Below are 288,358 nucleotides of genomic sequence, written 5' to 3' on the forward strand. Positions count from 1 at the left end.
CTAACAGGAGCTTTGAAAAGGAGGCAAGTGGCATTCTGTCCATAAACACAAATACACATAAACAAATTATTCCATCCCCTAAACTATCTTCAGACTACTAGTTACATGAAGCATGTGCAAACCATGTTTCACCATTCAAGAGACGGTATCTTGTTTCTTAATTTTTCATCCTATTCAATAATGTTTATTTTTCCTTTGCACCCACTCTCTGGAACAATTTTAGTGAGGGTGCATAACTGTTTGGCAGGTCCCGTGAATAATTATGCCCAAGAATGCACTCCTGCTTCTCAGCATCCAGTTCTCTGAAGATAATTTCATGTGATTTTCCCTGCTTTCCTTTTTCTTTCTTTCCAAAGCTTATATTAAGGTTAAAGTGCCACCTCTTCCCATTGAATTCCCATGTACTCTGTGTCAATCAACATCCCTGGTGTACGTTGCTGTGTTTTTAAACCAGTGGTATATTTGTACCTCAGCAATTGTGATTATAAGACAGTGAGGAGATACTGTATTTCAGCTTTAATATATGTCAAAGAGAAATGGGGCAATGATAGAATCATGACACATTATTTTTGACTTTTTAAAATGTTCTGCTCCCTCCTCTTGCTTACATCTTACTGACAAAAATATTAAAGACACTTCCTAGTTTGGAATGTAACAAGAGAAAATTTATGTGATTGATTTACACTTCAAATGAGAAGGGTGGTAACTTCTCCCAAATTCGGCAAAATAGCAATATGAAATTTTCATAAGCAAATCAGCTTCTCTTTTATCATTTGAAGATACACTTGCACATCAGAAATGAACAACAAATAAGATTAACATGTTTTATTGACAGAACAAAAACATCACTCTAATAAAATAACATCTATACCAAGTTGTTGTGGTACTAACAGGCTCTTTGTCTTGTAGAAACAAAATAAATATTAATAGTTATGGATTTGAGAAAATATCTCCAAGACAAAAACTCCATTTACCTTCCTTGTTCTTCCAAGTTCTCCCATCACAAGCTCACATTTGCTTGTGAGCTATGTGCAGTTATGTGCCCCATAATCTATTCAGGATCCCTAACTGTGTTTGTTGATATCACATTTACATCTCTCTAACATTAACAGGAGCTTTAACATTGCAAGCACCTTTCTTTTTTTTAAATGTCAACAAAGCCAAGCTTCAAATTTTTGTTTTGAGGACTTAAAGTGCTAGAAGAGCTCCATTATATGTTCTTCATTTTAATCTAATGAACTAATACTTTGAAAGTTTTATTAATTAACAAAACCATCTGACCTCTTCTATGTCAAAGGTAAACCATGGCATACTATCCTACTTTTATTTCTGTTGTATAAATGGCAAACTTCTTCAAAAACTCACTTTCTGTTTATGTTATTAGAAGTGTTAATGCAGGCAACAACATTTTATTTAATAATAATTTCTTTGTATCTGTATTATGAAAATGCCTATGAGCGGTAGTCAGAGCTCTTTTACCACATAGACATTGCCTTCTGTTTAACAATCTAATAGAGGTTTGCAAACTTATATTAATTAAGCATCAGAAGGCCCCTTTGAGGGAGACACGGTAAGTGGCATTATCCTTGTTATACAAATAATAAAGAGGTTTCAACTTCCTGAAAGTCACACAGCAATTTAGTTCTAGACATGGAATTAGAAATTAATTGCCCTGTGTTGTAATGATTCTTCCACTATTCATTTTTTCAAGTATGATGGTGATAATAAATAACAAACTAAATACACAATGGATAGCGGAGATCATGGAACAATCTGATTGTTAGTATCTGTCCTTGGCTGCTTCATAGCAGAGAGGTTAATTCAAATGTGGTGCTTTGGGTAACAAATACCAATAAGGGATATGTTCTCTTCTCAGTATGTGTTTGTAAGTCTCATTAATGATAATGGAAGTTATGTGCCTGCAGGAGAATGAAAGGAGAATGCATCTATCATGTCAATGATCCATGAAGTCAGAAGAAATTATATAGCCTACTATAAAGGCGGTGAAGGAGTCATTATAGCCTATTAGGTAAATAATGCGTTTTTTAAAAGTCTCTACATAGAATATGCATGGAGCTAATAAACTATAAAGCTCAGATGGAGCCACTGTATTATTATTGAATTACTGTGCTTTAAGATAGTGATCTCCAGCTGAATATCCAGGCAACAGTTTCAGGAGAAGGACAAAGAGTTTACTGCAGATTTCTGGTGGCTGTGCAAAGGGCCTGTGTTGGAGTGTGCCTGTAGCAACCTGCACAGGGACAGGTGACAGCAGCCATACAACAACTTCTGGGTGTTGACTTACAGATCTTTTGACAGACCCAGTAAATGGCTTGATACAAAAATTCACATTCAAGAAGCCAATTAAGCTTTGAAAGGGGGATAAATATTTTGTTGAAGCAATACAGTGTCAGGACTGTAAGGCACTCTCAGTTGCCAGCGGAGAGGCAGTAGAGTATGATACTTATGATGTAACTAAAGGAGAGATTTTGAGCACTTCTGTAAGGAGTCTGCAGCTTTTGTTTTGTAGCACTTAGCAGTGAGACACCTGGTCTCAGCAACCTGACATAGAGCACAGAGGTTATGGTGTGTAGGTTCCCTAATGGAGAAAGTTAAATGTCTTTGAAGCCCTGTGTCTGAAGCCATTACACGCAGCATTAAGGTGCTTTATAGGTAGCCAAGAGGAAACAGGAAGTCAAGAAGAGTGACTGAACTTCACTCGTCCAAGAGTTACAGCACTCTTTGAGTCCATGTATGGCCGATGTGATTTTTCTTTCTAGCAACCTGCAATCTCAGCCCTTTAGAATATCTGCAGAACAGCCAAGACAGATGGGACATGTCACAAGTTGTGAAGTAACTTGGCTGAAGTTAAGCAGCTGAGTAAAGAGTAGCAGAGCCAAGAATAAAATCCAGGTCTTTCAGCATCTGATTTGTTGCTCCATCCTATAGACTCTAGAGCTCTTTTAGTTCCTGAAAATTGTTCCTATGTCACATTATCTCCAAATGAATACTATCCTTTTTTTTTTTTACTGCACCTCATTTACTCTGTGTGTGAAATAGCACAGTAACCCCAGAAACATTACAGGGAAGAACTTTATCTGTGCCTTTTTAATATGCTAACTACTGCAAAAAAAGAGATGCTTACATCTTCTTTTAGATACATCATTGAGATTCAGCATAATTGTATCCAGGACAAGTCTTACCTCTAGGGGGAAAGGGTATGTATCTATTTAGATCTTCAAAAGCTAATGTCTCTGCAACATGAAAAACTGTGATAGTGGAAATAGACTGTTTCTCACCAGTTGGCACAATAGTTGTGAATAACAGTGAAAGAGCTGTTTTCCAGGTGTTGTTTGTATCTCCAAAAACCAAAAGAAAAAAGAAAGGAGAGGAGGGAAAGAGCTGTTTAGTAGCTCCCTGCTTACTTGATATGGAAATCCTTCTTTCAAGTCAGTAGAAAAACCCATGTTAGTGATTGCTGCTGAAGTGCAGTCTTTCCAGCATGTGGAAGTCCATGCTGTTCATCATATAAATACTTTTATTTCCATCATGTCTGGCTGCCAGGTTTCTTCTGTCAGCTGGTTGAAATAAGTAAGGGTTTCTGTTTGCACATTTGTAAATAGAGAGATAATATGGAGTCAGTTACTTTTACAAAGTTGGGGTGTGGACCACTTCCACATTTCTGATGTAGTTGGTGTAATGCCTAATTCTATTGTAATAAATTATTGATAAAATAAATATGTAGGATTAACTTTTGTGTAAACCTTCGTGCCAGTATACTAAATGGTGGTCTAGCACTGCTGTGCAATGAAAGCTTTATCAGTACTAAGCTGAAACCAAAGGTTTGCAGCCAAATATCTCACTTGGATTCATCTGCTCTGGCAAAATAGCTAATTGCTGCAATAAATTAAAAGAGACGTTGATTAATTCTGTCATCTATGCTCTTCAACATTTGAAATTTGAAACCTATTCTTGTCTCATTAAATTTTGGAGAAGATCTGGCACTAACTTCAGCCAGAGAGGATCAAGCCTTTAGACAGTGTATTTCTGATTTGAGACTGGGAAGATATTCTGTTAATATAATAGACCTCACGTCCTGAAATCTGCATTTCTTTTTCTTATTTCAGATGAGATTTAGGCAGTTTTGCCATATGAGTCTCATCAGATCAATAATGGAACACATGGAAGCTTGGTAATTATAATGACTTACCTAAATTGGTGTTACGCCCTCATCATTCCAGGCTAATAGGTCTTCTATAACAAAGAGACTTCAGAAGCACCTAGAAATGTGATATACTATCTGAGAAAAATTTTTAGATTCAAACTGACATGATGAGAGAAGAAATGGAGGTCAGGAAAAGAGACTAGAACTGTATCAGCATGGAGGAAGGAAGGAAGGAAGGATAGGAGGAAGATGATAAGGAGACAAAAGTAGATAACCAAGGACATGAAAGAATTAATGAAGCTTGACAGGGAAAAGACTTAGAGTGAAAATAATGTATCGTGCATAAGGACCTTCAGAATTTCTTTCCATTTTCTGGTTCTTATGTTTAGAAAAACTTACATTTAGGATGTACCTGAGATTTGTAACAGCAATGGAGGCAGTGGCTGGAGATGAAGTTATAGCTGCTTCTAAAGAGAGAGCCTGGAGTCCGCTTCACCCAATTTAAAGGTGACATCAAGAACTCTTACACCTGAGGAAAGACTGTGGATTAACTTTTAAGATAAATTTTTCAATTATTTGTGAAACGGCACTTAAAAACAATAGTTCCACACTTGTTACGGAAGGCTTCTGTTGGAGGGATACTGCTGTTATGTTATTTACGATCACTTGGTATTAGCATATCTCCCTATTTAAGCATTCATACTGTGGCCAAGTGCAGAAATAGGGGTTTGCATGTGCAGCCAGTAGCCAGTTTTAAAGTGAGTTATCAAGCTTTTGCAAAAAAATTCTGAGCTTTTGTGGGCCCATGACCTGGAAATCTTGAACTGAGATACTTATTGAGTGGGACTCTTGTATGGGGGACCCAGAGGAAGTATTGTCCTAGTCTACAGATTCCCTATTAATTAGGACTGGAGCAGTTTTTGACCAATCAATGATTAGTTTTCATCCAATCTATTTTATGAAGCTGGACCCATACAGATGAAATTACATTGACATAATCTCAGTGTAAAAGTTTAATAATGTTTAGATAAAATGCAATGCAAACAGAATGTTTGTCAGCTATTCTTATTGGAATGCTTGTCATTGTGCCTTGATTAGTGTTTTTTTTTCCCAAGTACAGAACCATTCATAAAACTTCATATTTCTAAAACCAGAGATTAAAATGACAAGCAAAATATACCTGCCAGTATTCTGCATAGTAATCAACTCAAGAACAAAAAGTAATGCATTTTTGAATTTACATCTTCTTGACAGTCTTCAGCTGTATATCAGTCATGATAACATGTGCCATATCTCCCTGAATCCCAGTCATGCATTTGGAAATTGCTGTAATTTATCAAAGCTGCAATACAAGTCAAGTTTTGGCAATAAATGAGGTTTGAGGGGATTTGATCTCTATTCACAACATGTTTCATTCAGCATCAACTGAGGACCATGATTTTTGCCTATTAATACGGCAGCTTTCAGAAGGTAAAGAAGAAATTAGCAGAATATAAATTGCTAAATTCACCTGTGGTTTGGTACTACATAAAATCTTCTTTTGCCTTTTCTTCTCCTATCTGAAATGGCAGTGACTCAGTAGCCTGTATTTCCTATAATAACACAAGACTTGCCCCAGTCAGTCGTTGCATATTTGAGAAAAAAACACAAATACAGTTTCATTAAAATAATGCGTATTCTCCCAAAACATCAGGTTTGAAGAAAACCTGATCTATTCCATATTCTGATCTAAACTTTTAGAAGTGGCCAATATCTTTGGATGATGTTATTTGCCTTGGTCATTCTTTTTTATTGCATCAGTTAAAGAATTAACATATTTCAGAAAAACTACACAAATCAGAAAGCATTCCTAGCTAACCTACCTTTAAAAAAGGTACCTGGGCTATCCTAAAATCAACACAAATGAGCAGAAATTGCAAAGACATAAGGAGTTGCTTGGACTGTTGTACGTTTCTTTGCATGAACAAAGACATATTTTATACTTGGTTTTTTTCTGCTTGCAGTCTTATTTGCTAGTACAGTTTAAATATTTTGTTTTGACAATGTAGTCTTTTTGTATTTTATTTTCTCTCAGGTCCAGTCCTGTATGTATACCCTCAACTTTTCTAAAGAAAGAGACTTGGTCAGTGATTGCTCTGATAGGTCCAAAGTGAATCACAGTGATAAGTGTTACCAGGATCTGCTCCAATTAATTCCATACCTCTGCAACCAGATGATGAATTTCCTTACGGTGTCCTTCACTACCACTACAAAGTAGTAACTAATTTAATCTGCCACTAGATGTCATTCCTTTTTCATGCAAACATGCAAATTTCTACTTAAAAATTTCAGTTAAAACATAGGTTTTAAAATCAAAGAATTCATTTGCTGTATTCATACCTAAAACAATACCTTTCTCTTCATCATTTGCACATATGAATGGGATGTTGTAAACTTACTGGGGACTTTCAACAGATACATCTGTGCTTAAAAGAAGATGTGAAAAGATTTCATATGCTCAAGCAGCACGTTGTTGCTCTGTCTTCATAATTAGTGATTCCGGGTGGTAGAGGTTGATCCTGTTAGGCGAAATTCATGACAGTATCAGAGGTTCAATGGCATCTATTTTTATATTTGTTCAACCCCAAATCCTTTTTCACTAAAACACAGAACTGCTTTTCTTAGTGTATGTCACCTGTCTGCTCAGAACTGGTTTCCTTGCTGTCTTTTCTCACAGCCTCTCTGATCTTTTCAGGTTTCCTTTCATGGCTACCTAAACTTTGCAAAGCAAAAGCCAATGGAATTCTTCAACCTTTTTATGCCTTGCAGGAGGCTTCATTCTGGATAGTGACAGGTGCCTGTAAAGGCCTTTATTCTTTTGATTATCTGTGCCCATTAAAAAGTGCAGCCATTTCTTTCTGTTTTTTGAGATGAAGATTTCTGAAAAATCCAAACAGCCTATAGGAAACATTCTATTAGGTTTTATATTCAGTGCTCACAGATTCACTTTGTAAAATATGTTTTTTTACTTTTCAGAGAAAAAATGACTTATGCAACATTATTTTTACTTATTTTTTTAGCTGTGCTTAAACACAAAGTTGAATGTACACTACAATAATAATAGAAAAAAGTCTTGCAATCTTTATGCCAATAATTGGATAGCCTTTAGCACATATTTCACTGCTCCAGTCACAGCCTTTCATTAAGAGTTCTGGGCAAGGATGCAGCACCAATTTTTCAAGTATGCTCTGCAATCATTTAAACAACATTAAACATAATAAAAATGTATTCAGTGAAGCATGACAATCTACATCCTCTATTTTCTGTAATCTATGATCACAGCAGGGATGATGACTTTCTGGTCCTCTATGAAAGTAAGATGCATTTGAAATGAGAAATATAGTCATTGTTTTAATATGTGCTAATATGTTTTGAACTGTCATAGCCTTTTAGACCACAGACAATTTGCTGTTGATAATATTCTATTAAAATACTAAGATGTTATATTGTTGGTATATGAATTTCCTAACACTTCTGCTTTGTATCAAATATTGATGTTTCCTTTAAATTTCACCTCACCTTCATTTCCATCTACTTTATCAGGCTGCAGGTCCTTTGTTGAAAAGCGTAAATCTCTGACATATTTGTATATCTTATTATTAGAAATGCCTTCCTTTTTTTGGAGCCAGATTACTTAGTACAAGACCCACAACATATCAAATTTAGTTATAGTACCAAAAAGCAGATAAGTCTGTCATACAATGCAAAGATTAAAAATTAAATATTCCAGAACCTTTATAGAAATTTGTGCTGGATGTATTGTGAAATATGATTGCTCTTTTTCAACATGGAAACTGAAATTCCTTGAGAAAAGAGAGATTTGATGAATCTCAGACTTGAGATCTGGGAAAATCCAGTTCCTCCATGGATTCCCTTCCTAATCCCTCGACTTGTTATTTTAGACTCTACTCCTTGCAAAATGACCCTCATGGGTCAACGTTCCTGTGTTTCAGTTAGAAACATGTTCTGTTAGCACAGTACTGATATAAAGTGGTCTGGGTCACTGGCTGTGGTTTGGCTCATCTTTCCCTACCAGAATAAACTCTTCCATTGAATTGCTTGACCATAGTAGTAGAAAATAGTTAATAATCTGTTGAAATGCCAGATAAATAATGCCAGTGTGGGAGAAGTTTTGGCATGATCAGAGGTATGGCCTCTTATTGAAACATTCCGTTTCAATGCAATTTATTTTTTCTCTACACTACAGTTTGTAGGTGTTTTCTGAGTCACTCACCTATTCTCTAATTTGATTTGAGTACAGACTTTTACATGAAACTTAGCTTGTGCTGTGTCAGCTAGATCAATAGTCCATAAACATTCAAAACTCTTGACTGGCATTGTCAATTACCTGGACAATGGGATCAGTCCTCTGATGGCAGGTACCAGGCACTTTTGCTTATTTCATCCCTGCTGGTTGCATTACAGCACAACTTTGAATACTCCGGCCATAAGACTCCTTCTTCTAGGTTCCACCAGTACCAGTATTACCACTTTCTTCCTTTTAAACATTAACACTACCAGCATATGCCAGATGTCATCTCATTTCCTAAAATCGGGATATTGGCATTTAAAATAGTTTTCTTGTTATGTACCTTAATATTTAAAGAAATTCTCCTCATACTCCCTCAGTATGAGTTACCTCTCAAATGCCTACTCTGTGACCATGAATTAGCATTCCTTCTGTTTAGTAGTTAATGTTCTTTCAATTAATATGTGTCACACAGAGGCATTTAATAACTCATAGTACTAGTCCCTGAATGTTTCAGGAAATTTTCTACTATCGTTTGGGTAGCAGGAACTGGACTGAAATATTTCATATTTTATGCACGCAGTTAAAACCAAGTATCTTCTACTGATTTATGGTTGTCATGGTTTAATCCCCGCCGGCCAGTAAGCACCACAGAGCTGCTCACTCACTTCCCCATCAGCAGGATGAGGGGAAGAGAAATGGAAGGGTAAAAGTGAGAAAACTTGTAGGTTGAGATAAGAACTGCTTAATAATTGAAATAATAGAAATAACATTAACAATAACAACAATAGTAGTAGTAGTAGTAATAATAGTAATAATAATTATAGTGATGAAAAGGAAAATAGCAAATAGAGAAAAGTAAAACCCAGGAAAGACAAGTGATACAAATGAAAACTATTGCTCACCACCAACCGACTGTGATCTTTCTCCATTCAAAATTGTTCATGGAAGGGAAACCCAGGATACAGACTGTGTTTCACAGGAAATCCTAGTAGAGGCGTTAAGGTCTAAACACCAGTGACTTCCATGGATTCTATATCCTCTTTTTAACAGTAAAGTTTTTTTATTCTAAAAAAACCCACAAACAACCTGCACTGAGCACTAGGTGTTTTGTCTATCAGCCTTATTCCTCCAGTCACCAGGCAGGGGAGCACAGAGTACTGCATGTGTTTTCTCCAAAAATTTTAGGAGGTGCATCATTTATAAAGGCTGAGAAAAATGTGTAAAGGACCTGACAGTGTGGCTAACAGGGCAATGTAAACTGCTAATTCCTGTTCTGAATGTGCACGCTAAGTAGGAGCCAGCATCCATCCTCCGTGCCTTGGTGGCTGGTCTGAATGCGACCTTTAGATACTGAATGCTGAACTGTGTATCTCCATGGATGACTGCAGACAGTCCTGACTGCTGTTTTCTGAGCTGGCTGGATGCAAGCCAGGTCTGTGCAGAAACAATATAGTTGCATTAGTATAGTGCTGAGTTGGAACTAATAAGCTCTGGTAAATCTGAATGCATTTCATACTCCTAAGTCCCTAATTCATTCTTAAAATTAGGATTTTTACCCTGGATCAACATATGTGCTTAATAGTTATGAAGGCCATTTTATATTATGGTGATCCCTTCAAAATTATTTTTCAAAAAAGGACAGAGGAATAAATTACTTGCTGTGGTATAACTAACTCATGATCCTGAATAATCATGGGAGTTTGCAAAATAGCTCTATAATTAACATTGTCGGATTAATATCCTTGATTTAAGTTCTTAGAAATACTAAGCATCACATTCCTAATAAATCTAACAGTATTGGCTTTAGCCAAATACATTACTCATGAAAAATATAGCTCTGAGATTTAAGAAAGTTAATTCCTCTGCAGTTCTGAACCAGAACAGTGATTTTTCCTCCAATCAATAAATACAAGTAACAGACATTATTAGCATTACATTGAAACTGCACATTCTTTGCTTCATTTTAACTGGAGGTCTTGCACATGTTTGTTTTATTTAATAAAACTAGATGAGATTGTTTTCAACACCTAGACAAGCTAAACCTGATGTGAAATGACTTTCTCAGTTTGGCAGGTAGATTGTAAGTTATGAAGATGTGAGTACACAGAGGAAGTACTGTGGTTAATTTTAACAGTTTTTAAGCAAGTCAAGTTTTTGATAACAGCAGGGAGATGAAAATGAATATTTCTTGAGCAGAATGCCATATCAGCGTGCTTTTAATCTTTGGTGTAGACCATTGACTGTAAAATCATCAATCTTACATAGCATTTATAGTCAACTTGTTGAAGAAATTAAAAACATTCCAGTTTAGAGAAGTAACAAGTGTAGAGTACCTGAACAGATGAAATGCTACAGTTGTAATTTATCTATGTCTTTTACAATTTCTTTTCTACTTCTTGCAAGGTACTAAATATTGCTTCAAAGCATACTGCTATGATAAGCACAAATATTTTGTAGTCTGTAAAAGATCAGTTATTATGTCGTAACTTGCTACAAATCAGCAGTTTTTATGCATATTGCATACTATGCATTTGTTATCTGTTCTTCACCGAAACAGATTTTTAGGGTTTCTTTAGCCAGTATCTTCACTGGTATGATTGTTTTAAGTAATTTTTTTTAATTTTAAAAGTTATCTCAAGCAAAATCCATCAACTCCTATAGTTATAGGTGACCTTCTATATTTTCCATATATAGAGAATTATTACAACTTTTGTTGTGTTGTGAAGTCCTACCATATACAACAGTAGTACAAAGACTGGTTTGAACCAAATTCAGTTACAGACTGCAAAAAGATTCTCTGGGAGGGTTTAATTTCATCTGACTTTTGATGTGTATATTGTGGATGTGTACACCTGAACTATTCATCCTGAGCTTCTTTTACAGCCGATGAAAAAAAGAGGCACTTCCAGGTGTGATTTATATAACTGGTTTTAGATATCTACTTTGGCATAAGATAAACTGTGTCTATTTATGTTCATTAACTGTGAAGGCAGCAAAATCAGTAGCTCAGATGTGGACATCTGCATTTGGTTTCCATGGCTCCAGTGGGCTTTGGATCAGGTATCAAAAATGTGCCAGCTCTTTCTGTAGTGCTCAAAAGCAAAACTGCCTCAGCATACTGATACTACAGACAGCAAGAACACTTAATCACCCACAAGTTCTCCAGAAATTTCTGTGAGGAAAGATACGTGTTTTGTTTGACATTGAGTTAGAAGATTATAATGGGTCTTTTTTACATAAAGGTTTGTAAATCTGAAAAGAACCCTTGTAGACAATTATCAAAACTTTCTAGGCTCCTTTGCATCAGCATGTGACAGAAATGGTCCTTTGTGAACCTGCCTCAGTTTCACATTTGTGAATTGTGTGGGATGTTAGCGGCACGGCTGCGATCAGTCGGTCTCATGTAATGAGGCCTTTGTGTTCCTCTAACTGAATTCCTCTTTGTGTGGGAACATGCCTTTTAGGAAAACTTTTCATTTTGGTTTTGAGAGTCACTGAGGGACAAAGCTTGACCACAAATACATGTCCTTTGCCTTAGCAGAACATGGGTGCTTTCTGCCATCTTAGAGCCTATTTATAGACTCTAAGAAGAGTCTATATATAAATAGACTAAGAAGCTGGAAAAAAAAAGGGGAAAGGAAGGAAACTGATCATAAAGTTTCTTGTGCCTTCCACTTTGCAGAGTAGATACAGCCTTAGCGTCTCAGTCAGTAAGAAGCATAGTACATGTGCAATAACTTTTTCACTCAGTCACTTAACGTTTGTTTTTTTTCAATGCTTTAAACCCCAGACATACACTTCCATAACTGACAGAAGTTGTTAGAGGCTACCTCACTGCCACTGAAGCCTGTATAGATTAAAGGCACATAAGGCAGGGCAGAACTGAGCCCAGAAGGAAATCAAAGGAATTTGCTTCTTGAGCTTTTCTCTTTCAAATCTGTTTAAAATGTCTTTGATATCTTCATATTTAGGTATACAAAATTTTTAATCAGATCACATAATTGTTTTTCTGAGTAGTTAAGAATAGAAGCTATTATACTTCTTTATGTAAAGAACATTTATTACGCAGTAACTGTATGTAGGCTGTCTCTTTGAGAAAAGGGTTTTTAGTCTACAAAACAAAGATAATGTTTACTGAATTCAATTCCTAATCCCTTAACTTTGCTGTAATCTGAAGGAAGCTGGCATGCAATATTTCTTTTTTAGTGTAGTAGTTTTTCATAGCATGTTTAATTATTATCTTCATAACTAAATTCCACCCTTCCACCTTGCAGCGGTACAGCTGGTATATAAAAGGAAGAGAATACAAGCTCAGGAGCTTTTTCTACATGACAACTAAAGTACATGTTACACTGGTTATAATTCCAGTCTGAAAGAAATGTTAGACGAAGAATTAGGGCCACATATCCTTAAAATGACAGGCTTAGCAAACCAACAGATATTTCATAGGTATTACTGAGAGTAGGTTTAGCTGTGACAATATCAGATGGTAGTGCCAAAATTTTTCCTTCTTCTGTCAGTATCTATCAATAAATATCTAACGATACATGACAGTATGTATTGCAAAGCAAATATTATTCCATTATCATTATTCTGTTATTATTCCATTATTCTGTTCTGTCTTTACAGAATATGGAACTCTAAAATGTAAGAAAAATAACAAAAGGTTTGAGAGTTTAAGAATTTGTGGAGGATTCCATCTCCCTCAGAGATCAATAATTTTGTAAATAGTGATGTAAGGATCAAAAGAGCCAATAGACAATATTGCTTGAAAAGTGCTGTTAGCTCAGAGGTCCTAGCAGTATACTGTACCATGTGTATCTTTTTTCAGTAGTTTACAATAAGTCTCCAAACTGAGTCATCAGAATGTGGCATAAATAAAATGGATTAGATGCTGTTTCGTTGTGGCATGGATCACAGACTTGTGTCGTTGATAGCCTTCTTCATGTTAGTGTGTTACCATGGTAAAAAAGAAAACAAGAATAGACCAAAAAGAACATGAATAAATAATGAACACTCATTTTCTGCAGAAGTGGTGTTAATATTTCCAGATCATTTTGTTTAAAAGAAATAGATATAGGAAAAGTTAATAGGTACCAAGCCAATAACCTTTCATCTTAACAAGGACTTCTGTTTATTCTACAGGAAAGTTTTGCATATGCTCCCACTGACTTACCTGGTATAAGGAAATGCATTAAAAAAGTGGTAAATCATATTTTATTTTATAGAGTAAGTCTTCTACATTCTCAGGTGACTATGGAGCATGAAATCTGTCAGCATAGTTCCAGAAGAATATAGATTTCTGAATTCATTCGGAATTGTACCTCAAAATGTGGCCCTTTCAGATACCAGAGAGAGAGAGAGAGGTAGAGGGAGGTAACACCAAATTGCCTACTATTTTCTCAACTGCCTGTGACATTTAGGATAATTCAAATTGATGCTTAACTTTAATTTTCAATTTCAGAAAATCAGGAAGATTTCTTCATGTGAGTATGAAAGCAGATTAGGAAATTCTTTCCATTACAGAAATCCTGCCTATACAAATATTAAAAGTTGTAATGCAGCTGCTAAACTGGCTCTAGGCTAAACCTATGAAGGAAACCAGGGAAAGAAGTTTGTCAGTCACATTTTCTCTACAGTGGTCGGGTTGCCACAGACAGAGAGGAGTTATTGATCTCACCTAACCTGACCCATGTAAATGTTAGGCATATAGCACTTTTCCTGGCTTCCTTGATATTCTGAGAAGAGATGCTGACCCCTCAGGAGGACACTCCATCCATTTCTGACTTAGATACCTGCTTGGATGCCGATATTCATGACTTCGTCCATCTGAATTGTTGAGCTGTCTGTCACACAAGAAGGGCATTGCCTATTCTTCTGCAAGTACCTCTCAAGAGGGACAATGTCCAGACTTTCAGTGCAACTGATGCAATGGGCTTTCTTAATGTTTTGAGAAAAAAAAGATTTTTTTTTTTTTTAACTTATGGTACATCCTCTTCATCTTCACTAGGTAAAATCCAAATTCAGTTAAGACTGAAATGCAGGGAGCTAGGAGTGAAGTTGCCTAGTAAAGACACACTAGGGCAAATGAAAACCTACATTAAGAGAATGTATGAAGTGTGAAACCTACATTAAGAGAAATTTTAGCTTCCTACTTTTTGTAGCACCCACTGTTCTACTTTTATTGGACAAAGGTAGAATATTCAACTTAAGTCAATTTTCTGGTTTTGAGGCCTGAGTGAATAAAAAGATGACATTGTGAAGTAGCACAAGAAACCTCTTCCCTTTACAAAGTTTCACACTAGTTTCAGTGAATGTTATATATTGCAACTAGTAATTTCTTCTTTTCCTCCACTCCCTCAATAAAAGTGACAATAAAAATAGTCTTAAAAGTTTCAAAATCCCATTTATGCGGTCTTGAAAATAAGTCTTAGGCTTTTGAATTACACAGACATATTTGAAAATATCAACCTTCCTTCTCACACTTTTTTTATTCTTCTTTGGTTACTCAGAATTCTCTAATTGTTCAAAAAAAAATGTACGTTTGCAGTATAGCATATACAATTTTTTAACTCTCTTGTCTGTAATTCCCAGTTGTGGAACTGAGATAGATATAAGGATAAATACAGTGCATGGATATAAACACTAAATAGACACATATGTACTCAGAAACTTAGTTTGGAAGAAAAGTATTCAACCTACTTCCAGTAGATATCAGAACAGTACATATTTAAAAGGAGACAATTTAAAATCTAAGTTCACTGATCAGTGGAGACCATCCATGTGTACAACAGATTAAATTTAGAGTACCCAATTAAGATTCCTAAATGCTTTGTATTTACCCAAAATAAAGGTCCTAGTGGGTTTAGGGCAGAGAGTTTCTTGTTCCAAAAAGAGGTGTATCAGCAGGTATTGGCTAGCTGAAGTGGTGCTTTGACACTAGCACAAAGACCTCATTTGTTTGATGGGCTGGTTCCATATCATGTTAAGCCAGATTTTTCTGGTCTTAAAGATCCTCTTATGAATTCTCTGGCTGTTCATTGGTGGTAAGGTTAAAGACAGATAGTACTCGTCAACTTGTGAATTACTTTTACAGTGTACATCAGTTTACCCCCTGATAGCCACCAAAGAATCTTTAAGATGATACCATCACTAGGAAATAATAATAAGAAATGTATATTTTATGCTCACTTTTTGATATTCAACTGAAAGGCACGAAGGCATTTGCAATCTGTCCACAGTTACACAAAACCAGTAGAGTTTATTGCTGTTTTAGGACCTGGGAACCTTCAGGCATAGACAACTCAAAAAAGGAGCCACAACAGTCCAAACAGATTTGTAACAGATTTGAGAGATAAAAATAGAATGTGTCCCCACAACACAACCATGTAGCTCAGAGCTAATTTTAACATATGAAGTTATCTCACTGTACCGTGGCTTTTTCACAGTTCCAAAGGAAGGGGCTAGTGAATGTGGGGTGATGAAAGAAAAAATGGTGAATCAGGGCATCATAGTTTTTTTCCAACTTCTTCTACGAGGAGAGGTAACCACCCAGTTTAGGGTATCTGTCCCAGCCTATTGGTACAGCTGTGTTAACAACATGTTTGAAGAAGGCAACCAGTCATCCACCCTTTTTCCCCTCTCCCCCCTTTCTGGTGGCACAGGCTTTCCACTTCACACTGGTGCTTGCTTTAAGGCAACTAACACAGAAATATAAAGAAGTCATTTGTGCCTACTGCTTTGTTGTTGTTTTTTATCTATTCCATTATCTTTTTTTTTTTTTTTCTGGGAACAGAGCAAATTAATCTAAAAGAAATGCCCCAGTAAAACTGGGCTAAGGAGAAGTATTATCCCTTAATGGTCCTTAATGTAGTATAGCTTAGTACTAATCACTCATTTCTCAGGAATCTGGACTGCATTCATTGCATGCATTAATTCCCATTACTTGTGTGCTCCTAAGGCACAACGCTACAGACATTAAGATTTAAAGTTTGGTTTTTTTTTTGATCTTCTTCTGTTTTGTCTTTTCATGGACTTATAAAAGGACCAATAGGTTTAATGAGTTACAATCCACTGGAAATTATCACAGCATTTCTCCTGCAATTCCTCTCCTTCCAGCTAAAATTGATTTTGGAACAGTAGCCACATGCATTAGAACCCAGGAATTACTTTATCTCACCATTTTATTCCACAAAATAATAAGTACACTTCAGATGTGACTGTGTTTCTGGCTGAAATTTTAAGACTATGAATTTCTGATAGTCATTTTCTGACAAGCATATAACGAACCTTGCTTTGAAGACTTTAATCTATGTTAAATTGGGATTAAGTCAGACAATCAATTTAGAAGTTACTAAAATTTACTGAGAAGTTGATGTGGCAGACGTGCAAATAAGGAAACTGCAGAAGCCTCCACTCCTTAAACATGGGATGATGAAAAATTGTCAAACCTACAGTTAACATTAAACCCTGTGTTGGCTTAACATAAAATTTAATGCTTGATTTACAGATTCATTATATATCAAAGCTAAAAAAACCGAAGGAATGAATTTATAAATTTCCTCAAAAAGGAACTGAAAGGTCAGTTGACAGTTTGGTGGTGCTGCTAAGTTATTAGGATAACAAAATCAAAACCCAATTTTTGAGAGTTTTATAAGGACCTCATGATAATTAGTAATTAGAGAATGAAATTGGTACACAGATTTCAGTGTAAATTAATACTGAAAATGTGAAAAAGCTCTTAAATGTCTAGATGCAATACTAGACCATGAACTAAATATTTCCATTTAGGAAAAAGTACTAGAGTATTTCAATGCAAACACACTGTGCTGAGGAGGGGCCAGCAAAATAAGCTGAATCAGAAAAAGTGAACAGAAAACAAACCAGAAAATGGCATTCTACCACTGTAGAAAAAGTATGTCAGCACCTTGGCTGTTGTTCACACTGCTGTTTCTCCAGACAAGGATGGCAAGGATGGTCAGACAGACTGGCTTCTATGTGATGAGTGGCTGAAGACTGCAACATTTAGCCTGGGAAAAATGGTTACACAAAGAATATGAGAAAAGACTGTAGAATCCCGAAGGAGTTAATGAAGAAGTTAAACAGAGATTTTTAACTACCTCTTCATAAACCAAAGTACCTGCATGAAATTAAGCTGATTCAGGACAAGTTTGTACAAAATATAGCTGTGAAACTTTTTGACATACTATACCATGGATGCTAAAATTTTATGTGGATTGTGAAAGTAGTTGAAAGGATTCATAGAAGAAATATTACTCCCCAGATAATAAGGTAAAATTGCTACCTCTAGGTTAGGCTTCCTGAACTTTAATTGCTAGAGGCTGTAGTGGGAAGGCTTGCCATACTGCTTGCCATATTCTTTTATCTGTCTCTGATACCTGCTACTGTCTACTATCATAGACAGAGTGTATGGATAGACTAACATTATTTTCTGATCCAGCCTGATCATTTTTATGTTCTCTTCTTTCATCTTCTTTAAAGAAAGTCTGCTTTAACAGTCCATGAGATTAGTTCTTTTTAGTCTTTTGACATCTCTAGAGACAGCTTTTTTAATCCAAAAATTAGCAGCAAAAGCATAAAATTTAAATGAGTGTCTGCCCATGAGTCTCTTCCCAGCACCCCAAGAACAAGTTTAACGATTACTTTGCTATACACCATAAATATTTATATATTAATAATTATATAGATCTCAACCAAGGTGGCCCCAATTCTAGCTGGCAAAAAGAAGGCGAGTGTAATTTCGATCTGAAGATTTTGAAACATATGGATTCAACTCTAGATTTCCTAGGTAGCCTAGTGGTATTTAGTGGTATTTAAGGGACTGAGGGGTACTTTCCCCAGCTAACATTTGGCCTTTAACTGAGTATAGGAAGGTAACACCTCTATGGACAGTTTTGGGTTGATGAAATTATTTGTTAGGCAGAGCTTTAATTAATTTACTTGCTCTTATAATGTGTCTAATTTATAGGGCAGGTGCACTGCATGGCATGCCCCATAGTCCTGCTTCCCAGATCATCCAGATAAGGAAAGCTTCTGTAAAGTGTTTTTACTGATGTCCTGCCTATCTACATCTGTTTCTGCCATTGGAAATCATTTGAAGCAGGGCCAAAGGAGACATGGACATTCTGACCACAGTCTGGATGTATGTCAAAATGACACCTGTATGAACACCCAAGTCAGGACCTTTAAGGCCTTTCCATGTCCTGTATGTGTATATACGAAGCCTGATTTAATCTGACTCCTGAAAGGCACTAAATTTTTTTTGGGTGCTATATTAAGAGGCCTTATAGCAGTATCTTAACTCAGACAGCTAATGCTGTTGTCCAGACAGATGTATTGTCCAAATAGATATGAATCCTATTCCTAGAGACTGATCCAAAACCTATTTAAACAAAAAAAAAAAAAAAAGAGAGAGAGCGGAAAAAAAAATGGACATCAGGCCCAAAGATAATTTGGTGTTTTGGTGTTTTTTGGGTTTTTTTTTTCCTTTTTTGAGGAGTACTATGTTTTCCAGGCCGATAACTTGAAGGAAAAGGAAGATGGAGACAATAGTCTTCATGGGTCAGAATAAACCATTACTTACAGGCTGTTTTCTTATGAAACTCTTCTCGAAATAGAGACCACGAATCAAGTGTAACATTTCATTCACACTCTATGTAGAATCATCTTATTTCTTTCCTGTGGTGTTTCTCCTGAAACTAGGCAAAGAATAGCTTACAGACCTCAAGGTGGTTTCAGACACATAAAAAATTAAAGAGCAGGAACTTCAGAGCACAGGAGATATTCCTTTGGTAAAGAAACCACCCACAACTTGTCTTTATTTTCAGAGAGATGTAATTTGTTCATATATTTTGCAACAAATACAAAATTCCTTTTCTGTTCTGTTGACATTTCTCTAAGTTTATTTCTGCATAATGTTTGTAAACAAAGTCTTTTTTTTATGTAAGAAGACATAGAGTAAATCTTCCCTTCATTTTAAAAGCCCTTTCACTTCATTGTATTTAGAAAACCTACACTGAGCTTTGACTGAAATCTATGGGAGTTTTACCATTTACTTAAAGGAAAGCAGGATTAGGTCCTTATTGATTCAGTGTGATTAATATGTATGGTGCTTCTGGAGTTAGTGCAGCTTCTTCAGACTTGTCTTTTATAGCTGACAGTAGGAATAGAACAACAAAGATCTGCATTTTTTTGCATATCACTCAACAAACATTACATCCATCGAGTTTTCCTTTGCTATTGTCAGATCTAAACACAGCTCTTTTGATATGAGATTACTGACGCTGACATTAGTTGATCATTTCTAAAAACAACCTCGACATCTTGAATGTACCTTTAAAAAAAGGAAACAGTACATGGCTTCAATTCTGAATAGAAAAGTAATCATTCTGTGCTATCTGTATGCCAGAAAGCACAATTCCAACCTGCTTTCACGGAGGGGAATTTGGTGATGTGTGTTACTGCCCTGAGGCCTATTTTCACATGCTGTAAAACTCTGACTATGAAGTGTTGTACAAAAATATTTAGTTTTGCAGTGCCTTAGGGGTCTTTTAATGGAGTCAGTAGGGAACGGTCTGTATTTCTCCATAAAAAAGAGACAGTTTTTTTGAGTTTATAAATAGCTCATTATATTTACCATAGAAATATGAATTTCTATGGTTTGTTAATTGTTTCAGGTTTAGATACGCATGATGCATCCAGTCATAAGGTATCTCTCTGTATCATTCTTTTCTGATTATTAGTTATATTCCACTGTTATTAAAGTAGTATAGACACAAGAATATATTTTGATTCAGAATTGTTAAAAATGACACATTTTAGAATTTCTAAACCATTTAGCTTTTGTTTATTTCATGCATTTCACCCTGAGAATGGAACTATCTTGGACCTAAAAGGTTCATGAATAAGTATCCAGAATTTTAATCCTTGAACATACTGTAGCTCTTCTGAGATTGAACTGAAGACTTCTCAGGTGTGGTCTCCAAAACCACTTATGGTGCTTTATCCCTACAGGTTATAACAGAGGTCTTGCAAGAAGGGGTTTTTGTTCTGTTTTGCTACTTCCAAACCTGTTATGATGAAGTTAAAGAAATAAGTGAGTTTTAAATATAATTCAGCTAAAATCAGGTAAAAATGGCTTTCTGTAGCATAAGTGCATGTTTGTATGATCAGGGTGCTCAATACTATTATTTGTTATTTTGGAAGCCAAGCCTTCATTGTGTCATTCTTGTCTTTTACAAAAATAACTGCTGAAACCAACATAGACGGGTTTCTTTGAATGTGATTCGGTAAAGTCATGTGGTATAAGGGAATGCAGAATAAGATCTAACTCTATGATGAGCCCCAGACCCACTGTATCCTGCTAGGTTTTTACCTCACATTGATTCTAATTTAATAGGTTTTGCAGGTAAAGCAATGACCCCATTTGATTTCAGGCTGTGTTGTATTGGGGCCTGACTCCCTGGTCACCTTTGCCAGGCAGAAATTCCAGTATCACTGCATCACCCTATAGACCCTACAAGACGGCCACATGCAGAGAGGAATTTGTTTCCTAACACTTTTCATTAAAATTTACTCTGATAATATTGACTATAGTTATTAGCTAATCTTCTGGGTAGTGTGAGCAGGTGGTGTTCTCAATCTGCTCCAAATATATTCTAACACACCACAGACCATATTGCAATGCTCTCACCCACACTGAGAGCACTTTTTTTTTTTGCTGCATGTGCTTTGTCCTTTGGAACTTCTTGTGGAGTAACATGCCCTAGTGTTTCATAGACAGCATGTAGAATGGCTTGGCCTGTATGAGGTGCTGGTATTTGGCTTTTTGACCAGCTCCATGAATAACAGTACCTTTTCCTGCTGTATTCCTCTAAATCTGTCATTATCCCTTTCTCCCTCCATTCTTAAGAGTAGATGAAACTCAGGAGCCTTACACAGGTTTATAATGGCTGCTCACAGGCTGAGCAACACTGCACACCTGTCATTTAAGGCTTGATACATCTGCTACCCATTTATAGGCATATACCACTTACACTGTGGAGTGCTTCTAATTTTGTGTTTTGTATTGTTTTCTTTTGACTTATTTCCTTGAACTCCCTTCTGCCAGACAGTATTTGTGTAATTTTCAATTTCACTTTTGCAGTTTCTCAGGCTCACATTCTGTACTTTCTTTTGATGTAAAGGAATAATAGTAGGTTGTTAGTAGAATATTGTTTCAGGCTTATTAATATGTATGATGCTTTTTCTTACTGCTCTTTTTCAGTTCCTTGAAATTTACTTTTGTAGTTACTTTTTGGCAGGAAAAGAAAGGGATGGCATGGTTACCAAATCTTTGGAGTAGTAGCAGAGAGTGGAGGAGAATGTTAATGTGTAGATTCAAGTGTAGATTCACAAAATCTGAAAGAGAAAGGAGAAATAATATGGGAAAAAATAGAAAATGTCTGTTGATCCTTGGTAGTGATACTGGAACAAAATGTGAAACATATAAGGGAATTTGAGAAACCAAGCTATGAAAGATGGTACTAAACAACTGGTAGGGGAAAACAGTTTGTAATTTTGAGACTGGAGAAAACTTCAGAATGCAGCATTATGAGGTAGAGAACATAATACTGAAAGTACAGCCTTTCTCCTCTGAGAAAATAAAGATTAAGGAACTGACATAGGTAAGATGGGGAAGTGTGGTGAATCTGTCTGATCAACAGAAGGATTGTGAGGCTAACAGGTAGACTTCATTTCCCATGACAGGGGATAGAACACAGTATGGAATAACATATTCTGAGCTAAGGAAGATGTATTACTGGGACAGGTAAATTTAGACTGTGATCTTAACCTTACTTGCTGTGATTACAAAAACCTTCAAAGCATTTTATTCTGTACAGATAAGATGGATGTAAAGCAGGGACCTAAGCCTGAAAATTATGTGCTAGGATTACATACACTGAAATTAGATGAACAGAACAAAACATTGTGCAATTTATGCTGGCTTTATACGTTAAAACATAGACTGATTAATTTCCACTGGCGCCGAATAAATAAACATTAGTGTTATTAGGAATCAGCTACTAAGGTAAGATGACTGCAAGGTTGCATTCCTGAATCTAAAAGTAAAGATTGACAAAGCATTGGCTTCAGAGAGTTTGAGGCATGGAAAAAAGTTAATAGTCTGAAGTGTCTTATCAATAACTATGATAAAAATCTGGGGTAATCCAAATTAATGAATCTTTGTCAATATTATACTTCTACCAGAAATGTTAAAATCAAACACTGCATCTCCAACCATGTTGTTGTTTTTGATCCAGGTTTATTAATATGGGTTTACTTGGATTGTAGTCAAAACACTGCTGATATAAGTGGAAATGTACTAAATAAAAAAAAATCAATGGGATGGTATAGAGGTATTTACAACTAGTGTAGTCTATACTTTAACAATATTCTAGAAATAAAGAAATAATAAATTTAGTTAAAAATGAAAGCTTTCCATAAAGGACTAGGAGGTCTTTGTAGAGGTCTTTGGAGTCAATTGCATATTCCTATCTGTATGTTTGTGATGACGCTGGAAACAATTACTAATACCAGGATACATGTAAATGCAGTACTGCATTCTCTGCCAGGATGTGAGCTGGCATATGACTTTGGTTGTGACTGTCTGTGGTGGGTTGGCTCCAGCCAGCAACTAAGCACCCACCAGCTGCTTGCTCAGTGACCCCCAACAGCAAGATGAGTGAGAATAAGAAGAGCAAACCTGAGAACAACTCGCAGGCTGAGCTAAAGACAGTTCAATAACTGAAGGAAAGAGAGAGAAAAAAGTGATGCAGTGGTGTCCTGGTTTCAGCTGGGATAGTGTTAATATTCCTCCTAGTAGCTGGTATAGTGCTGTGTTTTGGATTTAGGATGAGAATAATGTTGATAACACACTGGAGTTTTAGTTGTTGCTAAGTAGTGCTTACACTAGCCAAGGACTTTTCTGCTTCCCATGCTCTGCAGGAAGGAACTCAGCAGGATGGTGTCTCATCTTCCTTGGAGGGAGAGGCAGAACTCATAAACCAGACAGTAATCACCCAATCTCTATTCCTGAGTGAGCTGTGAGATATGTGAAAGGATTTCAACCATCGTCCAGGAGTGCGTTTTATCACCTGGCTGCTCCAATGCTGGGATAACGGGGCCAGTAGTCTGTAATTAAAGGGTAAGGAAGCCAAGCAGCTGGGATCCCTTTCTAGGGAATAGGACCATTGGCAAAGCAATTGGAAAAGGGGCACAAGCCCTCAGTCTCTGGAAGCAACTCCTGTCAGGTGCGAAGCAAAGGTATCCCTTCAAGGAAGATGTTGTATATCGCTCAGGTTAAGTGGAGGAGGTATCCAGTACCTGAAGGAATGCCATGCTGGAGGTCATTTATGATGATCTGTACAATGATCCAATGATCCAAAGATCCAGGTGACGTCAGGTGCGCATGATCCATGTGGTAGAAGTTGGTACAGAGTGCACCATTATCACATGCCAACTCATTGACAGTAATGACCTCGAATCGACTGCCCCAAGAGTGGACACACAGCTCTATCATTTGCCATGGACTGATCCAGACCGCACTGTAAGAGGGTGAGGCTCTGGAACACCTGCAATACACTGATGACATCATTGTGTGGGGCAACACAGCAGAAGTTATTTTTGAGAAAGGGAAGAAAATAGTCTAAATCCAGCTGAAAGTCAGTTTTGCCATAAAACAAAGTAAGGTCAAGGGACCTGCACAGGAGATCCATTTCTTAGGAATAAAATGGCAAGATAGACATTGTCAAATCCCAATGGATGTGATTAACAAAATAACAGCTCTGTCCCCACCAACTAGCAAAAGGGAAACACAAGCTTTCTTAGGGGTTGTGGGTTTTTTGGAGAATGCATATTCCAAATTATAGTCTGATTGTAAGCCCTCTCTATCAAGTGACCCAGAAGAAGAATGATTTCAAATGGGGCCCTGAGCAACAGCAGGCCTTTGAAAAGATTAAACAGGAGATAGTTCATGCAGTAGCCCTTGGGCCAGTCTGGACAGGACAAGATATAAAAAATGTGCTCTTCACTGCAGCCGGGGAGAATGGCCCTACGTGGAGCCTCTGGCAGAAAGCGCCAGGGGAAACCCGAGGCTGACCCCTAGGGTTTTGGAGTTGGGGATACAGAGGGTCTGAAGCCCGCTATACTCCAACTGAAAAAGAGATATTGGCAGCATATGAAGGGGTTCGAGCTGCTTCAGAAGTGCTTGGTACTGAAGCACAGTTGCTCCTGGCACCCCGACTGCCAGTGCTGGGCTGGATGTTCAAAGGGAGGGTCCCCTCTAAACATCATTCAACTGATGCTACATGAAGATAATGGGTCTCACTGATCACCCAATGGGCTCAAATAGGAAACCCCAGTCACGCAGAAATCTTGGAAGAGATTACGGACTGGTCAGAAGGCAAAGAATTCAGAACATCACCAGAGGAGGAGGTGACTCATAATGGAGAGGCCCCACTGTAGGACAAACTGCCAGAAGATGAGAAGCAATATGCCCTGTTCACTGATGGGTCCTGTCGTCTTGTGGGAAAGCATTGGAGATGGAAGGCCATGGAGTCCTATACAAAAAGTCACAGAAACTGCTGAAGGAGAAGTTGAATTGAGTCAGTTTGCAGAGGTGAAACCCATCCACCTGGCCTTAGACATTGCTGAACAGGAAAAGTGGCCAGTGCTCTATCTCTATACTGACTCCTGGATGGTGGCAAATGCCCTGTGGGGGTGGTTACAGCAGTGGAAGCAAAGCAACTGGCAGCGCAGAGGCAAACCCATCTGGGCTGCTGCACTGTGGGAAGATATTGCTGCCCGGGTAGAGAACCCGGCTGTAAAGGTACGTCATTTAGATGCTCACGTCCCCAAGGGTTGGGCCACTGGAGAACGTCAAAACCACCAGCAGGTGCATCAGGCTGCTAAGATTGAAGTGGCTCAGGTGGATCTGGACTGGCAACATAAGGGTCAATTATTTGTAGTTTGGTGGGCCCATGACACCTCAGGCCATCAAGGGAGAGATGCAACATACAGATGGGTTCATGATCAAGGGGTGGACTTGACCATGGACACTATTGCACAGGTTATCCATGAACGTGAAACATGCACTGCAATCAAAGCAAGTGAAGTGGGTAAAGCCTATGTGGTATGGGGGACGATGGCTGAAATATAAATATGGGCGGGCTTGGCAGATTGATTATATCACACTCCCATAAACCCACCAAGGAAAGCACCGTGTACTTACAGTGGTGGAAGCAACCACCAGATGGTTGGAAACACCCCGTGCCCCATGCTGCCACTCACAACACTATACTGGGCCTTGGAAAGCAAGTCTTATGGCTATGTGGCACCCCAGAAATAATTGGCTCAGGGAGTCAAACTGAATGATACAATGGACTGTTAAAGACTACACTGAGAGCAACGGGTGGTGGGACGTTCAAACATTGGGGTGCACATTTAGCAAAAACCACCGGGTTAGTCAACACTAGGGGATCTGCCAATCAAGCTGGCCCTGCCCAACCAAAACTTTTACATACTATAGAAGGGGAAAAAGTCCATGTAATGCACATGAAAAATATGCTGGGGAGACAGGCTGGGTTATTCCTGCCTCAGGCAAAGGCAAACCCATTTGTGGGATTGCTTTTTTTCAGGGATCTGGGTACACTTGCTGGGTGATGTGGAAGGATGGGGAAGTCTGATGTGTACCTCAAGTGGATTTGATTTTTGGTGAGAATAGTCAATGAACTGAATTGTATGATGTTAATTGTTATATTATACTGTATGTCATCACTGCTATGGTTGCTCTATGTCATATCAACAGTATTACAGTAAGAATCACTTAGATTAATGAAGAATGAACTTTGATGAAACTAAGAAAAGTGTAGCAATGATAGAATCGGAGAAGTGCAGTAATAATGGAACAAGAACTGGCTTCAGCATGCAACAATCCAACACCACACACCACCACTCCTGCCCTGAAGGATCGTTATGACAGATGGAGCCCAAAGTCATGGACTAAATGAACTCAACAGACATTTTAGAGGGATGGCTCGTAGACTAAGGGAATGAGATCTGTGTGTATACATCAAAAGACAGAAAAAGTGGTGGTCATTAATTGGAATGTACTGGAAAGTGTAGGACCTGGACATGATGTAGATGGTGTAAATGAGCGATGGATACTGTCCTGGTTGCAGCTGGGATAGAGTTAATATTCCTCCTAGTGTCTGGTATAGTGCTGTGTTTTGGATTTAGGATGAGAATAATGTTGATAACACAGTGATGTTTTAGTTGTTGCTAAGTAGTGCTTATGCCAGTCAAGGACTTTTCAGCTTCCCCCGCTCTGCTGGGTGCACAAGAAGCTGGGAGGGGCAGGGGCACAGCCAAGACAGATGACCCAAACAGGGCAAAGGGATATTCTATACCGTATGACGTCATGCTCAGTACGAAAGCTGGGGGAAGTTGGCCGGGGGGGGCAGTGATCGCTGCTCAGGGACTGGGTGGGCATCAGTCAGCAGGTGGTGAGCAATTGCATTGTGCATTACTTGTTTTTTATATTCTTTTATCATTATTATTTTTATTTTCTCTTCCTTTGCTGTCCTATTAATCTGTCTTTATCTCAACCCACGGGTTTTAGGGTTTTTTTCCAATTCAATCCCTCATCCCACTGAAGGGAGGAGGAAGCGGAGGGTGAGAAAGCAGCTGTGTGGTACTTAGTCGTCAACTGGGGTTAGACCATGACAAAAGGCAATCACTCATCACCTCCCACAAGCAGACCAATGCCCAGCCTGTTGCTGAGCAATAGCTAGTTTGGAAAAACCAAACCCCCAGTTTATTCATTGCTGAGCATGATGTTATAAGTCTTGGAATATCCCTTTGGTCAATTTGATTCAGCTGTCCTGACTGTGTCCCCTCCCAATTTCCTGCTCAGCCCCAGCCTACTAGCCAGAAGTGGGGCAGAGTGAGAAACAGAGAGTGCCTTGATGCAATTGCTCAACAATAGCTTAAACATTGGCCTGTATCAACACAGTTTAGTTACAGATTTGAAACTGCATCATAGGCTGTTGTGAAGAAAGTTAACCCCATCCCAGCCAGACCCACTACACTTTCTCATCACAGGAACTATAGAGTTTGAAATGTTTAATGGCAGTAGTATTCATCTGACCCATAAAAGGCATGGACACCAATGAAAGTTATTACCAATGACGGTCATTACTATACAGAAGATGTTCTAGAAATACTTAATGTTAAATGGAAACTCTTAGGAGAATTGGATACTAAAAGTTATATACATAGCCCTTCGAGTGTTTTTAATATTCTGCTCAAATTTAATTTTGTCCCTTTCATCCTTGCTTCCTTGGAAGATATGTCTTGCTGACATAAGTAGCCTTACGTGCCACATGCAGGAAGATAAGGGATTAACATGGGAGATCTAACTAGTCTTCCTGAAATACCTATCCTTGACTGCCTGCTCCTTCCTCCTGCTGGAGCTTACTGCTCCCTGAGGAGGGGAGACAGAGCAAAGTACCTGCTTGTGCCATAGCTGTCAGGTGCAGAGTCTGTCATCTATCTTAAAACCATCTCTGCATGTCACTTAAGTTAAGCTGCAGAATGGTGTACAGACACACCTGAAACACAAGCACAAAATCCTTCTAGTTGACTCTATTGCAGGGGAGTAATTTCTGAAAGAAGGAGCCAGAGACCCCTTGGGCTGACACCTTAGGCTTCACAAGCACTTTTCTGTCTGTACCCCTGTATAATACATTAGAGTAATCATCAAGTTACCCCCACTTTCTTAATGATCAAAATGGTTTCGAAGGCTGTTTAATACAGGGTGATTTTTAATGCTTATGACATTTATTAATTTGTAAAACAAATGATGCATCTCTCACAGCTTTGCATTTCTTCATTCATCAGCTGAATGATTAAAGTTTCTGTCAATTCTACTATGGTAAACAAGCAAATCAAATCTTCACCTATACTGCAACAAATGAGACAACTTCTGTCCTTGCCTGAAGGGACAATGTCATTGCCTTGAGCTTACATCTATCATTACCATCAGTTAATTAGAATGAAGGAAAGCTTTAAATGCCCTCACTCTGATTTATCATTCAGGACTTCTTCAAGCATTAATACAACTGTCAATCATTTCAGTCCTTCAAAAATGTTTATAAAGACTATCATAAGTATTTTTTCTGTAGGGTTCAACAGCAGGAGGTAGCGAGTCCCTTCTGTGTGTCGACATTTGAGCTTTATCTCAAAAGGGCTTTCTCAAGCTCCTTCTAATTTCATTTCCTCTGTTGAAATAATGTCATCTATCTCCTGGAGAGGCAGCATTCTGCTACTTCAATTACAGATATTCCTAAAAAGTTCTGATAAACAAAGAAATAAAAGCATAACAATATTTTATCTGAAAAGATTATTTTTAAAATATATTGATAAAACAGCTGTGTTATATAATGTAATAAAGTATTTAATTTTTATATTATTTGTCAAAATAAACAATATTCAAAGGTCTTGATCCTTAAAGTCTTAAAACCATGGCTTTGCATCAGTGAAGTCCAGAGAGCAAAGATGTAAGCTTCCTCCAATCGCAAAAGAAAATAGCATAATTTCAGTGGCATTTTTTCAGTGTCTTTGATTTGTTGTGGATAAATATTTTCTTTCTTTTGGGATGTAAAAGAAGGTGCTGAAAGAATAGTATGCAATAGGAAACTATGGGTGAGTGGAACAGCAACCAGCTGTGGAAATGCTAGCTGCTGGGAAAAGGCAGTTACCATACAAAATTAATTCCAATTCTACACAGGCCAAAAATCACCTCTGGAAATTATATCCTGTGTTTAAACTCTGTGGGTGTTCACATATACACATAAAATTGAGCAAACAAGAGACTTGCTTACAAATGCCAAATCATCCTACTGTAACATCAGTGGTTTATAAATAAATGCTTGATTATAATCCTGGAGTGGATTTCTAAGAGCAGAGAACACTGAAAGCTGTTTTAGGCAACCTTTAGCCTCTATTTGTAGTATTCAAAAAATGAAATGTCATACACATCAACATCAAACACAGCACTTCAGCAGGAATCTGCTTTACCATAAAATCCACCATAACAGTTTCTCTGATTTTTTTTTATATTTTATTTCCACTTTAAAAATGTGGAATAACTGCATTTTACAACAGAGGTGTAACAATGATAAGTTTCAAGGTACAGCAAAAGAATGGGCTGTATGAGGTAGCAGTATCCTTTACTAGAAGCATGGCTGTAGCTGGAAGAAGAAAAGGTTTCAGGCACATAAGCCCTCCAGATGTAGGTCAGATGTAGAAGCAATATATTTCAGGCTAAGTATAGGCTGGGAATAATTACTCTCAGTTTAACTTAATGATGTTAATAAGGCAATCCAAGAAGCAAAGTAGGTATCTGGTACCTATGAGACGTAAGAGCATGACTGCAAAGGGAAGAAACAGTGTTTAGATCACTGTGAGACAGAGACACACATCATTACCTCCTGCAAATGGAAGCAGCACAAATTATAACATGCCCTGAACCCAGTGTTTCTACTAAATCCGCTATTTTTTGATGTCCAGTGGAATAAAGGTCTGTAGTTCCCAGCCTCTTCTTCTGAGGTTGAAGTTGTTTTGAGTTTATTGCTCTTACTTGAAGATCAGGACCGAGAGGTCAGAAATAGTGTGGTTGTTTAGTGGAAAGTCTTCCCCCTATTTCTAACCAGATGTTTCTGTCCTATATTACCTGTCTTTGAGTTTATTCTGCTTTGCGGGAGTTGTTTGGTTTCATCCACAGAAGACATTTAATGCGTCAGATTAAGTATTTCTAAAGTGTGAACACAGAGACTCTGACAACTCTTTCAGGGTTAGAGTGGACACCCTGGTGGTACTGGGTATGTGTTGAACTAAACCAAGACAAAGAATTTTAATTTTTCTTCTGTTTTTTTTTTCAGCCCACTTGTATGAAATTCAGAATAACATGTATAAATTATCGTAGTTTGTCTATTCCTGATAAAACCATGACATAGTTCCAGCATATCCCACTCTTCCCAGTAAGTAGAAGTACTTTACTCATTATGTATTTCTGCAAACAAGGGTGACAGGCTTTGTATAGCTGTTTTCGTTTGAGTTATGCGGTATTTTGCTTCTGGTGTAGTATTGTATATTGAGCCCAAATTTGCCTTGACCATTTTCTCCATTAGTTGTTCTATAACATTAAATTTTAAGGAAAATTCTGGATATTTACTAAGCAGTAAAGCCAAAGGGAGATTTGTTTATGACAGCTGATGTTAGGCTTAAAGCATTTCTTTAAATGGGGTTATTCTTCAATGGGAATGCCACAACCACCACTTTTTTCAAAAGATCAATTAGAATAAAAAAATGTTATAATTCTACCTTTATAAACACTAAAAATTAAAGGACTTGCTGCACAAGAACTTTCTGATTGTTGTGCTAAGCCAAATAAGTGCCATTTTCTCTTTCAGAATCATATTTCATGCTGACTATTGAAGTCATATCAATACTTGAGAGGAAATAGCATACATGTGTGAAGAATTATTTAAATGTAGTGAAACAGGAGTTGTGCGCTGAAGTAAAGGAGAGAAAGTATGGAGGAGATGTATTTTTTCCTAAAAATACATACTATCTAATCATATTGATCTAATAGTTAAGTCAATATAGCAACTGAACTTGTTTTGAAGAGAACAAGAAGACACCTAAAAAGTATTGCAAAGATGAACCTTGGGAGATTTATTAGAATAGAATAGAATAGAATAGAATAGAATAGAATAGTTCTAGCTGTAATGGACATAAAATGATCATCTAGTTCAACTGCCTGACCACTTCAGGGGCAACCAAAAGTTAAAGAATATTATTAAGGGCATTGGCCAAATGCCTCTTAAACACTGACAGGCTTGGGGCATCGACCACCTCTCTGGGAAGCCTGTTCCACTGTTTGACCACCCTCTATGTAAAGAAGTATTTCCTAATGTCAAGTCTGATCCCCCCTGATGCAGCTTTGAACCACTTCCACACTGGATCCCAGGCAGACGAGATCAGCATCTCCCTCTCTACTTCCCCTCTTCAGGAAGCTGTAAAGAGCAACGAGGTCACCCCTCAGCCTGCTTTTCTCCAAACTAGAGAAGGCAAAAGTCCTCAGCTGCTCCTCACAGGATATGCCTTCCAGACCCTTCACCAGTTGTCTCCCTCCTCTGGGCACATTCAAGGACCTTCACATCCTTCTTAAATTCTGGGGCCCAGAACTGCACACAGCACTCAAAGTGAGGCCACACCAGTAATGAATACAGCGGGATAATCACCTCTCTTGACCAGCTGGTTATGCTCTCTTTGAGGCACCCCAGGATGCGGTTTGCCCTCTTGGCTGCCAGGGCACACTGCTGGCTCACACTGAGCCTGCTGTCAACCAGCACCTCCAGAGCCTTTTCTGCAGGGCTGCTCTCCAGCTACTCCTCTCCCAACCTATACTTGTGTACAGCATTACTCTGTCCCAGGCACAGAATCTGGCATTTGGTCGTGCTAAATTTCATGCTATTGATGATTGCCCAATGCTCCATTCTATCTAGATCCCTTTGCAAGGCCTCCTGTCCCACAGGAAAGTCAACAGCACCTCCCAGTTTGGTATCATCAGCAAACTTGCTAATGGTGCATTCAACTCCTGCGTCCAGAGCATTGATAAATTTATTGAACAGAACTGGCCCTAGAATTGAACCCTGAGGAACACTGCTGGTGACCAGTCACCAGCCAGGTATAGCCCCATTCACTACAACCCTTTGAGCCCTGCCGCTCAGCCAGTTCTTTACCCAGTGCACCATGTACCTGCTCAACTCAGAGTTGGACAAATTGTCCAGAAGGATGCTGTAAGGAAGGTTATTAAAAGCCTTACTAAAATCCAGAAAAACTACATCCACCACCTCCCTTTCATCCATTAGGCAGATGACCTTACTGTAGAAGGATATCAAACAAGTTAGAACCCATATTGACTGTGCCTGACAATTGCATTGTCCTTTAAATGCCTTTCAATAGCACCCAGTATGATCTTCTCCATAAATTTTCTATGAGCTGAGGTTAGACTAATAGGTCTGTAGTGTCCTCGGTCTTCCCTCTTGTCCTTCTTGTAAATTGGAGTAATGCTGGCTACATTCCAGTCAACAGGGAGCCTCCCAGACTCCCAAGACCTTTGGCAGATGATTGAGAGGAGTCCCGCTGTAACATCTGCTAGCCTCTGCAGTACTCTGGGACTCCCCATGGACTTGAGAGAATGTTCAACAGATATAGCTGATCCCTTACAATTTCAGTGTTCACAAATGGAAAGTCACTGTTCCCGCAGTTGTGGTCCTCCAACTCAGAGGACCAGGCAACCCAAGGTCTACCATTAATATTAAAGACTGAGGCAAAAAAAGCATTGAATGCCTCTGCGCTTGTTCTCTATTTGTTAGGTGACCATTCTCATCAAGTATCGGTCTAATATTTTCTTTAAGACCTTCTGACCTTCTCTTACCGTTAACATACTTAAAAAAGAAAAAAGATGAATCCCAGAAAATTAATCTTTTTGGCCCAGAATTAGATCCTCTACTTCTGTCTTTAGCAAAAGTCCTCTAGAAAAGCTGTCAGGCTTGGAAATAAGAAGTACAGGTAGAAAAATGGAATTAAAGCCTTTCAACTGCCTTGCTTTGGATCATGGGCCAAGTTCTCAAGATGTTTGCTGTAGTCAGTGCCCTCCTTGGGAGAAGGATGAAGTACATGGAGGCACATCCTGATGCTTCATGCTGAGCAACATCTTGCTCCTCAATTGTTCCATTATACTAAGTGCATGCATTCATAAGGTGAAGATCAATTTAAATAAGTGGTGCAGTTTGGTCCTTACTACTCATATTCCTTTATGGCCTGAAAGAAATGAAATCCCTTTTCTGTAGTGCTCTGAAGTGTCAAACACCTCTTATAGCAGGGTGTTTATGTAGTATGTGGATTTCCTTAAATGATCCAAAATAAATTTTATAAACTATTACTTCACTGTAAAAATAATTTGTGAACTTTCATGACATTTCTTGTTGAAAGTGTCATGCAGGTAAAGGTCAGCTTCCAAACATTGCCAATAAAAATCACTTCAGAAGATTAAATTGAATAATTTACAACAAAATAACTGCAATTTTTTATTATATCTTAAATGTCATGATGACACACAAGAAATCTGCCCCAGTAATTCCATTGTGTAAATCAACTAATGTCTGCAATGTCTCTTATATTTTCATTATCAAATACAAGTTTCACACAAGGAATAAATGTTGGCTAGTAAATTTTTGAATGTCATAAACATATTCATGAGTTCTACTCTAAATATTTTAGTACACTATAAAGGGAATAGATACACCTCTTATCCATAAAATACAGATTTATGTCACAGCAAAACCCCAGTTTTATAACCCTACTAATAGTATTTTAAATCCAAGCTGGCCTACCATACATAATAAATTGTTTGTTGTGCCATTAGATCACGCCAGCTGCAACACAGCATTAAGGCCCAATAAGAGATGACTGTAATTAGTGTAATTTAAACACATTAGCTAAAAACTGCAATAAATATTTGAGAAGTTACGCACTTGACATTTTTAACTTAACTATCACAAATATGCCTTTTAGGTAGGTGTTTAGGTATTGCCTATTGTACATGATTTTAGATTTTAGATCTTCTCACTTTCCTAGTGGTGCACGTAAGACAGTCATCAACCATTATTTTGTAAAGTTAGCCCTGAACTTCAGTGATTAAATTAAATTCCCTGTGGAGACCCACAGTACACATACCTTAAGCCTGACTTAAGGGCAGTCTGCAAATGCAGATAAGCAAATGAGTGTATACATCATTTCTGAATAGGATTCATAGGATAGTCTTTAACAATTATGTGAGATGATTAACAGGCTACCAAGCATTCTGGACAGAATTTACCACATGGATATAGTCACTGGTATCCTGCCAAAACTGCATGCACTAAAGGAAGTCCCATTAGCAGAGAGAAATGAAATAAAAACTGAACTTGTCCAGATGGTTAAAAAAGATCATATTTAATAAATTTAGAGACCAGCTGACTGGTCTAACTGTATGGATACTGCTGTAAAACTAAATTGTCTTGAAGATTAAAATAAAATCATCAAACATGGTCTCAGTTAAAAGGTCACATCATGCTTCAGAATGCAGATTATCTTCAGTACTTTATATGAATCAAGAGTTCCAGCAATCTCAGTTCTGCAGAAAGAACCCAAAGTACCTAATCTGCAGGGACACTAGTAAGATTCTATTATTCTTGGTTTTATTTATTATTTTATTTTATTTTATTTTATTTTATTTTATTTTATTTTATTTTATTTTATTTTATTTTATGATTTAATGTATCTTCATTTAATCTCATCTCATTTATTTCTATGTTGGTCAGCTGGTGGGGATTAGTATTCTAACAGTTAATAACTACTGACAATAATCGAAAATCAGAGTTTGTTGTTACATTTATATCATCTGTAAACATTCCTCTGTGATATGGGTACAAAAGGTATATTTAGACAGTGACAGATCTCTGTTAAGTCCAAAGATAAGTGCATGGTCCTTGGTTAGGTGAATCACTAATGTAAATTTTCTGACCTTGTACACCAGGCAGTTAGAGAAGTCACTGAAATTCCTTTCAGGGCAATACATCTAATAAATGAGTCAGCAATGGTCAAAGAGTTGCTTCTTATTGTCTTGTTTTTTAGCTTGCATCAAGGGGACCCTTCTGGTTGGTTTTGGAGAGCTGCTGTAGGGATGACATGAAGTAACTCTGAAAGACATTGAGAGACTTACTAAATACCTCCGAGTCAAAGAAGGATCAGATATCAAATCTGGACATTTCTGTTCTAACCTCTTATAAATCTCAGAAAATCTCACAGGTATAAAGGAGTGAAGGCAGCTCCTTTTTTTTTACAGGACACTCTAGATTTATGACAAGGTGGACCACAGCTACAAGATTCAATATCAGGAACTCTTATTGTTTAAGAAAAGAAAAATGCTTAGCATCAGTAACCTGGTTTCATATTTGTTGTGAGTAAGTTTCTGGGCAGTACCCATCCAAATCCTACTGCTGTCTCCTCAATAGGTAGACACAAAATTCTATGAATTACCTGTGGTTTTTATGCCATGGAGAGACATTGTAGTTTTAGCAGTGTGCAGAGTAGTCAGTGTGCATTAGAGACACAAAAGAGGGTAGCTTACCTTTAGTATTCTGAGTGAACACTATCTAGACACAGGGTGACAGCAGTTCCCCACAACACTGAAAATCAGACTGATCTTGGTGAAATCTTTCATTTTAATTGAGAAAAATCCTTACTTGACACTTAATTCATATGTGGATATTCAGGCACAATAGTCACACATTTTATTTTGGCTATTATATCTACACAAGTCAACAAATTTACAGGAATAGGAGAACTGTGTAATCTTTGTAATTGTTCATGCAGTTAAATGTTCTGTCACTAAGAAGGAAACTTTTTTCAGAACTATGCAGAAATATGTGGAGGTAATTAAATTTTCATTATTTTTTTCTGATATACCCAATATTGTCAAGCATTTTTCTTCCATCAGAAATTAGTCATATAAATTCTTTCACTTGTGATATAACAAGGGCTGTCTTTTAAAATTAAACTTGTTTTAATGAGGCCATTAATATATCTTTGATAAAAGGATTACCCAATAAGTTTGCTGCTACCATGTGAATGATTACAGGTGCAACTGTACAACTCCAGTATTAAAAAGTCATATTGTCATACTTATTCTCTAGTATTGTGATAATTCACATAAAATTAACTAAAATAATTCAAACATGAAATTGCTGTCACTGTATGCTTAGGACAGATGGAGTTGCTGTGTTGAATCTTTAGATACAGTTTATATTTGTGCATTTGGGCTGGTAGAAGAATTCCCAGAAATATTAGCAGTTCCAGCCATGACTGGAAATTTATTTTTGTATCCTTACTAATTTGGACATGAGGAACAGGCAGACTTCTGTAAGTAAATATTCAAGCCAGAACCTTTATGAAAGGCTTTGTGGTGAGTAGGATCTGCACCTAAAAGGGAACTATTTTCCATTTCAGAAGCTGCTTAAACATCACGTCATTGAAAAAGACTTTATTGGTGGATGAAAGGGAGACACATATACTGACCTTTAAACCCAGAACTGAATCATAAGACTGCTGATGTTGGAGGACTTGTTTTTTTCAGGTTACGATACAGCAGAAAGTCAATGTCTTATTTAAAGTCAAGAACACATACTTTAGAGACATATATGTTACCTTACAATTGGATGCTCCTGGTTCAATCTGTTCTTTTTCTTGATTAAACAACTTGAGAGACAATGATCAGAACTAGTGGAGCAGAGCCAGGTACCAGCAGGGAACAGAGTGTTAGAGCTGTACGAGAGAGGGAAAATGGGTTGTTAGCATCTGTCTCAGAGAGGTCAGTGGGGATTGAAGTCACTATCATCAGTGTTATTCTAGAACAAGACCATTAACATCTGTAAATCTTGCACAGATTTATCTCTAGGTATGATCTACTCCATCCGCTATACTAAATGCCCTAATGGAAAATATGTGTATGAGATCATACAGCCTCTGTGCACCAGAAAGGGTCTGACACACACAGTCAATAAAGGACAGGAGAATATTTTTCAAAAATAACTACTAACATATCAGTCCTGATCTGTCTGTAAAAGACCTTCACAAGAAGAACCTAGTGACTAAAAATCATAACTCCAATGAGTACTAAAATGTATGAACTCAAGATACACACCAGTTTTACAGTATACTCTTTTTCTCCTTCCAGCTCAGTGTCGGTTTGATGCTTCTCATCAGTACAGGCAAAATTTAAAGTTATCATCCAAACATGAGGAATCAGGTCCAGAGTAGAATGGTTCTGCTCTGTCTGTGGGAAGGGAGGTGAATAAAAGGGCAAACCTGGGACAGAATGTTAACATGCAATCAAAGAAGCATCTGCAAAGAAAGTCTGGTGTATCCTAGGATGTATCAGCAAGTGTAGCTAAGATGTCAAGAGAAGTGATCGTTTCCCTCTGTCTGGCACTTATGAGACTGCATCTGGAGTGTTGTCTCTGGTTTTGGACTCCACAGTACAAGAAAATCATACTTCAGTGAGTCCTGTGGAGGGCCACTGAGGTCAGGGGATGGAGCATAAATGTACAAAGAAAGATTGAAAGAAAGGGGTTTGTCCAGCTGAAAGAAGAGAAGGCTGAAGGATAATCTTTCTGCTTCTTCAGCTACCTAATTGGACTCTTCTCAGAGTGAAAAGATGAGAGACAATGGACACAAGTTGGAGCATGGGAAAGTCTGCCTAGAAATAAGGAAGAACTTTTTCACCATGAGGGTGGTCAATCACTGGAAGAAGGTGCCCAGTGGTTGTGGATCTGCATACTCAGAGATAATAAAAACAAGACTGGCAAGGCCCTGAGACACCTATGTAGACTGGCCCTAAGCAGGAGGTCAGGCTAAATGACTTTCAGATATCCTTTCCAACATAAATTATTCTGTTTCTATGATCCCTAGGAACTCAGGATGGTGTTCCTGTTGGTAGGAAAAGGAAGCACTAAGGTGTCCCTTCACAATAGCAGTAGGAACCATTTCCCATCATTTTACCAAGCTTTGGTGCAGGCGAAAATAGAGCAGCTGGGCTTTAAATAGGTATCTTTTCTGTCATTACAATCTGCTGTTCCAGCCAACGCTATTCCTATCAAACCTCTAAACCAAAATCGATCGCTTTTCACTGAGCTTTAAGTTTGCTGCTGTGTCAAATGTCATGAAAAGACAGTATTTCTGAAAGCTTGTGTTAATTTTCAACTAAACAAGCTGCTCAAAACCTTGCACCTTTTGCTTTTAAGACCATTATGATTTTAATATTATTTCTGTTATTTAAAGTAAAAATAATTGAATCAGGGAATTATTATCTGCTCTGTTTTGCAAAAATATTCAGTATGTGTAGGTACATATATACCTATTTGTAAAACATTTTCAAGGCTTGAGGTGGAAAGTGCTAAATAGGTTTAAAGTATTTCAGCTATTGTTGAATTAATATTTGTAAACCTGACGGTGTCCCAGCAAAAGGTCCTCTACTTAAAAACCAGTGTGCAACTTACACACTCTTTTATTATTTTTTATAGCTTTTTATCTAACAATGCACAGCATAATAAGCATTAGGTTATACTAATGACCAGTCCATCCAAGCTAGTTATTAATGTATTTAAATCTAAAATGAAATGAAACAGATGCTTCGGGCTCAGCATAATAAAACATTCCACAGAGAGTGGAGGAAAGAAAGAGATGAAGTATTGCCAGAGACATAGCAGTAGAAACAGTAAGTTACTTTCTAAAATGACAAGCAGGTAACACTTAGATGAAATAGTTCCTGGTTATTCACAGGTTTCACAGCAAGTACTTGTTTCACAGTTTTTTTATACCAGATCAGGATTTCACCATAATGTGTCTGGTGGTGATGTTACTACTAGTCATGTTTGGTTATTTTTGTATTAGTTTTTGAACATTTAGGCTGCTGAGTTTTGTGCGAAGTGCAACCTACATAGTGAAGAGTCTGGGAGAGCTGCCAACAATAAATTGCAATAATCCAACCTTGTTGTTATAAAGGCATGAATCAAAAGCTCAGCATCTTGCTGACACAGCAATCGTCTTAACCTTGTTATACTCCTGAGATGGTAATATGAAGTCTTATCAATATTGTTGATATGGTCCTCTGAGGAAAGCTGAGGGTCAAAAATGACTGGAATTTATCAAGAAGAGCATTTCTTTGCAGGATGTCCGGCAGCAGAACTGTGATTTCATATTAAATTGTCACTGAAATGAGAAAGATATAGCTGCTTGCCTGTGGAAGCACAGCAGGATGCAGGCAGCAGCCAAAAATTTATATAAAACCCGGTGAAATGAAATAAAAGCTGCTATTTACATTTACTGATGATTATCTGATTTTAAGGTTGCCCTGTAGGTCCTTACAGACCAAGTAGAGTTCTCTAGTCTGCTCCACATTCTCTGAAATTAAAAGTTTCCAGGAAGCCTGTATCTGGGTTTTTACAGTTAACTCACCATAACCATTGGGGGAGGAGGTTGTATTTGTTTCTTAAGGAACAGCTTGTGGTAAAAACAAATCAGATGAACCTAGACAATTTTCAGTAACAGACTCATATCCAGTTGAAGATTAAATGCTTCTTAATTTACATTTTATTTCATTTGTATAGTAGTCTTTTTGTATTTACATATTGTAAGGCATATCTACTATGGCCCAGTAAATCATATTTTTCTAATATTATTAAAAGATTGACTTGACTTTGTATTAACTTACCAATTCCAGCCTGGTGTGGGCTTATCTTAGCAGGAACTGATTTTATGTTGTTTCCTCTGTGATAATAATTGTCTACAGGTGAGGTGAGTGTTGACTGCTTTCTTCTGGTTTAGCTCTCTGTGTATGTCTATTGCGAAGGTGAGCATAGCACTAAAGAAAGTACTAGGAAGTTTATGTATATCAGTTTAAACTATATTACCAATGAGGCTTTTCTGTAATTTGATAATTTGAACTATGAGTGTTAGGATTGCTGTAATTGGATTAATAACTCTTTGGTTTATTTTTATTAAACTAATAAGACTTCCATTAACTTATTGATAAATTCTTATATCGTCATACAAGGTGTTCTCATACTAGGATTTTGCAAGTAATATATTCCAATATTGTAGTCCCGATTCAACAAAAATATTCTGACAGGTCTTTGTTTGAAGTTTCTGGACTTCCTGATTTCTGATAAAGTTTGGATTTATCTAGATGCCTCCTACTGTATACATTCGAGTAATTGATTCTCTAGACAGAAGAATATAAAAAAGTTTGGAGAGGCAGGAGAAGCTGTTTCCAACTTTTCCAGTCAAGAAAATGAAAGACGGAAGACTGGGTTTAAGCAAACCTTTCCAAGTTTCTGTGACAGGCAGTGGGTTGAAGATACCATTATGCTATGAGATGTATAAACACAGACTTTTTCAGGAAGGTGAATTTCATTGTAGCTGCTTTGAAAGCAAAATCTCCTTGACAATAGTTATTCTCCAACTGACAGGGGAGCAAAGCATTGATGAAGAAATCTTGCTGCATGTTTGGAAGCTAATTTTTAGAAGGGTAAAGTGTCATTGCTGGAACAGACCAAATGGGTCTGTGCTAAACCAGATCCAGCTGCCCATGATTTACAAGGTGGGAGACCAGATATATTTTTTTGAAATAACCTTACAGCTGTGCATTTGCTGTTTGCCTTTTTACATTCCCATAGTGTTGGGTAACAACCTGAAGGCTAGGGAGGCTATCATCTTTGCTCAGGTTACTCTTAATCTGTGTGGCAGCAGGAGCAAATGTGAGCCAACCAGTTCTTAGCTCAATTTCTTCAGTCACCTCATTAAACCTTCCAGACATTTGGTTCTCTGGGAGATGGCTGCTTTGAATGATAACAAACTATGTGGAGACAATATTTATATTTACAGGATCACAATCCCCTCCAGTGACCCTAGTTCTCTTGGGTTTCAAGACACAATAGACCCAAAGCCTGCAAGCTCACAGCAATGGCCATTCCGTGATAGATTAGTTTCTGTGGGAGGTGAGACACTAGGTGACATCTCTATTAGAAGGTGACTGGTTATTTCTATTTAGGCAATGAGCAGCTGTTTAACCTGCTTTACATTTTCTTTAAAAACACTAGCATTGCAGGAGGTATGGTAGATATTTCTTTCTTTAAGAACAGCCTAGTGTTGTCTCACCAGACCTGAAAAGACATGCTCCAGGCAAGCCAGACTCATCTAGGTGCTGGAGCAGGCAAGCAATGCTGAAACTAGTGAAGTAAAAATAATGCTGGCAAGAGACCAGACCCCAGCACTGACCTTGGCACAGACATAGATCGCTCTTTCAACTTATGCTGTAAAGACCTTCAGCCATGATCACGTAACAGACATGTTGATTGTAAACAGAAACCACTACAGAATGATGCAACTTCTTTCAAGAAAAAGGTTCGAAAGACATTTAGGATAGCATTAGAGCACATTATATTAATGAAAAGACCATATAGTAGCATCACATTTTCCACATCAAATAGCCACACTCATGTTCCCCTGAGATCTGGTCTAAGCCTTTCAATATGAAGTTGAAAGTACTGTCAGTTTTCCATATATACAGAGGAACAAATTGTGCTCCTCCACGGTATGGAGGCATTTTTAAAATGCATTTGCAACCACTGGCTATCATAATTATGCTTTCAAAGGACACTCAGCTTGAATGCTACAGTCTTCCTTCATGGGGTCTTCTCTGGATGGGAAAGATGTAGGAAGAATTTGCTCCATGACTAGTGCTACCCACTTCTGGGCCATGTTATGAGAAAGCCACTGGATCTCTGTATAGGGAAGGAGGTGAATTTGTATTTTGCAAAAAAAAACCTCCCTCAGGGCAGCTTTTCTTACTACAGATGTCCTTCACCTTTGCCCCACTGAAATAACTTAGTCCACAGATGGCACAACTTCTTGCTAACAAGAGAGAGCTTTTCACTGGCAAAACAGTTCAAGTCAGAAACTGATTTATAAAAGAAATGAACTTGAGTTCAGGCAGTAAAAACAAGATTTCAACTGCTGTTGGAAACCACACTATAGAGAGGTCTACATGAAAGACTTCATCTATGTGGAAATAAAGTTCTTTTGGAGATTTCTTCTTTGAGAAAAAGAACATAGTTTTGCACTGGACACAAAAAAGGTTATAAAGAATTTTTTCAATACCACTTTCTAGGAAACCTCTGAAATATTATTGTTTATCCTTTGATTTGAATTGCAATGGCATACTGGTTATAGACAAATGTATATGACTGTTTTTAAAGGAATAGTCTATCTGTAATCCTTTGTTCTTAATTAGTTAGAGTTTATCATGTTTTTGTGCCTTTTGGCAATATAGTAACAGCAATATACCTAAGCATGTGCTTAAGAACTTTGTTAAACCGTAAACTTGCTCTATTTCTTGGTTAGATGTTAAATAATATGGATGGTTTCTTGAACAAAGCCTAAAGGAGCAATGTTCACCTATGTAAGCAAGCCAGAGTGAAGGATTAAATAAGCCCTTTAACTATTTTCATCTTTTTGGAAAAAATTCACCACTGGATACAATTGGTAGGAAAAACAGAGCCACAATCCAGAGATCAAAAGGACTGAAGATACTTTTTTTAAAAAAAAACCCAAACAAATAAACAAACAAAAACACACACACACACACACACACACACAAAAAAGCAAAACCAAAAAAACCCACAACACCGCCTTTTACCCCAGGGACTATTAAATATGCATACAGGGGATAAAATGGATCATCTCTCATATTTGAAAAGGCAATTTGTTGAGCTAAAGTCAACAGTTGCATAAAGTTGAGAATTCTGCATTGCAGCTACTTACTTTGAATCCAGCCTACAGATACAGGTTTCAGCCCAGAACAGTGTCATTTCATCATTTTTTTTAATAAGCATAAACACTGGATTAAAAAAATACGTGTTTATTTTCATCAGTCCTTTCTAGGATCAATAAAATGTGTCTATTGAACACTTTAATACTTGCATTGGATTGTTTCATGTTGTATCTTTTGACTAATAGTGCTATAGAAGTAAATAGCAATTTTGCAGCGCAATATTTCTTTTAATTGATCCCAGGAACTGAGAGGAGAGGGAGAATAGAATGGCCATGCAGAGCAACCTATGTTCTAGATACAGCTTTTTTTCATTACTATTATTAAGACATGTTTGCAACTTATAACTGATTTTTGGATGAAAGGGGATAAAATCTATGATCTCTTAGATTCTGTGATGCCAGTAAATAGCCTGCCAATTCCCACTCCCTGAATGTGTTATAGCAGAACAAGGTCCCCAGACGCTGGCTGGAAAGCCAAACTACAATTACTTACCAAGCAGAGAAACTACTGAGATACAGTGCAGCAATCTCTTTGATTTTTTGTGGTAAATTACTAAAGACCACAGTAGAAGTAGAGCTTTTTTAATAACAAAGCTATCCAAGGACTGCATATAACTCTTCCTGTCTTTCCTTCTGGAAGATGTTTTTCATATTTATTTTGACTTTTATAACATTGCTTATAAAACGGTATCCCTTTTAAAACCGTATTCCAATAATCAGTTATCTCTTTCCAGTAAAACCAGGCTTCCCCAAAGGTATTAGCAACTGTAAAGACTGTAAGCAAGAAGTCTGCTCTGCACACGCATGGGCTGTATACTATCTTTGCTTTTATAGGGAATAGAAGACCTGGTAGTGAGTATCGAGCTAATTAGGTCCCCATGGTCTCCTGATACTGACTGAATAAAGTCTCAGTATCTAGGGTCTTTTTCTTGTCTGGATACTACAGAACAAGGCAAACACTGAAGATCATTGCTGGATTTTCTTTAAATTTCCTGATGGGTTTAATAAACCTGTGCTGTTGTTCTAAACTTTTAATTAAGCTGATATATATTTTTCAAATGTTTGTGCAGTATTTTTCTTTCCATGAAAATAGTCTGCAGTGACCCTCCATTTGAAAAAGATATTCACAGCAGGGTCACAGTATTGCAGTAGGATCAGATGGAATAATGAAAGGAATATGTACTCTTAGAAAGATCTGGTAACACTCTGGAATTGGGCAGAAAAAGACAAAGCCACGTTAGGTGAAAGTCAGTGTAATTCACTTATTAGCACATAATCCACCTGAATAGCTCATTTAAGAGCCTACAGAATGCTTAGACACATTTGCTAAACACAACTTGATGCTTAAGACTTGTTCCTCCTGCCTTGATTGAGTGCATTGGCCTCAAGAAGTAATTTGTGGGCTTCCTTCTCCAATCTAATTTAATGAAGGGAGGACTACCATTGTCCTTTTATTCTTAAATTGAAATCTACATCTTTACTTTCCAGATGGTTTGGGCTTTGGCACCTGGAAGATTTCAGTATCTTGGAAGACTTCTTATGAGACATGCTTCTGGCCCATTGAAAGCCCTCTCTGCATCTTCCCACCTGCCCAAGACCAGGAGACTCTGTGGTTCCTGTCCTTCCCAGCTGTTCGCTTCCCTCTTGCTGCACAGTGCAGGGAGGAGAGGGGTTATGTGAGACATGCCTTCCCCCTCATTTTCTCATAACCATCTTTTTAATGTAGAAAGAAGCCCTGTTGCTACCTTTTTTTCTTTTCCCCCAGATCATTACAGGGGTAATCGGGGCTCTTGGCCTGTTTCCCTCACCTGTTGTGTGCTGCTATTCTGCAGAATCTGCAAGCAACCTCTGGTCAGGCAAGGCAGTTTTACCTTCCACAGACCTGCCTTTCAGATGATGTGAAGGTACATAGCTCCCTTAAAATTAATTAAATTTAAATTGACTTACACAACCGAGAATTTGGCTGCCTGCTGAATTTGCAATGAGTCCCTCACTTTTGTGTCACTCTAATGGATGCCCATGATCTAATAAGTAGCTGCTCTTTGCACAGCAATTTGGAGAGAAGAGCCTCTGCTGGAAGGCAGCTCCCGCTGTCAGGCTCCAGAGGTGACTCCCGGCAGTGGAGCCAGCCCTCCCCGTCGCCCTGTGTGTCCCTGTCTCCCTCACTGCTCCTGCTGCTGGAGCCGTGCCAGCCTGCAAGGGGAGAGGAGAGCAGGAGATGGGCAGGAGGAGGAGTCAGCTCTTTCCAGAGGGGACAGATAACACCAGTAACAAAAAGCACTGAAAGGTTGTATGGATAGGTGCCCCTTGTCCTTTTCTTCCAGGCAGCAATTAACTAGATATTTACAGTTTTTCCCAGAATCACAGGGTTTCCTCTGTGGATTCAGGAAGCAGAAGATGGGGACCAATAGCTAGAAGATATTTCCTATCCTACATAAAATAGAGCTGTTTTCTTTGTTCATTTTCAATGAGTCTGCTGGTGTAGTAAATGTGGGCTCAGTGCTGAAGATGGATTAGAATATGGCTCTGAAGGCAGAAGCTGATTTGATGGTGCTCTGACTGGATTTTGGCAGTAGAGCCCTTGATGCATCATTGCCAATTTCTCTGTGTCACTTCGCAGTAAGTGACACTTTCTCCAGCTCTTCTCTGGTTAAAATTCACAGATGCTTCCAAAGAAAGCTTTCCAAAGAGCAGCACTCTGCTTTGCATTGCAGACTTCGTGAGAAACATCCCTGCGCAGATTGGTGGAACAGCTGATGCCTACATGGCAGAACATCCAAGCATGCAGTTATAGACATGTTTAAGTGTATTTCCAAACGCTTTGATGAATCTGGCCCGTTGTTTGATCCTAAGGGCTGCTGAATGAAATAAGAGTCATCCAAGCCTGGGCTTTGGCTGGAAGCTATTTGGTGAAATTTTGTCATCCTGAATAGATGTAGGAAGCTAGAAAAGCACTAGCATGGTCTGAATATTCAAACCTCAGAGGGTAGGATTTGACCTGTAACATGCAGACTTGTAATTTTCTGTCATAAGAATAAAGAAATCCAGTTATGGAGCTGTTGTTTTGGGGAGGTAAACAAGCTATATGAATTTAGGGAGTATGGTGCATGCCTGTAAGCATATTTATTTGTTTCTTCTTAAGAAAGGAGTATTCTGCCAACAATAAAGCTGTTAAGAATAAACTTTGATTCTTGCAGTTTCCTTCACTGTATCCGTACTGAGATATTAGAAAATGTTGGGGACCCTATGGAAATAATCACAATTATTTATTTTTACTTATTATTAATAAATGTAGCTTTTACATCCAAATCTACTGCATGCTACAGATTATGATGGCTTTTTGTATTCCTTCAAGACTCTCAGATGACAATCCAATCCCACTCCAATCTACCACGGTACTGTTAATAAAGAATATACAAAAGGTCATTTCTAAGATTCTTTTGATTTTGTTTATCATTTCCATTTCAAAGACCCTAATGACAGCAGAAAGAAAGGGATTAGGATTCAAATTTGATTTTTGATCAAATCTGGGGGAATTTGATTTTGGAGGAACTAAATTTTTTTTCTTGTGTTTTATTTGTGTAGGGTTTTTCACTTTTTATGGTGGAGTAAGACTCATTACATTATGCTGGCCTCAAATGGGTTTCTGTGTGCTTAAAGTTAAGTATATTCAGAAATATTCTGCAGATTTAGGAAATTCTTATAGGACCCTATTATGCTTGTAGACATTCTTGAATTGTCTATTGTAAATGATTTATTTAAGGCCTTTTCCCTGTTCACGTCATATTCACTGACATACAGAAAAAGGAACTAACTCGTATCTCTGCAAGTGAATAAAAATAAAGATACTCCAAAGGGTAAAAGTTTCAGGTATTATACAGTGCCCATATTTCTGTGTTGCTTTGTCTCTGGCTGGGACCAAAGGCAGTTAGTAAACCTAATGTCAGCTCTACTGCACCCCTGGAATCCCTACGTGTTTTGGATATTTTCTGTACCACTTCAGCTAGCAGCTAAATAAGCTACTATGCAATCCGGAATTAAACCATATACTTTCACATGGAAAAAACCTCAAGTACTTCTGCAACAAAGAATTGTGAACTTTCCTTTCTGAGCACTCTGAGCTGCTAAAGTAGGAATGATAGTTTATACTTCAGGCTTTGACACTAGAATATTTCATATTTGATTTCCTGAAACATGTATTCCTGCTCTTGGATGCTCAGACTGAAAACAAAATGAAATACAAAGGCATTGGATATGATCTACTGCTGCCATAGTCCTGGAGTGGTCTCTGCAGGCTCCAGGTAAGTGCCAAAGCCTGCCAGGATATCAGCTATACCACAATTAATTTATTCCATATTGCTCCCTTTAATGATCTTTCAGCAGCACCAAACTGATTTCACTTCTGCAGCTACTGTTCTTCCCTGTCTTGTCTTCATTCTCCCTCTCAGTTTGAATCAAATAACAGAGATGAGAGATTTATTTTTGATAGCTTATTGTTATAAAGGCGATAGCTCTGTGGCATTGTATAATATAAAAATCTTCATTACACAGATATGTTTGAGTGCATTCTTCTCGAAAGCAAGCCGTGTAGTTGAATTAACTCTTAGTATACTCAGCACATAAAACATCACTGATTCTGGTACAGCTCAATAAGCACTGTTGAACTGCAACAGGGAGGGAAAAGTCGCCAGCACTTTCAAAAAGGTAGCAGACTATAAGCTTGCTTCCCATAGACATCCTGACACACTGTAATAATACTCAGCAATCCCAGTTCTGATTGATATTTGAGTGACCACACAGTTGTACAATCACTTGACTGCTTATTGAATTCACATTGAGAATTCTTGTGTATTGCGTCCTACAGAGCTTTTGACTCAGAGGTGCCAGAAACTCATCGCTAGACCATTAATGCTGCTGGATCTTTTCTGATGCCATCTTCAAAGAAAGATAAAGTGCTTTTGGAAAGCTGTAGGGAGTAATTGCTTTTTGGCATATTAGAAGGATTGAGACAGCTAGGGAGCTGTATTTCTCTGGAGATAATTTTATGATTTAGTTGTGTGTATACATCCAAACTCTGATTAATATTCTAATTCTGTACAATCAATAAGGAAAGTACCCTGTGTATGTTCTGCTCATTACACTGAATCACTAATAGCTTTGGGCTAACTTGCACCCAGCAGAGCAGAGAGATACATAAGGACAGGAGAACTCCAGGAAGCAAGAGCCAGGAACAGGCATCACTAAAAGTCACGCTTTGCCCCAGCTGCATGGATTGCTGTGAAGAGTGGCATTGCACTGACAGCAAAATGTGGGAAATGGCTATTCCTTTTCATACTGAGCAAAGGAGTGGAAACACACACTGCCTTGTCACTGCTGAAACAGTAATCCCAATCCCCCATTTTGGTCTACAGGAGGCATTGCCCTGAGTGTTCCTGGTGGGATAGCATGGTCATATCATATTTCCTACCCTGAAGGGTACTTTAAAACTCCCATATAATCCTTTAATTGGTTTTAATTGGAGTAAAAACTTCCTGAGCACTTGTTTCTTTTATTAAGATGACTTATATTATCCCAATGTCCAGAAGCTCATTCAAGGTGTTATGCAAGTAAAGGTTATAATTATATATCTTATTTTAAATAGCTTCCAATTGAAATGCAACACAAGATTCAGCTGATGTGGATAGATGAGTGTGGGATGAAACAAAGAGCTGATCCCAGCCAGTCTGTTGTCCATTTTTATTTCTGAATAGCACAGTAGGAGAAAGTTTAAGGAGAATTTGAGAAAAACAATGAAACATCTTCATGAATAGCTTTTAACATCCACTTCCAGAAAAGAAATATGTAAAATCCCAGAAGTGTCTGTTCCAAAAAGTAATAAAACCCAGACAGGGGGGAGACAATGCTGTTATTTCAAACCAATGTTGATAGGAGGAGTGTACAGCAAAAAGGGCTTTGACAGTGAATGCTATCAGCTTGTATTTGACATGAAGAAGGGGCAGCTAATAACAGGACTTAAAGGCAGAGTTGAATTAATTAATCATCTTTGGAACAGTATTGCTCCACATACTGTTAAGAGAACATGGGCTGTATAACAAGGCGGGTGACTGTGTAGAAAAGACTGAACTTAGAGATGAAAGAATGTGCAGGGTTTATAGTCTGAAAGCTAGAACTGTCAGTGAAGCCTGAGTCAAAGACTATAGAGGTGAATGACAGGCAGAAGGACAGCCTTGTGCAACAGATCTGAAAAATTAGGATAGCAAAACTGAAGGAGGAGAAAATGAACTCATCTGATCTCAGAATTTCTTCCACAGATATTTCCTAATATAGCAGTAGAAATGGAGGAAGTAATGTCAAAGGTGAGACACATCTAAAACTACCACAAGAAATATTGAAATAGGAAAGATAAGGAAAAGACTCAAGGGGGAGACTTAAAGGATAAAGGGAATCAACAACTCCATCAGTGAAAGAGGTTTGAGGAGAGGAGAGGAGGGAAAGGGAGGGAAAGGGAGGGAAAGGAAGGAAGGGGAAGGGAAGGGAAGGGAAGGGAAGGGAAGGGAAGGGAAGGGAAGGGAAGGGAAGGGAAGGGAAGGGAAGGGAAGGGAAGGGAAGGGAAGGGAAGGAGGTGGAAAATTCGAGATCAGGAAATTTAATGTGGCAAGGCACGAAGGGGGGGCTGATGTCACAGTAAGAGAGTTGAAATCATCAATAACAAGAAGTGGTGCTTGGAGAAGACCAAACGAAAGTCTCTTTGTGGTGAATAGGAGAGCTCCAACCTGAATGATGGGGTTAGACTGTGAGAAATGAAATTACGGGCTGAAACGGTTTATTGACTGAATTCACCAAGGGTAGTACTGAAGGAACATTTTGATTCCTACCCCAAGGATGATTTTAAATTGCTTTTAATCCAAAACTGATTTAAGTATAAAATGCACATGCACCCCTGGCATCTTTATTAGGAACTCAGTTTCTCAGTTTGACCTTAGTCATACTCTCCATTCCTTTTTCTCTTTCCAGCCTATTACTTTTTAAAAATTTGAGTTTTAGTGGAAAGAGTGAAGATGTTACTTATTCAGGCCAATTAATTAAAAGCTCAGAATTCATATCTCCATAGTCTGCTGCACCAGAGGTGTTGGCCTCTGATCCTACCACAGTTCTTTTTAAAGTTTTCCAGGCAATTCAGTGATCCCACCTAGGCCTGGATCATATTTGACCTTTAGGTGTTAGTATTCCCAGAATAAGCATTTTTGTACGTGGGTGTACAAATGAAGTTAGTCAAAGCCCAGCAAAGATTGGAACTAAACAGAATGATATCTAAATAAATGAAATCTAAATCTAAATAACTTATCTGCCCAGAGAATGTGGCAGTCCCAGAAAGCAGGCAAATAGATAGATGACACAGATGGCTAAGACTGGATCCCATTCAAAATATTTGATGTGCAATTCTGTCCATGTGTTTGTAATACTCAGTTATTCACCAGTGAGGCTATTTTACATGTGATCTCAGATTGTTTTACATGACTTATCATTTTTAAAAGTTGTGAAGTGGGATTTTGAAACTTTCTGATTCGTATATTTTGATAGTTTTAATTGTTTAAACAGAGGAAGAAAAGGATCATTGTCATCGAGCTGCACAAGCTAAGAAAGTAGTGCAATGTAATTAAACTTTATAGCTTATAATATAAGTAAATTGCTTGTGCAGAGCAGGAAGATTTTTTCCCCTTTATTATTCTGAACATTAAATACTGGCTGCTGCCCAAGAAAAGATAATAAGCAAGATGGGACAATGACTTTACCTGATACGTCAAATTCAGGTTTCCTTTGAAGGAGGGAGCTCTAATCTGTGTCTCACATCTCCCATAAATACAAGGAGCCATATATTTAAGCACTGAGCTGTTATTTTTCTGTCCTTGTGTCTACCACAGGGCATCCTTTTGACATTTTGTCTAAATACTTAAATCAAAATTGTTGTGATTGCGTATCTTGTACACACTGCAGCACAGAGGGAGGTGCATTTTTTTTCCAATGGGATAAAGGTGTTAAAGAATATCTTTTTAGTTTAGGTGTATTTAGTCTTATGGTATATCAAATAAAGTTTTCAAAATGCCTTGAGTCTTTATAAAAGTGAACATAAAACAAGATACTCAGTAAACCGAGAGATCAGGTACATGTATAAATAGATCAGCTAAAGCCATGGTAGGTAATTTTTTCCAGAAGACTATCTACATGAATGGGATTTTGTCTCACTCCTGGGAAAACTGAAGTAGCTAAGATGCTTTAATATATTCTTAAACCTATTTCAATTCATTTTTTTTAATCTGATATTGTGATTTTCCCTTTGCAGCTTCATTTTTATTGTCTCTTACAGTTATCCACATTCTTGATAGTAACTATCAGTTCATACTCAATTATACTATGATCTTCATTGCTTCATATTCTTTAGATTATAGCTATGAAAGAAAGAACCAATTGTTTTAACTTCCTTTTTTTGGATGATTTCTGCATCTCCTTTAAATTTTTTAAACTCAGAGTTGGAGTTGGGAAAAAAAAAGTAGTCCTAACCAGCATTTAGATTATTATCAAGCAATATAATATTGCATACTTGGTAGTACTTAAATTTAGATAGTTTAAAAGCATGCATCAGATGTAACTGGTGTCTATAACAGCTTTACTTCTCTTTGTAAGCTCTTCTACTTATATTAGTCCCAAAACAAAGACTGACATAGTCTTTAGTTCTCTTTAAAAATACAGCAAATTCATAAGTAGAAATAGGATAATTTTTGCCCTAATTTATCTGACCCTCATCCTCCAACTATTAGATCCTTTCTTACTTCCTTCTACAGGCTGCCTGCTCCAAGGATAATTATTTTGAACAGGAGCGGTCTCATAGAAGTTTGTGCTCAAAGAAGTTTCTCACAGAAACACTGCGTGGACTCTCAGAATCACCTGTCTCCCTACCTCTTTCTCCAGTGCAATGGCAAATATAATTATTTTTAGCAAAAAGTAATTAACTTGTGCCAAATGTAAAGTGCCATAGATATGTTTTTCACAATGGACTAAAGGACAAGCTAGGGTTGCTCATAGACAAGTGAGCTGGATTTTGACAACTTCTAACCCCTGTGTTGGAAATTAACCTAGTTATAAAACATCCTCAGAAGGGACCTCTGCAGAAATGGAAGAGGCTCTGCTGCTCATAGTACCAGTTCATTATGTCTTTGGATACCTGAAGTAGACAAAGTTTGGCCTGATTTATGTCCTAGGTAGTTTATCTTTTTCACTGAATATAATAAAACAAATTTCCTGTGAAGTCTTAATATCAGCCACTTGAACTAGAGTGTTGCAAAATGATCCACTTCCACACTACCAAAACACATAATGTCAAAATAGCTGACCTAGTTTACTGAAGTAGAAAAATAAATAATTCACTTTTTATTCTGAGATCACAGCTGAACATGAACCTATTCGTGAAACTGAGCTTGCGTGTATGTATTTACTTGATCCTGTGTAGAACTCAGTTCTCATTCCTAATTACAGCTTTTGCTATTTGTTAAAGCAATAGTTACGAAGTTTATCTATCTGTTTATCTTTCAAGGTGGAAGGCCCTTGTGGGGGAATGTACATAATTATTCGCAGAGGAAAGGGAAGAATTTCTAAGCAAAGAAAAACAATGCCCCAGGCATTATCATGCCATCCTGTCAAAATCTGTTATGCTACAAGGATCTTCAGATGTGTGTGATAATGCTGCCGACAGTGCTGAGTGTCTTTACACGAGCAGATTACTCCCCAGTGTCCTCTGAAGATGATAGTGACAACATGGAGAGAAACATTTTTCAGCATTTGTTTAAGCCTCGGTCAATGTTAAATTCTATCCTTTGAGTTCAATGAATCAAAACTGAATACTAATAATTATTGTATTTGCAATCCCAGAGGCTTTACAACCCTTGAGACAGAGCAGTAGCATTCAATTAAAGGGATGAAACTCAGAGAGCTGCCTTGTTAATTGGCCCAAATATCATGCAGTTAATGAAGTGTTTTTAAGGTTTCTATGAGCTCATGAGATGTCTAAGTGATATTGTTGCTGCAGACTCTATTAAGAAGTGGAGAATCTTTATCAATACCAATGAAGGCAAATAGTCTAGGCAAAAAAGCTGACACGCATTCCTAGAATGGAAATGAACACAGCCTTGATTCTCTTTTTCTCTGTGTCTTCATAACTTTTTATATGACCTCTTCTTCGTAAACCTTTTTAATGCCGTGGAGAATGTGAGTGGCAGTTAAACCTCCCCACAGTAGGGATGACCTAAATGTTCACGGTTCGCAGTTCCTTATACCCTAGCGTCACATACAAAGACCATATATCGGTATCAATAACTGAAGAAGATTCTCCAGCTTTGTCCTTTAAAAGAGCAGCTGGAACAGCTCAGTGTCTTGGGGTGATCATTCGCCTTCTAAAAAGGGGAAGAGATGAGATGGCAGATTTGTCAAAGGAGACACAGAAGGACCTGCTTTTAATGAACAGCAAAGTGCACCTCATCAAGAGGAACTTAAACAAGGAACAAAGCTTGAAAAAGAAAAGCTTTGTGGTCTTTTCTGCACAGTGTTTTTAAAAATGTCCAACTCTATAAAAACAACCACACAACAACTGCTTATAACCATATACTAATACTATTTCAGTTTGTCTTTGCCAGGCACATTGTACAAGCTCATTTACTGATTTTGAGAATATAACCTTCAGTTTAAGAGCAACAGGTAGTGTGTTAAAAAGAGGATTTTTTAAAAATATATGGTTAAGGATATATAATACAGTAGCAAGAAGTACGAATTTTAGCTACTGAAAGGTACAGTCTTCCACCCCCCCCAAAAAAGCCCCCAAAATCTTCCCTTTCTTAACTGGATACAACTGTTAGCATGTGTGAATACTGTTCTTAACCTCCGGTTTCTCTTGACTAAAGGATGTAATATGGTCAAAACTTGAGACCCTGTCATTCCATTTGTAGTTTGTATTTGCCCCAGCTGTGGATTTCTGATCACATCATCTTATTTTTGCAGGATTTGTATGTATGAAACAAAACTTATATGTGAAAGCAATATTGGTATAAACAAGCAAACCCATCAAACTGGTAGGATATTCCTAAGCCCACGGTGTCAATCTAATTTTGCTGCCATGAAAATCAGTTGTAAAACTCTTACTGCCTTTGCTTGGGGGTAGAGCTAATCCATCAATAAATACTTTTGAGAATCCCATCTCTGGTACCTTAAAATCTCATTATAGTAGTGAAGGGCAGAAGTAATTGCTCATAGTATAAAGCAATGCTAAAATAAAGCTGTAAGAAAATATGGAATTGCAAAAATGTGGAACATGGTCAAAACACTGTTCAGAAGAAAAGGTGGAACTGCTCCGTGAGCCAAGAATGCAAGTTCCTGGTGTCTGAGTGAATTAATGGATTATGCTTGGAAAATGAATCACAATTAAAAAGACAAAACAAAAAAAAACAAAACTAAAAACCACCAAAGTCAACCTGTAATTAATTAAAAGTTTTGTACATAGATTGATTTTTTGAAACAATGTTATTTTGAACTTTGGATCGCTGTGCTTGTGACAAGCATTCATCTGGAATAATGAAACACTTTGAAATGGAATTAAAATCAATGTCTTTGACACAAGCCCATTACATACATTGCTTTTGGTTTCTCTTAAAAACATGGCACTTTCTGAGGATCCTCAAACCAGCATGCAATGAAAAGTGTTTGAAATGTCTTGACAGCAATAGCAGAATGACTGGTTTCCATCCTCCAGCAGAAGATATCTGACCGGTGTGGCAGTTTTTATCTTTTTTCATATTTTATTTCATTTCACTATAATTATTTTATTTTGCAGCTTACTTTATAGCTCTTTATTTCATGTTACAAACTAATTCACAGGCTACCTAGGTGACTGCTCAGTGTAAGTTGTTACTCAATGTAAATAACAGTTTCCCTTATTCTAAGAGAAGAAGGCTCTGTTGTGTAGGTATTTTTTAACAGAATCTGCTGTAACTTGTCCAGGCAAAGCAGCCTTTTTTTAGGTATTACTTATTATAAAGAGCAGTAATTATTTGACCTTGCAATAAAATGCAGTTTTAAAATTTTATGGGAACATGTACATTCATGGATAGATACTTTTATAGCAGCCCCAATTATGATGAAAATTCAGTGAAGAATGTAAGACTGTGTAGATTGAAGATAAACAGCACTTGGTAAAGTGAGAATCATGTCCCCCCTCCCCCCCATACCATGTGGCAACCTCTAGTCCACATGGCAAAGGCTAATCTAGATGGGCACAAACTGTGCAATTGCTTACACAGGAAAATGCTTACACTGCGTAGCTTTAGCATTTCAGTCAGGCAAATTGTCACCTCATCAAAGTCTTTTACAAAACTGTCAGCAAAGCAGTCTGCTTGAATGTTAGTCTTCCAGCCATTTTGGGATCAAATGTGTCCTCCTTTATGCCACTTTGTGCATTGTTCCTTTACACTTCATGTTCCTATCCTGTTAGCACTTGTGATGGACTCTTGACATTTTTGGTTTGCCATGTGGTCTGAAAAGTCATTGTTCCCCTTTTTCTTAGGGGATGTTGAGACCTTCCTCCAGCAAATCTTTCTGTTTAATCCTTGAACTCCATTGAAACCTCCTGAAAGACAGAAGCTAAATTCCAGAGGTCCCTCAGACCTTGGCTTTGGGGGTCTATATTGTATGTATCGAGGGGAGGGGGAAGAAATCCCTGGGGACAGGTACAAGTTCACCTTACCTTTTGCAGGACTTTCTTCTTCTTATCCCATCTAATGTATACACTTAAAGATGAAAACTGTATCCCAGCTTTTTTTAGTGTTGGTTTTTTTTTTTAATGCTATTTATTGTAATCTGTGTAATCAGAGACTGGATGTTCTTATAATGCATCTAGGCTTTGAGTTGTTTTAATCCCTTGGCCTCCTTTCTGGTTTGATATACTGTTCTTTTAGAGATCTCATTATACAGCTTAATCATTTGTGCACCTGGGTATTTTAAAGGTTTTACTTCATTGGTTCTCACAGAAAAACTGAATATCTAAGATAGTAAGAAATTACTATTTGCAAAAGGATCAGGTTGCTTTATCTATTGAAATTCATCAGAATGTGAGATCGATTAGAAGCATCCACACATAACCATTATAACAAACAGTCAATAAATCAATAAGAATTTTGGCCTAGCAAGGAATGCTACTGTTTACCCAGGTATAATTTAGTCTGAAAATGCAGAAGTTTATTATCATTAAAGCAGTGAATTTTGACAGCTTTCTAAAAAGGGTAGTGGTGACAATATGCTTCCTCTTTCTCCTAGTCCTCTCTAGCAATATTTAGGGAGAAATTTAAGGTTTATCAGAGAGTTGTTTGTTAGGTGGGATATTTTTTTAGCTTTTCCTTCTAAGAAGGAGCTATTGCACTCACTGGGAATTAAAAATTTAAGCGGGCTTTTAACCATTTGCACAAAAAAGATACCTTAGTTGAAGGAACTGGATCATCATACAAATCTAAGTGATTCAAACCCAACAAAGAAGAAGTAAAATTTGTTTATATATACAGGAAAGCTGATACTTGCTGAGATAAAGCAGAAGCTAGAAAAAAAGGAGACGAGGAGATTCAGACTGGGTTATTGTTGCTTGAGAAAAAATGTTGCAATAAGCAGCATCTTAAGTAGTTGGAATAATATCTACTAGTGATTGCAGAGTTCACAGTCATTTCTTCAGAGAACAAGTGAAAGAGAAACTTCTTTCAGCAAAGGACAGATAGATGTTGCTGGGACAGAAACTGGATTATGCAATGAAAGAAACAAAGCAACAACTGAAGCTAATATCACTGAATAAAATGAAGAGGCAAATGGAGCAGCTCAGAGGGATCATACTGAAAAGACAGAGAACAGAAGGACAAAAAACAAACAACTGAAAATTGAGTGGAAATGATAGAATCACAAACGCAGCAAATAAAGTAAAGAAAATGGAAGGTAGGAAGGAAGAGTTTTCCCAAACAAGAGGCACTACAGCAGAGACTTATCATGAGCTGACAGTCACATCTTTGAACGATGATAGCTGGAATCAATTTTAGTACATCTGAACATCTCCCTGTATGTGATGTTTCATTGTTGCTGTTTGGGATGCTAAGAAATGATACAGCATGAGAGGCTTCTCCTTGTTCACTTCTTAACAGCTCTTTTCTTGTTCAGAATCCTCCTGGGAATTGACAGCCATTTCTGGCAGCAATTCAGCCTTTCTGCTGCTGTGTACAGCAGGGGTAATGCACTTGTGTTCTGGGCTATTACACAAGCTCATGAAGTTATGGAGGGTGGCCGCTGTTCTGTGTGAGAATGTTTCACACCAGCATCCTAGGTAATAATTTAATTTTGCTGATTTTTGAAAATCAGTGATTTCTAATGGAGAATCTTTTTTGCCAATCTAATCAACTAAATTAAGGCACCCATTTAATTTAAAATTGCTTTTACAGAGTAGTACTTTCTTTTTGCCACTATGCCTATTTAAGTTTGCCATGGGCAAGAATCTAAAAGCTTGTGTTATCAGCAAAATCTATGCAAAACTGTTAGAGTAAGTTTGAAATCTTTAAAACTTCCCTACTGACATAGCAGATTTAGTGGGGCTGGGGAGTGGGGACTGGAAAGACAGAGAGGAGAATCTGTACCCACACCTACAGGCTTATACATAATCCTACTTACATCTTCCTCATTGCAGTGTAGTTGTCCTTTGCCTCACTGTTGTAAGAAACTTCAAGTTTTCTTATCACAGAGATATTTTCTTGCTGCTGTGGTGAAAAAATCAAAATGTATTCGCATCAGCAGTTCACTCTAGTGATTTGACATGGGCGACATAGGTGTCACAGTTTGCCACGCATCAATGCAGCTTGCTTGATTCTTCGTTGCTGCCCCATGGCTGCCTTTTTAAAAGGCAGCATGCCTGAGTGGGAGTTCGCAGAGACTGAGGTGCTCTCAAAACCTCTGTGCTTCTCTGAGCTCTGCTTGGTTACTATAGGGTGTGGAGAAGAATCGAAGTTCAAGTTGGTTAACAGTTCTGTGTTTTAATTGTTTAATTGATATCTTTGACATTCTTTTTTGGTCTGGAATGGTTCTTGAAGGGTATCTAGGATTAATTGCTTACATGCATCCCTTTTTAAATTGTGGGAAGCTGTACCTAACCTGCTGAATTGCTTTCCTGCTCTTATGAAGGCTTCACTAATCATCTCTGATATGCTGAGGCTGCATTGTTTAATTGGTAATTATTTTTGTTTCCTTGACTGAACTGTTATTACACTCTCTAACAGCTTTTGGCTGGTTACATGAATTACAGCATTTTGTTCCTTTTGTATCAGGAATTCTGAGTTTTCAGCTGGTGCTGCAACAGCCTAGTTCACACTCTGAGCAAAGGTGTGTACTTGGAAAATATAGTGTTAAACTGTTTTCATATTGCTAATGAGGTGCTGGGGTAAAGCAGACTGCGTCTGGCTGGGTAACATCTCACTCCAGGGCAGTGTACAAAAGGTTCTGTAAGCTTGCAGTCACAGAGACAGACCAGCAATGCCTCTCCTTCCATCTCTTCCTCATGCTTACCAGCCCCCTTCTGCATCGAGCTAACCTCCTCATTTTATAACTGAAGGGGTCTCAAGATTTGGCACCAGGACCTTGCCACCTTGTGGGGCTCCCAGCCATCGGCACTTAGCTCATCTACAGCTCCTTCCCATGGACTCTCTGGGAAGGCAATTTTCTGAGAAGAAATCATATCTTGAAGGTTAAAAGGTAGCAAGGCATGGCCTTGGAGGGAGGATGCTTTGGGTGTAGCAAACTGCACCTTATCCTGTGTTTCCAGACCTAAATAAATAACATGAACTTTTCTTCTGTGCAGACACACTGAGTCCCAGGGTGCCCCAGGCCCTCTGTGAAAGTCTCCAGCAGTGGACCAGGTGGAGACAGTGATTGCTCTGTAGGAAATAAAATAGTTTCTATGAGACGTGTGGAAGTAGCAGGAGCAGGAAGAGTGGCTGGAGCCCCATGCGGTCCACAAAAAGGGAACTGGGCAGCACCCTCTGAGGGATTGACTTGGCCCTAACTGCAGCCAGTAGCAGAGGTGTTGATGCTGTCTTTGAGTCACCTCTTAGAGCTGGTGTTAGACACTGCTGAGTGAGGCTGTCTTGGTGTTAACCTGAGCTTCTTTGGAGGCTGGTAGGGAAAATGAGTAAGGAGGTTAACATGGCCTCCAGGAAACAGCAAGTTTCCTCAGCACTGGGTGAGGAACTACAAGGGCAGACATTATCACTTCTTCATGCATAGATTTCTCATCTCTTTTGCACAAAGTGACTTTTATTCTATCTGGAGAACATGACTGGTCCCTGTTCAACACTCACCCTCACTTTTACTGCTGAGTTTGTTCTTACCAAGCTCTCAACAATTTTAATTAAAGAAGATAATGACACTGTGTGGCTTTGTTTTGAGATAGTCTACCAAGCATAAGTCCAGGAAACAAAGGAAAGCAGGAAAACAAACAGGTCTGACAACAGGGACATATATTAATAAAAAATAACAAAAAACACATCTCCTGTTTAACAGGCTGAGTAACACAGGTGCTGATAGGAAGTGGCTTGCCTAAAAAGCAATTAGTCAATATCACTTACAAAGCTAAAGAAACAGGAATGGCTGGACAATTAGAAAAACCAATGATGGAGCCATGGTTACCTGGCCTTTCCTGCTCATTTTAATTTCATCTCTGGCATGTATGCACAGTCTAACTGGCTCATACCTGTTTCCCATGTGGAGTCAATGGAGCATATCTTTGATATGGCCTCAAGAGGTGCCTACATGTTCTTAACACTGGATGTTCTTGGCTGTCCACCAAGGATTAAAAGCAGCTGAACTCGGCAACCTAGAAGCAGGGACATAAGAAAGAGGTAAATCTCAGGCATTGGCAGATAGGTCACATCAGTTTTGTAAACTTTAAACTCTCAGTGGAGAGAAATAGACACTTCAAGATGTGTTTATTCTCTTAATATTGATGTGCAAAATAGGTTGTACATGTTGTGCTGTAGATAGGGCTGTTTTGTTATGTTTTCCTAAGGGAAAAGTAGCTATTTGCACTGCAGAAAAATTCAGTGACTATAATGCTATCCTTAATACCTTCAAGGAAAAGAAATGAAGGTCACTGGAACATCTCACCTGGGTTAGCCTGGGTCTAGAGCTTGGGAGATCAGCTTGATTTGGCACCTTCTTAAGGCAGAGTGTTCAGGAAGAAAACATGAAGAAGACAGGAAGAAAACATGTCCTATGAGGAGCGGCTGGGGACTTTGGGTTTGTCTAGTTTCGAAAAAAGGAGGATGAGGGGCAACCTCACTGTTCTACACTGCTTCCTGAGAAGGGGAAGTGGAAAGGAAGGTGTTGATCTCCCTGGTACCCAGTGATAGGACATGTGGGAATTGTTCAAAGCTGTGTCAAAGGAGGTTCATACTAGATATTAGGAAACATTTCTTTACCAACAGGGTGGTCAAACACTTGACAGGCTTCCCAGTGAGACAGTCGATGCCCCAAGCTTGTCCTTGTTTGAGAGGTATTTGGACAATGCCCTTAATAAAATGATATAATTTTTGGTCACCCCTGAAGTGGTCAGGCAGTTGGACTAGATGATCGCTGTAGGTCCCTTCCAGCTAGAACTATTCTATTCTATTCTATTCTATTCTATTCTACCCTAAACCAGCAAGATACTTGGGGAAAAGGAATGATTTAAGTGTAGAGAATCGTTTAAAAGACTGAGTGATTGTTTTCCATGTGCTAACAGACATTATGTGCATGGTGCAACTCTTTGGGTTTCTGTCATGGGAGACAAATGGGAAAACATCTGCAGACAAAGATGGCCCTAAGTAGCCAGTCCTGACCACTTAATGGAAGGAATCAGAGGTGGCCAGATCCCAGACACCAATAACAATCATCTTGAGCATGGGGGTAGTGAACTTGCATATTGTAAGTTGGTGTTGTAAGGCAGGCACCAGGTGTTATCATAGAGTAAGCTCTGTGCTCATCACTGACTGATGTGTGATGAATATTGTTATGGTTAGAGGGGGTAGGTCTCATTGCCTAGAACTTCTGCCCCATGGACAAATAGGACACAACTGACCTTGTCTATGCTATGATTTTCATGAAGAAGTGCACACTCTCCCACCCAACAGAGTGGAGTCTGGTGCCAAAGGTAGAGTATATGCCAAGGAAATGCTCAGGTCCCTGACTCCTTTGCACCTCACCCTCACATGCTGTCTTGACAGGTCTTTGCTCCTGGTTATGCCCTTGTCTGGTTTCCCAGCAGCTGAAGGAGGTCTGCTTGTGCAGCACGTACGTTTTGTTAAAAAAGCACTCACTTTAGGGCGTGCTTGATTCAGGGAGAGTCAGGTGTGGTTAAATGCTGTCATAATGGGATGAAAACAAATTTTTCTTTAGCAGCAAATAAAACTAGTCATTGACTTAATATTCTTCTAAAAACTGACTCTGAGATGCTGCAGAAAATTCATGAACGAGCATAGAAAAAGACAGGTTATAAAATTTGTTTCAGCTGAGCACGTTTACATCTCTGAGAAGGGCTTATCTGGCAGAATGAACGTCTTTTCTTGATAAAACTGTTTAAAAAAAATTTTCAAGAAAAAATAAAAAAAACCTGGCAAATGTTTTGAGAAAGAAAAAAAAAAAAAAGAAAAGAAAGATTTTGAAAGTGTGTAATCTTATTGGTTCCAGAACCCCAGAGGCCTAGTAATGCTCCTTGTTTGAGCTAGGAAATGAGCAGCTGCCTATAAGAGAGGCAACTGAACTGGGAATAGGGCAAGTGAGGTAACTCACCTACCACTAAATGACACATTTTATCCTATCTCACACTATAAATACCAGTGGATGCTGGGCTGCATCCCCCAGACCAGTTACCGCTCTAATCCTGTCAAAATGTTATGGGTTGTGCTGAATTGTGTTGTAAAAAAGTTATTTATAAAAATCTGATCTCTTTGGTTGAGGAATATAGTACTTTTTATGCAAATAAATTGTTCTCCTTCCCCATTCAGTCTAACCCTCATTTTGTCCTACTTTGCCCGAATTCACTGTGGGGGTGGGCGTGAGGTGGGTGTAAAATGTGTTTGAAGATTCTTACAAGTGTGTTGCAGTCCCTGTAGGAGATGTTTTGTGAACATAGTACAGAAATCTAGTACTGCCCATCATGTCTTACTCCAGGTCCACTTCTAGCCTAATTTATACCCACGACACAGATGAAAACATCTCACAAATGACATCTACCTTGGGTCAAGTTAGATGCAGTGCTCTATTTCAGTCTTACAGTTGATGTTCAGAGCTATATTACGGTAGCCCTTGGTACCTGTGAGAAATACAGCCTTTGCATTTCTGTAGGGGTGTTATTCTATGTTGCCGCGTTGCTTCTTAGAACAGTAAGGAACACAGGAGACTTTGCAGTCCTCTAGAGCCCAGTGTTTCATGCAAGAAGCACATATACCAGTCACAAATATATAAGACATTAAAATTTGTATTCTTTTACCACTTGTAACATAAAGAAACCGTGTTAAATGCAGTAATATTTACACTTTCCTTCAATTGCTTGTAGGTTTGCCTAAGCAGTAAAAATGTAGTTGTAGACACATTTATTCATACATTAACAGCTATACCCTTGAGAATATTTCAAGCAAAACTGCATTTAAATAGGCTGTTTATTTGTTTTAAGGAATTTTTTAAAAATCAACAATTAAATAGTCCATCTGTTCCCCAAACACTTCTAGTTAAACATTTGACTATACAGTTTTGAAAAGGCAATTTTGCTAAATTGAACATTCTGTGTTGCATGTGTATAAATCCTTGACTGCTACAGGGAAGCAACAGAGTAGACAAAAGCTTGGATCTGTCAAATTAAAATATGGTGCAAATCAGTGGAGTTACACCCACTTAAAGTACATTAGGTTACTCTTTTCCTCTTTCTTCTTAGAAAAGTAGAAGTTAAAATATTCTGTTATGGAAGCTGGGTTAATCTTACAATTAGAGATCACAATGAATGGCTCTAAAATCTCTGAGAGAGTACTTTCAGCATGTATTTGTGGAAATAACTTTTCAAAGTAGGTTTATATCCCATAGATTTTCCTGCATTTCAGTTTTGGGCTAGGACTGGCTGATACTCCTATTAAAATGAGGCTCCACTCTAAAACCAGGGCAAAGACTTGCTAATGTTATAAATGCATACAGACAAAAAAAATGGGTGATTAAGGATAATTTATAGTTTTCATTAAATGAGCTTACATTATTCTTGGAACAAAGTGCTTTATTATTAATGGAAATTCATGACTGTTATTAATTACACATTTTTATATGCTTTCATTTTAACCTGTCATCAATTTCCCATAGCAAAATGATGTGTTCCAACTTTGAACATTCTGAACTTTACTTTGCTCTTAAATTGTGTCAAGAGTTTTCTTTGGGCAATGGGGTTTTTGGCAAACATTTCTTCCATTTAACACTAACCGTTCCTTCAGTCTTCATCTTACTTCCTCAGACTACTACTTTTAACCTTGTTTTATCTTTTTCTAGGATAGAAATACCTTGAGGATAGTAAAACAAATTTTAAATTGTTGTTTCATTACCCCTATTATTTTTGGGTGCTAACTTGTTCAATCAGGAATAGGAGATGAATTCGATACCGTCATATATTTTGTTTGCATGCAAGTTAATTAATTAATTAGATTTAAAAATAATTAAATAAAGAAATCTTCCTTCAGGATATTTTTTACATGGGCTTGCAACACTTCAAGAAATAATTCCTTGAAATTATTGTATTGTATTTGACTTGTCAGAATATATCTTCAGAAATCAATCTGTATATGCAAAACAGACACTTTGCAATCGCAGATGGCAGGACAGATGTTACAAATGTATTACAGTTATAAAGAAACATCAGCACTCTGAGGAATGAATATATTATCAATGTGTCCTGAAGATGCCAAACAGAATTGCATGAGATGAGGCAAATTCTGCTTTACTGTTATTTTAGATGTGTTTCATGGCCATTACTATTTGGCCTGATCTGTCTTTGAATTCCTGTACAAAAATTAAAAAATGCATAAGCCTGTTCAAAAACCAACCAAGCAAACCAGGAATATTTACATGGGAAAGAAACTAGATGGTCAAAGAATATAATAACAAACAGTAATAGGAAGCAAGCACTTAAACAGGCATAACATCAATGTGTTTGTCTCGTACTTTTTTTCTGCCTCAGTGAAAATTGTCCAGAACTTAGCATACGTCTTCCCAAATGTCCCTACTTTCATCTTATTATTTTTCTTCTTGTATTCTTACCTCTTGTTTTTGAACACACTCTCTTTTTCTGGCATGTTGCCTCTGACTTTTATTCAATGCATTTATTGATTTCATCCACTTAGGAACTCAGTGTTTGTTTAACTTGTGCTAGGCTGGAATTCTCTTTACAAACAAGTAGCTGATCAATCTTTCCTTCCTTTCCTTCCCCTTCCCCTTCCCCTTCCCCTTCCCCTTCCCCTTCCCCTTCCCCTTCCCCTTCCCCTTCCCCTTCCCCTTCCCCTTCCCCTTCCCCTTCCCCTTTCCCTTTCCCTTCCCCTTTCCCTTTCCCTTTCCCTTTCCCTTTCCCTTTCCCTTTCCCTTTCCCTTTCCCTTTCCCTCCCTTCCTTCCTCCCTTCCTTCCTCCCTTCCTTCCCTCCCTTCCTTTCCTTCCTTCCTTTCCTTCCTTCCTCCCTTCCTTCCTCCCTTCCTCCCTTCCTCCCTTCCTCCCTTCCTCCCTCCCTTCCTCCCTCCCTCCCTTCCTTCCTTCCTTCCTCCCTCCCTCCCTTCCTTCCTTCCTTCCCTCCCTTCCTTCCTTCCTTCCTTCCTTCCTTCCTTCCTTCCTTCCTTCCTTCCTTCCTTCCTTCCTTCCTTCCTTCCTTCCTTCCTTCCTTCCTTCCTTCCTTCCTTCCTTCCTTCCTTCCTTCCTTCCTTCCTTCCTTCCTTCCCTTCCTTCCTTCCCTCCCTCCCTCCCTTCCTTCCTTCCTTCCTTCCTTCCTTCCTTCCTTCCTTCCTTCCTTCCTTCCTTCCTTCCTTCCTTCCTTCCTTCCTTCCTTCCTTCCTTCCTTCCTTCCTTCCTTCCCTTCTCTAATCTTTTCAAATATTATACAATTTTTAATACGTTTTAAGCTCCAGGCATTCATTCAAAATCAACACCCTTCACTTGCCACATTTCTGCATATCTTGCTTTTTTAGCTTTTGATGATGGGGTATTAGAGCAGGACCACTGGGTGGCGGATGGAGGCTGGTGATTAAAGGGTAACTGCAAAAAAACCAAGCAGAAACAAATCAACACAGTGCAAAAGAAAGGATATTCTGGTCCAAGGTCTAGGGCAGGCATATAACTGGCAAAGAGTTGTGTAGAAGACATAAAGGGAAATATAAGGCTGGCAGAGGAAAAATTTAGAGATGCACGAGGTAAATGGGCTGGAATTTCAAAGTGAACTGGTGGGCAAAAGGGGATGGCATCATGGCCAGCACAGCAGGGTAGAGCAATGGCTCAGTGGCAGTAATGGGAGATTTTGAAGCTTAGGCAAGATAATTTAGATTTAGCTGGAAGTCTAGGGAGGAGAACATGGATTCCAGCAAGAATATAAAGAAAGAAAAAGTGATCTAATGACAGGTTGCAGGCTACGGAAGGAGGACACAAATGAAACCACGGTAAATCAGGAGACATTGCAAATTAAATTAAACCTATGGAACACAGAAGCTGTAGGAGGAAATGTGATGTCTCATATATGGTGATGACTTCACCTGTTGTCACAGCACTGGGTGTAAGGATGAGTCACCAGGGATGAATATTACCTTATTAATTTGAAGAGGATAAAATGTTAAGACTAATCTTGAATGCACAAACAAAACAAGTTAAAAAAATTGGCTGCAAGCACTTTATAGAAATTAAATTAAAGGATTTGCTGCTCTTGTGTCTTAGGAGAATTGAATAAAGGAAAACAGGAGGTAAATATGACTTTTTGGAGCTTTCTTTTCTCATTTTTGTCTGTGTGGAATATGATTGTTGTAGAAGGCCGCTCTACTCTTTTTCCATTTTTTTCTTCTTTTTTTAGCACTAGCAAAATGAAATGGACTGTTTGCCAAATAGAAAGAACCAGCTAGCTTTGAAAAGTCAGTCTCCTGCTTCTTTTACTTTACCACAATGATGATAACAGAGTTGAGACCAAACGTCAAAATCTAAACCCAAACTAACAGCAAAACACCTGACAACAGGCAAACTCCACAGATAAAAATGAGGACACATTCTGATATCTTGCATAACCTAAATTTATGCCTACATTATATTTTGTTACATATGTTTTTATTATTATTTAGGGAGTTCCCAAAATTGTGCAAATGCTTTATGGAACAGATGAAAAGTGCAAAGTTCCTCCCCTGAGAAACTGTTTCTCAGATTCAGATGTGAAGCAGCAAGTAAAGAAACAAAAAAAGGGATACGAGGAGGAGGAAGAGCTAACCAATAGAGTAGTCAGGTTGCTTGGCTGCATTTCACCTCTAGGGTCAGCTGGCTAAAGTGGCCTGAGAGAATAAAGAGTTCCCATCTGTCCAGAACATCACACAGGGGTAATCTGTGCATTTTATTTTCTTCCTCTCCTTAGATTTAGCATTTTTTAAAAATGTGCTGAGAGTATCCATGTTATATAAGCTTTCCAAAAAGTGCTAACTTGGCTAGCAGGGGTTAAAACTAATGTGTGACCATTTTACTGGCCAGTTCTATTAAATAATGAATTAAGAAAAAATTATTTATCTCAGCTAGCTATGTAATTAGTTATCCCTTGACATGGAGTAGCCACTCTCCCTCACCTACCCAGCAATTTACCTTGCTTTTTGCCATGGAGCCTCTAGACACCTGGCTTTTTGCACCATGCTTGAAAGTTATTCAGGCTATTTTGGAACAATGCAGGATGCAAGTTTCCAAGTCCTAAGCTACTGCTAGTACCCCCATGATGACAGTTCTCTTTTACTTTTATCATGAAGGCAATTATGGTTTTCTAGAGTGAGGAAGAGGTGGTCTCTCTGGTGGGCAGATTACAGGATGTGTTAAGGTCTAAATGTAGTCCCCAACTTTAAGAGAATTGTAGCTATGTGAGCTCTGATTTTGAACTAAGAATGAAGGGAACGGTCAGAAAAATATAATGTAATTGTGGGTTTAAAGATAAAGATTTCCTCAGGCATTTAACAGTCAAAGAAGATGGTGTTCCTGGTCACTATAAAGACCACAAGCTTTTTGGTAAGAACAGATAAAAGCAAGTAAGAACATTTTATATTTCCTTGTCTCAGCTGAGAGAGTTAAATGAAATGGTACTGGATAAGTGCAGAGAAAAAAAAAAAAGACATGAAATGAGTGTTTCAGAAAGATGTTTCTGCTCAAAAATATATATTCTGCCAAAGTGATATTGCCAATGCTGCATACAGACAAGCTTTGTATTAATTATCTGTGTTCATAAAGTAAGAATGATTACATCAATAAAGGGTGACTCATAGTTAAATGGTGCCTTTCAACCATACGACATCTATTGAGAACAAACACTGTGCTCCAGATTGAAGCCAACTAATGCACTAACAACATAATTACAATGATTGCAGCTGTGACAAGGGGTATGAGTGGCTTTCAACCACAGCATACAACAGCTTACAAGAAATGTATTTCTATTAGTTAATGTGTTGCAGGTTTGGTTATGAGAGCAACTAGAATGGAATTGGAACTATTGGTTCAAACTAGACACCGCAGAAGTTGATAAGAGTGGAAACTATTAAGGAAAAAAAATCATTTAAAACCAGGATAGCATTCTGCTATTATTTTCATGATATTGCTGTTCTGCCTGTGAGTGTTCATGTGCATGCATATACTGAAGACAGGATAGTTCCTGTTTTCGGATACTCACCCATGAGAAAAGAGGTGGAGGGATGGGATTCTTTTCAATGGATTTGTGAAAGCCTGAGCTAGTAACTCTGGGCTCCCTGTACAGTTACTTGAAATGAGCAGACCCTTTCAGAGTGCGATTCATTTTGTCATATTTCAAACTTCCATTTTTGGGTGGAATTGTTTTTGAAGTAGCTGATTTTCTTCTCTGAGTAAAGGGAACTAGGATGGCATACTCGCATATGCACATACTCATTGTAAGTCTTTATAAGATCAGATGTATTTTATTTTTAGACGACTACAGACAGACAGATGAAACAGTGCTAACATAAATAAGACCATGCATGCAAGGCAAGAATAGTCAGAATACCCCAACATAGGGTACCCTGTGGGTATCATAGCAAAAGCGAACTTTGAAAAAGGTAAGACTGGTGAATATTTAAAGACTACTCATCCCAGAAACAAGGCAACATGTGGGAAGAGGTGGAAAATAGTGTTTGCCTGAAGATATAACAACACTGAATATTGCAGGTACCTTGTGAATGGAACTCTGTGTATGAGGTGACAGTCTGTGAAGGGCTTTCAAAGCAGAGGAAAATGTGGCGCTATGAGGATTTGCAGAAAGACTGCTGGACTGTGAATGCAAGATAAAAGTTTTTCCTAGGCCCCAGCACCCTGAAGTAAGTGACCACACAGGTCTTTGTGGTTTGACATGACCATCTTGACATAAGCACCTACCTCCCCCAAATCCACCCAAGACACAAATTCACACTGCTGTCTCTAAAATTTCTGTTTCTGAGGAGACAGTTCACCCACAATCTGACATCTTTGTTCCACTCTGTATACTGCAACATCACTGAGCAGGCTGAATGATAAAAAGAACAGCAATCATTAAGCAGAACTTTAGGTCAGATATTTTATTAAAGAGCTAGGAAAAGGTTGCATAAAGCAAAACATTATCTTTTGGTAACATTCTGTTCAAATTTATTAAAAATCTGGGACCTTAGAGTTCAAAGAATACTCCTCTTCCCTCTCTCCCTCCACTGGCTAACCCCGTCAGACCCCTGTCTTTCATCCAGTTAAAGAGAGGCGGGAATACAGGCTCCCCATAGGCATGCCCTTTCTGGTGATCTCCTCTAAATTATTTTTACGTTCAGTGTAAATCCCTTTCCTTTCCCTCTCCACTCTTTATTTTCATATCTAGTGCAGTGCTGCTCAATCTAAACACAGCACTGATAGCTTATCTAACAGCAGAGGCAAAAATTAACTTTGCTACTTAAAGCACTTTCTGGTTTATTACAGTTGGAAGCCTTTTTCAATCTTGTGCAAATTATATATCATAACAAGTATTAGCTACACATATGTTCTATTAAATTAATAATCTTCATTGTGCCTTAGCTTTTGGCAGGGACTACTCATCATAACCCATTTTTACTTACTGACACAAGCTTGAGGAGTGTTTTGTCCCAACTATTTTCTTCCTCCTTTACCCTGTTCTGTTAGTCTCAAAGGTGTCTAGCACCAAAATATGTAGATAAAAAATCTAAACAGAATTTGATGGAGGACTAAATCAGTTAGCTCACTTCACCCTCACCAGCATTTTTAGGTGAGTCATCTGCCTTTGCCTCGAACTGAAAACATTTTGCCTTGAATACTTAAGTCCATTTGGCCCGGTTGATTCAAGTTTGTAGATGACTCTATTTTAACCACGTCAGTTTTTTGTAGTAAGAATGTATAAGCCATACTACCTTGAATTAAAAGTTAGTTTAAGAATGTTCACATTGTGATTTAACCAGTTTATAGAGTTTTTAAAACTCAGTTTAGTAAGTAGACAAGACCTGTGAAAATGGGACCTCATCAATATCATTATTATGTATTTTACAAGGTCACCTTTATGTCAAGTGCACTAATGATCTAGAAGGAACATGATTAGAAAAAGCAGTACAGGCAGATGTTATTGAAGCTTTCATAAGAATAAGAAAATCTTTCTCTTCCTGTATAATATTTGCTGGTGGGGAAGCTTTAAAGCACAGAGTGAAGCATAGCAAAAAAATTTTTCAAGAAAGTTTTTGTGTTCCTTAGGAATACAGTAAAACATAATTTTCCCTATAATTTACATCCATGCTCCAGAACTAAAAGACACCTTGACACTTCGTTAATAACTACCCAAATATGACTATGCCACTAATGCTTTGAGGTCATGCTGCTGATGAATGATTTTCTATGCTGTACTTTAATGGTACCTGGCTACATCAAAGTTTTGGGCTGGAGATACACATGGCTAAACTGAATTTGATAAATAGTTTACTTACCTTTGGAGTTGCTTGTAAGTAATTATTTTTATGGGAAACAAGTTGACATTTTACTGCTTATGGAATTTTTATGCTTTTACCTGAATTTATAAGCAACATCTTGGCCAATAAGCTTGTAAATGTGATTTGACCATAATCTCTGCATGAATTAGATCTGGTGCCTTTGTGCCAGAAGAGAATTTAAACATCAGTTCCAATGGCAGTCATAATCTGCAAAAGTTCAGGCGTTTAACAGAGTTGAAAAACATGAAAATTCTGTCAGACATTGGTTATGTGGCTGTTGTTAATTTGCTGCTTCGGCTCTCAGAGTAGTCAAGCCTGACCTCAGAGCTCGGATCATCTACAGTCAGGGAGAAATATTCATCTTCTTAAAGTTAGTGGCAAAATTGTTTTGTTGTGAGGAAAGCCAGCTTTTCAGGATAGTTTTCCATAGAAAGATGAATCATTTTGCAGACACAGTAGTCTTGTTATTGCAACATTTTGTTATCTATAGAGTTCATTTATTTAAAATTTATTTCAGCAGTATTTTATGCTTTCTTTTTTTCTTATTTTGGCTTGTGCTTTATCCATTTTTGAAACATTTACTTGTTGGGAAATAAAACACGCTTTTATTTGAGGTCACACTTTCAGTTGATATTGGTAAATGCAGGAATTGTTCCCATTCATTTTCCCTGATGAATCTCTGTGCTTCTCCTTGTACCATTGCTCTTTAACTAAAAACAACTTGTGTAACAGCAATACGTTTAGAGATTGCACATTTCTGGATAATTTTACTGGTACTTTTTATTATGACCTGGCTTGTAGTTCATAAAACTGTTAGCATTTATACAGCACAGTACAAAAACACTGTTACTGAGGTAGAGTATGCTTTTTATGTGTTTTATCAATAACTGATAGAGTTTTCTTACTGCATTTATTCCCTCCCCTCACTGTCTCTTCTGATTCCAGGCCTATACAGAGTGACATTCTATATAGTCCATCCCAAATAAAACATACCTCAGATGTTTTATCTGAGTATTTTTGTGAAATCACATAGTTTTAAGAAAGTAGAATTTATGCTGGATCCTCATTATGCAAGTGGTTGTATTTGGACCTATCACCTATACCAAAACAAAGCATGATACATCAAATGCCAATAGCTATGACTCACCATAACCTGTATTAAGTGAGGGATCAATTTGTTGATATTCCTTCTATGCAACAACAGCAACAAAAAATACATAGCTTGTTTCAGGTGAACCTCTGGAGGTTCGAAAGTTTCCTTCAGATAAGCTTGGTGACATTTGGATCCCTATCTGAAGGTTATCCAATTATTTTTTTGATTTAATTATTTGTTTAAAATGGGTAACAAAAGTAAGGAAAAGTGAGTACTTTTACATTCAGAAACTACAGGAGCAGTTTCAGCTACAGCAAGGTGCTGGGAGATTAAAAAATGAGAAATAATTCCCTTCTATTTAAGAACAGCTTTGTGATTTCTGAAGTATGTTCATTTTTTGTTATTAAAGCTTGAAGAAGGCTCCAGCTGTCCTCAGAGCCCTTGTCCAATAGCAAGTGTTCTGATAATGTCATTTTGCTGCACACTTATTATAAAAAATTAACTGCAGTCTCTGAAACAATTAACTTCATTGGAACAGCTGGCAAATTCTGGTTTTTAAAAAGAGGACCCCTGTTGAGCGTTCTAGTTGCAAAGAGGATATAAATTATAATAAAAAAATCATGGCATATAAGAGACAAGACATATATGATCAGTGGTGGCATAGAGAGGACTAGATCACACTTTTCACAGCACTTCATCAATGCTAATAAGTATGTATTTGCATCAGTCTCCATTTAGGAAAGCACTTAAGGATATATTTAAGCTTAAGCTGAAGTTAGCATTCTAGCTTGCTGATACCTCCTTGATTACGTAAAAATCATTTTTAGTGTAAGATGGGAAGCATGGGACAGTGTTGTACTTTATTAACAGGTGTATTTGAAACCCAGATTCTAAGGAGAAATATCTTTTTTAGAATTTGTTCTAGTGTATTTTCACAGAAAATTTCTTTGCTGTGTGAGGATAGAAATTGAGGCAGAATTCCCACATTCCTCAGAGAAACAGGCCTAAACAGTAATAGATACTGAGAAGCAAGGAACCATGTGAAACCTGGAAAATGAAATGCTTGCCCTGCTCCATTCTGAATTCTGCTCAGATTTCTGAAAATCTTGGATTCCGTGCTCACTATGGCAGGGAACAGTCTGCAAATAGTCACATGTGAGTGGAGCTCTTTAAAAATTAGAGGCACTTAATGTCCTGGAAAGGACTGCACAAACAGAATCCCCAAATTTCTTTGGGGGCCACAAACTGGAAGATGGAGGGGAACTGGGAATATTTGCTGCCATGTCTTTTCTTGGGTACTGGAGAACAAACACTGGTATTCCAAAGGGACAATGCTAACACCAGGTGTCTTCTGACAAATAATGAATACTATAAGAACACCACAAAGACCTTTCTAATGCTTATGCAGATCCAGCTGAGCAGCCTCAGCAACTGGTGGAAGTCCACAGTTTTAACTCAGGTTCTAAGTTCATGATCCAAAAGACAATGTTTCGCAAGCTCCCCAAGAGCACTCCTGAATTTCCATGGGATTCCCGAGGTTTTTGACTGGCACATATGAGCAGCTCTATGCCGCACACTGAAAGAAAACAGTAGCTGGGATGCTGAGGGTGGCACCAAACCACAGAGATGGTGTTGTCAATAATACACACGAGCATCAGTCTGGAAACAGCATAGGTAGAAAATGTCTTTTTGACCATTTCAGGTCATGAGCCAGGAGACCTGGGGCTTGGTTGGAACACTCCGTTAATGTACAGCTGCCAATATTATCAGCTTTCTGAGGTGGTGCAGGGAATCTGGCTCTTCCTGTGGGCCAGGAAAGAAACAGAAACATCTTTGTACACGTACACTCCATGGGGACCACTATGACAAGCCAAATGAATCCCAGACACAGAGACTGAAGAAATATTAAAGGGTACAAGCACACTGAGCCCACTAGCTCTCTTGGTAAAGCTGTTACAATGTTAAATTGCCTCACATCTCTCAAATTGTTTTTTGCTGCAAGACTGAAATTGTCTGACTTTCAGCTTTATTCTACTGGACCACATACAGCTTTGTTAGAAAGGTGGAAAAAGATCCCATCCCTGCAAGCCTTTCTGTATGCAAGTGCGGTCACCTAGCTGTGCCTTCACAGCCTCTTTGTTAAACTGGTTGAGTTCTTTAATCCTCACATTTAAAAGGTTGGTTTCCTGCTTGGGCCATTTTTATGTCTCTCTTTTGAAGTTCTGTTTGTATTTCTATGTCCTTATTCATTCATTGTGCAGACCAGCAGCTTCCTAGGCTATGTGCAGCACCAGATCATGTTTTAGTTTTCTGCAGTGCTCCTCAGGAGTGTGCTGATGTTTCAGGATCATCTTATTTGCTACAGGGCCTGGGCAGGATGTTGATAAGATGGGTACTTTTCTCCCTTCTATGTATAGAAGTTGGAGCTTCCAGACAGGAATCTGAGCAAGTGCCTCTGCTTTCCTTGTAAAGAAAATTGAGGTATGGCAGAGGAAGATTTCTGACAAGCCGAACATGAGTATATGACTCAGTCAGCTGTAGTGAGAGGAAGGAACAAGGAGAGGCAGTCAGGTCTATGGCTGCAAGGATGGAGGTGGGAGGTGAGCATTCCAGAAACCCAGAACCTTGGGGTTGCTCTGCCAGACCAACAGAAACATTAGAGTGCTGTGATTTGAACATCCAGTCAGGCAAACTCTACCTCACATCGTCCAGCACAGTCCTCGATATGGTCCTTTTTTATTTTTTTTTTTAAAAATCTGAAAGGCCTTCCTAGATCTTTGATTACATACAGATGTCACAGTGAAGCGGTGATTTGGTGTCTTTAAGTTTACTATCACAACTTTGTAAAACAGTATCAGCCTCTTACCAAGACACTTCTAGTCTAGATGCCAACAGTATTAAAACTTCCAGTGGGTTGTAAACATTAACTAGGGAATGCATTACTCTGAAGGAGTAGATTGGCTTCCTCATTATTTACTGTTCCACCAAATTTTGTGTTATTTGCAAAGTTTATCAGAAACGATTTTATGTCATCCTTCAGCTTTCATATCTGCTGTATTTTATAGTACAATACAATTATGAGGCAATATTCTCTTCTGGGCTATATGAAGACATTTGTTTTGATTACTTAAAATAAAATATCCAAATTGTCATGGGAGCTTTTACAAATAATGCAAAAGAAAGGACAAATAATGCAATAAAAACACAAAACCTGAAATCGGCTCCAACCCATGGCCAATCAGTTCTGCACTGCTGTAAAAGAAAACACACTACACAATTCTCTTTCAGCTCATAACCTCCTCAAGAAACAAGAGAATATAGCTCTGAGTATTGTTTTACCCTTCAGATCAGCAAGCGCAAGGCTCTTTCAGATCAGTTGAGGGAAAAGTCCAAGACTGCTTTGCCACAAGGACCCATTAAAACAGGTAGTGTTCAGTCTGAGTGCTTCTGCTACTCTGTATGTGGCATGAACCAACTCCCTCTAATTTTCGTGAGAAAGGCTCAAAGCCCATGAGCATCAGGAAATGTCTCTGCACCACACACTCTAATGATCATGCTTAAAGAGAAGTTATCATTTTCATGCAAAAGAAACTGCAGACAATTCAGGACTGCTGTAGTGTTTCCAGAGTGGCATGTGTGTGGTAGCCCCCTGCTCCACAGACCTTGATTAAGTGGTGTTTGGGATGCTGATAGGATCGTAATTCCAGATGCATTGTGACAGCACGCAGGATTCTCTATGAAAGCAACCAAGGTTACTTGGCATCTATGAGTGTTCTGCTAGCTGAAATAATGCAGTTTTCTCATCCTGATGCAGAATAGGTCGTCTTCTTCAATGTGTCCAAAGTGTACCCTTTAAAAAAATTCTGTGTATTTTGTGTTAGGATTTGTCTACAATCCAGATGTTTTCTTACTTCCTGTGTTATTACTTATGACCACTTAAATGTTATCCACCATCTGTTAAGCTATCAAAGGACAAACCTACCTAAAAGCCATTGTAGAGCTGGCTCAGTTTCCTGAGATTTTCAAGGATGTCCGTTGCATAGATAAGTATGTTGGAGAACTATTTTGATTTATGAAGTGTTTTATTTTAAATAGGTTTTACTTTTTGAAATATGCCTGGACTGTGTAAGAGTTTACAAAATTCAGCCACTGATGTGTTGAAAAGTAATGGTTAAACAGATGAGATAGATACATACCAAAGACTGTCTCAAGGCTGTTGATCCGTTAGCTGGACAGCTTACTATACTGAATAACCAGTGTTATTCCCCTGACATTATCCTCTAGTGCAGTTTAAAGCATGCTATATATCCTTTAAGACACTATTTATACAATGTTAAGCAATGACCTCTATTATATGGCTATATTGAATTGTTACAAGACTGAATGGGAACCGCAGCGGATGTAATTTGTTTCTAAATGTAAAGTGCAAAATTAGAGTTAAGCCAATGTTAAGTTGCCTATCACTTGGGTGCCATTAGCAAAATAGTTTATTTGAGTATGCTGCATTGAAGAAGTGTTTTATATGTTGAAAGAGCATTTTTCTCTGCAAGTCTGAGATTCTAACACAGAAATTGTTCTGCTGCCCAACACTCAGATTGAGATGACTAGGTAGTTCTTCCCTAGAAATCTTTTATTATAAGACCTCATAGTTATGTATGGTTAGATTTCTGTATCCATGGGGAAGCCCCGTGGCTCTGTTTATCAAAAGCATTTTTGGGGCTGGTTTCAGCTGCAAAAATCAGTGCTTCCTAGAAGGCCACATTTCCAGGTGGAATTGAGAGCCCAGTCGCACAACTGTCAGCCATGTGCTTGCTCCTCTTACTACTCTAAAGGGACTCCTGGCATGATTAAGGATTAATCAACAGAATAAAAGTTTGCTGGGTCAGGTCCCAATTCTGGAATGTGATTAATTAATTGCTTGTAAAAACATGCTGCGATTTTCAATATTACAAAATGTAGTAATAAATAAACAAGGCTGATGCAGCTCTGAGGTTGGTTGAGGATTAATCATGAATTCCAGTTTGTGAATTAGAACTGGCAGGCTGTGCAAGAGTTTCAAATCTAGTGCAATGAATCTCCTGGGAGCTATTTCAGCTTTTCTAGTTATGCGGCAGCACTGATGTTGATTGTATAAGAAGCCAACAGATTTAGGAGGAAAAGAACTGGGAGGACAGGTGTAGTAAATCAGAAAGTTATTCCATGTTACAGAAAACATTTGGGAACGCTGTTGGGTACTTTTAGTGTGTGAAAATTTAACCTTTAGTCAGCTAATGATTATAGTATCTGATTATCTCCTCTGAAGTAAAAAAAAGTCCCAGTAAACAATGAAAGCTATTAAATGTATTACTCCACTCTCCTAACTGTCTGAATCTGATGACTTCTTGATCATATATTAATTTTTATTTGTGTAGCGTTTTCCCTCATATTTTTCTTCTATTGACACTGACTACATTTCCCCAGTTAAACTTATTCCCAGCTGAAATCAACACATATACCTTGATAATAGTTTGGACTTCACATTTAAAATTACTTCAATTTTCTGAAGAGGTGAGCTGCTTAGAAATGCACGTGTTCATTGAAGTTTGGTTACTGAGTAATGTCACGAAGAGTTTTCACTCTGCTGAATCACTAGAGGGAGCTCCAGATGCATGGGAAGGGAAAGCTTTGTTCTCAAACGCCATACAAAACTCAAGGAAACAGGAAAGAATACCTTTCCCAATAAACAATGGTTTTTAAATATCTAAGAAGAGAGTAAAAAGGTCCTTTTTTCTTCTTCGTTAGAGTATTTTATATGCATTTGTTTGCAATAATACAAGTCTCACAAACTAATAACTACAGCATTTAAAGGCTGGTTCAGTTAAAACCTTTGCTAATAGGAAGCTTGAAAAATGCATAATACTAATGCATGTGAGCCTTTTAAACAGTAACAATCAAGAGACGTGGCTTTTTCAAGTGGCTGGTTTGTCAGAGCTGATGAGATGTCCAGCAAGTTGGAACTAAACCTTTTCCTCTGATGCAGTGCAGTGATTCTAAAACAGCGTCATGTGTCTGTAAATCCACTAATCTGATGTAGGCTCTTATGGCCTTAAAAGAAGGATAATTTTTTATGGGCACAGGGACATTAATTTGGGCAAAAAAGAAGCTGGAGGGAGTACAAAACACAGTGAGCATCTTCAGTGTTTATTATTTGCAAAATTGCTTCCAAGGCCCAGAAATTAATAAGGCATTTTGGTCTGGCCTATATTTGAAATCTTTCTGGTTTATTTTCAGTGTTTTTCAGAAGATGCCTTATCTTTATATGATATGAGAAACTGTCAAATGGTGTAATAGCTGTTAATAGGTAGCTTTGGTTCTCTGTCACACAAATTAAGTTGACTAATGTTAAGAGAGGATTAATACATTCTTACAGCTCAATGCTTCCACACTTCTGTGCAAGGCCTTCTGTGTTTGCATTGAAAGCACAGACTATATTGTCACATATACTGAATCCATGGACATCTTGGGGAAACAGACTCTGGCACTGACTGCCAGCTGCTGCTTGTTGCAGTGCCAGGGTATGGTAGGATTCTGAGATAAAGGCATGTTATTATCTCACGACACGTTTATGTTCTTAGCTGGAGGATTTACCATACCTAATTATTAGAGAAGGCATACTGATATATCTTAACATTTGTACAATACACTTCATTATACCAAGCCATTATACCCCAATTTGGAGAGTAACTCAGTTTTCTCACTGAACCTGCATACACACATAGATATTCATGTTTTGTTCCCCAGAATAATTTGAATCAAGTCAGTGGAAGTTCTATAAATATACACACATGAACATAAAGAGCACTAGGATGGAGCTTATCTTTTGATCTAAGTAGTGGTCACCAGGGTAATTTCATTCTCAGTTAGCCAAACAATGTATAAAAGCAGTCTTTTGGTATCAGCTATATATACCCGCTTTCCTAGTACAGTGGTTGTTTTCATATTTTAGACTTCTCTGGGCATTTGTTCCCACAGATAAAGTAATCTGCTTTAAAATATGTAGCTTGGAGATACTACATTTTACATTATGCTCTTATATAAATACCAAGAAATAACATACTGTGTCATCAGGATTTCTGAAATTTTATCAAATATACCTGTTACATGTACATTATTAGTGTATTATATTTAGGGAGGATTGCAATAAACTATTATTTCAGCGTCACTCAGTAATTTGTACTAGGAGTGAAATTCATAGAATGCTTCTTTCAACTCTGTTGTTTCTCCATATTGGAGGCCATATGCCAACACTGGTGCAGAAAATTGAAAAAATAGCTGTATATTTTCTTACAGTGATTGATAATATAACAATGTGTGGCTCATTAGAATAAACTAGACTGTCTTAAAATTTATTGAAATATTTGTCTTTGACTTCCACGGTTTTCATACAGTATTCACTGATACTATGAGGAAGGAGAGCAACTTTATTCTTGAGCCTGTTGTTATCTGATGAGCACTGTTAAAAAGGTACATGCATTCTTAGCTATGTATCACGGTTACGTGATGGCCATTGTATAGAGTGGCATTGTAAGCAGAGTGAAGCACTGTTCAGTTTTACAATCCCTCCTTGAATACTTCCATGTGGTACAATTTTTAGATCTCACCTTCTGTGAGCTTTGGTTAAAGGAAACACACCTACAATTTGTGGTAATTTTAGTCAAATAATGTTATGTTTAGATATGAAAACTGTAAGAAAAAAGAAAGAGGCTTTCTTCCCTACTTTCTAAGTCTAGAGGTTAAAAAGATGTTTTTTTCCTCCTTACAATGTTTTTAATTGGACAGGAATATAAAATATTGCAAAGCATTTCCTCTAAGACTTTTGCATACTGGTTTCAGAAGAATCTATTTAAAGTTACTCAACATGTGTAAAAGCAGCAGGATCAGGCCAGTAGAGACAACCAGATGAAATAAATGAGAGGAAATCTCACAAAATCTTCTTTTATGCAGCATTAGGATGAATCTTCTATAATTTTGAATAAGGCTAAAATTCTTCTTTTTTTGTCTGTTGTAGTCCAAATGTTTATCCACAGTAACATGATAAAACACAAATAAAACCCTCTGGGCGTATGGCCATATATGTTTTTCTTAGCAAGAGCAAAATAAAAAAAAAGGTTGTGACGTGCATATTGTACAACACTAGAGAAGCTCAAAGAGGAGTGAAACTCACATTATTCTGTGGTGTTCGGTTTCTCAAAAAAGATTGGTATATTTGTAGTCCTGCTTCTGCTTTTACCACATCTTTCTGAAATGTATATAATAGAGACAGAAGAATTTATATGATGCAGTTACTCGTCAGATTTTCTCTTCCACCTGAAAATAGGCTGTTCAACAATTTAAGCAGTAAATTGTAACACAATTTTATCTGGAATTTGGCAGGAAGCACCTGTGCTGAGGTCAGTCTGTGTCCCAGCCCATGTTTTCAGTGTAGCTCATGCAATGATGGGAGGAGGATTGTCAGCTTTGCTATGTAGGCCAAGTCGCTATGTAGCTCACAGTGCTTTACATTTTCCAAGCACTGTGTAAATGTTAGTAAGTCATCATGACACCTCAGTGAGGTAGGTAAGGATTAGTAACTTCGTTTTACAGGAGGGAAGACTTAACTAGGGAAGAAGTGAATTGTGTGAGCTCATATAGGGAAGCAGTGACGAAACTACTTTTAGAACTGAGAAATCCTGTTCCACTAAAACAATGTCTTGGGCTCAAAACCCATAAAAATCAAGCTGTACAATTATTACCATAGAAACAGTAGTAAACAGGACAATTAACACAGGTCTTGTGTAGAACACCAAGACATAATGATGCTGTCATAAAGTATATTTTAACATCTTGAACTACAAAAAGAGCTCAAGAAGTTGTAATTATCCCTCACAAATGTTTTTGTGGCCATTTTGATCAATAGCACATCATAAAGTTGATTTGACAAGCTGGAGATATGTTTCGTTTTGTAGAAATAAATGTACTGAACTCATGGTTATGTGTGCACTGTGTCTAGACACCAGGGCAATTATAAGGGAAATTACGTTTTCATTTCTATTGCAAACTGTCTTGTTAATCTGCTCTGTATTTCCTTGCCTATTCATTTTGTCCAGCAGTTCTCTTCTTTAAAGAAGGTCAAACAAGCTCTTTTCGGTGTTACTGCCTGCTGTAGCTGTAATATAGGTAATAATTATCATAGTTCATTACCATCACGCAAAATAAAACCCATCCTCTCTTTGTAGTGGATTTAACTGGTATTTTAGAATATACTGTTTTAAAGTTTTAACCTTTGAGTTGGAATGCAGATTTTTCTCCTGGTTTTATTTCTAAACTGAAAAGAATAAATGTGTTGGGGAGAAGGATGTGGTGAGTTCCCCTTCTCTATAAAGTCATGTTGGCCTTTGTGCTCACTGCTTTTCTAGTATCCGCAAGAACTGTAAAAGGTGACTAACCATTTCCGCCTCCTTTCTACTCCAGCTGTGGAGGAGGTCAAGAAAAGAGAGAATTTTGCTTCCCAGGACAAAAACTTAAGTTCCCAATGCCAATACAGGGTACCAGGCTCCCAGTTCCAACATGGATATAAAGCTTAATGGCTTGGGAACTGAGTCTTTTAAGATACTGCAAGATTACTTTTGAGTATTCTCTGACTGGGGAAGCACTTGAACTCCAGGTGTCTTACCTCCTAGAAGGCAATGTAGGTCATATCATCATTATGACGAAATCACCAACACAGTCATCTGTAAGAAGAAAAGAAAGCATGCGATGGTCATTACCAGAACACACCGTTTAAGAACCTGGGTATGGGAAATGGTTTCTTTTCCTGAACACAGCTTTCAGGGACGTGTTTCATGCTACCTTCCAGACAAGTGACCAGGTCCAGGAGCAAACCAGGGCTTCTTGTTGGATCTTTTAGGCATTTCCTGCTGGCTGTTTTATGAGTCCCTTTCTACAGCTGACTGTTGAAGCCCTTTTGTAAATCATAAAGCCCTAAATCCCGTGTGTTAACAATGAACTTTGGTTTTATCACCATAGAAGGAACTGCTGCAGCACTTCTGGAGCTGAGTCCTTCTGCACATTACAGTGTTGATCATCACAACACCGGTGTGTCTCTGTGCATGTGACTGAGCAGAAGTTCCAAGGTTTTCTGAGCCTAATTTTCCTCTACTTTTGCATAAATTTGGAGAGTTAACATTATTTGTTCTAAATTCTTACAGTAACTAATAACAACCTTTTTAAAAAAACTTTCTTGTGACTTATGAAATGAGAGGTTGCCTGTGACTGAATAAAAATGAAGAAATGACCAGTGCAGAAAATAGAACAGTAGGTAGGGAATGATTCAGTAAGACAATTATGCAAACAGAAAATAATGTAAACTACTCAGAAGGTATTTTACCACCGCAAATTGTTAGCATTGTCAACAGTTTCTTGAAACCACAAGCTGTTTGCTGAATTTCTGAATTGTTCCTACTAGTGTGCATATTTCTATGTAAATGAATGCCATTAAACAAATGCTCCTGCGGTGATGACACAAGTTCTTTTCCACATTATCACAAGTTCTTCCCTTAGGCATACTGTAGGGGGAAAAAAAAAAAAAAGCCATTCAGATTATTCAATGTCCTATTTGTTTCTAAAATACAGCAAATTTCAAAAACAATGTATGTGTGTGTGTATAACTCTCCTATAGGGCATGTGCCTTTTCTTAGTTATTAGAATTAAGAAAATTGCCCACATCTGTGCTGACTCTTGTCAACCTTGTCATGATAGTGCCTTGTACTTGTTCTGTGTCATGCAACTCAGGGCCTCTGTTACCCCACAAATAAACCTAAACCAGCACAGATGTGGGTCTGAATATTTCAGGACATTTTTAGAACCATGTTAGAAGTTAAACAGAGCTTAAACTGTCTTTTAAGATTTTCCTATGCTATTTTAAGCACAACAGTCCTAGTTCAGCAATTCCTGAAACAGAGTTATAATACCAAGGGTCAATAACTTGGTTTATGCTGATGGCACATCGTGATTATGTCCTGTTCATGATCAAATACCATTAATCAAGTAAAAGAAATTTACCATCTCCAGGAAACTCCTGATTTGCCTTTAGACAGCTGGGCTCAGGATTTTGAGGTGTTACACACTGGCTTTTCCAATCATTTCTCAAACCTACTAATCACATAATGGATTCACTCATTTTCAGCATGGTAGTCCTGAGCTTAGAAGAGAGAGTAGGGATAGGCAGGAGGAAATGAGCTGACAAAAATATTTCTGATGTTGTGCATAAAGAAATATCTTTTACCAAATAAACAATTAATGATATCTACAGGAGAGAATACCCTGCCCACATTACCAGCCTGCTTGGCCCATATGGCTCACTTTCCTCCTTGCTTATGTGTTTTGCAAAATATGTGTCTGTTATACAGTTTTGACTGAAGTGATCTCACAGATTTACAAAATGCCTTGCTTAAGTGAAACCTGCATGTTTTTATTTTAAAAAATTAACACCAAAAATACTGTTCATTCTAACTGAAAGAACAGTTATAAAATGTTTTATCTCAATCAGTATTAAGCAGAGAAACCTGGAGACTTGTCACACTGTAGTACTCAGCATATTACAGTGTTTCTTCTGCAAAGTCTGTGTTGTCTGCGGTGAATGCAAAGGCTATGATGATGATACAAAGAATAAAAAGAATTGGTAGATAATCAAGAATTCTGCAATTATCACTAATGTAGCAGAAAATAGGCAGCAAATACGGAGTCTTCTGTAACATCTGATTGGCATTTGGTGCAAATATTGGAAGTGGAGAATAAAAGAGGATTTCAGTCAGGTATATACCTCTGTTTCAACTGAGAAATTTCTTAAAGTGATTTTGATAACATGATAGTATGATTATTTTTAGGTATGTGCTGAGTTTTTGAGAATTTTACTTTCAGACTCTTTCTAATGGGACAGAATATATGTGGAGAAATGAATAAACCGTGTGTACTGAACTTTCTTGACTCTCTCCCTTTCTGCTTTGATTCCTAAACAAAAGCCTGTATTTTCAGCTTTACCAGCTACCTTTGACTGAATTCAGTAGGATTAGAAAAGTTCTACAGTTCTGCAAAAGGATGCGAAGCGGTCACTCAAAAAAGCAACTAATATCCAAATGGCATGTGAATATTTATGGAGTTTTGTTCTTTACAGAAGATCATGTGGTCCTAATTTCCAGCTATAGGAATCTTTGATAATTTTTCACTCAGATCCTTTTACATTAGAAAGTTGAATATAATTATATAATTTTTGTTTACCCAGTTGGAGGTTTGGTGTTTATCATGTAGGAGAGGTGTTAGGTAGTCTTCTGAGAATCTGCTGAACTCTGGTTGACACAGAAGGAAATTACAGCCCTCTCCTGGCAAATGGGTGTTTGACTCCTAGGTACTCTTCATTTTTAGAAAGCATTAAAGACATGAAGCAAATAATATACCTTACTTTGATATATTTTAAATGGAAATGATGAAAAAGTTTGCTTTTCTGTCTGTATCCTGTCTTTTCCAGCACCTATTATCCTAACGGAACCAATAAGGGTTTGTTTATTTTATATATAAATAGATATTAAGTTGTATCTAATGGTTTAAGAAAAAAATAGTCATCCTCCATCATTTTTGTATACTAAAGGTGTTTTATAGGCTACCCTTCCCAAATGTCCTCAAGTTTTTAGAGAAGTTTCTCAGCAGGAGGTGTAGAGGTTTGAAAACTCAGTGGAAATGGCAATGGTTGAATAGCAGTTTCTAGTGAAGATGTAAAGGCCACATGAATAAAAGAAACAGAGAAAGAACTGGAGAAAGAAATAGATCTGCTGTAAGAATGATAGAATATAATTCTGGCCTTCACTCAGAAAACGGTTTGCTGTCTCAGTTTTCCTTACATTCATTCAGGATACATTAAGACTGAGCTACTTCTCTTGTAAAGAAAAAGTGTGCTTATGTAATTGTTTCCTTCAAGAATACAGACACAGTTTTACAAAAACTGATGGGCCGAAGTAGATTCTAACTTTAAACACAAATAGACCTTTTCTCTTGTTGTAGTGAGTCAACATTTGAAATTGGAAGTGCAACAAATTATTGCTTGTGCCCTCTCCTTTGTCTATGTACCTTAAATTATTGTGCTATTTCTTCAGGTGAGATGTAACAAAATGTGGAAAAGGAAGGAAATGTGGAGATAAATAAAGGACTACCTAAATAATGCTTTTCCTTCATTTTAGTTTACATTATTTAAGCTGTAGTTCATTCCTGATTTTGGCTTCACAACAAATGAAATGTTCCCCATTTGAGACCAAGAATCAAAGAGGCATTGTCAGCTTGAATTTGGCCCTAGATTTAAATTTAACAAAAAGGAAGATTTAATTAAATCTAACAGCTGCAGGAAAGCTTTTGTAATTAAAAAGACTTGAACTGTCCCATGTTGGTAGACAATAATTCTCTTGCAGTTTTTGAATCCCAAATGATGCAATTCCAAGAATATAACTTTAAAAGACAATTACTTTAAATTGAATTAAAACAAAAATAAATTGTTTTTTGTTTTCCACTGCCTCAGGTATAGAAAATTTAAATCAATATTAAACAAAAAGTAAAAGCAAAATAAAACTATTTTTCTGTATTTAAGAATCAATGATCATAACAGATATACAAATTGGTTTATAAAGTATTTAATTTAATTTAATTAGCAGAAATCTGGGGTAATAAAGATGAGGAAATGGTTCTTGCCAAAGCTTATTGATCCAGATAAGCATTACCAGGGCTAATTGGGTAGCGCTTTTTACCAGAGACTTGTAGCCTTGTTTAAACACATGGCATAAAATGCACTTCTTCACTTGAAGTTACTGTTGCCTGCTGATAAAGTGTCATTTTCCTTCTCACACTTAGCATGTTTCTAGTTTAGCCTTCTTTTGTTGTGCTCAGTTATATAAATATTATAAAGGCATTTTATTTACACTAATTTCCGTTCTGCCTTATTAGTAAGTACATATATGTTGACTAATCCTTCACTATAATGATGTATTTGTACAAAAAGGTACAAAATAGATACAAAATGTAGCTATCTAATATTTTGATGGTGCTGAGTCTTAGGCATCTTGGATGGAAAGAGCAGTTTTGATGAAATGTAAGAAATAACAAAAACATTTACTGTTAATGAATATAATCTAATAAAGCTTTGTTTTAAAGTTTACAACTGCCCTGACTTATCAGGGAAGTATTTTATCAAAAATATCCTCTAATTCTTGACCTCTAATTTCCTAAATTCTTCTATTTCCCTAAATTCCCCTGATTCTCTAAAGAGAATCTCTAAATTCCCCAAATCCTTATATAGCTATACCTACACACATATTCAGTTGCACTCCATTCTGCCCAGAACATGCAGGAGGAAGATGCTACCCAGAAGGATGGAGAATCTTTCTCTTCCCTTAATCAGTGTCTTGAGGCTGAAGAAGGAGCATCCTGTAAGGCTTGAAACATGAATGCCTCTTTGGATTTTCATCACTTGGAGAACCAAGGACAAAGAATCATAGAATCATAGAATCATTTGTATTGGAAAAAACCTTTAAGGTCATCGAGTTCAACCATTAACCTAGCACTGTCAAGTCCACCACTAAACCATGTCCCTAAGTACCACAGCTACATGTCTCTTAAATACCTCTGGGGATGGATCTCAACCACTTCCCTGGGCAGCCTGTTCCAATGCTTGGCAACCCTTTCAGTGAGGAAATTTTTCCTAGCATCCAATCTAAATCTCCCCTGTCACAACTTGAGGCCATTTCCCCTTATTCTGTCACTTGTTACTAGGGAGAAGAGACCAACATTCATCTCAGTACAACCTCCTTTCAGGTAGTTGTAGAGAGCACTAAAGTGTTCCCTGAGCATCCTTTTCTCCAGACTAAAGAATCTCAGTTCCCTCAGCCACTCCTCATAAGACTTGTGCTCCAGATCCTTCACCAGCTTTGTTGCTCTTCTTTTGGACATGCTCCAGCAACTCAATGTCCTTCTTGTACTGAGGGGCTCAAAAGAGAACACAGTATTTGAGATGCAGCCTCACCAGTGAAGAGTACAGGAGGATGATCGCTTCCCTGGCCACACTATTTCTCAGAAAAGCCAGGATTCACCTTGGCCACCTGGGCACACTGCTGGCTCTTGTTCAGCCAGCTGTTGACCAACATCCCCAGGTGCTTTTCTGCTTGGCAGCTTTCCACCCACTCCTCACCAAGCCTGTAGCATTGCACGGGGTTGTTGTGACCCAAGTACAGGACCCGACACTTGGCCTTGTTGAACCTTATACAGTTGGCTTTGGCCCATCAATCCAGCCTGTCTGGGTCACTCTGTAGAACATTCCTACCCTCAAGCAGACCAACAGTCCTACCCAACTTGGTGTCATTTGGAAACTTACTGAGGGTGAGCTCAATCCCCTCATCCAAATCATTGATAAAGATATTAAACAGAACTGACCCCAATACTGAGCGCTGGGGAACATCGCTTGTCATCAGCCGCCAGCTGGATTTAACTCCATTCACCACAACTCTTTGGGCCCATCCATCCAGCCAGTTTTTTACCCAGGGAAAAGTATGCCCATCCAAGCCATGAACAACTGACTTCTCCAGGAGAATTATGTGGGAAATGGTGTCAAAGGCTTTACTAAAGTCTAGGTAGACAACATCCACAGCCTTTCCCTCATCCACTAAGTGAGGACCTTGTCATAGCAGGAAATCAGCTCAGTCAAGCAGGACCTGTCTTTCATAAACTCATGCTGACTGGGCCTCATCACCTTGTTGGCCTGTACATGCTGCATGATGGCACTCAGGGTAATCTCTTCCATCGCCTTGAAGATTAATTTACATTTTTCTCAGGAATGTGATATGGAAAGAGAATTTGAATTTTGACCTTGCTTAGAAATATTAAGATATTCTTTCTTTTCATTGGGCAAGCACACGGTGAGTTCAAATAGTTAACCTGGAACATCCACTGAAGATATAAACTTCCCTCAAAAAAATCCACTCTCAGAATCAGTATCAAATGTGGGATGCTGCTTTGATACTTCTCCCACCTTCTTCTCTACTTCCTCACAACTAATTTTTTTACTAGGAAAAAAAATGAACACAAAATGGTTAGAGAGAATGCTCTATGAACTTTAAATTGGAAGGAAAAGTCTTGAAGCCAGCAAGTCAGAGCAACAATGTGCATGACAGCATGTATATATCTAAAATACGAAACAGGAGATTTTTGTGAAAGCCACGTATACCAATGACTGACTCTGTTGATAAATGGCATCTGATGTTTGTTTTTTTTTAGTGACTGGGCCACTAATTTGCCTAGGAGATGCCTTAGGAATTCAGACTCTTCTAATAATATGTATGCATTTCATATTGCTGTGACAGTAGAGAAAAGTAAAATTATTCCTAGATTTATAAGGCCAAAAACACCTGTAATCATTGCTCTCTTAAGGAGTTCTCCAATTGCTAGTGTAGCCTAAAGCTCCCTCCACTCCCTGTCTGGGCCAGGGATCTCTCATTCCTGACCATCTTGTGAACTCTTAGATGAGGCCCTTCTCTTGCATGCAGGAGGTACAGAGGAGAATATAAGCTCTAGTTTTCTGCTTTGAGGATAGAAACTGTGTTTGACGCTTTCAGTTTCATGATAAATATTTATCAGGGTTTAATTCTGGAAAAGAAAAGATATATGTATGCTTAGGATTCTACTTACTAAAGTGAAGGTTTGGAGAAACAAGGCCGTGCTGATTCATCTTTCATATTTGCCTTTCATCCTAAAATACTAAAAGTGTTTTATAATACATGTATAGTTGAGTGCTAGTCAATACACCTTGCAGGCTTCTTTTCTCTTTCTGGAAGAGCTGTGGGGAGTTCTGACCCAACATCCTTTGAAGCTGTTATGGCCTCCTCTTCTTCTCCTTGACAAGTGTCTCTGATAAATGTATGTTTTGCTTTAGTGATGATATATGATGATTCTATCTGCAAGTGGGAACCTTGATTTTAGAACTATATTATAAAAAAATATCCAGATTAAAATCATGTTTCTGGTTTACAGATTTTTGAAATTAAAGGATGACTCAGTGTCTGAGGACAATAAGCAAGCCACTGGCCCATGTCCACAAGGTTTGATATAACAACTCTGTGATGGGTCTTCTGAGTTTGATGGATTATGCTTTTGCTGACAAAGATGAATATATGTCTATGTTTGGTACATACATCTGGTGAAAATATGAGACCATGTAATATTTCTTTTTTTCTAACAAATCTTTAAAGAATTCAGGATTTACAGAATGAATATTGAGCTACTGAATGAATCATTAGTGTAACATGGACATCCACCTAGAGGTGGATTGTCAGATGATTTATGTGCCAAGAGATGGCTGACCTGTTTCATTGCACTTTCATTGAGTTTAGCAATTGTAATTATCAGTTTACCTTTGCCTGGCAAGTACCATCACCCTACTCACAACATTTATATTAGTTTCTTTTAAAACTACTTCTAATAATTGGCTTTAATATCTAATTAGTTCATAATTACAGTACACATTCAGAGAAGTAAAATATACAACAGTAGAAGTTCTACTTTGAAAACAGTGAGAGTTATGAAGTAATAGGAACAAATTTCAGTGATATATATTTTTAATTTGCTCTTTGAAATTGAGGGGATGAAGGTCGCAAGATTATTTTTTTTCTGAGTGATAATTCAGATCACAGCTCCAAAGGGGTTGGAAGCTTCAGCCCTAAATTATAATATTTTAAAGAATAAGAGGCAGGGGTGAATCTCAAACTAATAAAAATCACAGCAAACTTTGCTATAAGTATTCCATAAAACCCACATGTAGGTGATGTCAACTTAAATGAAGTCATAAGAGTCCTTACTGACTTAAACAGGTTCAGGATCAAGCCCTTTGTGAACCAAGTACTCTGTTCCATATGCTGGAGATACAGTGGAAGAAAGAGACTCCTCAGTGCCGATCAATTCATAGCAGTACTGGAGCTGGTTCATTTTTAATAATATGTGTTCTGGGGAATGGGATACAGATATTTCCCATCTTCTAGGAGATGATCTTTTTACATCCTGTAGTCATTCTGCTTGTGCATTCCACAATATGACTTTCCAAACATCCAATGGCAGAGAGTGCCATTGTGGAAAGCACATTGGTGGCACACGTTAAGTCAAAAGAAGTCCTTTTGTTTTGCTGCTCTTCATCTTCTTAGCACCGTACTTCCATGTATTGTGAAGGCATGGTATTCTTCCCTTCTGTTACAGCTCCTTCAGCTATGGATCAGGCTAAGGGGAGCAACTACACTATTAACAGATTCAAATTAAGTCTTAGATTTGTTCTTCAGTATGCTTTTTTGACCCCCTCTGATTTGTATACAAGAAAAATATTTTGTCCCAGATGCTGAGAGGTATATGATAAAAGGAAAAAGTAATTGTTTCTGTGTTGATGTCACTAGTAGCATGGCATCAAAAGAAATTTACAGTGGGTATGACCATAAAGGCAAGAAAACTGTGTTATTTAATATAACTGTCAAATATATATCATTTCTTTTGTTTCTTTTTTGGCTGCTCCTACATAATAAGGAGATAAAGAAATGGAATTGTTGGGAGAAGGTTGTTTTATGAACTTGCTTACTAAGTTTTTTCCTGCTACTGCAGTTATAAAGACAATAACTGTCACCTAACAGCAACTAATGTTGGCTCCGCAGTCATACACAGATATATGACCTTGTGCTAGGGTTTTTGCTCTTTTAATATAATTTAATATTTGTTATGATCTAGACAACAATAACACTAAGTTACTGGCCAGGCTTGTGACTAAGTTTTTCATTAGTGAATATAAAAATTTAATACTATAGTGCATACTCATAAAACCCATGTTTTGATGTTTTGGAGGCTAAAGATCTTAGAAGTTTACATTAATATAATATGATTTTTGTAATCCATAAACTAGGAAGCTCATCTGAATGTCTGGGCCAAGGGCTACCCTGTCTTCCACTGGTGTGTAAATCTTTTTGTATTCCATAGACATGTCCACCTGGATTCAGAATTTAAGCAGTCTACATTGCTTTCTTGATGTGCATAGTTGTTTCCATTCATTACAGGGAGAGCTTTATAGGACTGATTTTTTTTGGGGGGGGCGTAGAGCATTAGCTTGCATGAATTTGAATTTTAATCATATGCTACAAGTTTATTCTGTTCTCTATTCTCTCTGGTTTATTTGATACCAGTCTAGTTTTTGGTGGTATCTTGGATGTTGTCTGTGTGGATGCCTCAAAAAGCAAGCCCTTCAAGACTATGAATATTTTTCTCTAATGCAATGATCATCTTGCATATTGTGAATTAATCTGTCTTCAAGCAAGAAGGAAAATATGCACTGTTAGCTGCAGAGAATTATAACTTGTAGAAGAGGGATTGTGTAGAACTCTAGTTAGACTAAGAAAACAAACACTTTCCCTGTCCATCTTCTTTCAGATCATTTTCTCCTTTTTCCGTGCTTTTCTACTCATACTTAACCTAACCGCAGTACACAGAACAGGTTGGAGCACCAAGTATAGGCAAAGACTAAAGGATCATGCTATCAGGCAACATTTGCATATACTTAAAGTAAAAAATGAAAAGCAAAGATAGCCTAATATTCATCATAATAAAAAAAACTTTCCGAAGTAGAATAGGTTCTATCTTCTACAAAACGGCCAGCAGTGTCCCTTACAGTAACAATAGCATGGATGCTTGGGAAAAGAATTGTGCTCTAAGGCAGGATACCCCTGTGGCACTCTTCCTATCTAGATTTCAAGATGGAAATTAAAGCTGCTTTCCTGACAGAACTAGAGTTAGTTTCTTTCTTCATGTGACAAGCCTTATTAGTGGAAAACAGTGCAGGTTTCACCTTGTGCCAGGAGGAGTGATTCTAGCACATAGAGGAAGTAATATTCCTTTCTCTAGACAGCTCATAAGCTGCCTTGTTTGGAACATTATGCAGTGATGCTCATGTTCAAATAACAGGAAAGACAGACAAGTGCAGTTATGGTAACACTCACTTCCTTCTCATTTATTGTGTGTTACAAAGGAGATAAAGGCAATCCTCTGGTACCTTTCAGAAAGACAATACATTTAAAATAATGCCTGTTCTGATGATTCAAAATTTCAGTTTGAACCACAACTGCAACAGCAACAGTTTCTAAGTCAACAGAAAAAAAAATACAACCTGCAACAACTTTGCAGAGATAAAGTTGTATGTATTGCACATATATAAGTGTGTGCATGCAATCTTTTAAACTCATTCCATCCTTGGACACCCTTTCAAGACTTTCAGCTGTTGGTTTTACAGCATCAGCCACACTTTTCTCTTATTCATTTACTTTTATTACTTTGCTGTTTATTTTATTTTCGTGCTCCTCTGTTTTATAAAAGAAGTTTATTAAGGACATTTATCTTCTCTACATTATATTCATTATTCCTTTTATCTTTGTTATACTCTTGTTTAGCCAATATAAACCAGAACCCTTCACCTAAACTACGCAGTAATCACAGGGCAACTTCTAAGTCACAGGGCAATTTCTGTTTTCTGTATAGTAGTCAACTGTTCAGACTGCTTTTCCAAAAAGAAGGAAGTTTTGATTTTAAGACCATGCCAGCCTTAGGTAGGCTGAGTCTCGTGTCTTGTCATTCTAAGCATATGGTCTACCTAGTAGGCATTAGAGTACTGTGACAGGTGCACCTTTCATTTTCCTATTGAAACTGAGCTACATGCAGTCAAGGATAGAGGAATTACAGCAATGGAAGATGAGCAGACAAGACAGAACTTGACTTTACAATCAGTGTTTGAGAAAATTGACCAGGAATGTGGAAGACCTGTACTCCTGATCTGTGATCTTATAAATATTTCTTGAGTTTTATCCAATTACTGCAGTGAAAGTAACCTCCTCAGGCTCCAAAAATCTGGGTCTGGGATACCACTTACTCTTTCTCTTGCCCAAGCACATGACTTCCTCCTGCCTACGCATTCCTGGCTACATAGGGCAGTCTTGGAGAGTGAGATATCTGCTCTGAGTAATGTCCAAGTCCCCTCAGACTATGGATACACTTCTTACACCAGTTTTGCATAGTCTATGATACAAAATCTAGGGAGTCATAGAATCATAGAACAGCCCGGGTTGGAAGGGACCTCAGTAGATTATCTGGTCCAACCTTTCAAGGGAAAGGGAGCCTAGATGAGATTATCTAGTGCCCTGTCCAATTACAACTTGAAAACCTACAGTATTGAGAACTCCACCATGTCCCCAGAGAGGTTGTTCCACTGAATGATTGCTTTCACTGTAAAAAATTTCCCAGGCACAGCATCTTGAACTTGTCTTTATTCAACTTCATACAGTTCTTGCTTGCCCACTCTTCCCGCCTGTCCAGGTCTCTCTGTAAGATGGCTCTCCCTTCTGACATGTCCATCTCACCACCCAGTTTAGTGTCATCAGCAAATTTGGGAGGGTGCTTTTAATCCCATTTTCCAGATATTTTTGAAGATGTTGAACAGTGTGGGGACCAGTATCAATCTCTGGAGGACACCACTTGTGGCAGACCGCCAGCCTGAGCAAAAACCATTGATCACCACCCTCTGAGTGTGGCCTGTTAACCAATTCCCTACCCATCTCACAGACTGCCCATCCAATCAGTTCCATGCCTGTTTGTCCAGGCGAAGACTTTGGGAAACAGTGTCAAACACTTTGCTGAAGTCCAGGTAAACAATATTTGCTACTCTTCCCATGTTGACAGAAGATGTTATTTTGTTGTAGAAGGTGATATAGTTAGTCAGGCGTGATTTGTCTTTGGTAAATCTGTGCTGTCTTTTCCCAAACACCTGCTTTATTTGGGTTCTAAAAGTTTCTAGGAGGGCTCATTCCATTACTTTCCCAAGGACTGAAGTAAGAGAAGGACAGACATAATCAATATCATAAACATTTTTTTTTTAAATTTGAGTGAAGTCTGCTCCATTATGTAGTTCTGCTCAAGGGAGGGTTGCCACAAGAGATTCTTGGTGAATGAACTGTATATTCCTTACTGGTCCTTTATACATTCAGTTCAGCAATAAATATCTAGACTCTGACTAAGTTATTCACTGGAGATCTTCAGTTTGTCTTTCTCTCTCATTCAGCTACACTGGAAAAATACATGATTGCATATTGCATAGGGAGGACCACAAGTCTAGATACCTAAAATTTTTTTTTTCTCAGGGTCTTTACATTTATTCATCTTTTCCTCCTGTTTTATTATGTTTTTGCTGAGAAGACATGATCAGAACTAAATGCAGCATTCCAGATAAAATACCACTATACATCTATATTGCTATGTTCTAATATTTTGAGGATATTTTATCTTGCTCTGTATATCACTTAATATTTCTTTCTTTAACCAAGGTGAGCTTCAACTTGAAGTTTTCACTGAACTATTGATAGTCATGATGGGGTTCTCTTTCTGTATGCCTGCAGTTGCACTGGAGCCCTATAGTGTGTATGAACTCTTCATATTTTATCCCCTTCCAATGTGCATTACCCTGCATTTGTGAGTAATTGAAGCCCAGCTGGCAAACTGTTCTGTGTTGTCATGCTGTTAAATAGTATGAGCTAAATGTGTACATGATAGACCAGGCCTCTGAAACTTAAAACATTTTTCTCTTCAATTTCTATTTGTTTGGAAGGGAGGTCGTTGTGGCTCTGGACCTGGTATGTGTGAATAATGACCACATTCTAGCTTCGGTTGCATATAATCAAAGAGTAAATAAAGAATACTTTTTATAAACTATTACAAATATTAACTCTTTGTCAGGGATGTTCTTAAAGTGGTTACAAAGGATGCTACCTCTCATGATCCCTAACTTGCTGGATTTTCATTCTACTTACAAATCTCAGTGCCCTTCTTGGCAATGGAAACACCAAGGAAATATTTTTTCCATTAAAACATACAAGCAAATAGATTTAACCTTCTTTCATCTATATATATATACACACATAAAGACTATCCTGCACCTGGGGCCCAACATTATTAAAACATTATTGACCTTGCTTTACTCTAGCTTGGGCATTTCAGCTTTTTCACCTGACCCAAAATTATCAGGTTAGAAATTGTCAGATTTCTTCTTCTCAGAGTCAGGTTCCATGACTTACATAATAGATATATTTTTGCGCTATTCCAGCTGCAGGACTTTTGTCCTTCCCACCCTTTCTGGAAGTGCAGTGGCAGGAGAGGGACTGGGCTAGAAGCAGAGGTCTCTGCCTGACCCATTATCTGTGCAGTGGTCCTTTTCAGGTAGCCATGAAAATAAAGATTTGGAATGAAGGCTTACATGTTTTGTTTTTGCATGCATTGTCCTCATAAACATGGACTCCTTACTTTGGAAACCTTAGAGACTGGATGGCTCTATTCAGGGCAAGTGCCTGGGATGTCTTTCTCATGAGGAATTCTCCTGGAGTCAGTCTGCATAAGGACTTCCTGAGTGAGATATTATTGGCTCTAACCATGTAAAACTTTTCTAGAAAAGCATGTTATTTCTAGTGCATTAATAAATCTCAGTACTTCCCAGAATATTTATCTCCATCAAATGAAGTCTTCTTTTATTGCATATTTATTAACCTCTTAAGTTGTGACGGTCTGTTATATTTTTCTTTTAAAAATATGGAAGAGATTTTGCATGACTTAATCACTTTTCTGGAGACATACTAGAGAGTTTTATGAGTTATGCTTTAAAACATATCAAATCCTTTAAGTGGTTGTGAAGAAGTGTTTAAATTTGAGGTATATTGCCTTAGAAGTGATGATGATTTTAGCCCCCTCTTGGACTAGTTAGGAGGATTTTGAGTTTTCTTTGTGAATTAATGAATCTATCAATTTTCTCCTCCCTGAAGCAATAGTTGATCTTTACAGCATAACCTGTCTAGCACCTTGGAACCACTAGAAAATTCAATTGATCTTGGGAAAGGAAAAAAATTGCCCTCCTTTATTCTAATTCCTCCCAACACTCACTTTAATTTTCACCCAAGGGCAAACCATTTTTATTTAATTCCACTTGTCTTTTCTAATAAATGGGCACGTTAACAATGTCCACTAATAGAGATGATAATTTTTCCATTTCGATCTTGAAACTTTCTTTCCAATTCATGATTCAATCAGAGATACATTTAAATAAGCCATACAGTAATTTCTTTGGAAGCCCGTTAGTTTTCTTTTACCTCAAAGCACTAAATATTTTGTATTCTATTATCAGGGATAAATGGTGAACCAGAAGTCAAGGTGAAACACACATTTTTAATGTTATAATTGCTGATAAGAATGGTGATAAGTTTTACTTCTATTCCAAATAGTTTTAAAAGGTCCTTAATAGTAATAAATTGTGCTTCTCCTTCCTGGCTCTCAGTGTCAATGGAGCCATATAGGCAAGTAACACACCCCTATAGGGGTTGATTAAAGCAGGTACTACTGAGGTCTCTACATTTACAGTGTGTATATTTTGGAAGGTCTGTGTTTGCTAGATGTGTCTACCTACGTTGACCGCATGTTGTTACTGCATATGGCATTTGGAGCTGCTTGAAGGAAAGCTGTCCACAAACATTTGCTGTCTGCAGTAGGAGTTGCTCAGCTGGGAACAACCCTGGAGATGACGGTCGTGTCATTTTTCCCAGCCCCATGGCTTATATAAAGCTAACATGTGGAAGCAAGCTTTATTTTTGTTTCTGCTCATTCTGTTGATCCTTGCTCATTGGTGACCTCCTGGCTCCTGCTGCCCAAACTTCCACTGGCTGAACAAAGACTCAGTATGAGGAAAATTATATGTTCTTAGTCCTTTGTGGCAGCTACTCTGGGAGGATACTCTGAATTATCTGACTCCTGCCCTTCTTTTTGCCTGACAAAAAATATGACTTCTGAGAAACTTCAGTGTTGTAACAGCTTTGCCCCTGGTGATCCACAGCTTCTGTGCCCCAAAGATCAGCTAAGGCTGGAGGGACAACATTATGCTTGGGAAATGGAACAGTCAACAATGGACAATAAACTTTTGGAAGCAGAGGGTCGCCAAGGCCCTCTGTTACCAACCGACAACATGACTTGCTGGACAAAATTTCAGGAGCCCATACTCATAAACCAGAGAGTGACTAATGGCTTCTGGAACCTCATGACTTACCAGTGGCTAACCATTCCAGGATGTGCAAAGTTGTGACTGAGGTTTCAAAGAATATCCACTGAACCCTCACTTTTGAATAGTACAGGCAGCAGATGCTGAAAACCATGTCTGGACCTTCATTCTCTATGGCTTCTACATTGTGGAGGCTCTTGTGGGATGCAGACTCCAGCCTGATGGCAGTGGCAGGATAGTGAGACATCTGTGCAGAGAACTGCATGGCAGCATTGTCAGTATCTCCAAAACAGAGGCATCTGCTGAAAACTCAGCATGCTGAACATCCACGTGCAGACTGAGACCGTTGCTAGTAAATGCCACAATGTGTTGATGATTTATGCAGTAAGACAAGTCTCATGTGATGATAAGAAGTGATAGGTTTCCAATACCAGCCTGTGACGTCCAATTGTCTCCCTGCATACACTCACTGACATTACACCTTTTGGGCAATGATTACTCCAACTATGTGTTGCCATGTCCTCTGTGTTCTTTTTGACCTTTCCTTTATCAAGCAACTCTGACTCCCATGTCAGCAGCCCTCAGGGAAACTCACAGGCCTGGGCCTCCATGCTTAGCTAGGGAAAAATGTAGCTGACTGTCCTGGTTTCAGCTGGGATAGAGTCAAATGTCTTCATAGTAGCTAGTATGGGGCTATGTTTTGGAGTTTTGCTGGAAACAGCGGTGATAATGTGGAGATGTTTTAGTTGTTGCTAAGTAGCACTTAGACTGGTCAAGGACTTTTTCAGCTCCCCGTGCCCTGCCGGGTGCACAAGGAACTGGGAGGGGACACAGCCGGGACAGCTGACCCCAACTGACCAAAGGGATATTCCATACCACATGGCATCATGCTCAGTATATAAAGCTGGGGAAGAAGAAGGAAGGGGGGACATTGGGAGTGATGGCGCTTGTCTTCCCAAGTAACCGTTACATGTGATGGAGCCCTGCTTTCCTGGAGATGGCTGAACACCTGCCTGCCCATGGGAAGGAGTGAATGAATTCCTTGTTTTGCTTTGCTTGTGTGTGCAGCTTTTGCTTTCCCTATTAAACTGTCTTTATCTCAAACCATGGGTTACCTCACTTTTACTCTTCCAATTCTCTCCCTCATCCCACCGGGGGGGAGTGAGCGAACGGCTGCGTGGTGCTTGGTTGCTGACTGGGGCTAAACCACAACACTGACAAATAACAACATCATGTGGTTTGAGAGAAGGTGGGAAGACGTAAAAGGGGGTTTGACTGATCTCTCTTTACTGGATGGAAGAAGCGAAAGAAGCATAATGTTGTCTGTATTAGCAGCTATTGTGGCTCCAGGTGTAACCTTCCCTCACTGGTCACTTCATTTGGCATCTTTAGTTGGGCACAAAAAGACTGTGTAAGCAGGATACACACAACTTGTAAGCACAAAGCAGTTGTTAATTGTTTAGTACATGCAGATGATAGCTAGGATTAATGAGGATTAATGTGGGCAGGATTTTGCTTCTGCTGCTCCCTGGAACAGAGCCTTAATAATGCTGAGTTGCCATCTTCTGACTCCACTCTTTTCCTTTTAGTATTTGTATGTTTCCATATTGCAGCTTCTTTTCTCAAATCCTGCTTCTCCTGATGATCCCTGTTTTGACAATCTTGCCTCTGTCTGCACTTTTACTTTTCTTATCTTGCCTGGCTGTACTCTACAGACTTTCTCACAGCTCATTCTCAAAGCTTAGAAATTTCTTCAGAGACCTGGGTTGAGGTTATGCCCAAGGTGCCCTCTTGCCAAGTAAAAATTCCCTATTCTCTTCCCCGACAAGACAGGAACTCCTTCCTGTTTATCTCCACCTCCTTCCGCCTCCTCAACCCCAGTCTTCTTTCTTTTCAAAAATCCAAGTGTCAGGACCAATTACAGCTAAACAAAAATAGTCAGCAAAAGTGTTCAAAAAACAAAACTTCCTTCCCAGAGATGACCAATATTTATCAATACTTGTAGGGACATGAAAAGGGTTGGAATTTGAGCGAATGCTAATGAGGGAAGGGCGAGTGCCAGTATGACACAAATCTCATACATACATAGATACATTTGTGTGCCAGCAAGGCCACTGAGGACCAGTGATGAACACAGTTGCACATTCAATCTAACTGGAGGGGTTAGATGGTTCTTAACATAGTCCACTCACTTATTCTTTGCTCATTCATTCACAGTTCAACATTATAACTAAATTTTCCATGTATCTCTTAGGCTGGGTACAGGAAATTTCTTCTAAAATCAGTTTCACCCAACAACAATTTTCTGTTTAATGAACATTAAAAAACCTCTTGAGCTTTTTACTTCTAGCCCTGTTACCATTCTGTGCCTACAGTTTGAAATCCTCTTTCATATTCTTTTATCTGTACTTTTGGGGCCTTCTCTAACAATCGGCTATTTTTCTTCCACAGACTTCAAGCTATGGTTTCCTCATATCAGACATCCTTGTTTGAGGGCTATTAATACTTCATACTCTGAATGCAGTGGTGGGTTAGAAGGCCCACATGCATGTAGATTATGCTTTGGTAACCACTTGATACCAGTGTTTCCAGTTATGACAACACTACCAGTACATTATTAAAATTGCCCCACAATAGTATACTTATGAGGATATACTGGTAAAGTGTTATTTTTCAATCCTGCTAAGAATCTGACATCTTAGATGTCAGCTGAGGTGCTTCTTCAGTGCTAGAAAGAAAAAAAACTTTGGGTAACTGAGAAACTTTTGTTCTGGAAACTGGTTAGGATGTATGTGGGGTGGGGTGGGGAGGACAGAGGATGAAGTTTCTGTATTTAAACACTTCATCCTTGTGTATGTCCTTTCTGGATCAGATTCCAGAAATATAGAAAAACTGCTTAATCAAAACACTGAACTAATCTCTCCTGATGCGTAGGTCTCTTCCGTAATAAGTGGCATATGTTCATTCCTCACTAGAAGTATGGGAATACACAACATGAACACAAGCTCTCCTAACAGCAGAATAAGAAATATCAGACAGCATCCTTCTGCCCTCACACACTAAGGCTGTCTGTTTGTCTTTACATAGTGATAAAAAGTGGGATGTGATTACAAGCTGAGTGTGGGCCATGCTCTAGCTGTATTCAGCAGAAGTTGCAAGTCTGGTGGTGTTGCCGTGTAGGCAACGGCTCTGCAAAAGGAAAGGTGTCTATGTGTGTGTGTGGGGGGGGGAAAAAAAAAAGCTGTGGCTCAGAGTTGTAGTGTACCAGAGACAGTATAGCATTGATCAGGGGCATACTGCTGCTACGAGGACTGCTGCGTTTGAAGACAGCTTAGTCCATGGTGGTTGCAGGACCTTAACTAGGGAAGCAGCTCTTGTGGAATTTCTGAAGGTATCTCCACAGCTACTTTTCCCTGAAGTAGCTGTTTGCCTAGATAAAAGTAAATGATGGCATGGTGGCAAATCACTACACTATTAGCCAGGCCTATGCATGAAAATCTTAGATACGCACCTCTGCTAAACATCTTTTCCTTCTCCATTCTGTACGATTCCAGTGGTTCAGTTTCTCCCTCGCTCCATGAGTTATGTGTTGTCTCTGTTGTACATCCATTTTTTCCTGACCCCTGCTCTACATTTACAAGCTTCTGGTGGAAAACAAAGTGAACAACTACGAGACATGTTACCAGAATTTAATGCAGATATATGATTTCTATAGGTGTGCTCCATGGTTTTGGAGGATAAAACTGTGTGGAATCTTGCAAGCTCCTGAATGTACAGATGCAGAAGGCAGCCCAGACCACTTTTGTTTCCTATTGGTATGGTGCATCTCTTTTAATGAATGTCTGCCTCTAAAAAAAAAAAGAAAAAAAGCATGATCAAATACAACAGTCTCTCAAAATGTCAAAGACTCTCAGTAAAGACATTCATGATAGGATTAGAAACAGACAGCAAAACATCATCTTCTTATAAGGTACTTCAAAATCTCCCTTCTACTCATGATCCCTTCAAGAACTGTAGGATATATTCTGAAGCCTGCCAGTGCTTCTTTTACTGGGAATTAATGAAGGTGAGATAAAGCATCCATATCCCATTCTGTTTTGTAATGGAAAACAAACACACTCAGAATTAAACTCACTGGCCCGTTCCTTGTGATAATAGTGATTTGCAATAGTGAAACTACTCATTATATTTCAAGATGTAGCTTTCTGTTCTGGTGTGGTAAAAAGTATTGCAGTAATGCTAGACTATGAGACACAAACCCACCTTTTCCAAGTTGATAGACAACTGGTTCTTAGTAATTTATTTTCTGTAGGTATGAAAAGACTTCAAAAAACATTTTGCAATTGTCATTACCTGTCATTCTCTCTTGGTTAGATAAATTTCAAATGTTATCCATTTTTTTCTATTTTTTGACCAATTTATAACCTCTACCTTATCACAGAGCTGTTCTCATAAAAAAAATGTGTCAGACCCTTATACTCCAGTGAGTATTCTACCAGTATTTATGTGGCATAAGGCTGTTTCTGGTATGTCTTTTTGAACCTGTTGGTTCAAGCATTGCTTTGTTGTTCATATTTTTTGTAGCTAGGTAGATACATAGACGGAATTAAGTATATAGTTATATACTGCATAAAGAACAGAAGTTTTTTTTAAAACAAGGATTGAAAGTGAAAAGAGAACCATCTGAGAGGTCTTAAGCATTTCAGAGGATCGAATTAAAACATAGAAAGGATACATGGGACAGCATTCAGCCATTTTTTTCCTAGGCATCCTATAACAACAAAAGGACTCATTCAACCAGACCAGAATGAATAAAAAGCAGATATATCTCTAATCTGGAAAAACCAAACATGTAAAGATTCTTTTAAGGGGCCTTTATACTGACAGTCTATTTAATGTTGAATTACTATGTAGAATAAATCCCTTAGGAAACACCTGTAGAGCCTTTCTAAACTACAGTCCTGACTAGAGGTCCCTAAGTTGAATATTTGTGTATGAACGATGCAAAATGGAATAAGTCAGGAAAACGATTCGACAATCCTTGCTTTATAATGAAAACAAAGGACAACTGGAAATCCAGGAAGCATGCTGGTTCATTGTACACAGAGGTTAAGACATAACAGAATAAGTGTCCTTTGTATGAAATTGTGTATTTTATTAGTGGAAACACTGTTTTTCAGTTTCTTTTTATACTTTAACCCTCAGAACACTCTCAGATTTCATCCCCATTCTTAAGCAGTACCCATCCAGTCAATGGATCCACTTAGCCCTGTAGAGAACTCATCTTCATTTTATATTCCTTCAGTTTATTCTGCTGAGTTTGTACAGTTTACATAGAAAATAATTAATTTAGAGATTAGCTAAAACAGAGTTTATATGGAAAAGACTGAAATACCTACGGCCTATGTGGAGGTCACATTCAGATCTAGGCTCTGTACCATTGTCTGAGAACTTAGGACTTTATTTTAATACTCTCCTTTTCTGCTTTCTAGCTGTCCATCAGCTTTGCTCTAATGATGACAACAAATAGTTTTTCCACTCCATTTACTGTGTTCTGGGAACCTATGAAAGCTTCTGCACTAAAATTCTGGTACTTTCAGGATAACAACAACTTCAAGAGAAGATACAGCTTATTTCCCAAAATACTATTCTTTTCTGACTATGCATCTTTCAATGTAGACATCGGAGCAGTGACCTGTAAAGTTTGTGAAGTTCTCTGTGTGGCTGTATCATTCTGTGTCTGGGGGAGTATCTTCTAGCTTGTTAGGGTTGTCTTTACCTTACTCAGTTCTTCCCCCTTTAAAAACCACACATGTTACTTTTGTGAAACACATCTGGTGCTCCTGGATGTTTGTTAGCTGCTGAAACAAGGAGGGTGTTAATCTGCCTAGGAGTTTGCTTGGGTTGCCACGAGGGACAGACTGGAATCTCTTATTAGTAAGGGTTTGCACATGCAAAACTTCAAACTTAAATCCATTTTGAATACTCCCTTCAACTGACTAAGTACTTCTGGGTTACAGCAATGTACTGCAGCAGCACTGTATAGAGCAGGTGTATATAGTTATCCAAACATAATACAGTTCCTTACAACTGAGCTGAGAAAGACCACCTCCAGAGACTCAGAAGGCTTCTTATTTCTTTATGCAATCACAGATAAGAATCTACTCCCTGAAGGTGATTTAAAAAAAAATTTAAAAAAATTCTTGCAGTTGCTAGGCTTTCTAGCAGTTGCTAGGAGAGAGGTAGCAGTGGTTTGTGATTTTGGAAAATTAGGTCCCACAATAAGGGAACAAGGATTGATTTTCAAACTACTAGCAGGTTTGTTGTCCAGGTACTTATACATCCCTAATGAAGTATCTGTGTAGATATAGGACCATATTAAAACAAACTTAAATATTCTTGAGCTTTAGGTGTTTTTGAAATGTTAAAAAGTTTTACCTTCTTTTTTTTTTTTTTTTTAAGCGTAGGCTTTTAGGAGCATCAGAAACAGCAAGAGGACCTAGAGCATTAGAAATGGTATATTGACATTTCAGTTCAAGCAAGCCAGAAAAGATTTTTTACATCATGTTGTATGCCTTCTGTTTTTGGCACATCCATTCCATTTAATTTCCTTTTCATTCCCCTGAGTTTTTCATTATCTCTCTCGTATGAAACATTAGACCACCACAGTACATAATCGGAATGAAATATTTAAGGAATACTGAATACTGTGGTCTCACTGCAGGTCAGAAAAAACATTTGTCATAATTGTCTGTAATTGTGGTACATGTGAGTTTAACATCCTTGAAACTCATGCTTCTATTAGTATGATGGCTGAGAGAAGCAGGGCCATACTGGATTCTAAATTAAATGTGTAGGATTAATGGTTTGCTCAAGACTTGGTAAGAGCTTTCTGACTGGATTTTGAGTTTATCTAACTTTGTTTCTGCCTTCTTGGGGAAAAATATTAAATGAGTCAAAAAGTCTCCTGAGGTGTACTTTGAACTGCAATGATCTAATTCCATTAATATATTGGATTTCTATAGCTTTCAGAACCTTTATCAAATTCCATTTATTCCAGTGAACATCAGATCCAGCTCTGTGTCCATAACACAATTAACCAGAGAACACAAAGCATCAATTACATGTTTTTCTTTAATTGATTTAATGCTTTAATTACAGGTTTTGAGAATACTGAACCTGTTCTTTTGGTGGTAAAATATGTTGAAAAAGAATAGAAGTGAACGTTAAATTCGTTCACTCTGGAGGAGTTATGGAGAACTGTAGGAGAGAGATAAATGACCCTAAGAGTCATGAAAGTCTGAACACTCTCTGAAATCAGAAAGTTGCTTGCAAGTGCTTTTGGAGTGTTTGGTTAACTTACCCATGTTTTATGTTAATGGAGAAAGGAGGAAAGAAAAACCAAAGAGAACATAATATGAACTTGCATCAGGCCACAGCAGACTGGTTTCATCAACTTACTTGTAAGTTTTAATTTGCTTCACGAAGGCTGTGGATTTGTATTCCTGACCTTGGCCAAAATTCTTTCTTTCACAACCTGAAACAGAAAACAGTTTGCAGTCTTCCATCCATTGCCCTTCCTCATAAGAAAGGGGTTCAAACTCTGGTTTTCTATCTGAAGACTTGGCACAGTGCAGAAGGAAGGTGAATCCCCTACACTTCTGGGAATCTCTGACTATTGAATGATGGGATTTTTTAAAAAAGAAATCTGTATTCTCATGGGAACTTGTAACTCACTGGAATCTAGGATGCTGGAAATTTGTTATCAACACTGAAATCGCTCATAATACTGGACAGTCTATATCATCAAAGGAAATGAGTTTGTTACACTGCAACTAATCGTTTTAGAGGTGCAGAAGACGAAAATACTACTTGTAATTGAGTTTGACTTTAAGGTAGTATTAGTGTATTATTCAGCTCTTAACTACAAATGTTCTGTAACCCCCTGGATCATTCCTGTCTCTTCCAAAGCTGGGATCCAGTTTTAACTTAAAGACTTTTCCCTACATGTTGCTTTTCATAAAAGGGGAACCTGATTTGGATGAAAAGAAAACTTTCTTACATTTCTGTTTTCACCTGTGTTTCTTCTGGCTATAACTTCCATCCTAGGACCCTACTGTAATGTCTCTTAGAGCATAGGCTGGATTTCTTTTCTTATGCACCATTTCTGCCACCACCACAATCCCTGTCACATGGGAAACCTTTTGTAGTACAGCCTCATACTACCACACCCAAACCTGTGAAATCTCCAAAAGTTCATTTGATATATTCTCTCCCAAAAGCCAGTAACTAAGGGAGATTTACACCACCGTAATTTAACATATTCTCGTACACCTTGTTTCTGGTACACCTATATGGAACTAATTGTTAACCAACATATTAGACTAGGATAAAATAGAATAATTAAGGTTGGAAAAGACCTCTAGGATCAAGTCCAACCGTCAACCCAACACTTCCATGTCTCCTAAACCATGCCCTGAACTGCCACATCTAACATGTCTTTTAAATACCTCCAGGGATGGTGACTCCACCACCTCTCTGGGTAGCCTGGTTCCAGAACAGATTTTTTAAAAAGTCAGAATGGTAATTCATTAATTTAAAATTTTAGACTGATTTAAGGAGAGAAAGGTCTTCAATAAATTATACATCATGCAATCATATTTACAAAAGCAGCTCAGACTAATCCTTCAGTTAACTTGCTGAAAGCCACCAGCTGTCCTAAGACTGAATCCTCTACTGTAAATAAGAAAATCATGTCAAAAATGTCATAGAATCATAGAATAGTTTGGGCTGTAAGGGACCTTTAAAAGTCATCTAGTCCACCCAACCTGCAATGAGCAGGGTCATCTTCAAATAGATCAGGTTGTTCAGAGCCTCATCAAGCCTGTCCTTTAAAGTCTCCAGGAATGGGGCATCTGCCACCTCTGAGAAATCTGTTCCAGCATTTCACCATCCTGATTGTAAAAATATTCTTCCTTTTATCCAGTCTGAATCTACCCTCATAGGCTGGACAAAACTCTGTCCTGTTAGGAGTGCTCTGGCATGAAATACAACTTTCATTTTTATAGACTGTCCTATAGCACATATCCTAATGGGAATCAAATCTCATATCCACATCCTCAAACATCAGTGAAGTGAATTAGGTGCATTCATTTACCCTATTGGCAAGAAAAAGTTAAAGCACTCTGTGCTGCATTGTCAATCCTGTGAGGTATCCAGTAACCTTGCGTATTTGAACCATAATATCTGGCTCCAGTATTTTGCATTGGACTGTGTATTTGTAAAAAGGAGTATTTTTTCCTCATCTACTGAGTTGGTGGGTCATGTGACATAATCACTTAAAACTTATTGCTCCTGTATTTAAATATTAGTGCTTAAGGAGGTTCATTCAGGAAACATTACATTATTCACACACACACAAAACATTTACACTTTCATGAGCAGGAACAATCAAATATAATAAGATTGAGGTTATTTATGCTTCAATAAAAACCTTTTCAGGATGGTTGATAGTTGCTTTGCCCTCCTAGCCAAAGGTATTACAACTAAGAATGAATTTTTCTCTATTGCCATTACAAGCAAATGGTAATGTTTGCCAAATTGCAGAACACATCTATGGAACATTATTAAGTGTAACACTTAATACTAACGTGTAATGAACCACATTTGCATTTTTTTCATTAGCTACAGTTCCTGTATTTCTTTGGTGATATCTTAATTATTCTTGGAGGATAACGTCCTACTTCTGTATAAACTCCAATGTGAGTTGGAGTTTTTTTTATAGTTGGAGTGTTTTTTTTAAGAAACTTGTATTTCTACATGTATTTTTGGAATAGTGCCTAGCCAGTTTCACTAGTTCTGTAGTTTGAAGGGAAGATATATTTGGGAGATTTTAAATGCTTGACTGCATATGTTCTAACCTGGCTGTTTGAAATCAGATTAGAACTAAAACCTGAAACCAAGTATGGGCAAAACATAGTAGGTGTTTAAAACTGAAGCTCAGGATATGGCTCATTTCCTCTAGTCTTGTTTGTTTTCATATATTGTGTGAAATTATCCATATGCCTATTGATTTCACAGGGTACTTCCTAATCAGACGTCATCCAACTCCTGCTTCCAAGTCTACCCTCCAAGAATGTTGAATCTCTCACCTTGCAACTCAGGAGGAGGAGGCAAGGAATAACAAAGTTCTCACTGAAGGCTTAAGAAGTGACAGGACTATCACCCCCTGGTCTATCTAACCTGCCCATTCTGGTGTGGTAAGCACTTTTCTTGCAAATATTCAACCTGTTCTGGGTTGTTTTTTTTCTTTCTTTTTAGCAGGGAGGGGTGGGGGGCAGTGGACTGACTAAATGTTTGTCCTTTGCTCCTCCTCAGGACTCAAAGTTTTATTTTCCTCAGCCTATAAACAATTTCAGTTTCCTGATCCTACAGAGAGGAGATGTTTCCCTCCTTACAGTACCATTCATCTCTGATTTTCTTTGAAGTTCCTTAGAGAGGAAGGAACTCATACTCTCCTGAGTACGAGATGCTGTTTGCAGTTCCAGCATACTCAGACTAGTGTTATCAGCCTATTCTGAGCAGACTGTGATTTGCTAACATCTGGGAAAATAGTCTAGGAAAGTACCACTTGTACCATGCATGCCTTTTTTTAATATGGTTTGAGGCATCTGTGTCTGACACAAGATACTTGTTCCAGTGGGCATGTGGTTTCAGATGATGCCTTTGGTCTTTTGCTGTTCCAAGGATAAGTCAGGGATTTGTTAGTAAAATATGGCATTAGGTTGATACACCTTTAGATTGCTGTTTAGCCCTTATCTGCACATTGGAAGGGGGAAGAAAAAACCCCCTTTCTAAAAGAATTTCTGGTAATGTTATTGGGGATAGGAGAGTCTGGCCAAGAACTCCTTTTTCTCCACAGTGATGCAAGGAGGGGGGAGTTGGAAACACAAGGCAAAGAAAGTGTTTTGTGCAGGCCTTTGGCTGTCTTAACCAGAAGATGAGCTCTTCAGACACTTGGACTTCTCCTCTGTCTGTGAACAGTCTTTTGAAGCAGTCTCTCTTCTCTCCCACCTTAGGTCCTATCACTCGCTCCATCTCTGTATCTTGCTTTACCTTAAAAATGGGATTTTTAAGTGGATAAAACCTCCTTCTTTAATGCTTTTGCTTCTCTGCCTGGAGGATCAGCTTGTATTATCTGACTGAGATGAATCTTTAAGAAGGGGTACTTTACCTCCTCTAGTCATAAAGAAGTTAAACTCCTAGGATAAAGTTTTCTTCAGTCACAGCCAGAGGAGGCTGCTTCTGTACAGTTTCTGTTTTGCAATGAGAAGTGAAAAACATGTTTCTAAAGTGAAAAGAAGCAAAGATAAGGACATGTCCCATCAAATCTCAGAAATATCCAAGGGAATCATCAAGGTATTCCCCTCCTCAAAAGACAGCTGTAGATCTCTAGACTAGTGCTGGGTTGTGTATTCACATGATAAGATTAGGAATCTGTGTTTCTCCTGAATATATCCTATAAACAGGCTTTGAAGCCTCCAGGTTATTCAGAAATGTTAAGGGTAGAAGTTTGTGAATGACTACACAAGGCTGAGAATATTAAGAGGCTTTCTAGAGTCAATATACACATTTGGAATAGCAAAGATTCTTGCTTACGGTAGCTATATTTTAAAAATTCTTTTTCCTGGATTGTATCTTTCCCACAAAAAACATATCAAATACATGTAAAAAGAAATGAAACAAGCTAATCTAAAGGTGCTATGTCAGCATACAAGAAAGAATTGCTAAACTTCGCTAACAGGCAAATCCTCAAAAAACTGCAAAGCAGAAAGGCTAACAACCCTTTTGCTTAAAGATCCAGAACTGCTCAAGGTTCACATAAAGACTCTTCAAGGCTAGCCTGAGATATGGGATCCATAGACATAGGTGTATCCTAAGGTGGGCACCTTTCAGGTGAATTAATCTAAAAGGGCTATTTCACTGTGTTCACATACAGGGAATTTCCATAGCCTGTACAGACATGGACATGTATTTTTCAGTCAGAAGAATCCCAACAGTCATTCATGTACACCTTTGGTACCACAGCAGGATATCCAGAACAGAATGTTTTTCCCCCCACTGTCCCTTGTTCCAGGGAGCCTTTCAGGAGGATCACATTCTCCTTATCTCAGACACTGGCAGTTAAACAATGAAGGTGTTTCACTTCTCTGCAGAAATCCTTCTATGGCTAGATGTAACATGATTGCTTCCTATAGAAAGAAATTCTGATTCCACAGAAACCTGGCTACAGCAGATTAATCTGGCTCTCTTCCTACAGTCCTGCAGTGTTGTGATATAAAATTTATAGCATTTCTCAAACTGTTGGGTTATATGATTATTAAAACAGACAGGCATTTCAAGTAAGCTTTGGGTTTAATCATTGAATTGTACCCCATTTTGATTAAGACCTAGGTTACAGGGAAAGTTAAAAAAAATAAAACAGTTATGCAATGATGTAAAGACTAAGTCTGAAATTGGTTTATCTTAAAACTATGAAGGACACTGAATCTTATCTGCCATGAGTAATTTCAGAGCCACATTAACACAGATAAGAAGCAAACTAGTCATGGCAAGAACATAGCTCAAAACTCAGGTCACTGTTAACTAATATACTCTACTTTTAGTTTAATTCAAGGAAACATACCCTAGATTTTGTAGAATTATGCTTTTTGTACATTAAAATTTGCTCTCCATTTAGTGTTTATTATTTATTTCTAACTGGTTTTGGAACACAAGTAATGATAAAATAACTGTAGGGTTCCTATCAGGTCTAGCTGATATGCTTAAGTCCCAGCATAAACAGGACAGTGTAGATATAAACTTAGAAATTTCTTGTCAAATTTGACAGGTTAAAGAGATAAGCTGGTGCAATTAAAAAGAAAGTAGATAAGGTTTTATATTATAAGGTAATATCACAGCATGAGCCAAGACTTTCAAGTTTGTACTCAAGGATGAAAAGATAGAAGATGACATGCAGCTAAGGGACCTGCTCATACCTGAGTGTAATTGTAATTGGAACAAGATAAGCTATCACACAAACACAATAAACATCTGCTTTGCTAGTGTTCCATAATTTGCATTACTTGTCAAATATTACACTGAAATCTCATTTCTTTCATGATTTTTCAGCAGTTATGCTTTTGAATATTTACTGGAGAGCAAGTTAGACTTTCATAGTGACTGACTTCTTTCTACTTTGATTTGTATCTTGTTTGGCTACAGGCCAATATTTAATTTGGATCAAATAACGTGAAAATGTCTTGGTTGCCATTAAAAATCTCTACTTGCTTGTTAACAAGCACCGGCCAGAGTTTAAACCACCAAGAACTACCTGGTATTATGCTGCTGTCCAGTTCATTTGCAAGCTGTCCCTATGGACTCCTGGGGTTTGGTGGCCCTGTAGTGACCCCACCGGTGGCCCCGAGAACTAACATGAAAGATCACATTCTAAGTAGTGAGATGCATTAACATGAAGACAATATCAAGGTGCTTTGAAAGTGATATGCACAGTATGATCATTGCTCTCAGTGCTACAGTCAGAAACATACCACCATTAGCTGAAATCTCAACATCTAAATCACAGCTATATGGGTTAAATATCAGCTACTAAAACAGTAGTTCAAACAGACATCAACATCTTTTTCCTTGCTTTGTTTTCAGGTAATAACAATTCACCTCAAAACACAAGGAAAAGTTATCTTCCTCTTACGTAGTATCCCAGAGAAGTGATGTGGCCAAAATGCTGTAGAAAGTCTACGTCTATATTACAGGACTTTCTTATGAAGCCTTCAGTGTTACAATGCCAATCTGTAGTGCATAAGTAACACCCAGTCTTGGTGTTTTGGGTGTTTAAACTGACTCTCCATGTTTTGGCATGCCAACATCTAAGATGAGCTCCTTAGCTCAACCCCAAAGAGCATGCAGCAGAGGAGCTAGACCCTGGCAGCTATACGAGCACATAACGGGACCTGCCTCCACACTGTGACTGGGAATTGCTTTCTGTTGCATAATGGATGCATTGTCCTCTTGTATGGGGACTGCACAGCTAGGAAATAAGTGGTAGCGGTTCTCTTTCAAGTTATTAATTCATAAAATGAAAGCCTTTTGAACTGTTCTCACACTCTTTTCAGTTTTCTGCCTTGGACAAGCTATTTTGTCCACAGTAAGGAGCCATTGTTCTTCCTTCCTATGGAACATCTCCACTGAAAACTGATGTTGTATAGCAGATGTAGCTAAGAGATAGCAGAATAAAAGCAAATACTGGTGAAATGAGAGCAACACAAGCCACATCATTCAGATAGGACTTTTGCCGGTGTTTGGGAGATGGTATACCCCTTGACAAAAATTTTGGATTTTAATCTATTTACATTTCAAGCTCACTGAAAAAAAAATCACTACAGCTCTGGATTGTTTAAGTGAGCTAGGAAATAGAAAAGAAAATATTTAAAAGTAACTTAAAAATAATCAGGTGCCATTTTCAAACCTGGAGTTGCCAGTATGCCAGAGACTTGGCACACTTCTCGTAGTTGTGTCTTTTCCCACTAGACAGGATAAATCAGTCACTGAACAGCTTACTCACATTTGAGTGTTAGCTGTTGCAGGTATAGCTTTATTTACTTAAAGAAATTGAACATGTATGTTCACAAACATTATTAGTCACTAAAGCACTAGCTTACTGCACAATAATGTAAAATGAGATGAAAAGGCAGTTCAGAAAAAAAGAAATACTAAAAAAGAAAAAAGCATTAAGGTTAGATGAAATGAACCTACTGACAGCTTTTTGTTTCTTTTGTTCTTCATCCTGTGCTTCCTCTCAGGCAGACACATACTCCAACTTCTGAACTAGCACATCTAACAGTTTATTCTGTCTCTGTGTGGTGGTGGTGGTGGTTGTGCCCCAGGCAGCAGACAAACACCCACACAGCTGCTTACTCACTCACTCCCACCTGCAGCAGGACAAGGAAGAGAAGGGGAAAAAAAACCCCAAAGCAAACAAAAAAAGTTCATAGGTGAAAATAAGGGCAATTTAATAGGTGAAAGAGAAAAAAAAAATCACATACCCCCACCTCAATAAGAAAAGCAGCCTCCAAAGAGTAGTCAGTTCAGAAGGCACACCACCCTTCTCTATCTACCTTTTTAACACTGAGCATGACATTACATGGTATGGAACATCCTCCTGACCAATTTAGATGAGCTGTCTTGACTGTGTCTCCTCCCAGCCTACTAATGGTTTCACAGGTGTACTGCCTCAGTCAAACTGCACCTGATGTTGTTTTATCCAGAAAAAGAAATTCAGCTCTAACCCAGCTAGACCCAGTACACTCTGGTATGAGTTCAAAGGGCCTGCATGTGGCTTTAACATCCTATAATTGCTGGTATTGCTGATATCTCAGGAAAGGCTACAAGCACATGATGGGTGTAGCTCATCTGACCAATGGAAGGAGTCTCTGTGCTAACTCATATAACTGCCTATACAGGCAACAATGCAAAAAAAGGTACCTACTGAGCACAATTCAGCTGGCTGACTTTAGGGGCTTCATTCACCTGCTTAAATAGAAACAGTTCATACCATCTGGCTCTAGAAAGGCGGACATGAGGTTTATAAGGTGCATGAGGTCTGAAGTATTAGAGTCTATTATACTCTGTAGCAGCTGTAACTTAAATGGAAACCCATTATAACTATCCCCTGCAAATAAAGAAGCTGTCCAAAAAAACCTGCTCTTGAACCCCTCATTTCTGCAGAGAAGCATATGTCTGGAGTTCCCTGCCATGCTAATGACCAGCCCCACAAACTGTGTGTGGGGAAAGAAACAGAATGATGGAAAGATACCTCTTAATATGAGCAAGTAGTAGGAGAAAAATTCATCCCCCTGATTACAGGTAACCAAGGTAGTAGGATGCCTTGGTGGATGCCTGAGACCTTGTGTTTCAGTGAGTGTTACTTGGGGCTTTTGTGTCCTCAGGCTGATTTATCAGCCTCTGTCAGCAGCAGATGTCCTTTTAGGAGCCTGCAGAGACTGGAACACAGCTGTGAGCCTCTTGGTCTTGAGAAAACTTGAAGGGCAGCAGAGGATGTGTCATAAACCTTGTGAGTGATGGATAACAGCTGGTTTGGAAACCAGTTATGAACCTCTACCAAACCAGATGGAAATCTCTCTAGGGCAGCCCTGAGCCTGTGATAAGACATACTGGATAAAAACATGTTTCCTTTCTCTCCCCCCTCCGCCCCCCCCTTTTATTTTTTTAATCCTGAGAAGCAGGTATGTGATGTAAGGTACAGCACACAGACTGGAAAGAATATAAGGAAAGATGAAGAAGTGAGTAAGCAGCAATAAAAATGAAAATTAGTTCACTGAGATGTGACTTTGAGGATTCGGTGGAGGCTGAGATTGAGTCAGAGATGCTGTGATCTGATGGTGCTCGGGTTGAGAGTTTCCTATATGCACACAAGTCCTGGTCTCCGCTGCTCAAGAATACAATTGCCATTCTTTTATGATGAAATAGTTTCGATTTTGGAAGAGTGTTCTTTTGCTGTTTGTGGAGCATTCTAGACATTACTTGAGGAAAATGGAAACTAATTTTAATTTTTCTTTTGCTTTATTTGTTCTACAAATAGTTGGGTACAAACTTAGCTATGGGAGGAACACAGCTGGTGTAGCAACAGGATAATAGATATAGTAAATTCAGTAAGGGTGTCATAAATATATCCAAAACCATGTAATAGAGAGACTTTCCATGGTTTCTGAAAAAAATAGTAAAGCTTGACATTACAAAGTGGTATCTGACTTACTGTATTCAAAGCATGAACTGAATACAGCAAGTATTAAAAACGTTAATTGTTCTACCACAGGAGAAGCTAATTTGTTTTAGAAATAAATGCTCCTTTTCCCTCTTGAGAAAATTCCTTATTAGGGTTTAAAATAGTAGTGGACCAGAGGGAGTACAGACCATATTTTAAGTAACAATTTCCATACAAATAAAGCTAAAGCCTATTTAGCTATGCATTTCTATGCATCTATCACCAACGTGTCAGACTACTGTTGGTGGGCAACTTTTCATTTTCATTGATTAGTAGAATTTAAAACAAACATATTCTAAACACACTAGTGAAATTATTTTCCACTTGAAGCATAAAAGTGTTGGAATATAAGTTCAACACTTTTCAACCCATGCCTCAAATTCTGTATTATCTATTCTTGCTGTATAAATGACATTGTCTTTACCTCAAGACAGTTAAATACTTGCCTATCCAGCCTGTGTTGCTTGCATGAAGTAATTGCGAATAAAGGTGTTTCTGAGATCTGCAAGGGTCTTCAGTTTTCTGTAACAGTCCCAAAAACATGAAAAGGGGATTCTGGTTATGGAGGGAACAGGAGTGACTGACAGAAGAGATGCTTGGTAGTTTCAGCTGAAGCATGCTGTGATTTTACTGAGAGCTGATTGTGCCAAATTCAGAAATGTCTCTAAAATTCAGTTCTGTTTTTATTTTAAGACTCTTAAATGCTAACGTCACTTGGTAAAGAAGATATTCCAGGGGCAAAACAGTGTTTTTGTAGGAATTTTAAAAACCAACCCACCTTCCCCTAAACAAAACCAAACCCTAATGGTGTTTTGGGTAATACACCCCATTTAATCTTGAAACTGAGCTACAGGCAGATGATTAAAGGGTTTTACTTGTGGTGTTTTCAGTTCCATGTTTTGTTTTTGCTTTTTGTTTAGAAAAATAACTAACTAATGTCCTAACATTTCCTGGGCTTAGTCCTGTTTGAACTAGAGAACACAGAGAAGGGTTTGAATAATTCAAATAAACAGTGTTGTCTTTTCTGACTGTGTTGAATGTGTGAATTTAGAACTGACTTTCCAGACTGATAGCCAGGCTGTTGCCAGTTCTGTAGGTATGATCTGGGAATAGAGAACTGCCATTTTCAGGGCTGTCAATTCAGCATTTGAATAGAAACAGGCCTCACACATTATTTAAAGGACTGCAGTCTGCATAAATTTGAATAAACTTTAGCATTACAGAGTCTAAAGGGCAAGGTATCAATCATTTTAGCAGCTTTCACCTGGTGAGCTGGAGTCAGCATCAGGGTTTCACAAGTGCTGTTCTCTTTCCCAGAGTTGTGCAGTGTCTGGGTGGTAAGAAGTGCTAAGGGCAGATATCCTGGATTGGCAAAGTTCAAATTATTTTTAGTATAAATAATCTTAGTACTTATTTGTAGTGATTATAGTTTTTTACAGATATCAAGTATACGGCCTAATTAAGATGAATTTCTAGCAAATCAGCATTCATCATCAAAGAAAATCTGGTCTGTATCACTTAAATTTTCTGTTAATCGGCAAAGCTCTAATCTCATCCCAGTTCAAAAGCAGGTTTTATGCATATTAGTCCAATGTAATTCATATACATTTCTTGTCAAAGGGAAATAACCTGAAAATAGAACATCTTTATAATTCCAGTGCTAGTAGTGTGATTCAGTCAATTAATGGGGACAAAACTTGCACTAAAGTGTTCTCAAAGCTACTGGCAAATGCTTTTTTTGAGCTTTCACAGCTAAGTACAGTCATCCTTTTGAAAGCATTGTGCATATCACTCATCAAACCCATCAAGCAAATAAAGGCTGTGGTGCTTTTATTTTCTGCTTGACGTTTTAAACATGTATCTCATTATCTAAATGCCCATTAAAGTAGCCTCTTTTATTGCTCTGAAATAACTCAGTTGTAGCCAATATGTTAAAATAATATTAAAGATACAAATTAAAACCAAAACAAGGACATTTCTAGTGTAAGTTGTCACTTCGAGTGAGTGGAATGACACTTTAAGCTAGAATTTCTTTGCTTTTGTCAGTTCTCATTAGACCCTTAACATTAAATTAACGTACTGTGAAGTAATTCTTTTAACTTTCATTGATTGAATAAAATATAACTAGAATGGCTACCATGAAAACTGAAGTGAACAGAAAAAGGAATATCATTTTTGTAGCGACCTTTGCTCATAAAAAACCACAACTAAAGTCTTGATCCAATGCCTGTCCCTAGAGGCCATAGAAGTAGTACCCCAACCGCTATGTCTTTTGTAGAAAATACATGAGTCTTCCAACCAAAATTACTTTGGACATCCCTGTTCTGTGTTTCTGTGGTAGCAGATTTTTCTGCTGAAAGAGAGGCCAACAATAATGTCATTTGTTGCAGGTAGTTTTGAAGAACGTAAACTAAAATAAGTTTAAAAGGTGTCTTAATGTGATAAGCACTGTGGTCCTGGTTGCTGTCAGCCAAGGTATTTGTCTTATTTAAGTAGCATTTGTGAAGAAAAAAATATATTTCAGTATGCTGATGTTGTCGTAATAGTTTTTAGTAATTGTAGTAACACTGTAGTAAAATTGTAGCAACATTCTCTGGAGAAGTACTAGTTGGTGGTGCTCTTCATATTATTTCTGATGAGAATGCAAAACAGGATGCATGTTGGAGAAATGCTTCATATTTACTGAGATGAAGTTAGTATGAGACTTGAATATTTTACCAATACAACTGTTTTGTTTTGTTTTGTTTTTAAAAAAGTCTGCACTCTTTTCCTACAAGTTCTTACTGTGTATTTAAAGAACTTACTGCACAATGTCAAAATGTCAGCTTTTCCCATGGCTGAAAATAATAAAGGTAAAGTATCTTCCTTCTGTCATTCTGATCATGTCAGACAACCTACTTTGTTATTTCCTCTTTTAGTTTTTACTTCATTCTACTCTATATCTGAGATCATCTTCTCATTTTCAAAGTCTTGCACAACCAGACTGTTATCCTGCAATAGTCTCAAAGTCCGTTCTTCTTACTCTGTCCTCTTTTTCTTTCTAAAAGCTTTTTCTATCACCTCTTGGCTATGAATTGTCTTTCATATTATCATGTATGTTTGGACCTGCCTCCATATTCCCATACGCAAACTAATCTTCCTTTAATTTTTTGGTGTGACAAATTCATTTTTTCACATTTTCTAGGTAGTAAATACATTCCTGAAATTTAATCAGATACTCAAAAAATGAGAGCATTAAAGCATATTATACATCGTTTGAATACAAACTTGTCCAATATTTTTCCAGAGTTGCTATAGAAGTTACAGTAAAAAAACCCCAAACCTACAGCCAGATGATGTAATAGTAAAGTCACGCTTCACATAGTAGGATTGACTTATGAGCAGTTACTTGTTTGTGTTAGCACTTATTTGGGGATGGCAAAAGTAGTAACGTATGCTGAGAATTATATGTCCATATTTTCTGTTTAAAAAGGGTAAACATTCTTACCATAGATATTGTAATTTCCATTGTGGTAACAAAGTTGGACAATAAAGATCTAGGCTACCTTGTGTCAAAATTTATAGTTAGTGGGAAGCTCAATGATAAGTGATTGTGCCCAAATACAAGAAGATATTAAGAAAATGTAAAATAATTCAAGATTATATGTTTTGTTTGGCCAGTTATGGTAATAAATCTTTGTAGTCATATACAGAGGAAATATAATTTTTACTCTGAGATCCTTATGAGAATAAGATTAAATTATAGTAATTAGACTGGGTAAGAAAAAAAGGGAGAAAATGACACTGTACCTTTGTAATGATTGTTTTGTGTTCCTGAGGAGAAAAATAGTGGTGTCTCTATACTTTTAAACTGACTTTGTAGTTGGTAAAACAAATGAAGATAATTCATCATTTACCACGTAGGAAAATCTATTTCATAAAACTGTAAGAGCTCCTGTACACTTTCAACTTCTTAATATTTACACTTTCCTTAAAAATAAATGCCTTATTGCCAGTCAACTCAGAAGAGATACTACTTTGGTCATTTTAGAAAAAGGTACAAAAAGACCTCCAATACCAGCTACTTCTAAACTATTATTCCATACTTAAGAGTATCAGTATCATCTTTTTCAGTTGTACACGAAACAGCACATATTCCTTGGCTATTAAGTGTCAGTATTTCACTAAATTCAGTGGAGAAACCTTTGACCCTCAGCTCAGGAAATGCACTCAGAAGTTTGGGTAGTGCTTGGGACCATAAGAAATAGGGAGGAACCGAGTCCAGGCTCCAGTGAAGAGTATTATGTGTGATGAGTTCACTAGGTTCCTTTGAAGGTTGTCTTGATTGTAAGAGTGTTTAAATGTTAATGAAAGAATTATGCTGTAAAATAGTAAATATATTTGTATCTATTTAAATGGACTACATGACCTCCAGAGGTTCATTCAATCTGATTTATCCCATGATGCTATATGTATTAGACTATTAATAAAAATAGGATTACATCACTAATTAAACAGTAGAATGGATCAAGCAATTATCTTCATTCATTAATTTTGCATAGTTTATCTTAATAACCTTAGATTAGGAATTTGAAAGCAGTTAATGACTGCATCTTACAGCTCAAGCACTGGGCCTTTAGTTCCCCTGAATTGTCATTAACTGACTATAAATACCCTGGCTGCCGCTTATTATTTTTGCATAAGCTGGTGTGTAAAATGTGTAAACAATAACTGACATGATTTGAAGCTGTGCACCAGCTTCATTTAGGATAAGACTACACTGAGTCAAGGCCTTGGATAAGCAATGGGTTTGCTAAAATATTGATCAGCATTTTACTGTGTTTCTACTGTTTAAAACACTTTTTCACATTGTACACAGCCAACAGAAAAACTTTCAGCATGGTTCTGATCAGGATCAAAGCTCATGATGTCAGTGGAGAAACACCAGTGGAAAACTGGCAAAGTGTCCAACTGCTGATGTTTTTCAAGGTATTTTTTTTATGTATTTATTTTTCCTAAATTGGTCCATTGGGAACCTGAGGCAACAGGCCTCCCACTGCACTCTTTGTAGGTCTCTGCCAGTGGTTACCTCCACTACAAATTAGAGTGTTCCCATTCTGCAGCAAGGAAGGCAGATCCCACTCTTGAAAGTAAGTTTCACAAGATCCAGCTGACAACACTTGAAAGGGAGGCACTCGTTCGCTTGCACAGGCTGGCTGAATTGTAGCATTAATAATCCCCTTGACAGCTGTTGAACAAGGAGGGTGTCCAAGAGCTGTGCTACAGCCAGCTAGATGGGGATGAGGACCAGGGACCCAGGGAGGGTGCCTGACAATGCAGGAAGAATGAAGCAGAAAGCTTAGAAAGTTCAAGGCTGCTTTCTGATCTCTCTTTGTTCTGCACCTGCCAGGCTTTTATCTGCAGTGAATTTATGCCCATGTGATGCTGCAGAGTTATTTAATCAACAGAATTATTTGTGTTTTTACAGCAGTGTCTATGAGTTAAAGTCAGACCTTTAGGTGAGGGTATCATTGTAAGGAGGCTTGTATTTTCAGGAATGATATCAAGAAGTCACGGACATGTATAATAGTTGCATAGGCTGGGGGACATTACACACTTTTTTTTTTCAGTGAGGAGTGGGAGTATGTTTGTCCTGATGAGATTCCATTTTGGATATCTGCATGCTGTTTTTCATAAATTCGTCTTGTCAGTTTGCATTATTGACTATAAGGTTATAGTATTCACTATGTTTTCTAATTATTTGACTAATGTTGCTATGCATGACTAAATGTTTTCCTCTTTCTAGAACAGAAGTGATTGCATTTCAAGGGCATTAAAGAGTCTAAGTAATGTATATAAATGCTGCAGAATAAAAAGGTCCCTTCATAATTCATGGGTAGATAATTCAGAACCGATCTTTCAAGCCAAATAGCTTAATAGATTTGAAGAGTATTTAATATGAAAAAGGAGCATGAGAAAATGTAACTCTGATATGATTTGAAATGACTGAAATACTCAAAAAAAGACTACAAAAACATGTCTGCATGTAGCTGTGCTATCAGGTAAGGTATAACAGTGTGAATGGATTAAAATCTTATGTTAAATCTAGATTACATTAAAGTTTATATTCTGTGAAGATTATGATTTTTATAGCACACACGATAGTGATGTCTGGTCTCCAGAGAGAAAAGGACAAATGCACATATTTTGATTTCTTCAGCAAACTTTCATACTTGGCATCAGTATAGTACAGATATCATGCCTGATCAACATCAAATGTTTATTTCTGCTGATATAAATCTATAGAAAGTTTTCTGTATATGCTGCTGCAGATCTGAAGAAATCTGGTCAGAGTTTCTCTACACAGAAGAGAAACTGTTTCTCTACAGAGTTTCTCCTTGCCAAATCAAGGATTAATTTTTGTCTTTTTTTCTTCATGGTTGCACTTCACGGCCTGTTTATGAAAAAAGATTGCTGTTGCTTCTGGGGAAATTATTTGCTTTGTGCTTGCCAGAGTACCTGAGATCCTTTTAAACACAAGCGTGGTTAAAGAAGAAAATGTCCTTTTTCTAGCAAAATAAAGGCTTAAATTCTTGACTATGAAATTGGAAATAAAGCTGCAAAACAAAAAACCCAAAACCAACCTGTCGTGGTTCAGCCCCAGTCAGCAACTAAACACCACGCAGCCGCTCGCTCACTCCCCCAACCCTGTGGGACGGGGGAGAGAATTAGAAGAGCAAAAGCAAAAAAACCAAAACCCAACTTGTGGGTTGAGATAAGAACAGTTTAATAATTAGAATAAGATAATAATGACAATAATATTGATTATGATAATAATAACAATAATGATAATATAATAAAAAGAAAAAGGGAAAAAACCAGAAACACAAATGATACAACCGCTCACCACCTGACAACCGATGCTGCCGGTCCCTGAGCTGCAATTGCTGCCCCCCTCCCCTGGCCAGCCCCTCCCTGTTAACATACTGGGCATGATGTTACATGATATGGAATATCCCTTTGGTCAGTTTGAATCCGCTCTCTTAGCTGTGCCCCCTCCCCTCCCAGCTTCTTGTGCACCTTGCAGGGCATGGGAAGCTGAAAAGTCCTTGGCTAGTACAAGCACTACCCACTACCCAGCAACAACTAAAACATTGGTGTGTTATAAACCTTGTTGTCATACGAAGTCCAAAGCACAGCACTATGCCAGCTGCAGTGAAGAAACTTAACTCTATCCCAGCTAAAACCATGACACAAGCCAAACCAGCAAAGCACAGTTCTAGGTCACTCTTAACAGCAAGAATCTTCTTTAACTGGTCCAGGATAGGAACTTGGTTTAGTATGTAAAGGATGAGACACCTGCAATCAGTTCTCCTCCTGCTCCTTTCCCCATGAGTTACCTTTTGCTGGAGCACTTTCCAAGGCCATTTTGACTTCTTCAGCTGGAAGGATATGATGACACTGTTATTTCAATGCCCATTATGCATTTTGGACACATTTCTCCTATACTCCAAATATACATTGATATAAAGAAGGCAGAAGCAGGGAGTTGGTTCTGGGCCTTTTGATCCTCAGCCACCTAGTTTCAGCAAGGCATGACTCCTTTGTGATTCCTCATTTCCTATTTACTGTCCTGAAACTTTTCAACCTTTTCAGTCCTCATTTCCAGAGGATCTGGGGCCATGAGCACAGTAAGAAGCAGAGATAATTGCAATAACTTTCTGTTAGCAAAAAATTCCCTTAAATAAGGATACTTCTTTTCTGATTTCTCCACCTGATGCAGAAGCAGTCACACTGAAACAATATTTTGTGATTTTTAGAGACTCCAACAAAGTGACCGTACTTTGTTTAACATTCCTATGAGGCTACTGATGTAAATACCTTTTGTCATTTTCAGTAGTGCCACATTTTTATACAAAAAATTAAGAGGCTAAGTTAATATAGCCGTATGCATTCTTAATAACTATATTCTGTCATTTACACTGCTGGTTGAATATAGAGGCTGATTTTTCCTGCTTAGTGTCTGCTACAGTACACAGATTTCCATGATGAGTTAAAGGGAATATTTTACAGTTAACTGCAAGAATATTTTTTTTTTAGATGATTCTGGTACTGTCAGGTAATTATATCGTGTCTTCCCTAGCAGTAATGGGCACCACAGGAAATAAAACTGCAGTACAGACTTAATCAAATCTGAATGACAAGGTCACTGGAAAGTTAAATGCTTTTTTATTTTTCACATCGACGTGTGCCATAAAAAGAATTACGTTCAAATGTACAATAATGTGCCAAATCATTTGCTCATAATTTTCATTTCATTAGCAGCATCTAATTACTTATTAATTACTTAAGAGCAGTAGCCATTCTAAAGTGTGCATTGCTGAGATCTCCGGTGTTTTTCAAAGTCAGACCCTGCAGTGTCTGCAGTTCAGTATCTGTTTATTTTCAATTTTTGTCCATCCACACATTTAATACATGCAAAAGCCACCTTCAGGCACAACTGTTTTATCATTAAGGCCCCAAAATTTAAAGAACTGATGGATTTTCATTCTGTATGCCTTCAACTTGTCTCATATCCTCATTTTCCACAAACAAAAAATGAAACTAGTGCAGTTCAAAAGCCTGGAGTCTTTGTTTGAACTAAAGGAATAAAAGAGAGAGCAACTTCATCAAAGGTCAGCTTTCCCCTCCTACCCTTTTGAGTTGGGGAAAATGGTGGCTTGAAGGAAAACCTCTATTAGGTTGCTATGATCTGCTTTTGAGGGGAAGGTATTGCTTGAATCTATGGGCTGTCCTAAAAGACTCCAGGAGTGTATTTTTTTTGTCCTTCTGGCTGGAGTCATCTTTTACCTTGTTCTAAAGCTCTGAAGAGGTATGTTGGAAAGAAAGGAAAAAAGTAAAAGATTTTACCCATGATTTAGGAAGGCTCGGCCTGTCTGGCGAATATAAGCTAGAAAAAAAATGTATTTAATTTCTTCTCTTTCTGTTACTCCAAAGACATTGTAGATTATGAGAGAGGGTCTTACAACAACAATATTCTTGTCTATGAATCCCTGCTTTTTAACTAGGCATGTAAATTTGCTCTCACAGGCTCAGTGGTAGATGCTCATAAATATGTTCAGTCAGTAAAAGCTTAATTTAATGTCACAATGTTCACAGACAGAGCTTTTGACAGACAGGTGACCCACCATCTGAATGAAAATCAGGCCTGTTGAATTCCTTGAGGTCTGTCTGAAAAATTGCAATGTGCCTGAATTTTTTTTTTTTTTTGCTTTTCTTTGGTTTTAAGGGCTTTTTTTCTTTTTGTTTTCCTTGAGAAGTGTTGGGGTTTGGGGTTTTGGTTGGGATTATTTTTTGGTTTTTTTTTTTTGGTAATATCAAATCAAATTGATTACAAAGCTTTTCCTGAAAGAAAACAGCAGAGGATTAGGTTCTCAAAACTGGGAGTTAGGCTGTAGGAGTGACGCCATATTATACATTAACATATTATACAGACCAGAAGGTGGCATGTGCCATATACTTGCCTTTCTCCCCATAATCTAATAGGAAGAATGGATACAGAGGAAATGTGAGATGTCTGCATGTTTTTCTTTGCATGAGCATCAGCTAAATTCTATGATCCCTGGAGAGACCTGCTGTGGATTCCTTTTCTGTGCAGTTATTTCATCTTCTATGAACTACCTGTGTTTTTCTTGATTACTTAAAAAAAAAAAAAAAAAGATAAGTGGCAATTACTTGTGTTCAAATCCCTTCCTGTCTGATTCAAAGCAAGCAGTACAACAAGAGATCTTCTGGATGCCACCAAGTTTTAGCATAAATACCTTATGAATTCTGTGAATAGCTGACATAAGATTGGAGTATTTCTTCTTTGACATTGACAGTAAGAATCAATTAATAATTCAAAAGTAGTCTTAAGTGTTTTACTGTCCTCCTCTCTTTTTATTTGGTATAAGAAAAAAAATCCATCATATGCTCTTAACACCTAGAACTTATGTGGTGCAAAACCTAAAGAATATAAAACATTGCTGAAATTTTACAGACTGGAGTAAATTCCCAAATATTTGGAAGTAAGGTTGGACTATTTTTTATGTCTTTCTAATCTTAACTTAATGGGTGCTGAATAAATAGAAGATTCTTCTGTTTAGAATAAATAAACAACAATAAACAGCAAATTCTGTACTTTCACTATATATTCTTATGTTTCTAATTGTTTTTCACTTATATGCTGGTAAAATTTGTTCAGCTATCTGCAAATCTGACAAAATGAGGCCTCCTGAGTGTTTTGCAGGGAACGGTTGCTTCTTTTCACTTTGCAATTCAAGGCACTTCTGTGACAGTTATACATTAGTAACCAATACATAACCTTTGGAAGGTGTGTGTGCCTGGTAATGATCTCTTCCGATATTCCAAAGTGTCTGCTCCCTTCATAGCATGTCTGAAGTGGATTGCTAGGGGACCTGTCTGAGCAGGGATACATGATGCAAACAAAGCTAATGGAAAAAACATGCAGGAGACCCAGAGGGGTTTGGGTTTTTTGTTTGTTTTTCTTTTCCTCTTACTGAAAGCTACAATTCACGTTAGAAAAAAATATCATTTTTGGAAGGTGTTATTTTTGCAGAAAGTTTCTTCCCATCATGTAATCCTTCTGGTAGTATCAAAACCAAAACCTGTAATTATATGGTAATTGTCTGAGGACACAAATAAAGACAGCTGACATGTAGGACCAACAGGTAAATGGAACAGACCAGACAAATTTTCCCTCACACAAACCCTTTTTATGGCTTCCCATTTGTCCTGAATTTTTCTAAAGTGTCTGAAGTAATTCTCAATTCCTTGACCCATTTACAAGAATACAGCACAGATCCCACTTCAAAAGATTTTATCTTCATTATTTCCTTCAGGTAAAGAATCACTTTCATCTCAAACAATAAAGCCTCATATGACACAATTCCATTGTCTCTCAGTAAAATAATATGTATACATTTACCTTTATTCAAATCTGTGAGTAATTGTGATGCAGTGACAAATGTACAGGTGAATATTTTACCCAATTTTATTGAGAATTCATATTAAGTAATATTTTAGCCTGACTTCCAAAGGAAAAGAAGTATACATGAAAGCATAGTGTAGATGTCTTTCTGTCTTCCCTATTAGTTTTTGAACCTATTTGATAGCTTCAACCAACTTAGAATTTTAACAAGACCAGATTTACAAGTAAAGACAAGGCATCCTATTAATGTGAAAAGGTGGCTTGTGTGGTTAATCCTTATCAACTCACCAGAAAATCCACATGAAGAAGAACTGTATCCCCCACATGCAAGAAAGTTTCAGGTGGAGCTTGAAAATTCTTAGAAGCTGGAGAAAGAAATCTGTAGGAAAATCTGTTAATTTTTTCAGATACTCACAGGGCTACTTGTTAATAGCAGTCATTAATTTGAATCAGGGTTACTGTGCACTGTTTCTATCCTAATGCTAATAAATTTTCTTTGTAAAGAAGATATTCAGGATTAACAGTCCTGTTTTTCTGCATCTGTTAGGTGATATAAAGTGAACTAATATTCTGACAAAAATCAGTAAAACCTGAAGGAAAACAAACAATGTATCAACTATGACATCTGAGAAAGAAAAATTTTATTCCTGTTATGTATTACACGTGTTTATTTTCTTCACAATTTTTAAAGGGTAAATATATCACTTGACTCCAAATGCAGAAGAGTTGGAAATAGGAGAATACCAATGAAACATTAATAACTGTTTGATTCATTATTGCCATTTGGCACTATCTGAACTGATTATCAATCCTTCTGATTTAAAAAAAAAAATAAAAAGGATTCCTAATCAAACTTTTAAAGTCTCAGCTAGCCTGTCACAGTCATCTCCGTTGCAATAAAATGAGAAAAGATACCACATTTATGACAGTAGGGAGCTTAATGTTTTCTGGTGATGTTTTGACTGTTAACACCTCCACCGGCATTTCCAGGTAGTATATTCCCGTTTTCCAGGTAGTGAATTTCATTTTTCTTACTGAATTGTGGTTATTTGTAAGCTGTTCCTCAGTACTTAAGAAAAACAGTCAGTTGGTTTTCATGCTAATTGAGATCTCTACTGCTTAAAATAAAAGTGCCACACAACAAAAGACATTAGAGGTCCAAGTGTGAACAGCTTGGCCTCCACCATCTTAATATTTTTAATATAAGGGTTCTGATACATATTGTTTAAATATGCAGGGGCAGATGGTGATGTCTTGCATTAAAGGCTGCTTCTAAGCTCTACTTCATTTGCTTCCTAGTTGGGAATGATCCAAACATGGGGAGGTCTGTGGAAGTCTCAGGGGTCACGGTGAGCTGTAGAGACTAACAGCAGGGTGCTACCTATTTTAGCAGTGGTGGGACAGAGAATGGGGAAGGCTTAATAAGGCACAACCAGGATCCGTGATCTGCAATTGGAGAAACACAGCAGAGAAGTGGGTCATCCTGTACCATTGTTAGGAAAGTAATGGAGCATAATAAACTAAAATTAGCTGCCGCCAAGGCTGGAATATGTATGTCTCACATTTTCACTGTGAACTATCTGAAATGGCATATTGTGAGGTACATCCTTAGGAGTGTTTTATAGGTAATTTAGTGAAAGAAGTGAGTTTTGGTGAGGAATGCCCGGGGAATAAGGGGTAAAGGGGTCATATTCACAGGGTGTCAGCAATAAGCTGCCTGAGAAAGTTTTTCCTGTCGTGCTTGTTTATTTGTCTGGGTAACACACCAGGACTTGTGAACACCAGCGCTCCAGGTGATAAGTCATTACTTCCTCACAGCTATCATAGCTGTAAGACACTCATCAAGGAGTGTCAGTTAAGTCTCGCTTTTCCACACCCACAGAGAAAAGGGATGTATATTTCACATTGGAATAGTGTAAAATGAGAATCAAAGCTAGGATATTTCAAACCCCACTAGAAGAGGTTATAATCTCATATATTTACATATATTGTACAAATAGGACCTACAAGTTCAAATCAAACTCTGTATCAGCTCGCCTCTATGTGACATACTTACCAGAAAAGATGTGTGAATGTCTAACTTTCCTTTTAGTTACACTTGCAGAGTGAATTACAAAAAGATCTTGTGAAAGGAAAGAGGAACTCTAAGCAGTTTCATTTGCTTTTGCAGAGTCCTTCTCTTTTTTTTTATGCACAGCATGTATGAAATCCAAAACAAGGGAAGCACACAACAGTTTGTGTCTTTGCTACAGACATGATGCTACATTCTTCTTTTGGTGCACTGCTTGTCGAAGCAGGGTGGAAGTGCTGAGGGGCCCAATTCAAAGGCGGTGATACAGGTAGGTCTCTGGCCCAGGTCAGCGACTCGTGTGCACATTGGGAGTCCAACTCTGCACGATCCAATGCAGGCTGGGGACACAAATGTGCTCTTTCAGGGCGTTGTGTGCACAACGCTGGCTTACAGTCAGCTCTCACAGTTCCATAATTTAGAATACATTTGGAGAGTGAAATTTATTTATTAATATTTACACTAACACTCTCGTAGGTTTATTTATTTATTTTTATTGCTTTTTTTTTTTTACATTCAACCTCTATTACTTAGATAGCTTGTAAAATTAAAAAAAAACCCCACCAAACTAACGCAGCTTGGCTGCCTTTTGAAAAAGTTATATGAAACAAGAAGTAAAGGCACATGACATAAAAGGATTTGTTAGTAGTCATTTTTATGCTTTTAAACTGATACACCTGTACATCTCTGCTCCATTTTTTTTACTGTCAATTCCAAGTATATGCGAAGGCATTCCTTGAGAATAAACATGAAGCAAAGCAGATGAAATAACATAACTAGTTGAATGAGGTGTTTTGGACTACTTCTTTTTTCATATAAGTTTAGACACAAATTTATGTGAAGCTTTTGCTGGTGTCTGTTCTAGGGCAGGATGTTGCAAATAAAATACAATTTAAAAACTTTTGTCTAGTTGCATTAACAGCTGCTGAAAGAAAGTCATTGGTGAATGGCAGGGACATTGGGAATCATTACTCACACGTGCAGGGTGTGAGGCTCAGCCAATGAAGGTAGGAGGCAAAGGTTTTAGGGAGACCAAGTGGAAATACTGTTTTCATACAAGTCATTATTGCACTGTGGACCTCCTTACCTCAGTGTGTCAAGAAAGTCAAAGGTCGAAATGGCTTAAAAATATAATAGATTATTTTTTTGAGCAAAGACCTGTAGTTTGACTACTGACACTGACCCACTGATTGCTGGAAGCTTTCACCAGACAGAAGAGCATTCTCTACTTGCATTGTTTCTTACAGTTTTTACTCTAAATATGTCCTGTTGGCCACTGTGGGATACCGTGCAAGCCAAAACTTTGGCTTGACCCCTTATGGAAGATCTTATGTCCTTTCCTTAGAAACCTTTGGGTGCCCTCTGTGAGATTAACAGGTCTTCCTCCAGAGAAATCCCAGAATCTAGCTTCCATTTTTCCTCCCAGTCTTTCCTCCTGTCAGAAACTGTCCAGGAGACCAAGATTATTACCCTGGTAGCTGGATATAGCAACTGACAGTACAATACTCTGCAGAGAGGTACCGTCCTTTCTAAGGACTGCACCTTGACACAGATAGGGACATTTCTTCAGCTGTTGGGAGAAAACGGTTGTGAAGCAATTTGTGGAAGTCCAACTATTTCAAGAAGCCTTTATTCTAGCTAACTAGAGAGATGGTACATTCTAACTCATGGCAAGCTCAGAGAATGTGTCCTCTAAAGTCTTCTAACAACGCACATGCCACCTTCATTGTCAGAACTACTGTTAAGCAAAGAGACTTCTTGAATATACAAGGTATAAGAATCTCCCCACCAAACAAAGGGCAGATGCATAAGAGATGAGAAATCAGTTCCCCGTCCTTCCTGCTGATCCTTTTTGCATTAGTTCAGATTTTCAAAAAGTAAACAAAAACCTGGTAAAAACAAACAAACAAACAAACAAAAACGAAAGCAAAAAACACCAACAAAAATATAGCTGGCTAGGGAAGGGGGTCAGCCCATCTCCCAGTTTAGAAAAGACAATAATCAACGATTAGATAACACAGCTCCTGTTAGGGATTTTTGTGATCAAGGAAACATTTCAGCCAAGAAAAAAAGACCACAGGTAACCGTGATCGTCAATCTAGTTTTTCCCAGGGCACAGGTAAGCCCTCGAAGCATAACTTCAAACAGATGAAACAGAGTTTCCTGTTTATTTTTAAAATATGAAGTTAGGAATTTGTTATCGGTGCATCAGTATTTGAGTAATAACGGAAAGGCTGACACTTTATATTTAAGCTATTTGTCTAACTAGTAGAAAGAAGAAACTTTTTTTGTGTTGTAGGGAAAACCCAAGCTCAGTAAGCTGAAGTGTAGGAACCAGACAATAATCAGTTCAGATAGTGCCAAATATTTATCCCTCTCTTGAGGTGACTATCAGCAAAGTACAGCAATGTGGGCATTCTTGAACAGCTTGATAAAAGGATAATGAGTCTTGCTCTTGTCAAAAGTGGCATCTGAGTGTGTCAAAAAGCTTTGGACTCAACAGTAATCTAAATCACTAAAGTTTCAGCCATTCTTCTCTAGGAGCTGAAAATACATTTGAATTACTAAGAAATAATACAGTATTTCTGAATAAATTACACTAACAAAAAAGCAAGAAGTACAGTCTTCTGAAATGAAAAATAATGTTTATGCTCCAGGTTTAATTTTAACCAAATATTTGAACTTAATCTCTGAACAAATCAGCAATTCTATAAGGAAATCCAATTTTATTTCTATTCAGATGGCCAAATGATTAATGGAATAGAATAAAATAATTCTTCTCAAGACAAATGGCCTTCTAGATCTGGGTAATAAAAAATAGAGGTTAATTCCACGGTGTGTTTGGCCTATATATTTTCGACCTGTTTATTAATCTTGTTAAGTAAAAATAAATTAATGTTTAAATTACTGCATAAATGGTTGCTAAATAAGCTTAATTCCTTCCCATTTTGATCATTCATGTCATTAATATATTTGCTTAGTGAAACCTGAGTCAAGAAGGCAAGTAATTTAGTTTTAGATTGCATTTTTTTCAGCACTAAAGGAGTCAGAACATGAAACAAATCAAACTTCAGGTACCTAAGCCATTGAAAATAACACTCAAAATTGGCATCAAACTTTTACTGATTAACTGGAGATTTCATAATGATTATAGCTGAATAGTGTTGCAGTCCTTATGGTCACTAAGAGTAAATACCTTTTATAAGCACATATTTCTGTATTCATGCTATGTCCATATATATATCTGCTGTCCTCAAGGCCCTCTTAAAAACGATATGTTTCATCTCATGAGGATATCATGGGAGCACAACTTAGAGGATATCATGGGAGCACAACTTAGATAAATACTTGCCATCACATTTAGTCATGTAATGTGGAAGATACTAGTTTGCCTGCACTGTGTGTGTAGTTCAGTAGCAAGCTTATATAGCCTAGACAGGATCCCCTCTTGGGCTTTTAGTTTCTTCCAAATTAATGACTCTTTGCCTACCAATAAAGGTAAATAATGTGAACTAATTTTCAGAGTCCAGCATTTTCAACCAAAGCTGTCTTACACAAAGACATTTCTGCTGTGTTTGGCCATTGAACATTAGTAAAAGTTTATCTATACAGGTCTCAGATAATTTCTTGACAAGTACCTTCTGTAGCAGACTTAAACAGATATTTTTTGACAAGTAACCCTGACATCCACTGAGGAAAAATACTGCACTAGGATGATGTAATATTATATTTCTTATTTTCCCAGTGATTTCACACGCATACAAGTGTGTGTTTGCGCATGTTTGTGTGTATGTGCATATGCATGTGTGTATGTATTTGCCTCCAGCTTACATACATATATGCATAGTATATTTCTGTATGCATGTGTGCATATATATGTATACATATGTATATATATATGTTCTACTGAAAGCAGTTGTTCAATATCAGTTCACTACCTAGTTATGAAAACAAAACCTGCCTTTGTAGTCATCTTCATATTCACTGCAGAGTATCAGGCTGATTGAAAGGGTATAGAGAACAACCATCATATAACCCTTGGAGGTAGTTCATGTAAATCTTGGCTGAGGCATACTGGGAGAAATTTTACACTGCGCACTGCAATTTCCCATTTTGTGTTTGTTCTGTGAATAGACTCCAAACTCCAGGACCATCAGACTAAAGTATTTAATGAACTAAATCCAAATTAGTAGGAGGGAATGACAGCTTTATTGCTGAGGGTGAAATTATTTCCCATTCCAACAGTGTAATTTAAAAGAATCCTCACTTGCTTCTCATGACTCCAACTTGCAGGAACTCCACAGATGTATATTTTTCATAATTTTTGTCATTTGGGGATATAGTGTTGCTGTGGTGTAACCCCAGGAGGCAACTATGCCCCACACAGCCGCTCATTCACTCCCCTCTCCTTGTGTGATGGGGAAGAGGATCAGAAGGATAAAAGTGAGAAAACTCATGGGTTGAGATAAAGACAGTTTAATAGGTAGAACAAAAGCCACGCATGCAAGCAAAGCAAAGCAAGGAATTCATTTACTACTTCCCATGGGCAGGCAGGTGTTCAGCCATCTCCAGGAAAACAGGGCTCCGTCACATGTAACGGTGACTTGGGAAGACAAACGCCATCACCCTGAACTTCTCCTCTTCCTCTTTTTTCCCCCAGCTTTTATTGCTAAGCATGATGTCATATGGTCTGGGATATCCCTTTGGTCAGTTGGGGTCAGCTGTCCCAGCTGTGTCCCCTCCAAACCTCTTGCCCATTCCCAGCCTACTCACTGACAGGGTGGTGTGAGGAGCAGAAATCTCTGTATAAGCACTACTCAGCAATAGCTAAAACATCCCTGTGTTATCAACACTGTTTTGTTCACAAATCCAAAACATAGTCCCATGCTGGCTACTATGAAGAAAACCAGCTCTATCCCAGCCAAAATCAGTCGAGGTATTTCCACACATTTTGGTAAAATAACTTCTAAAATACTACCCAAAGAATCTGAAACTTCTGCAGATTCTCCTAAGTGAATATTAAGACAGATTAGGACCTTAAAGAAATTATTTCTGAGTTTCATTTCTGTTAATATGTTCTCAGCATTGCAAGAAGTTTGTATGAAACTTTGCATAATTCAGAGTTGTTAAAAAGACTCAACTCTGCTTTCAGATTATCTGTTCATTACTGAGAGACCCATTTATCATTTTGTAGGATCTTCTGCTGCTGAGCTTTCCAGCCGAGGAAAATCTGCTGCAGTGATATCAAAATATAGTATTTCCATAATTATTTTAATTCTTTTATCTTGTTTTCCTTCTTCTTTTGTTCCTGAGTTTTTCATATTATAGGAGATAGCACCATCCATTAAGAATTTTTCTTTAATTTCCCAGTGTGTATGTGCATGCCATTTTTTCAGATATTTTATACGCAAGCTAAATTTGCAATTGACTGCTGATGCATTGCATTATTAAAAACCAGGCTAAACATTTCTTTTATGAATCACAGAATCACAGAATGGTAGGGGTAGGAAGGGACCTCTGGAGATCATCTCGTCCAACCCCCCTGCTTGAGCAGGGACACCGAGAGCAGGGGGCACAGGAACGCATCCAGGCGGGTTTTGAATGTCTCCAGGGAAGGAGACTCCACAACCTCTCTGGGCAGCCTGTTCCACTGCTCTGGCACCCTCACAGGAAAGAAGTTTTTTCTCATATTGAGGTGGAATTTCCTGTGTTCCAACTTGTGCCCATTGCACCTTGTCCTGTCATTGGACACTATTGAAAAGAGCCTAGTCCCATCATCCCGACACTCACACTTCAGATATTTATAGGTGTTGATTAAATCCCCCCTCAGTCTTCTCTTCTCCAGGCTGAACAAACCCAAGTCTGTCAGCCTTTCCTCATAAGGGAGATGTTCCAGTCCCCTGATCATCTCAGTAGCTCTCCGCTGGACTTGCTCAAGGAGTTCCACATCCTTCTTAAACTGGGTGGCCCAAAACTGGACACAGTACTCCAAATGTGGTCTTACTAGGGCAGAGTAGAGGGGGAGGATAACTTCCCTCGACCTGCTGGACACACTCCTTTTAATGCAAGCTAGGATACCATTGGCCACCTTGGCCACAAGGGCACAGTGCTGGCTCACGGTCAGCTTCTTGTCCACCAGCACTCCCAGGTCCTTCTCAACAGAGTCACTTTCCATTAGTTAAGCCCCCAGCCTGTACCGGTGCATGGGGTTGTTCTTCCCAGGTGCAGCACCTTGTACTTGCTCTTGTTGAATTTTGTCAGGTTCCCCTCGGCCCACCTCTCCAGCCCGTCCAGGTCTTGCTGAATGGCAGCACAGCCTTCTGGCATATCAGCCACTCCTCCCAGCTTGGTATCATCAGCGAACTTGCTGAAGGTACGCTCTGTCCCTTCGTTCAGGTCATTGATGAATATATTGAACAGGACTGGAGCCAGTACAGACCCCTGGGGAACACCACTAGTGACAGGCCTCCAACCAGACTCTGACCTGCTGATCACGAATACTGCATTACAACGAGTTTAGTCAGTATTCATAGATAGCTTGACACAACTTATTAAAAAGATATTCTAAACAATTAAAGCTAGTGTCCCTGCTATGTATAACAGTTTACTTTTAATTTCAGAAACCTTTGTTTCTTTTTCTGTGTCTTGGCTGTTAAACTGGGTAGATAATTTGTTAGGGAAGAAGTATCAAGGCAGCCCTTGATGCCTGTAGGCAAAGACCATTAGGATCAAAGGAAAACTGACTCTCTGGAAAAAATATAAGCTATCTAGTCTAATGTTTGCCTTACTTTCAAGTATAAACAAAACTATACAGTTTTATGCTGTATTGGCCAACGTAAAAAACCCAGAAAACAGATGCCAGGAAGACACAGCTGTATGTTTGTCTCTGCTAATCCACCTGATTAAGATTCACTGCTACATACTGGGAAATATTCTCCCCCTGTGTTAACTAAGATATATCTGTAAATTCAACTGAGACTAGAATTTGGCTTCATTCACAATTTCTCTTTGGAAAAATTTATTCCCTAATTGTTTACTCTTGCTTTGCAGTCAACCCCCCTCAAAACAGTTGGTTCGTTGGTTATTTTGCTTTTGCTTTTAACTTTTTGGTGAAGCAAAACATTCAGCTTTTACTTTTTTCTTCTTTAATTACTCACTTGGTTAAGTAAATAAGCTTAGAGAAAAAGGAAAGATATTTTAATTTTAATAATGAATAATGGCAGAACAATGGCTGATCATTTCCAAGTCTGCTGTCACACTATCAAAAAATGAGAGAATAATCAGGGTAAAAAACAAGGAGCATAATAGTAGTCTTCAAATTTGCAGAGGTAACCACAAAGTGGAAGATAATAAACTGTTTTCCATACTCAATTTGGTGAAAACAAGACATAATTCCTTTAAGTTGTAAGATTAACAGTATGAGCAAGTGTTTTAAATGTACAGAATGCTGGAGAACTTTTCCTAGGAATGTTATGGATGGCTCATCAATGAAATCTTTTTTAAAAGATTATATGAGCATCTGTCCTGAATAATATCATAGAAGTGGTCCTGGTTTTGCCGCAGGAAGATAGACCTGATACTTTGACATCCTGATCCAGTTTCATTTTCCATAATGCAATGAAAAGCAAATGCTTTTCAAAGGGGCAGATTCAGCTTTTAATAGTGCCACAAGATTATTGTTTTAAATGCTTTATTGTTTTACTCCATTTTACGTATGACAATACTTCATTAGGTAGGTAATCTGTAGAAGGGTTTTTTTGAAGGAATGATACTGATGAAAGGACATATGGACTAACAGAGTTTGGAAAGTAATTGAAAACATATAGGGCAACAATTCATAGAATCATATAACTATAGAATCATTTAGGTTGGAAAAGATCCTTAAGATCATCGAGTTCAACTGTAGATCTAACACTGATTTAGTAATGACTCTCTGCTGTAACCTAAGCAGAGATCTGTGACACCTGTAAGTACACTAAACAGGGTATAATTATTAACGTCTTGCCTTAAACCCAGATACAACAGATACTACAAGAGCGTAAACAACAACAGTATAAACACTATTTATGATGTCGTAATGAAAATATATACATATTTTACCTAAGCACATGAGCAATGTGACCACCTAAAAGGGGAACAAAAATGTGTGTAGTGGCACATAGGAGATATTCAAGTAACAAAAATCGCTAGACAAAGAGCCAGACGAACCCAAGAGACTGTGGATCAAGTGGGATATCCTGCTCAGACTGGCAAAACAAAAAAGGAAGATAAGCAGTACGGGAGCAACAGACACCCCTTTGGGGGAAGGACAAAATAGCATAAAGCATCAAGCATGAAGAAAGATGAAAAAGAATTTGCTTCAGTTCCCACTTCTTTTGTTAAAGCACTCTCAGCCCGATCACCCTGATGTCCATGATTAAGACCATCAAGGCGTGGACGCATCAGTGCTAAATAAACTGTATCAGCTCTGTGGTATTGTTTACTCACACCTACTTTAGCCAGCAGTGTTAAGAACTAGCAGTTTTGTATATGTAGTGAAGATTTTTAATATTGCATAAGAACTGACCACTATCATGATCGTGAACGAATAAATTTAGCAAACATTAGCTCTCAGGTTTAAAACTGGTCTGAATTATAGGTCTTCTAAACACTCCTTTCACAGAGATCTCTAGTTCTCCGATTAATTGGGACTCAGTTGCAACACTCCTTAAGATGTATAGTATCTACCTCCAAGCCTTTAGTTCTCCATTCTCAAATCTGAGTTTTAATTGTGAAATTTTTGTTAAATGCCATAGGAATCCTTCAGTTGTTTCTTTACAGAATCCTTTATTTTCAGGCTCCCTTAAGCTAATTTAAATTTGTATTTAGAAAAAGAGAAACTGAAATTGCTCTGATAATGCTGATGTTTTCACATGCTAAGATTGTGGTCATGCAAAAATACTTGGGGAAGTTAACAATGTTCATGATCTTATAGAAGGCATAAACCTTTGCAGGACCCAGTCCCTATCTATATAGGGTTCTGATCCTTCATTCCTTTCTTACACAGGATTGTCGATATCAAGAGAAGTCTGTGCAGCAGAACAGCAGAAGTGGGCATTTAGCTAAAAAAGTGAATCAGGAATCCTTAATTGAGATTCAGAAACTTAGAATCTTTCTTTCTTTTGTTTGCTTAGACTAACATTTTAATATGATAACTCATTTATTTGTATGTGTTTTTGTGATGTTATATATGAAATACCTATTTAATTAAAGCCCTATGTATTGGAAAATTGCCTGCAGTTATGCAAATTAAACACCAACATTGTAATTTATAGAAAAGTTGTCAGGCTTAGTAAATTCTGAATCTATAGAAAAGTAATTATTTGTTTGAATATATTATCATACATAGAATAAGGTAAGGTGATTAATATTTCAAAAAGCAAAAATTAAACCAGGGCAAAATCCAGGAATATCACACTATTCACAAACTCCTCAGTCAAATAATTTTATTTCCATCCAAATAGCCAGAAAGATATACTTTGCTGAAAATATTGTCCAGAAAGTATTTCATGGAAATATTTGTGATAAACAGGAGACATGAACATCTCTTTATTTCAAAATGTGAGGTGAATCTCTAAATGTAGTGTGGTTTTCACAGTTCTCTTATAAAGCCTTGTAATCTAAGTCCTGAGAATTTCTAAGATCCCATCCTTCATATAGTGAAAAGAAAAAAAAAAAAAGCTTAAAGAGCTTAAAATCCTTGATAACTGTATTAGAACAGAAATTCAGGACATAATTGGTGCTAAATTTAATTATGTGGAGTATGCAGGGTGAAGAAGATCAGCGCAAGCAAAGAATAAGTATAGGGGGTTAAGCTAAGGTCACCATAGAGAACTGCAACTGCACAGTGAGGCAAAAATGTCATCAGAATGCCTGCAGAATATAAATGGTGGAATGATTGTCTTTGTCTCCACAAAAACTTCAAAGACATGAGACAAAAAATGGAAAAAGGTATTTGCTGAAGCTGAGATATCAATATGGTATCAGCATCTTATAGTTGAACTTGCCTAAGGTGATCACAGGTCTGACTAATCCCAGTGGTTACAATCTCAACCAGCCTCAGCAGAGAACAAACACAGTTTGCTGGAAGTACAGTTGGGTGAGGGGAGATTTAACAAATCAGGAGTCCCAAACCTAACAACCACAAGCACTTTAGACTTCCGTTGACAAAACAGATAAACTGTATAACGATGCTTAATGATCAGCTATGTTAATAACCTACAGAGCAATGCTGTATTCATTTTGCAGGTATCCTATCTAAAACACATCGCTCGGATTTTTTGGAGAACAAGAGTGTTTTACATACTCTGGCAGTTTTCAGAAAATTGGGGAATGGAGAATATTAGAATAGGTGAATATCACATAATAGACTTTTAATGGAGCACAGCGTTGGAAAACTGCAGCAAAAGAGACAGTATTGAAGATAAATGTACTAAACTGTGAAGAAAGCTCCTTGAATATGTGGCAAGGGCTGAGACAATGCCAGATCTGCGAAGGAAAGACAATAACATTACAATTAGACTTTGATTTAGGGCTCAAATAACAGCCTGAACTGATGAGTCTTAATGAAGTCTATGAAGTAACTGCACGTGCTTTTAGCTGTTGAAAAGAGAAGAAGAACCACAGTAGTTTACAGAGCTGAATGCATTCTGCTTCATTTCTGCAAAGGTCTACATTTAAACACAAAGGCAACTGCTGCAGCCCAGCTGACACTGGGTGAAACACTGACACAACAATGCATTGTGTTGCCTTCATCATTACAAATACATTCTCCAGGTATTATGCTTAAAAACTGCTTAGTTGCCTTTGCACCTAATTAATGTTATTTTCTATTTCCATATTGTGGGACCTCTGCCATGTTGCGTATGTGGAACTTCAGGTAATTCAGTATTAGTGCAAAGGTACCCTCAGCACACATAACAAGAAGTTATTGTAGGGAACCCTTTTTTGCATTGAAAATAGAAGTGTGTTCAAACAAATACATTCTTTATAAAATGGCACAATTAAATGTTACTGGAAAACAGATTGGAGTAACTACTTTGAAAGCAAACAAGGTGCTGTTGGTACAAAAGCAAAGCACAACCTGGGAATTCAAGCTAGGACTGGAGGTCAGGAGGTTTCATCCCTTGTTTTTGTTATGGAAGAGCCCTACATGTGAACTTTGACAGTTGCCCCTTCTATATTCACTCCCTTTCTCCATCCGTTCTTTCACCATTTCTTGTACACAAGTCATTCACATCTTGAAGATCTGTGAGGTTAACTCCTTTCAAATTTGCAAGGAGTTCATTAGCTAGGGTGAGCACCATGCAGTCATAAATAAAATATTGTCTAATATAATCTTGTTATTTTGGAACCAAAAACAGATAGCATGAAGTAATGCTGCAAAATAAGATTTATGGGAAGAACAATCATTAGAGATTTTTGGCACAGCTTGTCCATATAACATAAGCAAATCTTGTTTCACTGGTATCACTGAGGTGGCATGGACATATACAAATGCTAGAGCAGAGTCCAGCTTTTCATTTAAGCCCAGGGTTTTCTGTGCTACTAGAAATGCTGTAGAACAACTAAGGCTAATCATTCAGAGCAATACCAGAGGAGGCATGCAGCACCTCAACAGCTGAAGGAAAGAAGATTAAAGTTTTCTCCGCCGCACACATGCACACATACTCTCTCACTGTAGTCTGTGGCAAAATTCTCTTGGGTTAGAAAATGGGTCAAGCTAGATGGTGTTAAAGCTTATCTACATAATGCTTCTGTTCTTGTGTCTTAGGTTTTATGACAGGAATCAAAATTAGGAAAATTTTTCCTGCTGCTCAGGTGGAGCCAGTGTTCAAACCACCTGTGAGGAGCCAATCCCTCCTGCTGACCTGTTCACTAGGTGAACAAAGGCAGCTGCTGGCTATGCTTGCTTCATTATTTAAAATTAAAAAGAACAGAGTCTTGCTTTCCCTCTTGGCAACAAGTATTCTTAACAAGCTGCTCCTTTACATCACCTCACACTGTATTTCCTCTGAAGCTGAGGGTTGTTATTACAATTATAAACTCCAATTTAAATTAATGCACATGAGTTTTGGCGTGTAGATGTTAAAAAATATTTTAAATGTCAACAGTAATATGAAATTTAGGGGATGCCTTTCACATTCCCAGTGCTTTTTGGGACAATTTTCAAGGTTTTTATTCAAAAGTACTTCAATGACAATACTGAAAATATTTTCTTAAAGTTTTTTTCCTCTGCTTTGAAAAGAGAAAGTGTGAAAGAAGCAACATGATGCCTCTTTCATTGTCACAGGGCTTGCACACTTTGCAGGATCAATGGTTCAACACAGCATCACAAAACCATTAATATAATGGCTGCCAAAATGGTCTTTGAAGCACAACCGCCAACTCCGAAAGGCAGAAAAAGCCCACATACAGTGTTATGAAAGCCACATCTGTGTAAAAATCTCTTAATGTAGGCTAACCAATTGACAGCCTCCCCAGGTCTAGAGATGTTTTCATTTTTGTGGTCTTTTGTATTTGTATTGATGAGACAAACCTGTTTATATTGTAAACATGAAACCATGAGTGCATCTATACTTCATCTCATGCATTCTGAGTAGACCACTCAAGTCAATAGGTGCTCATAGTGTGTCAAAATAAACCTATTCTGTAAATCTTTACAGCAGAGGTGCATGCACTAATCAGGCCTGGAGTTGTAACTCTTTCTCTATTAACGATGCTGATGTTGAAATACATTTTGCAGAAATCCAGCTTTATTGATTTCAGTGCATATTGGCTAGAAGAAAAGGCTCTACTCACCTCTTAAAAATAATAAATAAAAAGCCATCCAGACTTTGGATAACTAGAAGCTTATCTAAACTGTATTTCTCAGGTTTCTTAATGACTGCTAATGAAACATTACACATTTGATGCCTTTACAGCATGAACTGGGAGGATTAAAGAAAACATAAGATATAATAAGATCCTGGATTTTCCTTTTCTTCCCTGCTACTGATTTGTGGTGTCCCATGATAATTTTAAAACTGATCTGTGCAATCCTTATCTGTCATGGAAACAAATTCATTCGCTGGGTGGCTGCACAACATGAGGTGAAATAAATTTCTCAGAAGCCTATCCCCGGAAGGCTGCCATCCATTACTGTTACAAGTTTGCAATGGAAATGGCTTCCACTGCTCTGTATAGAGTATGATAAAATTTAAAGCCCTGTGAAAGATACATTAGCACAATAAATATAATTCAAATAATAAATTAGTGACAAAATATTGCTGAATGTGATATGTTTATTTATTTTGACAGTTTTTTGAGTTTATCAAAGTAAATGTAGAACTCCTTAAATCTGAAGTTAACCCAAGGAGTAATAAAAGTGAAAAATGATCCACAAATTGATGTATTCACATAGCATGGGGATAAACAGTTTCTCATTTTACCTATATATAGAGAGAGATTTGCAGATTTTCTGGCAGATGTGATCATCATAAATCAAAAGATTCATCATAGTCAGCTACCTGATTTCATCTTAACTCTTCCAGATGTTCACTGTCTATACTTTAAAAGCACATTATGGATCATTATCCTCTTTTCAGCCAGGAGTATCAAAGCCTGTATGTCTAGTGCAATTATAACTAAAGCCTGATCATGCAAGGCACTGAGTAGCCTCAGTACGCAAGCTTATTTACTACAAAGCACTTAATTATATGCCTAACTTTAAAGACATGCTAAAATACTATTGCTTTAAGTGGGACTTAAGTCCAAGCTTAAATGAAGGAATTGGCTTTGAACCTGTAATAAGCTGTGGGTTGATGGCAGTCACATTGCAAGTTTGTGGTCATTGTTCTTCTCCCACATAATTCCAGCTTTATAATATTTGCCACTGATGTATTATATTCAAAGAGATTGATTTAACACCAAATGTATAACACAACAAATGCTCCAGTTAATCAACAACTTACCCTTTGAAAGCTTTGCCAGATTCTTCAATTTCAATTCATCATTGATTTTTAAATATGAAAAGAAGGAAAGCTGTCTCTTAGCTAAATAAGTAAAAATAATATTTAATCTACAAAAAAGCCTTTAGTCTTTCCCATTTTCAGCAAAAAGCAAGAGGGAAGGTAATTAGACAGAGAGTTAACCTAAATAATTAAAATCTCTGCGTAAGAAACGGGTTCTTGCAAGGTAGCTTCTCTGGATATCAGTCTGTCTGAACAATGGACTGGGATCCATTACACAGCCTCAGGCTTTACGGAGTTTTCAACTGTTTTTCTCCCACTTGGCAAGGACTCTCACTGCATGATCCACCTCCCTCTTGCAAGGAAGCCAGATATTAGATGTAACACATTTCTAACATAACAAGGTCCACACAGTCTAGTTTTATGCTCTAGGGTGTGTTCCTGGGGTTCAATTTGGCTGGTGAGTACTTTGTATATGTGCACTGATGTCCAGCTGCTGTGTGTCATGAGATCAATGTCTGAAACTTCTGACTGCCCCGTTATGCTCCAGACAAGCCAGTCGGTTATCTGATCCTCTAGTTTAAACTCTCTAGTGACTATGTTCTGGGGAAAAGAAATAAGTCTAGCAAAGAATTTTCTTACAACCACCACTTTATGGTTTTAAGTCCTCAGAATTTATGACTTCACTACCAAACATCAGACTTTCTGTGATGTATTTCCTGCCCATTCTGGTCTCATCTTTTGCGAGTTTGACACTCAACAAGTAAAACTAGAGAGCTCATCCTGCCCTCAACCCTCTTGTATGATATACTTATTTTGTTGTCTTCTGTGCTTATTCCCACCTTTCATGCTAGCAATATCCATTCAAAATTGGTTCCCACATTTCATCCATGTCTTTTGTATGGCAAGTTTTCCCTTTTCTCTGCAAAGTCTCCTTGAACCAAAGATTTAGTGTTCCATGGAAATACACCAGTAGCCAAAAGACAAACAGCCAATTGTCCTTGACTGTAGCATTGACAATTTCTATACAATAGTCTTTACTGAAGTTTTAAACTGTTTTTGTGGCCAAGGCAGCTATCTGAAGTGCAGTTCAATAAGCTATCCAGTGCAAATTAGACAAGTGTTAGCAAATAATACGAAATGGAGTTCCTACTACAGATATATCCTACAATTTTAAAAATCGCCAGCAGTCCTGTTTAACATTATGGGACACCAACAGCATTAACTGTGAGGGACAACAGCATCCACACGCAGGTCTGATTCTTTTTTTGTGCCCTTGGTAGTGAAACAGTGAAATAAGATGAGCTTGTATTTGTGTCTGATGTAAAGCCAATGAAACACAATCTCCTTCATTTCAGTGGGTTATCTGTGCATCATACCCTTCAGCCTAACTCTGTGTGAGCTTCAGAATAAAATATGTAGTTGCATTAGTATTTATAAAGATAGAATGTCATTTTCTAACTGGTTTATCTTTGTATGTTACTGGGAGAATGGCAGGGAATTACATGTTTGCAGAGAACTTCCTACTTTCTGAAATACAACTTTTACACAGTAACTTCCTCAAAGTTAACATTCAACTCTAAGTTAAGGCTAAGTTAAGGTGAGGTTTTCGGCAGAACCACGTACTGTAGAGATAATAGGATGTAATCACAGTTCTGCTCACTCTCTGCCTAGGAATACAATTCTTTATGTTCATATTTGAGTTTTCTAGCCTTGCCTGACCTCTCTCACACTTCCATTTGAGTCAGTTGAATATTTTACCCTAACCTACCCTTTGGCTCCAATAAAAGAAAAATGAAATAATATTGGCATACATTGATCTTCTCGCTTTCCATAATCTCTTTGTCAATGTCAAAAGGAGTAAAAAGTTACAATAGCCTTTTGGTAGGATACCAGTGTATCTCACGTGAACGAAAGATAAAATAACTAAAAGTTTCCATCATGAATGAAACGTAAACAGTGAGTACTTTCTAATGATTAATTTTTAGGTATTATATATGATCCACCTTACAGGATTTAATTATAAGTTTACACTTAATTAGAATGGAAAGACACTTGTCCCAATAAACGGCACATACTAACACATTTCAACTGTTTTTTCCCCTTGTTTACTAGACAAAAATGTCCAAGTTGGTGCTTATCAGTTAATTTTGATTTTACAAGTGGCACTAAACACTTCTGAGAGCTACATAAAAGAAGGCTTCCTCTTTCTATAATGGCTAAATATTTTTTTATCAAGTGATCTAGAGCATTATATGTCTTTTACACAATTGCAATTGACATAACCACGACTTAGCAACATGTCAGAATATCATGGTCATGTTAGAATTAATGAAGACAGCTGAAGAAATATAGAATCTAAAAGTGGGAGGTGGTTGTAAAGGCTATTTTGGGATAGTACTTAGAAAAGAATGTAGAAGCAGCTCAATAATATTTTTTTGCATCCTTTCCCCAGAGATTTTTCAATGCAATTTGAAAATAGCAATGAGGAAGTGATGTTTGTATAGAATTTTCTTCCCAGTAGGATACAAAAATACCTAATGTATGAGGAGGGCCATATGATACAGTAACCTGCATGCTCCAAAGCACTGCTTTAAGATGTTCTATTTTGCAGGGTATCTAAATACGTCTGGAGGTATAGACCCAAAATAATTTTTCTTTGGTTGGGTAAGTTCATCTCACTTTCACTTAAATCCTTTTATGCTGATGTATAAATGAATCTATACATAAATGAGTGCAAAGTGTAATGACTTTTTTTTTCTTCTTTTATAATATAAACTGAAAGCTGCTCACCTTCCTGCAGGATATTTAACTTGATGCTACAGCTGAAAATGGTGTTCTGGATGAGTCCAATAGGCAGCTTAGTCACAGTCAGCTGGAGAATCAGCATCTTGTGTTGCACTCATGGATTCTATTGTTTGATGTAAACAAGGGATAAAACATAATTGATGATCAGAGGTTGCATTAACTCACATTTCATTAAATTATCATACAAGAGTAGTATGGTGATTACAAAGCTTACCACCTGTGTCTAAAATAATCTTTCTTGCAAAATAATGCATGCAGGAAACAGAGGAAGTGCTCTAAAAATCACTGAGAAACTGATGTAAAATTTAAGTCTGACGTACCACAGAATTACATTGATGCTACTGATACAGACTTCTGCTATTAAAAAGATGTAGAAACCCTCTCCAACATAATTTTTATGCCCATTTTCCATTATAACATCATACTATTACTGCCTCAATAATTTTTATTCAGAACTCTGAGCTATAAACTTTGACACAATTTGTCAGGCATCTATAAAAATGAGAAAATTTAAATTTTCATGGATTCTAGATCAGAAGAAAACAAAGACTACTTAAAAAACCTATTGTCATCTTTGTCTTCTTTCATCTCAGTAATGACTTATATGTAGAAGTATTTCTTACTTTCAAATATCCATGAAAAATATAAGTTTCAACAATGTGATGAAACAACCAAAATGCAATAAATTCCTATGTGTCACCTGAGCTATGCAAGCTCATTGCAAATTTGAGCTAAAGTGCATTTTCATTAATTTCTGTTACTACATTATATGTGCTGTGGACTAAAAATGCCTGTCTTGTCAGTCAGAAGGGCTCAGCTCATGCTACCTGGACTGTTAAATTTGTCTCAGCCTTATGTATTGCCCACAAGAAACAAAGTTGTAGATAGGTTATTAATTATTATTGCTGCTTGTCATTCTGGAGTACAGTCACCTGTTTGTTTGGTTTTTGGTTTGGTTTTTTTTTTTTTATTTAAATGAGTGTGACCCCCTTTTTCACTCCATGAAGTCTATTCATTAGCAAGGGAAAATATGATTTTAAATGAAAAACTCATTCTAGATAATATTAGAAATACTCAGGAAAGTATTCATGTAAACCACACCCACGTGTCTTCTCCTCTGACTTTAAGCATCTTGGACATAAAGTCACAGGTGATTTTGAATCTCTTTATGGCTTATTTGGATTAAAGACTGAGGTTTGTATATACACCTCTCCATTAGCTGGGTAGGACTTAAGTACTATCACTTGATCCTTACACTTCACCTTTGGTCTTCTAGGGACAGCTGCCTTTCTGCAGGGTGTCATTTAAATATTTGTAACCCATACAGAGTCCCTGTTGTTTCATTGGTAGTGAATACACAAATTCTGGCATGTATTTTAGATGTTTGTATAAAATATGAAGAAAGGTTACATTGATATATATCTCAGCTTCCGCCTGCTGGCACTAATGGATGTTTAAAGAAGCTGACATTGCTTGAAGCACCTTTTACTGTTGCAGGAAGTCATTTGACAAAGCTGGGGTTCCTGGCAATTGTGTAACTGTTCAACTCTTCCTAGTAAATTGCCCATCCCAAATCAACCCCACAACTTTAAGCACTCTGCTACACTTCCTCAGTCATCAGAATCTAATCTATATCTGCTTTCAGATGTACTTTCCATTCCTCTTCTAGATTATGAGAGGTTCCCAGCAGTGATTATCATTTACTACATACTTCTACAGATTTAAGCACAATGAGACCCAGATAGGTCAAGCACTATCACATAAAATGTTAAATAAAACTATTGATAATTTCAGGATGCTCATTTTAATCAAAGATGTATCTGAGGTAAAACGTAAGGCTTACTCAGAATAAACACAGAATAAAAAGGCCACAGATACCTCGTTTTTCACTTCCTTCACTTCCTTGTCTTGAGTTTAGATATACAAAATGTACTCAGATGGTTCTCCAACAATTTGGATGCATATTCTTTAAATGTAAATCTCCTAGGTCAGACTATCAATTGACATAGGTATATGTGGCTTTAAATTATTTAGAAATATTCTTCTTCACCCTGTGTGATCTGGTTTTCTTTAGTACAACAAAGACTGGCAAAGGCCTGCAAGGTGCTGGAAAAATATGCCAGATCCAATACTGCCCCAGCCTACATACACTTTGTCTAGCCCATCACTCATTCACCATAACAGCTACTATTCTTTTCAAATGAACTAGAATGCACGGATGTCTGGTCTGTGTCTGCTGACACTCATGTATTATGAGGTCCTAGAAAAAATCTCATAGACAGAAAGAAATATCTCCCATTATAGAGTGTTGTACTTCAAGGTCTGACTAAGATCAAGGAGTCAAAGACCCCTTTTTCTCCAGTTACCACTGTTATTCCAGGCCTGGTACTGAGAACAGTGGTCACTTACTGTCAGACACCCTCTGGGACTGCAAATCAATACTGCAATGATGTCACTGTCACTCATTCCCTTCATAATTCTCCCCATTCTTTCTGTCTTTTTCTTCTGCCAGTGTAGAGGCAAAGTAAGGTTTGGGGCCATTTCAAAATGCTTTATATTTCCCATGGTTTATCTTTATATCTGGAACCAGAAGGCTTCAACAGTCACTGTAGGAGCAGGCTTTAGAGGAGGCATTGAGACTTTCCTTTGGTTAAACAGTGAGCTACTGGTCATAAGTGAAATTTCTCAGGGGTGGATACTGGCTCTGATATTATTCAGTATCTTCGCAAACAATCTGCATTATGGGACTGAAGGCAGACTCATGTATACAGATAATGCCATGCTGGAAGGAGAGGTTGATACAACAGAAGGAAGGGCCACCATATGAATAGAACTCAGGAGGGTGACAGGCTGGGACAACAAGGATTACATGAAGTTTAACAAAGAGAATTTTGAAGTACTGCATCTGGCACAAGATAATCCCAAATAACTCTACAGGCTGAGGTCTGGCTGGCTAGGGAGAAGATCTGCTAAAAAAGACCTAAGAGGACTGGTGTACAGCAAAATAAATGTAAGCCTGCACTGTGGCCTGTAGCAAAGAAACCACACTGTGTTCTGGGAAGCATCAGCAAAAGTATAGCCAGCAGATCAGTGGAGGTGGTTAGTCTTCTCTACTCAGTATTTGCTAGGCCACACCTGGAATACTGTGTCCAGCATTGATCCCAGTTCAAAGAGACATTAAAAAAATGGAGAATATTCAGCAGAGGGCTACCAAGGTGATTAGAGGTCTGGACAACTTAACATATAAAGAAAGTTTGAAGGACCTGGGTTTGCTGATCCTTGAGAAGAGGAGCATCATCAGGGATCTAATCACAGTCTTCCAGTATAAGGTGGCTGCAGATAAAATGGAGGTACTCCCTTCACAAGGAAGCACTGTGAGAGGACAAGAACCAATGGACACAAGTTGCTTAATAAGAAACTTTGTATGGGTATAATAAAAAAGTTCTCCAGCCTGAAAACAATTAAATATTTCAGTATGTTGTACAGAAGAGTGTTTGAATCTCCTTTCTGGAAATAGTCAATATGTAGCTTGACAGGGCCCTGGATAAACTAATCTAATACCCTGCTTTCAATAGAAGGATGGACAAGGTGATCTCCAGAGTTCCCTTCCAAACTGAACTTTCCTTTGATTCAATGATTTGAGCCACTAAACAGGCAGAGCAGAATCAGTTTTACAGACCTAAACTCTCTTATTAGATCTCCACGTTTTACTCAAAGACACAAAAGAACTCCTGTGCTGCAATACATATTTGGACCAATATAGCTGAAGATGTATATATAATGTATAAATAAAGTGATAAGAGGAGGGAACCACAAAATCTTAAAGGACAAAAAGGTGGTAGAGCTGCATGAGAGGTGTTACAGAAATGGTTTCCAAGCACAAAGAAGTGTCCAGGTAGCAAATGGGTAGAGGTTATTCTTGGATCTGAGGCCAGCTACCATTTCTGTCAGCAGCATTTGGCTAGTCTCCCAGGACAGACATGGCTCAGGAAGAGCTGATAAATCAAATAAGGGGCACAAGGCACAGAGTTGTTTATCTTCTTTGCTCTAGGGGAGAGAATAATTTTTTTCAGCAAAGATAATCACCCATTTTGGCCTGATTCTTGTATTTTATATAATGAAAAGCCGCTTGGCATCAAAATTAACGTCAGATTGTGTATTACCTTTCTAGGCCTCCTCCCTACTCATGTGCAACAAATTCATTCATCCAGCTGCCAGTTGCTGAAAGAGGCCCTGTCCCATCTAGAAAGGACACCCAACAAAAGGTGACCGCAAGCTACTTGTATGTGAACGCCTCTGTTGAGCAAACCTGCTAGCAAGTATTTTTCCTTACCTTTTTAATCTACCACAGGGAACCTTAGTCAGTGGCTACAACCCAGGTGTCAGCCCTTGGGACTGGCCGTTCTCCCTAAGAGTGCCCCAGTCCTACCAGTCAACAGCAAAGCCAGCACACTGTTCCTTATTCTCAAGCCGCTGCCTTAATAGTACATCAGCAAGCAGAAAAGGCTGCTGAACAGGCTGAGCAACTCAACAGGTAAAATGAGAGCTTTGCCAGCCTATTCAGCATCCCAGATAACAGTAAGAGCTGGATGCAGGAGTCTGCCTTGCCTTAATCAAGTGGTTGCTTGGAGGGCCTGCAAGTTACCCTATGTAGAGAAGATGTGAGAATTTATTAGCTGTGTGGGGTGAATTGTTTACTTATAAATCAGTTAACAGTCCAAAACACAGCAAACAATGCATACTTAGATAAAAAGGAAAACTAAATATTTAATAATCACTGAAATTATAATAGAGAAATAAAGAACACATTTTTCTGGTGAATTTCTCCTAATAATTTAAACACTCTTTGGGAACCAGGAGAACAAAGTTTTAGTCTCCCTTGCCCTTAGGAAGGGTTCCTTTACTGAGAGAGGCCTTTGACCATCAAAATTGCTTTCAGGTTTGGTTGAAGCTAGGTGAAGAATATAAGAATAATATACCTGAAGTAAGAAGCTAAAAAAAACCTATTCTTAGGCTACTGGTTAGTTTACCTAACTAGCTAAAGGAAAACCTCACATGTCTCCAGGAGCTTTTTTTTCTTAATCCATTCATTATTATAAATAGAGACTCTTTCCAGCAGATCCAGCACACAACCTATGAGTATACCAAATGCAGCCAAAACCAAAAGTATGTGTAGTCCAGTGACCTGTCTTCAACAGTAATTAGAGCAGATGCCTAATGTAGAGGAGACATATTGTGTTATATCCCTTAAACATTGTCTCAGGCTCCAGCAATCTGCAATACAAGGACTTTCTGGTCCATGGGTGATTTTTGTTCTAGTAAGCCTCAGTATACTGTTTTGCACTGAACCATCAATTTCCCCTTTATGGAAACCTTTGTCATCCAGAATGTTGTATGGCAAGGAGCTCTACAGCATAACCATGCACCATGTGAACAGCCATTTCCTTTTGCTTTCTTCAAATCCAGGTCATCCACTTTCTGGGTGGGTCCTGTTATGTGAAAGAGCTGCTCATTCTCCTCATATAAGTTTTCAAAGAAAAGTGGCCATAGCTGTTTTGAGCTAAGTGTTGTCAGCTTTTACCAGGCAAGCCCTTAGATATAGGCTCATCCAGAGTAAGGTCTGAGCTCCCAGACTGCAGTAGATTATATGCTGGAGATAGGTTCAGTTCCACCTAAACAGAGCCCCTTTGGGCAAAGATTCTTTTCATGCTGATCAGGAATATTCAATTAGTCACAGTTCAGGTGATGTGGAGCCTGTGTAAGTTTACCAACTCTGTAGCCTTCCATAATAATTGAGCTTTTAATTTATATCCCGTGGGATGCTCCACTAGGACATGCCACGCTAAAACCAAAGTGCTGGTGACCAGACAGGTTTCTGCAAACCCTGGGGTTGCATTGAATAGAGTTTTATTTTCCAAAATAGAAAATCTCCCTGAAGACTGACAGATTCTAACAGTGTCTATTTATAAAAAACACTATGACATGCATGTCAAAGTAGTGATGGAATTTGTTAAAAGTTTGTGTGAGGACTGAAATGTTTTGTCATTTACTGTAACCTCCATTTTAGAGTAGTCTTTCTGAAGGCAAAGGATTGTGTCTAGCCTTCTGTTCTTCTGGCTGATACTCAGCTTATTGAGAAAGCTTTAATAATAGCATTTAGCTTTTACAGCATTTTTTATCTGAAGCTTTAAAGCACTTTACAGGTGTGGGTACTATTATCGCGATTTTTATAGGCAGTGGAACAGATTGGCTTACACAGTAAATACACAGAAGAATTATGAGTAGAGCTCAGGTCTCTTGATCTTTAGGCGAGTGTGCTAATCACCAGCCAAATTTATCCTCTCAGAAAACAGTGGGAGATGGGAGGATCTAAAAAAGTGGGGACATAATTTTTGAAGTTATCTTTCCAGTGGTAGAAGTCCTCCTGTTGTGATGTAAAGATGAACTATAGGCAAATAATAACTGATCTTTTTTTAGCAAAGATCAGTGCAAATGAAAGTTCAGCATGATGCATTGAATGCTTCCTGCCCTAATGAGGAGTTCTGCACCAGTGTTCCTAACGATGAGCAAGACAGAAGCTTAGTGAATGTTGAAAGGGTTGGTTACTCTTTCCAGTTACAGGAGGGAGATGGGCTTCAAAGAGCATAAAGCAGAACTTGAACAAAGCAAGAACAGCATTCTCAAACTCAAATTAGTTCAGCATTTACAGCACTCAATGAAGTGGAAACTTTTTATTGTTAGATTAAGTCAGAGCAGATACTTACATCCAACAGGTGGAAGAAGAGCAATGAACTCATCAAGTATAGCTTCCTGCATAGGATCATGAGTGATGAAAAACTACAAGGTCTGCCATGTGATGTTCAGTAACTGCACAAATGAAATTATAGTATGTTATAACTGATAACTTTGTGTTTGGTCCTGACAAAAACAAACCCTGTTTTTAATAGTAGAATTAGACAGAATAAAGGAATTCTTGATGGTAAAATGACAAATGTTATGGTTGAATGTATTTATTTTCCTTCGTTTAATACTGATTTTCCATATCTTTTTGTACCTCTGGTCTGCCAACTGACTTTCATTTAGTGTTTTATTATCTATCTTTAGAATCACTTCTTTTCACACAAAGGCATTTCATTTCAAACGAGTGGATAGCATGAAATGAGGTACACTTTCCGTTATATGTATTTTCCTAAAGAAGTCATCAACAGCCACAATAACAAGGGGTAAAATTTGTACCTCAAAGTAAGGATCCTGTCTTCACTAAGGGAACACACAAATTAAAAAGGAAATTGAAAAGGCATGATGTGTTTCAAACCCAAGAGGAATGTGCTATTCTTGGGTTAAACACATGTTAAACCAAAAAGCAAAACATTCTACTCCATCCCCAAGAACACCGAGATTGTACTGAGATTATATTTGTATCATATATGCGAACATGAGGGGGTTTGTCTGTCAGAGTGAGTAAGATAGAAAAGAATGTAAACTGTGGCAAGTTAAATGTACAATCATGATAAAATAGCCAGGAATATCTTTCAATACAACTTGCTATAGATGTTAAAACTAACCATAAGGCTTTTTGTTTCAGCACAACAGAAACAGAGCAAGATGGACAATATGCAGGGTTCATAGGTAGTTTAGTTTTCAAACTAAAGATAGTTTTTGAACAGGGAAGTATTGTTAGTTGATTACATATATCTTGGAGTTTTAAAAAATAAAACAAAACAAACAAATACTTAGCAGGAGACAGACTTGGTGATTAAAAATTTTCAGCTTTAACAGCAAAAATAAGACAAAATTAGCCAGAAGATAATTAAATAGAATTGCAAAGCATCTGTTCTCAGAGTAGGCTTGTGAGACTACAATTTAAATTAATAGCTCTTTATTGCAAGAATTTCTTTGCTTGTCTAGATACAGAGGTTGTAGGCATCTGACCAGCTGTAGCTCTTTATAGTTGGCCAAATTAATCTTGCCCTGTAAACATCAATTTCTTTCCATTAATTGCAAGGAGTTACTTCCCTCCAGGACTTATTTTTTAGCACAATAATCTTTATATCAGAGACATATTGCATAGCTTAAAACATTTTCTGTAGCTGGATACATCTGCTTCCATGACTTAAGGAGCGAACAAGCCTCTAGCAATTTAGCATGGTGAGCCTTGAACAGATAAAGGCTAGGTTCATATTTTATGTGAAAGTAATGAAAACTTAAAATTAAGGTAAAGCTATCCAGTGGTTTTCCCTTCTGTTTTCAATTCAAACAAATAGGTTTTGAGGAGTTTATCCAAGGATAAGTTATGGATAGTATGACAGGAGTCATTACACATAGCTCATTTATGACATGTAGTGATATGGAACACAATGTTGTTCCCTCCATCTTTTCAAGCAGTAAGTAGTCTGATGTGAAGTGATATAGAAAATGCCAAAAAAAAAAATTGATTTGCATGCTAATATCAGAATATGCAGAAGTCATTGCATCTGGTGCTTTAAAATCTGTTGTTTATAAAGACTGCTATTACAGAATAATTACAAGCTGAAATACACCGAGGTGGTAGTTTAAAAAGTCTTGTCAGCTAGAAATTACTGCATCCAGACTTCAGACTGAATCTAAGAATTAAGTGAATTACAATTGTTAATCTATTTCAGAGGCTCTTGCTGGTTTCATTTGTTCCCAGTTAATTTTTTGTGACAAATATATCTTTTGATGTTTGACTAATTAGAAATTCTGGCATTTTGATTATGGGAGATACCGCATAGAAAGCAGGGATATAGTTGAGAAAACTGTAAAGGAACTTCAGAGTTGCTCTAAAATATACATGCCATCAGTAGAGAAAAAAAATTGACTGCAACCAGAGGTTAAGAAAATCAGTCCTTGATGAATTAGTGTTACAATCACAATGTGCTGCTGATCAACAAGTCAATTCTGTTTGATCCATTCTGAATGGTCCAACTCCTTATTCATTGTGGTTGGAAAGTTGAATTTCAGGCTTAGAGGACTCTGCAGTGAGAACTGCACAGGACATATATTGATAAAAGTGTAGCAGAGTGAAGGGAGGAAGGGTAGACTTCCCTATTTTTTGCTCAGGTATTCTTTCCCAACACACCCTAATATTTTTGAATGACAGAAGATTGTGTCATGCCAAATTCTGATACCAGTAATTGTTGTACCAGCAATTTTCTAACCAGTGTTTTTGGAACACAATAAAGGAAAATAAAATAAATTTCAACCAGTCCATATCCCTCCCTAAATAAAAGAACAGAATTCATAGGGGAAGAAAAAGTGCTCTTTTTTTTGTTATCTTCAGATGTATTCTGATTTTTCTTACAGTATTCTTCCTGCTCTTTAGCATTGCCAGTGTACTTCAGAAGCTTAATACGTCTCTATTGTTAACAACAGAATCACTGCACATTTCAGCTCCCATTTCTCTATTTTTTCAGTTCTCTTGTTTTATCTGATAATTTCAGCATCTTTTTTCAAAATTATACAATTTATATTAGCATCTCTTTCTTCTGACTCTTAGAATACATTGAGTCATTAGGATACACATTAATGTAATATGAATTTCCTCTAAGTAAAACAGGTAGCTAAATATTACTTTGAGTACTAATTTGTGTGTTCAGGTTAATATTTCCACTTTGCTAAAACATGAAAATGTGAAGTCAAATTAGCATTATAAACTAACCCAACAACAACATGGAGAGGACATTTTCTGTTATATCCTGGGGTGCCATCTATATTTATGAGTTGTAGTAAACAAGAACTTTTGACTCGATTGACAATTTGTACTGATATACAAGCCTAACTTTCTCAAACCACTACACTACTACAGGACCATCATCTTATCTCAAACTGTAGGTATGTAAACTTCTAAAATAATGTTGAGATCCCAATATGATGTGATATTAACAGAGCCACAAAAGTAGATACATTAATGAGAATTGTTCATGTCAAAACAAATGTATTACTCTTCATACTGTTGAATTATTATTAGCTTTTGACATTGTTCTTGTTGCACCAAAATGATGCAGACCTCGAGTCTTGAAATGAAGAATTTTATGGCCTCTTTGGAAACTAAATTTCTAGTCAATCCGATTTCTTGGCCTTCTGAAACAAGCTGACTGCGGACTGAGTGGGCTTTCAGCATTCCTTAGCTTTGTTCATTGCAGCTACACACTGGTAACTCTGTCTGAGATGTAAAAATAAATCCCTGATCCAATTCCTTTTTGAACTTGTAGATATGATGTAGAAAGCTTGTTCTGGTTGGGAGGGTAAAAAAAAATAAAAGGATTCTTACTGTCTTTCTCCTTTTGTGTTTGGGGATTCTCTAAGAGCCTATGCAGTACAATGTCCCGGCTTCATTTTCAGCTCTGCTCTGACCTCTTTCCTGCACTAGGTTTTGCAAAAGGATTACAAACCTCGGTGACAAGATGCTGTGCTTTTGTAATTCTCACCTTGCTCTGTCATAGCAGCTCTCTACTGCCAGGCGGAGGGAAGGATTATTCTGAAGTTGTTCCAGGCATGGGGAATATTGAAAATAATTGAATCTGGTGGTAGATAAAAAACTGAAATAATAAATGCCATTAATGCTGAACATAAGCAATATCATAACAAAAAGAGAGCTGTGAATATACATTTTTTTCTGTGCTAGCTTGAGGCATATGATCAGGAAAACCTCTCAGATTTAAACTCACCTTCATCACCATGATAGCCAGCCATGAAAGATTTCTGTACACATGTTTATACAGACTCCATGTGATGGTCTGAATTCCCTTATTGTTATCAATACACAATAGTATGTGTCACCTTATGCTTTATACGAAGATAATTCCAGTTGGTAATAACCTCTCCACGTTTAATCGGTATGGTCAAATACCAGTGGCTAAATGGCTAAACTGTCCTTTTTTCTTCCTGGTCATCTCTCCTCTTCTGCTGTTGCCTTCCCTCTCTCTGCTGCTTCTGGAGTCTACTGTTTCCAAGCATATGTTTTAAAGTAAGGCTCCTGGAAGCCAGGCATACTAGGAGAAAACTTCACAGTAAGTGAAATCAAATTAATCCTAAAACATGCGTGTGTCTTTAGTTTGGCTACTGATTGTCTGTGTTATCACAGACACAGATTTCATTTCAAAGAAAATCACTTTCTCCTTCTTTAAGGTCTCTCATTACTTTTTTTACTACATTTCTGTTATTGTTGTTATTAGAAATGTTTTTTTCGTTAGGCTTCTCAGAATTTTTATGCTCATTTAACTCAAAAGGATAATAATGCTTGTTTGGACCGAATGCTCTGGTCCTGACCCAACAAGGACATTACAGATGTGTTCAGAATAATTACTTTTTTTTTTGTTTTGCTGAATGGAATGTGTCAATTGAAACCCTGCAAACATTCTCAAAAAAATCTACTATGACATAACACGAAAACACAGGACTATTCCAGGAAAAATTGTTACATAAAAAGGCTAATACAGGGTCACCTCCATTAATGGGAAAATATTCAGTATTTATGGGCAAAGGGAGTACGATATATAGCAAAAATTAATATAATAGTAATTTGTCAGCTAGAGCCTGAATTGGTGTTCGATCTGCATTTAAAATATGTGTCTGTGTGTGCTATATATATACATAACTGCCTGTATACATACATATAATGTACAGCTATATAAAAATATTAATTACTTTCCAAAGCTGTTTGGAAGGAGCTAAACTCAGAGGCAGTTTTTTTGTTTCTTAATTCTGAAAAGACAGTTACTTGCTTCAGTTTTGGTTTTTTTCCATTAAAAGTCTCAATAAATCTTCCCTTGATTGTTAAGGGAAATTCTTAAATTCATTTCCTACATTATTTGCTTTTCAGTGTACTCCCATTTCAGAACTTTCTTTTCTGTCAGTAACATAGTTTTGACCGTGATGAAAAATGTTAATTGCAGATTTTTACAGTGATGGCTGAGTTAGGCCCTTTGCAGACTTCTCAGATTGAATACAGACTGTATGATTTAAAAGAATAAGCACAAATCAGATTAATCTATTTCAGCAAAATTATAAATATCATCCTTTGCTACATGGTCAATTACAAATTGTGTCACTTTCATAGTTCTAACTTTTTTTATTGCTGCATATAATGAGTAAGACTCTATGTAAAAGTATGGGAAATACATCCTGGGCTTCTGTTGAATGCCTGTTTTGCTTCAAAAAGGCAAGCAGAGTGCATGTAGGTTTCATATAGAAGCTCGAGGAACTGCAGTTCTTCCTGACGTTAACTCCAACATGTAAGTACAACTAATATTAATGTTAGCAATTAAGCAGAGAATTTTAAATAGCCTGAGTATTGCTCAACATCTTGATGTCAAAGGTGGATTATCTGGTTAGTAATGCCATGCCTGTTTTCAGGGGTTTTGCTGTAAGCATAAGTTGAAACAATGACTTTTATGTGCCTCTTCACTAGTTATTTATTCTCTGATCATCAGCTTTTCATGTTTTCCTGGCAGGTAAAATGTGCCTCAAATTTTGCCCTCTAAGTTCATTCTTATTCTCTTCTTGAAAGATTTCATTTGCCTAGTCTTCAGGCTGTGATAGGAAAGCTATCCAAAACTGTGATATACATTAAACTCCAACAGCAGGTTATTTCCCATATTTTCTAAGAAATATATATTTAATATTCTATCAACTCTGAATAAAAGTGATATAAAATAATTTAGAGTCAGAAATTTACTTTGAGGTGAAGGAAGGCAAAGTGCATTTAGCACAGACTGGTCCTTTTCTAAACTGCTTTTAATTAACTGAAGATGCTGAAGGAATAAATAAATGTGCCATCCTGCAGCACTTGCATATCCATTTTTGAGATATTGTGTCTGATTGACTTACTGTTCATCTATTCTAATATCCTATAATTGGTGGTGACCAGTTCCAGACATATTTGACAAAGATGCAAGAAACAGCCCAAATAATACAATAGGATAATTTGGGCACAGAAGAAATACCTAAATAAGCACTTGTTAGTTATGCACTGATAGCATTAACAAATTACCTGAAATATGGATCTTGTTAGGCTCTAGACATTAAAATTGTTAAAAAGCAGGTATGTTTTATGAGATGCTATGACAACCACGGAACGGTTTTCCAGACATGGGAATGTCTCTGATTTATGCTACCATGTAGTATAGGTTGGTTACTCTCTCTGTGTCAGTCTTCTTTTCCCTTTTTGTACTATTGCTCTCCTAAAACATTGTGTCTAGTTAAGAACTTATTCTTAAGACTTAATGGGAAAGAAGTAGAAGACAATATAGAGAATATACATATGGTGTTATATAAAATCCACGGTTTGCTCTGCCCTTGAGGACAGTATTTAGTTCTGGGTCCTTGGTCTCCAAGGAGGTATATCAGATGTGCAAAGAGTTCAGAGGAGGGAACATGGTTGATAAAAAATATACAGAATAACTGAGCAGCCTGGGACTTCTGTACATGAAAGGCAACACTTAAGAGGGTCTGATTATTCACTGTCTTTTCCAATACAGGAATTAGGGGCTATCAGAGTAAGCCCTTAGGATCCTCTAAAACAAAATAGGAGGTTGTTCATGTCGTGAGCACTAATTTTGTGAAACTCCTTGTTAAAGGATGTTGTCTATGCTGAGAGTTTATTTGCGTTCAAAGACAGACTTGACAAAAGGCATCCTTTGGGAGTTGCTAAATGGGCAAGCAATCAGACATTCAGGACATCTCCTGAGCTGAGAATAGTAAAAGTCTAGGAAAATTAATACTTCTATTTCTGTGTTTTCTCTGGTTATATTCTTCCCTAGGGTCCACGTAAAGCCACTGTTGGAGACAGGATAATGAGCTGGAAAGGCCCTTGATCTGAATTAGTGTGGTCATTCTTGTATTTTTACCATTTTCTGTTGCACCTAAGAAATAAAATATTTATCTGCTGTTTGATATCAATCTTTCTGGTCCGGAAAAGAATATGCCTATGTATGAGAACACAGCATTACACTGGCCTGAAGAGAAACTGAACTTCTAATTAAGACAATACACATGTATTTCTGTTCTCGTAGGGGTGGAGCCAAGTCTTGAAAGTCAAATGCAATATTCCACATGCCTTATTCTTAAAACTCCTGTCAGTAATGCAGGTATTGGCAGGGAGAGTATCCAATCTAAGTTTTATTGAGGAAGAAAAAAGCTGAGCAGGAAAAAGAAAGCAGAACTCTGTCTTGGGCAATAAAGGGCAGACAGAATAATAAAACATGCCATTGCTAAGACTGTAGAATTCATCAAGCTGGCATCACACAAAGTCACCATAGGAGGACTTCTACTATAAGACAGCTCTAAGCTGCTTGGGGAACTAGGACATTTTAAGAAAGACAGACAGTATTACTATTAACCATTTTGTGAATATAGGAATGATTGTGCAGAGGAAGAGGGCCATGCACAATTTGGCCCAGTGAGCCAACCACCTCCTTAAAACATGAAGACCAAGGTAATGCAATAAGACCTACCCATTTACTTGGGATGGGGAACTAATTATAAAGAAATACTTTTTTTGTATGGCCCAGCTGACTTAATCTCTTATATTCAAAGAAATACTTTCATAGGCATCAGAATTTTTGAAGCTTGATGTCTTATGGCTGCATCTCTGATATTTGAGGTGTGTGGAGCACTTAAAGGAAAACTTCCAGGCCTGCCTCTTAAATAGGCTTTCTGGTTACTAGTACTATAGTCATGTTTACAGTGAAGCACATTCTTCAGCTGTGGGGATTAATTTTTCTTCTCTCTTTTACCCTGTTTCTGAAATATGTAGTATATACCTTCTGTCACATTTGGTTAAATCTGGACAACCATTTGAGAGAATCTGTATGTCAGGTACACACAGATAATGCCATGAGTGAAGTAATAGTGAAAGCAGGCTAAACCATCAGATCAAAACTAATTTCCTGAGATATCTCCTGTTGAGGACAAGAGATGCAGTGCAATACCTGAATTAAAAGGATGACTGGGTCACAGATTACTGAGAAATCTACCCATAAAAGTCTATAGACCCAGCCCGGCTGATCCAAGTGTGCTGAGAGAACCAACATCCATGCAAGAATGCTTTCTCTTATCTTTTAAAAGTAATGAAGATCATACGAGATCCTTGAAGACTAGTGGAAAACAGATGTTGCGTCAGAACAATGCAACAAAGGCCTGAAGAACTAACCAGGGAACTACACTTTGATCAATTTCACTTTGGTCCCTGGGAAAGTCATGGAATAAGTTATCTTGGAGTACATTTTTGCTCACGTGAGAAGGAGGTGAGAGGGATCCGTCAGCATGGATTTACCAAGGGTAAATCATGCATTACCGATTTGACTATCTTCTATGATAAAAGTAACAGTTTTTTAGAAGAAGCAAGAATGGTTGATGTCATTTACTTTGACTTTCAACATTATCTGCCACAATATTATTGCATTGCATTCTGATGTTACAGTCTGAATGTGTGGACAACCAGGTGGGTAAAAATATATTACAATGATTGGGCTTAGAGGGTAGTGATTAATGTGTTATAGTCTATCCAGAGGCCAGTAATATCTTTATCAATGATGTGGAAAAGAATAAGTCACGGACTCTCATCAAATTAACAGATGACAAATTGGGGACAGCCAGTTCATATGCTTGACAACAGGCTGCAGGAATGCACAACAGGTATCTAATGAAATTCAAAGTCCTGCATCTGGGATGGACTAACCTCTTCCATCGTGCAAATTAAAAACTAACTGTTGGGGAGCAGATCTAAGGAAAATGGCATGAGGGTCCTGGCAGACAGCAAGCTGAACATGTTTGGTTGCATTCGCAGCTCACGTATTATAAGAATGTTGTGTGGTGACAGATTCTGATATTCTGAACTGCACAAAAAGGAAAAAAAGAAACAAGAAATTGGTTGTAGAAAAGCTGGAAACAGGCGATCTAGAACAAAGACTGATTCACATTTTTCAACAGGGGCCTATTTTTGCAACTGAATATACGTGTCAGGTAGGTAGAGGTTGCTGCAATGGCAATGCCTAGAAAACCCATAAAACAGATAAGTTTTAAATTTCAAAACTAAATTTTACTAAATTAATTAATGACACACTTCATTCTCATTGTTAGTTGTTATGCGATATGATTACATCATCACTATGTATACAAAACTGTTAGTCTTTAAGAGTTATATCCTGAATTTGCTATGGAGCTGATGCCATACAGTTAGCACTGAAGGCTCCTGTCCTTGATAGGCTTAGATTGAGACAGCTTTGCCTGCCTCCCGAAAAAAAGGGAGTCTCCTCTGCTCCTGATACTATTAATATTATTTGTCTTTGGGATTTTCTTTTTGGCTTTTGGTTTTTTTTTATCTTGCCAGTCATCCTTGTGCATTCAGCAGAATGTCTTGCCTATCTGGAGTTGGTCATGCTTAACTTGTTCTTGGCCTAGTAACTTTCTCTTACTTGGGTGTCTCCTACATAACTCTTTCTTTTCCCTTTTGGTGGTCACACTGCTCAAATACTTAGGTAAGATAATATATCCTAAGTATATATTGTATTTTGTTGTGATGTCACTGTATTAATAAACTCTTTTGTGCTGTTGTAGATTTCACAATTTTTGTATGCTTTTGTTTGGATTCAAGGCAAGTTAATACTAATTGTATTCTGAGTAGTGCATTTGTAATTTATAGGTTTCATAGGCCTCTGCACTGGCTCTACCAATATATTACAGATTTACTTCTGAATTTAGGCAATATACTTGATTATTGTATATGTATATATATACCCTAAAGACTGCCACAGTAATCAAAATTTTAATGAAATCAGTTTAACTTAACTACTATGTCTCATCTACTGCTGACAATGGGAGCATGTGAGGACTAGGACAGCAGGACTGAATATGACACCAGCTGCTTTTTAAAGAAACCTTAATGCAGCTTTATGGTGCCCTGTATTCTTGCCAGAGATTTCTTGCACAGAGGGCTTCCTGTGTTTATAGTAGCCATTGTGGTGTTTGTATTGATCTGGTTAGTTTTCTGTGAGTGCTTCTCTTGTGAAAAACTGGAAATATGCCACTTAAACTGGGAAGCTAATATACCTCTGGCTTTCCTCCTTTCCCCTCCTCTCTTCTCCTTTTCACATTAGAAGTATTTTCAACAATTCACAAAGAGGAAGATCAAATTTATTTTGGTTTACCCATGGCACTGTGAACGGATCTTACAAATGTATGATTGAGTAATCATTGAGAGCATGAATATTCGTGAATATAAATTTTCTTGGCAATATCTTCAGTTTTTCCCATATCCCTTACATTCTTATTTCTTGTAGTCCCAGAAATATCTCCATAAACATCTACTAATATGTGTCCCTTCTTTTCCTGCCTTCCCCCTTCCTCTCTGCAATTTTTTGTATACTTTCTTCCTTTCTTTATTCCTGTCCTCACTCAGTACATTCAGAAAATGCTGAATTAACTTTCTCCCACAATTTTTCTGCTCCCTCCCCCATGACTTCTCTATTTCTTTCCAAATTAATTTGCCCTGCCACCTGGTCTCCTTGGAATTTAGCAATTATTCAGTATATAAAGCCTGGCTCCTAACAGATGGGGTTTCCAGAATACACACATCAACAATGTACATCCTAGGGCCAGAAGATTGTGAGTTAGCTGCAGTTTCATTATGACTTCAATTTTCTAATTGTTGTGAACATTGTCAAAGAACATTAACTTTCTTTGTATTACCATGTCTTCTAAATAGTGGAGTTTAGACCAAGTCCTGTTTCTTTGATTTAGAACATAAGTTAATTTTCCAATTTAATGGTACTGATGACACATATTTTTTAGCTACAGGAGTGGGAACAAAAATATAGTCATTACCTATGTTTACTTTCACCTGTGCTTTGCAGAAGGCATTTTAGTGTTTTCATCCAATTAGCTAGATCAGCATTTGTCATTTTCTAAACCTTTCTATGTCTTCATAGTTCACCTCTGCACTAGTATTTCTGTATTTTAAAATATAAGAGATTTATGCATGTTGTTTTTCAGTTATATCATGCTATATAAGGAATATTGCAAGAAATAGTTTCTTAGGTGGAAATTTTTTTAAGTGCCCCTTTTTTTAAGGGCAGCTATATAATTTGGGAAGAAGAAAGAAGATGGACTAGGGAGATGGGGGGAAGGGGCATTGGAGGGGGGCAGATTCAAAATATCCAGGTTTTTGCAACTGTTCTTGTTCGAGCTGTTCCATTTTGTACAAATAATTGGGGTCCTGAGACAGAGACTTTTTCTCTCTTGTCCTAGGTGTGGGCAGTAACCACAAGATTAGATTCAGTACTTGTTGCCTTCTTGATTTCTCCTGCTTAAATTGTTCTATTTTGTATGGATAACAAATAACCCTGAGGAATCAGATGCTAACTCTGCCTCCAGAGGCAGTTTTACAGAATATAAGTATGTGAGATAGAGCAGGAGTGTTTTAAAACTGGGCTTTCTATGTATCACGGGGTATTATGATAAGTGTTGTAAAGGCCAAACTGTTCTGGGGTATGGAGTTTTGAGCTGGAATTTGATCAGAAATTTGTCCAGAAAAGTCTCTACACCAGGGGATCTCCTACTGTATTAATCCTATCTCTTGCTACCAGTCCATATCCCAAAGAGGTGACCATATTTATAAAAGCCAAAGCACTTCGGCAAGATATGCAGCCAGCTGTTAACTTGCAGAACACATCAGCTGCTACCCAAACCATTCCCAGACACCTGTACAACTGAGGACAACAGTGCCTGGACTCCCATGTCTTCCACCTTTGGTCACAGAACTCTGCAGTCCCTTGTCAATTTGTTCCATGCCTCCCTTTGCAGTGTCACCAGTGACCAAGCGGATGAACAGGGAGAGAGAACAATTTGGGTGTAAAAGACCATTGTGACCCTCTCTGCAATATCCTTGATCCGGGCTGCCAGAGAGCAGTAAGAATCCCATGATAGCAACACTGATCAGCACCTCCCTGCCCAGCAGAAGGGAACCTCCATACTTGGAGAAGGACTTGGCCTGTATTGTTGGTGCTAATGTGTGATTCGGGCTCAGCTGGCTTTGAATTCTCCCCAGGGAACTTATTGCCCTTCCTGAATTCTGTAAATTCAGATCTAAGGGCACAGAAGGACCCTTCTTCCTGATGTTAGAAATCACAAGCTTTCCGCATCTTGGGAGTCTCCATCTATGACTAGACTGCCCCTGCCCCTCCTTCCTTGCACCATGTAGCTCTGCAATGTCACTGCAAAGACCCTGTTGTTGTCACTCCTTCATCCTTCTCAATGCTGTTCAGTCTGCTCATCTCCTCTTACAGCTCCTGTACCTGGTCACCTCGTGCTTCAGCTACAGTACAGCTCCTGCAGGTGAGGCCACCAGGGGCTTCAGCCCCAGGGAGGTGGCACCAGGCACTCCCTGTGAACCCAGTCCTGTGTGGCAGCATCCCTCCTCTGGAGTGCACAAAAGCCAAGGACTTTGACTTTTTGGGGAAGCTTCTTCCAGCCAGTCACGGGGACAGAACCCTGTAGCATGTCACTACCACAGTCATACATTCCCATGCTGCATGGAGCAGAGTTTCTGGGTCTCTTTCATGTCCTGAGCTGAGCTAACTGCTCTGATAACTCAAAGTCCCTGTTAACTGCCTCTGCTGTATGCCTGCTTGCCAGCTAAATAGGTGTTCTCTGCTGCAGATGAACAGCAGATTATTCTCTAATTGGCAGATGGTTGCTGAACATTTTCCAGACAGCTTTGGTGATAAATGCTTTCTTGCTGCTGTATGTGGTGAAATGGCTTTTTGCATCATGCATGTGTTGTAAAAGCTTGGTTATATTCCCATGATACCTTTTTAACAATCACTGTGAAAGGGAGAACTGTCTGCCAAGACTTTGTGTTAATTGCCCTACATAACCAAGAAGAGATAAAAATGAACTAATGTTCTTTTTGTGATCAGGAGCTATCCTGAAGGATCAATTTTTAAAAGCATTATCAAGCATTTAACTAGGCAAGAGGCTTAAACACAACAGAGAGATTCATTCCAGGAAATTACTTCTTTCAGTGGATGAATATTATCAATTTTCGGGGCTTAGAACACTAGCATTATTTGGATGTGATCCATGAGGAAGATGGGCTGCTGAAAGCTCACCTCTGTTATAAGGGTATTGTAATCTAACCACTGATTCAAACCTATTGTAATTCCACCTTTTCCAAATTGTGCATTTTTCTTTGTGGCGGAGAGTGAATTGTTAATGGAAGCAAAGGCAGGGGGAAAGTGTAGCTTAAATGATCATGCCTGTGCACTTATGGTATCAGAACATTTTTAAATTTTGTATTAACATGAGTGGTATGTGAGTTCACAGTATTACAATGAAGCAACTTCAGCTGTCATATTTGCATAGTCAATGTGGCTGATATGTAACTAGAGGCAAAGTTTAATAACATAGTCGGTTCTTCTGCCTGAATAGGAGGGTCTGTACACTTTCAGCAGCAGCTTTGGAGAAAAAAAAAGATATGAAAAAAAATTGATAATGGATGTGCCAAACTGGAACTTTTGTTTCAGTTTGGACATCCCAGAGATGTTGACCAGGTCACCGTTGTAAACCTGTGACTGCAGAAGATTCTATTCAGTTTCTGATATGTGAAGTGATAAATTGCAAACCTGTAAGAATGTGAATGCTGCTGGGGATGTGTTCGCATTAATAATTTCCTTGTGATTTATATCAGGCTAAAATGTCACTGTCAAAATATCTTTGATTTTTGCCTTTACATTGAAAATTAGTAATCACTGTAAGGTTATTCTTTTCCATTTTTGTATTATGTCATTCTAGAGCTTTTCTTTGAACACCTTCCAGTCATAACCCTTCCAATCCAGGTATGAATAAATGTGATGAAGTTTCAGAGATGAGTTAATTGTTATTGAGTGCAGGTGGAAATTTCGGAAATACTTTAGCAAGGCATGATCACAAGTCCCAGGGACCTCTAATGCGCATCTTCTCCTCTGAATGAGAATGTTTTGCATCCTGTGTGAACAAGTAGAAGTTCAGCTGAAAGGGTCTACATCATAAGCATCTGATCATTCAGTCAGTTTCTAGGTGTTTTTGATGCTCCACACACTATGTAACCTGAGATCAAATGGTGTGTATTTTTAAAATTGCATTGCTAAACAAAGATTTTTCTTCACATGGAGTGTGTTATCATGGAAGTCAGTTACAGTTACATGTTGCTGCCACCTTTCTGAAGCATCTGCTTTTCCTAGGCCTAGATTAGAATGAAAGTCCCATTTCAAGATAAAATTACTGATCTGTACATTACAGACACGCCATACACATTAGGTGTAAATTCAAAGACTTTAAACAATGAGGTCTTCATGCTAAAGTCTTGCTTTGTTCTGATGAGTGTCCTGGCTCTTAAAGGTAGTGTGCACACACAGCAGTTGCTCCTCAGTGCACCCATATATAAGCCTGTCATATCCCTTTCTGAAAATGTTTATCTTCTCTGATGAGTAAGAGTATGTGTTTGGTTTTGGTTTTTTGTTTCTTTCCCGGTCATGTCAGTTTAAATGGTGAAACTTTCTGAAGTTTTTCAGTCACGGTGGAAGCTGAACTGGATTAGAAACTTTTCAGTTTAAGACTGTCCCTACATTCCTGCTAACTACTTAGTAGTTTTGTATGGACACTGAAAGTAGGAATGAAGCATAAATATAAAGAAATATGTAAAATACATATATAATTTGAATAATTTTTATAAGCATATTCCAAATTATTGGTTTTAATAACACAGATGAAAATATTTCAGAAGACTTTGAAAAATGTAAAGGATGAGGTGAATTAATATTTTAAAGTAGTTTAATTATTCTACTCAGGGCGATGTTGTTGCTAAATTTTACTTATACCCCAAAGGCACCAGACTGTCTAACTAAAGTCTGGGAAGGATTATTAAGCATGAAGATACCATCTCTTGCTTAAGGTATCAATAAATTTCAAATTACTGGAGGCTGGGAGAGTATTAGGGAATTAATATGTATTGCTTCACCTGTTCTTATAAAATTACAAAACATCTGCTACAGGACTCTGCCAGAGATGGGACAGAGGCCTAGATTAACGTTTGGTTTGGTTTAGTTTAGTATTAAATATGTTCTTAAGAATTTCTAAGTTACATCACTGAATTTGGAAAATACCATTCCCAAAGGCTTGTAACAATTTCATGTCAGCATGGCTACTTCTGAAAGGAACAATAAAAAAGAAACAAGGTGAAGATTTCAGGTGCAATTTTGTCAGGTAATGAATATAGTGATTTTTTTTGCTGTTACCAATAGGTGTGAGAGAAGTTAGAGTTTGAAATAATCAAGCCCTTCTGCTGTAACATCATGCTCCACCATGAAAACAATGCCAGCTGTATTTGCACTTCCTTTAAAGTAAAACTCACCCTAGTATATTTGTTCACAAATCACTCATCAATGCTCTGCTCCAATATAAAACTGAACTCTGGACTATAGCCTCTGATTTACAGAGCAGCTGTATGAATTTATAAACCTTTCACACATAGTAAATGGGACAATAAAAAAAATTCCATTTACATTATGAATTCTGAAGTGAAATAAATGGTATAAGACACTGGTTATTAGGAAATATACTTAAGAAAGAAACTCCCCTGTAACAAAAAATTCTTGCTTTTGAAAAGTTCTGGTAATTTTTTATGGAATTGAAGATTACCTTCTTTTTGGGAGTTCTGTTTGAGAACTGAAAATCTAAGTCTAAGGTAAGGTTTATTTAGTAAGAGTATTGGGAAAGAATGAACTTTCATGAATGTAACCTTTATATATAGTAAAAGGAAAGAGTAATATTTGTTTCTTTTTTTAAGACTTTTAAAGATACAGTTTACTTCTTTGTGTGAGAGTTATTTGCATTGTGTTAGAGGCTTCAACAGTGAAAAAAAATGAAGAGAAAGCCTTTTACAGAAATAAATAATTCACTGAAGGATGTTATACAGATGCTAAGAATGAGACACATTGTGCTTGTCACTAGGCCCATCAAATTCTGGGTAATCAAATCAGAGCAGAATTAATCCTAAAGCCTGTTAGAATCCAAAAGCTCTGTTGGTAGAAAATATTAAGATTTCTTTCAATAGAACCTCTTCAGCATCAGTCCTCAGGATAATTAGGTAGACATGAATTCATAAAGGTAGGATTTCAACCAGATCCTGAACTTTGTATCCACTTTTAGGGGAGGTAAACAGAACTAATAAAACAATTTTGTGCCTTTTTACCCTGTTTTTTTTACTGGAGACTGTTTCATTTTGGGAGAAACAGAAGACTAATTTGGATATTGCTTTATGAAGTCCCACTTATTTTCAGAACTATGCAGTCCTCTCATATATCAACTTCAAAGTTCGCTATCTTTGTTTGATATCCCGGACCTCCTATTTTAACTGTCAGGCTTCAGCCCAGAAAGTTACCTCGTGTTTAACAACTGTGATGCTAATTTTTCTATAATATCTCCAACCATCTCCTCAAACACACATAGCCTCATCAAAAGAGTGTTAACTAAAACTTTTTCACCTTCCTAGGGCAGGTGACACACTGTTGTTTGTGTTTTGGGGAATGATTCCCATGGTTTCAGTTATTTCTTCTCAAAAGCAGAACAATCACACTTCTGCAGGTTGGAAATGGCTGGTATGCCCAGCTTCAGTGGAGCATTACCATTCCTCAGTGTAACAGTAAAGGTACAAAACATTTTAAAGTGGTAATAGGCATCATTAAACAGTTAAAAACCTGATTCTATTGAGAAGCAAAAATAGCTCAGAAAAATGACAACTGGAGTTTAATTTATTCAAGAAAATGACTAGCCACACATTAAAAGTTTTGATATAAAGTAGTTTTAAGTAAGGGAAGAATGGGAACGCTGTTATTGTGACTCTGCAGACTGTAATTAGAAGTTGCATTAGTAAGACAGGTTTCCAGGTAAATTGTGCAAGTTCTCCTGAAAGTATGAAGAGAAAATCTACACTAGCCCAATCAACCTTGTTTATTAATTTTTTTCTTCTGACACAAATACACACTCCTCTGTACTGTTCACTTGTCCAACCTGACTACAAAAATTAGCCACAATATTCCATGTGACTAATGAAATACCTGTGCTGATCCATTAGACTGTCAGTTTCCTTCTGTAGAATTAGGTTGGGAATTCCATTTGAAAAGAGCCACCTCCAATGCCAACTACGCTGCTGTCTCTCCATTGTGCTAAATGCCTTATAGGTTACATGGCTACACGGCTGGGAAAAGGGCTTAGAAGTTGAGGTGGAAGATCTCGTCACACATTTTATTTATGACCTTTAAGTGATTAAATGATTTTGGGCTTAACTTTCCAGAAAGACACCCTAAGACAGGGACCCATTAGGTCCAGAGCAAGACTTAAAAAAAAAAAAAAAAAAAGCCCAGGTTCTCCAAAATAACATGGTGTCTATGGGATCACATTTATTAATAGCAATTTTGTTAATGGTAGAGAGCAAAGTTTCTCTTGGGTAACATTTGTAGATCCTCTACTGGTGCTTTGACTCTGAGTCTAAATTCTGGAATGTAAGGTTTAGGGTTTTGTTTTTAATCTGTTTTCTCTTATGTCCCAAAATAATGTATTTGTTTCCTTCATCAGTCTATGATTTTGATACTCATCAACACCACTTGTAGGTTACTTTTCAGGTTATTTAAGCAGCAAGCAAATCCCCAGTGCTCTGCTGAGATAATCAGGCTAGATTGGCAGTACAAATTCTGCTACACACTGCAATTACATGAGTGCTCAATCGCAGATAGTGTTTACTGTGACGTAATCATGTTCTATGAATATGCTACTTCCCCCTTGATTGTCAGTTGCTATTTCATTACTGAACGTAGCAAAGAAGAGTCAAACAGATTCTTTGATAAACTGGTGATTATTTATGTGATGATGTGAGATGAGTATTTAAACTTGTCAGACTATGTGATATCAACATAAACTTTGCTCCCCACCACCGATGATAAAGCCAAAGTGTTGTAACCAGAAAGGTACTTGGATGTTGCAAAGTAGAGCATTTTCACAGCTCAGCGTCAGGTGTGTGAACATGAGTGGAGTCTGAAACGCAGTGTTATGTGCCTAGGAGCCTCACCAGAGCATACAGAGGCATGCCGGAGAGGGCTTCCAAGTAGCAGTGAGTTCACTTAAAACAATTAGTTGATAGGCAACACCAAGCACAGTAGTGTGTGTAACTCACTCTCCAACCCCTGTACTGAAGCTATTCCACTGTGTCTGAAATTTCATTAGTATCTTGGGTAAGAAGAAAAGGTAAATATGAGCATAACATGAGCCTCTGGACAGTTAGGATGTCTTGAACTCAGCTCTCCTCTGAGGCAGTCGCATGCTTTAACACTTCTGTAGAGATTTAAGAAGGTATGCGTCTGAATTTCCTTATGCTAAGAAGCTATCAGACAGGTCTCATGTACTGACGGGGAGGCAGGCGGACTCTGTGCTTACTGGCATGGGAAAAGGAGACTCTATTTGGATGTCATACTGGAAGCTTGTGAATTCTGGTAAAAGCAGGAAATCTCCTTCTCCTCCACCTGAAGATTTGCACCTACAGAATAGATTTAGTGCCCCAGTGGAGGATGAAGAGCTGGAAAGTATGTCCAATGAAGACCAGAGCTGGCTGAAACTGAACTGTGCAGCAGCAACAAGGTGAAGTGGTAAATGATAGCAGTGGGATATCCCTGCCATGGGGGATGAAGACTCCCATCTGCTCATCTGAGGATCAAGGACTGCTAGGAAGAGATAGGATCTGACCAAGTGGAGCAAAAGCATCTTTGCCAACAGGCTGCCCAACCTGGTGAGGAGAGCTTTAAACTAGGAGCAATACGGGAGGAGGAACAAAAAGTGAGGAAATGGTGGACTGGGGTGGTAAGCAAAGGGTACATCAACAGAGATCTTGACTATATTCAGATATCTGCAGGCTGAAGTTTCTTCACTTGAATATGTGCATCTTTCAGGTGATGGCAAACCTTTCCTAGAGAAAACACTTCTGAAATGTGTTCTTATAGCTGAGAATACCTTTTCGTTCATTAGCTGGGACTTTAGCCCTGGAAATAGTCCGCTGGTGGAAGTTGATATCTATTACACCAGAAACCACTTTGGCTTTTAAAAGGACATTTCCATTTGAATTTATTTGATATTTAAAATACAAATAAACCTTACAGTACCCTAGTTATTGTTAACTTTGCGTTGAGGAATTGTAACCATTTGCCCAAGACAGGTCATTCAGTGACTGAAAGTCACTATATTCTCGGTTCTCCCCCTAATTTTTAATGTGCTTTGGAGGTTTTCAATACTTGTAGGCATAGCAAAAACCTTGGAATACCACTGAAATACCCTACTAATGAGCAGGAAGCAGTATGATTCTTGAGCTGAAACTTTTTGAATTGACATGGGAGAATCCTAGTAAAGCAGCTGTGAATCATTGGAATGACAGTCATGGATCACTCTGCTGAAGTCCATTTTAGAAGTATGGCTGGATACAAATGGTGATTATATATTCCTCTATCACCTGAGATTTAAAAGGCATTGGCTGTCTTGATGATAACCACAGACCATGAGCAGAAGCCATAATTAGGTAGAGAATTGCAGCACCTCTCTGTGCTTTGTGCTGTCTTCCCCACAAATCAGTTCAGTCTTGTCATGTTGACTCTGAAGCTAATTAGCATTCCCAGACATTTGTAAAGCAAGGAAATGTCTGCATCTGAGTTTGAGAGAAAGAAAAGCTGTGTGTCACCATGAAGAGAGGAGTCCTAGCCTTTGAATATGCATCTGCAGGTGTGACATATACTACATACAGACAGGCTGCTTCTGTAGTCCAGCATCAAAGTCCAGCAGCTTTCTACTTGGATTTCAGGGTCATGAACAGATATAAGCTTAAACCTACATGTGATTCCAATTTTCACCAGTTTGAATGCAAGCTGGGGAATGCGATTTGACCATTACAGGTCACTTTTACTGTGATAAATATTGTTATCCTCAAGCCTGTTAGTATTGACACCGAGCCTAGAAACTTATCACAACCGTGAAACCAGTCAGCACTCAAGCTAGGTGTTTTCTGAAGAGGAATCTGCCTGACAAATTTATGCCTTTTAAGTTTGGAGTTTACCCAGCTGCTGTTCATCTTCAGCATGGGAAATCATCCAACACCTGAAGCAGTTGTCCAGGAAATTCTCCCTGGTTTCCTACACCCTCTTCTTCTGTTGGTATATGCTCTCAGGAAGAGTATACACTGATTCCTCTGTGCTCTGCTGAACTGAATGAATTTGGTTTAAATCATTCTTCTGAAGGCCAAGATGGTCTCTTGTGTAATACAGATCACCTTCCGTCAGCTAATTTTCAGAGTTTAACATTTCTGTGCTCAGCAAGATTACCATCAAAGAAAGAAAATTTTACAGATTCTAACATCTTCATTTATCTGCTACAAGATATTAATTTTACCCTACATATCCCTACATCTTTCACAAGGCCAAGTTTGCATATCACAGGGCAATGACACAGTGGAAACACTGCTGCTGGAGACTATTTCAACACTTGATATTTGAGCAGGAAGTTCCAAGCCAAAAAAGGAGAGAGTGGTTGGCAAGATTTAGGTAACGTGAGAGCAGCATCAGGAGCCAACATTTTTTGTCATCTATCACTGCTGAAGTCTGGTTTACATAATTAGCAGAGGGAAGAGCAATTTCTGCTAGATTCAGGGAAGAAACCATCTGACTCCAAATACAACTTTAAAGATAATCTAGCAACTGATGCTTGGAAGGAAGGGAATTCTGTTCTGTGGTCTTGCGGGTGATCACACCACTGCTATTCTTGTAGTGTAAGGAACTGCAGAAGGACACTTTTTCACAAGTGACTAAATCATGAGTTATTCTTCATGTTGCCGTAATATGATTCCCCATGCTGTTGATGTCAAATGATATATTATTCATTCTGATGAGGTTTTTATCTATGCAAAATTAAGTGATTGCAAATAAGAATGAACAAACTTTGAGGCATGTTTGATTGCGGAATGAATATGAAAAATGAGCTCTTCCTTACAGCATCACTGACTTACACATTGGTGACCTGAATACCCGATTTCCGAAATGTAACTAAATGGCACATGTTAACTGATTATTATTAACCACTGTAAATGGTAGAATTATGACCTGATTGTGAACAGATAAAGCACATTCCTTTAGAGTGTATTAGTAATAGGCTTTAAAAACAGAGAAAGAGAGCACATGTTCAGCAGGGAAAAAAGCAGGAAAATAATGAGAAAATAATCTTCTAATGTAACTTAATAAAGGAACTTACACTGTAATTATCTTTAGCTGAAAGAAAAAACACAAGTAATTTGACATGAAAATATGAGCTTCCAAGTGTTACTGAAGGACTGGTTCTCAACTTCTGACATCCAGCTGAAGTCAGTTGGAGTTGGGCACGCAGATACTTCTATTTTTATTGCTGAGTTAAAACCAGAGATTCCTACTTGCTTCATAGGCTGTCTGTACTCAGACCATTATGGGTCATGATTACAGGCAAAATAAAGAAAACAAATAGAATTTGCCTTAAAGTGTCAGGGTTCTGAGGGTATATCAGAGGCTTTCCTGGTCATGTCTGTTCTCTCCTGGAGCCTCCCCCCATCTCTGCCCATGGCCCAGGACCCCATTTCAGGCCAGTCTGGGGCCATCAGTTCCTTACCTGGCAACACCCCATTGTGTAGCCCAGAGTTCATGCTTCAGCTCACCAGCCAAAGTGAAATGCCAAAAAATAACCTGTTTTGGTATAGGTGATGTGTTATGTAAAGTAACTCCTTATGTAAGATTTCACCTGCTGACTATATAAGACAAGCTAGGGAGGTAGAAATCACTGAGTTGAAGCAATTACACATCACACAGCTCTTCAGAGAGATGTGAAAGCCAGGTGAATTGAGTTTCCAAGTTTAAGATATTCTTCTCTTTTAATTATGCATATTTTATAATGGCAAGACCAGAATTTCAAGGAATTCTGAGTATCTGTGGACAATCTTCCCAGAGTCTAAATCAGTTGCATGTAGAAAGAGAAATAAGGATGTCCTCTGTAAGCAGTGATTTATTCAGAGTTCAAATTAAATTGGTTATGAAAGTGCGAAATACATTAATGAAGATTAACAATAGAACCCTAAGGACCCTGAATAACTCAATTGGAAATATGAGAATGATTGTTGCAGCAATGGTAACAAAAGCCCTTCTGAGAAATGAAAACTCCCAGTGTTATTATGGAGAATGAGAAGGGCAGTGAACCACATCTCGAACCCCAGAGCCTCCATGTCACTTGTTAGGAAGCAATTGGAGGCAGCTAATTCTGCACAAAGGCAAGTTGCTTGGCTGGCACTCTGTAGGAATGACTTGGATGTAATTCTTTCTTGGAAAGCTTTAAAAAATTGATTTTCATAATTTCATAATTTTATTTTTCCATAATGAGTACAAGCAAAAAAAAGCAAAGAACTAAACAAAGCATACAGTCAATAAGAAAATAACCCAAACTTTTCTATTGCAGATACGTAAATTTTCAGTACTGCTGCATTCTGGAAAACAGTCTTAGAAGAATCCAGAAAACTAGATTTAATTCTAGTCCCTTTTGAAATGAGGAGCTAAGTACATGTTTCAGCATAATTTTTGTGCCTAAGAGGAGAGATTAATATTCAGAACCCAAGATTATAAACCATGAAGTTAAAAACTTAAGTACTTTCTCAGATACTCAAGTCTGGCTAAAATGCCATTGCTTTTTGGAAGAGTTTTGCCTCTCTGTGTTGGTCGTCCTTTCATGCAAAATGGTCATAATCTCTCTTGTGTCCAAAGATATTTATAAAAAATGGCTTAGTTCCTACAATGAAGCCTTCCTTTTCTGCTATGAATAATTAGACAATTTATATCTGCAGACTGCCATACACTCGATAAGGTGTCTACAATTCCTATTGAGCTATTCCTATTGAGCTATTAAACTAACCCATATTTGCACGTTACCAAAGGACCTACAAGACAAACTCTCCAGAAACAGTTTCACAATGCTTATATTTTCAAACATCTTTTTTATGTTTTAGCAGGAAAACAATAGCTCTTTTAATTAAAATGAAGGTCATACTACCACATAGAAAATAAGTGATAGAAATATCCCCATTTGGAAATGTGCAAAATCATCCCCAAACCACAGTCCAACCCCCCCCCCCACACCACCCTGAAGCTGTGCTATGTTTTGCTTATAGAAATAAAGTACAGGCTTTAAAATGATCTGCCAAGTTTTTATAATTTTTCTGGCACCAGGAAAAATCAAAGAGATTTAATATTTTGAAATAAATATAGTTGACTACAGGCCGAAGATATTTTTTATTAAATACCTACATTTCTCTTCAAAGGAATTTTATGCACTAAAATAAATTTAGCACTTCATTAGCAACATTATGTACAGAAGTGACACTTTTCTTTTTGTTTATTTTGAACTACTGTCACAGAACCCCTGGCAGTCTGAGGCAGCCTGAAGTAGAACATGTTTCTTTTGATGTTAAAAGCCACCAAGGTTTATCCCTTCTCCAGCAGTTATTTCTTTGATTCTATGTTGATAAGAGGTTTCTATATTCAGAAAGTCCTTATGTTTTCTGTTTAAAATGTATTATAGAATTTGAATAACTTTGGGAGTGGTTGTGGGAGAAACAGCAGAGATTTTCTGAGTGCTTAAGGTGTTTATGATTACTCTGATGGATATTGGACTCCAGACATGCATAATAAAAGACCACAGACATAGGTGGAAGTGAAATATTAGCTCCAAATAATATTAAATCTGTTAAATTTGCTGCATTTTATGAATATTTTGTGCTGTATATGCCACCTTCTTCATTTTACATTTCACACCTGAGCCCAATTTCAAGCACACTGGTACCAGGCACCATTTCAGGTAAAAAACTAGTTTGAAGCAGCATCAATATTTTCACTTCATTTTGGATTTTATTTCCATCAGAATTGAAAGCACAAATCAAGACATAGTGTAACCCTGAACTGAACTGAACTGAACTGCTGTAGCAATGAAGAAAGAGAATGAAATGGAACCAGCAGTTTCTGTCAAGAGAGGTTGGATCTTCACAGGAAGCAGCCTAACAAATGAACCAAAATAGAGACGAAGATGACTTACAGTCAGATTGCTTTGAGAGCAGTAGGTTACATGAAGTTAACCATGATACTGGCCTCTTCCTAGTATCTTAATGCAACCATTTTGAAGACATCAGAAATAACAAATCAGGTCTTCTGAAACTAGATATTTCAAAATGTTGATATATTAAAAATAACATTTTGCCTTTTACATTTTTGCCCTTAAAACCTCACTTCTGAATGCTTAGAGTATCCTCTGCCTACACATTCAAGCCTCCTCACCTGAGAATTAGGAGCATTCTAAAAGATAAAGCAGAGGTTTATCTGATTCAAAAAGTGCAATTCCTTGAAAGACTAAATAAAACCAGAGTGGACGTCACTGGACAGCACTGAACCTAGGTATTGGGACAGAAAACCTGACTGCAGCAAGAGTTAAAACTGTATGATTCAGGGTAAAGAAGTATTCCTTGATTGTTTTTCTTCAAAGTTTGCCCTGTAAGCTGAATATTGCTCTTTGGAAGCTTTCTTGAAAGACAACCTACATTTTGTTCTCATTAAATTCTATTCTATCCTTTACATAAATTATACCCAAATATTCATGTTAAATAGTATGTTCCTTCAGCATTTACTATTCCAATAGGTGACGGCCATGCAGCCATATGGTTTAGTTACACAGATGTTCACTTGATTTGTTCTCTTAGTTTATAACTTGTTGTACTACTATAGAAATGCAGTTATTTCACTTCTTCATATTACCATGTAGATATTTTACATTCATCTATCTTATTGACTAACATTTATTATTCTGCATCCTTTACCCTTAGACCTGGCTTGTGACTATTGATTTTCATGTGAGAATATGTATCTGGTTTATTTTTCCCTTATGTATATTTTATTATTTTCTGTCCTGGTGTTTGCAGCCCTTTAGTCTCTTGTTGTAGGGAGGACCAATAACTAGGTTTCATTATAGAACAACAAGAAAAAATCTACATGTATCTCTGTCTTGAGCCCCTGTCCACAAACTCTGGGACCTTTAAAATTCTTTTCTGGCCATCCCAAACTCCAAGTATACGTGTGAAACAAAAAAGTTTTCTTCAGCAAGAAGAAAACACGACACCAGCAGATGAATATGAAAACCACTCATCACAGTGATTTACCCAGGCTTATCTCATCCTCTCATTAGTAGTGTAAACATTCAAAGGACTTTTGTCTTATAATTCTCCTTCTCTGGTCTAGTAATACCCACCTAGTGTTTTATATCCACAAACCTTACAATAATCCTACAAGTGTGAAAAGCAACCAAGCAGGCCTAGCACTTATTCCTGCTGAAGATCTGCCTGGTCCTGTCCTATCACCATCTAGTACAGCTGTAATAATATCCTTTATTTAAGTAATGTGGAGTTTTCACCAGCCTTCTGCTAGTTGTCTGCTAAAGCACTGAGCTGTAGTCTGAGAACTGCCTCACCCTCGACTGAAGTCTTCTCAACAGCCCAGGATCAACAGGAGAGAGATGATCTTTTACCAAGTCTTTATAAAGATTTAAAACATCTCCTGTCATAGCCTTTCTCTAATTCAGTTTCCATCATTATCTGACTCTATGTTCATGATGATTCCCTAATATTGCCTGAGTAGAAAAACACACACATCTTCCACTGTGTATTGTCTAGCAGAGAACTCATGTTTTTCTCATTAGAACTCTAGTAAATAATTAGGTATGAAGTCCCTCTTTGTGAAGAAATTCTGTGGCCGTTTCCCTCTCTGTGTACCTGTGCAGAGGAAAAGATTAGCCCCTGGAGCTTAAGGTGGCAAAGCTTGTATTTCTAGTCTTTCTAGTCCCTTTTTTTTTTTTTTTTTAACATGAATAGGAAATTAAAATGAACAATGGAAAAACCATAAACAAGGCTTGAGAGATAACCTATTCAGGAAAGTTAAGCAGCTGAAGGCAAGGTACACCAGAGCAGAGAGACAAAATGGACAATGGAGGGCTCTCTGGCTGAACTACAGAGTTTTCAACTGGGGCAAAATGTGTGTAAGAGCCACCAGAAGGCAATGAAGAAAGTGCATAACTCAAACTGATTTTTGGAGCCCACAAGTTCTGTTTCAATTGCATTAACTAACAAAAATCTCATTAGATCATGATTTACAAAACTGTGTAACATTACAGAACATGGTGTTAGAATTTGAGTAAGAAAGGCACAGGGTTCTAAAAAACTTCTCTTGCTAAGAGGGAATAAATATAAATAATAAGCATAGGTAGCATAGATATTTTCAAAATGTATATCTTTCAGAGCTGCATGCAAAAGTTTTTCTACAGACATACATGTATTGAAAGGACTATACCTATATATGGAAATTATGTAATAGGTACATAGGTGTAACATGTTTACCTATTTTCATATGCAGATTTCTGTATTCTTCAGCCATCCTCTGCGTACAGATCTTTGCACAGATGTTATTATGTAAGAGGCTCCTGAAAATGCAAAAAGACGGAACTGGTCATTCAGCTAGCCTGGGTGATAAATGAAGAACAGTGTCATATAGGGTGAATATATAATTTAAAATATAGCAGCATTGTGGCTTAAATTATCCTATTTTCTATCATTTGAAAATTATATAGATAGCTCACCTTCAGGCTCAACCTTAGATTTGAAGACACAAGCAAACTGCAGCAGACCTATTTCAAAGCTATGGGAAAATGAGTATTATTACTGTATAATGTATTATTTAATAGCTGTCCAGTAATGATCCAGTAACATTCTGAAGATTGGTGCAGCTTTTTTCATATTTATGAAATTCATGTGGAAGAACAGCTTCTGAATTATTCTGAATTCATGGAAGAGGGTTCACAGGTTCAGAAATGGGTTTTCATTGACCTGCAGATTCTGAGTGAGATGAAGGTTTTTCATCCAAAACGAGCATCAGTCTGTCACTTTCTGAGCAAAGCAAATGATATTAGTTGACTCTTCTTATTTCAATTTTATTCATAAGCTATGTATTCTGACATCTTGTAAAATAGCTTATTTCGGATCTACTGAAGAAGAAAGTTCTGGAGAAACTGAGAACTAAGAAGACCTTCTCCCTTCCTTCTGTATGTGCAGCAGGCTAGAGAGTGGGTGTTGGAAAAGCAAGGTGGGATACATAGAATTAGTTGTCCAAACTTCTCTTTTCTGAATTATCTTCTTTATTGGTAATAAGGTGCATAACTTTTTTTTTTCAAATGCAGTGGCAATACTCCATACCAAAGCAATTAAGAGTTTTCTAGCCTAATTGGATTAGCGTTGCAAAGAGACACACACACTTCTTGCTGCAAAATAATATTATTTAAATGGGCACCTTTAATTTAAAACAAAAATTTCTGGACTGAATTAATGGCAGGTACAATATAGAAGTTTAACATCCCAAATATTTTCTTGTCTAAAACAGCAGGTTTAATGATAAAAATAATTACATCAATACTGCAATTAAGTTGAAGTATTATTAACAAAAATTATTTAGCAATGATAAACAATTTTACAATTACAAAATATTTCCTTTTCCTCCTAACTTATTACTCCATCTCAAGCACACAGTCAGAGCTCTGAGTTCTTCATGACAGTCTGCTATATCATCACTTCTCACCTATCCATTGGCTGAAAGAGAGTGTATTGTACATTCAAGAGTAGAGGATTTGGGAGACATTGACCAAAGAATTTTTGCTGTCTAAAATGGAGCTCTGAAATTTTTCATAACTTATGAAGCATGCCCTAGAAATGAAGACACAATACTCTGTCTATTGATAATCCAAAAGTGAAAGCAGCAAACAATACAGTTTAAAGCTTTGTAATTATCTGCCTTCATCTTATTAGGCTGTCCTATGATAAGTGCCATATCTGATGTTAAAGAAATCAGAGAAAGTAATTAATCTCTTAATTTTATTAGTAGATCATGTGTCTATCCAGTATAAAGACATAATTATACTCGAGAGAGAGAGAGAAATAAAATGAACATGGCCTGTGGAATGATTAATTTTGTGTCCTGGAGTCAATTAAGCATAGGATAACTGCAATTCTCTGAAATTACATTTAGTGCCATAATGCACTGTGACAAAAGAGCTGGTGGGAGTACAAAAACAGTACTGCACATGAAAAATTGGTAAAATGTGTACTTCACTATTACAGAGCTTAAACAAAGCATTGAATAACCTTTGACGTTGTAATTAATATCAGTGCTTAGATGGTGCTGTTTCTCTGCTGATCTCAGAATAAAATACAAAAGAAGGGCAAATGATTCAAGGTCAAATGTGTCAAACACATAATATAAGTGAGGAATCTGGATTCCTAGATTCTCTAGGTAATGTTCAGTGAACTAAATCATGAGAGTTCCATTGCACTATACAAGAATTTGGTGATACTTCTGACTTGAAAGACGATGAGAAGCCAACTGACTGATTACAAAGATTAGATTAAGTAGGTTGAGACATACATAATGCTTTCCTCAGTATTCACACCTGCTCTCAAAATATGGTTCTAAAAGGGCAAACATCAAAACTTACTATATCAGGCAGTTACAGAAGTGCTACTGTGGAAGTGTTAATGACAGTGCCAATAGTGAGTATACTCTGCATCTAAATATTCACTAGATGTCTCCAGAAGCCTGAGCATACTGACTGTGCTGAGTGCACTATAGTTAATATAATTAATGATCAGCCCTTCCTCCCTCTATAAAGCTGTCTCCCAAGGTCTTATTCAACATAACACATTGAATGAACACACAGAGAAATAATTTACTTGAGACAAGTGGGTGGGAGAATAGAAATGGGGGAGAATAAAAGTAAGAATAAAAGTAGCAGAAAAAAAATGGTGAAAAATATTATAAACTAGATTGTCACAATGTACTAGTTTTCCAGTGGGCTCCATTGTGGTCCTCTAATGCATGTCCTAGTGCAGCTAGAATGGGTTAAAGAACAGGTGAATAACAAGACAGCTCTTACTGCACTTGCTTAGGTGTATGGACTTGGATTGATACTTAAGAGTTGCTTTGACCTTTCACTTCATGAAAGTCAACACTTGATGGAAGAAGTTTCTTTGGCTCAGCAGACTTTTACCCAGCCTTTGAAAAGCAGGGGTTGTGTTGCATACTACCATCGAGCCCATAAGTGGAGTTTACCTGTGACTGTTCATGAGGCTCATAGCTAAGCTTTGCTGAACACCAGACTCTGACTTTGAACACCATAAATGACATTGCTACTGAGGAGGCTGATACAAAACGAAGTCACAATGTTTAAAAAAGACAGCTGACATTTTCTGCCAATAACTGATCTTTACTTTGAGAAATGACACTGCAAGAAGTTGCTGTACATTGAAGAGCACCCGGGGAAAATGGAACTTTGTACTAGAGTCGTAGAATTGTAGAATCATAGAATCATTAAGGTTGGAAAAGACCTCTAGGATCATCAAGTCCAAGTGTCAGCCCAACACTACCATGCCTCCTAAACCATGCCCTGAAGTGCCGCATCTACTAAGCAGCTTCCTTTATTGGCCAGGTCATAACTATCTAGTTAAAAGAAAATGCTATTATGGTATGTAATTGGAAAGCAAAAATCACTGAGTGAACCACCCAGATTCATACTGCTTTCAAGTAAAAGAAAGAAAACCAAAGTAGTTCACAGTGGCAGAGCTTTTTTAAAAAAAATTTAAGTATAAACACAGAAAAGGTGAATGTACCATAAATACAGAATATGTCATCCTTAATTAGAGACTTTGGTATCAAGCTGATTCCACATTGCCGCTTTTTAATTGATACATGGTGATCTAGATGTATTATTAATAGCTATAATGTTGTAGCAGACACAATACATACCTGTAATAGCGGAACCATGCAAGGTTTTTATTCTCTGCCATGATCCATACTTGCTTTATGGAAGCTATATTATTTATAACTCGTGATTAATCTTACACTTTATTATTTGTTAGCCACATCATATGAAATTTTGCAAAACATACTTTTTATGTTTTGCAATTTCAGTACTGAGCACCTGCATCGGTGGTGTTTGTATAAACTGAGAATAGGATACCAAGATATATATAATGGACAATGAATATTTAAGTTTCTATGAATACTCCCATTTTTTTAATTGCCCTTGTTAAAAGATGAAGCATATGAAATACAATCTCTCTTTGACACTAAAGGTTGTTTCTTCCAAGAGACCCTGAAATACCCAAGATTCATAACCACTTCTGCTGTCTATCTCTTAGTTGGCATGATAACAAGCAAATTCTTAACGCAGAAATGGTTCATCCCTTGCTAGTCACAGCTTCACATGCTACTAGACAATGAGATTCATGCTGATTCCATATCGGGCCTGACTAAGTGGCCTGATTCACATTAGCCAATTATCAAATCTCTACAGTTATTACAACTTTTTTAAGGAGCTAATGGAGTTTATAAGGCAAGGTTTGAGGAAAGTTCCACCACTACACTAAAAAGCTAGCAACCAAATAAGCATGAGTGGTTCTGACTGAAAATCAGTATATATAAATATTAAGTGAATTGGCATCTACTGTCATGTAAATGGAGGGGAGACAAGCAGGACATAGAAGTACAATTTAGCTGGTGACCCAGGCACTGAGTGGGAAAAAATAATAGTGAAGACAGTTTAATTACAAGTTTTCAGGAACTTTGCTTATTTAACCCTGGTTTTCTTGTCTCTTTAGAAGTGATTACAAATATTGGAGTAATTTTGCGAATTAATTTTTTTTTCTTTGCCTGAATCACAATACAATCTACAATAAGAGCCTTTATCCCTTAATGATTTATCTGGTTTGGTACTAACATTAGAGCAATCCAGACTATAATACCATGGAACGAGAAAGTCCTGAGTATTTCAGGCAGCTTGTACGAGCAAGTGAAATATTGCTACTTTACTAAATCTTTTTTTTAATTAACTGATATTAAAATATAACCAATTGTTGTAACTTATTTAATGGAAAGAAGCACTGGCAGAACTGTTAATAATATGAAAATATGTTCCCTACAGTCATATCTGAAACCATTGTTTTTATTACTTTGTAAAATAAAACATTCTGTACCATTTCCCTAGGAATACCTTCTGAGATCAAGAGTAGAATACGTAGTCTGACTCAGACTGCAGGATTCCTGCTGGTGATTATTTAGATGCTTCTGTGTCTTTTGGGTCACCAGAGGATATAAGTTGAGATTTCAAAGGCAAAGTGTAGTAAATCCACCTCCAAGATAAAGTGTGAGTATAAAGTGGATGAAACAAATTTTTTTTTTTTTTTTTAATTTCCCCCCACTTTTTCTCCTCTTAGTATAATAGCATCACAAAAAGCCTGTTTTTCATTTGGGTCAGTACGGAATATATATTATAACTAGCATACTAGTTTTGGCTGCTATAATTATTTTTATGGTATAGTTAATTTTCTTCATAGTAGCCTGTATGGGGCTATGTTTTGGATTTGTGACCAAAACAGTGTTGATAACATAGGATGTTTTAGCTATTGCTGAGCAATGCTTACACAGAGCAAGGACTTTTCGCCTTCTTACATTGCCCCGCCAACGAGTAGGCTGGGGATGGGCAAGAAGCTGGAGGGGATGCAGCCAGGACAGCTGACCCCAACTGACCCTATGATGTCATGCTCAGCAGTGAAAACTGGGGAAGAAGGAGGAAGGAGGGACTTCTGGAGTTACAGCATTTGTCTTCCTAAGCAACCATTATGTGTGATGAAACTCCACTTTCCTGGAAATAACATCAGCCTGCTGATAAGCAGCAGTGAATTAATACATTGTTTTCCTTCACTTGAGCATACAGATTTTGCTTTACCTATTAAAATTCCTTTATCTCAACCCATGAATTGTCACACTTTTACTCTTCTGATTCTCTCCCCATCCCAGCTGGGGGGAGTGAGCAAGAAGCATTGTGGTACTTAGTTGTCTACTGGGGTTAACCCATAATGAATATGCTCCGTATATTATTCCTTTTAAGAATTAAGGCTTTTTTCCTTCTCATTCCTGAGTAACAAAAATTAAATTTGTTTAAATTCTCAAGTAGAGGATTTGTGAATTACTTGTTATGAGAACATCATCACACAGTTGTGGGCAAGATACTGTCATTGTCTATGCCTTTTTTTTTAATGTTTAATCACTTAATTTTTAATGGCTGGTGATAAATTGATTTTACTTTGGTGTTTACAGATGAAATAAAGGTACATTAGTAAATTTCATTTAACAGCATGACTTTTCTGATGACAGACAATTAACTAATTATTGTTTAATAATGCACTAGTGCTGCTCTATTAATAGAACAGCTCCAGTTTACTGAAAATCTAAAAATCAGAAAATTCATTTCATGTTGTTAAAATGTGTGCAAACAAATACGAATTTGAAAACTTTCCATCCTGTCTTCCAAGTTAATGGCTACCATTAGTGTTAAAATCATATCTAATAGGGCAATGAAGTTCTGTTTAGCCTTTTCTGTGGAATAAAAGGGCAAACTGATGTTTAAAATATTTTTTTTTCTGAGAAGTCATGATAATAACATTTTTAGCAGGTTTTTTTTGAATGATTCACTGTTGTAATAAGTTAAACAATTCTCAGTGTGCTAGGGAGACTACTTCTGCCTGCTTTTTTTTCAGAGCCTTTGTTAATGGAATTATTCCCAAGCTTCTGATAAATTCAAATAAAATGCTGTTCCTGCTGGCAAAGAGATAGTTACAGATAAAGGACTACCCACGTTGCCTGTAAACTGGTGGATAGGCCAATTTCCTGACCATCCTAATTAGCTTTGTGGAATTTGGCACATTTCTTCCTGAAATAATGATTTAATCTAATTAAGATTCTTTCACAAGATATCTTTTAAATGAATTAATTAAGGACGTTATCTCCAAAGCCCAGAAATTAATTTCTCCAAGAATAATACTGGCATCCGATGCTGGAGTATCATTTTAGTTTCCCTGTAAACTGACTCTTCTTCTAACCCATGCATAGTTAAATGATTAGGTGAAAAACATCCCCTGATTTCCCACCTTCCTCCCTGGTAATCTCCCCTGGGCAAGGTTTGCAGTAGAACAACTTGTGTAGCTCTCCACTGTGAAAATGGGGTATAGTCTTCCCTGTCTTATAAAATACCATGAACCCTAAGAACATCTATGTGCAAACGACAGAATAAATGATTATTTGACATTGCTGATGAGTTCTAGCTCTTTGTGGGGGAAAAAGATGGTGAATTACTATTACTGATCGATAATGATGTGGTACTGGCTTGGATAGATTGTGCATTTTTGTTGTTGCTTTGTTCATTTCTTTGTTTCCCAGTAGAGCCATTAAGTGGCTTACATTGACAGAATAATATTTCATAACTTGGATGTATTCTCTGTCAATCATAAATCTTTTCTGCCTGTTAAAGGGAAACTCACCAGCAGAATGAAGAATAATACCTTGCTGAAGTCACTGGACAGTATGCATTCAGTAATTGCTACATGTTGTTCAAGAGAACATTCACTGACATGTTGAGGTCAAATTCATCTGACTGGACGAAGAATGGAAGAGTTTGTGGCTTTTAAAAATTATTATACTAGGTGTAAATTCTCTTTTACTTAGATCTTCAGTCTCAGGTGAAAGTTGAATGTACTTGCCTGTATAAAAAGATGGTATGGTATTCCAGATCCAAAAGTCAGTGGATTCAATGGAAGAAAAAATTATTGTCAACAAACTTTGGATTATAACAAGGAATAGAGGGAGAATGGTGTTTAGAAGTTCAGACCATATTATTTTAGCCAGGGAACTGAATAAGTCCCCCGAGCAAAATGCCGCCTTTTGTAAATTAAGGAAAATACACTGTTTCAATTTTTGTGTCATAAGTGATTATTACAGCATCCTTGAATTGAAGGCATTATACAGAGAAGAAACATTATGAATGCAAATTATAAAAACAATTGTAGATTCCATCTGTAATGCAGAAAACTGTCTTATATGAGTAGTTTCAGAAATGCAGAGGTTGTGCCTCTGGAGGAGAGTGATTGACTGTCATCAGGCATAGGACAACAGAACACTTACAGTATTTGTGAACTCAGAGTTTTGCTACCTGCATGGGTGAGGCTAAAGTGTTTGTATCAGAACAGATGCCTGGCAATGGCTGACATCTCTGGAGATGCAGATGAAAATCAGGGCACCATTTTAAATTGTGATTATTCTGTTTGCTTTGACCAGAACTGTCAGAAGGCCCAATTACAGTCTTATGATCTGCAATACTGTACCATTTTACAAGACTGTCATGTTCAATTGCAGTAAATACTACATAAAGCTCTAATAATGCCAAACCCTATGATAATTTATTAATCTGAATGGTGAACCAATCTCTGAGTTAGACAATAAGACTGTTTGTATTGTGTCTATGCTGATGTGAGGACTAGGATTTATCTGGAAACTTATTGTATAATTCTTCAAATCATACCGCCAGTTGTATTTTTCAGTGATTTTGAGTCAATAGGTTGGAAACGATTATTTGCATTAACTGTCTTCTGAATATATTTCTAAATATTAACTATAAATATTATTTTTTAAATGGGTGCTATTATATAAGAGATTACAGTCTCTGAGACAATGATTAGGCTTACACAATATGTGAAGATAAATTAATAGAAAAATAACTATTTTCATTACCATAACATAGCTATATAACCATGAGTAGATTTTTAGATACTATGCTGGTAGTAGGATATAATCCACTCACAGCCAACATTAATGAATATATTTTTGTTGGAGCTAATTCACACCAACAAATGATGAGCTTCTTCCTGCAAAAGGGCTGACACCAAAAGCATCTAGTTAAGTACAGTGGACCAAACCTGATACAGAGTCTGTAGTAGCGACATTACTGTAATGAACATATAGTGGTAAGATAGTAAGACCAGAGAAAAGATTCTTTAATCAAGCAGAAAATTGAAAAGCCCCCTTTACACACTGAATCACACTGCTGATCCATCCTTGGTGACATGCTGTGCTGAGTGTTCATTCAGAGCTTTTTTTTGGTACTGCACTTTGAGTTAAAGATGGCTTTGTTAGTGGCAGTAAAGCCTAGTCATTGCAAAAAAAAAAAAGCCAAGCTATAAACTCATTTACTGCTCCTTCCCAATTTATAATGTAAAGCTTACTTTCCTGATAAGCAAGAGTAATACTAATAACACATATCTGTACAGAAAGCCATATCTAGCATCTATCTGAGATAAAAATAAACAAACCTCCCTGCCAAAGACCATTGACTGCTACTGAAACTATATCCTCCTTAATCTGAAATTTCCAGCACAAAGCACAGAGAACTTGTTGTCTGAGAAGTGCTAACCAGAGGGCAGAAAAGACTGAATTTTCCCCTTCACACCTCATGGGCCCTAATTTCCTGGGTATGATTATACATTTCCTCCCCTACCCTCTCTATTAGATGTGGGAGCTTCTGTAAATTCATGGAATCTCCCCCTACAGCATGATTTTGTCTCAGTCAAATCCATTTCCATGAAAGGTCCGTGAAGGGAAATTTCATTTAAAACTGGAAAAGGTTCAGAGACACAGCAGTGAGACCAGTCTGACCTAGAGGGCGATGCCTGGGAGCGCAGCCCTGTGCCTGCGTAGAGCTCCGCTCTGGCTGGCATGCTAGAATGTGATTGTCCATTTGCAGTCCCACAGACCTGACTGGGAATCCAGAATAATTTAGAATTTTACTTCCACATATCACACTCTGGTTCTAATCACCAAAACATAGTCCGAAATCTTGCAGCATAGTACCTACTAGCTACTGTTGTTAAAAGACAGCGAGCGGTGGCCAAATTTTTCTCAGGAAAAATCTACTGTTGAAATGCTTGTATTAGGTTTATCCTTTTTATCACACAAATCTGCCCACATATTTAAATAAATTGATTTTCCTGCTCCTGGCTGTCTTTGCTGAAGATTTATGCTAGGCGCTTGTCAGTGGAAATAATTGTTTTAAATTAACTTAGCTTTCCTTTTTTTTTCAAATCAGTAAATAGAGAAAATTAATCTGCAGAAAACATATACCTCTGCTACAGATCAGTTGATTCTACCTCATTTATACTGTCTCACTTAAAGAGACCCTATATAAGTATGCAATTAAATTTCCATGGTTACCAGAACACCTGTGAGAAGGCATTCATACACTTTCATATTAACAGATATTTGAATTTCAGGGACTATAATCTGAACATCTCCATGACAAACTAATTTTTTTCAGAAAAAGTATTTAATGAGAAAAATGACTGGAGTTTTTCTTAACAGTACATACTGATTTCTATAACTAAACCTAATGGAAACAGTTGTTTTCAGATTCTGTTTTTGTGTTCTCTTTCTTTAATTAAATGATATATTATTAATTTTACATTTTTTTAAAGATACTCTATCACTTTTTCTTGCCTTACTCTGAAATGTGCCAGTTTTCTGATAGCTTTGTAGGGCATTTGGAAACGGCTTTGATATTTTGTGAACATTTATAGTCATACAAATTATTACAGAGGTACATATTTTTCTAAAAAGTAGAGATCTAAATTTAAATTTTTAATCTTCATATTAAAACTTAAATATTGATTCAGTGGCTCAATATTAAGATCTAGTTCCTTCAACCAGTAAGTACAGCTTATTAGTGCTTTCCCTGCTTCATCTAATTAATTCTTTCACTCACTCACAGAAATCCAAAGCCCTGCAAGTCCTTTTCTGAGGGGAAAAAATAATTTTTCTTGTATTTGTTATTTTTTTTCCTATCTCAACCTATTATCTCTTTATGAACTCATGCAACATTGTCTTTGCTAAAAGCTTAGATGCCTTGTTTGATGGAAATACTATAATTTAAACATTTGCCAAGGTTTATATTTGTGGCTAAATATCTTAGATATGTAAAGCAAATAATCTTGTTATTCAGCATCAAATTATTTTGTTTCAGATGTGTCTGAGAAAGACAGTCCAGCACAGGATGCTTGAAAGCTGATATTAAAGCCTTAGCAAGAACAGAATTAGCTCAATGCTGCAGCATGATAACCAGTAAGACTCTTCTTGCAGGGTTAAAAGGAACCTTCTTGACCTCCTTTGATTACTGAAATTGAAGCAAACCTCATGGCCTTTTCTTTTCTGTGAATCATGGGATTTTTGTCAGGGAGTTTAACTTTCTAAATTGCTTTGCAGAGGAAAGAATCTTGAATTGTGCTCACAGGAACGTGAAACTGAGCTAACAGATAGTGCAGTAAACAAACAAACAAAAAAAAACCCCAAAAATAACCCACAAAAAAACCACCACCCAAAAAACATCCAAAAAACTCTGCAGACCTGGAAACAGATAGGAACAAGAGAAATGTTGTTGAATATAATCTTGATATGTTCCTGTAATGTGACAGAGCATCATGAACAAACTGAGGTGATTGAATATCCAATTTCCGTGTCAGAATACCTTTAAACTAATCGATGACAAAGTCAGTTGTTGTTGCACAGTAACCTATTTTCAGCAGAAAGCCACTGGAATAACAGTATTTAAATACAAAACAAAACAAATAACCAAAAAGACTTTCTTTTAGCCACCGCAGGGCAAAACAGGTAGAGAAGGAAATGAGAATTTGATCTATCATTTTTATTGTAATTGTTGTTTGTGTACATGGGGGACAAGAGCTTACACCACTGCTTCGTGATTTATGGAGCATATCCTCTCCTTCCCTTTGATCTTCTCTATATAAGGACAACAGTGAATCAAAAGGGTGTCATAATTTTCAGAAAACTGACCAAGTAAGAAAGAAAATGATGGCCTTTCCTAAAGAGAGATGACTCAGGCTGAAAAGCCAAGCTGATAGCTACAGTATGGGACATTCAGTTGTTCAGAGGCCATGCTGAACACAAAAAGGCTTTGTAAGCTCAGAATAAAAAATGTTCCATAAGTAGAGTTATTTTCCTTTGAGATTTCTTTGCTGACTTTGGGCAAACTTTCTAAGGTCACAAATTTGTGTGTCTGGTGTTCCCAAGATTTTTAACGTTTTGTCTAAGCAAGCAAAGAGCGAACAGGTGATAATGCTACACGTAATGCCTTGTGTTTGCAGTTTTCCACTCATGTGCTTGGAGATTATTTTGGCCTTACTTTTCTCTTACGACTTCCTATCAGTCTTTACAGATTTATTAGAGAGTATTGTTGTTACTTTGTCGTAGTCTGTTTTTCAGGTAGTCATACTAAGGACCTTTATGGGATAACACTTATTATTGGAAGGACTCTCTTCCCTCACTTCCCTACGTCAGCCAGCTCTACACTGTTCCAGGTAGGTGCCTTTGGACAGCTTCTGGAGCTAAATTTACATGGAGATGTGGAAATGGTCATAGTTTTAGAGAACACCATCATACTGAGCATCTCTCTGTATCTGCCCTCTCCATCTGTGTCTCTGTCCTGAGCTTAAATCAAAGATCCTGCTCTCACTCTGCATTTTCCAGCTGACATGCTGTTTGCAGTGCATACCTCTGTAAGTGGCTAGGGACGGAGCTTTTCTGTGGGAAACCAGAGACCATTTCCAGAAATTTTCTTTCTGCAACCAGGCTCTGGGATGAGATCTGTACCATGGACAAAAAGGGGGTTTTGTCAAATTCCCCTGCAGGATTGTTAACACTGTAGCTATATAGAGTAATATATTTATAAATATCAGATATAGCTGCAGTGTTTACCTGGGGTATTAGACAGGGCTCTGACAAAAGTCTTTTGTAAAAATTTCAGGTCTGCCTTCTTGTTCAAGTAATACTGTTCATATGTCTCCAACTTTTTGGTGGGGTCGGGAAACAAGAAGTCATGATGACCCTTAAAAGTCCTTATTTTCCTGCATCAGTCCAGGCAAAGCCTCGTTCATCCTGGGATGAAATTCTGTTTACATTCCATGTTATAAACTTTCAAGTCATATACATTATCCATAATAAGTCAAAGGGTCATGGGAAATAAAATACAATGGTAACAATATAGTTGAGTATAATTTTGTAGAGATAATGTATAAAATATTTCCAGGGGTGATCTAGGTCCTCTTTAAAAGGTATTATTCAAGCATGTTGAAAGAAATTGGTTTCTGCCTCGGACAGTTAAAAAATAAATGGAAGTAAGTAAATTTGTACCTTATAACTGTCAAGACTTTTAATGCTTTTCTAATACAAAATAAACATCATATGGAAGTAAATCTAGATATAGCCATAGAACAACTGACAGTCAGCTAATCATTTCACAATTACAGCTAGGGTATTTTAAAACTGTTGTGGTTTTCAAGACTGGTACTGACAGTTACCGTGTCAGTTATGTTGAGAAAGACTCTTAATTCATGGTTGTGAGGCTTGATCTTCCCTTGAAAGACCACTCTTCTTGAATACTAATACCTGCAGTTGAAACCATGTAATTACAATGCCCTTTTCCTATTTTATAGTTCTTTGAGTGGTTAGTCTATATAAGTAATCAATCACAACTTCAAGCCACTGTTCACATGGACAATTAAAACCTCAAGGAAAGGAAAGGAAGTGAAAGTATAATTTTAAATCAGTTCTGATAAATATATCATAAGTGGATTTAAATTGGAGTAGCAGTCTCTGAGGGTGAATTTTTATGCTTCAATTAATGCACCCACTTCCATATAAGCCGGAATCAATTTTTGCATATAAAGTGGAGAATAGTTAATGGAAATGGATATGTAAGTATACATTCCCTTCCACTTATAGATATGCAGTTTTCTTTACAAGGTGTATGCTATGTACACAAAAAATGAGACATCAATTTGTATGTATTCCTTTGATTTACTGTAAAGCTTAATAAATTCTGCCATGGATCTTTATGAATGACAATCAATAAAATAATTTATTAAAAAAGAAACTTTTAAATACAAAAAATAGCAGAGTTTAAAGCGTGCACCAAAGTGCATTGTCAAATGGATATAGTTCTGTTCACTGGAAGGGTATAAAAGATGTTATGCAAAACTGAAAGGTGGGCTTCATGTAACTTCACACACTTTAAAGACTTACCCAAGCTTAGGGTAAAGTTAGACATTTTTATGCTACCTTTGCTGTCAATTGAAATAGGCAGCCTTGGGATTTCACCTTATCATGATGTACACTAGAATAAACCAATAGACCCATTCTTTTGAAGTACCCATGCTTCTTCAACAACTAGAAACGAAGGCTAAGGATCTCTGCTCAGATGTTGATGCCTACAAGTCTATGGTGAATCTCACTTCAGGATTCTAGGGTGGAAATGTAGGATGATTAAGGGAAGTTAAAATGTCCTACACAACAAATATTGACTCAAAATACACATTTTGTTTTTTAAGTCATTAAATCAAACAACATGCCTTTGCTCTCTGTGTTTGTCTGACATCATATGGTGTATCATCACTTCTGCCATCCATTTATTTCTTTTTCATGACAAGGATTTGTTCCTTATACATATTTCTTTGCAGAAACCATCCTGTTCAACAACAAAACAGAAAAAACAAAGTTTCTTTAAAAGGCTAGCCCTTTATATTCTTACTTACTATGCATGTTATGTCTTCAGGATTGGCTTTTTATGCTGTACTTGTACCTTTTCTTCCTTATAGATGTTTTTGAATAGCCCTATACATTGCCTAATAAAAAAAATAATTTCCAGTGAACTAGTGTAGTGGTAGCTTCATTATTCCTGCTTCTTTCTTCCACAGGTAATATAGCTCTTTTTGAGTGTCTTTCAGCAAGATGTCTCTGTTGCTGTCTTTGCTGAGAAGGGTTTGTAGTCCTTATTCCATCTTTAAACTGGATGATTATCTACAGCATATAGTCAGTCCATCTCCTAGTGATGTCCCTCCTTCAAAGAACACAGAATAGCCTGTTCTTTGTGATGTACAATGTAGGTTGATTTTTTGTTCTGATCACTCTTACAACTCTGGATTAATAACTTGGCCCAATAACTGTCAAAACTGTTTTGACAGTTATTAGGATGCTCACAGGAGCATCTTGACACTGGAACATGCTATGTCCTGTGTATTAGCTTCTTACCTTTCTGCTTTTATTGACTAAGGAGAGATAAACAGGATTTCCTAACTGATTTTTTACTTTGAAATATATCTGACATTCAAGGCTCACTTTATAGCTTCTACTTGTGTCAGTTCTCAGCCCTGGCACACCTTCTTCCCACAGCTGAGTGATCCTTCCCCGAGTCAACCTCTTGCCTGGTGGGTTTTCGTGCCAAGACTGAGTGATCTTCACACTTCTAATTCACTCGCTTCACATGCTTCACCTGGACTGAACTGAAATTTTTAGATCTTGACTCAGCCTTCCTTCCTTCTCCTCTAAGCTCTGTATAACTTCTCTACATTGGTTACAGGTTCAGACATGAGGCTGACCACTGCTGAAAGCCTTCTCTATTTCAGTGTGAAATCCCTTGAAAATAGCAAGGTCGCTTAGGGCCAGCTCTTCTAATAGGATCAGAGTGTAGCTCCAGGCAAGAAGAAAGGTATAGTTTCCCCTACAGATTAAGAGAAAGACATGCATAGAGAAAGATCTTTTTTGAATAATATGGGAGGTTGAGGTTTTTTTTTCAGGTTTCTAGAACTGATATTCTGTGTTTGTATGCTGCAAAATGACAAAGTTTCAATGCAGAGACAGTGTCGTGGTTTAGCGGCAGCTCAGCCCCACACAGTCGCTCGCTCACTCCCCCACCGGTAGATGGGGGAGAGAATCAGAAGGGTAACGCTCGTGGGTCGGGATAAGAACAGTTTAATAATGAAAATTAAAAGAAACAACAGTAGAAATGCAATGTAAAGGAGAACAACGAGAGGCGCAAAGCCCCGGGGGAGGGGGGAAGGGAGGGGAGAGGGGGAACGAACCGCCGGAACAAACCGCACGCGCCGCAGCCGCTCGCCGCCCGCCGACCCGACGCCGCGCCGCCTGCGCGCTGCCACTGCCCCCCCTCAATATACTGGTCATGGTGTCACATGGTATGGAATGAACCTGCCATTGGCCAGTCGGGGTCAGCCGCCCCCACCATGGCCCTGCCCCTCCCAGCCCCCCCTGCCACGCCACGCGGCAGAGCGCGGGAAGCTGGAAAGGTAGCTGACCCCCACAGTGAGGAGAATTAACCCCTTCTCAGCCAAAACCAGCACATTCTCCACCCCTTATTCCATACCACTTACACCATGCCCAGGTCCCATATGATGCAATACAACCGTACCAACCACCACCCCTCCCCTTCCCATCCTTTAACATAATACACAGACATCATTCCCTTAGTTCATGGATCTTCCCTGTAAAATGTCTATTAAAATGTCCATTGAGTTCACGCAGTCCATGACTCTGGGCTCCATCTGTTGTATCAGTCTTTCCGGGTGGGAGAGACGGTGTGTGGCGTTGGGTTGCTGCATACCGAGTCAGTCATCGTTCCATCACTGCTGCACGGCTTGTTTCATAGTTGATCTTCCATGGGTTGGGAGGCTCGTACTCTGATATCATTGATACAACACAGAGGTGACACACAATATTATATAGCAGTTCACATTGTGCCATTCAGTTCATTGACTGTTTTCACCCAAAATCAAATCCCCTTGAGGCACACATCGGATTTCTCCATCCTCCCGCATCACCCACCAAGTGCACCCAGGTCCTCGAGCAAAAACAATCCCACGAATGGGTTTGCCTTTGCCAGAGGCAGGAAGAACCCAGACTGTTTTGCCCAGCATACTTTTTGTGTGCACTACAGGGACTCTATCCCCTTCCACAGTATGTAGGATTTCTGACTGGGCAGGGCCAGCTCGGTTGGCAGATCCCCTCGTGTTGACTAACCACGTGGCTTTTGCTAAATGTGTATCCCAGTGCTTGAATGTCCCACCCCCCATTGCTCTCAGTGTGGTTTTTAACAGTCCATTGTACCTTTCAATTTTCCCAGAGGCTGGTGCGTGATAGGGGATGTGATACACCCACTCAATGCCGTGCTCTTTGGCCCAGGTGTCTATGAGGCTATTTCGGAAATGAGTCCCATTGTCTGACTCAATCCTCTCTGGGGTGCCATGTCGCCACAGGACTTGTTTCTCAAGACCCAGGATAGTGTTCCGGGCAGTGGCGTGGGGGACAGGATATGTTTCCAGCCAGCCAGTCGTTGTTTCTACCATTGTAAGCACATGGCGCTTGCCTTGGCGGGTCTGTGGGAGTGTGATATAGTCAATTTGCCAGGCCTCCCCATATTTATATTTCAGCCATCGTCCCCCATACCACAGAGGCTTTACCCGCTTCGCTTGCTTGATTGCAGCGCATGTGTCACATTCGTGGATAACCTGTGCAATAATATCCATGGTCAAGTCCACCCCTCGATCACGAGCCCACCTGTATGTTGCATCTCTCCCTTGATGGCCTGAGGTGTCGTGGGCCCACCGAGCTAGAAATAGTTCACCCTTATGCTGCCAGTCCAGATCCACCTCAGCCACTTCAATCTTGGCAGCCCGATCTACCTGCTGGTTGTTTCGATGTTCTTCAGTGGCCCGACTCTTGGGGACATGAGCATCCACATGCCGTACCTTTACAACCAGTTTCTCTACCCGGGCAGCAATATCTTGCCACAATGTGGCAGCCCAGATGGGTTTGCCTCTGCGCTGCCAGTTGCTTTGCTTCCATTGCTGCAGCCAGCCCCACAAGGCATTTGCCACCATCCAGGAGTCAGTATAGAGATAGAGCACTGGCCACTTTTCCCGTTCAGCGATGTCTAAGGCCAGCTGGATGGCCTTTACCTCTGCAAACTGGCTCGATTCACCTTCTCCTTCAGCAGTTTCTGCTACTTGTCGTGTAGGACTCCATACAGCAGCCTTCCATCTCCGGTGCTTTCCCACAAGGCGACAGGACCCATCAGTGAACAGGGCATATTGCTTCTCATCTTCTGGCAGTTTGTTATACAGTGGGGCTTCTTCAGCACGTGTCACCTCCTCCTCTGGTGATAATCCAAAATCTTTGCCTTCTGGCCAGTCCATAATCACTTCCAAGATTCCTGGGCGACTGGGGTTTCCTACTCGAGCCCGCTGGGTGATCAGTGCAACCCATTTACTCCACGTAGCATCAGTTGCATGGTGTGTAGAGGGGATGTTTCCTTTGAACATCCAGCCCAGCACTGGCAGTCGGGGTGCCAGGAGCAACTGTGCTTCAGTACCAACCACTTCTGAAGCAGCTCGAACCCCTTCATATGCTGCCAATATCTCTTTTTCAGTTGGAGTATAGCGGGCTTCAGACCCTCTGTATCCCCGACTCCAAAACCCTAGGGGTCGACCCCGGGTCTCCCCAGGTGCTTTCTGCCAGAGACTCCAGGTAGGGCCATTCTCCCCGGCTGCAGTGTAGAGCACATTTTTTACATCTTGTCCTGCCCGGACTGGCCCAAGAGCTACTGCATGGACTATTTCTCGTTTAATCTGTTCAAAGGCTTGTCGTTGCTCAGGGCCCCATTTGAAATCATTCTTTTTCCGGGTCACTTGATAGAGAGGGCTCACGATCAGACTGTAATTTGGAATATGCATTCTCCAAAAACCCACAACGCCCAAGAAAGCTTGTGTTTCCTTTTTGCTAGTTGGTGGAGACATGGCTGCTATTTTGTTGATCACATCCATTGGAATCTGACGACGACCGTCTTGCCATTTAATTCCTAAGAACTGGATTTCTCGTGCAGGTCCCTTCACCTTACTTTGTTTTATGGCAAAACCAGCTTTCAGAAGGATTTGGACTATTTTCTCACCTTTCTCAAAAACTTCTTCTGCTGTGCTGCCCCACACAATGATGTCATCAATGTATTGAAGGTGTTCTGGAGCTTCTCCCTGTTCCAGTACAGTCTGAATCAGTCCATGGCAAATGGTAGGACTGTGTTTCCACCCCTGGGGCAGTCGATTCCAGGTGTACTGGACGCCCCTCCATGTGAAAGCAAACTGTGGCCTGCACTCTGCTGCCAGAGGGATTGAGAAGAATGCATTAGCAATATCAATTGTGGCATACCACTTGGCCGCCTTTGACTCCAGTTCGTATTGAAGTTCTAGCATGTCTGGCACAGCAGCACTCAACGGTGGAGTGACTTCATTCAGGCCACGATAGTCTACTGTTAGTCTCCACTCTCCATTAGACTTCCGGACTGGCCATATGGGACTGTTAAAGGGTGAGTGGGTCTTACTGATGACTCCTTGGCTCCTCAGTTGGTGAATGAGTTTATGGATGGGGATCAGAGAGTCTCTGTTGGTGCGATATTGCCGCCGGTGCACTGTTGTGGTGGCGATTGGCACCTGTTGTTCTTTGACCTTCAGCAACCCCACCACAGAAGGGTCCTTTGAGAGACCGGGCAAGGTAGACAGCTGTTCAGTTTCCTCCGTCTCCAAGGCAGCTACACCAAAAGCCCACTTGTAACCTTTTGGGTCCTTGAAATACCCTCTCCTGAGGTAGTCTATACCAAGGATGCACGGAGCCTCTGGGCCAGTCACAATGGGGTGCTTCTGCCACTCATTGCCAGTTAGGCTCACTTCGGCCTCCAATACAGTTAGCTCTTGAGATCCCCCTGTCACTCCAGCAATGCTGATGGGTTCTGCCCCTATATAGTTTGATGGCATTAAGGTGCACTGTGCGCCGGTGTCCACTAAAGCTTTATACTCCTGTGGGTCGGACGTGCCAGGCCATCGGATCCACACAGTCCAGTAAGCCCGGTTATCCCTTTCCTCCACCCGGCTGGAGGCAGGGCCCCTCTAGTCCTGATCATGGCAGTCACAACTCACTTCCTGTAAATGTGAATCAGGAGTCCCTCTATTACACTTAGAAATAAAATCTGCGCTTCTACTCCTCTGTCTGGGGACTTGCTCGCTGGAAACTGGAGCAGCAGCTTTCCTGGAAGAGCCTCCCTGAGTGACTGTTCTTCCTTGCAGTTCATGTACTCGTGCCTGTAGGGTCGAAGTAGGCTTGCCATCCCACCTCATCATGTCCTCTCCGTGGTCACGCAGGTAGAACCATAGGGTGGCCCGTGGTGTGTATCCCCTTCTTTGAGCCAAAGGACGCTTATTCCTAACAGCTGAGACACTGCTCTGTCGAGGTGGGGAGTAGGACAGATCTTCTTTGAGTTGCTGGACCTCTTGGGATAGTTTCTCCACAGCAGAGACAAGCGAGGAAGAGATATTTGTGTCATAATCCCGGAGTCTATCTATCACCTCTGCCACCGTTGGTGTCTCGTCATCTTTCCAGGACATCACTGCCAATGAGTTTGCATGCGAAGATGGTGCGCTCCGTACAAACTTCCGCCACATGGGTCGTGTGCACTCGGCTTCATCTGGATCTTTGGATGACCGTTGATCATCCAGGTCACCATAAATCACCTCAAACACAGCTAATTCCCTGAGATACTGGATGCCTTTCTCCATAGTTGTCCATTTTCCTGGGCGATATGTAACATCTTCTTTAAAAGGATACCTTTCCTTCACTGCAGACAGGAGTCGCCTCCAGAGGCTGAGGGCTTGTGGTTTTTTCCCAATTGCTTTGTCAACGCCCCCTTCCCCAGAAAGGGATCCCAATTGTTTGGCTTCTTTTCCCTCTAGTTCCAGGCTACTGGCCCCATTATCCCAGCATCGGAGCAGCCAGGTGGCAATGTGCTCACCTGAACGATGGCTATAATCTTTTCGCATATCTCGCAACTCGCTTAAGGACAGGGATCGGGTGGTCTCTATTTCATTTATTACTTCTCCCTCCTCTCCCCGCGATGGCCCTGGTTCTTCATCATCCCGTTCTAAACGAGTTGATGTCCGCTTCCAATATTTCGTCTTATGTATGGGGGCAACTGATACTGGTACGGGTTTATTTTCTGAGCTAGCTCCGGTACTTGTTGTGGGGGTTTGAGTGGCTGCAGTGCCTGTTGTCAGGGCTGGATTGTCTACAGTGCCAGTCACTTTGCATTTCAATCCAGAGACATTCTCTTCCCCCTGGGGGCACTGAATACTGTTGAGCAGGGCTCGGTATGCATGGGCCAGACCCCAGCACGTTGCAGTTATCTGTGTCTCTCTGGAGTTCCCAGCGTAACAACATACTTTCTCCAAATATTCTACTAGTTTTTTAGGATTCTGCACTTGCTCGGGGGTGAAACTCCAAAACACTGGGGGTGCCCACTGCCCTAGGTATTTGCCCATGCTATCCCACATGCCCTGCCACTCGTAACTATCAAGCCTCGGGGCAGATTTCTGGGTGATATTCTTAAGTTGCTTAGTCAAAACCAAAACAACATGCCCAAAAACTAACAATGACTGCACCTTAACCACCCAAGGATGTTCAAGATACAAAAACGTTGTTGTAACAAAGGCACAGACATCATAGAACAAAGTTGCAAAGGTATTATTCTGTATTTCCTCCATATAAAATCTCTCAGAGGAGGAGGTATAATTGCTAATTGCCTCAACAAGGTGGTATCCGAAGTACAGTAACGGTTTCAGCAAAAACCCCAAATACCAGATAAAGCTGAAAACGAGTGTTTGTATAACAAATCTCGTAGGCAAAACATTACTAATCACAGCAGAACACAGCAGACTCAAACAACCAACACCGATTTTTAACACCAACTGCAAAAAGGACAACATGGTGCTGGGACCAGCAGCTGTTGTTATCTCCAACCCTCGAGCCCCACGTTGGGCGCCAAAAAGACTGTCGTGGTTTAGCGGCAGCTCAGCCCCACACAGTCGCTCGCTCACTCCCCCACCGGTAGATGGGGGAGAGAATCAGAAGGGTAACGCTCGTGGGTCGGGATAAGAACAGTTTAATAATGAAAATTAAAAGAAACAACAGTAGAAATGCAATGTAAAGGAGAACAACGAGAGGCGCAAAGCCCCGGGGGAGGGGGGAAGGGAGGGGAGAGGGGGAACGAACCGCCGGAACAAACCGCACGCGCCGCAGCCGCTCGCCGCCCGCCGACCCGACGCCGCGCCGCCTGCGCGCTGCCACTGCCCCCCCTCAATATACTGGTCATGGTGTCACATGGTATGGAATGAACCTGCCATTGGCCAGTCGGGGTCAGCCGCCCCCACCATGGCCCTGCCCCTCCCAGCCCCCCCTGCCACGCCACGCGGCAGAGCGCGGGAAGCTGGAAAGGTAGCTGACCCCCACAGTGAGGAGAATTAACCCCTTCTCAGCCAAAACCAGCACAGACAGTTCACTCAGTGAAAATCTTGATTAATAGATAACATTAGGATGTTTAAATGTAAATGGCATAATCTCAATATGAGCAGAACATGAGATGCTTTTCAAAGAGCAGTTTGGGGCAAAGTGTGCTGATGGCTTTTTAAAATATGAGCTGGGCAATAAAACTATAATGAAAATACATAATAATTTGAATGACATATCTTTAGTCACTGGACTTGTAAAAATGCATTATCAGAAATCTCCTTTGTAACATTAATTATGCAAGTTACCAACTGATGCATAATTATATGTATTTTAATTTGTCAAGATTTGGAATTCCTATTAACTAACACTGGCTTTTTAAAGGAGAATAAAGTGCCCAATTCTATTGAATTTCAATGGGATTTGTTCTCTTGACCTCCTTTGGATATCAGTTATTGCTTAAAATCACAAACTTTTTAAAAGACATTAAAGCTTGGGAACTTTATGAACATTTCTTTTGTTTCTGAATATTTCAACGCCATTGAAATATTGTGGGAGAGGAAGGAATGGTGGAGAGATTAAAGAAGGACAAAAGGATGTGGGAATAAATGGCAATAGGAATAAGTACATAGGAGCAAACTTTTAAATAATAGATATTTTCCCATGATAAATATTATTCCACTGAAAAACGAGCAACCAACACTGCTGAGGTCAATGATCTAGTACTAGCAGTAACCTTGGTAACACCAAATTTTATGTGTGGGAATTGTAATAAACAGTTTTTCTTATTCTAATGTAAAATATGAATGGAACATCAGGGACTTGGACCAACTTAAACTTTAACCTCTGATAAGGAGACTGAATCATACTAAAATTAACATCTTGAAAAATTATCTTTTAAAATATGATGGAATTAATAAATTCCATTAAGATCATTACATGTTTTATAAATAAAAATTTTCAATTAAATGTGAAAGTCAGTTAAAGTAGGAATTGCTGAAATTGTTAAAGTGAATTATATACGATACCAACCCTTTTGATGTGAGATGCAGAAGAATTTATGTACATAGTTTTCCATGAGAACTTATTTTCAGTGCTTCTGGTAGTTCAATCTCTTAGGAAGCCTTCTAGTAAAACTTCTGCTCCTTCAATTGGAAAGACTCTGTCTTTTTGTCTCATTTTCATGTTCTTGCTGTGACCCTGAAGAGACTGATGGGGGAGGAAAAAACCCTTTACCCCTTATGGTTTGCAGATACTGACATAAAGGTCTTTGTATTGTTCCCAAAACAGCCTCTCAATATCAGCCACACATGCCCATATTTAGTATTGCTTTCTTTAACACCTTAAGCTTAAACTTAAAATAAAAACAAATGAAAATAGAAAAATACTTTCCATGAAGTTGCAAGCATTTATAAAACTTTTATAGTTTCAAGAAGCTTATTTCTAGATGAAGAATTTGTCTTCCATTTTTGTGCCAAAATGGAGTATCAAGAAAATATATTTGTTTCCAGTCAACCTGAAGTATATATTACTGTGAAGTCACACAAATACATTTTATAGAAATAAAATATTCATTTAATGTTTTTAACCATTTCAAAAATCATCTTTCTTTTAAATTTTACCTGTTTATAAGTAGAAAGCACAATTCCAAAATTTAAATTCCAGAAGACAAAAAAATTATTTTTCAATAAAATATTCCAATACATGGAACATTAAGTTAAAAAATATTAAGCCAGTCCTTTTCAAAATCTTTCCTTAAATTTTTCATAGTCAAAAAAGACGTTTAGCAAATGTAATTTGATGAAGTGATTTAGTTCACTATGAAACACCATTTGGAGGACTTTGCTGTTTGTTGAAGGCATTCACTCATCTTTCTTCATAGCGTCAGCTAAATGAAAATCAATGTTTACCCAATGAGTCGAAGATTCTGTACAATGAAGAGTACTTAATCCCTACACTTTGTCTTTCTCTCTCACACTGTTTTGCCTCTAGAGGTGAAGAAAAAAATGAAAGGACAAAAAATGGTTTAACTCTCTAAATAAAACTTAGGTTGGAAAAGTTAAATGTAAGAGTGAAAATATTATGAAGGATGATGGAAAGGGGTGAGGATGAAGAGGGTTAAAAATGTTCTGACTACAATATTACTCTGCTTCAAAAATTTCTTCTGAAAGTTTATGTCTAGCATCTCAGTTTCCAGAGAGAAGGCGCTGATGACAGAACATCATTACTAATATTAGAGCTGCATTAGTTATTGTGAGCTATGTTTGTGTTGTATGTCTAGTCTTATATATGCCATTTCGTTATGATAAAAAATGTCATATTTTTCTTCATGCTGAGCACATACACACATACAAAACAACAACATTCCGCCCCCCCCCCGGCCCTGCAAATGTCCCAACAAACAAATTAAAACTGATGGAATAGCAACCCCCCTCCAACCCCTCCCTCCCCCGAGCTAAAATGGATCCTGAAAGTGAGCAAGCCTAAACTAAGTTTAAAAGAGAAAGAGCATAAAGGATGGAATTAGTTTATTGAGATGAATATGCAGTGTAAGACACTAAAATGCAAAGAACAAAACCAAAGGTTAACAATACATCCTTGAAATTTTCTGACTTTTCTTAACTGGCAAAGATGCTGTATATCAATAAGGTTTTAAACAGTTGATAGTTACACAGAGTCCCACTTTTTATGATAGCTTCCATGATTTGTAATAAAAGGTTAAAATGTATGTTTGGTGTTTGAGTTATGCTGTGTTAGATTTCTCTGGTGCAATTTGTAATACTTCATCAAAATCTCTCTAGCAGCAATAAAGAGCCAATTTTAAAAGTGATAATATTTTAAATGTTCCTCTTTAATAAAATAACATTTGATATTAAGTAATAAGAATTAATCTAATGTAAGTAAACAAGAAAAATCTTTAAAGATGTTATCTTTCTGATGGATCCCAGATAAGGCATGCAGGAGAGTGGGGGCAATGGTGTACAGGGAAAAAATATTACATATTATCAAGGTTACATTTTGATAGGTGATCAGGAACCATATGAACAACTTCATTCCTCACAAGATTCACAGAAATTTGTTTCAGTAATTGCCCATTGTCTTCAAAAGCATCACAAGAAATATCCAAAGATCATTTTAAAATACATTTGAGATTGTTTTGGAAGGCTGCCAGTACTCTGGCATGTTGAAACTCAGCCTTTTATTTTCCCAGCAGCCAGACAGTGCTACGACACAGATGTCATGAAGAAGAGAGAAGCATTTGAATGTAAGGAAACTGGCTCAGATTCTGCACAGGCAAAGAAGAAAGGAACAGTAGCTGGAAAACTTCCAGATTAACAATGCCTTGATGAGGTCTTAGTAAAGTGGAGGGGAGACTGACTTGGAGGACATGCCACAGACTGAGATATTTGTGTCATTAGGAGAACTTCCTTGAATCTGGGACATAAAGCAGAAGGACTAAGTCTATGAACTTGTTAGAGTGAAGAAGGGAAAGGATACGTGGCAATGTAATAAAGAGAGATAAGGGAAAGAATGACAACAAATAAAAGGATAAAATTGCAGTATCCAGTTACACGTAACATTATCCTTTGGCATCAAAGACTGCAGCTTTCATTGGTCCCCAATGCACACACTTCAGTTCCTATCTGCTGTTAAGTTGTATATGGAAGGGGAAGGCGTCTAAGATCTTAATCAGTATTAACAGCAGTATGACAGGTTATTTTTTTGCCTGACACTTCTGCTAATTCCTAGACTTGATAATAGCTTTCTTCCCCTATGACACAGAATACTTTCAGAATGATTGACACTAAATGTTATTATACTGTTAGTGGACTCAGAATTAATTTTAATCAAATAGTGTAGAAATGCTCTAGCTGTGTTTCCAATATGTTGTTACAGAATTAAATGATATACCAGACTGGTAATTTATCATTTACTGCATATGTCAATTGACATATTTATATTAGATATCTTTATAGCAAATGTAAAAATTAATATCAGATCTGAAACAACACATCTTACAAATGTTAAATAAAGTATTTAAGGACTAAAAAACAAAATTCCATCCTTGCTAGAGAAATATTCTACAAGTCAAAACGTGATCTGCCTCAGAGAATGAAATAATGACTATTTAAATCTCTTCTGGATTTACTGGGATGGATATTTCATTCTAGTTAAATGATATTTAGTACAAGGTCAGTCAACAACAGAATCAGCTGCGATATGGACCAATCTTTCATGAAGCTGTTCCAGTGGTGGGGGATCAGCAGAATGATTCACATGTGGCTTATTTTGGCTGCATCTACTGTACAGATTCAGCAGAGAACACCACAAGTTATTTCCCTTTACTATCTTCATACATCAGTTAACCTTACAAGAACTCTGTAGGGAAGGTAATTATGGTTCTTTTCATAAGTAGCTTCTTTCTTTTCCTTTTCTTCTCTATATTTGTTATAGATCTGTGATCTGGGGATTAAAAAATCTCCACTGATTTATTCCATTTAATTTGTCTGCCTTTCCTCTGCAAGAGGTGGGTTAATAAGACAGGGAATGGCAGAAGCAGAGATACTTCATTTCCTACATATGCTTGTTGAAACTGTTGCTACATTTGGGAGAAGAGCTCTACATGATGTAGATTCTCTGTTGGCTAAACAGACGGGAACTTGCCCTACAGCCTTTGTCCATGCTACAGAGGGCTCTGTTTTACCAAAAGTGGTGAAACTTGTAGGAACATAACATTTTTAAACTTCTGTTCCTCTCTTGATCTAGATGAAGACTAGCAAAATTTCTAAAGAAACCACCTAAACCACCTGTCCCTGAGAAAATTAGCTGAAAAGCAGCTACCCACCACTTACTTTCACTATGGTTTAGGGCTTAGAAATATTAAATTCCTCCTTTACTCTCAGTTACTTGCTACATTTCAAGATTTTTGGTGGTGGTTTTTTTTTGTTTGTTTGTTTTTTTAATTTTCCATGTTTTCACCTGAGAGCAGAGTTTTCTGTAATGTGAAAAATCTGTCAGGATTTTGGGTGTCTGACTAACTTTTCAGGGACAACCTTGACTCACTTTACTGTGGCTTTGACACAGTGCCAGCTGGAAATATTGAGGATACATCAGTGAAAGTGATATTAAAATAAATGGTATATGAAAATTTTAAGTTATATGACATTAATTGACATTGGTCTGAAATTTGAATTCCATGATTTATCTATCTACATCCTAAAAGCTTTCATTATAGTAGTTACAGCCATTCAGATGGGCACAAGTGGACTTAAATCTTACTATAAAGATAAATAAGGTCTCCAAAAGGAGTATATATAATTTCTGTATTTTTGTATCTGTACCAATTTGCATCCTAACATGCAAATTCTCATCAGAGAGCTCACAGGCCTCTGTGACTGACTGTGGAATTTGTGAAAGTAGTATTTAAAAAAAAATTTTCTGACAAAGGAAAGAAAAAGTAATAGTTAGCTACTAGTTTGGGATGGTGTACACTGTGTACAAAAAAAGCTAAGCATTTGAGAATAAGGCCAGATAGAAGCATCTCTCATTCACTGTATGTGACTTAAAGATGCTGTTCCTTTGAAGACAAGCATACTGTCCCATCTCACACTGCCTTCAAGTTCTAGGATGTTTATTAAGAATTTACTGGAAATCATAGTTTTCTGGCATGTGAGGAGTAAATTTTGCCAGAAAACAGGATAATAACTCTCAAAATATTCACCTCTGGCCATTGAATTTGGAATTGCATGCTTAATGAGTGCCTGATGAACATCTGGCTTTATAAGATTAAAGCTTTTTCAATAATGTAGATTAATATATATAATTTCTGAGGTTCGGATTTTTAAACAGATTTAAAAACATATATGTATTTGGCATTACAATGATCCCTTACACAGTTCAATGACAGGGATAAACGATGTAGAGCTAATCTCTTTAGTGGTTTGCTACATTCCGTGACGACCAACTAACAGAAGGAAGCAGTGGAATAAAGAATTTCAGAAGTGTTTACTGACAGCAGGATACTGCTGGGTTTTAGGAATTCTATTCTTGAACATATTTGAAGAAAAACACAAATGCTAAAGATAATAGACTGAACTCTCACATGCCATCCAGCTTATTCTCACTTCTCCGAGCACACTATCTTAGGTTTTCGACTCAAGCCTCCTCTGTTTGTTGATAGAAGGGAGTCTCTCCAGCAGGTTGTCTTGCAGTCATTTATGTGCCTGATACTGCAAGGAACTGCTGGAAAGGTTTTGGTCCCTAATCTTCCCTCTTATGCTTAGTAGAGCAAAGAGAGTTAAGGTTGCCTTCAGTATATGCAGGCAAGGATTCATTCATAAGATTCCCTACTCTTATCTGATGTCCTTTATATAAATGACACATTTTGGAGCTCATTTCCCTAAAATTATTCACCTGGGCTTTTATTTAATTGACTGATGTGACTACTCTAAACTCTTCAGTTTAGAACAATCTTGAGTCTTCAAAGGGTAGACATTGGAAAAGTAGCTGTATGACACTGCAGAAGCTGCAGTAAATCTCTCCTGTTCAATGCTTCCACATATGAGAATTTGCCAATATGCGTAATAGTTTTTCTAAATGGCTAGAAGCAAGCTCAACTGTTCCTAAAGGTGCAGAGATTCAAATACAGATTTGAATTACTTCTGTTGGCATATGAATTTGTTAAGGAGGCTTAATACCATATGGTTAGACTAAAATACAATTTCTGATTTTACCTGTTAAGAACTTTTATCTGACATTTGTTTTCTCAGAGTTGTCCTGTTAAATACAGTAATATTCTCTTCCTAGCTATTGACAGTCACTTACTTTGCCCTATAGAGTGTAATTTAAAATTAGTCATATTAACTGTAATTAAAGCAAAAGTTGCAATATAATATTGATTTATTTTGTTTTATTTTGTTTCTGAAGTGATTCATCAGAGAATCCTTATCCAATAATATTTCTCTTTAAAGAGAAATCTCAGCAGACATTTTGAAATAGAACTGAAGGATAAACATATCATGTTTGTTCATTTTATTTAAATAAAACTTTTCCTGGTGGGAAAGTGTCTGAGCAACAAGTCTGAAAGTTAATTAGGCAATTCTGTGGCAAAACATTTGGAGAATCTTAAAAAAAATCCCTCTCTGGCATTTAGAAGACTGAATAAGAGCAGAGGGAATTTGTGGGTTGTTGTCAAAGTTTCAAAGTAGCATATTAGAACATTTAAAAGTCTTCTGACATTTGAAACTTTTAAGACCTATTCACCAGGGTTACTTGCTGTGGTAAGGAATACATTAACAAGAATAATCCTTAAAATAAATTATGATAGTCAGTTGAATTTGATTATAGTGACTGAATTAAAATAATTAATTCAAAGAAAATTTGCACTCCAGAATGCCAAGAGGAAACTCAGAATCACTATATTTCATGCAACAAAACTGAGTTTGCATAAATATAGCTCAACTTTATGTAAGTAGAATATAAGGGAGAATGCAGGGAGAAAAACTATGGTTTAAAATACATTTTAAAATGTCTGCTCAGTTGATAGATCAAAGACCTGACGATGCTTAGGTCATCTGAGAGTTTGTGGGCTTATTAATGATTACCCAGATACTGAAATATTAAACATGAGGACATTTATATCATTCACACACCCAAACGAGCTGAATATTTGCCTAGATTCCAACATAAATATTAGTAACAAAGTAACAAAATAGTAACAAATCTTGATCACTTGCAGCCACTTTGCCCTGCATTTCATGTGCCCTCATTTTAGATTGTAATCATCTTGGGAAAGGAGCTGTCTAAACTGAATTGAATTCATATAGACCATTTCTGACAATGAAACCGGGTAGATCTTCTGAACCTCAGGGAGTGAGTGATTCACTGAAGAGTAAAGTATTATTCAGGAAATATCAGAAATAAAGTGTTAAGGCTAAACCATATTTTCACACACAGAATCCATCCATCATGTAGCCTCACCCCCTTTACAAGTAGCGGTCCTTGAAAAGAGTACTGATGAACTATATTCTCAAATACCCACACTGAGTGAAAAAGTGTCCATTGCCATTAGCTTCACTTGTGCTGCAGAGAGACAAGGGACTCTGATCTGTGCCAGGGAAGGAAAGAGGCATGAACCAGGCTTTATGTCAGGGGAAAATGCTCTGTTCAATAAAATTTGCCTTATATTACCCATCCATATGTATAACCTTCAATACTGCCAAATTAATTTTTTTTTGACAGATCACCTGTAGGTTAGTCACATGAAAATATGGCACTTACAAGAATTGCTCATTTTGCAAATATAAAATTACTTAATAAAATCCAGTTACAGCTGTGACTTTTTAGTACTCTGCAAGTTCATACTGTAACACTCCAGTTCTCATGAGCCTAGGAAAAAAAGCTAAGAAACTTTAGTATTGCAGTGTTGTCCTATGAGATTAATATCACATGAATTTTGGAACACTTTCTGCTTCAGATTGGCTGGAAACTCACAGAGGCTTCAAACCTGACTGTACGCTATTGCTAAACTTGGCTTGAGGCATGGGGGCACACATTAAATTAGAAAGCAGTGACAAAAAGACCCTGCGTGTGGTTTTGAACCAGAATAAAGGTTTTGGTCAAGTAACTTACTGTTACATCTGAAGTAAACTCCAGAAGTTAATGCTTATGGGGTCTTATGGTATTTGTAAAGGCAAAATTTCTAGGCCCATATGGTTCCAGATTTGGCAGATCTTTAAGAATAAATTCACTGACTAGTTTTCTTAGACTTCTTCTGTAGTCAGAGCAAGGAGACTTCTTTAGGAAGTAATTCAAGTGGTAATTCTTGTTTTGTTATTATAAGTCAATGAATTGCACAGCCCATGAACGGGAGAATAGCTAGCTAAGATTCTGTAATGGTAGATACCAAAAACTTAAAAAAAAAAAATCTCTAATCTGTAACATTTAATGGTAGGGATCAAAGTTAAGGTAGCTGGCTGGGAGCAGATTTAAAGTAGCAGGCTGAGATATGTAAAGATCCTGTCCTGAAGGTTGTAGCTTGGGTGCTTGACCATGCAGAGCTGGTCCTAATTCCTGCGATATTCAGACACCGAGAGAGGTTGTTTGTACTCAAATTCCTCTTACACAACAATTCTCATGGGAAAAACAACCCCTCTTGACTGTCTCTCCACATGACCAGTTGTACAGTTGGGTCAAGACTTATCTTCTTGTTTGGTCATACCAAAGGAACATTCATCGTATTCAGGTGGTGTGTGGGTTCATGAGTAATACCATAGGTAGGGTGGCATGGTTAAAACGGTAATGTTGTCTGACAACACATTATAAGCCAAACTTTATTAAGGCAGTAAGAAAGAAGAGCAACAATGTACCCACATGGTGGCTCACCTGATGACTGATAGCAAACACAGGATCGTAAGTGATGCCATGGCTCTGGTGAACTGCCAGGGACACTTAATGTCCAGGTCATCTGACAGCCACATCCAATTGTACAAATGCCTTCTGAATGCAGGTAAGAGTTGTGCCACTCTTGGCTCTACCAATAGTGTGATATGAGAGAATTTCACCTTATACGGCAGTAGCGTGCCCTAATGTCATTTTGGATGATGTGGGCAGCATCCTGCCTACATGTTGACATTGGTCAAGGGGTAGGGTCTCAATGTTTAAACATATGTATAGTATAATTTCAGGTGTTGTTGGCCTACAGCTACCATACCAGAGGTGCAGATCTCCCGAAGTCCAGCTCCTAGCTGTCAGTCCCTTATAGATATTCTGCATGTACGCAATGGCTCTAGTCATCTGTGTTAAGACAAATGGATCCAATCCCTTGAATCCATCTCCTAAGAAATCAGATAGTATGTCTTTAGAGAACTGAACTTTCATGGCCATAAAGGAACAGAAAAGTTAATGAAAAGCTTAGCATGCATTCTGTTCAACTTTCTGTATCTAAATCGGTGCTTGTTTGTACACAGTCATTGATATGAGCATTACACAGGCTTGCGTTTCTCTTAGGACATCAACTATGAAACTAGAAAATGGAACTTAGGACTCAGAATCCCTGAAATGGCTTTCCAGCTATCTTTGTCTAATGTGCTGGTAACATATTTTCATTTCTTTAGTTTATACCCAAAATACTTAAATCTACCACAAATAAAGCATTGCATTTTTATTTCCAGATTCTTTTCCAGGTCTCGTAAAGAAAACCAAATGAACAAACAAACAACTTTAACTGCTCAACCTACATTTGCTTCAGCAGCAGAGAGGCAGACTTGGCAGTCCTCAAAGAAAAAGAAAGATTTACAATTTTTTGAAGGCTTTCAAGTTGTTATATGAAGTGCTTGATAGATTAAATGGCTTTCTTGATTCATATGCTGAGAGTAAGAGACTTCTTGCACAGCTGCTGTGCTATCAGTAGGTCTGACCCAGTTATACTGCCAAAGTCTCCTACAGTTCAGAACTTGCACTTCATCTCTCCCTTACAGACTGAACCTCAGCAAAACTCACCCAAAACTGTAGGCAGTTTCAGATAGTGACTAGTGTCTCTGTCCATTCACAATTCTGAATCTCAAAAAGCAAACGAACACTTGTGTTGACTCCTAAAATATGCTGTCTACATTAGCCATGTCTTGCAGAATTTAAGGTAACTCTCTTGAGTATCATGGTTACAAATGCAGTGTTTGAATGCCTTTAACAATCTCTGCTGCTGAGATGGCTGAAAAATCAGTGGACTTACTTACACCAGAACTGTGTCTATTGTGACTTCATCTATAGGAAACAAAGCAAAAAGCAACCATCTGATCGTTTAAATCATTGTGTGGTGATAAATACTATTAAATAAATAATGCTGATGGACAACAGAGAATCAGTAAGGAATAGAGGACTTAGGGACACCTGACCCTTCAGCTTCTCTTTCACAAATATTTTTTTTCTGATAAAGTCTTTAGAGTTTCTTTTGGAAAGGATTCAGGAGAGAGGAGGGATAGTTCAGTCTTTGACCATAAACAATGCACTGTGTGGGTTTCCTCTGAGGCTCATGTTCCCAGCTTTGATGTGTGATAGATACATCCCACTCTCAACCCTTTGCTGAGAGGTGGAGAGCAACAGTATACATGTCTTCACTTTCCTATTAAATATCAGTAAGGGCTCCTCAGAGAGACAGGTATGTCAGCAAGGCCTCCCTGTACTTAAAGCTATTACTTAAATAAAGTCAAGTGGATCTGCAGCACTCTTCCATAGTCAGGCATGTGTTGCTACTGTGACACTGAGGACTCTCTCAAAGACTTGAACCTTTGTGGTGGCACCTTATGAAAAACAGCCGGTGCTGCTGATACCTCTCAGTAGTAATTTTAGTGTCTGCAAATTTAGACAGATTATGCTGCACAAGATACAGTTAGGCTGAATTTTCATACTTTATTTCAAAATCTGTAAAGCAATAATTTTTCTTCTACACTAAAGGTTCAAGCTCTTACTATAATATACCTGGAGCCCCAAGTATGGATGTATCTTGCCTATACCTTTATCTGGTCACATTTGGGTAGGCTTTTCCTTCAACTTGAAAGGAATTTTGACTTCAAAATTGTCAAAGCCCAGAGTACTCTGAGGCTGGATGAAGCTGCAAGACTATCGATGGCCTAAAATGCTCACAGAACAGCAAATACTTCATATCCTGCTCCTCATGTCTGTTACTGCTAGCTGAAAATAGCATCAAAATTTCTGCCAAGTGTTCATATATGCCTTATCCCTTATTGAGTACATTCCACCCACAAGTAGCATAATCTGCTCCAACATCTTCATACTACTAGACTTTCTAAAAGTATTTTGTAATTAATAAATTTCTAAATCCATCTGGGATAATTGTTTATATCACAGAAACCATCTTAAAATATATACATAAAAGTGAATTGTCAGCATATATTGTGTTACCGAATGAAACCTGTTATTTACCATTACCTTATTCTTCTTTTCATAATTTTGCTTCCTGCTGGTTTTCAAATAGCTTTGACATCCTTGCAATTGCCAACTGCAAATTGAAAATATATGCATATTGATATCACAGAAATAAGAACACAATTACATTAAAATCCAAGCTATCTTTATTGCCTACTGCTTTCTTTTCCTGGTGTATTGCTTAGAAAGAAATAGTTATGCTTTAGGCATATTCAGGCATAAATAAACATGTTTATACATGTGGAAACATGTGTGTCCTTTTGCAAGAATTGTAAGTGGCATTACAATACCACAAGCTTTGGGAAAAGAAGGAATCTCAGCAAGGAAATATGCATAATAGCACTTCTTTCTGTTTCTGAGAAATTCACACAGTCTTGCAAGAGGATATGAATAACTAATGTGCTTTGTTTTCCTTTTTTTTGATGACATTAGTACTGTTTTTCCTTGAATAAAAAATGGGTCACATTCATGATTTGGTGATTGCATAAAAGTTCTCAGTATTTTTTTTTCTCCACTGAATTACTAACTGAGGCATATTATGGAACTGACAGGAACACCAATTGCAACATAATGGTAATGAAAGTGAAATAAAGCTATTATTACTTCCTTCTCTTTTGTTCTTTTTCTCTCATCAGTAATAAGTAATGTTATTTAGAGCACTGGTGAGCTGTTTACCACAGGTCTAGAAAAGCCCTTTGGCTTGCATGACACACCACAGGTTTATCTTTCCTTTCACTTATTAGAATCACCTCTTCCATAGCTCATTTTATTTGCTTGTTACTTAGCAATAAATCTAGTCCCAACCCAATGTTAAGCCCAGGTTTCCAGTCTCAAAGCCCACAAAAAGTGCTTACTGTTTCTGAAGGAGGATTCTGAAGCTAAAGAAAAGTTATTGGAGTGCAGTGTTAGCCTCATTCCTGTGCCTGATCTCACATTGAACATTGCCAGTCTTCCTTTAGAGCAACTCCTAAAATAAAGCAAAATCCTGCCTACTGAATGTCTGTACTCACTACATCTGTACAAGGGAGTATTTTTGACCCCAAATAAGGAAGTTATCTGTCCTAAAACTGCATAGAAGGGTAAGACTACATATGGATAAATGAGGCATTGGTTAATTTATCCTGCAATAGTAGCCACTAGTAGGGATTTATCAAGTGTTCTGGATGGAATCAAAGTTGCTCTTTCCTAGAACTTTAAAGAGATACTTTAAAGAGGCTGGAGATAGAACGCTGCCTACTTTCAGTCAAGGACTCAATCCAGATGAACTTTATTGGTAGAGAAAGATAGAATTTTATCTTCATGCATGGTGAACTTGAATTGAGGTGCCTAAAACTCCAAAATGAATTACACGTCTAGGCATCACCTCAGTGCCAATTTAAGCAGCTAAGCTCAGTAATGACACTGTAAATGCATCATCTTCAGAGCAATCTAATTCATATGTTCCCTTTCCAGCCATTTATTATGGTGTTCATGCATTTTACATTTCTGTATATTCTGTTCAAACCATAATATTTTCCTTCTAGTCTTTCAAAGGACATTTTAGACTTGTGTTGCAGTTGTGGTTTATATTCTTGCTCCGGTCCCTTAAGTTTAAATGCTTCTCTTATGTGTTGAATAGGGTATTACAAACGTAGACAGTAAAATGCAAACCACAAACACTGTAAAATTCAACTAGTTTAAATACTTCACTCTTTTCCTCCATGAAATTCTGTTTTGTTGACTATAACAAACTTCTCCATTCTTACTAGCCCTTTTTAAATTCCTGAGCCAAATTATTTGAAAGGCAAGTGTTCTGATTATGAAAGAAATGACACTTTTCTAACTCATGCAATGGAAGAAGTCATTTAGTGTTCAAATGCATCTAAGGTAGGAACTTCATGTCTCCATTTCAATAGTACTACTGGATCTGCTGGGTTGAAACACTGCACTCTTTTTCATTGGAAATGGTGTCTTTAATGACTAGGCTGAAGACTTAATGTTGGTTGTAAATGCTCAGTAAACGTTAATTGCTTTACATGATTTGGAACATGTTTAGTACATAATTTTCATCCTTGCCATTTTAGACATTTCTTTTCATTCTCCTACTCTCTCTCCTAATGTAATTAACATTAAGAAGATGTTTGTCAAGGATACAATTTTAAGGACACCTTCTGCCTCATTAAGAGCTTTTGAAATATAGAATACTAATGAAAGCCTCTTGTGGCAAGACATTTAGTTAAGGGCCCATGCAGCTTAGGGTGTCTCAGTTTAAGATATTACTGCTAATGATGCAGTCAGTCTCTTTTAAGGAAGTATCAGTTCAGTGTGTTCTGGTGAACTCAGTTATGGCAATAAAGATGAGACCCAACAAAATCACTTGTTCACTGAAGAAATTACCTCAAAATTACCTAATAGGGACATTTCTTCATTACTTTTTTTTTTGCAATAAATGAATTACAGACAAAATAAAGTAATAACATCCATACACAGGGAAAAGTACGTAAGTTTACAGTATCTGGTTTGAATTCCTGTTTACTTTTAAGCAAATGCAGGTCTGTTTAATGGCGTAAAATTTCATGGTCATAAGACTAGTCTGTTAGCACTGCCTGTACCATTTCAAGCCTAAACGCCCATGCATCCTCATGACAGAGCAGTGCCTCGACGGGACACTTGTAGTATGTGTTTCTGGAGACAGTCCTATTGGTTTTCCACAGGTCTCTTCCAACCCCTACTATTCTGTGATTTTGTGGTTTTACATCTATAACCAGTCACTGGAACCACTGAAAAGTAGGGGTGTGTGCCTATGGGGTAAAGCAAAAGATAAATGAGGATTTTGAGGATACTAGTGCTGCATAAGTACAAGACAGTTGTGCCTAAATGCCATCTAATGTATTTCAGTCTTCTTTATCATCCCCAGGCCAGCTCTCCAGCACCTCTGTGACCACTGTCACAGCATCAAATCCCATGTCACTGCATGCTTATCCTTTCTTTAACCTCTTTTCCAGGTGTTCAGTGTCAGAGGTAGGGCACTGTCAGAGGCAGGCAAATAGAATAGATGGATCCTTCATCTCAGGCATGGCTATCTCATGTTATTTTCTTATGCCAGTGTTCTTTTCTTCCTGTGCAACCTATGCTGTTACAGCCATAGCCTCCTTTTCCATAATGACTTCTGTTAAAGAGGCAGTGACTACATAGTTACATAGATAGTTACCTCAGATGGGGTCATTCCTTACATAGACAAGTAAATGGACAGGGTTAAATACCATTTTGTTGTAACTATTAGTTAATTCTGATGAGTGGTGAGCTCAAACAAACACGTCTCTTTTTGGAACATTTATTTCCTTTATTTAAGAAGGACATTCCTTATTATACCTCAATGTTCTTTCATGGTTTTTTTAATCTATCAACCAATTTAATATCTAGGTGCTGGACAAATGATTCAGAGTCTTCAAAAAATATACTCACCCTGCTTAAAATGGAAACATTTCCCATAGACCGAAATAAAAGACAGAACGAGCAGAATGTTTTTCTTTGGCATCACTAATAGATGGGAAATACTTTGCAAAAAAAAAAAAAGTGGTTTCTGAGAGGCTTGTCTAAACATATACCTTGTTGTACCTAATGATGCTGCTCAGTTTCATAAGCGTTTTTTTAACTGCTTTTTGTTGCTGTCAGATAACAGGTGTCAATCGTTCCACAGTCATATTTCGGATATTTTTCTCTTTTTTAATGAGGCCAAAGCCAGGTCTGTTCAATCCATCCAGTATTTGCATATACTTTCTTTAATAATAAAGTGTTCTCACCAGTAATGAAATACCCTGTAATATTTTGACCCTGTTTCTGGACATCCTGCCTCATCTGGCCTACTACCCATCCTTTGCCTGTTTCAAGTTGTTCTCATTCCAACTAAAAATGAATTCTAGTGAAGAGGTGTTTGAGCAACTGAGGGAAAGGGAATAGAGGAAGCCTGAGAGATGGGTGTGCAGTGAAAGTGCATGCACAGCTGTTAATGCTTGCATGGCTCTTTTTCTAAAATATAACAGTCCCTGACTACAAACACATTTCTGACTCTGTAACATATAGTTATTTGTGGAGGCAGAAGTTCTCTGCCATTCTTGATCAGCCAGCAGGGGTCAAATTGAAGTTAACTTATGCTGGGATTGAATGGTCATGCCTCAGTAGCGTCTCTTACTTTTTTCCCAGAAGGGCAGAAAGTTCAGGAGAAGTCAGAAATGTTAATGCTCCTTGCTGCCCCAAAACAGCCAAAATACAGCCCTCTGGCTCATTAGCACAAAATTCAGACAGGTTCCCTTATTAACTCAGGGCAATAAACATGCAAATTCAAGATTTAGAGCTATCGGAATTTTTAAAAACAAGTTTGGCTTCTAGCTCTGGAAACAGACATCTGAAACTTTTGGAACTCTGTCACCCTTAACATTCACAGAGAATTTGTGAATTAGGCATATTTATCATTGTTCAGTTGTGATATTATGTGCAGGGCAGTTGTATTCAATTTCATTAAATTAGGTGGCTATTTAGTACCAAATATGTTAGTCTATTTTATTGTGTTAATAAATACAGAAACCCATTATCCAGTGATTTACCATGGTGCAAGGACTTGTTCTATATTTTATGACAATTTATTTACCAAATAAAGCATGCATATTGTTTTCAATTTCTGTGTGCTCCCAGGAGAGTGGTAAAACTAATTTGAGTAATAGGCTAGTAACAATAAGAGTTAAAGCTGGAGGGTTTCTGGGGTTTCCGGAGTTTCCGGAGAGCAGTATTTCAGCTTAAACCACAACGAGCACCTGTGGCATGAATGTACTAATGTGACATTTACAAACAGTGTGAGTAATTTAAAAATTCTCCAAACCACCAAAGCATTGGTATTTGAATAAACTGGAAAAAAAACCACACAAAAAGTACAAACCTTTGCATTTAAATGTCAACTTTTCTGAATTATTAATTTGCTGGTTTAATTACTACATTTCTGTAGAGATCTTTTAATCAGTGCTTCCCCATTCATTTCGAAAAGTGTGTGTCTTCAGCACTGTTGTTTCCGTGCTTTCTGAACAGCCTGATCGTTGGTTGTAACCATGTTTTGCTAGGAGAAACACAGTCTCACTGTGACTTGAGCCGAGCCGTACAGATTGGGGAAGGGTTATGGAGTGATTTATTTGGCTAAATTATCCTTTCTTTCCTCAACCCTCTTACTGTGGTTTGTGTTTGGTTTTTTTTTGTGGTGGGAAAGGGGATCTCTTATCACTTCATGCACCAGCTCCTTTCCTATAGGTTCCCGTTTTAATCTATTCTGCTCCCTTTCCTCAGGGTCTCGGGCTCATAGGGAACACCCATTGGCTGAAACTTGTTCCTTAACTGACTTACAATACAGCCATCCTCTCCTGGACCAAAGTCTCTACTCTCTCTCACCTGCTGTTATCCACAAGGCATAATAAGAGATCTGCTTGACATAAACAAACTACTGAGGGGAGTTTCATCTCCCATCCTAGCTATATTGCAGGTGGGCACAATGTGAAGGATACAAAAATAAATGGTGCTATTTTGCAGCAGGTCTTTGGTGTTTCCATGTGAGTGCTTCTGGCTGTATTAAAGTTCACTGGATTTTGCAAACACAATCAAGTCTTGTTTCCCTAGACATTGCTGCTGTGCAGCAATGGTATGCTATATCACATCACTCATTTGTCATTTACAAAGGCCTGTACATGTGTAGGGAGCACAGGATCTACTTGGTCTTTTGCAGAAAGATGTACCTAGATGGCCAGGTATGAGTCAGCTATGCTGTTGTGTAGGACATCAGTTGACAGGCCTTGAATCAGAAGCCGTGCAGCTGCATTACTGTGTTATTGTGTCTGACTTAGTATGGCCACAAACACATCTGCTTCTAGCTGATGGCTTATAGCTGGTTTGCACACCCTCAGCAAGACATACTGGAAAAACAAGCAAAGACTTAGTCTGAAAAGCAAAACCAAAGGTAACCATAGCCATATAGGCATGTTTTAAAGACTTGTATTATGTGCATGCCTACCAGGAACAAGTGGAAAAGGCACATTCTGGAGATCTTGAGGTTCCAGTTCTAAAAGCTCTTGATAACTGGAGCCAGAAATGGCTGGACAATAGGTAACCTGTGGCAACAGTCCCTTTAGAGAAAAGAAATATATTTAGTTTATTTTCCATACCATTATTTCTCTTCTTTTTTCACTCTGCTACTAGTCACTTTGTGGAATAATCGCTGGAGGTGACTTAGAAATTAAACTTAATTTTTTAGAAAAGGTATAGCATTGAAGAAGCTGTCAGGGTCAAGTGCATCTGATATGTGAGGAATCCATTCCACGGAATGTGTGTACAAAATGTGTGAAAAGAAAGAGGGTGTTGGGGAAGATACCATCGTGTACCACTCTGACTTTTGGGACCAGTTGATGGGCTGAGCCTCTCTTCCCCCCCACTGGGATGCCTTTGGGTAAGATTGGAAACCTGTATAGAGTCACTTTAAAACCCTAATGTATTAGAGTTGCTTTGCTGCATATTAGAGTTGATTCATATTTGTTTTACATACTTGTAGCCTAGCATGTACTCGTATCTTTGGCATTTATGTGTGTCTTGTAACCAGAAGTCTTATCACCGGTAATCCAAAGAACCTGTGTATTTGTTGCTTTAATAAATTGTACTATACATTAATCTAGCCGTGATCATTCTCATTGAATGTGACCGGCCTGGGCATCTGCCAGATTAGTTACTAACAACAAATACACTGATGAGTGGTTACTTCTACAATCCTTAGAAAATAAACAGTTGACCAAGTCTTAGACTAAGACTGGACTTAGCCAAACCTAGACTCCTCTCTGATACCTAGGCTCCTCTCTGATAAGGAGTTTAGAAAACAAGAGGGTCCTGTCTGCACCTCATGACTCAATGGTAGGGTCTCCCCCTAGCCACTCCTCAGACTCCTACCATTAACACAACACACTTCTAGCTGTATCAATGGGCAAGGCATTTTGTTTTTATCTTAATTTTTTCTGTTCACAAAATCAATTTTGCAATATACAAAATCAGTTTGAAAAAACAATGGTGATGTCATGTTTGTTATGTAAGAATGGAGTCTCCCTGGTTGTTATTCGCCTGTCAGTTCCGGCATCACATGCTGGTGGCATAAATACATAATTTTTTCAAGCACAACAAATACTTGCTTTCATTTCCATTCTATAACAAATACAATTTTAGCTTATTTAAATAAGAATTAGCTGAGATAAATTTAGAAATAGAAACAAACGAAATTTGTTGCTCATATTTTTAATTTTCAAAAGTCTTCTTTATTCTTGTTAATGCATTCCCATTGCTTATGAAAAGCAGCAGTACTTATAGCTGAATTACTGGGCAGCAAGGCTGCACTTTGCTATTTATATGGAAAATAACAACTTTAGTCAGACTTCCCTTGAAAGAGAATGAGGATGACTTTAAAATAGAAAAGGTGAATTTAAAAACTAGACACTTAAAGCCTGAGTATAACCTAGCAGACAAGGCTATGGCAATGGCTGGTTAAAAGTGACTGAATCACAGAATCATAGAATTGCTGAGGGTGGGAGGCAGCTCTGGAGATCATCTAGTCTAACTTGCCTGCTCACAGCAGGGCAGCTAGAGCAGATTGCTAATGGAGGTGTCCAGTGGGATTCTGAATATCTTCAAGGCTGGAGACTCCACATTCTCTCTGGGCAACCTGTGCCAGTGTTTGATCACCATCATCTTAGAAAAAAAAAGTTTTTTCTGATGTTTAAGTGGAATTTCCTCTGTTCAGTTTGTGTCCGTTGCCTCACCCGGCACCACTGAGAGAAGTCTGTCTCCATTTTTCTTTAGTCCTCCACCAGGTATTTACATACGTGGAAAAGATCTCCCTGAGCCTTCACTTCTACAAACTGAACAACACAAGCTCTCTCACCTGCTCCATGTATGTTAGATGGTCCAAGCCCCTAATTGTCACTGAACTTGTTCCAGTGTGTGACTCTTGTACTGGGTTCCTCAGAGTTGGACCTAGCACTTCAGATATATCTTACTGATGCTGAACAGAGGGGAAGGGTCACCTCCCTCAGCCTGCTGGCGACACTCTTCCTAATGCAGGCCAGGAAGCTTTCTTTCCTGTGAGGGCATGTTGCTGGCTTCTGGCAAGCTTTTTGTCATCAAGGAGTCCCAGGTTCTTTTCTGTAAAGCTGCTTTCCAGTTGGTTGGCCTCTACTGTGTATACTGAAGCACAAGGCTATTCCTACTCAGGTGCAGGACTTGGCCTTTTGCTTTGTTGACCTTCACCAGATTCCTGTCAGCCCATCTCTCCAGCCTGTTGAAGTCCCTCTGAATGGCAGCACAACCATCCAGTCTATCAGCCACTCTTACCAAGTGTGTATCATCACACTTGCTGAGAGTGCAGTCTGTCCCATTGTACAGGTCATTAATGAAGCGGTTCAACAGTACTTGCTCTGGTATGAGCCCCTGGGGTACACCAGCAGTGACTGACCTATCAGGTTGGTCAGGCCTGACTTCCCAGTCAGTCCATGCTGACTACTCACAGTAACCCTCTTGGTGACTTCATGACCAAACTTTCTTAACAGGTTAGGAAATGGCTTCCAAGGTTATTTGCCCCATCACCTTCCAAGGGAAGGAGGTGAGGCTGACCAGCCTGTAGCTTCCTGGATCCTCTTTCTTGCCCTTCTTGAGGACAGAATTCTTCAAGTCCTCAGGAACTTCCTTGACCCCCATGAACTTTCACAGATAATTGAGTGGACTAGCAATGACAACGGCCAGTTCCCTCAGCACTCATCATGGGTGCATCCTATCAAGATAAAAGCTATATTCAGACTGTAAAGAAGGAACAACCTTCTGAAAGTATAAAAGTCAGTCTCAGTTAGAAAAAAATCTGGAAATAAAATGTTTTTTGAAAGGAGGCATTTAATTCAATCAAAGCTATTACTGTTACAGTTACAGTTACTATGGTATAGTGTTTTATAAAAATAAAGTTTTCCCTTAAAATTCAAAATTTATTCATACCTTATGCAGAAATAAATTGTATTTATACCACAAAGACTGAAATTGTTTGGAATTTCAGGTTAGTGCAGAGTGAATCTGGCTTCTTGGTGAGAAGTCTGACACTGATAGCACTGATATTGCAAGCAGCATGTGAACTTCTGATAACTTTTTCCAATAGAATATAACACTTAGCTTTTGACCCAGAAGTGCCAAAGTGATTTTGATTTCCTAAAAGATATTATTTCTTCACAGACTGTACTGCCATAATTCAGATCACTAGCAGTTTTCAGGTGGGAGCATTTGAAAAGGAGTAACTGGGGAAGAGACCAAAATGGTAGTTGATACTGATTTGTTCTTTTCAAGTGGAGTAGGGACATGTCTGTGAACTCCATATCTGTATTGCTGCCTGCTGCAGGTGTCCTGAACTTCCTGCAACTACACAGGAGACACAAATTCTTTTATTCCCTGCATGAACTGCTACTCAGAATCTGTACCTGAAATAGAATGAGCCACCTTGGCATTGGTAAATTGATTCTAATGTTATTCTAACCAATCTGCTGTCATTTACTATCATTGGCCATTGTCAATTTTTCCCAGTAAAAATAATCTTAATATCTCAGGTCACAATGGACTGAAATATATCATTAATATAATTTATATGTGTTTGGTATCTTACAAGTACAGTGCAAGCAAAGCTTTCTGCTACCTGGGATGATGTGAGACAGTAATGTAGCACACAGGATGCTTTGCAGCTCCTGGAGAGGACAGGTTGGTTCAGTGATACATAAAGGACTTCATGGGCTCTTTAGCACCTGCACATTCAGTCAATAGGATCTAATGTAGAAAATCAGGAAAAAAAAAGTATTGTCCCTGAATTACCTTAGTAGTTTAAAACATTTAAAACAACTTCTTTCATCCATTTGGCAGCAATTCTTTTCTTCTGTGTAGTACCACACTCTAAGTCAGAATTACTGCCACTAAACTTGACTATTTTATGCTAGAGTAAAAGTGGCATAATAAATACAAAAAACCTTCTCAGATGATGTTGGTCTTAGGTCAGTCCAATGAAAGCACTGTTGGGTTCCTAAAAGAAATACATGGATTATCTATGTACCCAGCAGTGTGGATATTTTCTAATGAATTATTTTCTGTGGAATCAAACGGCATTAGTTAGCCTAGGACTGAAATGACCCTGTAGAAATGGCCTTGAGAAAGCCTTAATATATGAAGAGTTGTACACTGGTGTTACAGCAACCAACAAAAGAAAAAATATTCTTCTCAGTATGTGGCAGCTACTCTCATTATTGCTGGGCAAAGAAAACTTTCACCAAATTACTCTACTCAGCCCTCCTTTCACTTTGATGCAAAGTGTGGCTGTTGGTTGCTTTTGTTTCTTTCTACCATGTGGAGAGATAATAAACTGCACTTTCTTGATCTTCTTTCTGCTTAATATCTCAAACCCTCAGCCTATCTACAAATCATTCTCCTCCAGCATCCCAAGGAAAGAATTAAATCTGCTTGGTGCCAAGATCTCTTTAACTGATATACACCTTTTGAAAACAATGGAAATGCTTCCTAAAATGATTTCTTCTAAGAATATGACAATAGCCAGCCTGGTAATACTTGCCTACAGGTAAGAATCACACCATAACACCCACAACATTGGAAATTCGATGACTGACATGACCTCTCAGCAGTTCATAGATAGTGGAAAAACACTAGCCTAACTGATAAAACAATGCTGTATGGTTCTATATATCAGTATGAAATATAGCATTGCCTCTGCACACAATGTGTTGTGGTTTGTTTATAGAATAATTATTCTGATCTCATAAATTACATGCAACAGTCATTTATTAATAACAGATCACCTTAAATTCCATGACAATTGCTTTTGAGTTATTGTCTTGTTCTCTGCTGAATGCCATCTCGTTTAATGAAACAGTATCACCTTATTAGAATGCACCTAGGAAAGTGTCACTGTGGCCAGGGCACTTCTAAAATAGTTGAGACAAATTAATATTGTCAAACCCAAGAGAGAGATTATAAATTCCCCTTTAAGCTGCCTTTGTGTCTTTCAAGGACAATTTACCCCCTGCAGATTCAGCTGATGCTTTAAGTACCTCACACTGTCATTCTGTAAAATGTTTTAAAATGCTTTTTAAACTCAGATTATTTTTTTTTTTGCTGCTTACTCTGTCTTTATATATTAAAGAAAAAATAATGTAACTGCAAGTTTTAAGTTGTTATAGATAAATACAGATGTAAACAACATGGTCAAGGGAAGAAAATAATTTTAAAGTATAATAGTTATATTTATATATATAACTTATATATACACTATATATTACATAGTATATATAGTATATATACATATGTTATACATAGTAAATATTTAGTTAATACACAACAGATCAGTTGAATCCGTCACCATTCACGTTCAGTTTCGTTATCAATAATTTGTTTCAAAACCAGCAGACTTATAATATTGAATATTAATTTCATTTCAGACTGAATTATTTTCAAATTCAACATATAAAACTCTATAGGAATCCTCATTTCAAAGTCAAGACAGCTTTAAGGATTCTCATCTAAGAAATTAATCATGGATATAAACTACAATGTCCAAACACACCTCCTGCAGTGACACAACTCACGAAATTTCAGCCTCTTTACCTCAGGCAGGTCCAAACTTAACTGACCTTAAACATTTTCACAACTCACCTTTCCTCTTGCAGCTTCCCAAAGTGAGGGCTCTGCAGATTAGATTAACAATGACATCCTTCACACACCACACCTCACTCAATGAACTCAACAGGAAACAGTTTTGCTCCTTTCTCCCAGCTAAACCTGCATTTGTGTCTTCCCACCAAGCTTGCAGTGAGAGAGTCTCCCTGCTTCTAGATGGAGCGCTGGCTCAGTATACCTTGCTCCTGCTTGGGAACAGTTTTCTTGTGGATTGTTTCTGACCCCATTAAAACTGGCCTACAAAAATGTGATTATTTAAAAACAGAGCCCTGGAAAGATCCAGATCATTAATGAGACCGTTGTATTTGCCTTCTGGATTTTTGGCCTACAGTGGAAAATTTGATCACACTACTAAAATTCATTTCACAGCAGTAAGAAATTGAAGTTTCTCTCTTCTATAGCTCAATTTTGCATCTAATTACAGTATTTGAAGAACTGGGGCTTGAAAAAGACAGTAAATATTTAAAGATTTACTATAAATATTTCAAGCCAAATATCTGGAACAAGTTCATAAAAATCAAAACATTACATAGGAATATGACAGCTCCGTAGAAATTTTACTGAGGAACAAATTCTGTTCTTCAATATTTTTTTTTTCAAAACATCTACTCTATATATTTAAGATATTAAGGAAAATTTTAAAATTTAAACCAAATAATTCTGTTGATCTGAATGACTTATTTTAAAAAATATTTAGAGACAAATTTCAAATATTTAGGAGGGTATACAAATGTATGCTAATTTGGGCCATTATATTTCAAAATACCAATAGAACAAAAATTCTGAATTTTGAGAGAACTGTACCATGACAGTATTTGGCAACATTTCTTTACTTCCTCCTTTTCTGATACAAATTTAAAACTAGGTGAAGAGAATAAAACAAGATTCACACAAGCAAGTAGGCAAAAAACCTTACCTGAAAATTCTTCTGATTACAGCTGGTACAGGTACCAGGTTTCATTTCCCCCAAATACTTGCCTTCATCCAATATCTCATCTTTCTTACACCAGCACAAAATTTCAGTGCAGACTCAGAGGTCCAGAAGCTAAGCAAAAGAAGAATGCTCTGAATTATGACACAATAGAAAATTGCATAGGGATAGATGACAAGATCTATGTATAGTGCAACTTCTTCTTTGAGCTATATTCTTTGTGTTTCAGATAGCATTGATTTTTTGAGGTCACAGGTTCAATGATGTTTCTTGGTCCTGGTCTTCATCATGCTCCCATTTTACTGAAGGTCATAACCCTATTTACATGTTTCTTTGATTTTTTTACCTTTGTCAGCTTCTTAATCCTTTATTATTTGAGCTGTTGTGCTGGTTTTGGCTGGGACAGAGTTAATTCTCTTCACTGTAGCTGGGAAAGTGCCGATGGCACATCGATGCTTTAGTTGCTGTTACGTACTGGCTAAGTGTTTCTAAGCAAGTGCCTGTAGTAGTCAGGGACCTTTCCAGCTTCCCATGCTCTGCCACGTGGGCAGGAGACCGGGAGGGGTGGGGCCACAGCCAAGTCAGCTGACACCAACTAGCCAATGGGATGTTCATTCCATACCATGTGATGCTGTGACCAGTATAATAACTGGGGCAGTTAGCACATGGGGGCAGTTGTGGCTTGGGGACTGGTGGCATTGTGTTGGCAGGCAGTGAGTGGCTGTGTCATGTGTGGTTTGTGCTGGTTGTTCATTCCTGCTTCCTCCCCCAAGTGCCTTGGGTTTTGCACCTCTCTCATTGTTTTTCCTTTCCATTGCATTATTGTTGCTGTTGTTATTGTTTTATTTTGATTATTAAACCGTTCTTATCTCAATCCACGAGCTTTACGTTTCTGATTCTCTCCCCCATCCCAATGGTGAAGGAGTGAGCAAGCAAGCAGCTGTGTGGGGCTGAGCTGCCGGCTAAACCACAGCACAGTCAATATTAAAAAAATGGACCATTACCATTAAGACTCTTTCAAAATATTTTTGATTAGTGTTTACCTTTGCCTCAAAAGAGGCTTCAGCTAATTTTAGTGTCGGCCTAATCTTGAAGTACAGCAGCTCTAATGTACTTTGAATTAACATATTTAAATCCAAAATTTAAGCAAACTGACAAGCTCAGTCAAAAAGAAAACTATCTTTAACCTCCAGAATATTTTTTCTGTGGAGGAGGATTCTATATTATTTAGATATAAATCCTATCAAAGTCATTATTTGTCTAAAAAACCTGACATTTTGATAACTGGTTTTAAAATAATATGGTATAAAGGAACAGAGATAAAATATTTTAAAAGTCCTGTTTGGGCTATCCAAGAGTTCTGTACTTCCCAAAAGTTCATTGCTGACACATAAACTTTATGTTATGGAATGTGCTTGTAGTTGGGGAAAAAAATGGCCTTGTAGATGGGACGGATGTGGGGAAGTAAAGGCAAGGGACAATCACACTTTGAAAACAGCGATTCCTTGCTTTTTTTCTCCAAACCTAACTTACTATTTGCAGTAAAGCTACCTATTAATTTCTATAACTTCATGATCATTAAGTTTTCTGACATAAATAGAGTAGTACGCTGTTGTGGTTTAGCCCCAGTCAGCCACCAAGCATCAAACAGCCGCTAGCTCAACCTCCTGAATGTCGTGGGATGGGGGAGAGAATCAGAAGAAAGCAAGAGAACTTGTGGGTTGAGATAAGAACAGTTTAATAATTGAAATATAATAATAAAGTGATGATAAGGATGATGATAAGGAAAGATGATGATAAGGAAAACAATGAGAGAGAAAGAGAGAAACAAAACCCAAGAAAAACAGATGATGCAGCCACTTACCACCCACCAGCCAACACCCAGCCAGTCCCTGAGCAGTGATCGCTGCTTCCCCCTGACCAACTCTCCGCAGTTTAGACACTGAGCATGGTGTCCTGTGGTGTGGAATATCCCTTTAGCCAGTTTGGATCAGCTGTCCTGGCTGTGCCCCCTCCCCTCCCATCTTCTTGTGCCCCTGGCAGAGCATGGGAAGATGGAAAAGTCTTTGACTAGTGTAAGCACTACTTATCAATAACTAAAACAGCAGTGTGTTATCAACTTCATTCTCATCCTAAATCTAAAACACAGCACTATACCAGCTACAGTGAAGAAAATTAACTCTATCCCAGCTGAAACCAGGACATATGCTGTTTGAGAAAACATTGACAGTACATTCTGTCTTTTCCTCATCCACTTTCTGCACTAGTAGATGCATCATCATGATTCCTCCTCATTCTGCACTTGTGAAGATAATTTTAAGCGGGTTTTGGTTTCATACAGCTGAAAATGTGTTAACACATGCTGTGTTAGAGTAAAATTGCATTGTATTATTCAAAATCAAATAACAATGGATCACAAACTCAACCTTTTTAACTTAGATTTCCTGACGTTTTCTACCTAGACAGTCATATCTGTATGACTTACAACCTCTTTCTCAGAGAGGGCAAAAAGAAAGGTACCTTGACATAAGAACAGTAACCTAAGAGTCATCAGAGTGGACTAAGAGTACCTGATCGTTTAATGGCTTATGAACTTAGGTAAATCTTTTATGAACAAATCTAAAAATAAAATTTTATTTTGAAATGATTAGCTACAAAGTGAAGAAAGAAGGGATTCATAGCCCTGTGTTAAGTTCACAAAATCGAGCATACTGTCTAAAGGATTGTTTACAATGCTGAAGAAAGGGAGTAAATCTTTTACTTCCCTATGCTTAAGTACCAGCGCATCTTCAACACTCTAGGTCTAAACACAAATTTGTAATTAAATACCTGATGTCATTCCTTTCAGTTCAGGGAGACCTGTGTTAAATGTTTCATCCCTCCAAGCAGATTGGAAGCCATATCTCCCAAAAGAGAGTTTCAATCATAAGACTCCATCAGGAAGATGAGCTGAGGGACCCTCAATCTGTCTTCTCGATATTGTTCCACTTTGCATAAGAAAATAGGTAACTTCCAGAGAGAGTGATTTTATTGCTCATATTAAAGCACTCATCCTTGAGGGAAGAATCAGGGTTCCAGTTCCTTCTTCCACTAATATTTTGCTACTCTATGTTGGAAAGGGAATGCTGTGTTTCCCTCCACCTCTGGGTGTGAATTGACTAGTTATATAATCAGTTTCTCATGGTCTTTGGCCAAGTCAATATTTAATTACTCAGTGTAAGGGGAAAAACTTCAACAGAAAAAGAAAAGTGGAAGCACCCAAGTTACTAGCAGCTACAAATATGTAGTATTTGGGGGTTCTCAATTAAAAATCAAGTCTAAGCCTCCAGAGATGGAGAATGGAGAGAAGCAAGGTCTTCTGTACCCTGAAAACACTGTCTGTTTACTTCTTAGCTGAAAGACTTTCCAGGCACTACCATTAGTTTTTAAATTTTGCTCTTTATGTGACCTAATCTGTAAAGTGTTCTTGGTGAATGTTTTGCTTAAGCTCTCTAGATAAGTGCTTAGCATACTTGTCTTGCCAAAGTACTCAAGGCAGTCAGGTGTGAAACAGTTTTAGAGGTGATCAGAAGGTCTCTAGGCACCTAAGGAAATGTAATGTTGGAAATTTACATCCCAATGGACTTTAGTTACCTTAAGCCTTAGCGTGAAGTTTTGGGATGCAATTATGAATTTAAATGCTTGAAGTTATAGTACTTAACTTTATGACCTAGTACTTGTATTTTCTATAAAATGCTTCTATCCTAAGGTGTTCTATAAAAAGGACAAAGCAGAATTTCTCCAATGTATTGTGCAAGCAAATGTATTAAATCTCACAATATTTAATGATCAGCCATGAGGCAATGGAGCAAAATGCCAACTCATTTAGATAATTAACAAAAGACACCTGTTACTATTATATAGCAGAATTTATTCAGTGGCATTACAGAATCTTTTGCCTTTGCCAGCAAAAAAGCCCTGCAATGATAACACCGTTACAGTAGCTAGAGATTTTCCTCATGTTCATGGGCTCTGCAGACATTAACTAATCTATAATCAACTGTGGCATAATATAATATGAACGTGTAGGAAACTGGGTAAACTTTGGAAACAGATGCAGCAGTCAGATTTTCCTTTTTGAAGTGACTCATTAGTTAATGATTTATTTCAGGATAATGTGAAAATATTTCCAAGATGGTAGGATTCATAAATCTAGAGTGGTCAGTCTCACAAAAAGTAAATGATGATTTGTTCTAAAGGAAAAACAGCAAAATGCACCATGTCTGCATTAGTCAAGGGCATATTGTCAGTGAGAAGGAAACACTAGAAATAGAAACCGGAACCTTTACTTCAAGTTCAAAGTTAGGAATGGGGTAGACCTATGTCCCAAGAGAAGATGGCTGTCAGAGGGTGGAGATGGGCATGGGAGTTCTGATCTAGGTTTCAGCTGTGCCAGAAAGCTGCAAGTTTGTTTGCTCAGGTTTGCACGTGAGCCTTAATCTGAGCTGATAGAAAATGTCTTGACCAGATGAAGGCCATTCATCTTAACTGCCCTCACTATTGATGTCTTGCACCACCATGAATACTGGCAATCGCTAATAAGGAAAATGACTAGTAGGTGACTGTTGAAACACAGTGAGCTTATTACCTGACACTTCACCATCTTCATTAGAGAATATTTATGCTAACTATAGAGATAACATCTCGAGATTTATAGACCTGAAGTAATAAAAGACAAAGTTGTTCTTTACCCAGTGAAAGCACCATTGTGGAGATTTATATCAGAAAGCCACTTCATCAGCTTCTGATTAATAATTTATTAACAGCATGGACTCATTCAATTATTTCTTTCTAATATTTTCACCCTTTTTCTTTCTCCCCCCAAACCACAATTCATTATAAAATGCTGTCAAAGGTAACTGATGTAACTGAAGATGAACCTCTTAAAAAGACATATAAAATTTTTGTTTAGAACAAAGATGCCAACTTTCATACCCACAAACTAATGACTAATAATGACCCACAAAAAGACTAATAATTATAATCTTAAAAAACATATTTGACCATCCAGGATTGCTTCCTGAAGACAAATATTGGGAATATGTTTTTACAGGGATGAATAATTTTATTACTGGCAATATAGTCTGTAGTTATAGAAATTGAACCCTTAACAGGAGTAACAGGATGAAACTAAGGATAAGAATATTTTGTGTGAATATTGTGTTGAAGTTCTTAACAGTGAGATCTATTATATTGTACAGTCATTTCTAGAGGCACATTATTTTCATATTTATTTTACCCTCACTGCCCCACAAGTCATGTTGATTTCAAGACTGAAGCACTTCATGGAGTTTGACTTTAAACACAGATGACTGAAAAAGAAAACCACATACATTTCAAGCTAACCTTTCTGTGATTGCTTCTATTTTCTCCTTTTTGTATAACACCCACTTACTAGGAATTCTAAAGCTCTGAATAAGAAGTATGTCTGCCTTCCATGGAAACCAGCTACTCTTATTTTTTTAACTCCATTTGCAAAACATTCTTCCAGATGTTATAGTATTGTCAGATGTAAGACAACATGCCACTTTTACTGTCTCTTTTCAAAAGAGTTTTTGCATAAGAAAGCATTTTCTCTACGTACTCTACATTCTGCCACTTCATTAATTAATTTTTTAAAAATCTTAAACACACTTGGGAAGGAAGGAGGTCAGATAATAATACTGTAATACCAGGTGTTCACATATATTTTTTCCTGATAGTTTGGGACTGGTGACAGGGTGCATTAGAGAGTCTTCTGCAGTCCCAGGAATCATCTTTCTTGAACAAATTAAGAAGAAAAGATGTCAGAAAGAAAAAATGTTTGATTTCGGGAGGGGACCTTCACCACTGATGATCCATGGTGATTTCTTGGATTTGTTGTCTAGATTATATGTACCTGTAACTGAACTTATAAGAAAAGCTGCACTAAATTTCTTAGTTGGTCAACCCTCAGCCTGGTAGATGGTGATGAGCAAGAAATCCAGGAGCACCTGTAGCCATTATGAACAATAGCAACCTTGTCAGCTAATTTCACACAAAGTTCTGTGTGACCAGTAATAACTCCTTACACCTGTCTGTTCTTGCTGGGTATGTGTAGATTATTTTGGGATGGACTGTCTTTATGATATAGGCAAAACTTTATTTCATTCAGTCACCATAAGGGAGATGGGTATGAATAGGATGTAATAATGATGAATTTGTGGTAAATAATGTTATATATTTATTCTTCAGATTCATCAGAGGAAAACTAGTAATTTTTAAATTCATAGAAGTATTGGTCATAAAGGGTTTTCTACACAAAATGTTGAGACCTGAGGATAAAAATAAAAAAATTGTATTTGAGAATTCACTACGGATGCAGGATTAGAGTTATATGACACATTGTCTCTCTTGTCATGTTTTTCATCCACAGCTGAGATTCTTAACTTAGAGATTATATTCATGATGTGATTTTTAATAGACAATATACTGGTGCTTCTATGTCTTTAAATAAGCTTCTGTAGAAGAGTGCACATATGGGTCAGGTGGTCAACCGCAGCCTCCGATCATTGACAGTGGCCAGCAGGAAATGCTCAGAGAAGACCAGATGGCAGAGTGATTTTTCCTCCCAGAATTTTCTCTGAGCCTGCTGTGATGTGTGGCTCTGAAAGCCCCTGGGCCAGAAATGAAAGGGACAGTGATTTTATTGATCTCTGTCATACCTTCTTTCCATCACCTTCATCCTAGGCTGAACAATCCTAGTCAGTCCTTCTACAGAGGCAATATACCTATCAATAAAATTTGGAATTCCTGTAAGTATATTTTGGCTTGTGATGATTGTTTCATCCTTTTATGTCTTTGCTGTATTGCTTTCAAGCCCCTAATTAAAATTTCTCTTTTTATAATCCTAAATTTTTTTGAGTGCAGAGAAACACATAAGGTCTACCTTTGGTTAAATGAGAAAGAGAACTCTCAAACCATGATCTTAAGTGGTATGTACTATGTTTAGTTCATATTCTTTTCTTTTTTAGACATAAGTTCTGCAAAGTCGTTGGATTATAAATCACTTAGTAGTTGTCAGCACTCAACAATTATCTCTAGAATACTTTTTTATCTATAAGTCCTTAGACAACCATGGTATATTACATACTAATTTGTCACACTAATTACAAATGCAAAACAAAAATCTAGCACATATATCAGTGTGTTATTTTTCTCTAATAGAAACATAGAAGTGACATATATTAGAAAATCATCAGGAATGATTTATCTTCAAAGCTAACTTCTTATTATATGGTAATGGTTTTGTTATTTTCAACACTAATAAGGGGTGTGACATAATTTATCAAGCTAAACATTCCCAAAGCACTGTTGGAGAAAGCAGCTGGGGGTGGTATATTTTCTGATTTTAGAAAGACAAAATTATCTTAGCCAATAATATTTCAAAAGTCTTTTTTTTTTTGATTAATTGTTCTCTTAATTGACCTATGGTTTAAATTTGATTGCTCAAGAATTAAAGATTGAGAGGCTTAAAACGTGTGTTCGTTCTAAGAAGCTAGTTGCACATTGGGTTTGCCAATAAGAATCTTCCATTTAAACTAATGCCCACATTCACTGGTGTGAAAAAACCAGACCTGTATCTCATTCAGTGAAAACATAAAATGTGAACATTTTTATTTCCCAGATATGGAACTATAGCATGAAATCTTGTTAAGGTGCTAAGGGATCCCCTTGTACCTTCCCCTCTGTGAGACCGAAAAACACTCAGCATCGTACTCTTCTCCTTATCCAAAACTATGTACGTTTTAAATAAATGTTTGTTAAAATATGAGCCCACTTTTTCACACAGAAATTTTTGTCAGCTCAGGATTTCGGCTCAGAGTATCACTAGTTTCTCAGGATTTTTAGGCTCCTGCTGAGACTAAAAAAGTACCTTCCGGTGACCATTTAGAAAAGAAATATACACGAAAGCCAAGTCTAGACAAGTGACTAAAGTTTAATACAGAATATAGCCTATTGGCCAAAGGGGCTCTGGGAAAAGAGAGTGCTTACAAGTGAAGTGTCATTCTCAGCAAAGTTCTGCTGATCTCTATATGAGAAGGAAGAGGATGAATATTTCTAAGAAAAATACCTAGTGCACCCTCAGTAAGTTTGCAGATGACACCATATTGGGTGGGAGTGTTGATCTGCTTGAGGATAGGAAGGTTTTACAGAGGGATCTGGACAGGCTGGATCGATGGGCCAAGGTCAACAGTATGAGGTTTAATGAGGCCAAGTGCCGCGTCCTGCACTTGGGTCACAACAACACCATGCAATGCTACAGGCTTCAGGAAGACGAAATTGGGAGTGATAAATCACTATAAAACGTTATCTGAAAACTAAGAAATGAAATGGTCTTCTGCAAAATCAACATTATGGAAACAACAGCTTTCAGTATATAAAGAAGTATTTTGTAAGAGCTATAAAATATCAAAATTTCACATCTTGTCAAACCTCACAAAGTCTGGGGTTGGTTCAAAGCTCCATTTAGCTGCCATGTATTTTTTCCCTTTTATTTCCTTTTCCATCATTTTTGATTACCAAGATTTGATGAACTGTTATCACAAAAACATAAGAACTGGCCACTTGAATCAACTTGCTTTTCTGTCAAGAATGTCTCAGCAGTAGCTTTCATTCCTTCTTTGAAAGGTTTCTCTTCAAGTAAGACGGAAAGCATTATTTTATAAAGAAGTACCTTACTGTTTTATAGCTCAATTTTCCAATGCTTCTGGAGAGAGACAGAAAGACTTAGGAGTTGAAGGCATTTGGCACCCTCCAGGAGGCACTCTGCATAGCAGAGGATTGAATCATTAGATATGGTATTTTTTATAGTGCACATACAAAAAATATTGGCTTTCAGCTCGGTTTTGTGCATCTTTACACTGTTCCACTTTCTGGTAATACTTTTACAAGTGCTGTACTTTCTATACTGTAATCAAGGGTTGTTGGGCTAATTTTTAACCTACTTCTGTAAATATTATAGAAGACCTATCATTGGAAAATATAATATTAAATATGGCTTCTTTAGGTGGTTTCATAAGGATGGGATTTATTCTTTTACCTGTTGAAGAACTTTTATTTGTTAGAGTGAATATTGTTTATTTGTTTATATGTTTTGCAATACATCTGTAAAGTTTGTTATATTATTATGATTATTAGAATGTGGATCAGAAGAACAAATAACAGAGGAGAACTCAAATGATATGTGCTCAGGTCAGCTGCAACCCTGCCATATAGGTAAAGTAATATGGCAAAGTGAAGTAAAAAAGGATGGTGAAAGGTGAGTGAACAGGTGGGAAAGTTGACATCAAGGTCAGCTGAGGTGCTAGGATTGGAAATTAGTGAAATGAAAGTTTCAAAGGCTAAGAACAAAGAGGAAGATGTTTTCTAAGGAGAGCAATTACAGAAACCCTGCTGGGTGCATTACACAGTCGTAGGTAGACTGCAATAGATAATGGCTGAAGGTAAAAGGAGAGAAGTGAGAGCCTGGGGAGCAGTGGACAAGAAAGCCTCAACCATAGGAACAGAGAGAACCTGGGGAGGGAAGGGGAGAATGGCTCAGTCAGGGAAATCCACAAAAGAGCTCAGGCAATTTTCCAGCAATGCTTACCTGCTACCAGGCAACCCACACGTGCTTTGTTTAACTGTTCAGGAACTCGGTGCCCATAAGCATCACAATTTTGTTTGCAGCATCCTTTACCTGTCAGTTTACATTTCCCAGACACATGCAGCATTGGTACCTATGGGCCACTGGCAGTTTTATTCTGATACGGAACCTAAATTTATCAGCTTGGGAACCTTAATTTTTAGTATCTTGATGCTGTTGGACAGGTGGGGAAGAAGGATTGTCATAAGTGAGAATATGGTCAGGGAGATTTGAAATGTGTGATATACCACATAAGCTAGCCTAAATTCAGAATTTTTCTTCAATTAAAAGTGTTAGATTATTTTTTAATTCCATTTTGAAACAAAAAGTAGAAATTTTGAGTTATCATATAAGGGAGGTATTTTGAAATGTATTTTGGGAGATAAAATCTAAACATTTTTAGTAGAAAATTGGAACATTCAATGCTGATTTAAGAAACTCTTTCAAAATAGATTGTGAAATGACTGTGTTTAAAATCACTGTAGCTTCATTTTAATTTCTTCAAATAATGCTTTTAAAATTACTTTATCTTAATGCAGTTTTGTTTCCATTTCATATTTATGCTGCTTCAAAAAAGTTGTGTTTGCATAGTTTCTATTTTATTTTTCATTTTGTAGTGGTTAAAAGTGGTGTTTTTTTCATTCTAGACATCAGCTTTCTTAATTGGTTTATCCTAGTTTCTTTTTGAAAGTGTCTCTTGCTTGATATTACAATGAAATATACTGAAGAAGAAAATTAGATAAGCTCTAAGGATCTTTATAAAAATAACAAAGCTTAGAGTAATTTTTAGTTACTAAAATAAAGTGAGAAAGGCAGGGAATTTAGGTTTCTTTTTTGTTACTTCTTTTCTTCAGTCTCCTATTTCCTGGAAGAACATGGGAAGACACCACACAATGGTTGAGACAAACTGGATGTGGCTGATAAGTGGACATACTGAAGAGCAAACAGTGTAAGACTCACTGTTTTAGTATGTCAGGTACAATAACAGGCTAAGTTCACAGGGTAAAGGAAATTGCTTCAACATGCTTAGAGCAAGTGTGTGCAGATTCTCTTCTGGGTGTGTCTGGAAGTTGTTGAATATATCATACTTGGTAATACAATTTGTGGAAACCGAAAGACATCCAGTCGAGGAGGCTATGGTGCAGAATCACTATTACTGGTTCCTTAGCTGCTGACTGCCAAACAGATGTTTTAAAAACTTTTTTTTTCCCTCTTTCATTATATCATGCATTCTTCTCACAAGGTTTTCATGGGCTGGAAGCTGTAGAAATACATTTCTGCTTCAATAAATCCCATCAATAATATTGGGTCAGAATATCACACATAAATCAAGAGAGATTTCCTAAGTTGAAAATAGTATATAAGGCCTTTAAATTTTCACTGTCCCAGGTATTTCATCATTTATTCATATTACATCAAGTTACAGCTGCAGTCGTACATTATACAAAAGCACTAGGACCATTTGGGAAAACAAAAATAAACACAAAATACAATTGCAATAGACCTACTGAATAGCTTCACTTTAGGTGAGCAAAAATCAGAAACGAAAGTTTCCATGATTCAGCAATAATTCTACTTTCTGAGCTCCTACTTGGGATTCTGTATACACTGGAGAAAAAACTTGTGAAGATAATTCAGGCTTCTTGCACCCTTTGATATTTTTTTTTCTTCTTTTACTGTGCTCTAATTCATGAGTGAATTATTTGGTGTAATAAATTAAACAGAAGACCATATTCAAACACATAACCTTTTCTTAAAACAAATGAGGTAATTCAGTTGGGTTAATTTTTTTCAGAAATTCGATTTTTTTTTTGGCAATATAACAAAATATATGAAACCGAATTCAATTAGATTATGCTCCATTAGATCAATTAAGTGAATATAACTCAATAATAACATGACAGAATAAAGACAAATATTGAAAAGTGATGAGCTTTTACTTTGCCAGTTTCATGAAGAGGTGGACATTTATATGACGAACATAGTTTGTATTAGGCAAAATTACCTTTTTTGAATTGTCAGTTTAATATAGGGAGGCAAAGACATTTAAAGATATCTTGAATATGAGTCTTACAGATTTGAGATGGAGAGAGCAATAAAAAGGAATGCCTCAATCTGTGATGTTCCCTAGGCACACATATAGTGCCATCATCTCACTATATCTGTTAATGGTCAAAATCCGAATGGCACTAAAGTGAATATTGTCTGTTTCTTAAAGAATTATTTTTAGCAGAATAATTGCTCGTCTTTGTTGTCCTGTATCTATAAGTTCAGGAGCTCTATTTTGACAAATATATGAACTTACTCTCCTAGATTTATACTGGAACACCACGGAGACGATAGGACTCTTGAAACTTTAGCAATGATCAGCAGGAAATGTCAATATAGTCACAGCATTGCTTACAGTTTTCTGACCTTTCTGATTCTCCAGAGTCACTTCACCTCTCCGAATCTTTAGTCTGTAATTCTGGGGTGAAAATCTCTAAGAAATAATTTTATTGTTTTTTTCCATTTTAGCTCCTGGCACTATCACTTCTATTCACAGATAACATTGAAGCCTGTCTTTCAGAACTGTTCTTAATGTTTCTTATTTCTCAAAATTAAGCTCAAAAAGCTGGAGTGAAACACTTCTGAACTTTTAGAAAAAAATGAAGTTTTTACTTCATTATTAGAAATGGTTAAATGCTTGATCATATTTTTTTTCCCGTGTACTCATGAAATTGCCACTTCTTAAAGGCTCTTATGAATGATAACGGTTAATGGAGATTATCCACATCTCCTCTACAAACAAAACAGGGCTGGTGGATATCAGCTTGAAAAAATTATTACGTCCAAGCTATGTAACCCTCTAATCAATGACAACCTATCTATGGAACTTTAATTATAAATCATACCTTACTGAGTGGGGAACACAGTTTTTCAGAAAGTAAGGTGGGTTTTTTTGCTGGTAAGCTCATGATTCAGAAAGCTGCAAGCAAATATGAATTCCAAATTAACCATACAATGACAAAACATCAGAGTTCACACATCACCCTAACATGTGAATATAAGTGCCTACATCTTTTTGTTTCAGTTCCATCATCTTAAATTCTTATTTTCTTATTCTTTTCAACTCAATAGATCAGAATATCAAAGACTGAAATTTTCAAACTTACATTTGACATTTCCCACTGGGTGGAGTTTATTCCTTCTATTTACTGGTGTCGACCAGGTTTCAGTATCGTGCTGAGCAGATGCTTTACTAATGCTTTGCACAGTGGTTAATTAAATATTTATGCAGCATATGAAGGAAATATACTTACATTTCACTGCAGATGATTGAGTAAGTTCTATACCATTTCCCCAGTGAACAGAGTCACTTCCAAACACTTTCAATTATTCATGTCCTAATTTGCAAATATTGCAAGGAGTTCTTATCTGGCAATGCATGCTAACCCTGTAGCTGAGGAGAAAGAATGAAATAATGCCTTCCATGTATAGCAGATATATGATGAATGATTCTGTTCTCTCAATATTGCATGTTCGAGCCAGCTCCTGACTAATTTAGAAATCAATGATAATCCATTAAAATATATAATTTTTCTTTCCTTCGTTACAGCTGAAACATTCTGATACTTTGTACACTCTTGTATTTTGAAATGCATAGGTGGTTTAATCTGAAATAAGATGGAAAAATCTTGGGAAAATAAAATATAAAAAAATCAATGTATACTATAACTTGCCTCTGCCCTCTAAAATGAGGATGAAAGCATTGTGAGGAATTTGAAGTTGACAGAAAAACCAAGGTCCTGATTTGGCAGAGTCCTTGTTCAGGTAGTCCTTACTCATACAAACTGTTTAATTTAAATTTTGCTGGATTAGGCACTAACACATAATGTACACTTTATCATTTTTCCTTTGTGTTCTTTTTGTTGTGGCAGGCAGAATGTTTGATTTGATTCCTACGTAATGCATTAAACATTAATTGGAATTCTATACGTAATTAAGATAAATGCGGTTAACAGATACAGAGTATTTTGTGTATAAACAAAATATATATAAAATTAAAAAGGAAGTATTACTTCTTCAGTGTGAGCTGGAATCAAGCTGGGGGGGACTACAAATATGCTTGAGGAGAGAATTAAAAGGCAAAATGATCTTGAGAAACTGGAGAAGTTATTGGGGAAAAAAAAAGTCTAATTCACTAAGGAGAAACACCAGCTTTTACATACAGGTAGGGACAATCAGGTCCAAAAATGTAGAATGGGAATTATACATCTGGGCAACCAAACTGTAAAAGCAGGTCTGGAGATGAAGGTGGATCTAAACTGATCATGACTGAGTAGCATTACATGGTGCTAAAAAGGCGTAGGGGTATTGCCAGTCTGTCAAGCAGTCTCTGCTCAAGGCGTTATTGGTAAGGCTTCAGCTAGAATACCTGAGAAGAAAACAATAACTCACACTGGTCTGACCTATAAGACAGGCTGAAGAAGTTGTCATTTGGGGAGGAGAGACTCATAGCTACAGTTTCAACCATGTAAAAAAGATCTGTGTGGGGAAAGGGAAAATCCAGATATAAAAGTAAAGGGCTTTGTAGCAAGTGAGGTTTATAGCAGACATCAAGAAAACTTTCTGGAATGGAATATTATGAATGCTAGGAAAAGTGGAAACAAATTTTTTAGGAACAATGGTTAAGTACTGTTAGAAATGGCTTATGGAGCACTGATCCTACCTCTAGCTAGAAGATGAACCACAACTGCCCAGAGGTCCTCCCAGCCTCTCACTATGTGATTTTATCCAACAGTCTTACCTTATTGAGATTTTTTTTTTTTCTTTTTTTCTCTTTTCCCTTTTCCCTCTTCCAAATTGTATTTCTACAGCTGGAGGTTTTCTAGGCACAAAGATCAACGTTGGAGACTCCTTGGGCTTTGATTTTCAGAAAGTAAAATGATGAATTTTCAGCCCCATCAAATGTTTTATAATTAAAAATATTTTTTCCACTTAAAATATAGACTTCTAGATAGCTTAAAGATGAAAATAATTCATACCTTAAAAGCTGAAGCAATGGGGCAAAAGAGTGCCTAACTGGATCTCTGTTTTAGCAACCTGTATGATCAATGCTTCAGAATAGAAAATATTGAGAAAAGTCTTAGGAATTGTTTTCAGATAATTAGATATCATCACTATCTGTAGCAATGAAGATGTAACATATACAGAAAGAAATCTATATTACACTAATTAATGAGTCTACAGACTTAAGTTATTTATACATTATCACTTGTCTGTTTCTTCACAGAAAATATAGTATTTATTACATAAAAATTAAAAATTCTGTTGCTATGCCTGAGAGCTTCATCTTACATTTCAAAATTTATCATTATACACGTTTTTAGCACTTTACACAGATGAGGTGAATCAAACTGGATGTAGTTGCTCATTAGTTTCATAGTAACTATAACAGTAATGATATTTTCTTACTGTTCTGAAAAGATGGGAAAATTTTAAAGTAGTTTTATTTTTATATCTGGAATATTTGCTGAACAGTATGACATGCATTTCCAATGGCAGTCCTCATCAAGACTAACTTGCTTTTAGTTATATTTCAAACCTTTGGTACAAATATTTTAAAATATAAAATTGTGGAACAGGATGAAAAGGTCTGTGTGAAAATGTCTTCATTTAAAACAGTTTGGGCAGTATGTATTGTATTTGCAGTCCATTAATTGTAATGTGTCCCTTCTTGGTTGGAGAATGGTCTTGCTTGCTAATATCTTTCTTAATCTGTAGTTTGTATCATTCATGAACATAAGGAAAGGACATAATAAAAAAATTAAACCACTTATTTTTTTCTCTGCATTTGCATTACTGTATTTCCATTTACTTCATTATTTCACAGACTGAGAACGGATTAATCTTATCCTGTCCCAGTCATACATTCTGAAACAATATCTCAAGCTATTTCATTGCTTGTGAGTAGAAACAGTTTGGAATTTTTTTCTCCTTAGGAAATTTTGAAAGTTCACTCAGAAAAGATTGTGGATATCAGGACTTTTCACTTAATAGAAATTCTATTTTCTCATCTTCTATCACAAAACATTAATTTCTTTAAAGTATAGGCAGTGTTCTTTACCTTATATTTACAACATTTAAAACCTAAGGAAAAAAAGGAAGAAAACTAGCAACGTCACATATGAGTTATTCTTCAGTCAAAAGATATTTCCTTTTGTAAAAATCCCTGTAACTTAGGGTTCTTGTCTTGCATAGTGAGGTTGTTTCCCTTTTTGCAATTTATTTTCTTAGCTATTCTACATAACTAAAACTATTGCTGTGATAAAGAAAGTGTAAAAAGAACTGAGAAAATTAAAACAAAGCCAAAGGTTTTGTAAGGAAAAAAGACATCGGTGTAAAAGATTAAGATCTCTGTGAAATTAATTTTTCCAACTGAGAACCTACACTCAACAGTATTGGTCCATATTAAGTGAGTGAATGTGACTTCAGGACATACAGGGGACAATAATACCAGGAACTGAGGTGTAGTTCCAGCGGAGAGAATCCTTTTTTCCAATGAAACAGTGATCAAGATGGTTTTACCAAAAAGCAGAGAAAGCTGAAGCTGGGTGGGAAATCCAGATGCTATGCCACAAAGCTTTAAAACAGAATTTACATGGAAAAGAAAGTAAAGACAAAATCACAGATAAAAATGCTGCATAAAAAGAAGTTTAACAACCATATTGCATTTAAAATATAAGCATCAAAAAATGTTTATGAAAGCAGGTATAAAACACATCTGTGTCAGTAAACTGCATCCAATGCCAACAGAGCCTTCAGATTATAATTAACAATTAGATCATTATTTTAATTAATACATATTAAACTACCATATCTTTAATATTTCAGTTTAAAAGTCATATTTTATAGAATGTGTGACTTTAGTAATTCACCTAAACCCCAATAAGTGATGGACTAAAGCTATTGTAGAGTTTGTAATAAACAAGTAGGCTTAGCTCCCATCTTCAAAGATTTGTATTCATTAAACATACATTATCGTATAGAGAGGTTTAAATTATGCATTTTTCATTTCTTTTTTAAATTAATTATCTTCAAACATAGATACTTTTAGACCTTAAGAAAAAGAATAATATTTTTGATTCATTAAGATTTATGTGAAAATTTTGTCTATTCTGATTGGATGACTTTGTACTCCAAAATTATTTTTTTCTGCAAACTTTGAGACAACCACTTTTTAATCCTTTTTGATAAGGGGAATTATTTCATGCGAAACCGCCACCAGTTATTACAATTTTCTTTGACCATTTTACAAGGAATTTCTCAGGGAAATATTAAGAACTGCAAAAGACATTCCACGTCTTCAATTTAATCCACTAACTGAATTTACTTAGTGCAGACCAAATGTTAGAGGTCCTTCCACACAGTGCGATAGTGTTACAAGGACGTGAATAGCCAAGGGACTCATATATGTTCTGTTGCTTTCATTCTGAGTCGTGCACCTCCTTGTTCTTTGTGATCACTGTTCTTTCCCTATTGTGGTGTGAAACTTTGGTTCAAGTGAAGGTCACTGTATAACTCCTGTTATTCTCAATAGAGGATAATTTTTTTTCTGACTCAAAATGTGTTCTGTCATCTTGCTTTCACTTTTCTATTGCTCATTGGTGTTTTTCTCAGTTGCCTTATTGAGGATGCTGTTATTAATCAAAGGCTAGCCAACACTGCACACTGATGCTTGAATTCTTTATATACCTACCCTACAAATTATTTTAGCATATGCCTAGTAGTTTCTGAAAAAGGTAAAGTTCAGGCTTTATTTCCATACCAAATTCTTCTTGCCTTCCTCTTCATCTTCACTTGAGTTAGTCTTTAATATGGAGCTGGAGTGTCCCCAGACTATAGGATAATTAGCTTGTAAGTTAGAGCTAAGCCAGGCAAGTTAACATTGTTACAAGACACTGGAAACTACTATAAATTTTTCTTACATATACTCGCTGGCTAGTTTAGATTAATTGTTTGGTAAATAGCATAAATCCCTTCTCCCTGTCCCCTATCCCAGCATTTAAGTGTTCAATATCTAAGCACATCCTGCTGTAGTACAAAAATAAGACAAGTCCAATATTTCAGTTTCTGGGAATTTGCAGCTCTAAGAATGGCTTTAGAAAAGCCAGAGCTATGTTCTTTAGAAGTCATAGAATCATAGAATCACAGAATATCCTGAGTTGGAAGGGACCCACAAGGATCATTGAGTCCAACTCACAGAACAACCCTGCACAGGACAACCCCAAATTCACACCATGTCTCTGAGGGCATTGTCCAAGTGTTTCTTGAGTATCGTCAGGTTTGTGGAGCTTTGACGTGCCATATGGTAGAGAGCTGTAAGGTGATAACCTTGTAAAATAAACATGATGTTAAAGCACTTAAAGAACATGTAGCTAACCATGAGCTTGCCAAAAACTGGTACAGTTGTTTCCTGTTCCTACTTCAAGTCTTGTGAAGAAGTCTTCAACAATTTCTTTTGATCAAGTCTTATAACATGGATTTGTGGCTGATGGGAGGCAAACATTGATCCCAGGATATTTTATACTTGTCATTCAAAGAGAAGGATGCTTTCCAGCTCTTGGATGATCAGCTTTTCTCCTGGAAACAAATATTCCTTTGCTGTCTGAGTTTGTCAGCTTAGTGTTGTAGACACCACAGGAGGCCATAGGCTCTATATATGGTTGCCTCCCCGTGCACAAATAAATCATCTGGGCTTTGTTTATTCTGCTTGTGAGGATGCTAAAGCAGTTTAGTGGGTAGACAGTTTAAATTTTTGTCCTGACTTTTGGGCCTAATAATTTAAACCTGCCAAATATATCCAAGCATCCTTTTTTTAAAGATGTGTATAAGTTTAAGAAAATAATTTCAGGAATCAACCCAGCCACAACATCACAAGACTAATAGATTTTATTTCTATGTACTGATTGAAGTGTGGCTTTATCCCAAGCTGGAGGACACACATTCCCTTAAAAGCAACTGCATTAGCTGATGAGTTTCCTGGATGCAGCTGCTCATTACTTATTGGTCCCAGAATACTGTTTGCGTTCAAGAGATCCTGAGATTAGGTGAGATATTATATTTCAGTCTTTTAATATCACCTGAATCATTTTTGTGGGAGTGGATTGAGGAGCGATTTCACAAATTTTCTGCCATTAGCAGAGAGGAGAAGGTGGTGTTAAGAGACAGAGCACAGATGGATCACAACCAGGTAGCTGGAACTGGTAAATAAGGTGGTGTCACAGCCTTAGCTCTTTCAGGTGCACAGCAAGACAAGCCTTCTTGACCTGAGAGTAATGAGTCTGTTAGTTGTTCAAAATGGAGTAGCAACACTTGTGACAACTACAGGCCTCTTTAAATAATTAAATGTAATGCATTGAAATATGCCAAGATTCTAGCAACAGAGTGCAAATGATTTGTAGGTAAATTAATGCATGAGGACTAACTTGAATTCATGAGGCATAGATTAATTTCAGACTCTATAATGAAAGGTTTTGTTTGAATTCAAATTGCCAGTGATATAGAGGCCTGAATGTTTGCAAATTTTTTCAAGACAAAAACAGTCTAACGAGGCTGGAAGGAATAATGAAATAAATGTTGAACTTTTGGAGAGGTTTAGGTAAGTTTGTGGAAAATTTTCTTTCTTCTGCCTCCAAAAACCGCAAGGAGTACCTGTGAGAGGGTACTATGCAGTTTCTCCTGGTTAGTATTTATCAATGTGTATGTGCAAAATGCAGATGCGTCCTTCATTTCTTTTATAACTGTAAATGCAAAAGTTTCCATGCAGATTGTGTGGCATTCCTTGCAGAGAATTGACAGCACTCCTAACATTGATGGGCTTACTGCACATTTTGCTGAAATTCCACAAAAAAAATGTATATTAATTCTGAGCTATGCTGATAATTTGGAAACAGAACACAGGTATCTCATTCAATGCATCTTTAAGGAAAAATAAGTTTGGGTTACACAACTGCAGATATTAATTATGAATTTTCTGTTTGATTGGACTCATATCAATGGCAGATAACGGCACTGCCTACTAGACCTAAATATCTGTACTGCAAGCACGGACAAAATAATAAATAAATAAATAACTTAAGTCTTCTTACAACTTTCCTGTGGTACTAGACATATATTAAAACCATGCTTTGAAACTTTCTGGTTTTGCTTTATACATATGCCCAAACACTTCTGTTAGCGCAGCTAGTAATAATGCATAATTAAAATCAAATCCTCTTGGCTTTTTATATAACTCTGTTGTTCATGCCTTTTTCTCTCTTCAATTCCAGTATCATATAATATACACACTCCCCCAACACTACCCTTAACCTATGAACACTCTTCAGGAAATACAAGTACTGATATAACGAGCCCTTCAAGTTGCTAACCTCTTTCCATAGAATTTCTGCTTGACAGATGGAAAGATTTTTTTGGTCACAATTTTGAAAATCAACTTTTTAGTGGAATATAGTTAATTTATACTGCATGTTTCTTTTGTAATTTTTCTGATTAGCTGTCAGTGTTGTGTTTGGTGAATTCTTCTGCTTGTGGGAGACAGGCTCTCTCAGGCTCTCAGCCTGCAACACTGTAGACTCTTACTTATATCAGGACCAAGTGCTATTTGGATAGACCCTCCTGTTATGCCTCAGAGGTGTAAAGAAAGCTTTTTAAAGATTAAGCGATCATATATAATTTGTCTAGTGCATGGAAGCCCAGTGCTGTATGTTAGCACATCCATGATCTGAACTGATGGTTCAGAATTTCTTCAATCAAATGTCACTACTTCCTTGATTTATTCTGATCTTTTGCCTTATTTTATTACAATCCTTTCAGCTGTACCTATGCAGATCCTGGCATGCAAAGCTCCCCCAGCCCATATTACTTTTTCTCGCTATGTGTTAGCTGCCTTCTTTGATTTCTGCCACAGCCAGTTAAGTTCTCTGAAGAGATGTGTTCTCCCAGTTGTGTCGTCCAGGATGGTTCCAGTTTTGTTTTCCGCAGTAATAGCTCTTCTGACCCTTACTGCTATCATTATGGGCTTGGAAATCTGGGAGCCTTTTGCAGTTCCACTTCTGTATGTCCCAGCTATGTCCTGACTTCAGTCTTGGGGCAAGACCGAGCAGTGCACCAGTCCCACTCCTCCACTTCCCAGCAAAAAACTTCTGCAGTGAACATGTTTCCATGGAGATTAAATCTGGCATGAGGGACAGCTGGTGTTTTCCCAAAAGGACCATACTGACATAAGAACAGGACTGGGATCCTGGTGCATGGAGTGCAGCCCACAAAGTAAGTTGTGGAGCGCTTAACATATTTACAAATACTAATTAATCACAACTTTGAAGTATTTGTTTGGCATTAATGCAGCCTTTACCTGATTTCTTTCTTTACATCCACCTCTGCAAAGGTCTAATTCCTTCCTGAATAAGACTTACAATGAAACAGGTAATGAAAATAAACTTATCTCTGCTGTGAATTTTTTATAATTGTTCTGATCTTGTGTGCCTCTGGAAATCTTTCCACAGCAAATTCTCACAACTTTGCAATTTTCTCAGCAGTCCAAGCCAAAGTTATACAACTGGGCCATATTAATTTGGGCTTTGAACCCTTGGGCCCAGGCAGTTGAACCTCTGTGGAGGGCGAAGGGTTACAGGGAGAAGGGAAAATGGGTTACAGTAAGGTTCTAACTTCTTACATAGCAAAATAAGATCTATGAATTTGGAATCAACATCCACTAAAGATGGCTCCATCTTGGTCTGTGAAATAATAAATTGGAAGCATGGTCAATAAGGTAAGCCTGTGTTTTTTAGATTCTCTTCTTCCTAGGGAAAGTCTTGGCCTATTGGTACTAATAAACTAATTTTGGTCTTCTGAATAGTCTCCTAGTTATTTGATGTATTCTACAATGAAGGAATGAAGCTGTCTGGAATGTCACTTATCTGAAATGTGATTAATTTATATCCAGGAAAATAAAATTTCTTGTTTAGTACTGTGGAAGTCAACCTGGTTTCTTACAGTGGTGGAGTTCTCCTATATAACTACCCACAGAAAATAAAATATTGCTTATGATTCTTGTTTGGCTCTGCAATCAAATGATTTGACAGATTTCTGGAGGAAGATTAAAATCCAAGTTACTGACCCTTGCTGTCTGCCTGCCCCTCCAACAGAAGTTGCAGGGACTTCTGATCCTCCTGTGTGTCAGTTCCTTTCAGCCTGGTTCATGATTGGATTAAATACGTCTCCCAGGAGCGGACAGGGGAAGCTGGCCTCTATTAGAGGGGCTTGGGGTGGCAAGAGTCCCACCATTCAATTTTAAATTGCCTCCGCAAATCTGTCAGAGGCATGATTTAAATTCTTTATCCCATAACCCTCCAACCTGTCTTGCCTCAGAGAATTAATGTGATAGGCCTCTGAAAGCAATTCATTAATTATTGAAAAGCCTCTAGAGGCCAGAATTTGAAAGTTTTAATTTTTTGCATGTATAGTGAAGAAGTAAAGGTAAAGAATACATATTTTTAGAGACTACTGTACATTTACTGTTAGATTTTATTATCGTTGGAAAGGAAATGCCTTTCTTTGAAGTACATAAAAATTATAGTGGGAAAATATTAGTTGTTATTCCCTCTCAACTTTGAGGTATAGTTTCTCTTTTTGTCTGAAAAACATTTTTGAATTCCTTGAAAAATATTTCTCAAACATCAGAAGCTTTTTATTAAGTAAAAATAGTGTTTGAATGAGGAAGAACACCAGAGATATGTAATCTGTTGAACAGCACAGATCTCATTCTCTGACTATTGGCAAAGCATTGGCACACACATCTCTGTGTGTGTGTGTGTGTGTGTGTGTGTGTCTGCGTGTGCAGGCACATGCATAAATCATTTGCTCAGGTGAAAAGCTTACATTAGCAGCAGTTGTGCCAACTTGCATAGCCAGGAAAATCAGCTGACACAAAATGGCAAATATATTGCAGCATAAAAGGTCACTTCAAAATTTCTGACAGTCTGGAACATTAGAAGGTCAAAAATCAACAGCACATTGTCCTGTTTGGTTAGACTGTGCTACTACACTCTCTTTATGGACTCTTACTATCTAAAATAATTGCATGCTCTTTTGAAATCAGACAGTCATTCAAAGACCATATTTCCCATTTTAGTAAGAAATGAATCAAGTGTAGTGAACAGCTTATTTATTCCAGCAGTTCTATTAACATGCAAATAGTAGTCTTTCAATGAACATACTTCTGTTTATGCCATTAAAGATAATGTAAGAACAATTGATAATTGTCCAGTTTAGCAACTGTGTACCTAAAGCTTGCCTGCATTTTTACTTATGTAATAATAAAAGATCTAGTAAAATACTTTTTTTCTAACTTTCCTTGTATTTCTTCCCTGTGTCTAAAACAGTTACAGAATCTCTGCTTATTACCGATGCATCAGTTTCCCTATCCTACCATTAATGAATTTCAGCCACACAAAACTGTGGTTTTTCTCCTAATTGTCTTGTTTTGCAAAGCCTTAAAATATTTTATGAGAAAAGGCACTGAAGAACAAATAGACTGGGAAGTCTTGTAGATCATCGCTGAAAGAGAAGAAGATATAGAATATCTTTCCCCAGCTCACGCTAATACTTTGTAAACAAAATAAAAAGTCTTCCACAAAACTTAGAGATTCCTTGAAAACTCTTTCATTTTCACTCCCAATTTCAAAAGCTGTTCTTGACAACTCTTTAAAGAAAGGATTTCTTGGAATTTATTCCTCACCCTTATGTTACCAACCTATTTAACAATACGCAGACTGTGCACCTCACAGAGACCTCTATAAATGCATCCTACCATCTCCACAAAGACACTGTGAGATCCATGTTCAAAGAGATGTCAGTGTCAAATGACCTACAAGTCATAATCTTGGCCAAACCTTAAAACAGGTTTTGTCAGCATTGTGACATCACACAGTACATGGAATTGTATTAGTGAATATTAGTGAAAGCGTTGCCATGGGTTTAACTGTATTTGTTAACATTTGAGAAATATGTGCATCTGGAATAGAGTTGCAAACGATATCAAGAATAAATGGGAAAAAAGTATTTTCTGCAGAAGGGACAAGAATGCTACTTCAAACATTTAAAAACAAAATGTATGGAATTTGTGTGTATTTGTGAACCGTTTTCCTTCATAGGGCATGTAATAATAAACCATTATTCAACTCTGGATAGGTTTATGGAGATATCTTAAAGTAACCTATATGTACAGTAACTGCAACAATTTACAGTTATTGTGAGTTACATTTTGGATTCAGAGACTGGACATATTTCAGTGTATTTCATCAGTTAATGTCATTTTTAGTAGAGCTAAAGAGGAAATATTTGACTTCTTTTTACAAGTGGGACTGTTCAGAAAACAAAAACATATTCTTAAGCTATAAAACCAGAGACCTTTAAAGACATCGTTTAGTTGCAGAAACTCTGATACAGTCACTGTGAGTCAGAAAATCTCAGTTTGATTCTCTGCTACTAAGTCATCTTATTTTAGAGCTAACCGGAAAAAGATTTTTTAAAAACTTGTTGGAATTTTTTTAAAAAAAAATTTAATGTAATTTTGGTTGATGACATTCTCTTCTTAAAAAATGGAATATAGATTTATAGAAAATGAAAAGTAGAAGAGAAACATTTGCCACCCTAATAGGCCAGGTATGGTAACTGACTAGTGCATATTCTACTCCTACCTAATCTGTACACCATGCCATCTAAAAAGTCATCTGTTGGGATGGAAACCCCTCAGTGGTCTGGATCTTGTTCCAAACCTTCTAGTGCTTGTTTTTGTCTTAAAATGCAAGATGCACTCATTGGGTCTAACATTGCACTTGATATAGCAGTAGAAAGTTGTCTCAGATTCAGGTCATTGTTATAGACAGCTTTTGAAGAAAATAAACAGATTCCTGGTTTTAAAAAATGAGGTTTTATTCTTGCAAAGTGAGCCAGAGTTCTCATCTGTTTTGCTTTGTGATTTGTCCTTTCTGAGGAGAATTAATTAAAATGTTGAAATAAATAAACCCTAGGTCTTCTCTTGAGGCTTTCTCTTTTTGGCATTTGGATCACTAACCTCTCTGTTGCTACAGACTTAAAATAAAATCCAAACCTTTCATTTCTGAAGAGAAAGTTTATGCAGAAAACTAATTCTAACCTTCTATTCTGATTCCTGTGACAATAGTCCCGTCTCTATGCAAGCAGAACTGTCTGCCAGGAAATTTCTTAGATGTCAAGAGTCAAAGTATAAATATTAGTGAATGTAAGTTTTCTGTAGACAAGACAGCTCAGAATAATTTTGTGACCTTTCAATTAAGTCATGCATAATATGCTTGTTTGCTCTTATCCTCAGTTTCTTTTTTGGCTTCTGTGTGTAAGCCAAAACCTTGGAATGCATCTAGCTGAGGAAAAGTTAATATGAAGGATAATGCAAAAACTAGTTTTATGCTACTTCATAGAACTAAAAATTACTATAATTTATGGCTGTGGCTTATATCTACAAGCTGACTCACACCTGTTTGAATATACTAGCTAGCATCTACTAGGCATCTTAAAGGCTTTTGCTCTATGCTGCTGACAGGAAAAGGCCTGTCATGTTCTTTTGTTAAAAGTAATGATAGACTTGTTCTCTGCTAAGAGGTATACATAAAATATGTACAGTAATAAAAAAGTCCCTTAGGTAGTATTCCATAATATTCTGTAATATTACCATTTCCCATAAATAAAGACCATAATAAATTGGACACGAGAGGTAGGATACATTCTACTTAACTTTAGATTTCTTCAGTGCGGAGTTCTATAACCAAGCTGAGCTCCTTTCACTGCACTTTCCCATGTATAAGACCACCTACAGGTAGCTGTAGGTTACTACCAAGAAACTGTGCACCTCAGAATATATTAATCTCTGACTACACAGATGTCAAGCAGTAAGGTACTAGAAGTGGATAACATCCAGACTGTTTCTTAACCCTGGTCCCCACACCTACATCTCCTGTTGGAGGACGGATGTAGCAGCAGTCTACATCATTAGGCAGCCAGATGAAATTTATTTACCTACAATTCAAATTACCTTAACAAGGTAATTTCAAAGCATCTTATCAATAGTCCTTTTAATAGCTTTGAGATAGATTCAGTTTTTCCTCAAATCCTCACATCTTGCATATATGAGAACAAACCTTTAACTTAGTTCAGGTCGCTTCAGTGAAAATAATAACTTTTTGCATGCATAATGTGTAATCCCTTTTCCACCTCAGTTGTTTTTCAGTTATTACTAATTAGTATTTTAAAATACTAATTGTTACACACTTTTATTCTTCTATTACTCAGAAAAGATGAATTCATTTTCTGAAACTTTGTTTCAAGAAATGCACCCCTAGACTGAAGCAAACTTTAGGAAGTTTCAGACGCTAAGTTAATTTCATAAGATTAATATATTACAAAAACAGAAGTTATAATGAAACTTTTAACCAGATTGTTAGTTCTACGAAAAAACTATAATAAAAATGAAGAACACATGCTCATAACTTTACTTGTCACCTTATTTGTCAGTGAAATAAATCAGTGCTTAAATGCCAGAAAAAAGTTATTCAAGAAGCACTGTATCATGGGAGCTCGGTGAACAATGCTAGTGACCATTTGTTAGCGAGACATCTAGTAGTGTTTACCTGTTTTGCAAAGTGCTATAATTCAAAACAAATCCCTATATGCTACTAAACAGGGGTTAATTTTCTCCAGTGGAAAGAATTTTACTCTTTTATAAACATGAAATATTCCTGTTGGCTTCAGTGAGAGTTGGACGAACTTGCAGGATTTAGTCTTTCTGCTCATTTTAGAAAAGAAGCATAAAGCAAATCTCAGAAATGTTTTCCCAATGCTAGCAATTTACAGTTACTTTCTGTTTAATCATGGGGTTCTTTTAAGGCTACATTGCCATCTTCACCTTCAAATTAATCTCTTCCAAACAGTATGTGTTCTGAATACCCATCTTCCCACTGTGCTTGATATATCACAGTGTGTCTGTTATCTCAACAAGATTAGAGGGACATCTTAGACATTCCCTGTAGGTTTTCTACTTTTCTTAGTAATGCTTTTTTCTGGAAGCAGTTATTCATTCACTTGGAACTAGAAAAATTTCTAACTTCTTTTTCCCCTGTGAGATTGGAATACCAGTTGCTGGCAGACTCAGCACTCTACACAAAGAAGTGCCAAGGCTCCCTTGTGCAGGGGCAGGGAAGTGTTTAAGTACTCAATTAATTGAATATCTTTATTCTCATATGAAGATGCACAACAAGGTACTCCAGCATAACCAAGTTAAATAAAACTGAGAGGTTGTTGGTCACAAGAGCAGGACATAAACTCTGTTCAGGTGTAACTTTTTTCTGTGTTAGTGGAAGGAGCCCTGAAGCTGTCTGATCTTGCCTCAGCTTCCAAGTATGTAATTTTAGTGCTATGTTTAATTCCAAGATGTTAGAAAAAGGAGTCAAGTTTTTAAGTGTTTTCATTTAACTAAGCACCGAGCACATTAAGCTCAATCATTCACCCAAGGTTGTCAGGTTTACAAGGTAGGCCAGAAAAATCGGTGTAAGATAGAAGAGGACCAAGCAGGTATCTATGGCACAGAGACCTCCTGTTCTAGAAGTTTTTTTCACTGAAGCAGATGGTGCAGAGCAATGAAACAGTGTAATTTCAGGTATCTTTTGTACACTGAGATCAGTGGATCTCAGCCATGTCACCCCAGAGTTGCAAAGGAACAAGCACAGATCCAGCAAAAAGTAGTTTTTATAAGTCTGCTACTCAGAAGTGATAATAACTAACTGAAGCACAAAAACCTTTTAAAAAATCTTCATGTAAGAAAGGAGACTGGCTTGTGTTTTGCATCAGGAGGTGCTGGGTCATTAAGATCTCAGTATAAAAGGGAATCAGACTTTGTAAAGTATAATTTAAAATGCTGCTATGTTTGTGCAGAAATTTAAATCCCTCTGGGCAGTTTGATCGTATTGCTACAGAATAAAAGTCCCTTTCCGATACCAAACTAAAGACTAGCTCTGCAGTTCAGGAGATCAATAACTTGAATTATATGATGAAACAAGAAATCTGTAAGAGTTGCTCAAGTGAGTGAGTTTATCAATCATTCTTTGTTCTACCTGCAGGATCCAGTCATATGGCTCCACAGCATCACCAAATTCAGAAGATAAAAGGATAGCATGGAGTCAGGACCATAAAGTAGTGTGTCTTTCCTGACTGTTACAGAACAGAGGAAGAGAAATGAAGAGGGATTTGTGTAAGTCACAATTGCCTGCCTTCCTGCGAAGAAGGAAAGAAAATACATTAATTTCTTCGTTGCTTCTAGTTAAGGTCTTCCATTCCAAACTATAGGCCTACTCCCACTGTTATACAGATTTATGTCAATTTTGATTTAATAAATTATTTGAGACAGGTTCTCCTCTAAAATTTCACAGAAGTTCCATCTTTTTCCTGGTTGCCAGGCTAACTTCATTCAACATACAAGCTGTTCACAATTGACATGCAACCCACAGAATAGTACTTATGCGTGATATTGTTTCTGATTAACAAGTGCTCTTGATTTCCCATTACCTTTAGAAGCTGAGGGGACAATGCTCTGAATATTCAACCTGATGATCACATTCTAAGTGCAGATTTTAATTCCAGGTGAGAAAAATGCTTCTCACCAGAATTCCTGAGACTCCTTTGACATAATGAATTTGATTTGAGATTTTAAACATTAGAAGATACTTCGTAAACATAAATTTTGGGAGGGTGAATAGAGAAAATTACTTTTTTTCTTCATAGTAATGTGCCAAAGCATGGTGTCCTTTATCTCTGAATTACCTGTTTTCTCAGTCAGACTATATCCTCCTATTTTCAGCAGTATTTGTACATTTAATCATATGGTGACTCCAAAAGAAAATTATACTCTTAATTTCTTAAACATATAGATATGTATTCTTATACATAAAGACCTTTCTAGATATTTTCTGAGGAGCAACCTTCTGAAACACCATGAACCAGAGCACTCTGAGAGGAAAACCTGGAGGTCTGAAGAAACACAGCAGGTTGTCATTGCAGGATTGAAGAACTTTCACCTGGCTGCTCTCTGCATGTAATTCAAGGCAATGTTCCTGGTATTCCTGATGGACCAATGCACAGTCAGTCTTTTGGTGAGGCTGGCTGTTACAATGTCAGCCTACTGAATTTTCTGTGGGAAGTAACATAGGGAGATGAAGCTTCTAAAGGAATTCTCCAAAGAAAAACAGAAGATCTCATGTCAGGTTTAGTCATTTAGATATGTGAGCTAACTGCAGCCAGTTTCCCCATTTACCTGAAAGATGTTGGGGATTTCATGCCAGGGGTTCTTCTTTCATCCATTACTGTACAATTAGACAATATCAGACAGAATCAGATTAAAATTGGCTGTTATTACCTTCAATAGTTCCACATTCAATCCTTCCATGTCTTGTCTATTTAGCCAGAAATTCTCAAGTGACATGAATTCAGCATGAACACTGTTTCCCAAGATGATGTGAGAAAATTAAATCCTGCAGGGATTTTCTGATAAATCAGTGTAACATATTGAAAATCTCCAAAGGAAACATGAAATGGGATTAAAGACAGAAGATAAAAATAGAGAAAGGCAAGGACAAAAAAGAAGTCTAAGTAATTGTAGGACATGAACAAAAGAGTAGATTGAGATGTAGTAGAGAAGAACTGCAGACAAGCAAAGACTGAACAAACTACAGACAGAAAAAAAGAGGATGTCCAGTCATTACGGGATTATAGAAAAGCAAGAATTGCACAAAAGGAGCACCAAAACTGAAAATAAGGATGATGTTCTCATTCATTTGAGATCACTGTCAAAAATTCCACTGATGGCAGAATAGATGTTTTTTCTGTGTTATAAATACACAGAAAAAAATTATACATTTGTAGGTTAAATATACACATGTGTGAACATATACATATATCCACATGTATATATTCATATGTGGCAGGGAAAGCTGGAAAAACAGTTATCAAAATGATGCAATTATAATGGATGCACACCTGAACATACTGAAAAATAGTGTAATTAGGTACTGATAGCAGTTTGGCAAAAAAACCTACGTGGATTAACCTTTGCTACCTAGAAGCAGTGTGGAAAAATGTTTATGAAAAGAGCTTGAGTAGAGACAATAGTCTATATTTTTAGAATCAGTATTCTAGTTTAAAAACATGATTCAGCACCTTCAAAGTAAATAAAACACACTTTATGACTAACAGTTCTCTTGGTCTGGACAAAGTTGAAATTTTCAACTTTGAATAAAGCTTCACTTGCTTTTGCATGGAGGTTTTATCAAACAGAGATAAGAAGCAGAGTTAATTTTCTGTCAAGAGTTGCTGTACCTAGTCAGATGACCTGCCCCAAAATGGAGACACAAAAAAAATAATGTTTGTAGAAAACTTGTTTTTAGAGGGTACGATGAGAAACTTGCAAGGTCTTCTTAATGGGATGAGAGGGATTTGTGTGTCAGTGTGAGTGTCTGGCAAACATCATAAACTCAGCTGTGGTGTAGTCCTGGAGTGCTGCCTTGCAGAGCTTGTCTGCGGGAGGCTGTCAGGCACCTTTGCAGGGCTTTCAGCTTTTGTACACCTCAAGGGTGCCCAAGTAGCCTCCTTCTGTGGCCTTCCCTTTGGTTCTGCACAGCCATGCTCTGTCTGCAGGGAAAAAGTTTGGCTGTGGAGAGATATGCAGCCTTTCCAAGAACATCTCTTAAAAAGAAATTACTGCACATTACACTTAACAGTGAAATAAAAAATCCTCTCAAACAGGATCCAATTTAGTTAGAACAGCTTCTACAGGCATCCTCTCCCCTGGGATATAGTTCTGCTGGAAAATTATGCACTGTACTTGTATATGATGAAGCATTTGTTCAGAGATGTTTCATATTCAAAAGACACCAGGAGAGAGCTCTGGTCAACACTGTCATATCATTGAGCTGAAAAGGAATTGTACAAGGAACGAAGAAGTGCCATTCTGGCAGTACAAACAATTACTTCGCTGTGTTTTGTGGCAAGTCATTCAGGTATAACAGTGTTTGAAATCTACAAAAAAATAACCTTATACAAACATTGATACACAGAGTTTGTTGAAAAACAATGATTGCAAAAAAAAAAGGAAACAAAAAACAGAAGCCAAAAGCAAAAGGATTTGATCTAGTCACATAAGCTATTGCAGACTGCTGATTTTGTTTTCCTTTATTGTAGTTCCTAATGTTCTCCCATCCTACTGAGATGGCTGTTATGTGTGTATACTTCAGAGGGAAATGATAAAAGAGATTTTTTTTTCTGTTTGAGAAATAAAGCTTTGTTGTTTTTATGTGCTGCATTACTGGGTAGGAGCAGAAACAGACAGCAAAACAAATGTATCCTATGTATAGCCAGACTGAAATCTACTGCAGCAGGATTGAGTCTAGACCAGTATGCTATACTATCAGCAAGGGAAAACAAAAACACTGAAGACATCAGGCTAGATTTCTAAAAAAAATATTTAAAAGCTACAATGTTCTGAAGTTTCCACGTACTGCTTCTTCTTCATATTCTTGCTATTTGAAGTTCACCTGAAATAGCTTTAGCAATTCTGTTACATCCTTGTTTTTTATACATCCAACACAGGTTTTTTGCATGCAATGCACACAAAATACCCTTACGTGAAATTCCCTTTATGTGTCAAGGGAGTGAAAATATCAGTTACAGACCAAAGCATATACACTCATAATCACCCTTGGAAATCTTGCTCCAGCCAAAATTGTGTTTTGATATTTGAAATATTGGTATCTCACTGACAAGGTTATTTCAATGCATGTTTACAATATGTATTCCTCTTTACATTCCACTTGTTTGCATGGAACCTTCCACTTCCAAAAATATTTCATAATCAATACACTTCCTTTCAATATTCCAGGGCAAAATCAAATATCTATACAATGTCTTCCTTAAATGAAAGCAATTAAGTAAAAAAAAAAAAGTAAATAAGAGTAAAATAAAAATAAATCGAAACAGATTGAAAAGATTCATGTGTTTGAGCTCTTTACTTCAAGCAATTTAACCAATGAAACATTTTCTTCTGATAGCAAACTTCTCACAAACTAGACATGATTTTTAAAAATCTGCATTTATGTTCAACTTCAAAAGATAGGTGTTACCAGAATATTTGTGCTATAGATGAAGTGCCTGCTTATTAACTGTAATCATAGACAAAGGATAAGGGATGAATTGTCCTTGGCTGTGAATATTCACACACATGTGGCACCAGACAAATTTTCTAAAACCTCTTCTTTCTTTTTGCGCCTCCCCCCCCCCCCCGAAAAAAATATTGTGGCCACAGATAGTTTGGGGTACAGTTTTGTTTCTGCACCTGTTTGAGGGAAATTACCTGATTATTTGAGTACTTAAATGTCTGGTTGGTGCCTAAAACTGAAATAAAAATGAGAGTGATTGCATATGCAGTTTACCAAGCAGAAGAAGGCGGGTAGCTGAAGCTGTTCTCATATTGTGATAACTGGTATTTTTATCTGTACGAATCATAGAATACCATAATAAATTCTACCTTCTGGCTAGTAAAGGGCATGCAGCACAAAGATAATGGAGTTGGCAATGGACTTAGGAGCATCAGATGGAAGCTGTCACGTGGAAAAGATCAGCTAAACATTGTATTATTTTGAATTTTCAAATGCCAGTAAAATGTAACCACATGGAAAACAGTCTACTTTGTTATACTACATTTTTTCTACTTCTTGCAGGTGAAAGAAAAGAAAAATTATATGAGACCAGGATGGGCAAAAAAAGTGGGCTTGGTTGTTCATCTGCTACAGCAACCAGAATAAGAAGTATCTGTGGCTTCAAATATATGAGAACAACTTTTTCTTGGAATTAAACTAGTAGCTTCTTAAAGACAGGCTTTGTTTTTGTTTAGCACTGAACACTGATGGGACTGAGCCAGCTGGAGTGCACAGGGCTGACATTTGTGTGTTGGCTGAGCTGATCAGAATAAGCAGAAAGCAATCTGAAGAAAGAAACAGGTATACTGCAAGATGTAAAAAAGTGTAAACAGCTGGGGTTCAGCAACCAGCATCATTTAGACTACAGCCCATAGTGACTTTCACCCAGGATGTAAGCCCTTTTCAAACACACAAGCCAAAAATATACTTCCTAAAAAGCTTTGTTGATCAAAGCAATGTCTTCAAAGGCCTCACAGGCACATTGGTAAAAGGATGTCTGATTCCACTTGAAGTGTCCACAAGTCTCTGTGGTAGCCACTAACACATTTCCATTTGAAAGCAAAGCTACTTGAGTAATAATTAAAGAATAATGTCAATAAAATTCATAATATATTTTACCCTTACAAATTATTCAGCTGTGGGTTTTGCTGGGGGATTTTGATTTTTTGTTCGTTTGTTTGCTTTAAATCATGTCATACTGCATTTTTTTGACTTGTTGGAATACTAAAAATGCAGTAAAGTAAAACAAAACTATTGCTTATGAATTTTCCCTTCCTGGACTCACCCAGCTGCTACACCAGTAAGTGTGGCTTTGTGGGGACAGAAGGACTGGAGCCCCGATGAGGTCATCTTGCTTGTTCAGGCCTTTTGAGAAATCGTAGCACCTTACATCGTATAGCTAAATGAAATACAGGGAATTGTCTTCTGTAATAAGTAGCAGCACTTTGTGTCAACTGAATGTTTGTAAGGTCCCCTTACCAGGCTAAGACTAACAGCACGGCTTTTTAGGAATTCTGAGTTTTTCCCCTGGCTTTTAAAAGACATGGATACGAATCAGAACTTCAGAAAGTAACACTATAGAGAGCAGCAAAGTGCTAGAGTGCATCCCAAAAATAAACAGTAATAGTTGATAATGAGCTTGCACTTCAGTGTTTTGTTGGATCAAAGACCTCATGAACACTGAGATTCTGGACAGTGATTGGTAAAAGCCTAGTCAGTCAAGCATGAAAACCATATATCTTGTCCACATAAAAGTAAAACAGGGACAAGTGAAAAAAAGCAGGCTGTGATTATTCTGAAGGCCTTGAGAATTTTGTAATTGGCGCTCAGGGAAATCTGGGAAAGGCTATTATTAAGTCAGTGTAAAAAGCTGAAGAAACCAGCTGTGCACAAATGGCTGTGTTTACTTTTACTGAACTTTCTTGGGACAAAGATGATGGGAAATGCCTTGATCTGCAATAAACTGAGGAGAAAGCGGGATTTGTAGTAAACTAGTTAAGTATATCTTAAAGGCCTTCATGTCATAAAAAATTTCATGCCAGAAGCATAGAAAAGAGGTATCTTGCAGCAGAATGTGAGTTTATGGCAATGTGTGCCTTGACTAGGTTAAAAAAAGATGAATTAAATATCCATTCAACTGAATGATACTTCTGACATTTTTCTGCACTACTATTAATTATTACTGTGACTTTGGAACCGTGTATTCAGTATGATACTCAATACTCAAAATCTAAGTTATGAAGCAGGCTTTGTTTCACCTTTGATCCCTATCAAAACCAAAACTTTTAGTATTCCGCCAGGATAATTTATAATACTAAAAATATAAATGACTGCAGGAAAGAAGATAAAAATATTAATGTAGAATGTTAACCAGTATTTCTGGACAGCATACTCTCTCATATGAAAAGCCAAAATAATGTGAGAATTATAAAAATGGAGTGTTGCTTTGATTCCCTGACACACATTGTAATATAGAAAGAAAAAGCCTGAGAGCTTTGTTCTCAAAAAAAAAAAAAAAGCTTAAATTTAATCTAATGCTATGGAAACTATAAGATGTTAAAGAAGTAGTAAGAATCTTGTACAGATGACTAGTATTGTTTGTTTATGAATTCTTGCTCTAACCCTACCCCTGGAGTCATATAACCTTCTTGCACAATGACTGACAGTTGTTTTGAAATATTTCAGGATTTGTGATTATTGTTATGGTTCACAGTGTGATTTTCCCCCCCATGCAACACAGTGAGTTATACTGCCTGTCATTTGCTGTCTGTGTTTATTCCCTACATACTAATATTATTATCTTTGCTATTTTCACTTAGCTGTGCAGCAGATAAAAACTGCCTCAGAACTACTGTTTATGTCTACAGGGTTAGTGGCTTCAGATCATCCAAACTTTTGACTAAGCTATCAATTTATACCCACTACCCTATCTAACTGTACTTGAACATTAGAAAATGTTAGCAATGAATCTCAAACTCTAAAGCCTTTAAGTGCTTGTTCCCTTTTACTACTAATAAAATATTACCATAAGGATTATTCAGTATTGGGGACAGAAATCATTAATCTATAATTTAAAAAATATGTTAAATTAAACTGACAGTTTACAGGGGAAAGCTCAATAACATCTACATCTTTGTGAGGGGCAACTATATAGAAGACTCAAATAGCCTTGCCATGGTTTAACCCCAGCTGGCAACTAAGGACCACACAGCTTCTCACTCTCCATGCTGTGATGCGGGAGAGAATCAGAAGGGTAAAAGTGAGAAAACTTGTGGATTGAGATAAAGACAGTTTAATAGGTAAAGCAAAAGCCGCACACACAAACAAAGCAAAACAAGGAATTCATTCACTCCTTCCCATGGGCAGGCAGGTGCTCAGCCATCTCCAGGAAAGCAGGGCTCCATCACATGTAACAGTTACTTGGGAAGACAAACGCCATCACTCTGAACATCCTCCCCTTCCTCCTTCTTCCTTTAGCTTTTTTATTACTGAGCATGACGTCATATGGTATGGAATGTCCCCTTGGCCAGTTGGTGTCAGCTGTCTTGGCTGTGGCCCCGCCCCTCCCAGCTTCTTGTGCACCCAGCAGAGCATGGGAAACTGGAGAAGTCCTTGAGTAGTAAAAGCACTACTTAGCAACAACTAAAACATCAGTGTGTTATCAACATTATTCTTATACTAAATCCAAAACACATCACTACACCGGCTACAGTGAAGAAAATTAAATCTATCCCAGACAAAAACAAGAGAAGCCTCTAAAAGTAAAATACATGTGGACAGGAGGTCAAGTAGCATGTGTGTGATTTCTGTGGATTATCAAGAGTGCATTTATTACTTTGGGAAAAACCAGACTCTTCTTGCCCCAAGAAACTGACAAACAAATTCAAATTGAATAGCTGATAGACACCTAGCTATGTGTGCCAAAATGAGCTAGATATAAAATCTAGGCATTTCCCAGGATACTGTTTGAAATTAATGAATGGCACCAGTAACATCTCATTGAGTCAAGTGTTGCGAGATTAGATTTCTGTTTAGAACCTGTAAAATATTTTTGAACAATGAAAACTTGTCTTTATATCATTAAATAAGTTAAATATTCAAAATACCTTTACCTATCCGTGAAAGAATGTAAACATCTGTAAAACTGGTACAGTCAGCTAATAATAAAATAGCATAAATTGAGGTCTTTGAATCACAGTGAAACTAAAGATGCCTTTGGAGGCCTTAGGCATGTATTATTGAAGTATCAGAATCAACAGAGGAGAATCATTCCCATATACTGTGTGATAATTAGGTTGCCAGCCACAGATCAAAGGATTAAATTTATTATGGATATATGCAGACATCTATATATATATTTCCTATCTATATCTCTATATACATATATTTATATGGTATATGCACAAAGATTAATCTGAAAAAATGCCAAGTCCATTCCTAAACCCAAGGGACTGCCAGCGATAAGAAAAAATCCTCAATATATACTGGAAGAAATGGTTGTCAAATACTGACAAATTTGCTCATTAAAAAATGATTCACATATTTTGAGTGGCAAATGTATAAATAATTGGTCAATTCTTATGAACTGATGAGTACCAAATTATGTAAGCTATTAATTTAATATGGTTTATCCTGGTCTATTGCACTTTAATATTCTACTGAGCATCATCTTTTAACTTATATTCATCAAACAGAAAACTTTTAAAAAGTGTGATCTAGCTAAAGCTGTTTTCTTTTCAGGTAACAGATTTTCCCAATAAGTAGCTAAATTTTATAAGCTTTTAAAATTTATGATCTGACTTACAGGTACTCATCTTCTTAACACATTTGTGCTGTCTTACCCAAAGCACATTAGACTATGTTTAAAAGAAAAGGGAAGTTTAATCACATTTGATATTCTGTAGTCAATGCAGTGTCTAAATATTCATTAAGAAAAAAAAAAATCCCATAAAAAGGAAAAATAAAACTGAATGTAAGGTCAGATTTAAGATCTCTGTATATAATAGAAATTCTAAGTTACAGCAAATGAGCTCTATGATTATTAGAAAACACTGATATGAGCCTGGAAACCATCTTGATTGTCAAGGGATATGTGTTTCATTTTCAATGTGTGATTTTTAATATAAATATTTAATGAAAATATTATTAAAATATTCAGTTAATGAAATAAACTGATGGAAGTACCACCAAAAGCAGCTTACTTAATATTCACTAAATGAAATGGAAACATTTATCTTGGATATTATATCAGTCTTTAGAGAGGTTTCATACTTTACACTTTTTAAGGACTATTTAAAGCATCATTATTATGAGTTCTCATGACTTTTTTGCTAAATAGGATGACAGAATTGGGGGGGAAGAAAAACCAATGTATACCTAGGAAAAGAAAACCTGATTCATCTTTTTACAGACTGACCAGAGCCTACTAAAAATGCTAATATTTCCAGTATTTAAAAGAAAATAAAGTGTTTGCAGCCATCATAGAAGACTGAGCAGTCATACTTTCTAATGACCATTATGTTGTAACCTAGAATAAAATGAGAGAAAAGTAAGACACAGGTGATGTCTTAGTTCAGATTCCTTCCTAGCTTTGCCTAGATCATTCATGCCTGATCTTTGCCTAAAGAAGTGTTTTAGCAATGTTTGTTGGCAGAGATATAGAAGGAAATCTAGAAGAAGGAATTTTATCATCAGTCACTAGAGATTAATATTTTAAAATCTCTGTGCTAAGATGTTCTTAAAACTGACAGAAGAGGGCTTGCATAACATCCCTCTCCCAACATTAATTGAACCTTTGCTTAGATGATTTGTTTTAAGTTCTGTTTTAAAACCTAGCAACAAATTAACCTTATTTTCTCCATACTCTTTCACATGTTGGCAAAGTGGATAACCTTTAAGATATTGTTCTTGTTGCTGACTTCAAGATTCCTTCCATTTGTTCTGCAACTTCTTTAAAAGACATCTGTCAATGGATCCAGGATGTCAGCTCAGTTTTTTTCACTCTAAGCAGAAATATCTGTATATCGCATTCAACATCCTGGCATTATATTGTGGAAGGACACGTGGGGGGTTTTTTTATTGTGTCCTATTCACTTTATGATCTGCTCTACTGTCAGAGTCTTTCCTGCCACACTGGCAGTACCTGTTACTTCTTCCATTTGTGTCAGCTAGTGGATTTACTTTCCTAAGTCTAGGTTTGTCTTTTATTTGATATAATTCTGGTGATTTTTGGACTGTGCATACTTTTGGAGCTTTTTTCAGTTCTGTGCGGGTCTTCAGCAGGGTTTGCAATGCTTTCCATCTCAAAATTCTCTGCAAGACATGTCGCCTTCTGTCAGGTACAGTTGGAGTGTGGCTAAATATCTAGCAGTCTCCCCTGAAACAAAAGGTAAATAGGACCACTAATTCCTACCTGGAAGCTTGAGGAGTCAAATTATATACCCAGATTACATAATATGCAAAAATTAATAGATAATGTATACTCACAAGAGATACTCATGTACTCATAATCAATGAATATAGAGACTGAAAACAGACAGAGTGTTATTTCATAGCATACGGGTATAGGGAGGAGGGAAAGGGAAAGGAATGAAAATGGAATATATCCCCAGGAAAAACAGGTTAATAAAACAGGATGAAGTGAAAGTACTGCCTCTTGACTTTTTTCTTTTTTACTCAGAAACCTAGTATCATCCTTTTTGCCTCATCCTGAATGGCCACTACTTTACCTGAAAAGCATTAACATAACTGCATTATACACAGGTCATCGACCAATATAGAAGAGCTCAGCTTTGGCAGATTCAGCTCTTTTTCTTTTGGGTTGTGCAGTTATCTCCACTGAAGTACAAGTTTGGTGTTTGACAGAAAAGTCCCCAGTGAAGTACCTAACTTAGTTTGCTTTTCATTATCACATATGCATCTCTACATCAACTCCATTTCAATTCTACTTCTATAATAACTCAACTCTTTTCCTTTCCTTTTGTTTTACTCCTTTACCTCACTACTGCAAAGTCCAATTACAAATGCATCCTCTGGCACATTTGACATAATTCACTTCTAGTTATTATCATGCCAAAGTAACAGTAACATAGCACTGCCAAACTTGTAAAAAAAGAGAACTTTAAAAATGTTTGCCGAAGCACTTCCTGGCTGTGAGGTCTGGCTTATTCTGTCTGCCATCCTTGCTCAGTAGTATGTGCTGGCTGAGGAATGTCAGGTCCCTGGGGCTCCAGGCAGAGCCACTTTCTAAGGCAGTGGTGGGCTGCTTTTTCTGTTCCACCGACACCAGTTCCCAGGGAAATTTATGCTTTTTCAGGTTTTAAGCCACAAGCTACAGGAAACTTGCTTGTGCATCGCCCACATTCTTCATGAAAATACTGAGTTGACAAAATACCCAGAACTAAGCCTAAGTCATGCTCTTTGGAGCCTCAGTTTAAATACCCCTGCAGGCAGATGGTAAAGCATAGTTAGCTAGTATTGGAGAGCAATCTTTGAAGTAATACGTTCCCATTTTACCATGCATTCATCTAAACTATACTTTCCTAGTCACATGCTATGACAATGTCAGGGTAATCAAAGGACTTCCTGAAATGAAAATGTAGCTTTTCTCCTTATCTACTACATGAGCTGTTTTAGGAAAAGGTGGTAGTTTGCTTTAGCAGGTTTATTGACAAATCCAAATTGGTTGTCTTTTTAGTTACCTTACAATCTTCTGGGTGCTTGTAAATTGATTGTTTGATAAGTTTTTTCCTCAAAATGTTCATGGAGATCAAAGTTTGCAAGCTGACATTACTCCTTCAAAAGCCTTCTTCCACTATAGAAATGGATAGTATGCTTGACCTTTTCCAGTCCTCTGGGATCTTCTCTGTCATCTTTGAATTCCCAAAGATGGTTATTAATGGTTCTTTTCTTGGCTAGCTCTTTAACTATCCCAAGATGAATTTCATCAGACCCTGCTGACATCAGTATATCTATCTTATCTAAACACTGTTTAACCTACCTACTCCTGTTCTATTCTGGTGTATATGCCTATCCTCCTTGCTGAAGTTAACATTCATATACCTGTCCATTGTTAATCATTTGTGAAAACAGAACAAAAAAGATACTTCAACCTTCAGTTTACCACTGGTTATTTTTCTCTCCTTAAAGCATTGGATCTATGTTTTCCTTTGTTTTATTCTGCTTGTAACACATCTCTAGAAACTTTTCTGGCTGTAGTTTATGTATCTTGTGGATTCAAAATATATGAAAAATTCTACATTTTTTTTTAAAGAAAAATTCACTTCCCTCTGGGTAGGTAAATATATTTTGAAGATTTCAGGTGAAAGCTTTATATGCAGGAAAACTCAGATCTGGGAGATTACATCTTGACTGCCATATCTGAGAGATGTCCTGCATCCTGAACAAGGACTGGCTGCATCCAAACTTCATGTGAGGATCAGGTATCAATGTCCACTATTTCCCATGACTGCAGTGTAGGAAGTTGAATGATCTCCAACTGGGCTGCTCAACTAGTGAACCAGGACTGTGGGACATATGAAAAGTTACTGTAGTTTTGACAAAAACAGTGCAAACATTTGGGGGTCATTTCTTCTGGGAAATAATAATTATGGAAAAATTGCCAAGCGATTTAAAACATAATACTTATTTGAAGAAACTATTTCTATACACACACTTTGAATTAAGTACATTTGGGATGTTAAATTCAACTGAATTCCAAAAATGCTAATAGTTATTGTTCATAACTTTGGCGTGGGGAGTGTGTGTTCTTTTTCATGTGGATGAAGCCTCGTGCATTTAGCATGAGTCTGTAGCAGCATTGCTTACTGCAGTGCCATTTTGTTTACCACAGTAATGTCCTGTTAATGAAGAAGTTTAATCAACTTTATATGAAGCAGATCCAATGGAACAGAAACTGTCACACAGCGGTATGTCCTCTTCTAAACATATGCCTATAGATGAAAAATTAAAAACTGTGTTACAGCCCCTTATAAAAATGTAAGCAAACTGACAGTAGATGCACTTGATTATCTTTCAGGACCTCCTTAGAATAAGTCCACACACACCCAGTGATCTGTAAACTGTGTTTACTAAACAGTGATCTGTTTAGTGTTTACGTCTCTGTTGTCTTATTCATATGTTACAGGTATGAATGATATTCACCTCACCTAGCTGTATTTATCTAAAATGAAAGTTTCTGAACTGGTCATCTAGGGTGTCCCTACTGAAGAGGAAGAGATATAGGCATCTCCAGGAAGAATTTAATCTGCTTTACCTTAGTTCCACAAATTATTTTTGTACTTTATACAACTGGACAGAACGAATGGTCCTATGGAAATTTTCTCTTTCTTATTAACTGTAGGGAAGATTTATGGGGATTATTTTAGATTGATTGCTTGAATTACATCTAAGATACATGCTTAGATTACATTTAGGCAGCTCAATTCAGTTAGGTTAGTCCTGACTCTAAGTGTAAGCATATAGTTGAGCACACAGGGATTTTTCCACCTCCCACAGTTATGTAAGTGAGCCATCCTCATATAGCAAATATAGTATATGATAGCTCAAAAATTGTTACTCCTTTCAGCCAATGTGCCACACAATAGGCAAGAGAGAAATTATGTCAGAGATCAATATGCAATCAAAGTGTTTTCTTTTATGTTGAAAATTGGAATGGCAGAAGCGGGGAAAAGTGTAGGCATTTCTCATTGAATCTGTATGATGCATTTATACAATTGTGGTGTCTTGGTGTCAGCTGCAGAGAGCAATCCTGGAGTTCCAGGGCTTAGGGATGCTCTGGGAGGGCAGACCTATCTTATGCTGCTGACCTCTCTTAGGCTCTTTTTCTTTGAGTAATAAATAATGTTTGGGCTTGATTCATTCTTTTGTCTCATCTTCACAACGATAAGATCCATGACAGTGTCTGCATCAAAATTAAAAGGAGGAATTGCCATCTCATGTTTCATTTGGATTCTGTAATGAGCCCCACATTCTTTCTGCCTGTGCTGCTATCGAGCTCTGTCCTTTATCAGCGTAGCTGATTAGTCCTTCTTGCTTTGCACTTGTCCTCTTTAAAATGCATTATCTTTTTTTTATTAATCTTATCCAGAATTAAAGGATATAAACTATTCTATCTTCTCACAGCCTACTTAGGATAAATACTGAAATGCTGGAAGACAACTAACATGTCAGATCACATACAAATACTTCTTCTGAATAAGCCATTTGACAAGTTCTTAAATCACTATGGCTATTTTCCATCTGTTTATATATTTAAAGGCCAATCATGCCTTTCCAACAAAAACTGCATGACTAATTCATAGATACCAGACCAGTAATCTGTTTTAGGGATTTGGTTAAATCTCAGTGGTAGAAGTTTATCCAAATTAGCGTGTTCTCCCCAATCCAAACTGGAAACAAATGCTTGTGCCAAATATATCTGAAGCGCAGCAACACACTATGCAAAGTTCCAGTATCTTTTGCTAAACGCAATACCCAACGATATAATCTATTACTGACACATTTTGACTTTGAAAAGAGCAATCATGTTTTTTGAACACAAAAGCAGAAGTCATTTGTATGACTAAGGACTTTCTGAAAAGAATCGATAATTAAATTGAGATGTTGAATGCATACTGATTGCCAGAGATGAATCCTGCCCATTTGGTTGAGAAATCGCTTATTTTTTTCTTTTCCAGTCTGTGCTGTTACTATGGATCCAGTTCCTGACAGGATCCATTTCTCTTTTCTGAAACTATAGAAAACCAGTGTTATAGTTAGCCTGCCCGATAAAGAAGCATTATTTTTAAAGTAGGAAACCAAAATGCAATGCAATGGTAACTACCAGCCCACAATGAATATTTTACTACTATGACTAGGTGTATAGAAACCTGACATTTATTAGTGCCTTTCGTTCCAGATTCTCACAGTGCTTTACAAATATAGCACAAATTCACCAGTGTGACACCACTGAAGCACAGCCATCCCAGAGTGAAGTGTAGCAGCTATTTTGCTCCCACTTGACAGCTGTTGGTTATTATGACCTGATTCTTTTCTACAGTTATTTTTCTGGAAAGTATATGAGGGAGAAATCCACCCACCAGGAGATAGGCAGAGACCATCTGCCATGACTAATTTCACATTTATTCCAGGCAGCAGTTGTACCAAAATCCCAGAAAAGAAAACCCAGTTGCTGTTATAACTTGAGCCAGTTGATGTAAAATGAAGCAATATGTTCAGTAACTTTCCATTATATTTTCCATGAATACAGATCTCCATTAAGATCATAAATATTTTTGAATGCCTTTCCAAATTCAGGCTGAGGTCCTTTGAAACATTTAGATTTTTTAGTCACATAACATAGGGTCCTACTTCCTGGACAAGTTAAGTGTACATAAACTTAGAAGTCTGATTAAAAATATCTTTGTAGTATCCTAGCATAGATGAAGTGAAATGGGAATGTGTGATCTGTGGTCAGAAAGTGTAGATTATTCTATCTTTAGGTACCCAATTGAAGTACCTATCTTATATTAATAAAATAGTTACTTTCAAATTCTGGGGTAGCCAATGGAAAGAGATAGATACTCCACAGGAAAAAATATGAATTATTCTCTGAAGGCATGTCTCTCTCCTTTCTTGACTGATTACAGAAGCAGCATAGTGGGACTATGTTCTTAACCTATATTTTAGCTGATATATGTGCCTGTTATCTAACCCTGTGGAAAGCCAGACTGCTTAGCTCAGTGCTCTGCATTGACTTAAATGGGTTTATATGGGTCTGCCTATCTGGATGAAGATCCTGTGACTCTCTGGATGAAGTCTTGTTCTTTGGAAGAGATTGGGACTTCTACCATTAACTTTTCTATACTCAGAATGTTATGGTTTTTTCCTGTAAAAATAGATGGGGAATAGTTCTTGGCTATATTTAAAATAACTGCTCCCCTTTGAAATGCACTTTTGCTGCTGTATGTTGCATAAAATCTTAGTTTCCTTCTTACTCGTGCTAGTTTACCCATCCCTACTTACCATCCAGCTGTAAGAGAAATTAAAAAATTTCCATGTTGATCTCATTAATTTCCTTGTTGATCTCATTAAGTTTTTTAAAGTTTCTCTGCTTTGAGACAGTGCATGTCTTTGTATATGTATGCAAGAGAAAGCATTCTGAAGACGTGATCTGAATCTTACACAGCAAATTGAAAATTGATCTATCTGTTATCCAACACATTTTACATGAAGTAAATCAATTTGAGCCAAACCATAATCCATTCTAAATGCAGTAACTCAGCAGCTCAGATAATACATGACCAAATCAATAAGAACAAGACAAAAATGTAAGTCAGGTTGAAAGGTTCAGGAAAAAATGGATTAGAGAATGATCATGCTAAGAAAGGAATGAAGGAAAGAACAACTTTTACCACACTTTTCCAACCATAGGCCTTATATTTCAGTAAAAATTAGGACAGCAATAAAAAAACCCCAGTTTACAGAATTAGAGTTTGTTGTTGTTGTTTGTTCTTTTTTTAAAGCTAATTGGGCCAACCTTGTTTAAGCTGCATTTAAACTTCAGGCTTGAAATTCTATTGCTTTAATGCCAATCCCCAATCCACAATATTCACTCAGCAACCGGAAGGCAAGAGGAAATAGGAGGAAACTGTACAGAGAGTACATTAGCATCAAGTAAGTTTACAGTCACATCTCTCAAGCTAGGCTTTAAATCATTCACCCATGCATTATACAGGTCTTAAAGATAAGATGTCAGCAGTATGTGTCACAAAATATTTTGGCTTCCTGCCCTTCTACAGCCAATTTTTATGTAGTCCTATAGTTAGAGTTGAGCCTGGAAGGCACAACAAGATTGATTCCTACTCGATAATGGAGCAGAAGGTTTTAGGTACAAATTCTAAGCTAAGATACTTCTGGGAAAGGACTTTTCAAGTGATTTAAGGGTAAGGCTTAGGTTCTTCTGGGTTACCAGCACAGAGAGAAAACAATAAATGATCTTAATTCCTGAAGCCAGTACCTGATATGCTGGAGGAAAAGGATCTTGTAGCTTGTACATATTTTGTGCTTTCAGTATCCTTTGCTGACCAGTGGAAACAAATCTGACATATCCTAACTCTTTAATTTGCCTGCCCTTACAGTTGTCTTTGGATTTGTTCAAAAGCACTAATTCTGAGAATTCTATGAAAAAGAGAAAGCTTTTTCAAGAGAAAACTAGCAACATCCCATCAAAGAGCTCCTCAATTTAAGTGTTTAGAATGTGCCAATGAAAAGTAATGGAAGATAAGTTAGACAATATTGCCTTTTATGAATTAAAATTATGTTAAATATTTATTTTCAGTCTTCCAAATGTCTAAACTAATTATTAATAATAACCTCTTGATGGTGATGATGCTCATGCTAATGCTAATGCTAATGCTAATACTAATACTACAACCAGCCTCATCCAGGTCCTTGTTTGACATAAACTGAGAAAAATCTATTAACTGCAGTGAAGCAAAAAGATTTGAAGAGGTTACTAAGGTGATATCCTGACCACTACATTTTAATAACTCTGAAAACCAAGGCCTTTTTTTCTGCATAGGCCTTGAATGATTGCACTTTAAAACTGCTGGTAGCTTGCCTCAATTTCAATGGGAGCATTAACAGGTCTTAGTATTCATAGAAGTGTCTGTCTTTTCTGACAAAGGACTGGGAGATCATTTCTAGATACTGTAAGAAGAGTCCCCCTGATAGCAGAGGTTCTTTTGAAACCAAGACAAAAAAATTTAAAATGAGAAAACTTACTGATGAGGTGATAGGTATGCTGCCTTTAGAGCTTGAGAGGTGCAGAAAGAGGAATTTTATTTCAAGCGTCAAGATATATCTAACAGTGAATCTCTTTTCAATGTGTAAAAAGTGTGTGGCTCCTAAAAGGATTTTATTAATGTTAACCCTCAAAGTCTGTTAATAAACTAATAGAAGGAAGCAGTCTTATGGACCCCATAAGCATGAGAAAGAAGATATGGCTGACAAAAGAGGTACAACTTGCAAGCTAAAGCAAATTGTACCTCCCAAGGACACATTAAATCAAGGTCATTTGATCTAAGAATACTCCTTAATCATCCATTAACTTTCACATTATTCTTCTTCACTATAATAAGACAGTACTGAGCTGACTAATTGTGCATGCAGGATGAGCAATAGTACTAAGACATATTCCAAACACTTTCTGGAGGCATAATTTAAAGAAGGAAAAATTCCCACGGAAAATACTTAAAAAGAATTGATCCTAGTCTGAGTTCAACAGCAGTGCAAAGATTACAAGTTTGAACCTACAATGAATGTGGAAAATATGGAGATAAACCACAAATCATTCTTAATAATGCTAATATGTATCTGACACTACTAATAAACCCCATATTTCAGGTGGGAGGGCAAAATTCTTCTTTCAGACTTTATTTAACTTTATTGTTACGAAGAGGAAAACCTGAAAGATGTAAGAAACTACAAATGAAAATAACATAGCAGGTCATTCAATATATGACTGCAGGGAGCAGCATCAGAAAATCACTTTAATAAAATAATACATTTTGCCTTAAAGTAGCCAGATTTCCAAGAGGATTACTCCTCACAGGAGTCTAGTCCAGGACCTTGCTTCCTTGATGCTTAAAAAACTTTCCAACACACAAAAATTTTCTGTTCCTCGCCAGAATATACCCATTTTATTTAAATGGCTTTTCGCCCTTTCCTTAATTCTTTCCTGCTTCTTCTAGTTATATCCTTAGGGCCTTGTTTTGTTTAGTGCAGAAAAATTTTTTAAGTCTTCTCTCAGTGCCTCTTCATTACCTGGATTATCTGCCTGTTTTATTTTGCAACTCTCTGTTTCAGTTCATTTTTTTTAACACAAGTGACCAAAACTGTGCAAGATATTGTAGGCAAAACAATGTGTTTTCCAATAGCACACAGTTTCCTACATAAAACACCTAAAATCACATCTACTTTTTCAAACCTCAATCATATTGTTAGTTTTTAATAACACATGAATCCGCTACTGTGTCAGACTTTTCTGTTTCTAAGTCTTTGCCAATTGATAAATTCCCAGTTAATGGTGGAAAATCTTATTAGTCCCTCTTCACAGGGCTTCATGCTTCAGTTAAATTCTATCCCATTTCTATTACTGTATACCTCAGGATCATCATATACTTTCTGCATGATATGCCAATTCTCCTTTATATTTACTTGCCTCTTAACTTCGTGTCATAAACAATTTTCATCAAGGCTTTATTTTTGTGCCAAATTCATTAATGAAAACATTAAAGATCCATTGCTGGACTAGTCCTTGAGGAACTCTGCTACTAATCTTCCTCTAGTCTGATAGTTTATTTTTTAATTCTATTTTAGTAATTTTTCTTTCTTTATGCATATCTTTTACTAAAACTCATGTGCCCCACCCTAAAAAATCATTCCTCGCAGAGAATCAGGTCACTTGTTCTTCTGAAATCCTGACAAATTTATATTGTTGGATCATATTTTCATTTACCTGCATGCATAAAATCAGCTTTTCCTTTAAAATATTCTTTTAAATATTTAATCCTATTGGTAAAAAATGAGTCAGTTTGATAGTTGCCTGGATCACTTTTTCTCTTCTTGTTTCATATTGGTATTCTGCTAAATATCATTGCAGTAGGCAAAGTCAAATATTCATGCCAAACTTTCAGGTTCAATGAATTCAGAGACTGTGGTTACCTACTATCTAGCTAAAGTATATTAAGTACCTGAAGTTTTAATTTCTCTTTGGCTTGAGCAGTCTAACAACTGCTGTCTTGTGTTTACCCCCATACTCAACCTTCTTCCGTAAAACAAAGGATTTATCCTATTAGTCAGTTTAGATTATTTTTAGTGAAGATCCCATATTGACTGCACCAACGTTACCTTCTTTCCTTTTCTCTAGTATGAGCGAAGAAACTTTCAGATTTAAGTTTCTCAAATGGTCTACCATAGATTTACAGCTAACATTTCTGATCTCTTTTCCATGTTTCCTGATCTAGGTCTTTTTTCAATGACCAGTTCTTTAAAACACTCTTTACCTCCTACAGGTTTTACAAGTAAATTTTTATTCCTCAAGGGGCTTATAGATGACTCTTCTTTTTGTAGCCTTTTAAGTATTCTCTCACCTTACTGGTATACACCTATCTTTCACACAAAAACAAGTCAGAAAACAGGTCTTCACCTAGGCTTTTAAGTCCAGTTGACTTCAGTGGCTAGGTCCCTGAATTTTTCTAAGTTTGAGACACAAATTCTTAATTTCAAAATGAGGTTTTGTTTATAGCTCTAAGCTAAAATATGATGGTTGAATGCAAATTTTACTTTCTATAACCTTATCTTACATGGTCCTTATTATTTACTAAATATAACATGGAAAATAACATTGAATCTTGCAGGTACCAAAAGTATGTGGGGTATATCTTTATCCATCATATTTCATCTTCAAAGTACATGCAGTAAATTAATCTGTATAACTATTTTATTATACTATAGTATTACTATTTTGTTCAAAATCTTGTTTATGGACAATGAGGAAATAGGAATTATTGTTGGTATTATTGAAACCTTAGCAGTCTAACTGAACAATTGTTACTAAGGAAAAAGAAAGAATATGTCTATGCAGAACAGTTTCAATAATAAAAACCAGCAATGATAACAATATCATTAAAATTGTTACGCACACTTTGTTTCTACCCCTTTTTTCTGATGTTATGTGCACCCTTCCCCTGTTCACCTGGGTCCTATGGTCACTAGGTTATACTGGAGTCTTAAAACCATGGTGATACCAGATGTAGGACAGAAAAAGAAAACAACAGCCATAGCAACCTACCAACTAGAAAAGTAGCCGCCAAAGTTAACCAAGTAAAGTAAATCTGTAAGTAAATCTGTCAAGACCGGTTCAGAGGGGGCAAATCTGACAAGCCTTGGCCCTGAGCCCTTGCAAACCCAGTATTTAGACTGTGGCCTGTTACTAGTCATAGCAATACTGCACTACTGGTCTACAAGGTTACATTTTGTTTATGATAACTACTATATTTGATATGGTAATACTGTATAATACTGTATTTTTAATATATATAATATTGTAATTATCTAGAGTGTAAAAAAATAACTAGGACTCCTCACTTCTTTGTCTCAGTGTAAGCATTGAAAGCATACGGAGTCCAGGTCTTTGTGCTGATCTGCATTTCTCAAAGAGCTCGCCATTCACCTTCTGTTCGATTTTTTTTTCCTCAGAAACCAGCCCCCAGGTATATTGTGAGAATGAATGAATAAATGTAGGTAAAATTTGCCAGACACCTCACCCCCCACCCCCTCCAAAAAAAATCTATTTAGTATATAAATCTCTGTCTTAAATTGAATGCTCTGATTTGATTTTCATTTTCTTCTACAGGGTTTGAAAGAGAAAACGCAAGTGAGAACTCTTCTTTCAAACTGAGATCTTAAGTTACTGTATTTTATTAAAGGCTACTTTGTTACATAAAGTTAATTTAATCAGTTAATCATGTCTAAACATACCCAACTTAGTAAAACACTTTCAATAGAGTTATCTATTTAAATAGCAGCCTCTAATTTCCATTAAATTTTTAACCCTCATTAATTTCTAATTTTCATGTTTTGGATGCTTTTTCACAGTGCTGACATTTTAGAATTGTACTTATTATCACACACTTCCTATACAGGCACATCATACAAAACCAGATATGTCCTTGTTCTTATGTTAGTTGAAAAAGACTGAGGAAGTTTATTCCTTCCATTTAGTCTGATTTTCTGTTTGGTTGAGATAATTTTTAGGGGGGCATATCTGAATTTTTGCATATTTTTTCCAACGTTTATTTTTCACACAAGCATCTTTATATTCAAATATTTGAATATAATAAGCATTACAGGAAAACACAGTTTTGCAGAAAGAGCCAAAGCATTAAGTATTAAAATTAGTTTTCCTGAAAACTGGAGTGTATGTGTAAACAAATATTTTACCATCTCCACATCTGCCAGGCTCTTAAATGGTCTGGTCGTTTAGGAGCTGAACAAATCTTTAACAGATACAATATACTGGGGGAAAGAAATGTGTGAGCAGAGAAACTTGGAATGGACAGGAGGCAGTTTCTATGTGATTCATTCAAGTAAATCTTTTATATATACTGTATGATGGCTGATAAGTGTGGAACAGTTGTATATTTCTTGTGGTTCTTCTCACAGTCCTGTTTGCTTTTTCGGTTGTTTTAGATTTAGCCGTTATGTACTTTCCTATCTAGGTAATGCTTGGACTTTTTTTTCCAAAATTTGTGATATAAAGGAATATATTAACATTGTTACATTCAAAGCCTTGTTTATTGGAAAACACACCTTATATATAAGCAAAACCAAGAATTTTTTCTTAATATAACTGAAATCTTAATATCTAATCATTATTCATTCAGATCTAATCCTTACAGAAATAGGAGAACACAGTTAAAATTCTTTTACACACATGTAGTTGCTAGCCCTTTTCCCAGTGTTATGCTCAACCTTTCCTGGCTTCTCTGGCTCCTAAGGTCTCTGGCTTCATGACCAGTGGCTGTGGTTACAGGCATGTCAGCACATGGCGTACCTCACTGGGAGGACTATGATGCTGATATTGATTCTTCCTTGCCCTACAATCCACTTGGTGTCATTTTTCCATGCTTGCTAGCACCCTTTTACACGTTTTCTTTCTTCACCTGTCTGCAGCTCCAGGTAACATCCTAGTTTACTGTATATGTTACTTTTTACTTGTGTGAGATATTATTTCTTTCCTTTCTTTGCTACCCCTAAAATCACTTTTGTCCACTCCAGGCCGGCATTTCTCTAACCGAATGCAGGTGAGTTGTTTATAGCTGTGGGGTCTGCAGTGAAAAGCTGGGACCCCATCACTTGTCACCCCATGCCTGCAGTCCTCTGCACCACATTCTACATCTCTGCTTCTCAAGACATCTGCTGTCCTACCAGGCCTGTATTTCTCCATACTCTCTTTGTGTTAAGACTCATGAATACCTCCTTCTGCCTATAATAACTGCTGGTTTCTGTTAGATATCTAAAACTAGCATTGTACCGCACAGAAGTAAACAAAAGTAAAACAAATTAGCTGTAGACACCTTACCAATTAGAGCATTAGCCAATTAGACACCTGTCACAGCTAAACCAAGTTACAGGTCAAGAAAGTTTCAGACAGAGCAAGCCTGACAAACCTCAGTCCTGAGGCCTTCCCAACTTCAAACAGTGCTGACGGCCTGTTACTAGCAATGGTAATACTGTGTTTGGGGCTACACGGTAACATCACATTTCAGTAAGGTATTCATTAATGGTACTTAGTACCTTGTTTTAACATCCTTAGAAAGCTGAGCCTACCTATGTGCACTTTCCTCTTCCATTTCATTATAAAATAATTTAAATCAACATAAAATCATATTAGATGCAAATCCTCAGATGCTGGCACAAACAAGCTGAAGTATTAAAAAATAATTCTAATCACATTGACAGATGGCAGCACTTCCCATTCACCTCAGTGGATGGAAGCAAAACAGAAAAAAATTAATTTGGTACCCAGACCTTATGTATCTACCTATTTAGCATATTACCTTTAACATTTCCCTCTGCATCTCCTCAATCTGATCAATAGCTGGTCATCAGAATGTATCTGGTACAACACACATCTGCAAAGTTGCCATCCGACTCTGGCTCACCAGAGATATGACTCTCCCTGACCTGTTTCTGCACTTATTGGCTTTTCAGCTGCACTCCCTCTCCAAATTGTTCCACTTCACGGATGAAGATGATACTCTGCACTTGCTGCAGATGGGCTGGGACGTATCTGGGTCCACTGGTGGGTAGATAGCTCTCCTATATTAAGAGTAATTCTTATTTCACCTTCCTAAGGAAGAATTATTTTTCAAACTCCTGTTGAAGATTGTTTGGGTTTTTTTCCAAAAGCATCTGAATACCATTTACTGTAGGCTAAAAAATTCTGCCTTAACCATATGAGTTCACAGAATTAAATATTGCTTAAAAACTCTCATGTAATCAAACCAACATTTGGATGCCAGTGGTAGAAGCAAAAATGTGAGCAATGAGCACCTGGATTTTCATCTCTCAAGTGCCAAATATTCCCTCCCTTCCTCTGTCTGTCTTTTGTTTATCATCTGTTTGGTGTTTCAGGTTCCATTTGGTTGTATTGGAATACAGCCCATTATTCAAGGCTCCACGAGAGGACTTTACAAAATGTTATGGGAGTTAGGAGCATCTGGCTGGTTTGGCTGAAACTCCCTAGCAAGCTTAGTTACTGTGGGAGATAAAATAAAATGAGAAGCTGAAGGAAAAGATGATGTTAAAAAGAAAAGTTCTTGGCTTTTACATAAGCAAAACAAAAATACAGCCAATTTCATACCTTTGCAAGCTTACCAAACAAAATGCTAAAATGCCTTAGCAAATAAGAAAGTTACTGTATACACCACCAAAGTCACTGAGAATTACCAACTGAAATATAAGTTTTTTAAACCTGAAATTTTGCTTGCAGTAATGCAAAGCTATCCTTCGTTTGCCCTTTCATTATATAAAATAAAAAAAGTTATCTCATAAATATTTTTACCTTAATTTTAGGTTTTCAGATTCTAAAATTTTAAGTGAGAAGGCTATAAATAAATAGACAAGGTATTGGTAGGTGGCTCCATTTCAACCCTGAAGTGGACTTTTTGCTGCACTGTGGTGATCTCTGTGTATATTTAAATATTGATATTATCAGTCTGACTGGGGGAAGGCAGATAAGGATGCCAGAAACTTTCTGCTGTTGTAACACTCTAGGCAAAATGTGTCCCTGCTGAGAGGGTTCCTTCCTTCTTTCTGTCTTTTCAGCTGTGTGCTGAAGTGCAGTCCTGTCTGTCTACAGTAAGCCAGGTTACCTTTGAGGTTTGCAAATGTGGAATTAGTCTGTGATGTAGAGCTGAGAGATAGACTCTGTCCTGTTTCTTAGTGGAGAACAAATAAAATTCATATGGGTCATCGGTGTGAAGATACTGTCCAGCTTACAAATCAACATGAACTACAGTCCCAAGGAAACAGGTTATTATTCTTTCTTGTGACAAAAATGAACTGTGATGAGAAATTCTGGTACTTTTAATAGCAGGTTTGTTGAGAATTTTAGAAGGTGAAATTTTCACATAATATTTTTCACCTATGTGACTATGTGCCTTGGCTTTGCCTAGTTGTAAGCAATCAGTTTGATTCCAGGAAGCTGAATGGTTTTTACTCACATTTCAGGGATTTCCATCTCCCTGAAATATTTCATTGATAGGGAAGAAGGAAAGTAGGTAAAACAAAAGATGAAAATATATGACTGTCACTTGAAATCAGATTTGAATTTGCATTAGTCCTGTAACCTGTTGGCACTAAGGACAACAGCATAAACCTGTATCCGGCAGGATCAACGATAGCTTAAGTGTTCAAATAAGAAAGAGGACTGCTGCATCATATGTGCATCTACTCATAGGTTTCATCCGGGTAACCTACAGCTCCTGATTTACACCTTAAATCATGAATTTTAATATACCTCTTCCATAAGTTTTATTATTATTAATGGCAACTTTATATACTGATTTTATCTGATCTCCTTTGAATCTAAACTCTTGATGTCAGCCACCCTATATAACAATACATTTCACTGTTCAGTTAAATGGTGTGAGGTGTTTGACTTGTTCAATAAAGTTGTGAAAAGAAAAACTGAAATTGCCTTGCTCTTAAGGTATGTGAATCATGGAGCTTCACCTGGAATAGTCTCTGGGACATGGCAGGACAAGGGACATGGGCATGGGTACCAGAGAGAAGAGAGAGCTTTCTTCAGGAAATGCAAGAACTCACGCTGCTGAGCTAACTAGTCCATATTCTACTGTAGTATTTATTATAGTGTCTAAAACACTTTTCACATGCTCTTTTACTTGTCTCTTTTCTAAAGTGAAAAAAACCACCAAAACCACAGATTTGCTATAGCCACTTACAGGAAAGTTTTTTCATGGCCTTGTCACCCTTCTCAGAAGCATTTATTTCATACAGACATATTTCTGATGAGCACTCAGTGCACAATTGCAATGCAAATGAGGCAGTGCTGCTGATTTCTGATAGCATGATAATACTTCATTCTTAACACAACTTTGTGTACATTTTTCCCACCAGTTGCACATTGAGCAGAAATGAGATTTCTGCATTTTCCCAGATCCCTTTTGAAAAGTGACAGATAATATCACTTTCTAAAGCATACAAGCCCTTTATTTTTTCCCCTGTGGCGAGAGATACTTAGAATTCATTGATACTAAATCTCATTGTTATCCTGTTATCTTTGTACATGTCTTATGTAGATCTCTACAATGTCCCAGTTGTCCCTGGTTCCAGATTAATCCAAGTCACATTCATTACTCTGCAAGTGTCTCTGCTCACTTCCCTTTTAAGATATTTAATAAATGTACAAAACAACAAGTTCTTTATTGAAGAACTTACTAACATACTTTTAGTAGCTTTTTGCCTTGATGAAAATCAAACATTAACCAAAATTTTTGTTTTCTGCCTCCTAGGCAACTTTGCTTCCTGTTTTATTGCATCGTACTGGGTTCAGGGAGAGTGCGGTAGGTTAGAAGCCTACAAGACTATCAGCTGGTTCTCCATTATTCTGGACTTTATAGTGCAAGAGATTTGTAAGATGCCTTTTTCCTACAGAGCTGCAAACAGCCTATGTTTTGCTACAGAAATATGGAAGTGTCACTTGTGGGTGAGCTTCAGTGGGGTCTGCTTTCACTGGCCTCTCAGGGAGCTGAGGGACCAACTCTGTAATCAGCTGCCTTCCATGTGAATGCGGATAAGGACAACTGATGTAGGTCACACACAAAAAGCAGGACTTAATCATTGCTCTGCCTTGGAAACACAGTTTAATTCTCAGCAGTGACTTTAGGGGCACTTAAAACAATCTCCAAGAAGAAATGTCAAACACTTTAATTAGTGTTTTCTTCAGCCAGGCTATCACTTTGTTGGATCTCTGCTCTTTTCCAGCTTTTCTTAGACTTTCCATGCTTTTCTAAAGGAAGTGAAGCTGCAACTTGACCAGAACACAACTTTAACCCTGGGCTGCTGCTTACAGCACAAGACCTTTGCCACGATTTCTGTTACTAAAAATTGTGGAAGGCGGGGGTGAATCCAGCCTCTGTTCAATCAGTGGTTCTTGTGGCAACAAAGGAATATGAAAGGCCAGTAAAAATGTCAAGTAATAAGCACTAAAAGTGGCTTTAAACATGGAGACATCTTACCAAATGATTTCACCTTTAGATTAATTTAAAAAACAGTTGCTGTAAGAAGGAATAATATGAGCTTTGTCTAGTCAAAACTTTAACTGATGCAATTTATAGTCATAGCCCTTCTGACAGAGTGAGTGAAGAAAAAGGAAAACTCAGAAGTGAGGAGTGCTTTATGCAGTCTTTTCTGAGTGCTTTGTACATGCAAAAATCAGTCCTCTGATCTCACCAGAAACCAGATGCTGAAACTGGATAGCCTGAATAGGATCACAAGCCATTGAAAAATTCCTGTTGTCACATATCACAATGAAATTAAATGGTGGTTTTCATGGTGATTTTTTAAGTAAAGGAATATGTTCCTTTAGTGTCAGCTGGAAGGAGACTGTATTCACATGGAGTATATTTTCATTGTCATGCATTCTACTCCCAATTCTGCATTTGCATCTTGTCCCTTTGCCTCCATCCCTCTAAATGTTTGGGCACATATGGATTTTGCATTGGTGCTTTCCAACTGTATTCTTAAATGAGGAAACTTACATGTAGTGAAGAGACTAATAACACTCCAGTTCTACACATGCATGGATAATATGTAGGTGTAGTATAACCTGTATAAAGGTTGATAAAATGGATACAACTCTGCCACACCTCACTCTATTTTATTTGACTGGAGTCTTTCAAAGCTATCTAGCAAACTATGCACTTTCTTCAGCAGTAATGTCATGCTCTGGACTGGCAGCTTACTATGAAAGGCCATGGCTGGTGATCTGTGAAACAGCCTTCTCATTCCCTGGTTAAATCCACATCTGTCATATCAGTTTTTTAGATACTCATACATATAGAGTTACCTATGTCGCCAATCTGAGATAACTCATGTCCTTCTGAACATTTTCAAAGAACATATAAATTGTTATTTAGTATTGAGAAAACTTTGTGTGCATTCACTGTACAGGAAACATACATAAGAGGTGTCATTCTAACTGTAAGCTAGAATTGATTCAAATGAATCATAGAATCATTAGGGTTGGAAAACACCTCTAGGATCTTCGAGTCCAACTGTCAAAAAAGCTGAAGGTGGTTTATTGCAGGCCTTGGATCAGAAATGTCACACTTCCTTGTATTGCTGGGATTTGATGACTCAGCAGTCTCTAAAATTCCATGGCTGAGGGTAAGCAGGTCCCACTAATGCCCAGACCACAGAGTCACTGGTTTGCTGTATACACCAGGCAGCCACATTGTCTCCCTGTGAGCTCTGGAGGTACCACTGAGACTTTCTGCCCAGATGCTGTCTACAGCACAGGAGTGGGGGCTGTGTGAACAATTATCTAACAGACTATCAAATAGATACTTGTGCTGCTAAAAGCACTGACCGGAAAGACAGAGGGGTCTAATGCTATATGTGTTCTAAACACATAAGCCTGTTTAAAACTTATCTAGAACTGTGGTAAAAATATAGATTCAACAACTCATGGAGAATACAGGTAGCCTAGGCTCTAATTTGCAGTGCAACAACTATCTCCTTGCTATATGCAGAATGCCTCAAGTATATCTACTGTATAAGACACAGAGTATTCTGAAACATCCTCACTATATTTTTGGCAAGGTCCTTCTAGGACTTTCCCACACTATTTATACCCATTGAACCATTCCATTACCTAACACAGAAATTCACATTAAACTGTTACATTCAGTATGTAGACTGAACTTGTTGCACCAGCAGCTGAGGCAGGGTGAATGCTGTAAGGCTGAAAGAAGGCAGAGTAGACACAAACACTTTATATCATCAGAAGGTTATGCATTGTTTTCATGTTCAGCTTTGAAAACAGTGGTTTGCAGTAATCCAGCTAAACACTTTCCCCTAGTCCCAACATAAAGCACAACAAACAATTGCTTTCAAAAGAATTCAAGTTTCAAAAGTGAGAGAAGAAAGAGACTCTACATCATCTACTAATGACTATTGTTACGGATTTTGTTTTACTCAGACAATTGGCTGATGGATGGCATTATACAGCTCTTAAAATTCTAAAAAGGATTGCAGCAGAGGGCTGTTTGTTAGAATAGCAGTTTATTGTGGAGAAAAAGTCCTGAAAATGGAGACAAAAGGGAGACTTTTAATCAGAGCGTTAATGTGGGTTGTCTGTGATGAAGCTCTTATCATTCCACCACAAGCAGTGTATGGCACTCAAAGACAGATTCTGTACAATGGTAATAGAGGCTTTTAAATCATTATTTGCACTTTAAACATAGGGAGATATTTGATTGCTTCACCAAACATTATTCAGAAAGGAAAATAACTGGGAAGATGAGTTATGACCATTTTTTTTTTTCTGGACACTGGACCCTGTGGTTATTTCTTACTAAAAGAAAATCCAGTAGTTCAAGCCCAGTTAATGTAAGTTCTGTCTGCAAGAAATGTTCTAAATAGTGACAGTTTCATTGTTCCAGTGACATGGATATATCTCTACAATGCAAATAATAACATGAAATGAAAGTGACTGATCTCGTGGGTGGGCTAGTCCCACAAAAGACTTTGAAAATCGAGATAAAATAATGCAGATAAGCAGGGTCAGCTCAGGGGAAGAATAACTGCCTATGGTGATACTCAAATGTGAAGAAAGACCTAACAGCTCTGCCTGAAGTATAGGGCTAGGTTTTCACTAGCACCTTCTGTATTAGATTCATCACATTAAGAGATAATTGTAGCTTTAATGCAGAATGAAATAATCTGTAGCTATCAAAACAAGATGCCAGAAAAATTGTGTTTTGCCATAGCAGGTACTTCAGCTGCAGTCTTCTGGCTGCTTTCAGATGGAGGGAAAACTTTTATTGTCATGGCCTTTTTGGTACTCCAAAACACTATAGAAGTCCAAGGGATTCCAAGCTGGAGTTCACATAATTTGATAGTTGGTGACCTTCACTGAAGCCATGTTACTGAGTAAGTATTTAAGCTGCTGCTTCATTTTTTGTTATTATCACATTAGGGGTACAAGCTATTCTACACACAGGTGCTGATTTTGGCATTCAGCAGAAAAGCTGAATGATGCTTGGGGTTTATTTATTTATGCATTCATTCATTCATTTTGTTTCAGTTGAATAGAAAAGAAATGCAATATTTGTGATTAACTGGAGAATTCTGCTTGCATTTTTATGACATCTTGCAAAACAATTTTGTAAGCTCTTGAGTGATACAAAAGAATACTGAATCCAGTCGAATTCCAATTCCACTAGGAATTCTGTGCAAAACTGAAAAAGGGTCCAAGTATTTTGCATGTAATAACATGTCAGTCAGGACTGTTACTTCATGCCAATAGAAGTGCACAGACTCAATGAAAATAACATTTAATGCACTGATGTATAAACAAAATTAATTACCCCCACCAAATATCCCACGTAATATGGACTGACATACAGTAAAGCAAAATATAATTTTAAAGGGTTATTTATCTTGCACTAAGCATGCTGTTACTTTTAATAACACTGTTTAATTTCATGTAAAAAGAAAGAAACATGAAAATCAGGATTTAGTTGCATAACTGCAAGCTTCCTGATTGCTTACAGGCAGAATGTATCACCGTAAAACTATGACTTCTCTCCATGCCAAAAATTGAAAAAAAAAAATGCATAAGATAAAAATGGGGAATCCAAGCTTAAATTCTTTTCAAAAGCATTTGTTTTCTTTAAAGAATCATAAACACCATTGTTTTGTATGAAATTGCAAAACAATTAGTTTCTAATGCTGGCACCTTGAGACCTTTTGCAAATAGTAAATACTCTTAAATGCATCAAAGATATTGGAAGTGTTCAGAAAGGCAGAGTTTTTTCATAACACTCATTTCCTCTATATTCACTGCCATAACAATGAAAATAAAACTACTTGAAAACATTGCCACAATATAAGAAATATTCAAATGTTTACATAAAATGTTTCCATCAGTCTAAACTTGTGTTTAATATTACTCTATTTCAAGAACCAGAGAACGTTGTTTGAATTTTAATGCAAACAAAACCACTCTATGAGAGTATCTAGACTCTCTTTGCCTTTAATTTTTATTTCAGATTTTATGCTTTGAACAATTACTTTGTCTTATATGTGAAGTGGAAATTTAGCTATATTTTTTCTGTTTAAATGCCTTTCCTTCCTCCTAAGATAATAAATAATTTGAGAAGCTGAAGAGCATAATTACAATGGTTCTGTGTCATCATATAAATATTCCCAGAAGCGGTGCTGCATATTTATATCAGTATTTAATAATAAGATCACATGACATGGATGTGCTCAGTAGAAAACAAAGTAGGACAGAGAGGTATGGAGTAGTTCATATACAAATCACATACCTTTGAATGGTGCTGGCTCTAAGCTTCTAGTGTAGTAGAATAACTGGTTAATCATCTTTCCTAGTCATATAAAATCACAGGATTTCTGTCTCTGAGGCTCACTAGCTTCAAGATTTCCAAGATGTAGAAAAGCCTGAGAAATATTGCCTTTTGAGTATGAAGAAAAACAAAATCCTTTTTTTGGGCAAAAGATAAAGGCTGAACACAGGCAAATATTGAGTACTGATACTGAAGCACACTGTAATTCTCCTTCCTCATCTTTCAAGTGCCCTACTCACTGCGCTACCACCTTCCATTCCCATCCCTGATGATTTACGTTCTTTGCTGGTGACCACCCGAAACATACCGCTTCCCTTTTAATTCCATGATTCATTCTGTTTGGCCCAATTATTTATTTTCCATGTTCACCGACAGTGTCATACTCTTCGTTGCCTCTGCTGGGATCCCAGTTAGATTTCTCTCCTGCCCACTAGGCAGCAGCCAGCAGTCCTGCTGTGCCTCCTCCTCTCCCTGCCTCACTGCTGCCAGCAGCCCTGCCTCGCTTTTCTTCCCTGCCCATCTCACCTCAACACTTTGTTCCCTCCACCCCTGGAACTCTTTACCCCCTACCGGTGGCTCTTTTTTTTTTTCTGTATTCTCAACACCTCAATCTCTAATCTTGTTAGTCCTTCTTTTCTTGTTTGTTTGTTTGGTTTTTTTTTCTCTTGTTGTAATTCTGTTTTTTTTATTCCATAAGACTTTACATTTTTTTTCCAGTAACTGGGCTGATTTCCTTTTAATTCAATGTATTCTCCACTTTTAGTGACATCTTTTTTCTTGGCAGATTTGCCCCTTCTCCCCATAGGTATTATGTTCCAAATCCCACTGTATTTTTCCTAGTTGGGTTTTTATTTCTCTGGTCTGTATTAACAGCCTCAAAAAATGGTTTAAAATGCATTCAGGTATTTCTTTTCTATCTTACACTCAGACTTTAACCAGACTCCAAAAATGCTTTGAGGACAAAGAGGTTTTGGTAAACAACTCTTTTAGTTATCTTACTGGTTATGCTGGACTATTGGATTGGAAAACCAGGTCCTTTTTTTCCCCCAGTGTATAGCTCAATACTTCTCTATGCAGGTGTATTATATTCATTCAATGTAACACATAATAAGAATAAAATCAACTTTGTGCTCTGACAATACATCAAAAATTTCTCTTAGTGATTTTGTTTCTGTCATGGAGAAATAAGAGTATATGAATGCAAGGAGATATAATGTACAATTTTATCACTTTAAGGCTTTGATTAAATAAAAAAGGAAGAAAAATAATTACATGAAAATGTATTTCTGATGGTGGTGAGGATAAAACTAGAAAGTAATGGGATAAAATTAGGTCAGAGTGGTCTGTTAAGGACATGTTTCATTGTGCTTTTTGCAAGCAAACATTGTAAGTGTGCATTCAACAAATAAGGCTTGATTTGGACTGGGACAGGAGATTACTTAGTTAACAGAGCAATAAGTGATTGATATGAACTGCAGAGATCTCCACCACCTTCCACCATAAAAGATAATGATTCATCTCTGCAGATGTACCCTACATAATAACAAGTACTTCACAAATATAGACTAAGGGTAGCATTTGCAAATACAATGCCCTTCCCATATACAGAATAACTAACCCAAAACTATGGAAAAGGTTTTTAAAAAAATTCACCTCTTTATGTGGACAGTAGTTCCCTAGGTAAAAAATAGGAGATATCTGACTTGAGTTGTTTAAACTGAGATTGGACAAAGCAAGAGAAATGACTAAATGCGTGTACTTGTGTGCATATATATGTATGTATGAATGTACATATGCGTGCATGAATGTGACTGTATCCGTCCTATTATAAGTATTTCCATTCATATATATTTTTTTTCCACTTATAATTTATATGCTGTTTGCAAAGCTCTTCAAACTATCTGAAGTCCCAGGTCAATTTGTTTTCTGTGAGATGGTAAGATGTAACACACTTTAACATAACCCTGATGACAGACAGAAAATTATCCAAACTTTGTGACTTCTGTCATTTAGTCACTGTAGGGAATTTTATTATAGAATCTTTCAGAATAACAGGAGAAATAAAAATATGACAACAGTCTGAGGAGCACTAAAGAAAATGCACTAATTACAACCTCTGCAAAGAGATGAAAGCAATTATTACCCCAAATTCATTGCTCTTCATAATTTGTTCACTTTTTTTTTAACATCTAGATCTTGAAATGTTTTTCTCTTCCTTTGTTGTTTTTTTGTAGGGGGTGGGGGGCGGGTTGTTTGTTTCTTTTGGTATTGTTGGGTTTTTTTAATTATCATTTATCACTGTCTGCAACAGTGGCTTGTGCATTAGGCACTTAACACATTTTCAATTCCACCCACCTGCTCTTGCATTTCTAAGTACATGAGTCAGATGATTCTGCCACTGGGAAATGTTTAGTTTCGTTTTAAAAAAATATCAGTTAGTTGAGCCTTGTACTTAAGGAGAACTGTCAGATCCTTTGACTTGGAGGAATTGGATTGCAAAATGCCTTCCAGCTTTTTGTACGGCACCTTGACTGGACTTTTATTCTATCACCTCTTATTAATAATCAACTCAATTTATACTTAATGAGTATAAATAGTGGAATTTATACTTTTATCACATCTGGCAGCATGTAGTACAACTACTGCATCCATTTTATTGAGAGACAGATAAATTTAAAAAGTCTTCAGTTTTGGGACATCTTTAAGATCTCACACAGTGCTTGAAGTTCTTTATTACAGATTTATTACTAATGGCTCTTCTTTTCTTTGAAAGGCAATTAGAATACATACAAGCTATCATAAACCATCTCTTCTTCCTCCACACTACTACTTTGTAACATTCTGATGTCTTACAATCCATCTGCGCTGAGGTCATACATCTTAGGTGGTGTAATCTTTTATTTACTGGGATTACTTAGGTTTCCATCATATTTTCTGGATCTCCTAACATGCAGTTTAAAATATTATCTTAAACCATCTGTCCATCTAACTTTCATGATCAAATCCCCCTACACAGTCTTGCTTCTTTACAAACTGCATTTTAGCCAAAGGAGCCAGTAGAGACCTGTCTTCATCTGCAGTTTTTATTATACTGCCTGGATGTTCAACTTTCACCCATCCCCACTTTCCAGAAAGAGTAGTTTCACAGACTTGGTAGTGTAATAGCCAGCTTTCCTTTTCATTCACTTTAATGTATAGTGGTTTTTATAGTGATTATTACAAACAGCAACCCATTCTCTAAATATTGAATTTAGAGAACAAAATGAGACCATCAAAAGCAAAGGAAGCACAAACTTTGTGTGTTCCCACACTCCTATGGCTCTCACAGGACCTTTTATATTTTCTGAGTTCGTTTCTTGATTGTCTTTCTATTCATGTCCTGTACAGTGAGAACATTGTACCAACACCTAAACATGAATTCTGGGCATGCTTGCCATGAGTAATATTTTACTTTAGCTATGGCCTTTGGAAATGTGATGTTCTTCTGGCTAGATTTCCCAGAGCTTTTTGGAAGGGAAGAGACAGGACAGGTAGCATTAAAACTTTTTTTGCTATTCTGTATTTATATACTAGGTTATCTACTATTTCGGTTTCTTTATTTTCTTTTCTAAAAGAAAGCAAAATATTAACAACTGACAATAGTATTTGAATTGGCCACTGGAATGCTTTCCATCTCCAAGATAGAATTATAATGAGTAAGGAAATCACAGCAACAATATATTATTTTATGATACTTTTATCTCTACTAATTCTGCCACAGCATGTAATACTGTGCCTCTACAGATCAAGAATTATGGACTTAAAATTACATATATATCAAGTATAAATAATACTTTTCCTCACTAGTTAGGTAAAAGACTGCACAGTCAGTATGGCAAAATGTCATGGTTTAACCCCAGACAGCAACTAAGCACCACACAGCCACTCACTTACTCCCCCTCACTGGGATGGGGGAAAGAATCAGAAGAGTGAAAGTGAGAAAACTTGTGGGTTGAGATGAAGACAGTTTAATAAGTAAACCAAAAGTTGCGTATACAAGCAAAGCAAAAGTATGAATTAATTCACTCCTTCCCATGGGTAGGCAGGTGCTCAGCCATCTCCAGGAAAGCAGGGCTCCATCACATGTAATGATGACTTGGGAAGACAAACGCCATCACTCCAAACGTCCCCCTTCCTCCTTCTTCCCCAGCTTTATATGCTGAGCATGACGTCATATGGTCTGGGATATCCCTTTGGTCATTGGGGTCAGCTGTCCTGGCTGTCTCCCCTCCCAACTTCTTGTGCACCCCCAGCCTCCTCGCTGGTGGAGTGGTGTGAGAAGCAGAAAAGGCTTTGGCTCTGTGTAAGCACTGCTTAGCAGTAACAAAAACACCTCCACATTACCAACACTGTTTTCAGCATAAATCAAAACATAGCCCATACTAGCTACTGTGAAGAAACTTTATCCCAGCCAAAACCAGCACACAAGGCTATCAGAAACTTGAAGGGGTGTATGGTTCTCCATACATTCCTGCAGGCATGATGATGTCATAAAATTGTTACCTGTTTATTGTGGCTCAAGTTAAGTTACCCAGCATCTAACATGCAGCAAAGTTAAGGGTAGTTGTACTTTACATAGTGATATTCCCTGCTGAAATGCTCTTCTAATAGTAGGCATGCTAGCTAACAGGGTATAACTTCCCTGTGTAGTTAATAAAAAGGTGGGAGTTAAGGACAACAACAAAAGATTTTGCTATTAACTGTTTTGTCTTTCTTGTGCATCTCTCTTCTCTGATCTTGTGGAAGGAGCACTAAAATGAAACAAAAAAAAAAAGAACTGATTATTTTGAAGTTGAGCTTCAGCATACTGTGTCTAGGGTCTAATGAAAAATGTCTCATTCATGTTCCCTTCTCCCCCTTTACAAAGTGATATGAAAAATCCTTTTACATAGCTTACCTATTAAGAGTTCATCTTTACTGAACTGTAGCAGAGCTTAACACAGGCATGGGACTTTACCATGTCTGGACAGAAAAAACTGCTTGGCTATCTCCAAAGTGTAAGAGCGAGAACTGAGAGTTGGGGTTGTTTTGAAAGAGCTGGGGCTGTTCAGCCTGGAGAAGAGAAGGCTTTGGGGACACCTTATTGTGGCCTTTCAGTACTTAAAGGGTGCTTATAAGAAAGATTGGGATAGACTTTCTAATAGGAACTGTAGCCATAGGTCGAGGGGTAATGGTTTTAAACTAAAAGAGTCTAGATTCAAACTAGATATAAGGAAGAATTTTTTTACAATGAAGGCGGTGAAAAACTGGAACTTGTTGCCCAGAGAGATTGCAGATGTCCCATCCCTGGAAACATTCAAGGTCAAGTTGCATGGGACTCTGACCAACCTGATCCTGTTGAAGATGTCCTTGCTTATTGCAGGGGGGTTTGGACTAGATGATCTTTAAAGGTCCCTTCCAATGCAAACAATTCTATGATTCTAAGAGTAAAACCTAGTTATTTCAAATATATACGCTCCTGAGCTGGCTTTGTACTGAAGTGAGTCACACAGAGGCTACCTGAGGCCTCTCCAGTGAGAGGAATCTCTCAGCTGTCTCAG

The sequence above is a fragment of the Phalacrocorax aristotelis genome, chromosome 1 (assembly GCF_949628215.1).
Source record: "Phalacrocorax aristotelis chromosome 1, bGulAri2.1, whole genome shotgun sequence".
Lineage (NCBI taxonomy): Eukaryota > Metazoa > Chordata > Aves > Suliformes > Phalacrocoracidae > Phalacrocorax > Phalacrocorax aristotelis.